General features: G+C 46.3%; 16 protein-coding genes and 2 long non-coding RNA genes across 55 annotated transcripts; 10 read left to right on the forward strand and 8 right to left on the reverse strand.

Annotated features, from left to right (window-relative positions):
* The first annotated feature begins 8,334 nt into the window (after positions 1-8,334).
* Positions 8,335-9,698, forward strand: IER3 (immediate early response 3). Its single transcript, XM_045800536.2, has 2 exons — positions 8,335-8,662; positions 8,758-9,698. Exons 1-2 carry the CDS (start codon positions 8,453-8,455, stop codon positions 9,016-9,018), a joined length of 471 nt encoding a protein of 156 aa, XP_045656492.1. The 5' UTR covers positions 8,335-8,452; the 3' UTR covers positions 9,019-9,698.
* A 341-nt stretch (positions 9,699-10,039) lies between these two features.
* On the forward strand, positions 10,040-22,972 carry FLOT1 (flotillin 1). 3 transcript variants are annotated; one of them, XM_045800538.2, is made up of 13 exons: positions 10,042-10,224; positions 10,538-10,594; positions 10,886-10,961; positions 11,049-11,139; positions 11,375-11,518; positions 11,655-11,774; positions 11,863-11,958; positions 12,181-12,333; positions 17,322-17,503; positions 17,686-17,731; positions 17,846-17,983; positions 18,219-18,383; positions 19,749-22,972. In XM_045800538.2, exons 2-13 carry the CDS (start codon positions 10,552-10,554, stop codon positions 19,776-19,778), a joined length of 1,284 nt encoding a protein of 427 aa, XP_045656494.1. In that variant the 5' UTR covers positions 10,042-10,224; positions 10,538-10,551; the 3' UTR covers positions 19,779-22,972. The 3 variants fall into 3 exon arrangements, with proteins under 3 accessions (XP_045656496.1, XP_045656494.1, XP_045656495.1); XM_045800539.2 differs by lacking the exon at positions 10,042-10,224 and adding an exon at positions 10,353-10,374; XM_045800540.2 differs by lacking the exon at positions 11,655-11,774 and having other exon boundaries at positions 10,040-10,224.
* Positions 21,724-25,415, reverse strand: TUBB (tubulin beta class I). Its single transcript, XM_045800537.2, has 4 exons — positions 25,174-25,415; positions 23,651-23,759; positions 23,265-23,375; positions 21,724-22,971 (listed from the first exon to the last, which is right to left on the reverse strand). The coding sequence occupies exons 1-4, from the start codon at positions 25,228-25,230 to the stop codon at positions 21,914-21,916; spliced, it is 1,335 nt and encodes a 444-aa protein (XP_045656493.1). The 5' UTR covers positions 25,231-25,415; the 3' UTR covers positions 21,724-21,913.
* A 1,944-nt stretch (positions 25,416-27,359) lies between these two features.
* Positions 27,360-41,090, forward strand: MDC1 (mediator of DNA damage checkpoint 1). Of its 12 annotated transcripts, none has more exons than XM_045800547.2 (15): positions 27,360-27,380; positions 29,612-29,750; positions 30,423-30,803; positions 30,889-30,958; positions 31,269-32,815; positions 33,722-33,787; positions 33,953-34,045; positions 34,601-35,368; positions 35,479-35,522; positions 35,977-38,100; positions 38,182-38,301; positions 38,425-38,607; positions 38,826-38,951; positions 39,062-39,172; positions 40,339-41,090. In XM_045800547.2, the coding sequence occupies exons 1-15, from the start codon at positions 27,378-27,380 to the stop codon at positions 40,504-40,506; spliced, it is 5,943 nt and encodes a 1,980-aa protein (XP_045656503.2). In that variant the 5' UTR covers positions 27,360-27,377; the 3' UTR covers positions 40,507-41,090. The 12 variants fall into 12 exon arrangements, with proteins under 12 accessions (XP_045656503.2, XP_045656507.2, XP_045656505.2 ...); XM_045800551.2 differs by lacking the exon at positions 27,360-27,380 and adding an exon at positions 27,481-27,772; XM_045800549.2 differs by lacking the exon at positions 27,360-27,380 and adding an exon at positions 27,482-27,776.
* A 2,640-nt stretch (positions 41,091-43,730) lies between these two features.
* On the forward strand, positions 43,731-46,665 carry NRM (nurim). Of its 2 annotated transcripts, XM_045800553.2 has the most exons (4): positions 43,735-43,907; positions 44,460-44,656; positions 45,249-45,425; positions 45,788-46,665. In XM_045800553.2, exons 1-4 carry the CDS (start codon positions 43,775-43,777, stop codon positions 46,067-46,069), a joined length of 789 nt encoding a protein of 262 aa, XP_045656509.1. In that variant the 5' UTR covers positions 43,735-43,774; the 3' UTR covers positions 46,070-46,665. The 2 variants fall into 2 exon arrangements, with proteins under 2 accessions (XP_045656510.1, XP_045656509.1); XM_045800554.2 differs by lacking the exon at positions 45,249-45,425 and having other exon boundaries at positions 43,731-43,907.
* Positions 46,666-47,507: 842 nt separating this feature from the next.
* On the forward strand, positions 47,508-56,192 carry PPP1R18 (protein phosphatase 1 regulatory subunit 18). The gene is made up of 4 exons (XM_045800555.2): positions 47,508-47,605; positions 48,646-50,287; positions 54,435-54,645; positions 55,302-56,192. Exons 2-4 carry the CDS (start codon positions 48,674-48,676, stop codon positions 55,319-55,321), a joined length of 1,845 nt encoding a protein of 614 aa, XP_045656511.2. The 5' UTR covers positions 47,508-47,605; positions 48,646-48,673; the 3' UTR covers positions 55,322-56,192.
* A 1,882-nt stretch (positions 56,193-58,074) lies between these two features.
* Positions 58,075-73,133, forward strand: DHX16 (DEAH-box helicase 16). The gene is made up of 20 exons (XM_045800556.2): positions 58,075-58,491; positions 59,643-59,887; positions 59,984-60,146; positions 60,451-60,507; positions 63,981-64,235; positions 64,409-64,612; positions 64,690-64,881; positions 65,752-65,862; positions 66,034-66,149; positions 67,712-67,922; positions 68,116-68,214; positions 68,324-68,476; positions 69,904-70,044; positions 70,216-70,378; positions 70,481-70,599; positions 70,713-70,780; positions 71,521-71,683; positions 71,778-71,939; positions 72,232-72,405; positions 72,893-73,133. Exons 1-20 carry the CDS (start codon positions 58,084-58,086, stop codon positions 73,019-73,021), a joined length of 3,333 nt encoding a protein of 1,110 aa, XP_045656512.2. The 5' UTR covers positions 58,075-58,083; the 3' UTR covers positions 73,022-73,133.
* Positions 73,134-73,357: 224 nt separating this feature from the next.
* C32H6orf136 (chromosome 32 C6orf136 homolog) lies at positions 73,358-77,004 on the reverse strand. The gene is made up of 6 exons (XM_045800568.2): positions 76,799-77,004; positions 75,101-75,499; positions 74,729-74,817; positions 74,343-74,543; positions 73,732-73,801; positions 73,358-73,653 (listed from the first exon to the last, which is right to left on the reverse strand). The coding sequence occupies exons 1-6, from the start codon at positions 76,868-76,870 to the stop codon at positions 73,540-73,542; spliced, it is 945 nt and encodes a 314-aa protein (XP_045656524.2). The 5' UTR covers positions 76,871-77,004; the 3' UTR covers positions 73,358-73,539.
* Positions 77,005-77,252: 248 nt separating this feature from the next.
* Positions 77,253-89,858, reverse strand: ATAT1 (alpha tubulin acetyltransferase 1). 9 transcript variants are annotated; one of them, XM_045800561.2, is made up of 13 exons: positions 89,731-89,858; positions 89,216-89,276; positions 89,008-89,099; positions 88,823-88,883; positions 88,587-88,700; positions 88,287-88,388; positions 82,813-82,858; positions 82,636-82,704; positions 81,004-81,075; positions 80,639-80,882; positions 78,092-78,171; positions 77,957-77,999; positions 77,253-77,611 (listed from the first exon to the last, which is right to left on the reverse strand). In XM_045800561.2, exons 1-13 carry the CDS (start codon positions 89,835-89,837, stop codon positions 77,437-77,439), a joined length of 1,266 nt encoding a protein of 421 aa, XP_045656517.1. In that variant the 5' UTR covers positions 89,838-89,858; the 3' UTR covers positions 77,253-77,436. The 9 variants fall into 9 exon arrangements, with proteins under 9 accessions (XP_045656517.1, XP_045656518.1, XP_045656516.1 ...); XM_045800562.2 differs by lacking the exon at positions 82,636-82,704; XM_045800560.2 differs by having other exon boundaries at positions 82,636-82,858.
* Positions 81,028-83,172, forward strand: LOC123794287 (uncharacterized). Its single transcript, XR_015722586.1, has 2 exons — positions 81,028-81,101; positions 82,294-83,172. It is a non-coding gene; the product is annotated as an uncharacterized LOC123794287 (long non-coding RNA).
* Positions 89,859-90,562: 704 nt separating the features above from the next.
* MRPS18B (mitochondrial ribosomal protein S18B) lies at positions 90,563-96,943 on the reverse strand. Its single transcript, XM_045800571.2, has 7 exons — positions 96,788-96,943; positions 95,519-95,627; positions 95,312-95,409; positions 95,115-95,183; positions 92,883-92,949; positions 91,585-91,644; positions 90,563-91,007 (listed from the first exon to the last, which is right to left on the reverse strand). Exons 1-7 carry the CDS (start codon positions 96,863-96,865, stop codon positions 90,712-90,714), a joined length of 777 nt encoding a protein of 258 aa, XP_045656527.1. The 5' UTR covers positions 96,866-96,943; the 3' UTR covers positions 90,563-90,711.
* A 571-nt stretch (positions 96,944-97,514) lies between these two features.
* On the forward strand, positions 97,515-114,419 carry PPP1R10 (protein phosphatase 1 regulatory subunit 10). Its single transcript, XM_045800572.2, has 19 exons — positions 97,515-98,253; positions 104,317-104,434; positions 105,111-105,197; positions 105,356-105,491; positions 106,031-106,082; positions 108,251-108,328; positions 108,458-108,631; positions 108,844-108,949; positions 109,047-109,159; positions 109,738-109,838; positions 110,095-110,242; positions 110,319-110,477; positions 110,574-110,820; positions 111,008-111,071; positions 111,204-111,398; positions 111,558-111,633; positions 111,870-111,983; positions 112,140-112,898; positions 113,172-114,419. Exons 2-19 carry the CDS (start codon positions 104,328-104,330, stop codon positions 113,279-113,281), a joined length of 2,826 nt encoding a protein of 941 aa, XP_045656528.1. The 5' UTR covers positions 97,515-98,253; positions 104,317-104,327; the 3' UTR covers positions 113,282-114,419.
* A 5,286-nt stretch (positions 114,420-119,705) lies between these two features.
* Positions 119,706-133,710, reverse strand: ABCF1 (ATP binding cassette subfamily F member 1). 6 transcript variants are annotated; one of them, XM_045800577.2, is made up of 25 exons: positions 133,556-133,710; positions 129,272-129,318; positions 128,780-128,863; positions 128,518-128,644; positions 128,331-128,368; positions 128,139-128,246; positions 126,974-127,048; positions 126,772-126,888; positions 125,837-125,938; positions 125,330-125,452; positions 124,832-124,932; positions 124,649-124,734; positions 124,225-124,364; positions 123,991-124,139; positions 123,595-123,678; positions 123,275-123,399; positions 122,963-123,075; positions 122,658-122,829; positions 122,429-122,503; positions 122,274-122,344; positions 121,257-121,289; positions 121,005-121,173; positions 120,766-120,830; positions 120,607-120,679; positions 119,706-120,462 (listed from the first exon to the last, which is right to left on the reverse strand). In XM_045800577.2, the coding sequence occupies exons 1-25, from the start codon at positions 133,626-133,628 to the stop codon at positions 120,296-120,298; spliced, it is 2,517 nt and encodes an 838-aa protein (XP_045656533.1). In that variant the 5' UTR covers positions 133,629-133,710; the 3' UTR covers positions 119,706-120,295. The 6 variants fall into 6 exon arrangements, with proteins under 6 accessions (XP_045656533.1, XP_045656532.1, XP_045656531.1 ...); XM_045800576.2 differs by having other exon boundaries at positions 128,518-128,647; XM_045800575.2 differs by having other exon boundaries at positions 128,774-128,863.
* Positions 133,711-137,346: 3,636 nt separating this feature from the next.
* On the reverse strand, positions 137,347-143,324 carry PRR3 (proline rich 3). 2 transcript variants are annotated; one of them, XM_045800579.2, is made up of 5 exons: positions 142,480-143,324; positions 141,703-141,765; positions 139,560-139,742; positions 138,919-139,209; positions 137,347-138,667 (listed from the first exon to the last, which is right to left on the reverse strand). In XM_045800579.2, the coding sequence occupies exons 1-5, from the start codon at positions 142,583-142,585 to the stop codon at positions 138,561-138,563; spliced, it is 750 nt and encodes a 249-aa protein (XP_045656535.1). In that variant the 5' UTR covers positions 142,586-143,324; the 3' UTR covers positions 137,347-138,560. The 2 variants fall into 2 exon arrangements, with proteins under 2 accessions (XP_045656535.1, XP_045656536.1); XM_045800580.2 differs by lacking the exon at positions 139,560-139,742 and having other exon boundaries at positions 142,480-142,661.
* A 12-nt stretch (positions 143,325-143,336) lies between these two features.
* GNL1 (G protein nucleolar 1) lies at positions 143,337-150,961 on the forward strand. The gene is made up of 12 exons (XM_045800578.2): positions 143,337-143,809; positions 144,191-144,356; positions 144,724-144,860; positions 145,018-145,169; positions 145,287-145,358; positions 146,344-146,551; positions 146,716-146,811; positions 147,220-147,414; positions 149,447-149,625; positions 149,703-149,865; positions 150,105-150,245; positions 150,612-150,961. The coding sequence occupies exons 1-12, from the start codon at positions 143,737-143,739 to the stop codon at positions 150,851-150,853; spliced, it is 1,824 nt and encodes a 607-aa protein (XP_045656534.1). The 5' UTR covers positions 143,337-143,736; the 3' UTR covers positions 150,854-150,961.
* Positions 150,962-164,771: 13,810 nt separating this feature from the next.
* Positions 164,772-181,074, reverse strand: TRIM39 (tripartite motif containing 39). Of its 9 annotated transcripts, none has more exons than XR_015722590.1 (13): positions 180,982-181,074; positions 178,334-178,793; positions 177,208-177,303; positions 172,215-172,445; positions 171,019-171,041; positions 170,320-170,435; positions 169,434-169,618; positions 169,068-169,135; positions 166,354-166,511; positions 166,177-166,277; positions 166,000-166,082; positions 165,064-165,189; positions 164,772-164,915 (listed from the first exon to the last, which is right to left on the reverse strand). XR_015722590.1 is itself a non-coding variant. In XM_087858059.1 (9 exons), exons 2-9 carry the CDS (start codon positions 178,784-178,786, stop codon positions 167,216-167,218), a joined length of 1,218 nt encoding a protein of 405 aa, XP_087714185.1. In that variant the 5' UTR covers positions 178,787-178,793; positions 180,279-180,824; the 3' UTR covers positions 166,410-167,215. The 9 variants fall into 9 exon arrangements, 4 of the variants coding, with proteins under 4 accessions (XP_087714184.1, XP_087714185.1, XP_087714183.1 ...); XR_015722592.1 differs by lacking the exon at positions 180,982-181,074 and adding an exon at positions 180,279-180,760 and having other exon boundaries at positions 165,057-165,189; XR_015722591.1 differs by lacking the exon at positions 180,982-181,074 and adding an exon at positions 180,525-180,736.
* On the forward strand, positions 181,065-224,649 carry LOC123794298 (uncharacterized). 2 transcript variants are annotated; one of them, XR_015722594.1, is made up of 6 exons: positions 181,065-181,203; positions 181,500-181,621; positions 182,852-182,953; positions 215,221-215,307; positions 215,591-215,655; positions 222,513-224,649. It is a non-coding gene; the product is annotated as an uncharacterized LOC123794298 (long non-coding RNA). The 2 variants fall into 2 exon arrangements; XR_006780175.2 differs by lacking the exons at positions 215,221-215,307; positions 215,591-215,655; positions 222,513-224,649 and having other exon boundaries at positions 182,852-184,400.
* Positions 198,953-205,372, reverse strand: LOC123794159 (class I histocompatibility antigen, Gogo-B*0102 alpha chain). Its single transcript, XM_087858060.1, is given in 6 exon segments — positions 198,953-202,611; positions 202,749-202,855; positions 203,226-203,519; positions 203,522-203,686; positions 203,689-203,709; positions 204,295-205,372. Coding segments are annotated over 4 exon segments (540 nt in total). The 5' UTR covers positions 204,587-205,372; the 3' UTR covers positions 198,953-202,611; positions 202,749-202,855; positions 203,226-203,457.
* Positions 224,650-278,117: the final 53,468 nt, after the last annotated feature.

Below are 278,117 nucleotides of genomic sequence, written 5' to 3' on the forward strand. Positions count from 1 at the left end.
CCCTTCACTGAGTTATAAGCTTCTTGAAGCGTATTTCACGCATTTTTCTGCCTTCTACTGCTCTTAGTTGGAACACATCTGTCAGTCCATCTACTGATGTTTTGAGTGTGGGGACTTACTTCCACCATTTCACAAGTACCTGACTTTCAGCCACGTACCTTCACTGCCCCTCTGTGTCCTACAGGGACGCTGGGAGGACCAGATGAAATAATGGGCACAAAGCACTCTGGATGGGTTAGTTTCTTGCGGCCTATGACAGAAAGAACACTGTGGCTTTAGTTCCTCCTTCAATCTTCTGTCTTCTTTTTCTTAGAAGTTTGGGTCATGGATGTGATCAGAGATATGTTTCTCAATAACAGATTTCTGAGGTGATTCCTAGACCTCTGAGTGGGCAGTATGCAACATAATCTAATGAGAGAGGACTGATCTAGGCTGTTTGAAAAGTGTTGAAAGCAAGGTAAAGCCATCAACCTGTGATAAATGTTTTCCCTATGCACCATTTTTCCTTCTCTCACCTCATCATCTAACCCAGTATTGTCCAACAGAACTTTCTATGATGATGGAAATGCACTATATCCTCTCTTTCCAATATGACAACCACTAGCCACATGTGGTTATTGTGTACTTGAAATGTGGTGATGCAAATGAAAAACTGAATTTAAATTTTCTTTAATTAAAATTTAAATAGTCACATGCTACCCTATGGAACAGCACAGAGCTGAGCTAAAAATCTGGGTCTCTTCATTCATTCATTCATTCATTCATTCATCATTCAGTCAAAATCTATTGAGTACCTAATATGTGTCAGGTAGAGTACTAAGCCCTGCAGTGGGTTAATGCTTGTCTCTTATCTGAAAGAGCTAAAAAATTGTTTAGGGAAACAAATAATCCTTTGAGATGGTCTCGAGTCCTTATAATGACAGAGAGCACAAGTGGGGAGGAGAGGGAGAAGCAGACTCCCCGCTGAGCAGGGAGCCTGATGTGGGACTCAATCCCAGCACCCTGGGATCATGACCTGAGCAGAAAGCAGACGTTTAACCGACTGAGCCACCCAGGCGCCCCTATGCCTGGCTTTTAATAAAAAGGTAATATCACCAACCACTAGCAAATTCTATGTGAAAGAGTGGGAGTCAGGAACAGGAGGAACAAAACCCACAGGGATGGGCTGAGAATATCTGCTTTACACATTTCTTTTTGATTTTCTTTAAATGCTGACAATTTAATAACTTTTTTTGCCTTGTCAGAAGGCTCCTGGCATCAGAATGGCTTCATCACAATGTCTGGTGGTAGTGACCAGACAGGGTCCTAGCACGTGCAGACAATCAGAAAGATCAATAGACGAGGCGCCTGGGTGGCTCAGTCGGTTAAACGTCCAACTCTCAGGGTTGTGAGATCAAGCCCCGAGTCAGCCTGCATGCTCAGCAGGGAGTCTGCTTGAGATTCCCCCTCTGCCTCTCCCGATAGTGCTCTCTCCCTTTCTCTCAAATAAATAAATACATTAAAAAAAAAAGACCAATAGGCAAATGACTATAACTGTGTTTGACATACAAAGTAGATGGACTAATACTGCATGTGGGAGGCAGGGCAGGGTTTTCTCAGGAGAATGAAGAGGAAAAAGAGAAAACCACATGTGCGAAGGGTCCAGTTGGTAAGAGTTTGGCACAGGTGAGAAAAAGCACAAAATCAGACGTAGCACTGTATCTCAGGGCACCAGGACCGCACTGGGGAGCTGAGAGAAAGCCTGGATGAAGTTGCCCGGATTCAGGTTGAGAAGCCAGTCCAGCCCCACTAGAGAGTTTGGGGGCACAGAAGTCACTAGGCAGGCACTGATTTGGTCAAGTCCATCTTCTAACAAGAAAACTCTGGGGAGGGGCGCCTGGGTAGCTTGGCCGTTAAGCGTCTGCCTTCGGCTCTGGTCGTGATCCCGGGGTCCTGGGATCAAGCCCCGCATCGGGCTCCCTGCTCCCCTGGGAGCCTGCTTCTTCCTCTCCCACTCCCCCTGCTCATGTTCCCTCTCTCGCTGTCTCTCTCTGTCAAATAAATAAATAAAATCTTAAGAAAGAAAGAAAGAAGAAAGAAAGAAAGAAAGAAAGAAAGAAAGAAAGAAAGAAAGAAGAAAGAAAGGAAGGAAGGAAACTCTGGGGAAGACAAAGAAGATGGACTGTGGGGAGGAGAGTTAGGAAGGTTCTTCATGGCCCATCCTTGTCATAATTTCCACTGAAATAAAATGTGCCCTCTGGTAGTGGGCTGCCCTGCATGCCAGAAGTATTACGTAAGTCTCAGTGAGTATAAAGCAGCCCTGAGGGTGGTTCGGCTGCCCAGTACTTTGGGACCCCCTGGTTCCTTCCTGAACCCTAGCTCCCAAGTAAGCCCTTAGTTCAGGCTCCGGGTTAGCACCACTTGGAGACACAGCAGTCACAGGAGCAAACCGAAACAGTCACCGTTCATGGGAGAGACCAACAGGGTATTTTCAGCCTCCCCTTGTGAGCAATCTGCTTCTGTGCTGGGTGGGATTTCCAACCTGGGGAAAAAAACTGACCAATCGTCTGGGAAGGGAGACTGTATAGAAGCGTAGGGTCAGGGCCACCCCGGAGCCAGGATGACGGCAACATGAGGCCCAGACACTCCAGGGAATCCGTGAGGCCATGGAGAGAAAACATGAGGGAAGGCAGGGCTCCTGTCTGCCAGGCCCAGCTTCCTCTTTCATGAGCTCATGGTCAAAGCCAGGCCAGGCAGGAGGGTGCCAGAGATTGAGTGAGCATGTTTTTTCCCTAACTTGGTTCTGAGTCACACAGGCACCTACCCTTCCCAGAAAACCGCTTCAGGGCTCACCCCCTGGCAGCCAGTCAAGCCCCAGCACTAACACGCGAGCCAGCCTGGCAGGGGCTGGAGCCCCGCCAGCCGGGAGCGCTCATCCCACCCCCAGAGGCCTCTCCCAACCTTCAAAGGAAAGGGCCTCTGGCAGCTGTGTTGGAAGTAGGAGGGAGACTTAGTTTAACTTTTGAGAACCCATGGGAGACACTGCGGAATCATGGGGCGGCAGACGGGAGAGACATCAGAGAGCCTTTGATCTAAACGCTTGACTTTCCGGAGCAACTCATCAAGTAAATACAGGGTGTCTGAAAAGGCAGGACAAAGGGGGAAAGACTTCATTTGCTGCACTTTCCCCTCCCCCACCACACATATTGTGCTTTGAATTAAATCACAGTCCTACTCTCCAGGGCTCATATGGAAGCGCCCTACCGAGAGATGCAAGCTGCTTCCCGTTTGAGCAGCTCCGTAACATCCATGGATTAAAGAGCCCCACATTCCCAGCCTTTTCAGGCAGCTGGGATTGATGGAGAAGCACAGTTTTAGGCACTGAATACAGGGCAATGAACAAGATGGATAAAGTCCTGCTCTCGTGAAGTTATTACCTGTAGGAAACTGAGGCCAAAGGGAGGAGCTACAACCCCGGGTCCTGGGAAGCCAGCGTTGGCAGAAAAACAGGCACATTGGGTCCCTTCTCAGCTCCCCATTCTCAGCGCCTCCAGGGAATTCTGGTTGAGTGGAGCTGAGCTGGGAGGGGCCAACCTGCGTCCTGAGGCAGGGGTTACCATGTTCTCTTGTGACCTTGTCCTGGTGCTCCAGGCACTCTTGCCCTGCTTTTGCATCAGGGAAAACCGCCGGGGACTGATCTTTCCTCTCCTAAGGCCCAAACCGGTGTCTCTGACGGTCATTTATTAACCTGTTGCCAAGAACTCGCCACCCCACCCTACTGCCAGGCCTCTGGCGAGAATTGTTCCAACTGGAATGCGTGAGCATGGGGCCGGGGAAGGGTATTTAAAATCAGCCACACTGGCTGAACAAGAGCTAGGAATGCAGAAGTCTCTGCTTCTTTGGAGAAAACAAAAAGCCACAAAACCTGCCTGAGATGGAGAGGGAAGGAAGGAGGGATAAAAACAGAAAGAGAAATTCTATCTCCTGGTGATCTTAGCACTTGGAGTCTATTTTGTTATCCTGGTCTCCTACTCCTGGGTTAGCTCACTGCTGCCCATATCTCCTCCAAAGCAGCCCCTCTTCGCATAATCCTAATAATGGCCATCACAGAGGAAGCACCTACTATGTGCCTAGGAGCGGTAAACGCATCTCCCCAGTCCTCACAGTAACCTTAAAACCAATACGCCCACTTTTCAATTGAGGAGATATTTTCAGAGAAGTAAAGTAGCTGGCCCAGTATCATGTAGTTCATAGGTAGTAGAGCCAGAATTTAAACCCAGTTTCCTCTAACACCACCAGATTCTAATATGCTCTTTTCGCTACACCATGTCTCCTTTCTACCACAAATCCATCTCAAGTCAACAAAATTACCGGGCGTCTACCAAGTGCGAGGTGCTGCTGAGCTCTCAGTTTCTATTTCCCGAGTACCCTGACGTGAGCCCTCTACCTGCTTCCCTTTTTCAAATGCTCTCACTTCCAAATATCTGTCTCCTTCCCATTACCCCTGTCCCCCATTCTAGACTTCCGTCAGCAATGGGACAGTACTCCAGGTGGGCCAGCGGGCATGACTCACTCTTACACCAGGCATTTATACAGAGTGAGGGCCAGTGCTTTGCCATCCATCACCTGCACGGTTATTCCCAATTTTACGGCAGGTCCTCCCTAGCCACAGCTGAGCATCGCACATCTCCTCTTCGGAGAGGAAGCTTTTGGATGGGGGGAGACGGGGGAAGCTCTGAAGGACACAGCTGGACAAACGGACACCTCTGAGGGTGAGGGGTAGCTCCTCAGAGGAGATGGATTTAAGAATAGTTATGAACCCCTACTAGGTGAAAGGCCAAGTCCTGGAGATACCACCAAGATATCATGAGAAAAAAGAGCGGATGTGGTCCTGTGTATTTACGGAGATTATGCTCCAGTAGGGGGGAGACAAACAACAACAAAAAGTAAAAAAATACATAAAATGATTCCCCATGTAGCAAGTGTTATAAGAAAATGAACAAGGGGCTAGGAAAGAGGTTGGTGGGAGGTCAAGATCACAGGTCAAATGAGGGAAAGGAAGGATCCTAGCAATCTTGGGGAAGATGGGGAGGAAATGAAGAGCAGCGAGAGCAGTGAACTGGAAAGGAGCCAAGGGCCTGTTTCCCTAGGATTAGGGCAGTGAGAACTGGTCCAGCTGCCGGTCTCAGCCCCTGGCCCTTCCTGGCCTTAACTCATCCCCCAGCACTCACCCCCGCACCCTTTCATTGGCTTAATGATTCACTCTCAACCTTTCCCCAGTTCCTGTATGGCGGGGATGGGGTGAGGCAGAGCCATGGGTCTCTGAGGGTAGCAGGAACAGGGATGAGATTGGTTGAGAAGGAATGGCGAGCAGTCTGAGTTTTCTGGTTCTTCTCTGCCCCATTCTGGTCTTGCCACAAAGAAAGGTCTCTCTGTGCCAGGAGGACGGTAAAGATAACTAGGCCCAGCTGGAGGCCCAGATTCCAGATGTGGGAGGTAGTGGTGAAACAAGATCCTGACATCCTTCTTCATTTCCCCTCCCCTGCCAAATGCCCTAGAGAAATTTTCCATCATAAACAAGCTGTGCATTCCTGACCTTGGGTGCCACCGCCCCCCCTCCTCCCCGCTCCCACCAAGGCATTTTCTTCCATCATCACTATCTCCCCCACCCCCAACTGACATCTGTGTGAGCATGTATGTGGGCCCATGCACACAGGCAAGCAGTCATGTACTCATGTTAATCATCGTGTAGTGTGCAGGTTGCCTTGGAATAAGGGCGTAGATAGGTGTGTAGGCTCACTGCTTGGGCGTAAAAACAATGATGGCAGGAGTGAAAAGGCAGGTATGGGAAAGGGACGTGTCTCTGTAGAGGTGTGTTTTATGCTGGTCAGGAAGAAGAATGTAACACAGGAGCTTAGACAGCAGTAATGGGTATACAATACAGCGACATAGAGGCCCGGGAAGCAGTTGTATATACAGCAATAATGTATCTATCGGAGCCCAAATGTGGGGATGTCCCTATTTGCATTCCACACGGCCTTGGTTGAGAAATGCCCTTAGGTGTTCCTTATTTGATGTGTGTGTAAGAATTGTCCCAGCTGTTCTTAAGATGCTATAAATGTGTATGTGGGGTTTGAAGGAGTGCATCCGTGTCTCTAAGGATGGGGTGAGCCAGCCAGGGTGTGAATACCATATGTGCATTTCTAGTTCTGCATTTTCAGCTTTCATTTAACAAGACCGTTGAGCAACTACCACAGGTAAGGTGTTGTGCTGGGTCTCATGCAGGGCACAGAGACAGGTGTGACGCAGCCTGTAACGTGTACTCTGCGTGCACCAGGCATAATATGATCTGGAATAAAGACCAGATGCCTTTCAAATCCTGGAGTCAGCCTTGATGCCTTCATGCTCTTACTGTCAGCACCCCACTCTCCACGCTCCCAGGTTCTAATGATTCCCATCTCATGACTAAATCACCATGGTCTTATGCTAGGAATGTCTCTTACTGCCACCCTTCCTCTTGGTTTCCTCTTCCATGGCCCATCTCAGGCCCTTGTTACCTTCCACCTGAACCTTTCCAATAGCCTCCTACCCCTGCCTCAGTGTCTCCCCATCCAGGGCATCCTTGTCATCCTACTTAGCTCCCAGCTTGAACTACCCTCCTTGTATAGACTTCTGTGACCCACAGAACCCAGAATCTAGAGTCAATCTCCTGGAGGTCCAGCTAAGCTCTCCCTACTCTGCCCACCTCCTTTCCAGAACCATTACTTCCCACCACTCCTTTACAGGAAACTTACTGTAAGATTGTTTTTCTTGTGATTCTCCAAACACATCCTGTACTTTTCCAGCTCAAGGCCTTTGCTGATTCCATTCTCTTCCTCACAGTCATCTTCCACATCTGACTCTGTGGCATCCCACCCACTGTTCAAAGTCATCACAAATGCCACTCTTCCACGAATCCTACCCTTTTTGATTAGACAGACGGGAACACTAGCTCTTTTGGGTCTCCCCTTTGCACTTAGTGTTCAGTTTCCTCAAGACCCTCAAGAGAGTTTTCCTGGTCAGTGTCCCCTCCCCATGCTTAGCATGAGGTGCCGGCTGAATCTGGCCTGCCTCACTCAGCAGCCCATACACTGAAACCAACCTCCGTACTTCAACAGACCCATTACCAGGGTGCCTGGAACCAGTAAATGCTCAAAGGATGTTAAACTGTGTGTCCATGAGCAGCTGTCTCTAAGGCAGTTATGAAAATACACTAGTTCTCTTAAGTTACTGCCATTACTGCGTGTGTATGATGTCTCACAGTTTAAAATGTCCTTTACGTAGATTTCGTGATTTTTTTCTATACGACAAGGGACGAATCTGACGGCTGCTAACCTTTTGCCTTTGTTTTGAGGCGCCAGTCTTATGTGAGCATTTCTGCCCACACCGCGTAGGTAGCTTTATTGTGTTGCCCCTGCGAAGTCTCTACACCTTTGCTCTGTGTATGTGCATGGTACAGGGGAGCAGAATAGGCCACCCCAAAATGGGCCACTTTGGCATGTGAATTATTTTGAACTGAAGGCAGTCAACACCCAGCAGACTCTGGAAAAGCTTTTCGCCTCTCTCCCTTAACTGCCGAAAAGAATTGAGATAGGGGCCTGACCCACAAAGGCAGCGATCACCACAGATACCTTTTATCTGAAAGACTTACCTGCTTGGCAGGGCAAACATCTCTTCTTCTCTCCTGGTGCACTGCCCTCCTCCTTTTGAAGACCCAGGCCCCTGTTCCATTCCCTAGCTCAAGATGGCATGTAACCTCAACTGCCTTTGAATCTCACAGCTTCCTGTGATTAAATCTGTTTGTCCTGTTACTTACAGCAATTTAATTATTAGACCAGCCAAAGAAGCTGGGAGGAAAGAAAGGACGATTTTTCGGCCCCTACAATGTGGTGTGTGCTGAGGCAGGCAGCTTCGTGTCTGTGTGTGCTAGTGTGTCCATCTCTCTGTCTCTGGGCTATTTCTGTAATGATTTTCCTCTTGGGATGTGTGTGTGTTTTCTATGTGTATCTACAAGTGCATGAATGTGAGTGTGTAACTGTAATTCCTTCACTTTGCTGGGTCATTGTCCCAGCATGGCCAGATTTCTTCATGTCAGTCCTCCTGCCTCCCCAGAGACGGGCGGGCGCCCAACCACCTCCTAAGCTATCTGTTGGCCGCTGTCCAGCTACCACATGCCCCGACATGTGCCTGCAGCCGGGGATCTCACCCACCCCACTCACGACTCACACACTCACAAAACACACTTCGGCACCTAGGTTGCACAGGCCAAGTCGCCACCCCCTCTCTTTGCTTAACCGTCGGAATTTCCAGCTTGCTCGGGCCACCACTCCCAGCCGCGGGTGGAGTCGAGAAGGACCCGCCCCATTCTGGGGCACATAATTTGCTCAGCACCGCTGCAGGTCCGCATTCGGCCTTCCGCTCGGCTCCGCGCACGATGTGTCACTCTCGCAGCTCCCTCCCCACTATGACCGTCCTGCGGGCCCCGACCCCCGTCTCCTCCACCAGTCCCGGACCCCGTCGGGGCTCTGGTCCTGAGATCTTCACCTTCGACCCTCTCCCGGAGCCCGCGGTGGCCCCCGCCGCGCGCCCCAGCGCCTCCCGCGGGCATCGGAAGCGCAGCCGTAGGGTCCTCTACCCACGAGTGGTGAGTGTCGTGGAAGTGGGCAGCCGGAGGGGCAGGGGGAACGGCCGGACGCCGGGGTCCTCAGCTAACCTGTCGCCTTTGTTGTCTCTCTTCAGGTCCGGCGCCAGCTGCCAGTCGAGGATCCGAACCCTGCCAAAAGGCTCCTTTTTCTCCTGCTCGCCGTCATCTTCTGCCAGATCCTGATGGCTGAAGAGGGTGTGCCGGCACCGCTGGCCCCGGAGGACGCCCCCAGCGGCGCGTCCCCCGCACCCACCCCGGCGCCCCCAGTCCTCGAGCCTCTTAATCTGACCTCTGAACCCTCGGACTACGCTCTGGACCTCAGCACTTTTCTACAGCAACACCCGGCCGCCTTCTAACCCGGACTCCCCCCCGCCCCCAAAAGAATCCGAAAAACCAAAGAAACACCAGGTGTACCTGGTGCGCGAGAGCGTATCCCAAACTGGGACTTGCGAGGCGACTTAAACTCCCAACACTGCAGCGGAGAAGCCAGCCGAGTCTGGGATGAAACGAGCACCGACACTCCGGGGCTAGGCCGCGTGGGGAAGAGCGTCATTAATTTATTTCTCACTGATCCTAATTAATATTTATATGTATTTATGTATGTCCCCCTAGGTGATGGAGGGGTGTATGTAATATTTATTTTAACTTATGCAGGGGTGTGAGATGTGCCTCCCTGCTGAAAACGCAGAACTCTTGGTATTTGTCGAGCTTTGTGGGAACGGTGGAGGCTGGGCGCCTTGGTTCTCCTTCAGAACGAATGGAAAGGTCCTGATGTGGGAGAGCGCCCGGGCTACGAGTCAAGGATGGTGGCGGGTCGTAGGTTCAGGGGCGGGTGTTCCGTCCTGCAGGATTTCAGCTCCTTGGATCTACTGCGTGAGGCTTTGGCGGACACTGGGGATAAGGTCCTTGGTCTTCGACCTTCTCGAAGTTGCCCCCAAGGGGTGGCTAGGGTGGCGAAGATCGGTGGGCTGTCAGCGGGCGGCTGTGGGGTCGCCCGGTATGTTCTGTGAACACAAATAAAGTCGATATACTGTCAGTAGTCATCTGAATGTATGAATCTTTTCTAGCGGCGATTCCCCACCCCTCCCCGCCTTCGCCCCAAGGACCGGCGGGCGCTCCGCCCCAGGTGACCGGATGCGGTCTATCGTTGCCCAGTGTGCGGTTTTCCCAGTTCCCCCGGGGCAAATCAGAGATGAGGCAATCTCCCAGGCCCCGGGTTGCAGGCCCACGGAGGTCACGTCCCGCTTCCCGGGGCGGAGCTCCTGGCCGGGGAAGGGCGGCGGCGGGGGCGGCCGCTCCCCCAGCAGGCGGGGTAAGCCGCGCAGGCCCGGGGGAAGGCAAACGCGAGCGCGGCTTGCCGGGAAAGGGGCGGGCCGAGCGCGCGGGGCGGAGGGTGGCCCGCCGCGGGGGCGGGGTCGCGTCTGCCGCAGCCACAGGGCGCGGCCGGGTGGGGGGCGCGAGCGTCCGCGGGCTTGTTGGAAGGCCGTCCCCACCCCCGGACCGCTGCTCGGCTCCCGGATCCGCTGAGCGCCCTGGCCCGGCCGCCGCCTGCGTGCGGGAAGGTGGGTGGGGAAGGGAGATGTAATCGGACTGCGGAGGAGCGAGGAGGGTGGCGCCAGGTCTGGGGGCCTCTAGGCGCGGGAGAGCTTTATCAGCGGAGAGAGGCACAGTCCTCATCGAAGGCGGGACCGGGCAAGGGGCAGGGAGCGGCCGTAAGCCGGCGTGGGGGAGGGAGCCGCTGGGGATATGTGGGACAGACCCATGGGTGCGGAAGGGACTGGGCCCTGGTGGCTGGAGATGGGGCGAGACTGACGGGAAAGAGAATATTCGCTCCTGTGGATCCGCCCGCAAAGGCTTTCATTCCTTTTCCCCCAGCTTCAACCTGAGCCATGTTTTTCACCTGCGGCCCAAATGAGGCCATGGTGGTCTCCGGTAAGTAATGTTCTCTTCTCAACCAGTGCCCCCCAAACCCTTGCGGTCCGGCCTCTACCCCTTACCCTTCTCCTTACCAGCTCCCCAGGCCCAGGCCTTCTGTCCATCCCCCCCCCCCCCTCAGCCCTCAATGGCTCCAAGCCACCCACTTGTGAGTCCCAGTGCCCAGACTGCCTCCCCTCCAGCTCCCAGATTTCCTTGAGGGGATTATCCCCCCCACACTCGTTTTTCAGTCTTCCATATTCTAGCCCTACCCCTACCACTGCAGTTTACTGCCCCTGCACCTTGCAGGTTTCTGCCGAAGCCCCCCAGTCATGGTGGCTGGAGGACGTGTCTTTGTCCTGCCCTGCATCCAGCAAATCCAGAGGTAGGTGGAAAAAGAACCAGGGAAGGGAAACCCCAGTTTTCTCTCTTTTCTTTTTTTCTCACTGTCCACTCCTTCTTTTTCCCATAGGATCTCTCTCAACACACTGACCCTCAATGTCAAGAGTGAAAAGGTTTACACTCGCCATGGGGTCCCCATCTCAGTCACTGGCATTGCCCAGGTGAGGCTTTCAGAGCCTTTCCCCCAGAGTCCATTTCCTCATCACCTTCTTTGTCCCCAGACGTTAAGAATCTTCTGACAATGGCTTTCCCAACCTCTGGCTGCAGAGCAATGTCTCTGCCAAGTCCCCTTCTCCAGGGACTCCCAAGGCACTTGACTCTTCCATTCTCTTCCTGCTTACTACCTGGCTTCACGAGACCTTCACCACACTTTCCCTATCCCTACTCTGGTTACAGGTGAAAATCCAGGGGCAGAACAAGGAGATGTTGGCAGCTGCCTGCCAGATGTTCCTGGGGAAGACGGAGGCTGAGATTGCCCACATTGCACTGGAGACTCTGGAAGGCCACCAGAGGGCTATCATGGCTCACATGACTGTGGAGGTGGGCTTGAGGGCAGGGAAAGATCTGGAAGAGATGCCAGAGTGAGTGGCACCTAAGGACCCAGCTAGTCTGTGGGAGAGAGTAGCCAGAGGACTGAGAGCTTAAGTTCCTCCTTCCCACCATTCTGTTACCCTAGGAAATCTATAAGGACAGGCAGAAATTCTCAGAGCAGGTTTTCAAAGTGGCCTCCTCAGACCTGGTCAACATGGGCATCAGTGTGGTTAGCTACACCCTGAAGGACATTCATGACGATCAGGTAAACTTAGGCGGCCCGTCCTCTCCAGTTCCCCGTTCCCATCTCTTAAACCCTCTGGAGGATTCTGATTGCTGCTTCTCTCTCACAGGACTATTTGCACTCTTTAGGGAAGGCTAGAACAGCGCAAGTCCAAAAAGATGCTCGGATTGGGGAAGCAGAAGCTAAAAGAGATGCTGGGATCCGGGTGAGATAGATTCCACTTGGGGGATCACTTGGTCGCCATGGGCTTTTTGGGTGTGCAGCGGGAGAGGGGATGGAAGGGGCACAACTGAGTGAGGGCTCATAGAGCCAGGTTGGCAGAGGAAGTAGATGAGGCCGCACAGGGGAGTCTGGTGAGGAGCAGGCTTTCCCCACTGGGGCCTTCCTCTCCCTACTCTAACTTCCTCCCTGATCTCTGTGTGGACAGGAAGCCAAAGCTAAGCAGGAAAAGGTGTCTGCTCAGTACCTGAGTGAGATCGAGATGGCCAAGGCGCAGAGAGACTATGAGCTAAAGAAGGCCGCGTATGACATCGAGGTCAACACCCGCCGAGCACAGGCTGACCTGGCCTACCAACTTCAGGTCAGAGCTCTCACACTGGGCAGTTAGTTCCTCTCAAGTCCCCCATTGTAGGCCACCACACTTTCTCATATTCTAACTCTGATCCCTACGTTTCTGACCCAACTCCCCCATAAAAGAAGATTTGGAAGACCTAAGCATTTCAGTTGAAAAGCAAAGTAAAGGCCAAGAAGGGATATGGTCAGTAGGATGGGATCATATGTTTGGGCAGATTGTGCCCTGGGTAAGGGCATCTGGATGAGTGGGTGAAGCAGAGCTAAGATCCAGCCCATCCCCTACACTCACCGCGCTGTGCATTCCTGCATAGGTGAATGGTGCCGCCTTTTTCTGATATTTCCCTGGGCTCACAGCAGCCCTGGTGATCCAAGAAAGGCAGGAGGAAGGAAAACATGGACTTGGGCTCTGAATCCTGCAAAGTGAGATATGGGCAGCCCTTGTTATTGCAAGGGGGCATGGTCGTCCTCATTGTTTGCAGATTTCTGTATTTGAGAATTCGCCTACTCACTAAAATTTACTCGTGACCCCAGAAACAGTCCCTGTGGCACCTTTGTGATCATGTGCAGACATGCACAGAGCAGTGAAAAATTTGAGTTGCCTGAGGTACAGTTGAGGTTGAACAAGATGTTTTGCCTTCTTGTTTCAGCTCTCATAATGTAAACAGTGTCATTTTCACAGTATATTTACTGCTACATTTTTTGCATTCTTGTACTCTTTGTTGGTGATTTTGCTGTTTAAAACGGCCCCCAAGCATACTGCTAAAGTGCTGAGTGTTTCTAAGTGCAAGGAGGCTGTGATGTGCCTTAGAGAGAATTTACATGTGTTAGATAAGCGTCTTTCAGGCGTGAGTTGTAGCGCTGTCGGCAGTAACTCCCTTGTTACTGAATCAACGATGTCTGTTACGTAAGGTATCTTTAAACAGAAACACATATAAAGCAAGGATATATACTGATCTGTTGTGAACAGGGGCTCACAGGAACCTAACCGTGTATTTCCCCTAACACCAGAATAAGTGCTTGCTAATTCAGTGTTCATGGTTACTTTATAGCAAGGATCTACCATGAATAATAAGAATCAACTGTACTTCAAGACCTTTACCCAAAGGGTAGCAATATTATGAAATTTGTTTTTGCCAAGAGTTGGTATAGGCTTAAAGGATAATGCAGTACAAAACGTCTTTAGTTTATGATGTTAAATTCCTGGTGGTGTGACAGGTAATGGCGTGCAGCGTGGTGCTTCGCTCCTCGGTGTGGTCTGCTTACCAGCAGCACCAGCAGCACTGTGGAGCTCGTTCGATACAGAATCTCCAGGTCCTGTCCTACTGACTGAATCAGAATCTGCATTGTTTTTTTTAAAGTAGGCTCCGCGCCGACATGGGGCTTGAATGCATGACCCTGAGATCAAGAGTTGCTGGTCTCTCAACTGAGCCAGCCAGGTGCCCCTAGAATCTGCGTTTCAACAGAATGCCTAGGGGGTTCATGTACACATTGGAGTTTGAGAAGTATTAACATAGTGGAAACCATTAGCTTCCTGGTCCTTAACCTAAATATAGCTTTCCTTATCTGCAAATCAAACGGTTGGGCTGGTGTTGGCTCTGTTCCAACTTTTATCAGTTCCTTATTCTGTGCCAGGCTTTGTGCTAGGTGCTTGGGAAATAAGGATTCATTCAACAAATATCCATTAAGTGCTTACTATGTGCCAAGCATTGTTTTGGAAGTGAGGACGTAAGTATGAATGAGACAGAAAAGATTCCTGCCCTTGTGGAGCTTATAACACAGGAAAGAGCTAGTAAGCAAGTAAGTAATGTTCATAGGTTCTAATTATCTTGTTTAAGTGCCATGAAGGACATATACAGGGTGATGAAAAAAACAGTGGGGGTGATCCAAGGCTTCAGTGAGGAAGTGCTTTATGAGATGAACCTGAAGATGAGAAGGAGCCACAAAGAGTTGTGGGCCAAGAGCATTCTAGGCCAGTGCTGTTCAAATAGAACTTTCTGTGATGATGGAAATGCTGTAAGTCTGTGCTGCGATACTGAGTGCTTGAAATATGGCTTGTGGAACTGTAGCTAGTGAGATGTGACTGACAAACAGAATTTTAGATTTTATTTAATTTTAATTAACTTTAAATATAAATAGCCATATGTGGTTAGGCAGAGGACCACCACGTGCAAAGGCCCTGAGGTAGGAAAGAGCTTGGTGTGTCCCAAGAACAGAGAGGAGGGTTCTGATCCAGTGCGGTTGGTATGCTGTGAGTGAGATGGCGAGGCAGGCAGGGCCAGGTCACATAGGGTTCAGGTGGCCGTGTTGGAGACTTAGAAGAGAATTCAAAGCCCAGTGGAATGCCGTTGGAGAACTTTAAGCGGGGAGGTGCCATGGTCTAATTTACATTTTTATAAGGATCAGTCTGGCTGCCCTGTGGAGAATTGATTCCCAGAAGAAAGAGAGAAAGCAGGAAGATAAGTTGGAAGCTTTTTCAGAGTGGATGGCTTGAATAAATACAGTTTTTTTTTTAAAAAGATTTTATTTATTTATTTGACAGAGATAGAGACAGCCAGCGAGAGAGGGAACACAAGCAGGGGGAGCGGGAGAGGAAGAAGCAGGCTCATAGCTGAAGAGCCTGATGTGGGGCTCGATCCCAGAACGCCGGGATCACGCCCTGAGCCGAAGGCAGGCGCTTAACCGCTGCGCCACCCAGGCGCCCCTGAATAAATACAGTTAATTGCACTCCCTCTAAAACCTCACTAAAACCACAAACAGTGATTTTAAAAAAGAAGAAGGTGAAAACAGATGAGAGAATAGGATCAGAAGGAACAGAAAGCCGGAAAGCCATCGTAATCAACTAAGCCAGTGGATGTGACCATTGAATGCTAAATGCTGACAGCCTCCCCTGCCCGCCTTACCCCATTTGGCCCCCAGACCCTCCATCTTCCAAAGAAGTCATCAGAAGACTGTGCCTAAACATGACCAGTCCAAAGGGAAAGGCTTCCAGCATCCTGAATCAGAGGCTCCTCAGCAGATGACCTGCCCAGATCACCCTAGAGTGAAGCTCAGTCAGCAAGCCTCACCCACGTGCCCACAGTTTCCCTTCACTGTCTTAGACCTGGGAGCACTGGGAGCAGGCAGCCAAGGATTACCTGATATATGAGGGAATCCTGCGGTGTTGAAGTCTGAGACTAAAACCACAAACAGCAAAGCAATTTGGAGGATACAGACTATGCAGGGAGAAGAAAGCTTAAATTTTTTTTTTTAATATCCTCAGTGAGATAAGAGAAGAATTCACAGCTAGAAAATCAGGGCATAGAATAGAAAACAAAAAAAGAGCTCTTAGAAATCAGTAAGATGGCAGAAATGAGGGGGGGAAATCACAATGAAGAAATTCTAATGAATCTATGGATTTATTAATCTAATTCTAATAAATTCTAATTGTAATACATTTATTAATCCTAATCTACAGATTCATTAATCTAATAAATCAAGAGAACAAAGAAAATGGGAGGAAAATGACCAGTGGAAAAAATTCTTAAATGTTTATCTGTTCTGAAAGGTATGACTTTCTAGATTGAAACAGTCCACCAAATGTACATACAATGAATGAAAAACAAACTACCCTGTGAAATTTCAGAACATGGAGAACAAGGAAAGGATTAAAATATTCCAGAGAGAAAGAACAGATCACAAAGGGTCAGGCATCAAATTGACTTCAGATTTTTCAAGAAGCTGGAAGGCCATGGAGTAATGCCTTCAGAAGTTGGATAGAAAATGAATTCTAACATAGTAACCTGTGCTCAATTTAACTGTCATTCAAATAGGAAGATAGAATAAAAATCTCAGAAAAGCAAGATCTCAAAAAACTTATTGCCCATGTACTTCTTCCAGGGAAGCTCCTGGGGGTTATTTAATCAAAAGGTGGGCTTAAGGAGGGGCAGGAAGGGCTCCAATGCAGAGAGTTTCTGCACAGTGAGGGAGAGAGCAACTAGTCTAATCTGGAAGCAGTTTGAAATTTTAGGGTCAGAGACAGCAAAGGGTGCCATATCCAGAAGCACATTTCCTCTGGAGTGAACACATGGGTACAGTAAAGGCAGGGGCATCATCTCTGCTATTGGTAAGACCCGCAGGGATGGTGGTCCATGGCTGAGCCAGAGCTGTGGGGCAGTAAAGAAGCATGTTCCTCTCTGGTACCTCTCCTCACCAAAATCTCGGCAAGAGCCTTCAGATCTCTGTACTCTACAGGAATCAGAAAATGAAATATGCCTAAATAAGAAGAATTCTATATGTACACGTTCCTGTAAATGTTTAGAATGTCCCTGGAAGAAGACTACAGAAGAAGCTGGTCACAGTGGTTGCCTCTGGGGAAAGGAACCAGGTGGTTTGAGGATATAAGTGGACAGAAACCTTGCTTCTCACTGTCCATTTTTTTCTTTTGAATTTGTATCATATATAAAAGATAAAAATGGAAAAGATACATACACACCCCACCACCACCACCGGAGCCAGTAGGAAGCTGTTGCAGGGAGGGCTGGAGTGATGGTGGCCTACAGGAAGGTTACAGCAGCACAGCTGGAGACAAGCGGATGGCTGAGTGAGGCTGGAGGTGGAAGACAGCCACCATGCATCAGAGGCCTCCAGGAGCTCATACTCTGGAGAGGGACACTGTGGAGAAATGGACTAGTATGGGAGCTCAAGAGAGGGACATGGAGCCTGGCCTGAGGGAGAACAGGGACTGGGTCCAAGCCACATCCAGCTGTTGATGCTGAGGCTGCTTGGAAAATGTCCTGCCCTTGGTGCTGCCCCTGAGGAGGAGCAGGCCATCCCCCGAGCCCTGATTGGGATCCATATGGGAAATGGACTCCACTGGGCTGGCTGAGCCCACCAGGGACCGATTTCATGTGCCTACTCTATTTTTATATCTCGCCCTGGAGCCCTGACCCTGGCTTCTCTCTGTGGTCCCTGGGAACTTGCCCTTCAGCTCTGAGGTTGAGCATTTCTCCTACCCAGGTTGCCAAAACTAAGCAGCAGATCGAGGAGCAGCGGGTACAGGTGCAGGTGGTGGAGCGGGCCCAGCAGGTGGCAGTGCAGGAACAGGAGATCGCCCGCCGAGAGAAGGAGCTGGAGGCCCGAGTTCGGAAGCCCGCAGAAGCCGAGCGCTACAAGCTGGAGCGCCTGGCTGAGGCAGAGAAGTAAATGCCCCTCCCAGGCCCCATCCTAGTCCTTTACCACCTGGGTGCCCCCATGTGAAGAGCTGAGGCCCTCGCTGCCTGAACTCCTACGGAACTCACGTTACAGGGGCCTGTGTCTCCCCAGCGGGGCCTGCCTTTTGCCCTTCCTCAGCCCCTCCCTCCACTTCCCTTTCTGTGCCCAGGTCCCAGCTGATTATGCAGGCTGAGGCCGAAGCTGAGTCTGTGAGGGTGAGTTCAGAGGTGGCTCTTGGCTTGTGGAGTGAGTGGGGGTTGCTGTTGGAGCTGGGGTTTCTCGTCCTTAACTACAGCCATCAGTACCACAGTTTCCTATACCATTCTCAGATGCGTGGGGAGGCCGAGGCCTTTGCCATAGGGGCTCGAGCCCAGGCCGAGGCCGAGCAGATGGCCAAGAAGGCAGAAGCATTCCAGCTGTACCAGGAGGCAGCTCAGCTGGACATGCTGCTGGAGAAGCTGCCCCAGGTCTGGAGGTTGTGTGGGCACCAGGAGAGGAACAGAACCAGAGAATGTAGGGTGGGGGGAAATGAGGGGCCGGAGGACTGGAAATTTGGGGTGGGAATTATAAGCCAGTGACTGAAGTGAGGAAGGATGATCCTTACAAAGTGAAGAAGATAACAATCTTGAAGCCCAGGGTGAGGTGTTTTAGGAGGGGCGTAGTCAGACCACAGGTGCTGAGTGGGCCTCTCTCACCTACCAGGTGGCAGAGGAGATCAGTGGTCCCTTGACCTCAGCCAATAAGATCACATTGGTGTCCAGTGGAGGTGGGACCGTGGGGGCGGCCAAAGTGACCGGGGAAGTACTAGACATCCTGAGCCGCCTGCCAGAGAGTGTGGAGAGACTCACCGGCGTCAGCATCTCCCAGGTGAGGGTCTCTAGGGTGGGAGCTGCGGATTTTCTGTGAATTTCTGGGTTCCGGGGGCACGTGATGCGTAGGCCTAGTACTGGACCGGCACCGAGGAAGCTCGGGAGCATTGACATTTTTGCTTTCTGTACGCTAGACACAGTGCCGAGCTGCTGCTGCTGCTGCTTTTAAAGATCTTACTCATTTATTTCAGAGAGAGAAAGCATGAGTAGGGGGAGGGAGAGACGGTGAAACAGACTCCCCGCTGCGCAGGGAGCCTGATGCCAGGCTCCATCCCAGGTCCCCGGGATCATGACCTGAGCCGATGGCAGACACGTAACCAACTGAGCCACCCAGACGCCCCTCGGTGCTAAACTTCTACACAAATGGTTGGTTTTTTTAAATCAAACTGTCCTTTGGGTATATAGTATTTTATAAAGTAAAGAAACCGTTTTCAGTATGTTAAGGAACTGTGGCCCTGTCAAACAGCTGGTAAAGCTAGACTTCAAACCCAGGCTGACTGTCCTCTAGAGCCTCGTGGTTGCCCCACTAGTACAAGGAACTGGTTGCAGCCTGTTGACCATTAATTCCAAAGGCATCTCACTGCTTTTCTTGGTGCCTGTTGATTCACGGATAGGTGATGCTAGAGGTCAGAGAGCAGGCTCTGGGGCCACGGTGTTATGGTGTGAGTCCTGGCTCCAGTGCGTGCTAGCTGCGACCTTAGACAAGTTAGCTAGTTCTCTGTGCCTCTCTCCTCACCTTAAAATCAGGTGGTTAATAGCATCTACTCTATTGAATTGTTAAGGGGATTAGATGAGTAAGTATTTGCAGTGTTTAGGACAAGTGCCTGGCACATACTATATATGAGTGTGCTTAAAAAAAACTTACGTAGAGGCGCCTGGGTCGCTCAGTCGGTTAAGCGTCCAACTCTTGGTTAGGGCTCAGGTCATGATCTCAGGGTCCTGGGATGGGCCTGCGTTGGGCTCTGCGCTCAGTGCAGAGTCTGCTTGTCCCTCTCCCTCCCCCCTCTGTTCCTCCCCCGACTTGTGCACATTCTAAGTACCTTCTTAAAAAACATCACACATGTAAGTGAAAGCAGTAGACCGTAACAGTGACCTTCAAGCTGGGTTCCTTGGATCCCTCTTAAGGCTGGCATTGAAAGCACGGAAAGATTAGGAGCTAAGAAGGGTCTGTGCTGGCAAGGCCCTAGCCCCCTCCACTCCTCTTCAGTGATTTGTGCTGTACATGGGTCCTAATGACTGCTTGACAAGAGGGTATGATAGACTCCTGGAAATGCATGTGCTCCCTGCAGCCCTCATCCAAATGGGGAGCTGGGAGAAGAGGGTACATGGTTCCCGAGTGTCATCACTGTTGTCTTTTTACCAGGTTAACCACAAGCCTTTGCGAACAGCTTGAGCCATCCTTCACCAATGCCTAGCTTCATGGTTGCCAGAATGGTCCCACTACTGCATGCACAACGGCCTTCCCTGAGCATCTCCTTGCCAAATAGCCTGTGCCTTGCCTTGGAGGGGAAGGGTTGCTCTTCCCAACCCCACATTGCCAAGACTACCAGTCCCCAGGGGTTCCATGCCCGCCTTCTGATTATCCTGCTCATCCCCAGTTTAACTTCCTAATTAGACTGTGCGCACCTATTGTCTAGAATTTTCCTGACCAAAACTGAGGGATGGCCTGGAGGTTCTCAACTTTTGTCAAATCAATTGCTGTTAAAAAGTACTAATACTGATGAACAATTAACTTAATAAAGTAGAACTCATTCAAAATGAATACTGGAATGTAGCTTATTCCCTTCATTCAAGACATTTCAGAATGGGAGAAGTTACCTTGTACAATTTTTTTTTCTGCATAAGTTGGTTATAGGCAGAAAAGCATGCTGAAATGGAATTAGTGGTGAGAATTGAACTAGTCCCCAGAATTACTGAAAATAGGGCCACGGAAAATTAGACTTAAATTTCCAGGGTAGCTCTGAGACTTACTTTCTGTTCTTAGAAGCATGTTGTATTAGGTGCAAGTGTTACTTTAGAATGGGACCATTAAGTGATATTCCCCATTGGTTTATCTTTCCGTTATGTTTACTGAGAAAATCCCAAAGGGTAAGAGAAAACAGCAGGTACCATAACCCAAATGAACCCTAGATGTAGTTTAAATAGATTGCTAGTTAACTGGTTTTTGGTTCAGTACATCTGGGTAGGCCTGAAGATCTGCATTTCTACAAGTTTCAAGAGGATGTTGATGGTCTGGGAACCACTTATGCCCTACTTAACATTCATCTCAATTCCCGTTTCTGTCCATTGATCCTGTATCTGAGCCTAGGCCTACCCCAGTTATTGAGGCTGGTAGTGAAGGTGGTGGGGTGGTTTGGGTACCAGGGTTAAGACATGAGGGTCAGTTAAGTATAAGGATATTCTCGTCAGTTTATAGGGAGCAAAGTGTATGTGTAGCTGAACTTGAGCCTCATGTATCCACTGGTAGTCTTTCCCTAAATGAGCACACATCTCACAACTTTTTTTCAGTTGTCATTTATTTTTGGCTCTTGGGGCGATGTTATCTTTTCAATATGAAAAAAAGCAAGTTCAACACAAAATAGAAATTTGAAGTGTAGGACAGGATGAAGCCAAGGGCAGGGGAGAGAATAGCAAAAGGAAGAAATGAGATGTTGCCAAAGATGGAGGGTCTCCTTGTCCCCTCTCTGGAAGAATGGTTCAGAAGATTTAGGTGGCAATACACACCTTTCCATGTATACACAGCAGAGCTGGGTGTTTGCTAAGAAAAGGTGGGGATAGGGAGGGCCTTTCTGGAGGCTAGTCCCTCTTCCCTTTTGGCCCCTTTCTCCAACCAGGGGAAAAAGAAGGAATCCAACATATGAAGGAGGTTGTGTAGGAAAGGGAAGGATCCTGCTCAAGAGAGTGGGGCAGACCCTGCAAAAGAAACAGCTCAGGACAGAGCCTGGAAGAAGACTACAAATAGAGATAATACTGTCAACACCTCTCCTGAAGCTGAGAGAGGAGCAAGGAAATTCAGATTCAACAGCTCGGATATCCCTCTCCAAAACTGCTCTAGAATAGAAAACCCTACCCCTTCCTCATAGGTACCTCTACTGCTATGAGGTAGCTTGGTTTCCTTTCCCCTGGGCTAGCACACGGGCTTAGGATGGTGGCCATCTACTGGGTTTTCAGCACATGGTTCTAAATGGGATCTGATGAGACCCAGCTTCTTGGAGAATTATCTTAAAAAATACGGGAAATATCAGCTGGACAGATGTGAGAAGTGGACACCAAAAGGAATTACAGGGTTACCCAGCATGGCAGAAATCTAGGTTTCCCAGAGCGGAAGAGAGGAGACATTCAACAAACAACAAGTATTTATTGAGCGCCTATTATGTGCCAGGCACTGTTTTAGGACCCCCCCCCAAAAAAGGAGAAAAAACAAAACAAAATGAGACAGGCAGAAAATGCAATTCTGAGGGAGAGGACAGGGGCAGCTGAGGAAGGCGGCTGAGGGAACGGAGAAGCCTGAGGTGATGGTGCTCTGCCTTAGGCCTCCTCTTCGGCCTCCTCACCGAAATCCTCCTCTTCTTCTGCGGTGGCATCTTGGTACTGCTGGTACTCGGACACCAGGTCGTTCATGTTGCTCTCGGCCTCGGTGAACTCCATCTCGTCCATGCCCTCACCTGTGTACCAGTGGAGGAAGGCCTTGCGCCGGAACATGGCAGTGAACTGCTCTGAGATGCGCTTGAAGAGCTCCTGGATGGCTGTGCTATTTCCTATGAAGGTGACTGCCATCTTGAGGCCACGAGGTGGGATGTCGCAGACTGCCGTCTTGACATTGTTGGGGATCCATTCTACGAAGTAGCTGCTGTTCTTGTTCTGCACGTTGAGCATCTGCTCATCTACCTCCTTCATGGACATGCGCCCACGGAAGACAGCAGCCACAGTGAGGTAACGGCCATGGCGGGGGTCACAGGCAGCCATCATGTTCTTGGCATCAAAGACCTGCTGGGTGAGTTCAGGCACAGTGAGGGCCCGATACTGCTGGCTTCCACGGCTGGTCAGAGGTGCAAAGCCAGGCATGAAGAAGTGGAGACGTGGGAAGGGCACCATGTTGACAGCTAGCTTGCGAAGGTCAGCATTGAGCTGACCAGGGAAGCGGAGGCAGGTGGTGACACCGCTCATGGTGGCTGAGACGAGGTGGTTCAGGTCCCCGTAGGTTGGCGTGGTCAGCTTGAGAGTGCGGAAGCAGATGTCGTAAAGGGCCTCGTTGTCAATGCAGTAGGTCTCATCTGTGTTCTCTACCAACTGATGGACAGAGAGGGTGGCATTGTAGGGCTCGACCACAGTGTCAGACACTTTGGGTGAGGGGACCACACTGAAGGTGTTCATGATGCGGTCGGGATACTCTTCTCGGATCTTGCTGATGAGCAAGGTGCCCATTCCAGAGCCTGTGCCCCCACCCAGTGAGTGGGTCAGCTGGAAGCCCTGCAGGCAGTCACAGCTCTCGGCCTCCTTCCTCACCACATCCAGGACTGAGTCAACCAGCTCAGCCCCCTCTGTATAGTGGCCCTTGGCCCAGTTGTTGCCTGCCCCGGACTGACCTGGAATGGGGTCAGAGGCAAGCTTGATTAGTAAAGCATGAGAGATACAGGACCAAATTTCCACTTTTCAACTTTTGGAATAATGTACACAAATGTGCATTCTCTCTCACTCATCTGTGACACATCCCTACCCTATTATCATCTAGGGCAGTCACTACCAACACCCTGCATTAGAGATTTCAGAACACAGCCCTGGATAAGCACTCCAGTGTAACAATTGTCTCCTAGCCCTTGCTGTCTCCTTTACTCAAATACACTGAACAGTACTAGCTACTAATATGTGCATAACTCACCAAAAACAAAGTTGTCTGGTCTGAATATCTGCCCAAAAGGACCTGAGCGAACAGAGTCCATGGTCCCGGGTTCTAGATCCACCAAGATAGCACGAGGAACATATTTGCCACCTATATGGAAGAAAAGAGAGTAAAAATTGGCAAAGGGGATCAATTGGGGCTGGGAGACAGCCAGGGACCCTAACTTGTGATTCCAAGTGCGGCCACCAGGGGGCAGAAGAGCCAATCTTTTGCCCCAGGGTGGGCAATCAAATCAAGAACGCCTTTAAAAAAGAAAGTATAGATACATCCAAAGGTGGTTAATAGGTCCTCCAGGGCTGGAAAAGAGACCCCCAGAGAAGCAGAAGAGGAGATAGGCCCCCAGCTTCCGGGGCTCCCAACCTCACCTGTAGCTTCATTGTAGTACACGGAGATGCGATCCAGCTGCAGGTCGCTGTCGCCGTGGTAGGTTCCGGTGGGGTCGATGCCGTGTTCATCACTGATCACCTCCCAGAACTGCGGAGGGACAGCAGTGAGACTTCCTTAGCTCTGGTCCCAGCCAATTATGCCCACCCGACCTACGCATTTTAATCCCAGACACGCCCGTGGTGAGCCTGGTTCTAGCGCCTGGCATTCCCTCTGCCTGCCTGCCACGCCCTTCCACCGGACACCCGCAACCCCAAGGAAGCCGCAGCTTTCACTGCTTGGAATGCGAGACGAGGTGTAGCTGGGGAGGCCCGGGGATCCCAGGAAACTGCGGGGTGGGAGTGTGAAGGGAGGGGGATGGAGGCGGCCCGCCAGACGGGGGGAGCACACCTCCCCCCTGCGTACAATGGCCGGGGGTTGAGACCGCTGCAGCAATCGACCACCCCTCTCCACCCCGCCCTCCACGTGACTGCGGCGCCCGCGCCCGCGGTGCCACTGACAAAGGGAGGCGTCGCGCGTGGGCGGGGGCGTGGCGTGCATTCAGCCCGCGAGAGGCGGGGCTCGGCTTCGGCTAGGGCGCCCCCAGCGGGCCGGCAGCGCTGCATTGTCCCGGCGCGCCAGGGGCGCCCGGCCCCGCCCTTCTGCTACAACGTAGCAGCGGCACTTCCTCCCTGCCCTTCCCCCGCTACACTGTAACCGCGCGAAAAGAAAAAAAAAGAAAGAAAGAAAAAGAAAAAAGAAAAACCATCCCCCACCCCCACCTTGTCCTCAGAATTTTCTTCCTTTGCTAGCTTTTCACCCCTTGCTTTAAATAAGGATTCTTTCTCCCACCGTTCAGTCCTGAGGGACCCTTTAAAGAAAAGGACCCTCCTGCCCTCTTTCTCCATATCGGCTCACGCCCTAAAAGGGTCTCTTTACGGGAGATGGAAATAAAATTAATCCAGCGGCTTTTAGTCTTCCATCCCCCAAAGAACTACGGGACCGCCCCTTGGGAATCGCGGGCGCGCGAGATGCCTATCTTTTGGGAAGGGTACCGCGCAGCGCAGCCCAATCTGGCGCACCGCGTCCCCCACCCCACGGTGGGATCCGGGCTCCCTTCAGCCGTCGCCCAGCCTCGCCTCTTCCCCCTCCGGCGAAGCCCAGCCAAGAGGGATGCACATGGGGGAAACCTCGCCTCGCTTTGTCTCGGACCGTTTCCGCATCTCCCTCCCTCCGCGGTCCTCGGACCGTTACAACACTTTCAAGTAAAATCTTACAGAATCAGTCTTCCCACCGCCAAACCCGAAAGGTCCTTAATAGCGTCCCCAAAATGAGCCAACCAAGGCTAATTCCCCCATTTTTCAAAAACAAATTCTAGCTACAAACGTCTGTTATAGAAAACAAAATTTTGAGGGGCAAAGCTTGACTATGGATGGTATGCAAATATATATCACAACCATTCATCATTTATCTGGATTTTTTTTCTTCTCAAAAGAAATATAGTTAAGAGGTTTAAAATCCTTACCTTGGCACCGATCTGGTTGCCACACTGACCGGCCTGGATGTGCACGATTTCCCTCATTGTTAAAATTTATGTTAATTTTTTTGCTCGCCTCAAAGTGTGTACGGGGCAAGAAAATGATATGGAATTTTTTTCTATACTGCTAATCGCAGGCTGGAAGGATGGGACGTGTCCCGGAGGCTGGAGCAGCGAGGTCCGAACGCAGCGGCAGAAGGGTTCTGAGAGGGAGAAAAGAGAGGGGAGGGCGAACGAGGGAAGGCGGGAAGGGCGGGGCGCGCGTGCGCCTAGGCTGGGAGGCGGGAGAACGCGCCCCGCGCCTCGGTCGGGAGACAAAGCCTCATCGAGGCTGGACCTGATTAGTCAATGCCAGTCACGTATAAGACGTCCATTGGTCTCTGCTCGGACGGACGAACGCAGGCCTCACTGGGAGTTGTAGTCCTCCATTGTTGTCCACGCTGCAAAATGAAGGGAGGGATGGGTGGATGCTGGGTTTTTGGTTTTGGGTTTTTTTTTTTAAGGTTTTTTGTTTGTTTATGAAAAATGATCTTGCGCAAGTTTTCTTTCCCTTATGCCTGAGTTTTTTGTACTAAAAGGGAGTAGTTTTCGGGGATACAGGAATTGGGAACCCCAGGGTGCCAGGCGTTGGAAGGTGGAGTGGGCACGCCCTGAATGCTCCCTGCTGCGGTAGCTCTTGGGAAGACAGGGCTGCTGAGCTCAGCGAAAACTGGGGAGAAATGCGGCACCCTGGTCCGCTATCTAACAGCTGGTCCTTTGGTGACCCAAGACCTGAATCCAGTAAACCGCTGCTCCCCCAGATAGGAAGAAAGAGGGGACTGCCCTCCTATTTTCTTGGAAGTTTTCTAGTGATAGTGTTTAATTTAGAAAGAGAAACAAAAGTGCAGCAATGACTTTTCAGAATAGAGATGTAATTGTCCGGGGGTGTGTTCAGAGTAAGTTGAACGGTTTAGAAAAACTGGTATCTGGAGTCTGTGAACTCAGAAGTTTCTGTCCAATGTAAGGGGTTCTGGACCTTAGAGCAGCATTTAAGACACTGCTTTTATCAGAGAACTATGGGATGAAGTGCCTGAATTTCAGTGCCTTCCAGCCTGCCTCTCTAGACATTTTGGTGAAAGTGTTTTTCAGTTTGCTGAATTCACTGAATAGGTGGCTAGCGGTTGCAATCTTTCAAAAGCCTCAGGATTGAAACAAAAGAGGGGGGCTAGCGGTTGCAATCTTTCAAAAGCCTCAGGATTGAAACAAAAGAGGGGGGCCCATGGGAGAAAATACAATGGGCTCAAGTCAGAGTGGTGTGCTTCTTAGGGTTTAATTCATTCGATAGATACTAAGTGCCCACCAATCCAGAAGCTAGGGATATAAAATGAGTAAAAATGGGTTCCCCAGTCTTCAGGATTTTGCAATTTGATGGGAAGTGTGTAAACAATGGAGTGTGGTAAGCAATGTAAGAGGATGTATTATATCAAGGTCATCACTGTTATTCACAATGCATTCAACACATTTCTCCTTACCCGAACTAAAAATAAACATCAAGTTGTGTAAGACCTTCTCTACCTACTTAAAAGATGATGTTTTTTGTTTCAGGGCATGATCACAATGAAAGCAATTATTTTGTGATGGTGGGGGGAGTTCAGAATTTAGAATTAGAGGACTTGTTTCAAGCTGTCTCTCCCTTATATTAGCTGTAGGAACCTCGGCAGGTCCTTTAACTTCGCAGACTTCAATTCCCTCTGTAAAATCTACTTCCATTTGATTGTAGTGGTCGGAAGAAGGATAATGAATGCAAAAGTACTTCCTAAAGTATACACATAGTCGAACTGTTACTATTCTCTTCTCGTCTTAGTATGAGATAATGAAATAAGATGATTTTATCAACCTTCCTCCACCTCTTGAAAGACCTCAGTCAACCTTTAAGAGAGTTAACAACAGTTCTCCCTCTTCGCCTACGGATCTTTAGGAAAATGACCTCCAACTGTCCACTTCTACTAAAAAAGCCAAATCTAAAGGAAATGAAGTTCCACTGCGACGTGGAGTCCTCAAACACCACGCCTACGGGCAGTTCTCCAAACTGCAGCCTCCGGCCACGACTGCAACCCGCTCCTTATTTTCATTTCTCATGAGTCAGCGGACTCCATGTCTGGGAGGACCGAAGAGGGGCTCTCTAGCTGCAGTAGACTCATCCGGCGACGGCTATGGTAAGCCCCTCTATCCGCCGTCGGCACCCAGACTCTGTGGTCGCGGTTTGGAAATCTGCGCGGGAAGTGGGCGGTAGGTGGTGAAGCGGTGGTGGGTTGTGCCTTGGAGTTGCCCAATCGAGGTGCGCCATTCTGTGCGCGCACAGCAGCCTCCGATTACCGCCTCACTCAACCAATTTCAGGCTCCCAGGAAAAGCCGTCCCTTTGAGCTGTTAGGGGGCGGGGGCGAGGCTGGGGGCGAGGCTTTGGCTGGGCCTCCGGGTTGGGAGCTTCGTCAGTCGTCGCTGTGAAAGACAGCAGCAGGAGCCAATCAGCGAATCGGCGCCCTCCGCGCGAGCTCCAGCGCCACGGGGTCGCGGCCGTTACTGGTGGCGCGCGCGCGGGGACTCAAAGTAGGTGAGTTCTGGGGGGCCTCGCCCACGGCTCCTCGGAAGCCATCTTGGTTCTCCCGGAGGGCGGGAGGGGCGTGCCTTGGGTGCGACTGGGCGGAGGATACTTGCAAGTTTGTTTGTCGGGATTATAATACTCATCCTTCCTTGACGCCCCTCCCTGAGTTTAGGTATGAAGACGGGGAGACGTTGGGCCTGGAGGGAACCCCCTGGGGTGGACATCAAAGATGGTGGCCTACTGGATTGGAGCCAAGGGTCCTGGGCTCCCGCTGAGTTCGCCATTCGTAAGGACGGAGTTAGCGCTATCCCCATGGACGCGTCCTACTTTCCCTGTCAGCAGTTAACCTTTGCGGTGGCATCTTTCTAAATGAATTCCACCCGTACTGTTTTGAGTTTTCATCACCTTTGACTTGTCCTTTCTTCAGGAGGGCAGGGTTAATTTTGTGTTTGGTTTGTGAATGTATCCTGAGCTCTTTGAACCGTACCAGGTGCGCTGTAGGTACTGGCGAATGAATATGGTGTGCCCTAGGGGAAGAGACACAGTTCTGCTGGTCCAGTTCTCCAGAGGGTTTGTGAAGGCAGAAATGGAAATCAGTGGTTACAATATAGTGAGAAGGATTAGGGGAGGTACAAGTTCACTGACCAGTGGGGACCGTGTGGGTACACGAAGAACACCAGAAAGCAGGGAAGATTCCAGGAAAGGCCTTATTGAGGAAGTGACATTTGGACTGAATCATAAAGTATGGGTAAGAGTTGGACCAGAAAACTAGTAGTGAAGGGCCAAGAACCTGGCTAAGGCATGCAGGTGTGGGGAACAACAGGAACAGTGTATTCAGAAATTGGGGAGAAGGTTCATGTGGCTGAACCATAGGCTTTGGGGGAGGGGAGCAGGACCTGAGGTTCAGATCATGGAGGATCTTGCTAAGGAGTTGAGATTTTATTTTATCCTGTGGGCATGGAAAGCCACCAAATAGTAAACAGAGGACAGATAGTATCATGGTAATCTTGGGTAAATTCCTTAACTCACCTATGTTGCAGTTGTTTAATTTGATAAATAGAATATAATAATAATAGTTTACAAGGTTCTTGTGAGGATTAAGTGAGTCTGTCAATATAAAGTAACTAGAGCAGTGCTTCACACATAGCAAGCCTCTATGTGTGTCAGCTGTTAGGATTCTTTGCAATTTAGTTTGATCACACTGCGATGTTCTGGTAAAATATAAAAAGCTTGGGCTTTGCCTCCAGAAGCACATTTATTCCTGTCCTTTCCACCTACTTGCTATGTTATCCTGAGCAAGTCATTTAATATTTTTAGCCTTAGTTTCCCAAATGCATGCCTCATATGTCTATTATGCCTAACACATAACACAATGCCCAACACACAGTAGATGCTTGGCAAAGTTTAGCTCCCTTTACAATGATTTTTTCAAACTGTGGGTTCCAACCCAGTAATGGATAGTGAAATCAATTTAGCGGGTTGCAGATCGACATTTAAACAGTAGTGGATGGGGGGGGAAAAGAATGAAAACTATCAGTGTATTGTATACCGTAAGGCTAAGCATTGTTTCTCAAAATGTTTGTCTCTGTACGTGAGCACATACATTTGTATAATTTGTGTACTTGGGACCTTATAATATTTATTCCCTCCCCCATGATATTTATGTTTTATTATAGTCACAAATATTGTTTAAATGTTTCAGAAGGCTAATAACAGAACGATTGTCAGAAGGAGAAATGTCAGCCTCCACAGCTCTCCAGATATACCCCCAGTTATCAGCCTCCTCTTTGAGGCTGTGTGTGTGAAACTGTGATAGAGATGATGATAATGTGCTTCCTTCCCAGGTCATGGAGGACACCCAGGCTGTTAACTGGGAGGTTGAAGAAGAGGAGGAGACAGAGACACCCAATGAATCCTTGGGGTGTAGCTTGGAGCCTGTAGGGCGATTGCATATCTTCAGTAGTGCCCATGGACCAGAAAAAGGTCAGAGGTTATTGGATGCTAAAGTACTGGTATAGGCCTCTTATTTTTGTGGGGAGGTAGTTGGAAGTTGTAAGAAGCTTATACATGTTTCAAGGAGAGCTGAAAATTTTTTCACTGGGAATGCAGAGGAGGGAGCTGATTGAGTTGATTGCTCCAGGCAAGTGCCCTGGACTCAGTGGGCTCAACTTTACTTTGGGAGGAGAAGATGAAGAGGTTCAAATGGAAATCCATCATGGTCTGGAAATGGATGGTGGGGATGGTTGCACAACCGTGGGAATGTACTGAATGCCACTGAACTGCACACTTAAATGTGGTTAAATAGTCCATATTACATACATTTTACCCCAATAGAAAAAACCCAGTGTGGATGGATGGGGTATTGACAGTGAATAACACATTGCTTATATGCTTCAATACCTAGGTGTCCTACAGTTTTTTGATTTTTGGTTTTTTGGTTTTTGGGGGTTTTTTGTGAGTAAAGCGATAGAAGTTTATTAAATGAAGATACAGAAAAAGCTCTCAAGAGTGAGGGGGTCCCAACAGGGTTGTCTGTCTTTTATTTTTCTTATGTGTATGGGGACCTTGAGTTAGTAGTGGGGTTCTTAACAGGAATATTTTCCTGATAGCAGGCCAAGACTTAGGCCTTAACCTATCTGCCTCTCTAATTTTTAGATTTCCCCCTATATCTCGGGAAGAATATGGTGGGCCGAATGCCTGATTGCTCTGTGACCCTGCCCTTTTCATCCATCTCCAAACAACATGCAGTGATTGAAATCACAGCTTGGGACAAGGCACCTGTCCTCCAAGATTGTGGCAGCCTCAATGGTACTCAAGTCCTAAGGCCTCCTAAGGTCCTAAGCCCAGGGGTGAGTCATCGGCTAAGGGACCAGGAGTTGATTCTCTTTGCTGACTTGCCCTGCCAGTACCATCGCCTGAATGTCCCTCTGCCCTTTGTTTCCCGGGGCTTTCTAACTGTAGAAGAGACACCCAGGGTACAGGGAGGAACTCAACCACAGAGGCTCCTGTTGGCTGAGGACTCGGAGGAGGAAGTAGGTATGTTTGTGTATTGGGAGGGTGGGTGAGAAGATGGAGATGGTGAGTGTAAAACAATCAACTTACTCCTTTCTACTCTTCACAGATTCTCCTTCTGAAAGGTGTGTGATGAAAGAACCAAGGACCTCCTCTTTGGCAGCAGTAGTTCCAGAGAGGTGAGTGCCAAAGGGCCAGATACTTGAGTCTTCAAAAGGAGGAGGAACCAGGGACTGTAGGATACCTCTGGAAGAGATGCTTATCATGAAAGTGGGGCTGGGGAATTGCATGTACTCTTTTGCTCAGCTGAACTTTTACTGAGCACCTCTGATTGTGCCAAGTAGAGAACTAATTGCTGGAGAGGGAAAAAAACAAAAACAAAAAACAGCTAGTGTCTTGTGTCTGCACTTAAGGAGCTCATAGTTGAGTGGAGTATTCTTTCTTGGGAAACAAGTGCTATAGACTCTTTCCCTTCTCTTCCCTTCACAGTGATGAAGAGGGGCCTTCTCCTGCCCCAGACGGTCCTGGGCTACCATTTGCCTTCAACCTGGACAGTGACACAGATGAGGAAGAAAGTCAGCATCCAGCAGCAGGAGAGGCCTCCTTGGCTGCCAGAACAGGCTCCACTGCAGAGACAGAACAGCCTAAAGTTCTGGCAACTGAAATCCAGCTTGAAAAGGATCAGTGTTCAGTGAAGGAGAGGAACAATGACACAAAAGTTGAGAAGGATGCAAGGAATGAAGTGGTCCCACTTGGGGCCACTCTGGAGAGAAATCAAACTGCTGGGGAGGACAGTGACACAGATATGGATGAGAGCAGGCCTGCTGGGCTCCATTTGGAAAGGGCCCAGGCTTCTGGCGTCATAGACAGTGATACTGATGTGGAAGAAGAAGGGATCCCTGCAACCCCAGCTGTAGTTCCTATAAAGAAGAGGCAAATCTTTCATGGAGTTAGTACAGAGAGTCCTCAGGCACCTGCTTTGGTACATCTACAGGAGAGCCCAACTGGTAGTGATACGGATGTGGAGCAAAGTGAGCTCCAACTGGCAGTCCCTCCAGAGAGAAACCAAGCCTCCGTCGTGATTGACAGCAATACAGATGACGAGGAAGAAGTCTTAGCAGCGCTCACTTTGGCACGTCTGAAAGAGAGCCGAGCCAATACATGGAACAGAGATACAGATGTGGAAGAGGACAGGGCCCAACCTGTGGCCCTTCTGGAGCAAAGCCAAACCTCTGCTGGGAGAGACAGTGACACAGACGTGGAGGAGGAGGGGATCCCAATGGAAAAGAGAGGAACTGTTCCCAAGTGTCATACAGATAAGGCACATTCAGAAAAGAGGCAGTCTCCTCTCCGAGACAGTGAACTAGGGGTGGACAAAGATAAGAGCTCACTTGGGGTCCACCTGGAGAGAAGCCAGGCCTCTGCCACAGTGGACATCAACACACAAGTGGAGGAGAAGGCCCTGTCAGGGCCAGCTGTTACACTTGTGGGGAAGCATCAGGTGCCTATGGTATGGACAAGCCAAACAGATGCGGAAGTAGAAGGGGGCCAAGCAAAGCTGCCTGTGATGCATCTAGAGGAAGCCCACCCTCCTCCACTTGGGGACTGTGAGACAGATGCGGAAGTAGAAGGGGGCCAAGCAAAGCTGCCTGTGATGCATCTAGAGGAAGCCCACCCTCCTCCACTTGGGGACTGTGAGACAGATGCGGAAGAGGGCACATCCTTAGCAGACTCAGTGGTGGCAGATACAGGAAAGTGCCAGCTTCCGGCAAAAAGGGATGCTGGGACAGAATGGGCTGCAGCTGTTCTTGAGCGGGAGAGAGCTCTTGAGGCAAGGGCCCAGGGTGAGTCCCTTGTGTCACAGGTGGAGCAGGATCTTCTCCCTGTGTCCAGGGAGAACCTTATAGATCTGGTGGTGGACACAGGCACTTCAGGGGAACCCATCCAGCCACAGAGAGAGGGAGCCCAGACCCCCACAGAAAGGGAGAGAGACCCACATGGGAATAAGACCAAGGACTTTGGGGACAACCATGGTGGTAAGTGCTGGCCTTCCTCCCTTGGCCCCTAAAAGAAAGAATTACAGGGTATCTTAGTCTGTTTGGGCTGCTGTAACAGAATGCCATAGGTTGCGTGGTTTATAAACAACAGAAATTTTTTCTCATAGTTGTGAAGGCTGGGAAGTCCCAAGATCAGTATAGTCATGTTCTTTTTTTTATTATTATTTTATTTTATTTATTTATTTATTTGACACAGAGAGAGACAGCCAGCGAGAGAGGGAACACAAGCAGGGGGAGTGGGAGAGGAAGAAGTAGGCTCTCGGGAGGAGCCCGATGTGGGGCTCGATCCCAGAACGCTGGGATCACGCCCTGAGCCGAAGGCAGACGCTTAACAACTGCGCCACCCAGGCGCCCCTAGTCATGTTCTGGTGAAGACCTGCTTCCTTATTCATAGGCAGCTGTCTTCTCACTATGTCCTCACATGGCAGAACGGCACAAAGGGAATTCAGGGGTCTCTTTTATAAGGGTACTAGTCCCATTCATGTGGGTTCTAACCTCATGACCTAATCATCTCCCAAAGAACTCACCTCCTAATAAAATCACATTGGGAATTAGGTTTCAAATATGAATTTGGGTGGGGATACAAACACTTGGTCCATTGCAGAGAGCTTGGGGTTAGGGAGAAAATGGTAGAGAAAGAATAAGGGGTTAAGCGTCAGATATGACCTTTTTTTCTTTTTTTAAGATTTTATGTTTTTGTCAGAAAGAGAGCAGCAGGCAGAGGGAGAAGCAGGCTCCCCGCTGAGCAAGGAACCCAATAGGATACTCGATCCCAGGACCTTGGGATCATGACCTGAGTTGAAGGCAGAAGCTTAACTGACTGAGCCACCCCGGCGTCTCCTGATATGACTTTTTATTATCTATTTTATATTCCTCCCCTCCCAGATTCTGAAGACCTGGACCTACAGGCTACCCAGTGCTTTGTGGAGAGAGAGAATCAGAGCCCAGAAGGTGAGGACATCCATGTCGTATGGATGTTGGTGCAAGTGGGAGCTGGGAGCCCAGACTGATGGTCCTTGAAGGTTGTGAAAAGTAGCATGGGTAGGGCAGGAGGCCGGGAATGGGACCCTGGAGTTCTGTGGAAGAGCTGTGCTTGAGCCAGCTTTTCTCGTGCAGCAGTCCAGAGCATGGAGGATGAAGCCACCCAGGCCTTCCTGGTTACTTTACCCCAAGAGCCTGGCCCTTCCTGTTGCAGTTTCCAGGCCCCAGGTATAAAGAAACTCTATCCTTCATGCCCCTAACTTGGCATAATTGCTTTTTCCCTCTACATGTTTCTTTCATATTCTTTGACTCTTTTGCTGATGTTTCTTTCTCCATCTCCATCATTTTTAAAGAGGCTGCTATGAGAATGTCTATATGCATGTGGGGTCTTAACTTTCTGAGACAAATATTAAATGTTATGACTGTCCTCTTTATTCCCAACTTTCCTTTAATAATCCACTTAGGTTTATTATTCATGAATTTTTTCTTTTAAAGATTTTATTTATTTATTTATTTATTTGAGGGAGAGAGCAAGCATACCCACACGAGTGGGGGGGGGAGGGGCAAAGGGAGAGGGAGAAGCAGACTCTCCACTGATCAGGGAGCCCTACACAGGGCTTGATCCCAGGACCTGAGCCGAAGGCAGATGCTTAACTGACTCAGCTACCCAGGCGCCACTATTATTCATAAATTTATCTTAATCTTTTCTCAACCTATTACGTTTTCAATCTTCATTTCTCTCTCTTTCTCTCTTTCTCTCTCTCTCTGACTCTTTACTTCCAGGTGCCCTGGATGAGCCGTGGGAAGTCTTGGCAACACAGCCATTCTGTCCGAGAGAGTCTGAGGCCTCTGAGCCCCAGCCCATTGCCGCCCACCTTGATGCCCATGGATCTTGCCCCTCTACACCTAGGACAACACCACAAGCCCAACATCCAGAGGGCCCAATTCATGAAGAGCCACTGGGGATTCAAGGCAGAGGGATGCAGACTGTGCAGAAAGACATGGGTACACCAAGAGAAGCAGTAGAGGGGGTGGCCCCTGAGAGAGGACCATTGAACAGGGAAACCAAGAACCTGCCAGCAGGAGAGAGAGAAGATATGATAGAAGAAGAAGCTTTAACCAGAGGGATACGGGTGTTAGCTAGAGATAATCAGGGACAAGAGTCTGACCAAAAGGTGAAAAGTGCAAGTATTAAAAGGAATATGGAGAGTTTAAACATAGAAATTGAGATACCCAACGAAGTACAAGAGGAAGGGATAGGAAAGCAGACTCTTGCAAGAGAAATATTTGAGAGAGAAGCAGAGAAACTAGTACTAGAGAGAGGGGGTGAGCCAAGCGGATTAGGCATCGAGGTACCAGAAGTAAAGCTGGAGAGAGGCCCACAGAGAGGGGAAACAGGGAAGGGAAGCCAGGACCAGGAAGAGCAGGCTTCCAGTTTAACACCGGAGCCTAGAGCAGGGACAGGGGACCATCAGGGACTTGCTTCAGCCCCAGGAGCTTCTGGGAGCCAGTCAGGTGGAGCCCCAATGAGCCCCAGGAGGCAACAGAGAGGTGAGTGAAGGTAGAGGGAAACCCAAGGTGGTACAGAGCCCTTGTGCTAATCAACCCCTAGGTGTCTTGACTGCTTATACCTCAGCTCCGCTTGTTTACTTTCTGTCTAGGCCACGTGACTTGCAAGATGCCACCTGCTGACAAGGCCTCTGTGGTGAGAGCTGCTTTTTCTACCTCTATTCACTGCCCCCTCCCCTGACCTTACTTTAATCTACTCCTCCATCTTCTCCATTTTCTTCAGTTGTCACCACTCCTTAGTTGGGTTCTGTCCCTTTCTCTTTACACCTATCATTTTCCTTATCTGTTTGCCAAGTTCTGTCTCCCTCTACCTGACTCAGAATGTCCATTTTTTCATGTCTTTCTCCTCTTTTTCCAACCATCCGCTTATTACCATCATCCATCTGTGGAGAACACTATGCTGGCATGAGGAGAGGTGTGGGAATGAGGACAGTTGCCTCCCTAGGAAGTTCCCAGTCTCATGGAAGGGAGGTCATAGACAAGTGAAATGCCAGGAACACACTGTAACCATAAATAAGTATTAAGGACAGTATCCAAGTACTGTTTCCTCTCTGCCTCTTCCTCCCTCACTTGCTTCTATTTCTCCTCAGGGTGATCAGGAATCCGCAGATGCTTGTCTGCCTCCTGCAGTGCCTGAAGCCTCAACCCCACACCAGAACCCCCTTCTCTCTCAGAGTCAAAAACATCCTGTGCCCCAGTCCTTCCTTTCTCCTTCTCTATCTTCTTTAGAGCCCATTCCCAGGACCACACAACATGGGAATCAGGAAGTTCCAGAGACTCCCTTGTCATCAGAGATGGAGCCTCTCCACCCAAAATCCAAAGTCAGGCTCCGAGGGTCTTCCAGGAAGACACCCTCCGCAATTTCTTCTTTAGCCCTTGAACCTCATTCTACCAGCCCCACAGACCAGCCCCTCAGTCCCAAGCTCACATCTCGGGTCACTCGGGGCAGGACACATAGGTCCTCTGTCAAGACCCCTGATCCAGTTGTCCCCACAGCCCCTGAGCTCCAGATTTCCACCTCCAAAGACCAGCCTGTCACCTCTGAGTCCACATTGCAGGTCACTCGGAGTAGGACACATAGGTTCTCTGTCAAGACCCCTGAACTGGTTGTTCCTATGGTCCCTGAAGTCCAGCCTTCCACCTCCAAAGAGCAGCCTGTCACTGCTGAGCTCATATCTCCGGGCAGGACCCGTAAATCTGTCAAGATCCCTGAACCAGTTGTCTCCCCAGCCACTCGGGGCAAGGCACATAGGTCCTCTGTCAAGACTCCCAAACCAGTTATCCCTACAGCCACTGAGCTCCAGCCTTCTACTTCCAAAGACCAGTCTGTCACCCCTGAGCCCATATCTCGGGTCACTTGGGGCAGGACTCGTAGGTCCTCTGTCAAGATTCCTGAACCAACTGTCCCCACAGTCCCTGAACTCCAGCCTTCCACCTCCAAGGACCAGTCTATCACCCCTGAGCCCACATCTCAGGTCGCTTGGGGCAGGACACGTAGGTCCTCTGTCAAGACTCCTGAACCAACTGTCTCCACAGCCCCTGAACTCCAGCCTTCCACCTCCAAAGACCAGTCTGTCATCACTGAACCCACATCTGGGGCCACTCACAGCAGGACACATAGGTCTTCTGTCAAGACTCCTGAGCCAATTATCCCAACAGCTCCTGAAGTCCAGCCTTCTATCCCCACAGACCAGCCTGTCATCCCCAAACCCACATCTCAGGTCAGGACACCCAGGTCTGCTAAGACCCCTGATCCAATTGTCCCCACAGCCCTTGACCTCCAGCCTACCACCCCCGGAGGCCAGCCTGTCACCCCCAAACGTACATCTCGGGGCAGGACACCTAGGTCTTCTAGCAAGACCCCCAAATCAGTTGTCCCCACGGTCCCTGAGCTCCAGACTTCCACCCCCACAGACCAGCCTGTCACCCCCAAACTCACATCTCAGGCAACTCGGGGCAGGACACAAAGGTCCTCTATCAAGACCCCTGAGCCAGTTGCCCCCACAGCGCCTGAACAGCCTTCCATCTCCACAGATCAGCCTGTCACTCCTGAGCCCACATCTCGGGCCACTCGGGGCAGGACACATAGGTCCTTTGTCAAGATCCCCCAGCCAACTGAACCCACAGCCCCTGACCTTGAATCTCTCACCCCCACAGATCGGCTGGTCACCCCCAAGGCTCAGGGTAGTCAGGGTAAGACACTAAGGTCTTCTACAGTAAGTGCTCTGCCAGTTCTTACCAACCCTGAATTCCAGTCTCCTGTTCCCACAGACCAGCCTATTCCCCCTGAGCCCATCCCTCAAGCCACTTGCAGCAGGAGGCTGAGGGCCACTAGGAAGCATGGATCCCTCACAGCTCCCATTGTCTGTGAGCCCTCCTCTGCACTCCCTGAACCTAAATCTCGGTCCTCAAGGAACCAAAGACAAGGAGCAGTGAGAGCAGTTGAGTCCCTCAGGACCATTCCCAAGCCTGCCTTTTCCCAGCTTCCTGAGGCCCCCACTCAGGCTACCCAGATCCAAAATGTAGAGGCAGCAGGCGGATCTGAGCTCACCCCAGAGCCCCTGCCTAAGGCCGCTCAGAGTCGCAAGAGGCCTTTGGCTACTGTGGATAAACCCCCACTTCAAAAACGGCTCCAAAGAGGAGAAGTCACCCAGAAGACAGTGTTCCTCAAAGAAGAGGAAGAAGATCCAACGGAGAGGCCAGGGAAGGAGGAGGTGAGGAGAGGGCTAGGGCTATGAAGCTAGGAAAGGGCTTAAAGGCTCAGAAACTCCCAGCAAGGTCTTTCTCAATTCCAGGATGTAGTGGTTCCAGGACCAGGCAAGAGAAAGAGAGACCAAGCAAAGGAGGAGCCCAAGGGAATCCCAAGCCATAACCTTCGACGGACCAAACCTAACCAAGAGTCCACGGCCCCCAAAGTAGGAGAGAAGGGGCATGGGACTTGGTGGGAGACAAACATGGGAAGATGGGAGGAGACCTAGGGGTGTGGGGTTGCTGTGGCATGGGTTGCTGTGACCAGCTCAGGTTAACCACCCCCACAGGTACTCTTCACAGGAGTGGTGGATGCCCGTGGAGAGCGGGCAGTGCTGGCCCTGGGGGGAAGTCTGGCTAGCTCCGTGGCAGAGGCTTCCCACCTGGTAACTGATCGAGTCCGACGCACGGTCAAGTTCCTCTGTGCCCTGGGGCGGGGGATCCCCATCCTCTCCTTGGACTGGCTGCACCAGGTGAGAGTCTAAGAGATGACATACCATCAGAGATACTGATGGCAGAAGACTACTCACATGGTGCTCTTGGGGGGGAAAGAGGTACAGGAAGACAAGGGAGGTGAGTGAGGTGGAAAGCTTAATTCAGAGAACATTTCATTTGCTCTTTCCAAATGCTAGGTATAAAAGCTGGGTGGTGGGCTGGGCTGAGCTTTCGTGCTGACTGCTACTGTCCTTAGTCCCGCAAGGCTGGTTGCTTCTTGCCCCCGGATGAATATGTGGTGACTGATCCTGAGCAGGAGGAGAACTTTGGCTTCAGCCTTCGAGATGCCCTGAGCCGGGCTCAGGAGCGAAGGTTGCTGGAGGTGAGAGGCTGTCTTTGCCCCATGCTTCAGCCTTCCCTCCAGAGGCTCCCCAGCTGTTCATGGCCTCTCAGTGCATACATTTATGGCCTCCCCCATTTGCTTCCTCTTAGGGCTATGAAATCCACGTGACCCCAGGAGTCCAGCCACCACCACCTCAGATGGGAGAGATCATCAGCTGCTGTGGAGGCACCGTACTACCCAGCATGCCCCGGTCCTATAAGGTATGGGTGGTGTGTTTTGGATCTGGTGAGGTGGCAGTAAAGAGGTGGCTGGAATGGGAAAGGGTTGGAGAACCAAACAGGTATGGATGGGAACACAAGGGTAGTGAAAGGGTGAGGGGAAGCTCTGTAATATGTGAAGGGATAGGAATAAAGAAGTCTGCTGATTCCGAGTGGATTTTTTATTTTGTATTTTAAAATTTTTCAAATATACACAAAGGGAGAAAGAACCTCTATTATTAATGAACCTCCATATATCAATCACTCAGGTCTAACAAGGTAGTTTAGACTTCGCTACATTTTCTCCATTTATCACTTTTTTTCTTTTTCTTTGCTGAACTATTTTAAAGGAAACTGCAAAAACATCATATTATTCCCCCAAAATACTTAAAGTATACTTCTCTAAGAAATTATGTGCTTTTTTTTTTTAACATAATCACAGTGCCATTATTGATCCATAACAAAATTAACAATAGTTCCTCGGTCATTTTCTTTTTTCTTTTTTTTTTTTTTTTAAAGATTTTATTTATTTATTCGACAGAGATAGAGACAGCCAGCGAGAGAGGGAACACAAGCAGGGGGAGTGGGAGAGGAAGAAGCAGGCTCATAGCGGAGGAGCCTGATGTGGGGCTCGATCCCATAACGCCGGGATCACGCCCTGAGCCGAAGGCAGACGCTTAACCGCTGTGCCACCCAGGCGCCCCTCCTTGGTCATTTTCTTATACTCCATTAGTCAGATCTCTCCAGTTGGCCAGAAATGTCTCTTTACGGTTCAAGTCAGGATTCAGATGAGATCCATGTATCGCCACAATTGCATATCGCTTAATTCTTTTTTGCTGTAAAAAGGATCTCCCCCAACCCACCCAGCCTTTTTTTATTCCATTGACTTCCTACAGAAACTAGGTCAGTTGTTCTTTAGAATGTTCCAGTCTGGGTTTTTCTGTTTGCTCTTGTGTTGTGTGATTTGTCTTGTTCTTCTTTTACATCCCTTGTAAACTACAGTTAATTTTAAAAGCTTGAATAAGTCAGGTTCAGCTTTTCTGGCAAGAGTACCTCTAGCAGTATGCTTCATATCAGGAGGTCTATTTTAGTGATGCTGAAACCGATTAGTGAGTTTCTACAATTCTTTTCCACCCCTGACTTTGTCTTTGCTCTCTCTCTCTCCCCAGCCTCAAAGAGTTGTGATTACATGCCCCCAGGACTTCCCTCGATGCTCTATTCCATTTCGGGTTGGGCTGCCCATCCTCTCACCTGAGTTCCTGCTGACAGGAGTGCTGAAGCAGGAAGCCAAGCCAGAGGCCTTCATCCTGTCCACTTTGGAAATGTCATCCTCCTGAAAATGTCACCACAGTACTCTTTTCCCTCCCAGACGAGTAAATAAAGTGGTAGAAAAGATTTGGAAGAAAGAACCTAGGGCTTTAGAAAGGATTGGGGTATAGTGACCTGATTTGTCTTGGAACATGGGTGGGGCTGAAAAGGCTTATGGGTAAACAAAAAGATAGGAAGATTTGGAGCCACAGATTTCTTAAACGGACACTTTGAGTTGGGTAATCCCATACTCAGATATCATAAGTGGCTACCCTTAGCAGGACTGAGGTACTTATGCTTTGTGGCACACACAGTGTCCTGCCTGCTGTTTGGAAGCCATTTCTCTTCCTCTTTTACTGGGATTCTTACTCATCCTCTGAAAGATAGTGGAAACAATTTTAGTGTCAAGAACTTGAAGGGATGCTTGGAGTGGGTAATTCGAGGTTGGAGTTATGGAATGCTCTCAAGTATTTTCCTTCTCCATCTTGTTAGAAGCGTTCTTTAGCTTTGACTTTGAGCAAATCTCTACACTTTTCTGGCCTGCTTTCCCAGTATTTATAAAGTTAGAGCTTAGGTTTAAACTCTGATAAATAAATATTCACTCTGTGCCTTATGGTGTAGTGCAGTTTTTTTTAACATATCTGAAATTTAAATTTTACTTATTTTTTAATTTTTATTTTTAAAGTAAAGCTCTATACCCAACGTGGGGGCTTGAACTCACAACCCTGAGATCAAGAGTCTCACACTCCACCAACAGAGCCAGCCAGGTGCCCCTTAAATTTAAATTTTAAAAATTGGTTGATTACAATGATGTGGAGAAATTGGAACCCTTATTATACATTGCCGGTAGAAATATAAAATGGCTCAGCTGCTGTGGTAAGTAGTCTGACAGTTTCTCAAAGAATTAGACATAGAATTACCAAATGACCCAGTAATTCCATTAGTAGGTATACACCCAAAAGAATTAAAACTTGTGTTCAAACAAATACTTGTACACAAATGTTCATATCAGCACTTCACAAGAGCCAAAAGGTGAAAAGAAAAATGGTCATCAGCCGTTGAGGAAATACATGTGGCATATCCATACAATGGAATATTATTCATCCATAAAAGGGGATGAAGTACTGATTCATGCTACAGTGTTTTGAGGATGAACCTCAAAAGCATTATGCTAAGTGAAAGGAGCCAGACACAGAAAGTCACCTTGGATAATTCCACTTACGTGAAATACGTGGAATAGGTAAATGAATAGAGACAGTAGAGTGGTGGTTGCCAGGAGCTGGGAGAAGGGGAAAATAGGGAGTGACTGCTTAATGGGTACAGGGTTTTACTTTGGAGTGATGAAAACGCTGTGGAACTAGGTAGAGATGGCGATTGCACACATAATGTATTAAAATGTCACTGGATTTTTCTTTTTAAAATAGTTAATTTTATGTTATGTGGATTTCACTTTAATAAAAAAAGATGGGTGATTAGTTTGTGATATTTCTGCAAGTAAATTTTACTTAAGTTTATAAAACTTTGGTGTAGTAGAATGAGCACGAGCTTTGCTGACTTTTAACACTGCTGACTTTTAAACATATAAACATGTCTCAATATACCTCATTTGGGTAGGACCCAAATAAATGTTAGTCCCCTTGCACAACTCAGAGCCTGTACTGTGTGAAACTGTCTATGGCCTGAAGGTCCAGGGGATTACAGTACCAGCTGTCTCTATACCCCCATTTAGCACTCATGTGCACTCTTACATTGAAATGCCCCAGTTTAAATTTTTGGAGAATAGAGAGCTTTTCTTACACTTCCAATAAATACTATAGCTTATAGCACAAATAAGAATCTCTATCATTCAAAGTCCTAGCAGGAAATGATGGCACAGTCAAACAAAAGTAATTTGGAGAGAGTTTAATAAAAGGAAATTTACAAAGAAGTTGCGCGAGTGTAGAGAAATCATAATGTTGCAGTACTCTAGTACCCACAGCTCTATCGTGAGCACCTGTAAATCCTAAAGGTTGAGAGGAGAGAGCAGTTTTGCAGAGAGGGCTTCCTCAAAAAAAGCTGTGTTTTTCATTGGTATAGTCCATTCAGGACAACCTCTTGAAGCAGAAAGCGGGGTGGAGGGTGCATCTGGAGGGAAAACATAAGATGTCTGGTAACAGTTTACAACAGCATTGACGAGGGTAGGAGTACTGAGCCTCCCGGAGGAGGAACGTAAAGGCTGTCGGATGCTGCCTGGCAACTGTCTCATTCGTGAGCCCCCAGGACAAGCAGCAACTTAGTTCTCATCTTGGTAAATTTTCTTTGTATTTCTTCTATGAGCCAAGGGATTTCACTTAATGATGTCTCAGTTCCCTGCTATGGTCATAGCTACTGTGACTAGGTCTTTAGCAACATGCTCTTTCATTCTGATGGAGGAAAACCTTACCTTTACTTTGCCTTTCAGATATATTAGTCTGTAGGTATTTTTCAGGTCTGAAGGAAAAATATGTTCAGACAAAAGATCTTAGTATTTCTCACTAGTAAGTGGGGTCAGACTAATAAGCTTGCAGAGTGAAGTCATAGATAGTCAATCATCACAGGCTTGGATAAAATTAGCCTACTACAAAGTTTACAGCAAATAAAATTTCCTATCACAAATATTTTAACATTGTTACTCTCATGATTACAAATCGACAGGTTTTGGCATTATTAGAAATAACCTGTAAGTGTTACAGAGAAGTTTTCTGTCCTTGGCATGTGGAGAGAATGTTACAGAGTAAACATTACTTTATGGTAAAATAGTCACTAACTCTTTAACAAGATGTAATAGGTGATTCAGAGTTTTGGGTTCTCAGCCTGGGTCAACAATCTTCGGTTCTCCCGCCGTTTATTATTGAAGTGTTAACTGGGGCTTTGCAACCTCTGACTCTGGCTAGGTTTTCTGGCCAAAGTTACAGAAAAGGGGGCTCATCATTCTCGGTTTCCACAAGAACCCTGAAAGAGAGGAACTGTCTTCATTTTAGATGAGACAACTAACCGAGCTGCGACTCAGTCCACACGAGTGGCCGCACAGCCGCTGCCCTTTCCACTTGTCACTCGGAATTCTAACTTTCCCTTCTGTGACGCAACGACTGCAGGCTCCGTAAAGGCACCCGGGACCCGCCCTGCCGGCAGAAAAAAGGGCGCGCCGCGGACGCGAGCCCCGGCATTTGAGCGAAGGAGCCCCGCCTTCCCGGGCAGGACCCCGGGAGGGGCGGGGGCGGGGCCTGTGGCCGCGGGAATCCCAAGCCCGCCCTTTTCCCCACCCCTCCGTGTGTCGCCATGGCCCCAGCTCTGCTCCTGATCCCTGCTGCCCTCGCCTCTTTCATCCTGGCCTTTGGCACCGGAGTGGAGTTCGTGCGCTTTACCTCTCTTCGGCCACTGCTTGGAGGGATCCCGGAGCCTGGTGGTCCGGGTGAGCGGGAGGGATCGAGAATGAGCTCCGGGGCTGGAGGTGGAGCCGGACGGGACGGAGGGAAGGCGGGGCTTGGAGACAAATGACAGGGGAAGTCCGGGAGAGGGAACTAGAACCGAGAAAGCCGGAGAAGCTTGAGGGCAGACCAGAGGGCTAAATTAGGAACTCAGGGATTAGCGGTTTGGAGAGGCGAGAGAGTGAGGGCCGAGTGGGGAGAAAAAGGGCGATAAGCAGAGGAAAGGAAAGTGCTTTTAAAGAGAGGACTACGGAGGGGAGAGTATTCAAAAGAGGGAGCATTTGGAGTATGGAACAGGAGGGTCAGTCCGACGGTTGCCTCTCCAGCCGTGCCTTTTGTGGCTACTCTGGCGGAGGCCTGGGGAAAAGAGAAGCAGCAGGGAATGGAAAAGCAAGGTGGGCAGAGCCTGAAGAGGAAGCATTAAGACTCTTGAAAGCTTTAAGGGGACATGGCCTGGGACCCCAAGAGGAGAGTAGGATAGGGGGTGTTTCCCACAACACTCTTGATCTTTTGTCACTTTCTTCAACTCCCCCTAGATGCCCGCCAGGGATGGCTGGCTGCCGTGCAGGACCGGAGCATCCTTGTTCCCCTGGCTTGGGATCTGGGTCTCCTCCTACTATTTGTGGGGCAGCATAGCCTCATGGCAACTGAGACAGTGAAGGCGTGGATGTCTCGATATTTTGGGGTCCTTCAGAGGTCACTGTATGTCGCATGCACTGCCCTGGCCTTGCAGGTATGAGGCCTTGGCCGCTGAGTCCCAAGGGAAGCTATCTGTGAGAAAGATGTCCTAGATTGGAGGGGCAAGGACCTTAGCCTTCTGAAAATGTGGGTTTAGGAAGAGAACTGAGGGTGTTCAGGACTCAAATCTCAGCTTCCATTCCTCCACAGCACGTAGTCTCCTTATCAGGAATGGTGTACCATTCCTCATTCCCCAAGAAGATATGTGCATTCTCACCTTTGCAACTTTGTTCATGTTGTTCTGCTTCAGATCCCCTTGGTAACCTCTTTCAGTGTTACCCTTTCTTCAAAGCCACTTCCCTATGTCTCAAGAGAATGTTTGCCAGTTAGCATTCATTTGTCTTAGTGAGTGCTTGGCATAGGCTACTTATCAGGTCATCCCCATCCGTTCTGCAAGTCCTCAGGGTAGATACAGGTCATCCTTACATCCTTGGAACCCTACCTAGCACCCCCTACATAGGGACCGTTTGTGATGCTCATGGTAGAGGTGGGGAGAGCTGCAGGCCAGCCTGGGGTGGGGGCAGCATCTGGGTCTAGGTCTTTCAAGAGTAGGCTGCTGAGATCCCCAGCCCCTCATCCTTCCCCAGTTGGTGATGCGGTACTGGGAACCTGTACCCAGAGGCCCCGTGTTGTGGGAGGCTCGGGCTGAACCATGGGCCACCTGGGTGCCCCTGCTCTGCTTTGTGCTCCACGTCATATCCTGGCTCCTCATCTTCAGCATCCTTCTCGTCTTTGACTACGCCGAGCTCATGGGCCTCAAACAGGTGAGGCTCCCAGATTCCTACCTGAGACCTATGATTCCTTCTAGAATGCCTTTTTCCTTTCTAAGGATTTCCCTCCTCCTTCTTCCATGCTCTTCCACCTTCCTCTTCTTTCAACTCCCTCACCTACTGCCCTTTCTTTATAAGGCAGTCTCCCCTCAGCTTTCTGTCGACGGCCTGAAAACATGGGCCTCCTGGGACTGGGGAAGGTTCATGAACCAGAGATGAGGATCAGGGGCCCAGGTCTCAGAAGGGTAGTTCTTGGGCCTGAGTTACAGAAGGGGAAGTTACCTGGAAGGGGAGGAAAGAGGTAGCTAAGTTGCAAAAGGGGCTCGATCCCATTTCTAAGCTCTTCTCCCTCCTAGGTGTACTACCATGTGCTGGGGCTGGGTGAGCCTCTGGCCCTGAAGTCTCCCCGGGCTCTGAGACTCTTCTCCCACTTGCGCCACCCAGTGTGTGTGGAGCTGCTGACGGTGCTGTGGGTGGTGCCCACCCTGGGCACTGACCGCCTCCTCCTTGCTCTCCTCCTTACCGTCTATCTGGGCCTGGCTCATGGACTTGACCAGCAAGACCTCCGCTACCTCCGGGCCCAGTTACAGAGAAAACTCCACCTGCTCTCCCGGCCCCAGGAAGGTGAGGCCGAGTGAGGAGCTAACCTGGTTCCAAGCCCTGCACTTCCTCTCCTTTAACATCCAGACCCTGGTTGCTTCAGACCAGAGACCCAAATCTATGGACCGAAGGGACTGTCCCTTCCCCTGTTTGAGCCTCCACTCGTTGGGCCCAGCTCCATGCCCTAAATTCTGAATTTCAACCACTGGACTAACAAGAGCTACTTCTCACCAGCCAGGAAGAGGGGGTGGGGAACTTATCTATCTCCTCACAGTTTAGGGCTTGCCCCCCCCCCAATCTTAAGAACCTCCTTATAAGGAAGAAGGGTGGGCCTGACCACTTCCCTCCCACTGTTACTCCCTTCTGCACCTCAGGGATCCCCTTCTCCTCCTCTGGCTTCCCTTTCTAGGAGTGGGACCAGGGTCTGCAGGTTTGATGGTAACGCCTGCCCTTCCAGGCTCCAAGTTCCAGCCCCCCCTGGCTAGCCTTGCCATCTCCTTAGGCTCTGGCCCTCTGTCCTTTAACCTGGTTGAGAGGGTCCTCCCGCTCTTCATTTTGGGTGACTAAGAGCTCTCTGCTCTGCCGAGGAACGCGCGCAGCAGAAAAATAAAATTCAGCCTGTTTTTTCAACATATGATATGCAGTCTATCAGTGTCTCTCTAGCTAGAGGGCTGACTTTGGGAAGAAAGGCAAGCAGAGCCCGGGCATGCCAAACTCGAGTCTGGGCAGCCACCGCGCCCTCTGGCGACCGCTGGGCGGCGGCCACTCCAGCAGACTCACCCCCATCTCCCCAGAGTGGCCCAGTCCCCCTTCCTCCAAATCCCTCAGTTTCCCTCGCTGCAGACCAGGGGACCCATGGGAGACAGGTGGAGGCTGAAGAGTGGGGCAGCGGCTCTGGCGGGGGAGCCAGTTTCCATAGCCGTTGGCTTCTGAGTACCTCTCCTGCCGCCCCGCTCTCACGGGCCCACCACAGCCTGGTGGCCGCCCTGGACCCCGCGGTAACAAAGGCTGGCCGGGGGAGGCAAAAGCGTGGGGAGGAGCGGCAGGAGATGGGAAGGGCGGGCCCGGCTGTAGCAGCTGCTGCTTCCTCTCCAAGTCCCTCGAGGGACCTGAGTCACGGGCGGCTGCCTTGGGTCGGCGAGCTCGGGGCGAGGGTCTGGACACCTGGGTTCTCCAAGGCTACCGAGAGGGAGCGGGGCGTGGTCCGTGGGGACGGAAATCGAGGGCCAGGGGTTGCGGCGGGAAACGGGGAGTCGCGAGCCTAGTCCCACGCGGGGTCTCTGGAGCGAGGCCCCGCCCCTCGGGCCCCGCCCCGCGCCCCCTTCCCTCTCCCTATTGTCCTCAGACAAAGCGGTCGCCACCCCCCGCTCGGCCCCCAGGTCTCTGTCTCCGTCCCTCCTCCTCGACTCCCCCTTTCCCTCCTCCCCCTCTCCTTCCCTCCTCCTCTCCTTCCCTCCTCCCCCCCGCCCTGTCTCCGGATCTCCCTCGGTCCCACTCTCCTCCTCTTCCTCTCTCCTCCTCCCTCCGGACGCCAGGCTCCTCCGCACCCCCTCCCCTGGGAGCCCCGCTGGCTTGTGAGTTGACTAAGGGGCTTCAGACTTGGGGAGGGGGTGTCTCCTGTCTCCCGTCCCCGGCCCGAACCTTGGGCTGTCTCCTCTTTGTGCCGAGATTGCCTGTCCGGGCAGTCCGAGCTGGGTGGGAATGGCCGGCTATGTCAGGGCTCCCTGAGAGACCCGGGCACAGGGCTGGCAGGCTCGGGACAGCAGAGCCGTGGAGTGGCTCGTCCGCACGCCAAGGTCCCGGCCCGGCCGGTGGGAGAGGCAGGCGGTGGGGACGGGACGGGGTGGGGGTGGACGCCGGGGTTCTGGGAACGTGCTGGCAGCGCAGACACCCGGGTTCCGAAAGTCCCCAAGGGAGGGTATTTCCCCCGAGCTGCCTGGGGGCGGAGTGCCGGGTGGCGGCTGGGGGGCCGGAGAGGCGTGGCCGGAGCCGAGCTGGGAGGGGAGCCGGGACCTCCCGGGCCCGCGCTGAGACGCGCCCGGCGGCTCCCGCGGAGCTCCATTTCCCCTCTGCCCCCCGCTTCCCCTGCTCCCCAGACCTCTCCACTCCCCGCCCCTCCTCACCTCCCCGACACCCCCTCGGGTCCCACCACCTCCTCTCGGGCGGGATTCCCTGACCTCCCTTCACTCTAACCGCCTCTGGGGTAACGGTGGGGAAACCTCGCCTGAACCCTACCCCCCTTACCCCCGGCCACTCTTTTCTCTCTCCTCTCTCATTCCGACTTCTTTTTCCGCCTTTCTCTCCTCTCACATCCTTGGGACTGTCTCTGATACCGTTAACCCTGCACTGCCAAATCTGACTCCTGCCTCTTTGCCCCGAATCTCTATTCTTCCTCTCAGGGCCACGACCCCACCCCCACTTGGCCCACAGCCTTTTTACTTTCTGTTTTCCCCTTTCTTTGCCCTCCATCTTCTCATTCTTTCCCTCCGTCTTTACCCTCAGCTCCTGTGCCCATCTCTGTGTCCTACCTCTCCCCCTCCACTTCCTCTCCCCCCCACCCCCAGTCTCACCCCCTGGGCCTCTGGAGCCTCTCTTTCCCTTTCTCTGGCCCCAGCACTCCCCACCCTCGCCTCAGCGCGACCATGGCCACCATCCCAGACTGGAAGCTTCAGCTGCTAGCCCGGCGACGGCAGGAGGAGGCAGCCCTTCGTGGCCGGGAGAAGGCAGAGCGAGAGCGTCTGTCCCAGATGCCAGCCTGGAAGCGGGGGCTCCTGGAGCGCCGCAGGGCCAAGCTTGGTCTGTCTCCTGGAGAACCTAGCCCTGCACCTGGGACTACAGAGGCTGGACCTCCAGACCCAGATGAGTCGGCCGTCCTCCTAGAGGCCATTGGGCCGGTGCACCAGAACCGATTCATTCGGCAGGAGCGCCAGCAGCAGCAGCAGCAGCGGAATGAAGAGTTACTTGCAGAGAGAAGGCCTGGGCCTTTGGAGGCCCGGGAGCGAAGACCCAGCCCTGGGGAGATGCGGGATCAGAGCCCCAAGGGAAGAGAGTCAAAAGACGAGCGGCTCAGTCCCAGGGAGGCCAGAGAGAGGAGGTTGGGGATAGGGGGAACCCAAGAGTTGAGCCCCAGGCCTTCAGAGGCTTGGGACTGGAGGCAGAGCCCAGGAGAGGCTGGAGACAGGAGCTCCAGACTGTCAGAGGCCCGGAAATGGAGGCTGAGCCCCGGAGAAACTCCAGAGTGGACTCTGAGACTGGTAGAGCCTGGAGAACAAAGCCCCAGGAGAAAAGAGGTGGTGGAAAGTAGACTGAGCCCAGGAGAGTCTGACAACCAGAAGTTGGGGCTGACAGAGTCCCATAAATGGAGGCCTGACTCTGGAGAGTCTCAGGAACAGAGTTTGGTACAACCGGAGGCATCAGAGTGGAGGCTGAGCTCAGAAGAAGAAAGAAAAGACTGTTCAGAGGAATGTGGGAGAAAAGAAGAGAGACCAGTTCCAAGACTGGCCTCAGAAGAGATTACAGAGCGGTCAGAGACCCTGACAAGGGAGGCTCCAGACAGCAGCTCCGGAGAAGTGGAGGCAGCAGAGCAAAGGCCCAGCTCTGTGGAGGATGGTGAGAGGGGCCTGAGGCTGACAGAAGGATGGAAATGGACCCTGAACTCTGGTAAAGTTCGAGAATGGACACCCAGGGACACAGAGACTCAAACTCAGAAACCAGTCCCCCCAGACTCTGCTGAGAAGTATCTGGGGCCTCCTGGTACCGAGGCTGGAGAAGGGGAGGCTGAGAAGGAGAAGGCGGGGGCTCAGGGCAGGCCTCTGAGAACCCTGCAGAACTACAGCTCTGTGCCCTCCCCCTTCCCACCAGAGGACGCTGGGACTGGAGGCTCTAGAAGGCAGGAAGAGGAAGCAGTGGATCTGCGGCCCCCACCAGCGGCCCCTCTGTCTCCCCCACCCCCAGCCCCACCTGCCCCCCAGGCCCCTGGGGATCCCCTCATGAACCGTCTGTTCTATGGGGTGAAGGCAGGGCCAGGGGTGGGGGCCCCTCGCCGCAGTGGACACACCTTCACAGTCAACCCCCGGCGCTCCGTGCCCCCTGTAGCCCCCCCCACTCCCGCCACCCCAGCCGCAGCTGATGCGGCAGTCCCTGGAGCTGGCAAGAAGCGGTACCCGACTGCCGAGGAGATCTTGGTTCTGGGGGGCTACCTCCGACTCAGCCGCAGCTGCCTCGTCAAGGGGTCCCCTGAAAGGCACCACAAACAGGTAGGGAGCAGCCAATCCAGACTTCTCCGAAGCCCGCTCTTCAGTTCTCTCTGGCCTCCTTTCTTCTTTATATCCCGGTGTTCTTGCTCTCCTCTACTCTTCCTTGTTAATTCCTGCCACCACCCTTCCTCCTCCACACACACCCTTCCTCCTTGTAGAGCTCTTTTTCCATTCATTCCCAAGCCCCAGGATCCTGCCCCAAATCAAGTGCTGTCCCTGGGTGTGTCTCACAGGGTGTGCCCAGGCTGCTCGCTTCATTCCCTCAGGCTCTGGGTCCATCTTCCTCACCACCCCCCCCCCCGCCACCCCATTTCTTCCCTTCCTTCCTTTCCTCTGAGTCTGTGACCCAGCCCTTCTGGTGGGAGCCCTGAGCCAGGGCTGCAGCCTAGACTCTCTGAGAGCAGGGTCATCAGGTTGACGGCACTCACAGCCTTCCAGGGAGTGGATGTTGGGGCAGGAAGCCTGAAGAGGCACAGGGGGTGGCTTTGGGGTTCGAGGGAGAGATGACAGGGAGAAGTGAGTGGAGGAAGGTCTCAGTCCCAAGTCAGAGGGGGCAGAGCTGAATGAGGGGACGTCCTAGGGTGGGGGTGGGGGATGGAATAGCGCTGGAGAGCAGAGAGAAGACTTCTGAACCCTGAGTCTGCTCCATGGGAGAGGCGCACACAGAGGCCATTTGAAGTGGGTGACCTCAGGGTTGCACACCCCCAGCTGGGCCACTGCTTTAGACAGTGCTCCCTTCTCTCTTGGGACAAGAAAAGCTTTCTCTTCTTCCAAAATACCCCCGCTCCTTACTCCCCTTCTTCCTTCCTCCCTGGGCTTCCCCTCCCTCCCCAGGACTGGCTCAGCAGTTGGTTTTCCCCATTTTCCCCTCTCTTCCTGCTGCCCTGGCCTCTCCCTCCCTTTGGGGTAGCAAAAGAGAGAAGTGAATTTGGAGGCACTGTGCTGAGAGCAGGGAATACAATGGGCGTTGGGGACAGGGGTGGGGGCTGAGGCCAGCAGAGGGTCAGAGGTTAAAACTGGAAAAAGGACAAAGTGCAGTAAGTGGGAGCAGCCAGGCTTCTTGCTCTGGCTTCAGCCCAACCCCTTCCTTACACACCAACCAGTTTTCAGATTGAAAATCTCTAAGGAGAGAGAGGTCCCTTCACCTAACCCATCTCCCCAGAGACTGGGAAGCCCTTCCTAGTCTCCAGTCCTCATCTCATCTGACATCCTCAGATTTGGTTTTCTTGTGTGTCCTCTGTCAGTGGGAAACCACAGGGACCAAAGACCCAGATTGAGCTTGTGGGTCACTTGATCCCCCAATTCATCTTCATGTGAAACTCAAGCTCCCATCCCTGAGCCATGGTACCTGAGTCTCTCCTAGCACCCTGACTGCTACCAGCCCCTTCCCCTTTGGGCTGGGCAGATGTAAGGAGGTAGGTCAGGGACTGCCAGGATGAGGTGTTCAGACAAGTCACGTCCTATTGAGGTTGGCCTGTGCCTTTGGGGAGGAAGAGCAGAGGGAGGCATGAAGTTTGGGGCCCAAAGCTGGGGACCATATGAGTGCAGGGCAGGACCTGTGATAGTGACCCTACCTAGGTCAGGGAGTAGGGGAGCCGGAAGCAGATCACCCAAACAGGAAGCCTGGGGTGGGGGCCGGAAGGCTGGTAGGGCTGAGTGGGGAACCACTGGGCCCTGGGCCTGCCAGAACTGCTCAGGATGTGGTGAGAGAATAAGGAAGCCCTGGCTGCTCTGGGGGTGGGGGTGGGGAGAAGCGGCACAGAGTTTTCTAGACCCAGACACCTCCCCCTCCACCCTGTCTCAGGCCTCCTTCCCTCTCTCTGCACCCTGCTCAGCAAGGACTAGCATGCCTTGTCACAGCTCTGACCCAACCCATTTGCTTGGGGACCAGAGAACCGCCTCCCCCTTCCCTAAATAACTTCTGTTTGCAAGCTAATGCCATCAAACATATCCTTGCCATGGGAGAGAAATCCCAGCCCTGCCCTATGGCTAATGCCCTTCCCGAGCCCCTTCCAGCTGAGAGATGGGCTCCTCCCCTCTCTGGCCCCCTTGAGACTTTATATAGCAGATGGGAGAGGAGCAAGTGAGTCACACCCCTCTGTCTCCCATCTCCCCCACCCCCAACTCCCATGCAGGCCGTGCATTCCTGAGAAGCCCAGTCAGAAGTTGGGGCGAGGGTGAGGGGTGGGGGCGGGGGGGGGGGCGGTGGTGAGGAGAGAAGCAGGGTTGGGGAAGAAAGACAAACATGACTGAGAGCAAATAAAATGAATCCTTTTTCAGAGCGGCTAATTGACTATGGAGCTTGTTATCCCAAAAGGGGATGTGAAGAGAAAACAAATGGGTCCCCAGAAGTTTGGGTAAATCTGTCAGTAACAGAACCAGAAGTGGTCCCTTTTGAAAAGCTGGGATGTAAGGGGTCTGATTGCTGTCACTCATTTCTACCAGCAGTTCCACAGACTGTGTACCTCCCACATCGTTCCCCAGTGTTGAGTCTCTGTGGGGACCACATCTGCGGTCTGGACCAACCCTTCCGTATTCACTGTAGCAACTTTCATGCTCTTATGGGCAGCAGACACAAGATCACAAATAAGTAAATTCTCTGGCACGTTAGAAGGTGGTAAATGATTATGGGGAAAAAATTAGAACAGGGTAAGTGGAACCTTGAGGGCCAGAAAGCTGGGGGAGTGAATATGAACTTTAAATAGGGGGACTGGGAGACAGAGAGCCATGGGGATATTTGGGGGAAGAATGTTCCAGGTAGAAGGAATAGCCAGTGCGAAGGCCCCAAGATGGGACTGTCCCTGGTAGACTTTGAGGAACCTTGACCAGGGTGGCCAGAGCGGGAGCAGATGCCTGAGAGGTGAGGTGGGGCATGGCGCAGTGGGAATACGCTGTGGGCCTTAGTCGGGCTCTGGCTTTTCCTCCCAGTGAGATGAGGAGCCATGCATGGCTTGGAGCCAAGGAGTCTCAGAGTTCCGGCTTCCCTTGGGGACCCAGGTTGCACATTCCATACAGCCCTTAGCATCCACCTGCCCAGCCACCCTCCTGGCTTCTCTCTTCTCACACTCCAGCCCATGTGGAGATGCAAGGATGCAGGGCCCAAGCCCTGAATTTCCCAAACAGGTGCCTGGAAAGGCCTGAGTAGATCATCTGGACCGTTCCAAGTAGTTCACATGGAATCCTCCTGTTTGTCTCCTTAATCGCTTTGGCTCCCAGAGTTAATCCCACTCTGCCCCGGCCCCCCTGAGCTTCTTAAAAGGGCAAAGGGGAAGGGTAGAAAGGCAGTAAGAAAGCTGGGGCTCGCCTGCTCTTGGGACAGTGTGTTTGTGGATTTTCTGCCCCCTCCAGATCCCCTCTGGCCTTTTGACTCTGTCTCTGCCTGCCTCTCCTGGTACATTCTCCACCCCAACCTGTGTTTGCATGGACTTTCCTCTCTGCCCTGTCACCTCCCCCAGCTGTACCTCGCAGGGACTCAAGGGCCCATCTCCCCTGTGTGTTAGGGGAGGGTCTTGTTTCCTCTGGGCCTTTTGGTTGGTCTCTTCTTCCCTCCCAGGCCCCAGCCCCATTTTGTTGTAGGTCCACTCCAGCTATAGAAGGGTGAGGGAAGTAGGAGGGCGCAGGTGTCCAGGGTCCTGGGTTTCCCAGGAACTTCAAGGGGCTGAGGGTGTGGAAACCAATGTACTTGGCATTGCTTTTGACTGGGACTCCCTCCAGCCAGCTGTTTCCTGCCAGCTCAAACTTCCCTTCTCCTCCAGGAAGCCTTCCTGGTTGCCCTTACGATGCCCAAAGAGTCAGTTCTGATTACAGGAGTCATCTCCAAGTATTTTCTTTTTTTTTTTTTTACCCTTCCACCACCCACAGTGGAAAGAGTAGGGACCGGAGTCCTGTATGACTCCCTTCTGCCACCTGCCAAATCTCAGGCCGAAGTCTGATGTTTTGGAAATACGATATGATAGGAGAGGGACATTCTGGGATTGGAGAGCCTGTATCAAAAGGAAAACTGGACCCGTGGGTCCCAGAGTGGATGCGGAGGGCAAAGTCAGCAGGGTGCCCAAATCCAGCTCCCCTGCCCACCTTGCACGTGCTCCCCTGGGAGCCAGCTTCCTTGGGCTAAACTCGGGGCCTCCCCTTTCTCTCCCACTCTCAGCTCAAGATCTCCTTCAGCGAGACAGCACTGGAGACCACGTACCAATACCCCTCCGAGAGTTCGGTGCTGGAGGAGTTGGGCCCGGAGCCTGAGGCTCCCAGCGCCCCCAGCCCCACGGCGGCCCAACCCGACGACGACGAAGAGGAGGAGGAGTTGCTGCTGCTGCAGCGGGAGCTCCAGGGCGGGCTGCGCACCAAGGCCCTGATTGTGGGTGAGTGGAGGCGCCGCCTGTCCGATGGCACCCCCTGGTGTTCCCAGCGGGCACTGCGGTCCAGGAGGGAAGAGGAGGAATTAATGAATATGTGGCTTAGAAGAGACTTGACAGGACCTCTAGCCCTACCCGCTCCTTTACAAATGGGGAAATCGAGGTCTTGGGAAGTGAAGTGCACAAGGGGTCTCCAGATTTCAAAATCAGGACTCTTTCTGAGAGCTCTAGTGTGGTTAAAAACACAGGGTTTGGGTCAGACAGGCCTGCATTTGAATTCCATCTTGTTTCTTACCTGTGGTGTATGTAACCTCCAGGAAATCACCTGACTTCTGGCCTCCATTTATTAATTATGAAATGGGGTTGATAATAAACACCTCCTGGGGTTTACTGAGAGGGTTCAGTAATTTTTATGAAGCACCTTGGAACTATGGCTGGATATCAAATTACTTAGCCTGATCTGGGGTCATCGTGTGATTAAACGAGTTGTAAGAATGCCTGGCGCAGAAGGCAAGCTAAATGAGCGATGACTGCTGTTACTGTAGCAGCAAGCACTCGGCATGAAGACAGTATCAGACATGTTCAGTGTGGAGATTAACTGGGGCGGGTGGGTGGCAGAGGCCCTCACTCATTGTCTACCATTATTGCCTCCTCTCCCACAGATGAGTCCTGCCGGAGGTGACCGTCTTTCAACATAGGGTCTATACACCCCTTTCCCAGAACTGAAGATCCTGGAGCCCAGAAGATGGAGAACAGAGAGACCCTGAAAATAAGTTTGGCAGGGAAGGGCAACCAGCATCTTCCAACTTGCTTTCCTCATCCTGTTTATGGGGGCAGAGCTAGTCACCCAGTTTCCACCCTCACCAAAGGTCCCTGGTTTGAGTGTGTCAGACATGCTGGGGGCATCCTAGGTGATTCAGAAGTGAGCATCGAGTCCTGAGGAAGATCCCAGCACTCACGGGGCTGGAGGTGGGGCACCTCCATCTCCATGGGCAGGGTGTACTCTCCCTTCAGCCTCCCTTGACTCCCCACCACCGCCTGGGGGCCCTTAGGATTTAACCACTCATCCTGGGCAGCCTGCCCCCACTCCATTCACAGACCCCTTTCCTTCCTATTCCTTAGGCCACTGCCCCTTTGTTTATGCCTCCTGCCTCCTCTCTTCACCACCAGCCTGGTTTACAAACCCCATTAGCTCCCAGCCCCACCTGCCAAAGTCCCAGGTTTACAATCACACCTACTTGTCGAGTCCGTGTGGAACCCTCTCCCCTGTCCCTGGCAGTGGCCTCACTGGGGGCGTGGCTGCCTCCACTTTTGCTCAGTATTACTGTACCTCAGTTTTCCCCAAGAAGGAAGGCTGGGAATCTTAACCCTGTACCCCCATCTAGTTATTTAATTCTGTTCCTCCTAGTGGTTCACAACTGAATTGAATTGCAAGGGTGAGGGGTGACTAACAAGGCACCTCAATTCTTCTCCCCCATTTCTCCTTCCTTATCAATTGCCTGTTTGTTTGTCTATTTTTTAAGTTTTCCATAATAAAATGGAGATCTCTCCAACTCTCCCACTTTTCCTTATTTTGGAAAAAAGTGCTGTGGGGATGGTGTGTGCTTCTCATCCCAAGCCTCTCCCATCTTCCTATTGGCCATGAAGAGGTAGTAGCCAGGGCTCCGGGAGGGAAAAATGATGGAGATGGAACAGAAACTCAGCGTTGACATGAAGAAAGGGCTCTGGGAGAGCCCCGTACCTGTTTCTCAAAGGACTGGCAGGAAAAGGACTGGTTTGAGGGAGGGTAGGAGGAATCCACTAAGCGGAAAGTGCCACAAGAGTAGACTATGTCAGTTGGGTTTAATGAAGCATCCTCACGCCTCACAAAATTATTCCCAGTACACTTGCAAAGTTATTACTAGAATGAATGACTGAACAAATATGTGAATAGATGAAAAGAGCTAAAATATTGGAAGCAGAGGGCACTCTGAATTCAAGGACTCCAGTATTTAGAAGCAGCCAGCTAGTTAGTGTATAACAACGGCTAACCTGGGGGCATTCACTCCAAGACTCAGGACCATAAATAATAAGTCTAAAACTGCTGCAAAATATAATGTAGGCACAGAAGTGCGGTTTCCTGAACAAGAGTCTCTGATAGACAATGGGTTTATATTCCTAAAGGCTTAATTAAGAACTATGGATAATTCATGGCTTTGTTCCCCAACTACAGTTAATTGAGAGATTTTCCATGTCAAAGAATTTCTTCTACAAATATGGCAGATATGTAGTTTACTTATAAGGTCTTTTTTTTTTTTTTTTTTTTTCAGTTTGCTAGGGTAGTAAAGACATGTTTGAGTAGTTACAGTCCTACCACTACAGGAGTTTTCTCAGCTTAGTCAGAGAGACTCCCTTTTACTAAATACAAAATAAATCAGACATATTGATCTTAAACATATACCAGTCTTTAATTTACTAGCAAAGGAACAAGAAGGTGTTAAAACAATGAGCCAGTTTAGAGAGGATATGAGTATGGAGGGAAACAATGCTTACGCTAGTAGCTAATTAGGTAAAGATCCTAATCAGTTATGACCCAAGAAACCAGAGAGGCAGGAAGCTCTGAGATGCCAGGGGTGCCCACAGTCCATCTCAGAAACAGAAAACAATGCATCTAAGAAGTCAGTGCTAAGGAGCTACCTATGGCTGTTGGGATAGCAATATTTCATTTCCCAACAGTAGTGTGTGATAAGTCCAATTACTCATAGAAGTATGAAGCGGGGTCGAACCGTCATCAGGTAAGCAGAGAATAAGTTAACAAGCCCAGCTTATTTTTGAATAAGCATCACCAGTGAATTAATCAAGCTGTTAGCAAAAACGCAGAACACAGTTTACACGTTCCTTAGTTTGGAGGGTTTTAAAAATAACTTTGAGAGCACAAAAAAAGGGGAGGGCACCTTTGTTTTTCCCCCCAGATCCTGTTTCTTCCTGCTTGGAGGTCCTCGATTATGTCTAACGTGTATTCATTCCTGCCGCAGGTGCGCAGGTGCGGGTACTAGCAAAGGTTACTCCTAATCAGCATGGGCTAATCCTTCATCAGCATGGACCGAACCTTACAATTCGAACCTTACAATTTGAGATAGAATCTCCCACCAACACACACAAACCTTGCATTATTTTTGGCTCCATAGGACTTTCATGTTTTATTTATTGTGTATTTTGTCTTCCCGCCTCCCTTCAGTAAGGGATTTTTGTCTGATTAGTTCTTTGCCGTATCCCCAGCAACTAAAATTGTGCTTAGCACACAGCATTTGTTGAATCAATGAGTGAGCGAGGCATCCACAGACTGACCAGCAGAGGGCGACAGAGAGACTTAGTGGAAGCGGAAATAAAATATTTCACCCTGAGCTTCAGGGGCGGTTCCATGAGGTTTGAACTCGTTCGGCCACCGTAGTGCTTAGGCCGGAAATGACCGACGGTTTCCGGTCTCCGCCGTCCGGGAAGACGGTTTTGGGCTGTAGGAAAGCGAGCCCTAAAGTCCTAAGGCAGGTCCTTTGCGGAACTCAAACTCGAGCCAGGCCTCCAGGCCTCCAGGCCTCCGACGGGCCCAGCCACCAGCGTGGCTACTCGAGACGGTTCAGGGCCAGAAACGGGGCAGCGTGGGTCACCATGGCGACGCCGGCTGGACTGGAGCGCTGGGTGCAGGACGAGCTGCATTCGGTGCTGGGGCTGAGCGAGCGGCACGTGGCCCAGTTCCTGATTGGTACCGCGCAGCGCAGCGCCTCGGCCGAGGAGTTTGTGCAGCGCCTGCGAGACACCGATACCCTGGACCTCAGCGGGCCGGCACGGGACTTCGCCCTGAGGCTCTGGAACAAGGTGTCGAGAGGGGCGCGGCGGGGCCAGGCGTGGGAGCGGCGGGAGAGGAGGTGGAGCAGGGGAGGGGCCCCAGGTTGTTTGTCCAGGTGAGGCTGGGCTAACTGTCCTTTCGGGAATTAAGTAAGCTCAGTTCACAAGCACCTGGCTTTTGTCCGTTGTCGCCCGGGTACTGTGCTAGGTGCTAGACGTCCAGCTCTGGGGAGAAGTTCAAAGAGGGTTAAGTGTTACAGAACAGTGTTTCTCGAACTTTAATATGCATGCGACTCATCCAGGACCCTTATTAAAATGCAGATTCCGATTAGGTAGTTTCGGGATGGGATCTTAGTTTTTGCATTTCTAACTAGTTTCCAGGTGAATCCGATGGTCGAGGCTATAGAAGAGATGTGTGAGAAGTGCTGTGGAAGGGCAGAAAAGGTTGGGGTAGTGATCAGGGGAAGCAGGCCCAAGGATTCCCCAAAATCTGTCTGGTAGAGAAGGAGGAAGGTGTAAAGGTGAGGCCAGGACTTTGTATTTCTTGTCTTTGTATCTCTCCCACCTGACAGCACCTTACAGAACAGGTGCTTAGTAAGTATATGGAAGAGTGAAAGTGTTCAGCATGTTCGTTGAATGGCAGATAACCTGTTTAGTTGTCACGTATGGTGCCTGGCGGGAGATGAGTTTAGAACCTAAGTGGTATGAAGATAGGGACTTTATGTAAATCTGTTTAGCATGTATGCCTGGAATCTGGTACAGTGCCAAGCTTATGACAGGCCTCTGCAAACCAATCCTTGTAGCATATCAGTTCTTGCATAGGGATGACTTAGTCGTGGGGGAGAATAGAGGCTGAACAATTGAGAATTGGTTTTGAGAATGTAAAATAAACTCCGTGAGGGCAGGAATTGTTGTCTTTTGTTTATTCCCGTGTCCTTGGTCCCTGGCAAGTACCTGGTGCTTCAGACAGGCTTTAGTAAACGTTTGTTAAGTGAATGACAGCAAGGAGGTTCAGAAATTGAGAGGCCCAATTCAGGGAAATGAACATGGTGTGAAGCCATGGTGAAAAGAGACAACGAAGGCTGGTTTAAGATCAGGTCATTCCTTAAATTCAGAATGGGGCAAAGTAGGTTGGCGGAGATCAGGAGTTGCTCACATCCCATTATCTTCCCTTCTGGTAGGTACCACGGAAGGCATTGGTAGAAAAGCCAGCTCGGGTGGCCGAGCGAGAGGCCCGAGCCCTGCTGGAGAAGAACCGATCCTATAAGTTGCTGGAAGACAGTGAGGAGAGCAGCGAGGAGACTGTAGGCAGAGCTGGGAGCAGTCTCCAGAAGAAGCGTAAAAAACGGAAACACCTCAGGAAGAAATGTCAGGAGGAGGAAGAAGAGGAGGAAGAGATTTCTGAGAAAGGGAAGAGAAAGACAGGGTAAATCAGAAGCAGGGTGAGAAAGGATGGGACAGGGGATGAGGGGGTGATAAGCCTCCTAGGAGGCCTTATGTAATCCTTCGGGCTGGGCTGTAGGGGGAGTAAACAGCAGACTGAGAAGCCAGAGTCGGAGGATGAGTGGGAGCGGTCCGAGCGAGAGCGCCTTCAGGACCTGGAAGAACGCGATGCCTTCGCTGAGCGGGTTCGGCAGCGGGACAAGGATCGAACTCGCAATGTCCTGGAGCGGTCAGACAAGAAGGTGCATAGCAGCAGCGTGTTCTGTAAATCCCCAGAAAGATCCCTGGGTCAAATCTGAGGTTGGCTGTGATGGCAGAGACAGTGATCTCCATGAAGACCAGGATGGCCTCTGGTGACGGTCAGCTCTATCCTGGGTCCTCTGGCTATGGCGACCCTCTGCCAAACCTATAGCCCTAGAGAGCCCTCACTGAGAAGGGCCATTTCTTTATGCATTGGTATATCCGAATGATCCTTGTGATTCTAGAGGGGGAGTGGCTGTGGGAGATTTTGGCCTCACAGCCCTCCACTCTTGGTTTCTTCTCTAGGCTTATGAAGAGGCTCAGAAGCGCCTCAAGATGGCTGAGGAAGACCGGAAAGCCATGGTGAGCCCTAGTGCCCAGGAAGCCAACCATCAGAAGGAGAAAGGAAAAACTTTCTGATGAAGTGGTCTGGGGTAGGGAAAAAGGACACAAAGGAAGTACAGTGGGGATGCTGATGGGCTGTCAGGTCTGTGTTGACAGGAGCCTGCCAAGGACAACCTTAAGTTGTAGAGGGAAGGAAGCTGCCCACAAACCCTCTTACTCCTTAGGATCTGAATCACACAGTGTTCGGGAGGGAGATGTGCGCTTTCCCTGAGACTTAAGGAGATGTAATCAAAAGTCAGCTGGAACGTCCAAGGGGCTGGCTGGAGGACAGGGGCAGGGCAGCTGTCCCACTGCTGAGGTATGTGCTGTCCGGTCACCTTGGGCACACCCAATTCCAAATACCTTGCTGCCATCGAATTCCTCTATCCCAAACATGGTCTTGTGATCTTCCTCTAGTTTCCTGAGTTTCTTTTCTCTGAATGGGGACATAGCCCTTGTAATTCATGAACTGAACTTGTCATGGTGTGAGTTCTGGTAGGGTAGGTGGTTTTCCAAAGGCCTGGTCTTCCCAAGTAAGGTCACACTTTGGTTTCTCAAAAGAATTTTGAGACTCTTGATGCCCTAAAAATGGCTAGTGGAACTGAGGTCTCCCCTGACCAAGCTATCTCATGACCCACCCCACAAAATGACTATGGTCAGAGACTTCTGAGATATCTGTCAGTATGGTTATAATGTTTTTATTTGCCAGAATTTGATTTTTCTTTCCTTTTCAATCATGAAAACTCCCAAGCAAACAGGAAAGTTGAGAGAGGAATATAATAAACACTCATAAAGTATTCAGATTCAGAAATGGCTAATATGTGTAGTATTTGCAAGGGCTGTGTAAGTGTGGGCTTTTTTTTTCTTTCTAAACTTTTAAAAGAGTTTAGACATCATGGCATTTTATCCCATCAGCACGTATTTCCTAAGAATGAAGACATTGTGCTCTAAAACCACAGCGCCATTGTCATCCCCCAGAAGATGAACAGTAATTCTCATGTATCAACGAGAAACCTGTCCACAATAAAATTTCCCCAGTTACCTGAAAATGTCTTTAGTAACTGCTCTTTCCAAACCAGAACCCTGTCAGGTTTCATGCATTGCATCTGGTGGTTCAGACTCTTATGTTTGTTTCCTATTCTCTCTCATCTTGTACCATGCCCCACATTCTGGGTTTATCTGACTCTTATTTTGTGGCGTTGAGTTCTTCTATGCCCTGTGTTCCCTTTAAAGTGGAAGTTGGGTCTAAATCTTGCCTCAACGCAGATTAAAAAGTTGTGACAGGAACACTTCTTGGGTGGCGATGTGCACTTCACATTACACCACATCGGGGGGACACGCCGGCTGTATACCTGTTAGTGCAGGTAGCATTTCTGCCAGCAGCCTTTCATCTCATGGGTTTAGTATAACTATTACTAATCCTTTCCTAAGTCTGCTGTTTCACTGGGGATTGCAAAAGGTGATTTTTGGAGTCTGACATTCCTTCTACATTTATTGGCTAACCTTTTTATATGAAGAAGAGGTTTCAACAGTTAGGAATGAGCAGGGCGCCTGTGTGAGTCAGTTAAGCATCAGACTCTTGATTTCGGCTCAGGTCATGATCTCAGGGTGGTGAGATCCCCCCGGGCGCAGGGAGGAGTCCGCTTCTCTCCTTAACCCTTGTCTTCCCCATCCCCCACCCCCACTGCTTTCGTTTCGTGCTCGGCTCTCTCTCTCTCTAATAAATATATGTCTTTTTTTTTTTTTTTAAGATTTTTTATTTATTTATTTGACAGAGACAGCCAGCCAGCAAGAGAGGGAACACAAACAGGGGGAGTGGGAGAGGAAGAAGCAGGCTTATAGCGGAGGAGCCTGATGTGGGGCTCGATCCCCCAGCGCCGGGATCACGCCCTGAGCCGAAGGCAGATGCTTAACCGCTGTGCCACCCAGGCGCCCCTCTCTAATAAAGATATAAGTCTTAAAAACAAAAACAACCACACAACAGAGAAATGAGCTACAATTCCTTCTTAAAGTCAGGGCAAATGGGGCACCTAGGTGGTTCAGTCAGTTAAGCATCTGACTTGATTTCAGCTCAGCTTATGATCTCAGGGTTGGGAGATCGAGCCCCACGTCGGGGCTCTGAGCTCAGCACAGTGTCTGCTTGATATTCTCTCTCTCCCTCTGCACCTCCCCACTCACGCTCTCTCTCTGTCTCTAAAAAATAAATAATAAATAAATCTTAAAAAAAAAGAAGAAGCCTCACTGGTAACAAAAGCTTTTTTCCCATTTTTTGTGTGTATATGTGTCACATTGGTCTCATGAATTTTTATTTCTCAATATTTTACAGTTGCATATCATTTTTCTTTTTGATACTCCAGTTGCTCTGAGTTAGGTTTTTTTTTTTTTTGTTATTTATTTTTTTTTAGTAATCTCTACACCCAATGAGGGGCTCGTACTCAGGACCCCGAGATCAAAAGTTGCATGCTCTTCTGACAGCCATCCAGGTGCCCCTGAAATTGCCCTGGTTTTTTGCCCGTATTTTAAAAGAACATCCATCTGCTTCCCCCATCAGGTTGAAAGAGTATTTGATTGTGGTGCTCAGATTAGATCATGAGCATAAACTCCTTTTAAGTCTTCACAGAACAAACAAGAAAAGCCAAGCAATTAAATAGAATTGGGGCCCTCGAGGAGAGGGCTTGATGAGGTTTTGCCACCACAGAAGAGGAGAAGGTTTTGATCACAGGGAAGACGGTGTTGCCACAGTGGGAGGGCTCATGGGGAGAGCTGAGAAAGGCCTTAAGGATGTTGCCAGTCTTTTACTGTCATCCATAATGTGCCCTGAAAAGGTCTTGTCAAAGGAAACACGTAGAAGCCAGATGACACATCGTACGAGGCGGGGAGAGGGTAGTCCCAGAGGCTAAGCGTTTCTGATTACATCTTGCCTTACAGAAACACTCTCGGATGCTGTACTTCCAGGGTTTTTGTATATAGTGTGTATTGCCCTTTTTCCCAAACTATGGTCATTTGATTTCAGACCAGGGAGCTTCTCATTGAGGCTGAAGATTACCTCCTGTTGGCGCATCCAGTGGTTTCTAGTAGTCTCACTTGTTTTCAGATTGACCTGTGCTTCGAAAGGCTTTTATTAATCCTTTTGTTTTCCTCCTTTCCACTAAGTCGAATAAAACAGTAAGAATAAAATCTAAAATATTCAAATAATTGCCCTAGTGTATCTGTGCTGACAAAAGATGGTGAGGCTGTCCAGAAGGCCCTTCCGGCTGGACTGTGCTGCTAGAAGATAGTGTGTGGGGTCAGTGTGTGGCTTTCAGACAGGCCCAGCTTGGCCACACCATTACTCAGGTGGGACGCTGCCAAGGGACACTGCTGGCCTTTCAGGGGATTTGTCGCTCTTGCGGGTGGTAAGGAAAGGGGTTGCTGTTCCAGCGAGATAATTTGGCTGCCCTGTCCTAACCCAGGTCCCCGAGCTGCGGAAGAAATCCCGCCGAGAGTACTTGGCTAAGCGGGAACGAGAGAAGCTTGAGGACCTGGAGGCTGAGCTGGCTGATGAGGAGTTCCTTTTTGGGGATGTGGAGCTGAGCCGACATGAACGGCGGGAGCTCAAATATAAGCGGCGAGTTCGGGATCTGGCCCGAGAGTACCGGGCGGCTGGGGAGCAGGAGAAGCTGGAGGCCACCAATCGTTACCACATGCCCGAGGAGACCCGAGGCCAGGTGAGGCGAAGCAGAGTCCACTTTGGCCCTGGTCCCCAAGCTGAGGGGAGGGAAGTCTTCAGGGCCTTGGACAGTGCCTTGGCTGCCCCCTTCTTTGTCTTGCCCTTCCCAGTGGGTGGGGGTAGTGACTGGGAAGGGGGCATCTTCCGTCTTCACGTGTCCTTCTCCCGCAGCCGGCACGAGCTGTAGATCTGGTGGAGGAGGAGTCCGGCGCCCCTGGGGAGGAGCAGCGGCGCTGGGAGGAGGCCCGGCTGGGGGCAGCGTCCCTGAAGTTTGGGGCCCGAGATGCTGCCTCCCAGGAGCCCAAGTACCAGCTGGTGCTGGAGGAAGAGGAGACCATTGAGTTTGTCCGGGCCACTCAGCTCCAGGGCGATGAGGTGAGCAGGAGAACTCTGAGACACTCTAAGGAGGTCGGGAAGCTGGCCCTGAAGCTCGTGCCCCTCTTTCTCCTCAGGAGCCGTCAGGTCCACCGCCTCCAACCCAGGCCCAGCAGAAGGAGTCCATCCAGGCTGTCCGCCGCAGCCTCCCGGTGTTCCCCTTCCGCGAGGAGCTCCTGGCTGCTATTGCTGACCATCAGGTCCTCATCATCGAGGGTGAGACGGGCTCCGGGAAGACCACCCAGATCCCGCAGTATCTCTTTGAGGAGGTACAGTCATCCACACCCTCCAGGTTGCCGGGCCCCGACCCTTGACAAGCACAGTCCTGTCAGACCTCCTTTTACATGTTGTTTTGAGTAGTCGCTTACCTTCTCTGTCTTTAGTCATTTAGTCTTTTCCACTAAATTGGGAGTTTCTTAAGAATAAGGACAAACCCTTTTCATGTTTCTGTTCTCCCTTCTGCCACTGTGTCTGTGTCTAGTTCCAACGTTCCTGTTGGAAAGACCTGTAGATGGATAGATGGTAGGCTGGGGACCTTCCCGCACCAACCAGCTCAGCCATTGCTCCTCTGCGAGAGCCAAAGAACAAGAAGTCAGAGGACTCAGTTTCCTGCTTTTTCACCTTCTTTTGTTCACCTTTGCTTCTGGGTCTGCCCCAGCTGGTCTGTCCTTCTCCAGCTCAAATCTAGCTGAGCCTGACTATGATTACCCAAAAGGCTGGGACTCTCAGGGCTGGGTGGGGATGCCCTTGAGGGCCCTAGGGTCTGCTGTCCTATATGTTTGCCCTGGTGGTGTGGTTTTCAGTTTCTCTCTGTTCCCTCCTTTCCCCCGCCCTGTTGTGCATTTACACCTTCTTTCTCTGAATTATCTTGGGCTCCAGGAGCATATTTATTTATTTATTAAAGATTTTTATTTATTTGAGAGAGAGCAAGCATGCATGAGCGGGGCGGGGGGCACAGAGGGAGAGGGAGAAGCAAGCTCCCCACTGAGTAGGGAGCCCTCTGTGGGACTCGATCCCAGGGCTCCTGGATCATGACCTGAGCTGAAGGCAGACACTTAACTGACTGAGCCACCCAGGTGTGCCCCCCCTCCCCCAGGAGCATATTTAGCAAAGGGAAAACCTCTTCTCTTGTCATTCAGGGTTATACAAAGAAAGGAATGAAGATTGCCTGCACCCAGCCCCGGAGAGTGGCAGCCATGAGTGTGGCTGCCCGGGTGGCCCGGGAGATGGGTGTGAAGCTTGGAAATGAGGTGAGATCTGTGGGGACTGAGGGGGGAGGGGAGCCTCTAGGGTCTGGGATGTAGCCCACACTGCACAGGGCTTCACACCACAGGTCCAGGCGCTGACCCCTCATCCCCTAGCCCTGCACTCCCTTCAGGGAGCACCAGCCCAATCTCGATCGCTAACGACCCCCTTGACAGGTTGGCTACAGCATCCGCTTTGAGGACTGCACGTCAGAGCGAACTGTCCTCCGCTACATGACAGACGGGATGCTCCTCCGGGAGTTCCTCTCTGAACCTGACCTTGCAAGTTACAGGTACACATAGGGTCCCCGTCTCCCACGAAAGAGCCACCGCCTTCTCTTCCATCCAGGCTACTGTCTTCCCCCCCCCCCCCCTTTAGCACCTTCCTGTAGCTCCTTTAATCTCTGGCCTTTCTCTCCTTTCTTCTCCAGTTAGTTTGGTGTTTATCTTCTAACTAGCGCACCAGTTCTTGAATCTTCATGGTGTGGACGGTCCTAGGACTGACCTGCAGGTGCATGGAGATGGGGTAGAAGAGACTGCAGAGAAATCCTTTCCTCCCTCCCCAATTGCTTCCAGAGTTTAGAAAACCCCAGGATGGTAGAGTGGTGCTGTAGAGACTTAAAAAGCCACATGAAGACCCTTTGAAGAAACTTAGAATGTTCAGCTTAGAGAGGAGAAACTCAGGGGAGACATCCTGGTTCCCTCTAAATATGGGAAGGGCTGTTACATGGACAAAGAAGTCAGATTTGTTTCACATGACTCCAGAGAGCGCAACTAGCAACCATGGGAGAGGTCATGGGGAGACAGTTGTCAGGGCAATACTAAGAAGCCAGAGCGGTGGAGATTGGAGGGGCTGTAGGTGTGCTGTGGCCCTCACTCTTAGGCCTTTGGCCCGGGTCTTGGAGTGGCTTGGTCTGTGAATAACGAGTTCTCAGTGCTGGTGTTGGCCAGGCAGGGCTTGGATGAACGTGAGTTTGGAAGAGAAGGGATCTGTGCCTGGCTGGTGCTGGGGTCAGGCCAGCCAAGCAGCATGTGCTTTCTCAAGTCTTAGGAAGCTGTGGAATTCTGGTCTTAGAAGATCACAAATGGAACAATAGGACAAATATGATTTGAGCCTTCACGTCCCTTGCAAAAATTTCAGAGCCCATGGAAGGCTAGCCAATGCAAGAGTGTTTGGGATGTAGGGTTTTCCCATCAAGCCAGCATGCTTTGTGGAACAGCTGAGGACTTCACCAGCATAGTCAGGGGTGAGCTCCTGCAGGCTTGGCTGTCACCTGGAAATCCAAAGACTTGAACAAGGATAAAGAAGACGTGGCACCCAGATAACTAGGGAGGAGACCAAGAATCGTGCAGAGATCTCTTAAGGTTGGGGTAGAAAGGCTTACCTGGTCCCTCTCCCCAGAAGGAGGCGGTAGGGCCAACAGGGATGTCCAACAGCTCCTGGGCCGTTCAAATCATGGTTCATTCCCAGCCAGCCTGGGGAGCCCAGCCCTATTCGAAGAGGCCCTGCTCTCACTTTTTTCCCCCTTAAAACAGATACTCTTACTTCTGTTGACTGTAACCTGTAATTCTGACCCAGAGAGGATGTCTGACTGGTCCTGGCCTTGGCTTCCAGCCTCCAAATCTTGGCTGCTGTTGTCTTCTCAGGCTGGGAGAAGCTGCAGACTGTGGGGTCTTGGTCTTTTTTAACTTTCTGTTGGTCTTCCTTAACTGGGGTGATTGGCTTCTCTTTGGAACCCCCTCCTCCCACATTCACCTTTGGGCTCTTCGCTTCCCTCTGTGCCCTTGTCCAGGGGATCCTGTTGTCCTCTCCTGGCCAACTTCCTGGCTCACTGTTCCCCTGTTCTTTCCCCAGTGTGGTGATGGTAGATGAGGCGCATGAACGGACCCTACACACAGACATTCTTTTTGGGTTAATCAAAGATGTTGCTCGCTTCCGGCCTGAGCTGAAGGTCTTGGTGGCTTCAGCCACACTGGACACTGCCCGCTTTTCCACCTTCTTTGATGACGCCCCTGTCTTCCGAATCCCTGGACGCAGGTTTCCAGTTGACATCTTCTATACCAAGGTGCTCCCCTCAGGGAGGATGGGCTTAAATGTGAGGCAGCAAAGCTTGGGCCTTTGGAGAAGGTTGTCCCAAGGAGGGAAGGGGAAATGAAGAGTCCAAAGGGGAACTAGGATAAACTGGTTATTGAGCTGGGAGAAGAAGAAGTTTCCTAGACAGATGGCCTTCCTGTGACCCCTCTCCTCCTCATCCCTAGGCTCCGGAGGCTGACTACCTGGAAGCTTGTGTAGTGTCTGTGCTGCAGATCCATGTGACCCAGCCCCCTGGGGATATCCTGGTGTTCTTGACAGGACAGGTGTGAGACGCGGGAGGAGGGGTGACGATGTACCCCAGGGGAAGACAGAGCTGGCAGGTAGGCCTCTGTCACTCTGGGACCTGTGCTGCTCTTTCCGTCCCAAATCCAGGAGGAGATTGAGGCCGCCTGTGAGATGCTCCAGGATCGCTGCCGCCGCCTGGGCTCCAAAATCCGGGAGCTCTTGGTGTTACCCATTTATGCCAACCTGCCTTCTGACATGCAGGCTCGTATCTTCCAGCCCACGCCCCCTGGGGCACGAAAGGTCAGTTGGGGAAACCCACGTTCTTTACCCCTGTAGTTCACACAAGTAGTAGCGAACAAGAGAGTATGTGCCTGCCCTGTGCAGGGTGTGTCCTGGGCCCTGCTGCAGCCATGAGACTCCGTAGTAGTCAGTCTCTCCCCTCCAGAGCTGGAGAGAGAGGATGAATTCGGCATGAACCGAGACACAGCCGAATCCATGACCCGGTAAGTCAGCACTGTGGAGGCGCAGAGGAGAAGCGAGGTCCTTGCTGTGCTGAAAGATGGGATTTGATCTGGATCTTTAAGAAAAAAGGTAGGGAATTCCAGAGCAAGGCTTAAGGTATGTTTGAGGTCCGAGTGTAATCTAGAAGGTTGAGGGGACAAGTCACATGGTGAAAACAACTGGACTGAGATTAGGGAGGGCCTTTGATAGCAGGTGGAAGCATTTGGACTTCAGACGATTGGGTGGCAATCAGAGGGTTTTGAGCAAGATTGTAACTTCCATTCAGCAAATATTTAACAAGCTCCTCCCACATGCCAGGTACTGTTCTAGGGAATGAAGATACAATGATGAACAGAACAAAGTCCCTAGCCTCACAGAGCTTATGGTCTAACGTAAGTTAGGAGGCAGTGGGACACACACAATGCTGACTTGTGACCAATGCTGTGGAGAGGTACATGGGGAGATGGGGACTGACTCCAGGGGAGTGGGAGTGAGGAACGGCAGGTAGGTATTTCCTTGGGGTGTAGGGAAGGCCTCTCCTCCAGTAAGGGGAAAGGGAAGCTGAGGCCTGGACCCAGTGAGGGAGGGAACCAGGCTGATATGTGGGAGGTGAGCGTGTCCAGCAGAGGGAACAGCTCATGCGAAGGACCCGAGGGAGGAGTGTGTGCTCAGACCACCCAGGGAGCAGCAGTGTGCAGGAGTGGAGCGAGGGAGCCCGTAATGCCTGGAGGTGAGGTCAGAACGGTAGCCAGGGCTAGAGGACTCAGGGCCTCACGGGGCTTGAATGTGATCCTCAAGTAGGACGGGAAGCCATTGACCGACGGGGTTAGTGATGTGACAGGTTTACATTTTTAAAGGGCTATCTGGATGCCAGAATGATGCCAGATAAGGAGGTTCCAGGAGTAGAGGCAGGGAGACACATGCAGGAAGTCCTGGATGAGGATGAATGTGAAAGTGCTGGTGGATGGAGGCAGGGACCTGGACCTACTCTCCCATCTCTGAAAACAATTCTAACCCTTCTTCTCCCATTTCCTTTCCACATTATGTCCCTGTTCATCCCTAGTCTCCCTCACTCCTGCCTGGCCTTGTCCCCCTCTTCTGACTTTAGACGCTAATCCCCTCAGCTCCTGTCCCTATCTGCACCTGCTTCTCTAATCTCCCGGATTACTTTTTCTAGGGGACTTGGTGGGTGTGGTCCCCAGGTGACTCTGCACCCTCTCACGCAGGTGGTTGTGGCAACAAACATCGCTGAGACATCGCTCACCATCGAAGGCATCATTTATGTGCTGGATCCAGGGTTCTGTAAGCAGAAGAGCTACAACCCTCGCACGGGCATGGAATCCCTCACTGTCACACCCTGCAGCAAGGTCGGGCTCCAGCAGTGTCTCCATGGGGAGGGTTCAACTCAGAAGCCTGTGGGAGCTTCTTAGAGGACAGGGAATAAGCAGCCTACATCCTTTCAGATTTCTTGCATAAATATTGCCCTTTCTCTTTTCCCTCTCCAGTTGTCAGCATGCCTGCCTCTCCTTTCTTTCCAGGCCTCAGCCAATCAGCGGGCCGGTCGGGCGGGTCGGGTGGCTGCCGGGAAGTGCTTCCGCCTGTATACTGCCTGGGCCTATCAGCACGAGCTGGAGGAAACCACTGTGCCGGAGATCCAGAGGACCAGCTTGGGCAATGTTGTGTTGCTGCTCAAGAGCTTAGGTTATTTGGGGTCCCCCAGTCCTCCTGAGAGAGGAGGGAGGTGGGGCTAGAGTCACTGATCCCTGCAGAGAAACTGTTCTACTCCCTCACATCTTTCTTCAGGGATCCATGACCTAATGCACTTCGATTTCCTGGACCCTCCACCATATGAGACCCTACTGCTGGCTTTGGAGCAACTGTATGCCCTGGGAGCCCTCAACCACCTTGGGGAGCTCACCACGGTGAGGTGGGAGGGCTGCATGGGCTGGGGCAGGATGAAGGGGTTGGGGTGACCTCTTGAGTGGCGAAGGGACACCTGAGGGAGGACTGGCCTCAACTCTTTTCCTCTCCTTAGTCTGGTCGAAAGATGGCAGAGCTACCAGTGGACCCCATGCTGTCTAAAATGATCCTGGCCTCTGAGAAGTAAGCACCGCACCCTACCGCCACCCCCACCACTCTGGCCAGGCCCCCAGCACACAAACTGGCTATGCCTCCTTCTGTCTCTTGGGGCCATTTTTGTTACCTTGCTCTTTTTCCTCTTTTTCTCCCTACCGTATTGTTCTTTAACAAATAAGTTATTAGAAAACTCTTATTGCCCCTTTTGAGGCTCACAAGGGGCAGTAAGACACTTATCAAAAGAGTAAGATTGACAAACAAAATTTGGGGGCATGAATGGATGTGGAAGACTTAGCACCTGTGAGGAGTGTTGTGTGTGGGCTGGTTTGGGGACTTCCTCGTTCCTGAGGTTTTGGACTATAACATTTAGATGTAGTTGTGCAGGGACCACCTTTAAATGCCATTCGTCTGCCGTAGTTGAGGTCAGAGGTCATTACGTGAATTCGAAGTGCTGTTTTTCCCTGATGCACGTCCTACGCACCTTCCTCCTGCAGAAGTCCTTCCTACCCTCAGAAGTCCCTGGTTTTCCTGCCCCGCCTTCCACAGATAGCCCTCCTCTGCTATTGTTCCATCTACAGCCCACCTCCTCGACACCTGTACTGCCATCACTGCCACCAAAATCTGTCCACTCTGATTTGTAGCCATTATCCCAATGGCAGTCTCCATGTGAGGACACATCTACACACAGTGATCACTTTGCCCCTTACCGCGTGTCTGTTCCTGTGTGTCTTCCTTTGAACCGTCCTGGTTTGCCCTTCCTTCCCCAGATATAGCTGTTCAGAAGAGATCCTGACGGTGGCTGCCATGCTGTCTGTCAACAACTCCATCTTCTACCGACCCAAGGACAAGGTTGTCCATGCTGACAATGCCCGTGTCAACTTTTTCCTCCCTGGTGGAGACCACCTGGTTCTGCTGAACGTTTATACACAGGTCACTGGGCTTGGGTGATAGAAATGAGGGAGGCACAAGGACTCTGGGTCTGCTGTATACTTAACTCCCACTTTTTTTTTAACCGTCCTTATAGTGGGCTGAGAGTGGTTACTCTTCCCAGTGGTGCTATGAGAACTTCGTACAGTTCAGATCAATGCGCCGAGCCCGGGACGTGCGGGAACAGCTGGAGGGGCTCTTGGAACGCGTGGAAGTTGGTCTCAGCTCTTGCCAGGGGGACTACATCCGGGTACGCAAGGTTAGTGTTTTTTTAGTCTACTGCTGTTCGCCACACCCCCTCATCTACAGAGCGAGCTGCTCTGGGGGCCCGCAGCAGTTCCTCCAGCCTGAGGCTATGCCCTCTTCCCCTGTGGAAGGTGGGCTCTTCTGTGCTTTCCTCCCCAGACCACTGAAGGGCCCTTCTCCGTGGGTTCTACATGCATTCCTTACCTTTCTAGTTCTCCAGAAGCCTGAACTAAAAAGGCAGTGAGTGCTTAGGGTCCATGGATGTGTGGCTTTCCTGTTGACTTTCTTTCCTGTCTGCCCCTCAGGCCATCACAGCTGGTTATTTCTACCACACGGCCCGGTTGACTCGTAGCGGCTATCGCACAGTCAAACAGCAGCAGACAGTGTTCATTCACCCCAACTCCTCACTCTTTGAGGAACAGCCACGCTGGCTGCTCTACCATGAACTTGTCTTGACCACCAAGGAGTTCATGAGACAGGTGAGGGGACCGTCCCCTGCCCAGGACGGTGAAGATGTGTGGGGAGGTGGGATCCTAGCAAGCTAAAAACCCGGGTTCAAGTTGCTGAGACCAACAGAGAAACAGGAGAACACATTGATTTAAGGTAGGATAAAATAGGAAGGCATCGACGAAGATCTAAGAACTGCATATTCATTCTGTGCGTATTTGAATGCCTGTTATCTTGGTGTTTTAGATGCTGGGGTGAGAATGGCAAACAAAGCAGATGTGGTCTCTGTCCTCAGTGTACTTTACAGTCTCTATGATCAGTTTGCTTAGGGACAGTTTACTGGGGATCCTGAATGACATGTAGCGGTGTCTGCCCTCGGGGTATATAGTGTTGGAGCCTGGCACCTTTCCCCTAGCCCTGCAGTCAAAGGTGGAAAAAAGAAATGTTTTTGATCACACATACATTAGAGTCTAGGTTGGAAAAAGGGGAACCCTGTTGATTTTTTCTCTCCTCTTGTAGGTATTGGAGATTGAGAGCAGTTGGCTTCTGGAGGTGGCTCCCCACTATTATAAGGCCAAGGAGCTAGAAGATCCCCATTCTAAGAAAATGCCAAAAAAAATAGGCAAGACTCGAGAAGAGCTAGGGTAAAGGGGAGGGGACACAAACAGAACCCAACACCAGCTCCTTTTCCTTCTGTAACATTATTTAATATCTATTTTTGGAATAAAGCTTGTGGGAACTTTTTTTATTTATTTTTAAATTTTACTTTAATTTTTTAAAATTTATTTTTTATCTTTTTAAAAGATTTTATTTATTGAGAGAAAGGGAGAGAAAGCATTATTTTAAGTAGGCTCCATGCCCAGCATGGGGCTTGAACTCACGACCCCGAGATCAAGAGTCGTATGCTCTACTGACTGAGCCAGCCAGGTGCCTCAAGCTTCTGGTAACTTTTGAGATGCAGAGAAGGTGACATGGAAATTCTCATATATTCACTTAGACTTTATTATTTACAAGTTAAATTACACAGCAGCTTTACACAGCATGAGATGGCAAAAAAGGAGAGTAAAGAGGGGAGGAAGCCGGCTCCTGAGATTTTAGGCCACCTCCACTTCCTCTTGTGCGTACATAGCGAAGTCTTCAGTGCCGCCTCCACCCCGGTTCCTGGATCAGGTCTTGGAACACAGGTGTAAGTTGGGTTCTGGCTCTGACAGTCCCAGAGCCACCAGGGCTCCCACTAGCAGCTTCTTCACAGGTGTTGGGGCTGAGTGTGAAGGCATCAGCTGCAGGGACAGAGGTTAATGACAGTTGGTGGGATGTCCTACACCTTCACCCCAACCCCATCCAGCCTAAGGACTCACTCTGTCTAGGCGATGGCGACAAATGAGGCCATTGGAGTTCAGGTAGAAAGTGGAATAGGCATCATAGGTCCTGGTGAAGGGAAAAAGGCTTACTGAGGGAGCTGACTGGTTCCAAAGTTTAATTCGAGCATTTGTTTAAACCAGTAGTTCCTAAGTTTTGCTACATATTAGATCACCTGGAAAACTCCGAGAACTCCTGATGCCCAGGCTGTACCCTGTCCCACTTAAATCACAATGTCTGGCACCAATATTTCTTAAAGATCCTTAGATGATTCCACCATGCATCAAAGTTTGAGAATCACTGGTTTGGGCTGAGCCTAACGATTTCCTGGGATTCCGTTCTACACCAGAAATTTATCAAATACTCTACCTAAGGTTGTGAGGCTCAACTTATTAGACAGGAATTTTCATTTGTTCAATAAATACTTGAATGACTACCATGTGCCACAGAATGTACACAAAGTCCCCCTGTTATATTAGAGAAAACAAAATCCCTGCCCTCAAGGAGCCTGTGGTCAAGTCAGGGTAGGTCAAGGACTGTCTGGAAGACTGGACCAGAGTCCTAAAGGTAGGGTTAGGAAACTGATTGGATCTTTTCTTACTTTCCTTACCGATAAAGCTCTTCCTTGTCGCGCTTATAGAAACGCAGAAAGAGCATGTGGATGGGCAGCCCCACAAGCCGCCAGCGGGCTTGGAGGGTCCAATTCTCTGGGTGGCGGGTCAGCTGTAGAACCTCTAGCCGAAGCTGTGCAAAATAGTTCCAAGCCAGGAAGCGGCAGAGGGTCAGTGACAGAATGTACCATGTCCGGCCCCTGGGAAGAAGAGATGGGTAAGATCGCTCATGAGCGGATAATCAGAAAGCCAAACTGGCCTCTGTCTGGGGAATGGGAAACAGTTGTGAGAAGTAGCAGGACCTTCTCTGGTAAATGAAAAAGAGCAAGTAGAAAGCATGTGGTGCTTTTCCACCCCAAGGCCCTACCCGTGCCTGGATTCTCACTTGGTACGGGTGTTCAGGATCTCATTGATGAATTCCACATCCGATGAGTAGAGAGTATAGTCGTGGGAGTGAAGGAAGAGCTTGGGAAGCTAGGTGGAAGAAGGAGGCATCAGCCCAGTAGGAAAGAAAAGATGATCCTACTTATCAGTTTTCTCTTTTGATGCTTCTTTACTCCCCTCTGATTAAAAGTCATCCCATGTTTAAGTTCCCTTAAATCCAAACTGAAGAACATCTTTTCCTTGGGAAGTGTTATAAGGTATATACATGCCTGCCTCGCAATTCCAAGGAAATCTAGTTGACTAACCCTCTACTTGCAAGTATTACCTACAGCCCTTCTCACTGCGGATAAAGGCCACTTTCAAGCTGACTTACCTCTTGTCTCAGTCTCTCATACATGACAGCCAGGTGCTCCTCCATACTCGGATCTCCTGATGGAGTGGCAGGGGAAGGGCAAGAGGTTCCAGGGGCTTGGAAAGGTATCAAAGCTCCAGGACAGGGGCAGGGAGGTCCCTCAAATAGGCTTCTAAGCCCATCCAGGCAGCCGCTATGCATCTCAGGTCCTGGTCCCTCCTCCCCCTTTCGTGGAGGTAGAACCACCCATGGTGAGCTGAGGGCCTGGATCTGAGGGAGAGGTAGTGGGGAAGCTCGGGGAAGCAGCCAGACGGGAGGTTGTGGGGGTGGGGGAGACCAGAGAAGAGGAGATGGAGAAGTGGTTGTTGTGGAGGGGGGCCAAAAGGGCGGGAATGGTAGAGCTCGTGGAGAAAGCTGGTCCTAAGGAGGAAGAATAAAAGGGAAAAAGGTAAGACTCTAGCTGCCTGATGCCCCCTCCTCTAAGCTCTGTTCATTAATATGCTTCCAATCCCACCTGCTCCTCCCAACAGGAGGAAAATAGGATGAATTCATCTCCATCTCTACTGAAAACAGGAGGAATCCGTTTCCTGTGGCACAGGTACAAGTACTTCCCCAAAATGTCAGTAAATATATTTACATTTGTTTAAGATCCCAGCACTATTTGGGGGCAGTTACAGCTCTCTTACAGAAAGAATACTAATATTTTGAAAAATGAACAAAGGAACGGGGCGACAGATTTTAGTGTACTGTGGATGAAATGACGTAGCCGGTAACACAATTCCACCATGAAGTGTGTGATAGAAAAAAACATCCAACTGTAAGTAGGAGGCATTTTCTGAGCTCCGATTACATTGTGACACTCATTCCCTATGCCTGTCTCTTATAAACGAGGACAAGGAAGCCACACTGAATTGTTATGAGGACTATATGACATAATAAATGTAAATAAAACCTCGCCATCTATAAAGTAGTATGTAAATGTAAGCTACTATCATTTCGGGCTCCTCTACTGACACAGAAAGCCCAGGAGACCATTAAAGGCTGGGCTTCATTCCTCTGGTTTACCGACGTTCAAAGTGCGATGGGCGGGAGGTCACCCAAAGTCAGGCCCAGCCTGAGTCCCTCTGCTCTCAGGGGACCCCTGGGGGGGGGTCTCACTTCCGCGAAGCCTGGCGGGCCGTGCGGGTACCTCGGTCCCCGAGGCGCGGTCTCCGCCGGGGGCGTGGCCATTTTGTCCGGCCGGGCGCAGGGGCCCGAACCGGGTCCACCCAGGCCGGCCTTCCTGCCCGGACCGCTATCCCGGTGTAAGATGCGCGGGCTGCAGAGGGCGGCCCGCGGGTCTGTCTGGTCGGGACCTGGGAATTCCGGGGCGGCTCCGCGGCCAGGCTGTGAACCTCTCCGCCCCTTGTCCTTCAAATCACCTCCAGGCACAGGTAACCGCGGAAACGCCGGAGAAATGCGGCCGCGCCCCGCCATCCCTGCTTCAACCCCGCCTGCACGCCCCAGACCCGGGAGAACCAACATCCCGTGCACGCCACGTCCAGCCGCGCGGTCCTCGGTTCCCCGCGACCCCTCGCCCCTCCACGCGCCGCCCTGCACAGGTGAGAAGGGGCGGTAGGACGCCACTGCGCCTGCGCGAACGGAGCGCGCGCTCCGCCCCACACGCCGGCTCTGAGGAGGGTCCCTCCCCGCCCCCTCCCGTTTCCCCTCTGTTCTCACCTGGGGGTGAGCCTGGTAAGTACGCAGGCAGGGGCCGAGACGCCGGGCCGCCCCCTGGCTGCGCTGGTACATGATCTAACGGGAGCGGAGACAGCGCCTCCAGCGTCCGGCCTCTGGCCTCCTCACAGGGGTGAGCGCGCCCCGGAGCCGGCTTCTTGAAGGGGAAAGGGGGGGGGGGGTTAAGGGGCTGAAGGGAGGGAAGCGGAGATGTTGCGCGCTTGCGCACTGCAGCGGGTTCCAGGGAGGCGGTGAGGCACTCGTCCGCAGTGAGTGCGCCTGCGCTTGCCGGGAATTGAGGCCGTCTCAGAGCGCTTGCGCAGTAAAGTAGGTCCTGGCGAACAGGGCTGTCTCGCCTGCGGCGCTTGCGCAAAAAGCTAGGGGATAATGGGACCGAACCAGCCAAAACGAAGAGCGAGGGGTGGGTTTGAAATAATGACAATCAACTTCCAGTAGCTCTCGTGAAAAAAATAAATACTTTTATTACTCTGGTTAAAAATAAAATACAAATGACTTGGTGTTGATAAAGCCTGTTGAATGAATGAATGAATGAATGCATGAATACATCCATTATGAGTTTGGGCTTTGGCTACCTCCTGTAGTGAGAATACTGACTTTGAAGGCGTGAGAGGGGCTGGCGGTCACCAAGGCCTGGTGCTGCGACGGTCCTGCAAGTTTCGAATGAACCTGGCGTTGAGTATGTCCCCACCCATTGTCCAGGCCTGGGCTGGTAGGGCCTGGGCCTGTGGAGGAACTGTGTGCATGTGTTCCTCCCCAGACCCAGCCTGTGACAAGACCTGTTCCTCGCTGGCAGACCTGGTAGGTGGGAGGGAGATGGAGAGTGGGTTATAGGGATACTAAAGTGGCAATTAGGATCAGAGACTCCAAGGTCTATCTGGCCCTGATTTGGAGTAGGACATACATGATGGAGGATGAGGCTGAAACCATTAGTGCTATGTCCAAATTTCAAAACCCTCAGACAGTAACAAAGGTAAGCACGAGCTGAACCTATGGGGGAAAGAGGGTTTCGGGATATCAGGATGTTAGGTAGAACAATTTGTGAGAGGAGTTGGTGTTCAGAGGAGAAAGGAGCGGAGAGTGATGTTAGGAAAAGGAGTCAGAGGTGGTGGGAGGCTGGTAGAGGAGGGGCTCAGACCTCACCTATTCTCTGTTTCCTGTTCCCCCTGCTTCGATTCTTGGTTGCCTATGGAAACACCAGGCATGTGCATGGGAAGGCTGGAGAAGGTAGTGAATATGGCCTATCCGATTTGAGGGTAAGGAGGGATGAATACTTACCTGTATTGGGGGATGAGGAATTCAACCCCCCATGGCGGCTGTAGCAGCAGCTTTGGGCTACCAGCCCTGGGGGAGCCCCCCTGTAGAAGAAATGGGAGATGACGGGGAAGAGGCTATAGGAAGAAAGATGAGCGGGTATGGAGGAATCAGAGGAGAGGAATGAAAGGAATAGTACAGGAAAAAGAGAAGGGTAATTACCATTCCTATGGGGTTTTAAACTAAGCTGTACCTCAGAAAAGGGGAAGGAGCTCATTTCATACCCCAAGATTTTCTGGAGCAGTCCTGGTTTGTTGCTGTTAGTTCTGATGTGTTAAAAGTACGGCTAAATGTGATCCAAGTTATGCCAGAAAACCAGACTCAGGCAAAAAAATTTGTTGGACCAGGTGCCCTGCTTTGGTTTAGAAAACATGGTTACTTTAATTATAATATACGTCAGACCAGAGGGTAATAGGGAGTGACAAGGCTGAATTCAGGAGGAAAAGGAATTGTCTTGAGAGAGGTCCAAGGGTGGGGGAGAGGGCAGGAAATCAGAATGGGAAGAGGAATCCAGGGAACAGTCAGGAGGCAATGAGTGGATCCCAGAGATGTTGGTAAATCTTGACATTTCAGCAATGGCTGGCCTAGGCAGAAGTCACTAGGGGGAATTGGAGGTTTCTGGAGGGAATGGGGAAATAGATCTAAAAGCCTATACAGAGGGATCCAGTTACTACATGACAGGAGACAGAATCCACAGAAGATCCAGCAGATCACAAAGGTAAGGAAAATCAGAGGGCCAGCGATCCCAGGAAAAAAAATCAGGTGACACAAAAACGAGGCTGAGACCTGAAGTTTGGGGTTTTTTTGATTTTTTTTCATTGAAAATGTCCATTTATAAAACACAAAAGAATGCACACTTTATTCAGACAACACTGAAAAGGAGAAGGAAAAGGCGTTGGGAGAGAGGGAGATCCTGCTCCCAAGTACTGGGATGGGGGAACACAGTGGGGTACCCGATCTACCCCACATTCAGAGAGTAGAGACGGGGAAGGATGTTCCATACCCTGGGTATGGAGCAGGGAAGGTTCTTGCTATGGAGGAAAGGAAGGAAGGCCAGAGGAAGAGTTCCCCTATCACCTCAAGACAACCTCACAAGACTGGAATATATTGTCATCTAGCTATTGGGGCAGGGTGTATGCGAGAGGGGATCCCAGAAGCTAACAGATACTTGAGACTCAGGGCTTGTCTTCTGAAACATGGCTAAAAGGGATCCCAGGATACTCAACGGGATCTACTGCCAAGAACCAAACTCCCTCACAGAATCTGGATCTGGGGGAAGTGGTGGTATCTTTAGAAGTGTGGGGAGTCTTTAGAGCCTCAAAGCAGACATCAGCTTGGGGGTTCCTGGACACATACACAAAACACAGGGAGATTAAAAGTTTGGCAATGTTGAGTGGATCCCTTTGGGGACCTGGTCTAAGCCCTGTCCTTTATCACTGAACTGCTCTGAAGCAGAGCTCGTTGGTTGGCTCCAGCAGGCTGAGAAGTGTGGTAGGCAGCACAAAACAGTATTAGAGTCACCAGTAACACTGTAGAAGGACTATGGGATTTATTCCATGGACAAGACTCCCTAAAAGGTTTCCCTGGCAGAGGAGGCCCTTGGACCTTCCAAGATGTTCTAGAGTCTAACAGCAAGCAAGAGTGTGCTTCTCCGGGTAATGAGTATGAGCCACCCAACCAAGGGATCTGACAGCGAATCAGGCTATTTATGGGAGTGTTCAGAGCCCACTTAGGAAAGAAGGCTTGCTTTCGACAGTAAGACAAGCTACAAAGCATTAGGCCATCTGGGACCCTGACAACACCTTTGCCCAAGAAAGAAGAGGGAATCCTATGAGCTGTCAGGTTCCACTGGAACCTGGGGACTACAATGGAAGAGTGGATCTGGGGTTCTCAGGAAGAAGGGGCGCTGCCTACCCCAGGTCTCCCAAGGGAGGGAAGGGGGTAACTATCTGTCAGTATCGACTCTCATCAGAGCGGGGAAGGGAGCTGTGGAAGGGTGTTATGGACAGGAGAAAGGGAAGGGAAAATGGGGGAGAGAAAAACAGAGAAGTCAGAGGTGAAGAGAAAGCTAGGGAGAGAAATCAAGGAGACGCCCACTCCACTTGCTAGGATGGGTTCCTGCTACACAGAGCGCTAACGTGAGGCCCGTGGCGCCGCCAACTGTCAGAAACACTGCATCTTCCCAGTGAGCATTAAACCAAGACCTCCCCAATCTGAGACACTCAGTTCCCCCCACCCAATGGATCTGTTCTTCCAACCTTCCTCCCATCTCTCACTTTAAAAACCAGAGTCCCTACACTCCACATAAAGTATTATTCTACCCCCTCATGTAACTTATTTCCAGATTGCTCCCACAAATCTGGTCCAATACATTCTTCTCAAAAGGTTTCAGGACTCTCCAGTCCACCTGTCCTATTGCTTCACATCTCGGGCAGATTTAAACCGCCCTTTGCCATAGCTAACCCCCTCTTTAACAGTTCTGAGGCTCCCTAACCCTCCAACTCCTATTACCTGGTGCGCCGACGTTGGGCTGGGCTGCCCCCAGGGTCGGTAGCAAGCAGAAGGCGGGCAGTAGGGTGTGGGGGGCAGAGGCGCAGGGAACGCAGCAACTCCTGCTCTGGTACAAAGGGGCGGAGGGGACCCCGTTCTGGTGAGTTTCCCAGGCTGCTGGAGCGGGGGGGTGGGTGGACTGGAGGCGTAGCACGGCGAGGGGCCCTGTTTAGGGGCCAAGGAGGCTCCACGGCTACCTTCAGAACTGGCAAGAGGGAAAATACAGAGCGAGACAGAAGAAAAAGGAGAAATCAGAGCCTTTAGAGAGAACTACTCCTTCTCCTGGGTTAAGGCCCCCAAGCCCAGCCACCCTCCCCCAGTCTTACATTCTCGGTCACTAGAGGAATATGGCTTAATGTCTCCCTCTGCTCTCTTGGGTGGCAGCTTTCTTGCTGGAGCTGGCAATGGAGAGGACACAGACAAGGTAAGCATTAGAAGACATACTGTGCACCCCTCCTCCCAGCCACTACCCCCTTGACCCCAAACCTCTGCTCCCTGACACCACAGTTCCTCCTAGGGAAGGAGACAGTTCAGTTTAGCTCCCTCGCAGAAGCAGCCCTGTGGCAATGCCTTCACACCAAGAGGGAATTCAGGGGAAATGCTGGAGCACTTTTGAGGGGAGTCAGAAGGAGTAGGCCAAATGCAGAGTTGGGGGAAAAGTTCCAGGGGGAGACTCGGGCCTGGGAGATGCAGGAGAAAGGTGGCTAAGGGAGGCAAGCTCTTACTGTCAGTGGGTGCTGTCAGGCCCCCCTGGGATTCTGGGGCAGTGGAATGGTCCCAGCCGGGCCAACGAGGACCCCAGTCCCTCTAGATGAGATGGACAAAGTCCTTGGTTAATTAGGAATTGCTCTGGAGAGATCAGGGGAGGTTGGGGTAGGGCAGAACCTCTCCTTCTAGCGTAAGATTTAAGCTTTATTAGGAAAAACAAAGTTTGAGGAGAAAACGAAGACATTTGGAATTAGCGGAGTAAATGGGAGGCTCACATATTATCCAAAGCTCTGCTTCCCATCCCCTCGCTTTTCTATTTGCTCCCTCCCTTGTGCTCTCAAGAGGTTCCCTACTGTGTGTGGCAAATGAGAGACTTCTCAGCAAATCTACTTAAGCTTTATCCATGGTCCCCTCCCCTGTGGACGTGGGTCCTCACCGTCCTTGTTGGCTCTCACTCCCTCTCACAGTCTGCAGTCAGCAGGGGCTGGATGGGAGAAGCCTTGGCAAGCAAAGTGAGTCATGGATATGAATTGCCTCCCAGTGCCTGACACTGGTCAAAGCTAGTAAACGGTAACAGATTGTTCTTTGGGTGGGGGTTACTCCCTTTCCTGGCCACAGAGGAGGTGAGAGCCAGCTAGCCACAAAGCCAGCTCAGCAAGGGAGCACTGCTGTGCAAGCTGTGCTTCTCTACCTGTGGGAGGCAGTGAGGAAGGAGGAGTGGGCTAGGCTGGCAGGGAGTATGTGTGTATGAGGACGTAACGGGGAGCCTGGGCAGCATTTCAGTACCTCCTAGGTTTGGTTTCTCCAGGCCGATTTCATTTTTGGTTGGAAATATTCTAAATTCTGAGCATTATTTTCTAAAACTAATATTTAAACTTTGGACCATTCATGTCACTACTCTATGACAGGAAATGGAGAGGCTCACTGCACTTGTCTGTCCCTTGACTGACAGAAACCCGAGGAGTCTGCAAAGGAATGTGACCCTGGCCTATTTCGATGGACCTGAAGCAGCAAGAGACTCCGTCAATATCAATCATCAAACAGGCTCCCAATGAGCTCACTTAGTTAAAAGTTCTGACAAGCGTAAGATGTACTAAGCTCATGAGGACAAAAGCAGATGGGTAAAACTGCTGGAGACTTGGGCTGCTTTAGACTTCTCCCAAATTGCCCACAATTGCACTGTGCTCCCTGTGGCCTCCAGAGAACTAGCCACCATGGCCTACAGTTCCACCCACTCACTGCAGCTTTACCAGTGGGAGTAGGATCGCCCGCAGCAGCGCGAGAGTGTCGAGATGCCCTCAGGGAGGGAGCAGGGGGCCCTGTGAGGAAGGAAGCGGTGGTGCCCCTCAGTGAGGGGGCCAGTGGGATCAAGAATCCACCTCTTTCCTTCCCCTCACCCCAACTACACACAAGGTGACAAAACTTACGATGCTGATGGGCAAAGAAGCCTTCGAAGATCACAAAATTGTTGACCTGTAAAATGAAACAAGTGAAATACAGCTGTCCATTCAGCCATTCACCACCACTACATGGGGACAGAGCCTTGTCCCAGGAAAACCACAGTGGGAGGGACAACAGCCAGCCTTGCTGTCCTTGTTGACAGACTCTGTCAACAACTCGGACCCTGATAAACTGATCCTAAAGGACCTCAAGTAGCCAAAACAGTCTCAGAGGAGTCACACTTCCTGATTTCAAAACTTACTACAAGGTACGGTAATCAAAATGGTATGGACGAGGCCTAAAGACAGACATACAGACCAATGGCATGAATAGAGTCCAGAAATAAACCCATGTGTCCACGGTCAATTTTCAAGGGATGCGCCAATACAATTCAATGGGGGGAAAAACAGCTTCTTTACCAAATGGCGCTTGGACAACTGAATATTCACATGCAAGATAATAAACATGGACCTCTACCTCACATCGGACAAAAATAATTTCAACTGGGTCAAAGACCCTAAATGTTTTGGGTTTAAAAATTTTTTTAAGTTTATTTATTTATTTAAGTTATCTCTGCATCCAATGTGGGGCTCAAACTCACAACTTGGAGGCTCAAGAGTCACATGCTCTTCGGACTGAGCCAGCCAGGCACCCAAGATCTAAGTGTCAAGAGCTAAACTAGGAAACTCTTGGAAGGAAACATGGCGACGGGGGGCGGGGGGTGTGTGCCTGGTTGGCTCAGTCAGTTGAGCGTCTGACTCTTGGTTTCGGCTCAGATCATGATCTTAGGGTTGTGAGACTAACCCCCGCACCAGGCTCCACACTCAGCTAGGGGTCTGCTTAAGATTCTCTCCCTCTGCGCCCCCCACCCTGCTCATGCACTCTCTCTAAAAAATAAAAAAAATAAAAAATAATAAAGAAGAAATGGGAAAATCTTCATGACCTGGATTAGGAAATTGTTTCTTAACTATGACACCAAAGCACAAGCAATGAAAGAAAAAAAAATAAACTGGACTTTACCAAAAGCAAAAACTTCTGTACTTCCAAAGACACAATCGAGAAAATGAAAACCCACAGAATAGGAAAAAATATTTGCAAATCATACATCTGATAAGGGTGTTATATTTAGAATATATAAAGAACAGTTACAACTCAAGAACAAAGAACACACTTTAAAAATAAGCACAAGGAGGGAGCCTGGGTGGCTTAGTTGATTAAGTATGTGGCTCTTGATCTCAGCTCAGATCTTGATCTCAGGGTCATGAGTTCAAGCCCCATGTTGGGCTCCAGGCTAGGTGTGGAGCCTACTTAAAAAAAAAATGGCAAAGGACTTGAATAAACACTTCTCTGAAGAAGATATGCAAATGGCCAATTAGCACTTGAAAAGATGAACACTGTTACTCAACAAGGAGCTGCAAATAACTACAAAGAGATACCAGTGCATACCCACTAACATAGCTAATTAAAAAAAAAAAAAGGAAGAAGAAGAAGAAGGTGGGGCGCCTGGGTGGCTCATTTGGTTAAGCGGGTGGTGATCCCAGAACCCGGGATCGGCCAGGTGTCAGGTTCCCTGCTGGGTGGGAAGCCTGCTTCTCCCTCTCACTCTGCCTGCCGCTCCCCCTGTTTGTGCTCTCTGTCTTGCTATCTCTGTCAAGTGAATGAATAAAATCTTAATTAAAAAAAAAAAAGGAAAATGACAAATGTTGCTGAAGATGTTGAGAAATTGGAATACTCATACATTGCTGGTAGAGGGTGGAAAATGTTATAGTCATTGTGGAAAAACATTTTGTTAGTTCCTCAAAAAGTTAAAGAATTACCACATGACCCAGCAATTCCACTCTTAGGTATAAACCCAAGAAAACTGAAAAGACAGGTACAAACAAAATCTTGCACACAAATATTCATAGCAGTATTACTCATAATAGCCAAAACGTGGAAACAACCAAATCTGAATCAGCGGATGACCGGACAAACAAAACGTGGTATATGTCCATATGATGGAGTATCACTCACCCATAAAAAGGGATGTGGTGTGGATACGTGCTGCAGCATGGATGAACCCTCTGAAAACACGGCAAGTGAGAGCCAAACACAAAGGCCACATATTGTATGATTCCAATTGTATAAAATGTGCAGAATAAACAGAACAGATAACTGGTTGACAAAGGCTGGGTAAAAGGGTATGAGAAGTGACTGCTTAATGAGTTCTGGGTTTCTCTTCATGTGATGGAAAGGTTCTGGAATTAAATAGCAGGGATAATCAGACAACACCGTGAATATACTAACAACCACTGAAGTGTGTATTTTAGATAGTTAAAACAGTGCATTTTATCTCAAAAACCGAAAGCCTGTACCCTACTTCTTAGTTCTCCCAGGACCCAGGCTAATGGAAACACAGTGCACAAAACACCAGGGAAGAAGAGGCGTCCAAAACTTTCAAAACAGAAGCTTAAACATACAGACACCAGGCCAAATGGCTTAAGTATACAAATACTGAGAAAAACTAAGCTGTAAGTAGGGTTCAAATGGGTGGAATTGTCAAGGGAAGACAGGCTGGAAGACACAGTGCCACTCTGATAACTAGAAACTGACTATCTTAGAATGATTTCATTATATTGTCATATTCAATTTGGCCATCACAAGAATCCTTGCAGTCACTATGTTAAAGAGTAAAGGCTTGGAGACATGGCCTATAAAAATCACTGTTGACGTGATTATTTATACTCTACAGTGTTTTGGTCTTACAGGTTACCTGGCTGTACCTAATACGGTGCTCCTTCCACTGCTCTCCACTGCCTCTTAATGGAACAATGTACGAGCGGAGGACATTCTAAATATAAATAGACCCTGCCTGTTTCCTGCCTTGACCCTGTCTACCCACCCACCCTTCTCCAGGAACAAGCACACCCCCAGCACTCCTGCCACACCAAACTGCCTGCAACACCTCAAAGGATAACTGAACACCTATCTGGTTTTGCTTATGCTGGTTCCCGTGTATGAAATGCACTTTAGCCTGCCCACTTGTCCACTGTCACCATGACATTCATTCACCTTTCAAGATTAAACTTAAGTCAAGCCTTCCTTTAACCAATCCCCACGCTAAGGTAGCACTCACCACCATGTCTTTATGCCTCCTCTGTAAGCACATCAATCAAATCATACTACAGTGGATCACGTGTCCATGCTCTGAATTCAAGGCTAACTTGTCAACCCAATCCCAACCCCTCCTGCCCATGACATTGCCTCAGCAATTCTCCCCACGTTCTCTGACATCATCTCATTTTCTGTCTACCAAGTCATTCTTATGCTGTTGGTTCTTCCAACCGAAAACAATCAATCCTCTTAATACACCTCTCAGGCCTCTTCTGACCTCAATGATCAGCAGCATTTGACTCAGTAAGCCATTTCTTCCTCCTGGAAACACCTTCTTCACTGGACTTCCAGGTTACCCTACCTAAAAATTTTCATCTACTTCACTAGTCACTCCTTGGTCACATGTGCTGTTCTCCTGCTCCATGACACCTCTTAAAAGAGTACTCAAGGGCTCAAGTTCTTGAACCATTTCTCTTTCTCTATACTCACTCCTTGGTGATCTCATCCTGCCTCAATGCTTTCAATACCGTATGTATGCAGAGATCTCTCTATTCCAAACCTCTTCTCTGAACTCCAGAGAAGCACCCAAGTGTCTACTCAATCTCGGATTAACAAAATCAAAGTGGACTCCTACCATATCCCCCCAAAGCTGCTCCATCTACCATCTCAGTTACGTAAACTCCATCTGTCCAATGGCTCAGGCTGAGTGTGGGATTATCCCTCACTCCTCCTTTCTTTTTTTTTTCTTTTTTTTTTTAAGATTTTATTTATTCATTCGACAGAGATAGAGACAGCCAGCGAGAGAGGGAACACAAGCAGGGGGAGTGGGAGAGGAAGAAGCAGGCTCATAGCGGAGGAGCCTGATGTGGGGCTCGATCCCATAACGCCGGGATCACGCCCTGAGCCGAAGGCAGACGCTTAACCGCTGTGCCACCCAGGCGCCCCTCACTCCTCCTTTCTTTCTCCACAAATAATCTACCAGGAAATCTCATTTAACTTCAAATTATTTAAAATTTCACCACCCTTTACCCTCTCTACTGCTACCATCTTGGTTTGAGCCGCCACCATTTTTCATCAGGATTGTTGCTTCCTAACTGGTCTACTTGCTTCTATCCTTGCTCCTCTACTGCTAGTCTTTTTTTTTTTTTTTTAAGATTTTATTTATTTATTTGACAGAGAGACAGCCAGCGACAGAGGGAACACAGCAGGGGAGTGGGAGAGGAAGAAGCAGGCTCCCAGAGGAGGAGCCCGACGTGGGACTCGATCCCGGAACGCGGAGATCACGCCCTGAGCCGAAGGCAGACGCCCAACGACTGCGCCACCCAGGCGCCCCCCTCTACTGCTATTCTTAACAGCCAAAGCGGTCTGGTTAAAAGTAAATCAGATGATATCATCCCTCTGCTCAAACCTCTACTATGACTCTTCTCTTTCCACTTAGAGCATAAGCCAAAGCCTTTACAATAACCTGTAAGGTTGGAAATATTATTCCTCCCCACTGCTGCCTGATCTAATCTACACACTTCCCTTCACTCCTTCTGCTCTAGCCACACCAGCCAATTCATTTGCTCAGGCACAGTCCTATCTCATGGAGTTTGCACTAGCCATTCCTTTTGCCTGGGATGCCCTCTCTGCACTCTCCATTACCTGGTTCATATTCTCACTTCCTTTAAATTATATTGCTCAAATGGCACTTTCTCAGTGAGGTCCTCCCTGACTATCCCATTTAAACTTGCAACCCCATAAACTCCTATCCCCACAGTGGTACTCACACGCCTTCGTAGTGGCTCTCATCTTTCCAGAGCACTTATGATCAACCATACTACAGAATCATATATTATGTCTGTCTAACCAACTAGGATATAAGCTCCACAAGGGCAGAGACTTTTATCTCTTTTGTCGAGTAAAGTATTCCTAGTGTCCAGAACAGTGTCAAGTGCTCAATAAATATTTGGCAAATGAATGGATAGCATTAGTAACATCATACTGTATTTACTTATACACAAACCACATTCTCCATTATTAGGCCAAAGCGCCCAAAAGATAAGAAATATTATTTTTCTGGGCCTTAATAAACATTGAGTAAAGGCTTGTGTAAAAACAAGGAGGTGCAAATGAGCTGGCTATGTTTGGGGCAAAAACATATTACTGGGTATACAGAAGACCGAAAAATTAAAACAGATGACAGTGATAAGCTGCAGAATGAGAGATGTTACCACAAAAAAAGGGGGGGGGGGAAGAGCTTAGCTGTATAAAATGAATTCTATATAATGGGGAATAAGAAGTGCTTGGAAGATGCCACTTCTCTGCCTCCAAATAAAGAGATTCAATGCGAATACTCAGTGAAGATCTACCCTCTGAAACCTCTAACCTGTGGGACTGTGGTCTCCAGGTTGTAATGTTTATTCAGGAACTTAAGCAGCTTCTGTGAGGGTCGGTCAATGGCCAGTTGGTGTGGTTCAACTCGCTCCTTCTGCAGGGAACAGGAGACTCAGGGTAGGAAAAGGTGGGGGGAGAGCATGCCAACAGGAACCCAGCAGCCTGGGAAGGGAATAGGAGGACATGGGAACACGGCAGGCAGGAGGGTGGAAGGCAGGGCCTCTGGGTGGGGTCAGCGCAAAGGGGCCTTTGATCTCTATTTTGGATGGAATGGTGAAAAGATAAGTGACACCTGCAACATATAATGGAAGAGTTCTCGCCCATGGCCGTGGCGTTGAAGTGACTCATGGATGTAAAAGTCCAGAATGCAAAGTGGTTCCACCTCATTGTGAGCCTCCCGATCATCCTAAGGGGTAAAGAAAAACAAGTATCTTTTTGGACCCAGACATCATTGCCGCCTCCCAACATTCAGCATTTTTATTCTCAGAAGCCAAGGCATGCGAACTCTCAGCTTCCAGTAACACTCACCAGTACAAAGAGTTTCTTGTATCCAACTTTAAGGAAGCCAATAATGGCTCCTTTTCCAGCCCTGTAGAATGGGAAAAACAATGAAACGAGCTAGTAGCAGCTATTTGTAAGGGAGAGTCAAAAAAGGAAGAGGGGTTGGAGTAGGAAGGAATCGAGTACGGGATGGAAGGATATTTGGCACTCACGGTCGCGCTGAAGTGTCTTTGAGCACATACATAACATGGCGGTTACTCTGCATCCTTGATGCACTGGTGATGGGAGCAGGAAGATGCTGGGCCTGCCAGGAAAATAAAGACAGACTTTCTGCAAGTCCATTTCAAAGGACCTATGCCTCTCTTATCTACTGGCCCCAGAGAGGCCCTCTCCTTTTCTCCATCTAAAGACCCCCAGTACCTTGGCAGAAGCCTTGCCCAGTTCATCTACAATGATCATAATTTGCTGTTGCAGATCAACACTACAGAAAAAAAAGAAACAAAGCGTCAGATACTCACTGAATTAGAGGGTTCTGGGAACCTTGGCCACAGCCTCAACCCAGGTTCAGCACTTAAGACTCTCCGACTTTACCTTGGAGACCTCCGATCTGTTTTCCACCCCACCTTTCTGGAACCCAAAATTTGCCACACCTCTTTTCAATACAGTACACTCCCTCCTCCCTGAGGTTATTGTGGGGAAGCAGGAAGGGCGGGTCAACCACATCCTTTGGTTAGAACAAATCAGGCCAAGGAATGAAAGGTCACAGATGCCAAGTGCCCATCAACTACACTAGGTCTAGGGTCGAAGGTCACCAGAAGGGCGAGCCAGGGCAACAAAAGGAGAGGTCAGTAGTCAGTGAGCAGGGGGGCGTGGTGCCTGGACCAGGTTTTTGAGAACAAGGAGAGAAGGGCCGTGGGGCGGGTTTGAGATGTCACCGGGCCGGCGTTGTGGTTCCGGGTCGGCGGGCTGGGGGTCGCAGGTGCTGGTCCAGCACCGTGATCCGCTCCGGGAGCAGCGCATCCACATCGAACGAGAACTCCATGGCCCATTGTGCGTGGCCGGACCCGCCCCACGCTACGTCACTTCCGCCCCTCCCTAAAGGGAGGAGGTGCGGGGGGCGGGGCGGGGCGGAAGCACTTCAGTCTTTACTTCCCCGGCTACGCAGGAGGGGGCTCAGGACCTGCCCCTAAGGGCTGCCCCACTCTCCCGCTCATCCCCTCTCATCGCCCCCACCCCTCCTCCTCCCCTAACTCCTTCCAGGCCAGTCCTTTAACGCCACTTCCCCACCCCCGCCCTGCACCCCGCGGGTGCCATAGCAACACATTTTTCTTAACCTAGTGTCCCATTTCCAACCCTTTCAACAGCCCCTCCCGACACCCCCGCCCCAACCAGGGAACTGCTAGGTATGGTGGGAACACACTGCGTTGGGCACAGGAGGCCAGAAAGATGATCATGACGTAATGGCCCAACTGCTGATTTCTGGTGGCTTCTGGTCCCAATAATCACTGGGTGGTCTGGCTCAGGCCTCATCACTCCTCTCCCCACAGCAGCACCCATTCCCCAACGCCCCCCACCCCCCCCAGCACAAAGGGCATTAATTTGAAATTCAGCCCAGAAACAGGAGATACAGCTTTATTGTGGAAAAGCCAAGTTAGCAGAAATCTGAAGCAAGTAACACAATTACTAAACACAAGTTTAGCCTATCTACTATTTACAATACATAGGGTTTGGGGTTTAACATACACATCTGTAGTGCCCTCCCCTAAGCCTCAGAAGCATTTATTCCCTTCAACAGCAATAACTTCTTCTCTCTGGCCCTGGGCCTGCCATTGGCCACATACAGACACAACTCTTTGGAGCGAAATTCCATCTTGTAATTCCTAGGCACTATCTAATCCCTTCCCAGACTACAGCTCCTACAGAGCATTCTGGGGGCTCTCCTGCTCAGTGGAAGAGGCTTCAGCTGGAGTTGTGAGGAGCACCTCAGGCATGGACTCAGGTGGGGGACCACTCTCTTCTCGGAGATGGCCCTGATAGAGCCGTCGAAGGCGGGACAACTCTCTCTCTGGTGGCTGTTTCCAGCCATACCATGGATACCAGGGGTCACCTGAAACCAGGGTGGGGGCTGGCGGAGTGGCACTCACAGCTCCATGAGAGGTACTGAAGTCAAGGTCCCGAGGTTCAACCTGAGGAATGTGGTAACTGAGGAGACCTAGGGGATTAAAAAAAGAAAGTGAAGGAGGGAAGCAAGGAAGGGTAGTTCGGGTTAAAACAATATGTAAAATGACAGAGAGAGGGAGGAAGGAACTGCTCAGAGCCACTGAGTACGTTTATGCAAGTTCTACCCTGCACAAAGGCAGCTGGCCAAGCGGGCAATGTGAGCTGACACAGTTACTGCCGGGGCTCTTGTCCGCCAAGCTGTGCAGCCCCGCACCAGGGCTAGGAAGCTGCATCTGCCTTACCAGGACATGCAGCTTTTCAAATTTCTGCAAAGGTGTCACGGACCCAGGGCCAGAAATTTATACGAAGATATGATCTATCTCTGGCACTGGGACCGATAGTTACAAAAGGGAAGAAAGAGGAAAGAGGATTAAGGGAACAGAGCAACGACAAGGTAAGACACTCAGAAGAGAGAAAAAGGGACAGTGGAATACTGAAAGGAGATTCTTGGGAAGAGCACATTGGGTGCTACCTCCTCAGACAGGCAGAAGTATCTACATCCACCCTCCAGCCCTAAATCACCTTCTTTATGGCTAAGAAAAATGCACTGGGGCCCCGCTCATGCTCACCATGATCTCTGGCTTTCTGGATGGCCTGGGTCAACTTCTTGTGTTGTTTCATACAGACCCCTATAGGGAGAAAAAACTCAGTGCTCATTCTAGAAAGCACAATAATAAGAATATACAACTGCTTCTACGTGATTATAAAGAGCTGGGTTTGCAAAGTTGCTTTACCTAAAACCCTACTTCCCTGACCCCTCGATGGGCCTCAGTTTCCTCATCTACCCAATGGGAAGACTCCTCCCTCTCAGAGAGCTGAGATTAAGACTTTAGGAGGGTCTAGCCACTACAGAAAGGCTATTTAATAGTAAAACCTCCGAGACAGACAGCAGAACGCAATTCAAAGAACAAGTGTGGTTAATTAAAGATTTGGGTTGGACAATCCACTGAGAAAGATTCAATAAAGGAAGATGGGGCCTCTGATCGGGAGAAGGTGATCTGAGATAGTAGCAAAATAGTCCCTTCAGCTTTTTATAGCTTTACAATGAACCCCCCCCCTTTTAAATATTTTATTTGTCAGACAGCACACGGCAGGGGGAGCTGCAGAGAGGGAGAGCAGGCTCCCCACTGAGCAGGGTGACATGGGGCTCGATCCCAGGACCCTGAGATCATGACCTTAGCCGAAGGCAGACACTTAACTGACTGAGCCACCCAGGCATCCAGCTATAAAACTCTTCTTTAAAACTCCCTAACAAACCAAACTCCACTGATCATGCTGCCATCCGAAAATGGTAGATTCAGATTATTCTTTGCAAATTTATCTTGCTTTAGAGCAGGCGCTGGCAAAATTTTTCTGTGTAGGACCACATAAATTTTAGGTTCTACAAGTCCTACAGTCTCTGTCTCAGCTACTCAACTCTGCCACTGTAGCCTGGAAGCAGTTATAGACAATATGAAAATAAGCAGACATGGCAGTATGTCAGATTTGGCCTGTGGCCTTCATTAAGGAATAGATGTAATCTTGAATTGTTAGAATTATAACTCCAAATTTGGAAGATCTAATTGGATTGTCGATGGCAAAAAGAACTTATAGGACAATTTGCTAGAAAACCTTTTGTAAAAGCAAAGAGACCCTACAGAAGGGAAATAACCACCACTTCTAAGAGTTACATTTAGATAACTTACTTACATAGGTACTTGCTTGTACCTTTTGTCCACATGTGAATATTCCCACGAAGGCGAGATTTCCAAAAAAAGTTAATTCACACTGTTTATGCCTTATGTAGGGCCACCTGTTGTATGACTGAATAAATGAGAAGTGCTCCAAGAAAAAGCTATTTTGGTGGTGACAAGGACAAGAGGCTAACCTGTGTATGGAGCATGGAAGATGACACCTGTGTGGGCACAGACAAACTGTTCCAAGAGCTTCACGTTCTGTGGAGGAAAGTGGCAGGGAAACGTAAGAGAAGGCAGGGAGAGGAGCAAGACCTTGAGAAACTGAAGTGCATAATCCCTACACATGTACACAGATGGCCTTAACTCCTCTGTCTCTCTCCAGGTGCTACCTCCTTCATGTCCGTTTCAGCCCCATCAATTTGCTGCATACATTCTTGAAAACTCCAGCAAACATTTCCCCTTTCTTGGCCTTCCAACCATTTCACATACACACTCCACATTCTGTCACTGAGACTCATGCAGAACCCTCTTCTACAGGGGTTAAGTTCTAAAATCAGCCCTTCATTGGGGCGCCTGGGTGGCACAGTGGTTAAGCGTCTGCCTTCTGCTCAGGGTGTGATCCCGGCGTTCTAGGATCAAGCCCCACATCAGGCTCTTCCACTATAAGCCTGCTTCTTTCTCTCCCACTCCCCCTGCTTGTGTTCCCTCTCTCGCTGGCTCTTTCTATCTCTGTTGAATAAATAAATAAAATCTTTAAAAAATAAAAAATAAAATAAAATAAAATCAGCCCTTCATGTAAAAAAACTGGGGACGGTCAGTTGACAATCCCTGAAAACACCTAAAAGAATATAGTAGATGTTATAATGTGCATGTATAAATGTGAACGTATATGACAGTATGCTCTATCTAGCATATATATTACTAAAATCAATTTTATAGGTTTAATTATGTAGAATGACTGCCAGTCAGCAGGTTAATCACAGGAGATAACACCCATGGAAAAAAGGAGATGCACTTGTGGAGTGGAAGAGCAAGCAGAATCATCTGCACTATTCAATTTGTAATCTTTCTCTCTTGGTCATGTAATTCATTCTAAACTGTATACAACTGGTTATGTTCTATCTTTCTTTTTTCCTTAAAGATTTATTTATTTATTTATTTATTTATTTATTTGAGAAAGAGAGTGTGTATGTGTGAGTGAGTGGGGGGCTGAGTCAACCCAGGTGTCCTTGTCCTACTTTTATAACCAATGATACACAGTTGAAACTGAGAAATTATCTATGGGCCCCTTCTACAGTGGCATCAGAAGGGACCTGAGAACAGTCAGACAACCCCATCTGCTGACTGATACAGGAATTCCTTCCAACTCCCCTGACGATCACTCAGCTTCTGCTCTAATACTGTCACTGCAAGCTCAGAAGAGCATTTTTCCCATTATTGTTTTTATATGCTTTTTGAACTCTTTAAAAAGCAAATCCTGTCCTTGCAATAAACGCTTTTTGAAAAATAATTAAATTCTGTATCTTGCTTCATGTATCTGCCCTCCAGACTTAAATCTCGGCATGCCACCAACATGCAATCAACATGACAACAAAATTAAAAAACAAAAACAAAAAAACACCACCTCCAGGGCGCCTAGGTGGCTCAGTCTGTTGAGTGTCTGCCTTCAGTTTGGTCATGATCCCGGGGTCCTGGGATCAAGCCTCGTGTTGGGCTTCCTGCTTGGCAGGGAGTCTGCTTCTCCCTCTCCCTCTGGTCCTCTCCTGCTCATGCTCTCTCCCCCTCACTCTCTCTCTAATAAATAAACAAAAACAAAAACCACAGAAAAAAACTAACCCAATCTACTTGCTAATAATTGCAATGGATATAAATGAACCTTTGGATATTGCTCTCCCATTAGAAACAGACATTTTTCTGACCTCACAATTTCGACTATAAATTTCATAGGTAAGGGATGAAGATTTTTAGCATGAGCCACAGCAGAGGACAAAAATCGGGAAAGAGGAATTTTTTTTTTTTTTTTTTAAAGGCTGAGGCCCAGAAGAGTCAGTCTTTTGGACCACTTGCTTTATTGTTTTTTTTTTTAAAGATCTTTTTTTTTTTTTTTTTTTTTTGGTGAGAGAGACAGACCACAAACAGGGGGAGCAGCAGGCAGAGGGAGAAGCAGGCTCAGCAGGGATGCTGGGCAAGGAGCCCAATGCAGGACTCGATCCCAGGGTCCTGAGATCATGACCCGAGCCAAAGGCAGACAATCAACTGAGCCACCCAGGGGTCCCAAGAGGAATGTTTTTATACTGCTAGAAAATCAATGCAAAATGGACTGTAGGGGTGCTAGGTTATGAAGAAAGAGGCACCCATGGTAATCTCTTTAGCACTACAAAGAAGCTCCAAATCCTTACCCTGGAGAAAAAAAGTGGCCTTACCCTAAAGTCGACATGCAGCTTGCGATCCCGGCAGATGGGGCAGGGATTCCCAGCAACTTTATCTCTACGCTGTAAAGAGAAGAAACTAGTAGGTGAAGGATGTTCAAAGTCCTGTGAGAAAATGTGTTACTGCCACTGTCACTATGGCATCCACCCCCACTCCACATCCCATCCATGTACCACCTTCAGAAACTCACAATACATGTCTTTCGAGTCCGCTGTGTGGGTATTCCACCTTTGTGGTTTCTACGGTAGTCAGCCCAGACCGGGCGAGAGCCATAGCGGTTCTGGTATTCTGAAATGAAAGACCACAGAAGTTATTCCTGGTGGGAATAGTAATAGTGTCTCCTCTGTCCATTTATTTCAGATCCCACATGATCCTCTCCTTTCCCATTTAGAGGTACCTTCTGAGTCCAGATACTTCCAGGGTTCATTCTTATAAGGGGTTATGGGAACTGGGGGCAAAGAATCTTCCTCAGGGGGGCCTTTGGTGCAAAGAGTCTGGAGGGGAACCTATAAAGAAGACAAAAATTGAGAGAATGAGTTCAAGGAAAGGAACTGATAGTTTCACTGACCACATGTTAGGGACAAGAGGAACATGCCCATTGTACTAATGGAATATAGCAGGAATATATACAGAAAGTAGCATTTTTGTTAGGGTAAAACTGACATCATCACCAACCACTCTTCCTGTCTCTGACTGGATGCTGAAGGAGAAGCTAATGTAAGAGGGTAACTAGGATAGGACTAGGAAGCAGTCTTATTTGAGAAGACACACATGATGTGTTCGTGCTTTTGAAGATGTACTGAAGAAAGGGAGAAGAAAGGAAAAGGGAGAATGTCTAGCTTCTTGGAAGGAAGATGCCTTCCCTGTAAGATGGGGAGAGGATGCATGACAGGTGAGTCTCCAACCCAATCCAACCCTGAATCATTGAATTGCCCAGCCTTATAAAAATTGAAGGTCAACATTCCACAGGTCAGAACAAACTTGAGTCCTAACGCGAGCTTTAAAGCTACCAGGGCTGTTATTAACTGTGTGGTGACCCCTGGCACCACTCTTAGGGAGTGGCAGCTGTGCAAGCTTTCCTATTTCTCCCCACCCCACCGAGAACCTACCTTTCCCTACCAAGAATCTCCAGTGTGGTGAGTACATGAGGCTGGAGGGAAACCTCAATATAAAGGACTAAATTAAGAAGGTCTCATATATACAATGGTAAAACAAACAAAACCCCCACTAATTTACTGAGAAAAAGAGAACTAAGAAAGTGGTCCCCAGGTCGTGAGAACGTATCGTGGCTTTATCGGGAAATAGCTCAGCAGGTAGACGTTAGTGTCCCTCAACTCAAGGACACTCCAGGGCATCGCAGATTTAGACATCATATGCATACTTAAAAGCTGGTTGTGTACGAACAAGAGGCCCAATCCTTCACCTAATTCTTTAGCCGAGTTGGTACCTTGGAAAAGGATATCTCTTTTCCCTTGGCAGGGGATTAAAAATCCGCGCAGTATTGACGAGGGTGAGGGGAAAGGTGGTGGAAGCAGTGTTGCCTAGACAGCCAAAGCATTATAAGCTCGTGGGAAAGCCTCCGCTCCCGGATTCCCAGCAATGGAACGATGACCTAGAGAAAGTATAACTAAGTGGCGGTAGTACAAAATGTGCTCCAAGGAGTTACCTGAACTCCGTAGGCACCTCTGAAGGGCGAAAGGCTAGGAATGCGCCTGAGCAACGAACGCAATACGGAGGCCGCCATCTTGACGTAGCCCAACGTAGGAAAAGCCAGAAAGACAACTGCGCATGCTCCAAGAAACTGACGAGGGTAGGGCCAAGGGCGAGCCCGCAGCGCGCGAGGCGGCCACGCACTTGCGTCAGGACGGAAGCGTAAAAGGGGGGGGCTGTGGGGAGAAGCCAATTTCAACTGCGTCACAATCGAATTCGGCCTCAAAATTGCGTTTTTCCCGAACCAGTCACTACGACTTCTAGATCTCATACTTAGAGCTTGCGTTTTAAGCAATTTTGAAGGGGATTTCGACTGACATCTTCTTAATGCGCATGCGCCGGCCCCGTTCTACCAACCAGGGTGAGAAGTGTTCTCGAGGACGGAAGTGGTGAAAGCAGAGGAAAGGGAGGTGCTAGGCTCTCCGGTCACGCGCTTATGGGGGGGCCCAGGAAGGAGGCGGAAGAAGGTACCGGGGGGGAAGGGGCTGAGCGAAGGTGAAGGAAGGATAACCAATCAGCTAGCGAGTTGTCTTTCGGGTTGGCCAATGAATTCACGCCTCGCGCACAATGTCTCGCGACAAGGGCGTTTCACTAGCATGTTTGGGCGCGTTGGGCGGTGTCCGGGTATAAAAGACTCCGCCCGAGCAGGCAGCCGCCATTCTGGGGTTCGTTTAGAGGTAAGTTTGGGCATATTGTCGGTTGGAGGGTAAAGTTTTGTTAAGGTCTGTTGGACTGGGGAGGGGGGTAGGCATGGGTTCTGTTAAGGATTATGGCTTATAGAAGGCGGCTGTGTTCGGGATGGGACGTGGAGATGTTTGGAGACGACAAATACGGTACTTCTGGGTGTTCAGAGCAACCCGTATTGATTACATCTTTCTCCCTTGTGTTCCTTTTATCCCAGGTTTGAATTTTCTCGGAGAAAGACAGGCCGGCCACGAGGAAAAAAGAAACAAGCCGCAGCACCATCTAAACCCTTGAAAGGATCCTGAGAGGGGGGAAAGGGAAAACAGCAGCCACCAGCCCAACCACTTGTGTCTTCTGCCCCTTCCCACCTATCTTGCCCACCCCACCAGCCCACGCTGCATGGGACTTGAAATCTGTGGCCGAAGGACCGTCACCACATAACTTCAAAAATAATCAACCACCCACCCTCCCAAACCCACCCAAATTCACTCATCCAGCGTTTACTTTTTTGAAACCACTCAGAACTTTTTTTCTACGACCCCCCTCCCTAAATGGAGTTGGGTGGGGGGAAAATGAATACTGAGTTGGCCTTCATTTTTTTAAGAGACTTTTTGATCCAATGAGGCCCCCCAAATAATTGAGTTTTGGGTCCTGGTTGGTTGTTTTATTTTTTTTCTCCAAAATTTTAACCCCCTCCCCCCTGAGCCCGAGGTGCTGACGTCGCAAAAAAATTGGATAGTAAGTGTCGAATTTTCCAAAACCAGCCTTGCAACAAGAAATCAACGTTTCCCGTTGTGAAACCAAAAATAATGAGAGGAAGAAATGAGCCAATAGAACAAAATAGAACTGGAGAAGGACCAAGCCGGTCACTTAATCTCCATTAAAAAAGGGCCTTTGGTCTAAACAGTCTTGTTCTCCTCTCTCCCCTACCACCTACCTTCCTGCCCTGCTGCAGGAAAGGAGAGGGTGGAGGGAGGGCCAGCAAGTGAGGATTTTGATGGTTAACCCTTGGTAATCCAGCCAATTTCCAGACTGCCAAAAGCCATAAGTGTTGCTTTTTATAAGGAGGAATGGTTAACTTCCTCTTGTTAGCAGTCTTCAAAAGGGTTAATGAGCTCACATACAAAAGATGGTGGATCTTGTGGCCCAGAAGTCCCACTTCTTTGTGTGTGAGACAAGCAGGGCGCCTTTCAATTTGCCAGATTAATAAGCAATCTGTACATAAAGATTGCAGGGTAAGGAGATGGGCAGAGAAATAATAGCTGGCTATGACTTTTTAAATGATTGTTAAATCCTCTCAATTTTAATGTTAATTTGCTTGGGGTATATTTGTGTGGTTAAAATAGGTGGCAATCTAGGAATAAAGATTGCAAGACACTGAATTCAGTACAAAATATCTTAGTGCCAGTACATACAAGATAATGGGGAGGTAAAGAATGTTTTGTAATTGTTGCAGGTTGCATAGGTTATTTAAGAGCAAAAATGATTAACATTTTAACTTGATAACGTTTTGGTGGGTGGGAATACAGTCTAATAGGGGGTGGAAAGGTTGGGAAATGTGGAATTCAGGAGTATAATTTTAAAAGCCATTTAGTGCAATTGAATGCTAGCTTTCTAAAAGATTTGTGTCGTTAAAAGGAATTTTTTTCTTCCCTGCTTCAATATGGCGACTTTTCCTTGTCCTTTTGTCTTCCAAGCGGCGTTGCAGGTTGTGTCTTGGCCCATTTTTCTCCTGTCCTCCCACCTCAACCCTATTTGTTGAGAGGGGTCCAAGTCCTCCCCCCTTTCCCTTTATAGGGAAGATGGGGGTGGTCGATGGTAGCAGGTTGAACCTCAATTGCAAATTCAATTCTTACCCGCAGAAAATTGTTCTTTTAAATATTTTAATTGGTTTTATTTTCACAACTCTTACTCAAATTAGGTCAAAGACTATTCAGGATGGGTGCTGGTTTGGGCGTATTTTACTGAAAAAGGGTGTTTTTTGATGTAACTAGCTGCCGGCAGCGCCGGAATAGCTTTTTTAAGTTTTCCTCTTCTCCATTACAAAATGGCGTCGTCCCTGCTTCTTTGTTGTTTTTTCTTCCCCTTTTGCCATCCAGAGCTTAGGGCCGCCCTAGAAACTTGGTCAAGGGGGAGGAGCAGCATGGAAAGGTGATGTAATCAGCTTTCTTCCTCTCCACCCTCTTGAAACTCCACCCCTGAGCAGATGCTTTCTGGACTCCGTGTGCACGCTGCTGCTAGACAGGAAAAGACTTTTTCTTTACAATATCTTTTATAATCTTAAAAGGAAAAAGCTTATAGGAATTAGGTCTTGAAGTTGTCCATCTCCTGGGCAGCTCTAGTTTTTATATTTAACAATCAGAGCCTGTTGCTTTTATTTTCACCTTCCTTCACTCATCACAACTGCTTGGAAGTTTTCCCCGCTTCAGTTGCCAGGGGTGGAAAACCAGTCAAACCAACTATACTTTAAGACTGGGAGCCTTCTGGTGGTGTGTGTGTGAGATCTGTGTGTGTGGAGATCTGTGTGGTGGGGGATAGTGGGAAGGGAGGACTTGTGAAAGTGACTTAAACAGACAAATGTGGCCTAATGACGCTGAATTGTGCCATTTCTGCTCAGGAACCAGTCCTTGGGCCTGCATTTGGTCACTTTGTATGATGAGACTGGGGGAGGGTGGCTACTTCAGGACTTCCTTTAAAATCACCCTTATTCCCACCTCTGGGTTTGGGGATAAACTCTTTGTGTTCAGTGCTGTATCACGTTCTCCAGTTGCGTAGCTCCTGTACATTGGTACTAGGATGAGAAGTGAATAGGAAAGGAGGCGGCAGTTGTAAACTCAAGGCAGGGGAATGCGAGCTACGGTGTCTGGTAAGCAAAACCTTTCTGGTATTACATTTCACAACCTTCATTTCTTTTTTCCAAAGAGCCACCTTTTTTGAATTTCTTTTTCCTTCCTTTTAGAAAGAAATTCCTTAAACGCATTAATGGGAGAATAATGTCTTCTTCATTTTTCAACTCGTGCAGTGCTTTCGCAATGGGTGCATGTTCAAGCCATGCCCTATCTGAGGGTGGTGCTGGGTGTCCTGTCCCTTCTCTATCTTCCTCCAACTTTTTCAAAGTCAAATCTTTGTCAGACTTTCCATATACTTTTCATATTTTAAGTCCTGATTTGAAGCATGGAGGTTCTAGGCAGAACGGGAAAGCCATTTTGTACAGCTATCCTCTGGTGACTTGGTGAGACTTCAGGGCTAATTTTCTGCTGGGTACGGATTCTCAAATTAGTTCGTAAACTTCTGCATTGGGTGGGATGGACTCTTCCACATGTCTATTGACCGCAAGTTTTTTATCTTTTAAGCAGTTTGCTATGTGCCTCTGCAGCATACCTTCCTTGGGAGCTGAATATTCCACCCATTGGGGTTCCTGATCTCTAGTGAACAGGGGATCAATAAAGAAGATCTTCCTTAACATGGGAGATGGGGGAACAAGGTCTTCTAGGGAAACCACATCCATCCAGAGAAACTCGGAGAACCTGATCCTTGTAGTTTGTGACCAGTTATATTCTGGAATCCTTTGCTGGGGCTGGGGGGTGATTTTATATCCTCACTGAAAGGCAAATAAGGTTTTGGGGAGATCTCTGTACCAGGTTTTCAAAATGAGTTTGAGGGATAGGGGCTTACAAGTTAGGGGAGGTAAGACCTCGTGCATCACCTGAGAGTCCTAAGTCAGTCCACTGAGTCATATTAGGACATAACCTCAAACACCAGGAAAAGAAGGGAATGTCAGGGGTCAGGTACAAAGCATTTTCATTTCCCGAAGTGCTAAGACTTCTCAGACTCCTTCCTCCTTTATTATAAGAGTGTTGTGATTGTTTTTAAAAGGGCTCTGATTTGTGTAGGGATTTTGTCCTGAACCAATTAAGTTCTTTTTTCTTGGTGGTGGGTATGGAAGAACTTTAGCCAAGCTAGATATTTTTCACCATGTTAATTCAATAACCCTCAAGGAAAACTCATTTCGGAGGCAGGAGTTGGTGTCACTTAAGAGCTTTTAAGTTTCTCTCGGGTAAGAAAGGTAGAAAATTCCTCAGTACTGCTCATCTCTGCCTGCCAAATCCTCCATAAGAAGGAACACACAGCTTAGGGCGAGGTGGAGATAAGGCTGGAGTTGTTCCCCCCCCCCCCCCGCCCCTTCTGTATGTTCTGTCTTCAAGGAAATTAAAAGCAAACATACCATGCCCTAGATTATTTTTGGTTCCAGAAAGCTTCCTCAAGCATTCGTTCCAGGCTCCAGATAGGACTAGGTAATGTTGACACTTGGTTACTGCCCCTCCTTCCCTGGTCGCTCGTCTGCCTTTTCAGCTGGAGGCCTGTGCCAGGAATTAGGCTCTTCCTTTCCGCTTGGGTGCCTTGCGGCTTCTTTCAAAATGTACTGACTTCAAAGTAAGGACATTTGGCTGGAGTCCTTAATTTTAAATGAGTCAAAACTAATTTGCCTGTAGGAAAGCCATGAGAAAACCCATTTACGTTTTGTCACAATGGGTACTTGTGAGATGAAACTTAGTTCTATTAATTGTATTTCTGAAATATAAATAATAGGAAAAATACTAGTGGAAAATGAATATTTAACATTTCTGCTTTGTCTTCTAGCTTCCCCTGACTATTCTTGCTTGTGAATGGGAATGAAAAAGTTGTCCCTGGGTCCCATTCCCAGCAGAAGCCACTGGACAGAATTTAGCTTTGTACTCATTGGTCTCTTTCTGGGGATGGTTATTCTCTCCTCTCCCACCCTTTTATTTGAAGAGGAACATTTAAGCTCAGGTGACAATTTTTGAGCTTCTGAAGGAAATAGGGGTAGCAGTCCTGTTGGCTCAGCTCGTACTTGGATATGCAAAAGGTAGTTCTCCAAGGTGATGTATGTCGACTCTGGGTTTGAATCAGTCGGGTCAGCAGTATTTGGCCTGGTGGGGGCGGTGGTGCTGGTTTGAAGTGACGTTAATTTAACTGAAGTCTTTTTGTCAAATTGTGTATATATTGTGGTTGATGATTATGTATTACTTTGGATTCACTCGCTGCTTTTCCAATCTCCAATAGATGGCAAATCTGTTTTATCCCTTTGTTGTGTCTATGTATGTATCTCTCGGTACAGTGGCTATCACTTCATGGTGTCTTACTACGTGGGAAAAATGCCTTTCTCCCCGTGTCTGTCTCTGTAAGAATGCGCACACTTCGGTGGATTTGGCCCACGGGCTTCTGGTCTTCCTGGCGCTCTGCTTCAGTGTTTTGCTCCGGCCTCAGGTTACAGCTGTGCCTGCACAGCTGCAGCCAGCTCACCCAGATGTGCTCACCTCTCCGCAGTTCAGCCCACAGGTTATGATCTCAAGAACCAGCCTCTTCCCTGCTTCTGCTACTTCTTCCCTAGGTGGTTAGGACCTATCTATGCAGAAATTTATTGGCCTTTTTGTTGGCAGGACTAAAAGGTTGAGATTGTTATGCTTGTTTTTATTTTTTGATTTGTAGAACAAATTTTTGTTATTTTATAAGAAACTTGTTCTCTTTTCTGTACAAAACATAGCTTGTAAAACACTGATTTTCCTACCTTTCTGCTGGGATCAAGTCTGTTACCTGTACTATAAGCAGGAGGCAAGAAATTGTTTCCTCCTTGCCTCCTTTCTACCCAGCATTAACCTCACATTCCCAACGCAAGTATTACTGAGGTGGCTTTCTTTTTCGATTCTCAGAATCCTGTATTCAGAGGCATAAAAATCCCGGTCAGAGCCACATTGATACTAAATTATCTTGGGTTTTGGCCTAGAAATTGCTTCACAGGTTATCCCATAACAGCAGTTTGGCTTTTAATGAGCTCCTTTTCTAACCTGGTCTAAAGTAACTACTTAAAATGTAATGGCATTTTTCCAGCTTCTAGGTTTAGTCCATTCTTTTTGGCCCCATGGTTTCTAATTTCAGTCCTTCGTTTTGGGGATCTTGGATGGTGGTGTGATTTTGGAGAGGAGTAGTAATCAGATTCACACCTTTGCTTTTGAAATCACAAACCAGTCTTCCTCTTAACTTTAAAACAATAAAAATTTGTGCAGTATTTGGTTAATGAGTGGCAGTTCTGTTCAAGGCTTAGGAGTGCTGCTTGATTTCCTTTATATCCATTTGTCTCCATTTCTAGGAGCTACCCACAAATCTCTTGAGAGAAAGATTATGTTTTCAAATTTTTATCACCTCCCACTTTAACTGATTGTCTCCTGGTGCAAGCAGAGCATATCCTGCCGCTTGAGGTGATTATGACTCTTAATAGACTAAGGTAAAAAGGAACTAATCTTAGAAGACATTTAGCCCAAGTGTCCCAAGATTGTCCCAGTTCTTACCAAGCTATAGGTTTTTTTTTTTTCAAGCCAGTTTTATCAGCAGCTAAGGAGAAACAGGACCTAACAATAAGCAAAAATACCTTGTTGAGTGTTTTGTTATGGGAACTTGACTCAGCCCTAATACAATTTATTGAAGTTAAGCTATCTAGAAAGGATGTAACTGGGAGGAAGAGAGAAAGGTGTGCTGCCCAGTCCTCCAGTCTAATTGTCTTTCCATTCAGTCCTGTATTCAGCCTTGCCAGGGCTTTTTTTCCCTCTGGTAGTGGTTTGTGTTGACTTTTTCTTATCTAGAAAATGGTGAGTGTAGTTGAATATAGGTTGAATAACTAGTCACAAAATTTTGTCAACTGTAGAAACAAAATTTATTAAAGGGTACAGTGGGACTGTCCTTGCCACCCATTTATTCTGTGGGTTTATTTTGTCCTTGTCTCAGAAACCTCCATCATGGGTTCGGGTCCCATAGATCCCAAAGAGCTTCTCAAGGGCCTGGATAGCTTCCTTAACCGCGATGGGGAAGTCAGGAGTGTGGATGGGATTTCCAAGATCTTCAGGTGAGTCTGCCTATCTTTGGGTTCATTGTGTGTAGAGGATATTGTATATTGTAATGTGACTAAAGCAGACAGGAATGAGTGTTTCTGGAGGGGAAAGAGAGTGGAATAAGATTGGTATCCAATAATTTTAGAGTAAGTGATAGGAAAAGGTGATCCCTTGGTTCCTCGCCATAATGGGATCTGGGTTTGGATATCCACAGTCTTGAGGAAGTCATGCTTTGGAAGGAAGGGAGGAGGGGAGCCAGGTGACAGAATTCTTGGTTCTGTTTTAGGTCACATTCCATATACCCAAACTGCTATTTTCCTTCAGGGATCCTCCAGTTTGCCAGGGGAAGGCAAAAGACTGAGCCAGTCCTGAACAGGCTACGAATGGACGGCTGTTAGTGCTAGGATTCTTCACCAGGAAGCGGAATCAGTGTGTCCTGTGGGTTAGAGCAGCAGTGATGCTCACCTCCCCAGATCAGACACTTCAGTGTCTCCCCAGTTGTCTTCCATCCTCTCATGGGATTCCATTTCACTCTGGATCCGTCCCATCCCCTGAGGGGCTTGTGTGACCTTCCCACTCTGTGGCGAAGTCCCAAGTCATCAGGGATTTTTAGGCACTGCTACCGATCAGATACTTCTGCTGAAAGAAGAGGCTCTTGCTCCATTTCTAACCTTAATTTCTCTCCTACAGCCTGATGAAGGAAGCGCGAAAGATGGTGAGTCGATGCACTTACTTGAACATTCTGCTGCAGACCCAGTCACCAGAAATATTGGTCAAGTAAGTGGGAATCTGGGTGGCTGGGCTGGGAAGATGTACTTAGAAGGTGGGGGAGGGGAGGCCTGGGGTTCCTAGGTCATTGGTGGGGGAGTAGGAGTGTGGGATGTGGCACTCCGAAACCCGGGAAGGGTGTTACAGCTTCTCCTACCTGCCTGCAGGTTCATTGATGTTGGTGGCTACAAGCTTCTTAACAATTGGCTGACGTATTCAAAGACAACCAACAACATTCCCCTCTTGCAGCAAATTCTGCTGACCCTGCAGCACCTCCCGCTCACTGTGGACCATCTCAAGCAGGTACCTTAAGTCTCTACAACACTAGTGCTTCCTTTTTGCTTTAGACTAATAGATAAAATACACGGACTCTGATGCGGTTGCACTCTTGGGCCTGTGCAAGAGAGGGGTAGAAAAAATAGGAATTTAGTATCAGAAGACTTGGTTTATGTCTGTGAATAGGTGTGTGATTGGGGCAGTTCAGGTATTTGAGCCTCAGTTTTCTTGTCCGTCGTTGGGAATGATTGTACCTACCTACGGTGGTGGTTTTAAGGATTGAGTAAGATTGTGCCCACAAAGGTTTTGTAAATGGTAAAGTAACTACAGTAGTGGTGGTCGCAGCTGGGGACTATTAAATTGTGGGCAGGGCGCGCAGCTGGCTCAGTTGGTGGTGTGTGCGACTCTTGATCTTGGGGTTGTGGGTTTGAGCCCCACGCTTGGGTGTAGAGATGACTTAAAAATAAAATCTCAACAAAAAAATCGTGCGTGGGTTTGTGCAGTTCCTAACTCCGAGAGGACTCATTTTCCTCCTTGTACTTAACCTCTCTCCCCATCTCTCATAGAACAACACAGCCAAACTGGTGAAGCAGCTGAGCAAGTCAAGTGAGGATGAAGGTAGGGGCCAGCCCTCCCCCGACCGCCCCTTCAGTATCTTCACGCCTCACTCCCATCCTCTAACTGTTGTGACACTCCTTCCTACCTCACTTTACTTTCCTCTTTCTTTTAAAAATTGAGCCTTTCTAACCTATCCCCTTTTCCTGTTCTCAATTTCGAATGGGATTTGTCCATTTCTCTACTACCGAATGCAAGTAAGACCCCATACTTTAACGAGAAGCTGATTCTTAGTATCTCTTGGTGTAAAGGGTACACACTTAAAATTCTTTAGAGAAAATAGTGTCATCCTAGAGAGTGTAATCATTTCCTTTTGTTTTTCTAAATAATTGTAGCATATTCTGGGACCTTCAGTGTGGGTTTTCCTAATAATAGACATATAGTTCTACCAATAAACACCTTCCTTTAGGACATGGGCAGAAAGAATCCTGACTGCTGGAGTAGATCATAGCTTTGATAGCAACAGAGTCATTCTTTTTCTTAATACAAAGGGTATTGGAGCCCTTGGCAAGGGCCACAGACTTCTGGCTTAAAGACAGGCTCTGGCTCCAGGAAGTCGCAGCCTTTTCTTCAGTGAAGAAAAGGGTTTATACCCAGGGTACGAGTATAGACCGCTAGCGCAAGACGCTAGTATCCCACAAGTGAGCAGTTTTCTAGCAGAGCTAATCCCCTGATCAGGATACAGGGTTACTCTTTTGTCTAAAGGGAATGGTGTGCTAGGTCCTTTTGGAAAGAGGCTTTGGCATTTGGTGTTTAAGGAGCATGTAGGCCTGGGTAAGCCTATCTGAACTTCCTTTAGCTATAGGAGAAAACACTGGGAACATTTACCAAGATAAAGGGTTTACACAGTGTGTAAGTGAAAAACATTCTCTAACTTTCCATTCTTATAGTTGTATTAATTCTCGGTTTTAGGTCCTTTTAGATACTGAGCACTTCTGTTTTTGTGATATTACAGAGTATCTTGAATAATAATTTGTAATGTAACACATATTACAGAATTTCCTATTAAAACATTGCTCATCTCTTTTGTTTCTTCATTGTCAGGTATAGTGTTCCTTATTTTCCAGTTGGCTCAATTGTGCTGCCACCTTTGAATATAGATTTAACTGTGTTCTGTGCTTCCTTTGAATACTGAAATTTGTATATTCCTTATAGACCTTAAAGTCTCACTAGACCATAGTATCAATTGGTCCAAGAAGATTGAGGCTATCCGTGTGTTGGGGATGCACTGGAGGTTATGTTGCCTTAAGTATAGAAATTGCTAGTTGTGTATTTGAAAAGTTGAGGTTTAATGTTCTCAGTAATCTCATTACTAAATGAGTCTATAAGTGGAAATGTTGGCAAGAGGATCGGTGCCATAGATAAGAGATGTTATATGCCAAGTGTAGATGGCAAGAGCTGTTTTTTTCTGTATATTTAGAAACACATTTTGTCCTTTATCTTTAAATTCTCTGACCATCTTTTTTCTCTAGATAAACAATGCCTTCCCCATCCCTAAAGTGGTCTGCTTTAAGCTCTTCCCCTTTGCTACACTTAATTGATTTTTGTTCAAGCCATTATCACTAGTAGCATTCTAGGAAGAAAAGGTGGCTTAGGAAATCTTTTATAAGATGGATCTAAATCTGTCTCCTTGAAACTTTGTTTGCTTTTATGACAACATGGAGTAATACTGTTCTTAGCTTTTCAGATACTTGAGCCCTGCCTGCCTTTGTCCTGATTTTAGTTTCTATTCTTCGAATACATGGTTAGCAAAAGAGTATTGCCACTGGCTTCATTCTGCTGCTCTCTAGCTTTCTGAATCTGATCTTTATGCTGCTGTGTCTGTGAAGGAGGATTGAAAATTTTCAAGTTACAGCAGCCACATGAGATACATGTAAAACAACTGATGGAGTTTTTATAATGTACTATATAGTTTTTATAATGTATTTTGTAACGTACTATATATTAATGTACCCCCCCCCCCCGGTTGGATTGGAATAGAAGACTATGTGATTCATTGTTCCATATTGAAGAGTTTGGTTTTTGAGCCTATCTCATGTTCTTAAAACTCTCGGTTACTTTTTTTGTTACATAGATTTTCACAGTATATCTTTAAACATCTCTATTTTCTGTTATTGGAAGAATAACTTGTTTAGCAACTTAGGCATTTCCCCTTATACTCTCACCCTCAGAGCTCCGGAAATTGGCTTCAGTCCTTGTCAGTGACTGGATGGCTGTCATCCGCTCCCAGAGCAGCACCCAGCCTGCTGGTAAGCTCCTTAGTCTTTTATCCCTTGTATTTAGTTCTTTCCCAGTGGGGCATGGCCTTCAGTGCCTTTAGCCTCTGACCGTCCTTCTCTTTAAGTAAAATTCTTTTCTGCTTTGTTTTTTCATAACAGAAAAAGATAAGAAAAAACGTAAAGAAGAGGGAAAGAGTCGAACCACCCCTCCTGAGCGACCCTTGACTGAGGTGAAGGCTGAGACCCGGGCTGAGGAGGCCCCAGAGAAGAAGAAGGAGAAGCCCAAGTCTCTCCGAACCACAGCACCCAGTCACGCCAAATTCCGTTCCACTGGTAGGGCTGTTGGCTGGTCTTGGGAGGGTCTGTGGGCAGACGTGCACCTAGGACCTTGTAGTGGAGTAGCGGGTTTCTGATGGGCACACATCCGGAAGAGGGAGCATTAGTGAGTGAAGCTTGGGCTGGATGAAGATTTAGGGTTGGGCCAGAGAGGAAGAGTTAAGAGAGTGGGAGTGAGTTCGACCCCAGCAGCATGTTTCTTCCCACAGGGCTAGAGCTGGAGACCCCGTCTTTGGTGCCTGTGAAGAAGAACGCCAGCGCAGTGGTGGTCTCTGACAAGTACAACCTTAAACCCATCCCCCTGAAGCGTCAGAGGTGCGGACCCCGTCCTGGGTTATGTCTGTGGGCATGAGGGAGCGAGAAGGGGCAAGTCAGAGCGAGTCAGAGACGTTGACGGTTCCTCTTCTGACAGCGCTGCAGTTGCTCCAGGAGATGCTGCGCCCCCTGCAGAGAAGAAGTACAAGCCACTGAACACCACCCCGAATGCCACCAAAGAGATCAAAGTGAAGATCATCCCACCACAGCGTGAGTCTGAAGTGGGCGCTTCCGGAGCAAACCCGCATGGGAATGAACGTCGGGGAGGGGGAGGGGTGGGTTTCTTGGCGTCGTAACCAAGTTTGCTCCTCCGGAGCTCCCCTTTCATGGGATTCCGTAGAAGTAAGTTTAGAGATGAGGTGTGGAGGTGCGCTGTTCAGTGGCTGATGAGGGTTCTCGCGGCTTCGGGATATTCTGTCCTGTCCACGGAGGGTGGCTTCTTCAGTTACCTGGGCTCTCAGTTGATTCTCAAGGCCTTAAGTTGCCTGCCTTTAAAAGAAAGGGCACCCGGCTGGCTCAGTTGGAGGAGCGTGAACTCTTTATCTCCAGGTCGGGAGTTCAAGACCCACACTGGTTGTAGAGATTACTTAAAAACAAAATTAAAAAAAAAAAAAAAAATAACAAGAATTTCTTATGTGAATCCAGCATATGCTTCCTGGTCACCTTGAATTTTGTCCTCAGTTGGGGCAGGGTCTCCTTTGGCCCATTTCCTGCCCAGGCTTTGTCTATGGGAATAGGATTATGAAAGAGGTCTGATGATTTCCATTGTATGCTTTTTCCTTTTGTAGCTATGGAGGGCTTGGGCTTTCTGGATGCCCTCAATTCAGCCCCTGTTCCAGGCATCAAAATTAAGAAGAAGAAGAAGGTGCTGTCACCTACAGCAGCCAAGGTATGAGCCCTGGGCTGTAGGTGTCCGTGACAGGGTGTCAGAAGAAAAGTGAAAGGAAGGGCTCAGCAGCCAGGAGTGGTTGGGGAGGACAAAAGATGTGGGCTGGGGTGGGGGTGGTGGAGTGTCCGCCGTATGAAAGACGGAGTCTGCCTTTACAGGAGCTCATGGGGACCCTGTCCAGGACCCTGGACTCAATTGCCTTACCTTAACCTTGGCTTTCACGTCAGCTCATTAACTTCTTTTTCTTTCACAATAGCCAAGCCCATTTGAAGGGAAAACGAGCACAGAACCAAGCACAGCCAAACCTTCTTCCCCAGAACCAGCACCTCCTTGTGAGGCTATGGACACAGACCGCCCAGGCACCCCAGTTCCCCCTGTTGAAGTCCCAGAGCTCATGGATACAGGTAAGTCTAGAAATTGGTTCAGGTTTGGGGGTTTCTAAAAGGAAGGACTTGTGTCTGAAACCTCTCCTGCTTACAGCCTCTTTGGAGCCAGGAGCACTGGATGCAAAGCCAGTGGAGAGTCCTGGAGATCCTAGCCAACTGACCCGGAAAGGCAGGAAGAGGAAGACTGTGACGTGGCCTGAGGAGGGCAAACTGAGAGAATATTTCTATTTTGAACTGGATGAAACTGAACGAGGTTAGCGGTCAAGATTCTTGTGTAGTAGGTGGGTATAGAGAGTTTAAAAAAGACTTGGTTGTGTTTACTTCTTCTCTTTTTTCTTCTTGCCAATAGTAAATGTGAATAAGATCAAGGACTTTGGCGAGGCAGCTAAGCGAGAGATACTCTCAGACCGCCATGCGTTTGAGACGGCCCGGCGTCTGAGCCATGACAACATGGAGGAGAAGGTGCCCTGGGTGTGCCCGCGGCCCCTGGTTCTGCCCTCACCCCTTGTCACCCCTGGAAGCAACAGCCAGGAGCGATACATCCAGGCTGAGCGGGAGAAAGGAATCCTTCAGGAGCTCTTCCTGAACAAGGAAAGGTGAGCAAAACAGGGTTCACATCTCGGGCATGAACCAGGTTTGTGTTAAGTGCTTGGACTCCTGGGGGGGACGTGCCCTGTGGTATTCAGAAACGGGTGAAGACTAGGAGGGAATGTGAGGGCTTGAATAATTTGACTGTCATTCTTTTTTTTTTTTTTTTTCCATCACCTGTGGCATTCCTGACAGTCCTCACGAACCTGATCCTGAACCCTATGAACCTGTACCCCCGAAGCTCATCCCCCTAGATGAGGTGAGCCCACGCTACGTGCTGATGGAGGTTGTGATTGATATTAATGTGTCTTTTGACATTTCATTTCCATTTCAAATGGAATGTCTCTTTATTCTTTCAAAGTTAGTCCTGATTGTTCTCCTGTTCTTGCAGGAGTGTTCCATGGATGAGACCCCGTATATTGAGACCCTGGAGCCCGGGGGAGCTGGTGGCTCACCTGATGGGGCAGGTGGCTCCAAGTTGCCTCCTGTCCTGGCCAATCTCATGGGAAGCATGGGTGCTGGGAAGAGCCCCCAGGGTCCTGGAGGAGGAGGTATCAATGTCCAGGAGATCCTCACTTCCATCATGGTATGAGCCTGCCTTCCTCTTTTCCCCTTTCCCTGGAATCTGCCTCTCTTTTTGCCCCAGTACGTGTCTTCTCACTTACCCCCTGATCTCTCTCTTCTCTCTCACAGCTCTTACCCTTGCCCTCTGTTGATCTTGCTCTTTACTCATCTTGCCTCACAGGGTAGCCCGAATAGTCATTCCTCAGAGGAACTCCTGAAGCAACCAGACTATTCAGACAAGATCAAGCAGATGCTCGGTAATCCTCAGGGCCGGCCTGGGGGAGGAGGCCTGCTGTGGAGTGGGGGCAAGCGGGGAGTGGTGAGCAGGGGTATTGCTGCTGGGTGGGAGGGGAAGACTGGGCAGAGCGTCGCTCTGCCAGGTTGGTCTGAGAGGGCCGGGGAGGCGCACCTAAGTAGGCAGTCAGGCCGCTCTTCTAGGGTCCTCTGGCTCTACTTTTTTTTTTTTTTTTCTTTTTTTCTTTTTTTTAAATAGTGCCACATGGACTATTAGGCCCTGGTCCAATCGCCAATGGTTTCCCTCCAGGAGGCCCTGGGGGCCCCAAGGCCATGCAGCACTTCCCCCCTGGGCCTGGGGGACCTATGCCAGGTAGGTGGTAAGTGAGAGGTTGGAATGGGTTTACCTGCCTAATTGCAGCCTGGTAATAGTGTAGGATTGACCCAAAGGTGGGAGGTGGTTTAGGCTGGGAGAGGCCGTCCCTGAGCATAACAGGCAGCTGATACTGTCTCTTTTGTTCCCTAACAGGTCCTCATGGAGGCCCTGGTGGGCCAGTGGGTCCTCGTCTCTTGGGTCCCCCACCCCCTCCACGAGGGGGTGATCCCTTCTGGGATGGCCCGGGTGACCCCATGCGGGGTGGCCCAATGCGGGGGGGTCCAGGACCCGGTCCTGGACCGTACCATAGAGGCCGTGGTGGCCGAGGAGGAAATGAACCCCCTCCTCCTCCTCCCTTCCGGGGGGCCAGAGGAGGTCGCTCTGGGGGAGGACCCCCAAATGGACGAGGGGGCCCTGGTGGGGGCATGGTTGGAGGCGGTGGGCATCGTCCACATGAAGGCCCTGGTGGGGGCATGAGCAGCAGCAGTGGACATCGTCCCCACGAAGGCCCTGGCGGTGGCATGGGTGGAGGTGGGGGACATCGTCCCCACGAAGGCCCTGGCGGTGGCATGGGCAGTGGCAGTGGCCATCGTCCTCATGAAGGCCCTGGCAGTGGCATGGGTGGAGGCAGTGGACATCGTCCCCATGAAGGTCCTGGTGGAGGAATGGGTGCTGGAGGTGGACATCGCCCCCATGAAGGCCCTGGTGGGAGCATGGGTGGAAGTGGTGGACATCGCCCACATGAAGGTCCTGGACATGGGGGGCCCCATGGCCACCGGCCTCACGATGTCCCTGGTCACCGAGGCCATGACCATCGAGGGCCACCACCTCATGAGCACCGTGGCCATGATGGCCCTGGCCATGGAGGAGGGGGCCACCGAGGGCACGATGGAGGCCACAGCCATGGAGGAGGTGAGAATGGTTCCTGCTCGCTACATGGTTTCTGGTGTCCCATGCAAGTTTGGGGGGAGCATCGCTACCGTGGGTGTGCTAAGCCAGATATGAAATCACCCTGTTTTCAGTATGCCTGGCAGTTGCTACCCTTTGCCCTTCCCTCAAATCCATAAGATTCCGTGTCTCCCTGAAAGTTAGTTTTCAGGATGCTATGGACGGGGTGGGGATGGGGTGCAAGGGTGGCATCAACCTCTTAGCCGTGTTCTAACGATTCCACCGTCATTCCCACAGACATGTCAAACCGCCCCGTTTGCCGACATTTCATGATGAAGGGCAACTGCCGCTATGAGAACAACTGTGCCTTCTACCACCCGGGTGTCAACGGGCCCCCCCTGCCCTAGGGGCCGCCTCCCTGCCCCACCCACACACACCCTGGGGACTGCAGCTCCTTCCACCCTGTTATGGCTTCTGTGAGGCCCACACTCCCCGTCCCCAGCTGATGAGGAGCCGGCCCCCTCAGTTCCCACCTGCTTGGGTTTCTGGGGGTTTCTGATCACTGGTGCGCATCGATGTACATATTTTCCTCCAGTCTGGGGAGGAGAAAGACTGGATACGTTCTGTACCCTGGACTGCTGAAGAGAAGACCCAGTTGGCTTCATTTTTTGAGGAGATTTGCCCTATAACCCCACACCCCTTTCCAGTATTACCCTTTATGCCTGAGAACCTAAAGCTGGTTATTCTGGAGAACACCTCTACTCTCCTGTTGTGGGTCCTCCACATGCACACACAACTGACGCGGGATCAGCTGCACTTACGAAGTCATCCCAGCCAAGTTCATTCTTCTCATGGGGTGGGGAGATGGTAGAAGGGGTATTATATATCCCACTGCACTGAGCGGGCTCAATCAGGCTGGATTTGAGTTCTCGAATACATCCTCCCCACTTCTGCCCTGACACAGGCTTTCCATTGAGTCCTTTCTCAACTAAGACTGTGCAACCTTCTGTGAACACCCAAGTCTGCATCATGGGTCCGCTAGGTTCGGTGGTGGTCAGTTCATGGCTGCATCCAGTGGAAGTTGTAGCTGGCGTAGGTGAGGCTGCTGGTGTTGGCCCACCCTTGCCTGCAGCTCATTCTGGAAACTTTGTAAGACCCTTCAGTGAGACCAGCTTTTCATCAACTTGCCCGGCCCGCCGGGCCCGACCGTCACACTACATGCACTGCCCTCGGAGCCGGCGCACTCTGCCCCACCTGGAACCTTGTGGGTGTGAGGCCTCTGGCTCCCTGCCCTGTCAGCCACCTCCGAGTCCCCCCAGGTGCCTTCCTGGGTGGGCGCCGCAAGCTGACGCGCCCTTCCCCAGCCCTCTCCTTCCCAGGTCTCGGCACCAGTTGTTTTCTATGAAAACAGTGGATTGGTTGGCTTTTGTGCAGGGTCTTGGGTTAGAGCCACGATGGATTTGAGGGATGAGTTTTTTCTTTTTTCTTTTGGTTTTGTATATTTTGTACATTAATAAACGGTGGAAAGAGAAGCAGCTTATTTAACCCCTAGTGTGTTTGGGCTCTTTGTTTAAAAAAAAAACCAGCCATTGTCTGCTGTCTTACGTACATTAGTACAGACCTCTGGAATCTGTTATTCGGTCCCTTTGGGGAGTTAACATTTGTTCTGCTGTGAGGTCAGTATGGGTATTAACTGAAATACTGGCAAAGGGAAGTTTTGAACATAAGACCGCAGGTAAAGAGTAAGTGCCATGGGCCAGCACTCTGCGCAACCCTTGGGACCTAGGGCAACAGCTTTTCACGGGCCGTGCGGGTGGACGTTCATTCCACCTGTAGTTGAACCTATCATGCCTGCGGGGTTGCCTAGAGAAGGAATTTGTGTGGGAGGGGGGTGGTGGAAGGAGCAGGGAGAGTGGAAGGAGGAAAACTCCCAAGAGCTGTTTCTGGGGAAAGAAAAATGGGTGGCTCCTTTTAAGAGCAGTTTCAGTGGACAAAGTGAGAAGAAAAGCAGTGTAGGCTGCTCTTCCCCCCAAAAGCGGTTCTGCAGAGCGGACGCCGCTAGGCCTGATGATGATGTTGGATTCTTGAGGACAGCTGGTGGGGGTTTCGTTGATAGAGTAAGGTCTTCGGGAGACAGGTTTTGGAAATCAGAACATAGAGGGATAGGATTAACTTCAAACAGGAATTTCTGCTATTCTTGAAACTAGAAGTTAGACGACAGTGCATTTTGGGGAGGAAGGTAGGCGATGACGGCATGGGTTAAGACGAGTGGTCTTCAGTGGCGCCTCGTTGGCTCAGTAAAGCATGTGACTCGATCTCTAGGTTGGAGTTTTGAGCCCCATGCTGGGCATAGAGATTAAAAAAAACCCAAAACTACAAACAGCTTATTTGGGGCACCTGGCAGGCTCGATCTCGGGGTCATGAGTTGGAGCCTCATGTTGGGCACAAATTAAAATCATTTTAAAAGAGTTTTCAACCTCTTAACATTTATCAGGATCATCTGAGGGGCTTCTTAAAAGGCATGGGGAATGGGATCCAGCAAAGTGTCTGATTCAGTAGTTCGGGGATGGATCCCGAGATCGTGCATTTCTAACAAGTTCCCAGGTGTTGCTGATCCTTGCTGATCTGGAAAGCACTGAAAACATATTGCCCTGGAACACAGGTTTCTTGGCTGCTGTTTCCAGGGTTGGCCACAGGAGGGCAATAACCGCCTAAATTTCACAGCCTCATTTTAGCAAGGCCAGTGGGGTAGCTATTTTTATTTTCCCTTTGCCCAGCCTGCCGAGACGATGCTCAGTCTGCCTGTAGCGGCTCTCTGCACTTAGGACCTGGGAAGAGCAACTAACCTAAGGGCCAAGGTAAGAGGTAAAATATGAATGAAGTCGTGGTGCCTGGCTGTCAGTGGAGGATATGACTCCGGACCTTGGGGTTGTGAGCTGGAGCCCCACGATGGGGGTAGAGATGACTTAAAGTTTAACAAAGTTAAAAAAAAAAAAAAAAAGGCAGTACCCAGCTTAAGTGGAAAAAAAATGAACAAACATGCCATGACCTAGCGGGTCATTCTCTGACTTGTTTCTATCTCTGGCATCAGGCCACAAGAACTTTTAAAGAGAACTCAAAAGTGTTTTCTCTTTTAAAAATGAGTTCAGCCATTTTTCTTTCAAATTCTCCATGAAAATCCAAAGTAACCTGTTATTTATTTATTTTTTTTGGACAAGGCTGACCATCTACATTTCAGCCACTGACCCATTTCTATGCCTTCACCAAGTCCCCACAGGAACTTCTCTCCGTTTCAGCTGGTCTGTTCTTTCTGCTCCCATCCTCCCTGCCCCCCAAATAGGCTTTCTGCTGTAGACATTCTCTGTGAGTCCCTCCCCAGGCACACCAGTTCCATCTCCAATGCTGGGTCCTCATTGTTCTAGTCCTCCCATTCCTACTCTTGGGCAGTAAACCTAATGTTGCAAAAACACGAAATCCCGCCATCTTGGCTCAGTACAAACTGCTAGCACCAACTCAACACGTCTTGCTGCTTGACAATTCCCAAATCTTGATTGTCTGGCACCAAAGCTCCTGAGTGAGCACCATTTCCCCTTCACCCGAAAGTATCTGAGTCTACAGTATCTTTCTTTCTTAGAGGAAGAAGCGTAGCTCTTTTCCAAGGCCCAACCCTTCTCTCAGCATCTCCTGTGTCCTCCACCCAGCAACCAGAGCAATTCTGTAAAAATGAAAACAGACCAGTTCTCACCACTGTGTAGATGCCAGTGGCCTCCCATTGCTCCTCAAACTGTATCCCATCCCCATCAAGGCTTACAGGCCCGGAGCGTCCTGGCCCCTGCTAAGTTCAAGCCACATTTCTTGCTTATGTCAAGCTCTTCCCAGCTTCAGAGCCTCTGCACACTATGGTTTCTTCCCTAGGGCTCTTCTTTCCCACTCACCTAGTCCCTTCACCACCTTCGGACCTTGGCTTTAAGGTTACTTTCTTATTCACGTGGTTTAAAGATGACCCCCTACTTTCCTAGTGTTGTTTCCTTTGACATACTCTAAAGGCACCAGAGTTCCTATCTTTGCACTAACAGATTCCCAGCTGAGGCTCATGCTGCTGGCCTGGGACACTGTGAAAACCACTACCCGGAACAGCTAGTTCAAGCGTCTCTGTTGTTGCACTTAGCACTGGCCACACAATGGCAACTTCAGACACTCCCAGGCCTCCTGAGTGCTCTCTCAAGGTCACAGGGCTCTCTCCTGGTTTTCACTTTTTATCTATCTATCTATCTATCTATCTATCTATCTATCTATCTATCTGACAGAGAGATAGACAGCCAGTGAGTGAGGGAACACAAGCAGGGGGAGTGGGAGAGGAAGAAGCAGGCTCCCAGCGGAGGAGCCCGATGCGGGGCTCGATCCCAGAACGCTGGGATCACGCCCTGAGCCGAAGGCAGACGCTTAACCGCTGTGCCACCCAGGCGCCCCTTCACTTTTCCAATTGTAGTACTAACACTATTCCCTAAACCCCCCCTGCGTGTTCCTAAAATACAGTGCTATCCTGGCTCTCGCCCCTCCAGGACTCATGCTTTGGTCATCTTGTCCACATTTTATCCAAGAGGGAAAAGGTCCAGGATACTGGAGTCAGACAAACAAAGACCATCATAAAAACAAAACAAACAACAAACAAGGGCTGTCATATCAGCAACTAGAAACTAGAAGTTAGAAGACAGACACCCTCTGCTGAGGGTGGGTCACTGTGGGCAGGTCACGGTCCTTGGAGTCGTTTCATTAGGAAGGTGTGCAGCAGAATCTCTGCTTTTCAAAAACGTTTCTGTGGGACTTACTATGTACATTAGTGCGTGATTTATAGATAACAAGAGTTCTTTATGAATATGAATATTTAATTCTAACGAAATTCCATTTTCCAGACTTTGGGTTACACGTATATACTATACCATGTAAACTGTGTGTTTTTAAAAGATTTATTTGAGAGAGAAAGCACGCGCACTTGTGTGTGTGCACACACAAGCAGGGGGAGGGGCAGAGGGAGGGAGAGACTCCCACGCAGACTCTGTGCTGACCATGGAGCCCAACACGCGGTTCAATCTCACAACCCTAAGATCACAACCTGAGCCAACATCAAGAGCTGGACACTCAAGCCACCCAGGCGCACATTTTTGGTTCTTTTTGCATTTGATTTCTATGCTGCTGTGGGTTTTTTTGTTTTTTTTGAGGAGGGGGCAACCTTTTGCCCATATTAAAGTGCATTAATAATTCCATTATTAACTATGTATATTGAAGGAAAAAGTGCAATTTGTGTCCATGGACAGAAGCTGTCTTGGAGCATCTCAAGTACTCGTAGTGAAATTAGTGATAAAAAACTTGAAATGCAAAATTTCGGCATTCATTTTATAAATAACATTCCTACGTATTTTATATATCATCTCATCTAGTGAACTGAAAATTTTAAGTGTAGGGTGGAATGTGAAATGCACGTAACAAAAGCAAAATTTAAAGCACTTTACAAAATAATTACGTATCTATTCCTTTACTAACCCTATGAGGTAGGTATTTTTTATCATCTTCATTTGATGAGGGAACAGGTACAAGAAGTGAAGTATCTTGTCCAACATCACGCCATTAGTAAGCGGACTTGAACCCCGGCTCCCACTGTTCTGTGACAGATTTATTGCACAGAATTGTGGAAATTTCTTGACATGAAACATCTTACTCAGGTGCTTGGACCAAGACCCTGATTTTTTCCCCTCAAATTCCCTAAGAGGGATGGTTCCTCTCTGAGATGTTTCCTAACAATGTTATTGCCACACCAAACCTGCACTTCCAGTGCAAAATCCGTATTTCGGGCCCACTATTCTTTATTCACTTGGTCAAAAACAGTTTCCCAAAAATAGATGTCCACACTCAGTCAGTCTTAACCAAACAGCTCCTCATATTCCCTCTGGAACTGGACACATCAGATCATCCTCTTCTAGAATTCTCCCCAACTCCCGCCTCTCTCCTGTCCTTTCCTTCCCATCCCACCCGTCCCATCCCCCACTGAAGCATTTAGTTACCTCACTTGCAACAAGTTACGGGCTCCCACTCCACATGCTTCTACAGTCACACCACCACCTAAACTCACCAACCACTCACCGCATTTCCAAAGCTACCTCTCCAATCTAACGCTAGTAAAAAAATGGCCACACCAGCCATGCTTTCTCATCAACTCCCAAAATAGTTTTTTCTTCTTTCCGGGCCTTCGGTCTGCTCTTTTCCTGGATTCCAAAAATGGCTCCCTGTTCTCTCATTATTCAAATTCTTCTTTTTTAAAAGGCCCACCCTGAAGTGATCCTGTCAAATCATCAAGTTCTGGATAATCCTTCCCTCTGTGAGCATATGGCAACTGACAGAATCTAGAGTACCACACATCTGGCAATTACCCAAATCACCTTTACGCTCAAGTCTCATTTTCTAAGTCTTCTGTGGCTAGACTACTGATGGAGGTAGACCTTGTCTTTTCCTTTTTGTATGCCCCACAGCGGCGTGCACGACGGCCGAGTTAGGAACTTTTGAGAGGGTCGGTAATCTGCCACAGGGCAGAGCCTGGACAGTGAGAGGCCCAAGAGTCACACGTGGGAGGGATGAGCCTCTTCCTTCCTGTCTGAAGGGCTGGAGGAAGGGAGGGAGGCCCCTCAAACAGCACGTACCATCTAAAATGCATTAAGACTGCAAGTTAGAGCCATCGGTATCAGTGGGGAAGAGTGGACACAGAATGCTGCTAGCAAATGGAAAAAAGCAAATAAAAACTGAGAACAGTCCCAACTCCCACGAATCTGCAAACAGTGATAGGGCAGCGACAATTCCTTTCCTTTATTTCCGCCCCCTGATTCAAGTTGAGTGGCAATTCTTTCCTGCTCCCAAGTCCCCAACTAGACAAGTGACTGCAGGCACCAAACCCCGGGTTGGGGACGAGCGCAGGCCTCAGAACTTGCCTCCAGCACCGAGCTGCAACATATCGGTAAGTCAACGTGAAATCCGCCATAAACAAGGAGCACCCCTCAAAGACCAGGAGGCCGGCTGGGCCTGAAGCTTTCAGGTGGACCAGAGGCAGGACTCTTAATGAGAAAAGAGTCTCGAGGCAACTGGCCGCGTGAGCCTCGCTGGCTGGAGCTCACGATGAAGGTCACCTCTGTGTATACGAAGGGACGTCAAGGATAAAGCCAGCTTCATTATCTGAAGAACACTGAAACAGACTGGTCTTTCCGAGAACAGGAACCAATCGAAGCAGTACCCTGGTCACGTCAAGATCATGCTCCGTGTTCCCACGCCTGAGTAGCTGCAGACCAGAGGACGGTGTCCAAGTAGAGAAAGGGAAACGACGGGGGACTTCTAGGCCACGCAAGCTTGTCTTTCAGGAGACTTCCAGGAAGGAAAACTCACTCTCGTGGTCTGTTGACCATGACTTCACCCAGGGCCTCCAACACTTCCCGTTTATAGTCCTCGAAGTCGCCGTCGATCTGGCTAACACTCTGCTCCTCGACCACCCACAGCTGGCAGTTGGTTTCTGTGATGAGTCGGGCATCGTGGCTGACGACAATCACAGCTTTGAAAAAAAAGATGAGAGAGTGGAGGGCAGGGAGGAAGGAGGCAGAGGGGAATCAGAACCTGAAAGAAGGGAGCCCTGGCCAAGGAACACTACAGCCTGGTCCCCAAGGGAAGGAGGAGGGCGCACCCTGAGCCGACTTACCGCCCTTGTATTCATTGATGGCTTCCCCGAGAGCATCAATAGACTCGATGTCCAAGTTATTGGTGGGTTCGTCCTACGGAGGAGACAGTCCGTGACCAAGCGTTACAGTTCCTTTCGTTATTGTCACCTTTAGCCCCTCCCGCGGTCCACCTCACTCACCAAGATGAGGACATCAGGCTCCCGACAAGCCAGCTCAGCAAACACAACTCGGGCTTTTTGCCCGCCTGTAGCAAAGGCAAGAAGAGGCCGTCACACTTCACTGCCTTATGTCTCTGAGGGAGCGGACTGCGCGTGCGGACCCCCAAGTCCTAGCTCCCCTTCTCTTCTGACTCTAGGCACAGTCTGGAAGTACGAAAATGAAGGATGAGGACACCTTCCCTAGCTCCCTACAGTGGTACCAGAGAGTTTGCAGATCTGGATGGTGTGGGCATGACTCTCGAGGCCAAAGCGGCCCAGGCACTTGCGGGCATCCTGGTAGGGCAGGTTGAAGCCCCGCTGCAGGTACTCGGTGGGTGTCTCCTCCATGCGCAGCTGCTCTGCGTACTGCTGGTTGAAGAAGCCAATTTTCTGCCCAAGAGAGGGAGGCGGTCTGTGAAAATCATACTTCCTCCATTAGACTCTTTATTCCCTAATTCCCAAAGCCAACTTACCAGCCGGTGGTTCTTTCTCATTTCTCCACGAGTCTGAAAGGAAAAAGCAAGTGGGAAGATAAGGGAAAGGGGAGAGGTGCTGCCGCCCCACATCCCAACTGCTCTGAAGGGGAGACGGACACCAGACTTGGGCTGGGAATAAGCTCATGCAGGAAAGGCAACCCAGACGCTCTCCCTCATGTGACAACGGCACACCCGGGAAAGGGGAAGAATACAGAGCCAACGGGGAGTGAGAGGAGAATAAAGAGGAGAGACAAAAAGCACAGATTCAGAACCAGGAGGGGACTGACCACAACCAAAGGCGGCCCTTCCCACCCAGCAAGACCCACCAAAGGCATCTTTTTCAGCCTCAGATGGGGGTTAAGAGACAGTTTGTGAGAGGATCTAAAAACACCTTGTGGTGTGTGAAGAAAAGGGCCCTTCTCAACATTTCCCCACAGGGAGTAAAGAGGGCTACAACCCATGTAAAGCACCGTACGACAGTGTGCTGTAAAAGTCCTAAAAGCAATTCTAAGGAGTAGACCCTAAAAAACACTACATTCACGAACACGTACAGTGACTGACTGCAAATAAATCACAGCAGACCCACAAAAAACACAGATAACTGCTGGCATGGAAACATGCTTGACGTACGTTATGTGAAAAAACTAGCTGTAAAACAATTCACCGGAGAGCCCATTTTTGTTAAAAAAAATTTTATGCACATTTGCAGAGGAAAAAGAAAAAGCAATCCATCAAAATTAATACCAGTGATCTCTAGATTTTTCTCTCACGTACGCAATTTCTGAGCATACTACAATGGACTTATATTTCTTGTATAACCACAAAACACATGGGGGAGGGGTACCCCCAGTCCAGCACCTCTTCCCCGGGCTCCTCCCCAGCACCTCTTAGGACACGGAGTCATCTGTGAGTCCCGTATTAAAATCTCCAGCCCGGAAGGGGGCTCCCTGACCCCCGCGTCTGGACGGCCGCCTTCCCGCCCGTGCCGCGCCCCGTGCCGGCCGCAGGACTCACCGGTGTCAGCCCGCCCGTCAGCAGCAGCAGCAGGGTGCTTTTCCCCACGCCGTTAGGGCCCACGATGCAGACTGCGAGGAGAAGACAGGCAGTGAGAGAGGTCCCCAGGAACTGTCCCTGCAGTCCAGCTCCCCAAGCACTCGACACCAACTCACTCCTTGAGTCCATGTCAATGCCAAAATCCAGATTCTTGAAGAGTGGTTTCTGCCCCTCATAACCAAACGTCACACCTGAGAACCAGGAGAAGAAGTGATTCACTTTCTTTTCAGAGTCACCCTGAAGGTCCTGTCCTGGCCTTGGAGAAGAGGAACGGATCCCATCTGGGTGGAGGGCGTGGGGCGCACACGCTCCCTCCCTGTGCTGCTGGGGTCCGCAGCCGCTCACCGTGCAGACCCAGCACAGGAGGGCTGAGCGGCGGGGGGTCAGGGAAAGTGAAGCGCACGGTGTACTCCTTGGGGCGCTTCAGGAGCTCGGGAGCCTCTTGTGATTCCTCGTCCTGGTTTTTCCTCCTGCATTTCTGCTGCTTTCGAGTCAGGGCTTCCTTGGTTTGCTTTTCCTGAAGAAGGGGAAAAGGAGAAATCCGCATCCTTCACAGCGGTCCCCGAAACGAAGGGCGCTGTCCCAGAACCCCCCCTTTCTCTGTACTCAGAGAAGAGCCCCCCAGGCCAGGCAGACCCCCAGGTGCTCACCGCCTGCTTGGTGGACTTGCCACCTGCCTTTAGCTCCTTCAGCTTCTTCTCCTGCTTCTCGTACTGCTTCAGCAGTTCTTTCTGCTTCTGCTGATACATCTTCTTGAAGGTCACTGCAGCAAAATAGGGGGATGGGCATCAACGGTTGTCTTTCTCTCCAGCAGAGGGACAACCAGGACCAGTGAGGTCAGACGTGGGCATCACTGTCTAGCCTCTGAAGATTCAGCTTACCTACATCCCTGTAAGTCCTTCCTCCGAGGCCTTTCCTTGAGGCCTCATCTCTTTCCTCTCCCTACAAATGATCCTACTTACTGTAATTGCCCCGATAGTAATGGAGCCGCTGGGCATCGAGATGGATAATATCGGTGCAGACATCGTCCAGGAAGCCCTGGTCATGGGAGACGATGAGCAATGTCTTCCGCCAGCCCTGGAGGTAGCTGGGTTTTAGAAAAAAGTGTGGACATGTCACAATGGTCAGGTTAGGGCTGTTAAGTCAGAGGAAGCAGAGAGACAACGAAAAAAGGAAGGAAGAGAGGAAGTGCTAGGTTGTAAGGACGGAGTGTGCACAGCTAGAGGAGACCAGGACAGGCCGGGAACCGATGGCGCAGAGACTGTAACCGAAGGTGACGCACTTATTGAGCCAGATGACAGCATTGAGGTCCAGGTGGTTAGTGGGCTCATCCAACATCAGCAGCGTGGGCTCCATGAACAGCGCCCTGGAGGGTGGGGTGGCAGAATGCAGGATCAGGGGTAGGAAGATACTTGCTCAGAAAACCCCACAGAAGCCTCTGGTAGGTGAGACCAGGAACACTCCTTCCCAATCCCTCCTCAGAGAAGCTCTTATGCAGGAGATGTTGATGAAAACACACCACCAGGTAGGGAGGAAAGATCTTGAGTCTGACAACGCAGACGATACGGGAGGAAGCAGGAAGCCTTAAAACTCCCTGGTGGCCTTAAAAGAGGAAGAAGGGAAAGCCCCCCAGCGGATGGAGGATAGAAGGGGGAGGGTGGTGATGTGGATGGCCCACCTAGCCAGAGAGACACGCATGCGCCAGCCCCCCGAGAACTTCTGTGTGGGCCGATTCTGCATTTCAGGGTCGAAGCCCAGACCAGCCAGGATCCGCCGGGCTTTGGCCTCTGCAGCTGCCGCCCCGGTTGCCCGCAATTCCTCATACACCTGGAGGAGGGAGAAGAGGACACACGTCCGAAGGCTCTGGGAACCCCCAAGCCTTAGCCCACACCCCTTGCACCATCTCCTCTACCTTCTCTAGCCTCTCAGCAGCTGTGTCGTCGCCCTGCTCCAGCTGCCCCTGAAGCCGTCGCTCCTCTTCCAGCAGCTTCAATCGCTTGGTGTCGGCTCGAAGAACAGCCTGCACGGCTGGCGTCTCATCCGCTACCACCTCTAGGGGGTAAGGGGAGAACAGGTCGCCCAGAGAGCCAAGACTCCCATTCTTTCTTTCCTTCAGCCCTATTTCTGGTTTGCCCGACCTTGCCCAATGCTTTGTACTTGTTCCAAATAACATTCTCTAGTCTCTCCTCTCCTTGGCATCCATTTCCCTGGCCCCAATCTCCCCCAGAACCTTTCCCACTCCATAACCACAATTTCTTCTATTCTTGGTTGACTCTTCTACCCCGACTGCCCCGCCCTCAGACCCCCCCCCCAGCCCGCCCCACCACTGGCCTCACCCTGCTCACAGAGCAGCACGTCGATGTTCGGAGGGATGCTCAAAGCCCGGTTGGCGATGTGCTTGAGAAGAGTGGTCTTGCCCTTGCTGGAGAGTGAGAACTACTGGGACCAGGCCACCCCTGAAAAATCTCTTATTTTCCTTCCAGCCCCTTCCCCTTTACGGCTCCAGCCCCTCTCCTCACCCATTGGGTCCCACTAGCCCGTAGCGGCGGCCAGCTACAATGTACAGGTCTGCGTTGACAAACAGCTCCTTGCCGTGGGCTGAGATGCTGAACTTCTCCAGCTGCAGTCATCAAGGCAACAGTGGCAGAGGGAAGGACAAGTATATGAGAGCCCCCCTCACACAGCAGCTGCAACTTTCTCCCTGCTAGGAAGCCTCTGACAGCTCCAGCATGACCCTCTTCTCACCACGCTGGTCTCCTTCCTGTCCACTGCTTTGAACAGGAGTCTCCCAATTTCTAAGCCAGTCTAGCCCATCCCACCCTACTTCGTCCCCAAGGGTGGACCCCTCTACTTCTGCTGGTTTTCCTATTTTCTCGCTGAAGCTGGCAACACGCCTCCAAGCTTTCTTCCAGCGGACTAAGCCACTCATACCTTAATTCCTCGGCTGCCATGGCCGCTCAGGGAAAGGTGGCACTTTCCTGAGCAAAATGGTTGGGAGGGGGCCCCTCAGACCTTACCTTAATGTCAGATGCATTTTCTAACATGGCTTGGCGGGAGGACATCTCTGCTTGGGACACGGAGAAATCATTTTCAGCAGCATTGGCTGCTTTTAGTGAAGCCACCTGGCGCTCGTACTCCATCTAAGAAGGAAGGGAAAGCTACATATGAGGCCACGGTCTGCCAGTTACCTATCACAACACAGCCACGTCATCAGGCACCAAAAAAAAAAAAAAAAAAAAAAAAAAAAAAGCTAACAGAATACACTTCTTTCTTTACTCCGTTTTTTTTTTTTTTTTGCAGTAACCCCCAAAACTCTCTTTCTTGCCCTCCCAATTCAGATGTCCCCTATTTGAAAATATTTTTTAAAGACTTTAAGTAATCTCTCTATACCCAATGTGGGGCTTGAAGCTACAACCCCAAGATCAAGAGTTGCATGGTCTAACGACTGAGCCAGCCAGACGCACCACCCCTCTCACTGGAATATTAAAAAAATCAAATGCTCCTAACTTCGACCAAGATCTTACCTGTTTCTTTAGCTTTTTCTTCTCCTTTTTGCTAAGGTGAGCATAAGGGTCATCAGCCTTAGACTCCCCTTCTTCTTCTTCCTCTTCTTCTTCCTCTGAACCCTGTGAGAACCGGGGGTGATGAAAATACAAGAGATTCCTTCTAGAACTCAGATTTCATGTCATTCACAGTCCCACAGTCAGCTCGTTCCTTCTCCACCCAGAGTCCTAAAATATCTTACTGGGTCCTCTCACTCTCATACACACCCCTCCCTGGCATCCTTCAGCCACTTCTGCCACCAGGAATTATATAAAACAAATGGCATGAACATGCATGTATAAAATACAACAATCCTACATACCTGCAAACATAACTACCCACACTGCTGGGAGGGGGAAAATAAGTGAAACTGGTTCTTTTCTTCATGTATCAAATAAGTTTCTGTGGCTTACATGCTAAAATGCAAAGAAAAGGTCCAGAAACCCTAACATACAGCACTGAAAAATCTAAAAGAATCCAGAATCAGAAAGTGCTAGAGGTGCAGGGACCTCAGAAATCACTAGATCACACAGACAGCTGAGCCCCCTGAGGTGGAAAGGTCACAAAGCTGGTGACTGGCAGAGCATCACCCAAGGCTAACACCAGGGTCCTTTCTTCTCTGAATCAGGAACTGAATGGGCCATGGGTCAAATCTTACCTGATGCCTGTTTTTATACGGCCCACAAGCTAAGAATGGTTTTACATTTTCAAAGAGTCGTTTAAAAAAAAAAAAAGAATGTGCATCAGAGATTGTATGTGGTCCATAAAGCCAGAAATATTTACTATGTGGCCCTTTACAGAAGCTCGTCAACTCCTATAGTAGTAACGACACCCCTGATTCTGCTCCCCTCCCCAAACCAAGGGCCGCAAAATGCTAGTCCCTCAGCCCATCCTCTCCCGACACCAGAATACATACTTGCTCTGCCTTCTTGGCCTTCTCCTTCCCTTGTCTGGGTGGCTCCTTTTCTTTTGTTATTTCTTCTTCTTCATCCTGCTCCTCTTCGTTGTCCAGAGCAGCAAATTTATTGTGAGGCTAACAGGGAAGAGAGAAGGTCTGATAAAATGTTCTAATTCCTGAGACCCAGCAGCGGACCCTCCTCCTGCCAATGCTCCCTCACCTTGGCCTTCCCCTTTGACTTCTCTTCCTTTCCCTTTCTGCCCTTCAGCCCAGGCTGCTGTTCCTCAGATACAGCCTGGAAAACACACACACAGAAAATTAACTTACTTCCTTGTTGTTTACTAAGCATTTTTAAGGAGTCTAGAACTGGGAATTATACCGAGTGCTGCGGAAGAGAAAATGAGATCTAGGAAAACCCTAGCTTCCAGCTTGTGATGAAATAGTCAAGAGTTAATGAGATGACGTTAGGAAAGCTAAGGGACTGCGAGTCAGGAAAGCAAGCAACGTGGGCGGGGCAGCACTAGCACCGGAGGGCTTCCAGAGGGCAAATCTTGAGAGCAGACAATGAATGTGAGCTTGGAAAAGGCATTCTAAGGAAAAGGGAAGACACAGCATGAAGAAAAAAGAAAGGCTTCAGGCCGCCTGGCTGGCTCAGTCGGTAGAGCACGCGACTCTTGATTTTGGGATTTTAGGTCTGAGCCCCAAACTGGATGTAAAGATTAGTTTAAAAAAAAAAAAAAAAAAGAACCAAAAAAACCTCCATAAAATGCTTCAAAAGACATAAAAATGAATGCTGAGGTATGAACAGGCCGATCTAAAGCATAAACATGGAAGAATCAATCCCAAGTAACCCTGTAGAGGGATCCAAGCGGAAGAGCAAAGACTTGAGGTCCACTGTTTCAGATTTTGAGTCTGAAGACCACAGAATCATTACAGACTTCTGAGTAACAAAAATAGATATTAAAAAGCTAATTTGATAGTGTAAGACAGACCTAGAAGAACTTTATTTATTTATTTTTAGGCAGGCTTCATGCCCAGTGTGGAGTAACGTGGGGCTTGAACCCACGACCCTGAGACCAAGACCTGAGCTGAGATCAAGAGTTGGATGCTTACCCAACTGAACCACCCAGGTACCCCTAAAAGAACTAGTTTTAAGGCAGGAAAAGGGGAGCCTAGCTGGCTCAATCAGTGGAGCATATGACTCTTGATCTCAGGGTTGTGAGTTCAAGCCCCACTTGGGTGTAGAGATTACTTAAAAATAAAATCTTAAAAAAAAAAATCAAATTTAAATAAATAAAAGCAGGGGGGAAAGCGAGGGAATCACCACACCACGGCCAGAAGGTAATACATGGGGTGGGGGTGACCAGCAGCGCTGCCACTTTCACCTTATTGATCCGATTCTTCTCCAGTTTGGCAGGCTTAGGAGGGTGTTTTTCTTCTTCCTCCTCATCCTCACTCTGATCTTGAATCAAGGCTGCAAAAACATTACCAGCCTAGAGAATGAAAGGGTCAGAGAAGTCAATGGGATGGTCAAGGCTGCCCCCTTGGGGTCTCTGTTTACCATACAGATGGCTTACCTTAGTTTTCTTCCCTCCTCGGGGTATGGGGGCAGGGACTGAAATGACGAGGAGAGAAAAGGAGGTAGGAAACGATTATAATGGCTGGTTCCTTAGTCTAATCCAACTCAAAGATCAAGGAATCAGGAACTTTATAAAATTCATGACTCAGGGATTCTGGGAACCCATTTCCCCTCAGGTCATTTACCCTCATCCTCCTCATCGCTGGCTGGCACGGACAGCTTCTTAAGACGCTCCATGAGCTCTTTCTCTTCTCCATCATCATCCACATCCTTCTTCCGCCGACCTTTTCGGGTGTCTCGTTTCTTTTTTTGCTGCTGAAAGGAAAACAGAGTAAGACAAAGAAGCCCAGGCCCCTGCTGCATCTCTGCCCTGACAGTCCCCCGTTAGCTGAGTGAGCCAATGTGGGCCGGACCAGGGCTGGTGGATGGACCCCCTGACACCTGAACCTGCTGTTGTTGCTGCTCCTTCTCCTTGAGCACCTTCTCTTCTTCCCCTGCCTGTTTATCTTCTACAGCAAGCTCCTCAAAGAACTGTAAAGGAAGTTAAGATACAGGTAAATGTGTCTCGGAGACCAACCAAGCTCTTCTCTGCCGCATACAGGCCCATGACCCTCCAGTCCACCCTCACCTTCCCTTCCTCTCTTGACAAGATCTTTTCTCCTCCCTTGAACAGCCCCCATCTCCTTCACATGGCCATTTTTTTTTAAGATTTTATTTATTTCAGAGAGTGAAAGTGAGAGAGATCAGAGAGGGAGGGGGAGAAGCAGACTTGCCTCCGAGCAGGGAGCCCGATGAGGGGCTCCATCCCAGGACCCTGGGATCATGACCTGAGCTGAAGGCAGACGCTTAACCAACTGAGTCACTCAGGCGCCCCGCATGGCCATATTTTGATTGGAAATACCCACGGTAATTTCTCATCCACAACCCTCATTTACTCACCGTCTTTTTGGTCTTTTTGTCCTTCTTCCCCTTCTTTACCACTTTGTCTAGAAGGTTAAACAGACATTGTGAATGCTTATCTACAAATTCCAAAAGAGCACGACCTTCCCTGCAAAGCTCTCAGTGGCTCCATCCTATTTTACTTTTTCTATCATTCCCTAGGCATTTGCACTGTCCCACAAAAGACAATGATGCCTTGGTGGCAGTGGAAGGGAGAAGTAGAATTCATATGGTAAAAACAGAGATGGGAAGTAAGCAGTCACGCTATTCAGGGATGACTCCTACTTTTTTTGTTTTTTAAAGATTTTATTTATAAGTAACTTCTATACCCAACGTGGGGCTCAAGCCCACAAGCCCGAGATCAAGAGTCCTATGCTCCACTGACTGAGCCCGCGGGTGCCCCATGACTCCTGTATCTGGCAAAATTAGTTGCACTAGTGGTACCATTTATTAACTCAGGATATACTGGAAGAGAAGGTCCCCTCTCCCCACCTCTGCCACCCATGAGGGGAAAAGTAGGACAAAAATATTATAAATTCAGTTCCCGTATGTCATTTGTGAAAAGCGCAGATAGTGTAAACAGAGCTCTCTGGTAAGTAAGTGAGTATGTGGGTCTATGCCCCACCTGCTCTGCTCACATAACATTCTAGCACAAATCACACTGCGTTATATTTAACTGTTTGTACATCAGTCTTTCATCCCAGAGAACCACCTGACAGACTGAACAAATTCCAGCTCCTGCTTTCTATCCAACCCTGTTTCCTTGACGGCAACTCCCTCTAAATCTCTAACTTCCTCTCTCCCTGCCCCCAACAGATTGGGAGGCAACCAGCAGCCTCACAACTTCTTCCTGTCCAGGCCTATCCACCATATTCCCCTCTAAACCATGCCATCCATCTACTGCTATCCAATTCTATCCAGAAGCACTCCCGTAATCATTACGCTTGAAATAAATAAATAAATGGCTTTCTGCTACCTACCACACTAAGTATTTTTCTTTTTTTTTTAAGGTAGGCTCCATGCCCAACGTGAGGCTTGAACTCATGATCCTGGGATCAAGAGTCACATTCTCTGCCAACTGAGACAGCCAGGTGTCCCCTACGTTAAGTATTTTTAAGCTAAAATTCCACATTGTTTATAGTAATCAATTATTCAGGAAAGTTTTACCGAACATCTACTATGCCTAAAACTGGAGTTATCAAAGGACAATCCCTATAATTTAAGGCTTCGCAAACTAAAAGGGTCCTATCCTATCTTTTCTGCTATATCTGTTTCCCTACTCACACCTATGTTCTGGACATTGACCTCTCCTTGCTCCCTGAATAAGTCCCAGGCATACACAGTCTGTCTTTGCTTAATCTGTGTCTTCTATTCAGAACATATTTCAAAATTTGATCCCCACCTCGGGTGAGTAGTGTAACGAAGCTGAAAAGATGTGCAGAATGATGAAAGGTTTTATATGCTATTCCACAGAGCTTAATCCTAGTGACGTTTTTTTGTTGTTGCTTAAGAGATTATTTATTTATTTTAGAGAAAGAGAGTGTATGGGGAGGGGCAGAGGCAGATGGAAAAAAAGGAAAAAGTCTTTTTTTTTTTTTTAATTTAAAAGATTTTATTTATTTATTTGACAGAGAGAGAGAGAACACAAGCAGGGGGAGTGGGAGAGGAAGCAGCAGGCTCCCAGTGGAGCAGGGAGCCCGATGTGGGGCTCGATCCCAGGACTCTGGGATCACGCCCTGAGCCGAAGGCAGACGCTTAACAACTGAGCCACCCAGGCGCCCCGAGGAAAAAGAGTCTTAAGCGGACTCCACACTTAGCACAGAGACTGACTTGGGCTCCGTAGAACGACCCTGAGATCACGACCTGAGCCAAAACCAAGAGTCCGATGCTTAGCCGACTGCACCACCCAGGCGCCCCAATCCTAAAGACATTAAGACAGAGGACCCACTGCAGAACAGAAGAAAGGCATGATCAGCTCACCTTGACAATGCTGAGGAGTGACTTGTCCCAGATATTAATTTCTCCCCAAGGACTAACACAATCACATCATCTCTTCTCCCTTTACATCTCTTCTGAATTTCAAACCTTACTTTGATCCTCCTGAGAAAGTATGATCGCCAAGGAACAGGAAAAAGCTAAGTATGGCTAAAGCGAATCTGTTATCTTCCACCTCTCCTCCTCTAACAGCTCCTCCCCTTCAATACACCACTTAAGCTGCTCCTAACTCCAAAGCCGAATAGAACACTTCCCTTAACCTTAACATCTCTTCACCCAATTATCGTTTGTTACCCTTGTCCTCACTGAGTCTCCAAAGTGTAGTCCACACTAGTTCTGCTTCCTTATTTCCCACTCCTTTGTGAACATACTTCAAACTGATTTGGGTATCATCTCCTAAGGACTACTACCCTTTGCCAAAGTTGCCACCGTCCCCTTAGGTGCTCAACCTGAAAAGTGTATTTTGAGTCCTGATTTTGCATGACTTCTCTGCAACGTTCCATGCTACCACCTCCTCAACCTCTTACTTCCCTCCTGTCATTACGTAATTTCAGGGATCTTGTTGCTCCTGGTTTGCCTCCAGTTTCTCTGACGGCTCACCTTTTTCCAGTCTTATCTCTTATGCCTCCTTTCCTTACTTCATTTAATTGCTGAGGTTCTTTTGGGTTCTTGTCTTCTGTCCTCTTTTGGCTTCAGCTGCATACTCTTCCTAGCGGATTTCTCTGCACCAACATTTCAACAACACGCCTGTGTCCTTACTTCCAGCCTAAGATCTCTCTTCCTGCCACCTGCTCTTAGAAGTTTCCCAGAAATCCCCAACTTGGCATTCAAAAGGTGACCTTACCTCTTCCCACTCCCAACCTTACAGCCCATTCCTGATTTCAAGCAATAGTCTACTACCCAATGAGTTACTTGAGTGTTGTTCTTAATCCGTCTTCCTTCAGTCAGCTCGCAGAAGTGCTCAATGCCATTTCCTCAGTAACTCTTTAGTCAGTCTTCACCGCCTTGGCTCACTCTCTTACTGCTTCTCACCTAGGTCATCGCCAGAGCCCATTACATGGTCGTCCTGCCGCCAATCTTGACCAATTCAAGCCATTCTCCACCGCTCAGTGTTGTCAGGATGAGCTGATCGGATCATTCCTGAAACACTTCAATGAGCCCTCCTTAATGTCTTCAGGATTAAAGTCTTGGGAATAGTATATGAAGTCTTCTATTATTTATCTCCTGCACATCTTTCCAACCCCATCACATTAGTCACCCAATACTGGGAACCAGCCGGGCTCATCTATGTCTTTACCTTCGCACAGATTTCTCCCTCTGCTTGGAATGCTCCTTTCCCTGGCTAACTCATACTGATCTGTCCACATATTCCTGGAAGACTTTGCTGACATTCCTACCCTATCTGTCTGAACAGATGCTTCTCCTCTCTGCTCTAGTCTCATAGCATTCTCAAGCACATTCATCACTTTGTCAACTACTTTCTGATTAATGCTGTCCCCTCCATTAAACTCGGTGGTGCCCCTTCGTGGCAAATCTTATCTTTTATCTCCACAGTCCCAGTTCTCTACACAGTACTAGGTATACAAGAGGCTCCCAATGAATGCTTGTAAAATTAGTCACTGTGTGCCCACTGTAATTATTTGTACCCATTTTCTCTCCCCTTGAAGTGCCTTCAAATTTGGATGTCTTCATATTTTTTTCTCCTTCCCCTAAGCACAGTATATATGGTGATTAAAAGCAGCTGCTCAACAAACATTCGCTGCTTTTAAGTGAACCTTAACTCCCATTCCAACACCCAGCAGCTACACTACACTCCTGCTCCAGATAAGCATGACGCGTATCATGCAAGAACTCAAGACGGAGTCATCCTCTCGCTCCCGAGAGGGTATGGGTGGGTGGGTGCGTGGCGCGGTGTGCGTGCGTGGATGAGCGCGCAGTGGGAGGGGTACCGAGGCATTGCTTACAGATTCCTGTGGCATGTGGAATACAGTATGGTGACGTCCAAAGGAGGAGGACTTTCTCATTTCTCCCCATCTCTCCCGCGGCACCACATGCTTTTCCTTGTCTCCCGTCCAGTCCCACTGAAGCTCGTGCGCGACAGCCCGGCACTTTTTCTTTCGCTCCCACCCAATTCGCTCCGGCCTGGGTAAACGCTTTCCAGCCCCATTACACGCATGCGCAGGGGCCTCCGTCACGGCCCTATCCCTCTCACACCCCGTGACCCGTTCCTAAAACACGCGCACTCTCTTCTCCCCTTTTTCCCTCTCGTTGGTTCCCTATCAGCCTCACCTGTGGGACTCGTACTCTCTCCGTCCCCGATCCACTCGGGTTCCGGCGGCTGCTGCTTGGGTCCCTTCGGCATCGCGGTGGCAGTTACAGCTACTCTGGAGACGCCGGTCGCTATTTCCGCTTCCGGCAGCGTGGGGTCCCGAAGGGGGCGGGCTCTCCAAGGCCCGTCCTTTACTTCGGCGTTGCATGGGCGCGCCCCGTCCTCTTCTCGGGGGCGTGCCTGCGGCGACGGGGCGGGGTCAGCGTCTGCCTGGGCCGCAACGTCAACAAAGCACTTCCGGTTGTCCGGGAATCCTGAGCCATGACTAGGTACTGAACGTGGTAATTTCGGACTAGTACGGAGGAGCAGAGGCATGCTTTTTTTTCTTTGTTTTTCAAGTGGTTAGGAGCAGAAGGACGCAGTCCATCTACTTAGGAAGAGGCCTGGTGTTGAGATACGTTGCAACGCCCTCAAGTGTAGAGTCGTAAACGAACTGTCGCCTAACAAAGTGCGGTAAAGCTTCGGTTCATTTTCGGTGGTGGGGGGAGCTAACAGTTTTTCTGAGGTATAATTGATACACAATAAACTGCACATACAATAAATTGACAGGGAATAAACTGCAAAATGAACACTTGGATCAAAGTTTTGACATATATACAACCATTAAACCACCACCACAATCAAGATTTGGGTTAGCTTCTAACTACCTCACTTTATAGACGTGGGAGCAAGATGCTCCCACAGCTCTTTCAGCTCCCGTTCTCCCCTTAAACCTTTATAATCATACTCTTGTCCCTATACTATTATCTGAGTCCATTCTTGCCAAGGTCAACAGATACGGGGCCAATTCTCTGTCCTCTTACTCTCCCAGCAGCATTTGAGGCACATGATCACTCCCACTTCCTTTGTTTTTTTTTCAGGGACCCTGCTTTCTGCAGGTTTCCCTTCCATTTCAGTGGTTGCTCCCTTTCCCTCCTTTCCTGGCTTCTCTTTAAGTCTAAATGTTTTGAGGCACATGCTTTGCCTGTCTTCTCTATCTGGACTTATCACCTATGTCTCATGTCTTTAAATACCATCCGTAACTGATGAAGATGCCCAAATGTCTCTTCTTGACCCCAACTTCTGCCCTAAGCTCCAGGCTCACAAATCCAGCTGTTTATTGGATATCCTTTCTGAGATCTCTAATAAATATCTCCAATTAGTATGTTCAAAACGGAACTCTTGTTTTTACTCCTTAACCCTGTGTCTCTTCCAGGTTTCCCATCAAGCAATCACACCATCTTTCATTTCGTTACTTGGGCCCAAACTGAAAGGTTATTCTCTTTTTCCATTTCCCCTCATCAGCAAACCATGTCTACTTCATTTATTCAAAAAACATATTTATTAAGCAAAGAGAGGACACTACACTCTGAGGTATCTCCCCAACCCTCTCTGGCCAAGCCTCCTCCATCTCCTTGTAAGTTTCATCCTTGTTCTTACTTGGCCACCAAATGTCAGCCCTCCTCAAGGCTGTCCTGGGCCCTTTTTTTTTTTTTTTAAAGATTGTATTTATTTGACAGAGAGAGAGCCGGAGAGCACAAGCAATGGAAGAGGGAGAGGGAGAAGCAGGCCCCCTGCCAAGCAGGGAACCCAATTTGGGGCTTGATCCCAGAACCCTGCGATCACGACCTGACCAAAGGCAGTCGCTTAACCGACTGAGCCACCCAGGCACCCCGCGCTCTCTTCTTCCCACTTGACATTCCCTTGACAACTGGGAATTGGCCTGATCCTAACAGCTAGGTCATGGTGCTCAAGTTTAATGTAACTTCACAGAACACCAATGTCAGACAAGGTTACTGTGACTGTCATGAAGTAAGTCAAAGTTCATAATCTTCTCTAAGCACAAAGACAATGTCACTGTGCAAATACCATAAATATTAAACAGCCCCCTCTCTGCTAAGATGAATGATGGCTTTTTTTGACCAGCTACACTTTTAGCCATGTTTCATTCCTCCGTCCTTCTAGATGGGATTTATTAAAATATGCAATCATAATTGCCCTCACTTCCTGAGAGCACCCAACCCAGAACAATTTCACTTCCCTGAACCTTCTCCCCAGATCACCTAGCACAAACCCTAGTCCTGTCATTCCTAACCCTTAGTGAGATAACCTCTGCAGAGTTTATAAATCCAGTTGCTTGACTATGGGTGTGTTCCTGGTGGTCTTTGTCTAGAGGGCATTGACACTTTTAGTCTTATTCTCTATTGCATCCCGAAATTTTAGCAGAGGGGCTAATAGAGGATGTTCATCCTGAAAGTCCAGTTTTGCTTAGCACATAGCTGCTTGAATAAAGATCACTTTTCCAAGCTTCAGTGGCAGCTGGGAAGACTAGTTATTATAGTCAGTGGCATGAAGTTGAAGAGCTGTGACCTTTAAGGAAATTTCCTCCAAGACAGCTGTTGTCCTCTGCCCTTCCCGGTCCATATTGAGAATTGGAGCATGGATAAGCTAGCTTCACTTCCCAAACCATGAATAGGAGGATCTGACCTCAGTAATTGTGGAGCTGAAATCTGGGGGGAGGGGTTCTGAATATTTGAGGTGGTGGCCTGATGCCTTGGACTGTCTACCTCTTGAATAGTTGAGAAATAAACTTCTATTTTGCTTTAAGACTAACTTTGGTTTCTGTTACAACTGAACTTAAAAGCCGATAAACCAGGGCATAGTAGGTACTTTTTAGTGAATGTTTCCATGCTCATGGTTTAACTACCACCTATATTGTAAAACACTCAGATATGCAGACATTTATGTCACTAGTTTTAATATGAATACCAAACCTGTATACCCACCTATTTTCTCTCCTCAGATGTCTTAAAAGGCAGCTCAGGCCCAGTAATTCCAAATTTCTAGCATTCTGTGTTCTCCCTGTATCTTTAAATGGTAGTTATGCAAGCCAGAACTACCCTGAAAAACCTAAAATACTTTCATTTTGATCTCTTATTTTCAAATGTCTACTTTTCTCCCGTTCTGTTACCCAAATCTATACCATCATAACTCACCTGGACTACTGAAGTTAGCTTTGAAGGCAATTCCAAGCCTGGTCAGCTCCATACATTGAGTTGATCTTGTTGAAAAACCAATCTAATCCATACCAACCTGCCTAAAACCCTTCAAAGGCTTTGGTATTAAGAAAAATACCCAAGTCTTTACGTATTCTAGGCCCTAAGTGGTCTTGCTCTTCTTCCTTCTGCCTGTCTCCTACTCTTCCCATCTCTTAGCAAACACCTTTGCTTGGACTTTGCTCTTCCACCGCAGGCCTCCTACTTGTCCTTCAGAGCTTGTCTCAGATGTCACCTTCCCAGTCTCCCTTCATTACATACTCCCTTTGCATTAGGTCTCACTTTTGACAGGTGTGACCTTACACATAATCATGATTTTTTGATAAACTGTCTACCCTGTAGATTTAAATTCATTGGTTTTAGTTGTTATTTCTAGTGCCTAGTATACTGTCAGGCCCACACTCTACAAATATTTGTTGAAAGACCATTTCGTCATTACAATTCCATAAACATCAAACATACATGGGTAGAGTATTAAAAAATTACTCCATGGATACTTGGCTTTTCTTTCTCCTCTAAAATCTTACCCTTGAACGTAATGCAGCTTGGTGTGTTTGATGCTTATAGGTTAGCAGGACCTCACTGGTTTCTTCAGACTCGAAGAAACTCAAGGTTTTCCTTTCTCCATCACCACTGTGTATGAACAAATGGAAGAATAAAGTGCTCCAACAAGAACAGCCTTATCTGCACCTCCAGAGATGACTGGAACACAGGGATTGAAGAAAATGCTTGTTTCCACTGCATTTATTACTAATATAAAAAAATGTTAAAAAGAAAAAAAAATTCATTCTCAGTTCTCCAACGGCTCTCATCCTTCCCTCCTGCCCACACAACTCCTGACCCACTTCCTTAGGGCCAGTTCAAAACCGAACCTGTTCACTGCCGTTTTCACAGAAAACAACCAGTGCCAGGGATGTAGGGAAGAAGGTTAGACGAGGGCGACAGTACTGTCCAGGGTCCACCCAAAGGTAGGCCAGGTGGAGATTCACAGAATTCAGACGAAAGGGCTGGTGGCCTCACAATGATGTACTCTAACTAAAGTGGGCTGGAGGGGAAATAGGGTAGCCCGTCAGAATCTTCAGAGGACATCTCATGGGCTTGTGTCAAACTCAGAAAAACCGACACCAGGAGAACGGGGAGACCAGGGAGGCAGTCTTGTGGAAAGTTTCACAATGCTCCCATGTTGGGAGGTGCGGAAAGTCTAGAGGGCACCAAAAGCCTCGCTCATTTTGGCAGAAAAACTTACTCTAGTGTTGGGAAGTCACAAAGATGCCACAGACACTGAGAAAGGCTACGTACGAGGGAATGCACAGTTTCACAAAGCACAGTGATCACAGACCAGAGCGGTGGGGATCATGCTACTGACGCAGAAACTACAAAATCCAAAAGCAGGGAAAGTGGCCTTTCAGGGAATAACTCTGCACCAGTCATCCACACTTGACCCCAGGTCAACCTGGTGAGTTTCATAGAACAACTGGCAACTTTGGGGGTAGGGGCTGTCACATAAAAAGGACTTAAAACAAGCAGCCAGAAGAAGGGAATGGTAGGAAAACTGCTCCAGGGCTCTCAGGAATTGAGGGCAGTACCGGGGGCTGGGTGGACAGATGCACAAGAAACAGCACCAAAGAGGTTTCCTGTTCAGCAGTCAGTCGGCGAAGGGGAAGAGGATCCAGGAGGCAGTTGAAGGGAGCAAAGATGGGGTCCTGAAGGCGAGTCTCTGGAGGCTGGATCAGAAGAAGGCCCACACACTGGGCACCAGTGATGAAACACAGCTCTGGACCCCGAACTGGGGAGGTGGCGAGTGGGGGTGGGTGTCACTGACTGAGGGTGGTGGGTAGAACAGCCTCACAGTAGCCATCACAGGGCCACAGGGAAACATATGGCCGCTAGGTCAGAGGGCTCCTTCCAGTCTGGATGGGAAGGCACAGTCTCACAGAGGAGGTCCATTGACGCCTGGGTGGTAGAAGGCACAGAGGTCCTCATATCGACAGTGGCCCTTTTTGGCAAAGTGTCGGCAGACAGGGCGGTTGGATTTGTCTGTAAACAAGTGAAAATTGAGCAGTTTAAAATATAAGAAAGCAAACAAACGTAACAAAAAACAAGAGACAGAGAAGGCAGTCAGATTTCCTACTCTCTACCATTTCTAGACATTTTAGAATGGTAGTCATTTTCCTGGGAGAAAAACATATTCAGGGCTATTCCTATTTCAAAAAGACAAAGGAGAAGTCACAGGCATTCCGGGAGTGATGGGTATTAAATGTGTACAGGCATAAAAAAATGGACCTCACCTTCCATAACTTGGGGACCATCCTTGGGCGGGCAGGTATTTTTGATAAGAGACCAACTTTTGAGCCTTCGAGGATTTCTCTGCTCTTTGTGAAAGCCTCCCCTGGAAGGACCCCCATGTCCTGGTCCAGGAAAAGGAGGTTCAGTATTGGCCCCCCACCAACCACGACCATATGGGCCACACCTGGGGCCTAGGCCTCCCCGAATTGGGCCTCTGCCCCGGGGAGGAGGTGGGAGACTCAGCAGTGGTGGAATCATTGGTCCCCTTGATCCTGGAGGACCTCTGTGAAGAGCTGGAGAGAAAGAGAAGAAAGACGTGGAAAGGTGATCAGCAGCCAGCTTAATCCTGATAAGGAAGCCCTGTGTTTTTGTTTTTTTACTTTTTATCGAAGTACAATATACATACAGAAAAATACACCAATTTTAAGTGCACAACTCAATTACCACCAACTCAATTACACCTCTGCTTTTACCACCCAGGTGAAGGGATAGAGCCTTCTTAGAACTCGGAAGTCCTCCCCCCCTTGGTGCCCCTCCTCCCCCACTATTCCACCCTCCTCCCCAAAAGTAACCACTATCCTGACTTCTAGCACCATAGGTTAGTTTTTGCCTGTTTTTGAACTTCGCATAAATGGAATCATACAGTCTGCATTCTTTTCTGTCTGGCTCCTTTCGCTCAACATCGTGTTTGTGAGATTCATCCAGGTTGCCTGTAGCAGGAGTTCGTTCATTTTCATTGCAGTGTAGTATCCCATTGCATGCACACACAACAACTTATTTATCCATTCTACTGATGGTGGACATGTGGGTGGATTCCAGTTTGGGGCTATAACGAAAAATGCTGCTATGAACATTTTTATACATGTCTTTGTTACACATATGATGCATTTCTTCTGAGTATAAACGTAGTAGAGGTATTGTTGGGTCCTAGGGTATATGTATGCTAAAGTTTAATGAAGTCAAACTTTCTTTTTTAAAGTGGCTGTACCAATTTTCACTCCCACTGGCGACTGTTCCATAGCCTTGACAACACTTAGTATTGTCGATTGTTTTCATTTTTGCCATTTGGGGAGTGTTGTTTTTTTTTTTAAATTGTGGTGGAACACATAACATAAAATTTGCTGTTTTCTTCTTCTTCTTCTTTTTTTTTAAAAGCAAATTCTATGCCCAACGTGGGGCTCGATCTCACAACTCTGAGATCAAGAGTCACATGCTCTACCAACTGAGCCAGCCAGGCGCCTAAGATTTGCCATCTTAACTATTTTTAAGTGCATGTTTCAGTAATGTTAAGTAAATTCTCATTGTTGTGAAACACATCTTTAGGACTTTTCCATCTTGCAAAACTGACTCTATAGCTACTAAAACAACTCTCCTTTCCCCCCTCCACCCAGCTCCTAGTAACCACCATTCTATTTTGCTTCCATGAGTTTGACTACTTTAAATACCTCATAAGTGGAATTACATATTTCTCTTTTTTTGACTGGCTTGTTTCATTTAGCAAGATGGCCGAATGTTCATCCATGCTGTAGCATGTGACAGGATTCCCTTCCTTTTTGGGGCTGAATATTCCATTGCATGAATATACCATATATTCATGACCATATCATTCATCTGTCAATGGACACTTGGGTTGCTTCCAGCTCTTGGCTATTGCAAATGGTGCTGCTATGAATATGAGTGTGCAAATATCTCTTCAAGATCCTGCTTTCCATTCTTTAGGATATATACCCAGAAGTGGGAATGCTGGATCATGGGATAGTTCTATTTCTAATTTTTTTTGAGGAAACTCCAGTGTTTTCCATAGAATTGCATCATTTTACAATCTCACCAACAGTGCACAAGGGTCTTAACTTGAAGTGTTATGTTTTCATCTTGTGATTATTTAACAACTAATGATATTGAGTTCTTGTTCACATGTTCTTGGCCATTTAGATCTCAGTTTTTGAGAGACAGCTGTTCTGATACTTTGCCCATTTTTCTAACAGATTGTCTAAAAGAGTCCTGTGTATGTTCTAGATACGAGCACTTTATTGGTTTTATTTATTGCAAATATTTTCTACTCTATGACTTCCTATTAATTTCTTAATGGTGTCCTTTGATTAATAAAAGTTTAATGTAGTTCGGTTTATCAATCTTCGTAGTTTCTTGTCTGTTTAAGAACTCCTACATCTTCCAAAACTATGAAAATATTTTTCTTTACCTTTAACACTTAGATCTACAGTTCGCTTTAAGTTGATGTTTACATATGATATGAACAGGAGGTCAGATTTCATACCCCCCCATGAATATCCAATTAATCCAGCATCATTTACTGAAATGACCACTTTTTCAGCTCCATCTTCATCATAAATGAGGTGTCTACATACGTGCAGGCCTGTTACTGGACTTTTTGTACCAGGCTGTAGACTTTTAGGTCTGTTATTGTGCCAATACCACACCATAACTACTATAGCTTTAAAGTAAATCGTGATATTCAGGATAAGTCCTCCTACTTCAAGTTTGTATCTGTAATCTCTCAGCCTGATCCTTTGCATTTCCATATAATAATATAGAATGCTATTTCCATTATAGGGATTGTAAATGGGAATGCACTGAATCCATAGATCAATTTGGGAGTAAGTGACATTTTTACATTGACCTTTCCAACCTGTGAATATACAACATCTCTCCATTCATCTCTGTACAGAATCCCTGATCTTTTGGTTTTCGGTCCTCCTGGGTTTTAGTTAATCCCTTGCTCCCTTCTCGAGGACCTAATCAAAGAATCAGAGCCCCCTCATCCTCACCTGACTTGGGGTCACCAGGCTTTCCATTGGCCATGGGGGGAGGGCCCAGAAGGCTGGGTGGTCCTAAGAGTAGACATGAAAATATAGTCATTAGAATGGACTAACGTACGGATGATCCTATCTTATGTTTTTCTACTACTCATTTCTTAATTCAATCAGTAAAGCCAGATACATTCTCAGCAGTTACAAGTTCTCAGGCAAATCTACCTGCCCTTTCCTCAAAAAAGCATTTCCAGTTTGGAGGGAAAAAAAAATGGAGACTCAGTCAAGGAGGATAACGCTGGAAAGAGACCTTACAGCTTTCTCTTTTCCTTATACAGTTGCTACCCAAAACATCCTAGGTGATTCCAGAAGTAATTCAATCCCTCTCTTTAACTGTTTGGCCAATCAGAACGATCCTCCCCTGCCCCAGAGTAGTTTAGAGAAGGCAGCACTTCTACCTTCCCTGTGTAAGTCTGGTCACAAATTGTTATCCTAGTCGTCGTAATCTGCAACCTCTCTAGGGCCCCCTCTTCCTTGCCGTTCTGCGACTGCGCACCCGAGCTCTTTATCCTCTCCTTCCCTGCCTTCTTCAGAAAGGTTAGAGGCCGGATCGAAGTTGAGGGGTCAAGGAAGAGAACTCGCTCAGGGACCCACACCGGACAGCCTCCTATCCCCGCCCCAGCGCTTGCGCCCTTCCTCCTTCCGTTAGAGCCCCCTCCCCCGCACCTTTTCAGACCCTAACTCCTCGCCTCGACCAGCTGACAGGTATGTGCACACCCCTCCCGGGCTCCTCACCGATGGGACTCCCATCCTCCTCGTCTCCAGTCTCTTCCCGCTCTGACAGCGGGGGCTGATGCGGTGGCGGCGGCTGCTGCTGATTCTGCTTCTTTCGTTTCGGCATCGTGGTTGCGGCAATGGCTGCAGCGGGATTTGGAGGGCAGTGAGGAAGGGGCACGCTGGGATTCTATTTCCGCTTCCGGGGGGGTGGCTGGAGAAGCTGAGGCTCCCGCCATTTCACTTCCGGAGGGCTCCGGGGAGATTTTGTGCGGCTCACTCTCTCATAAAACACCTCCCTCGGTCTCTGCCAGGCACAGAGGCAGTCTCAAGCCTTCTTTTTGTTGAGTTCCTATAAATGCTTTTAAAAATTCCTCTCTTCTCCCTTCGCTGAAAAAAAAAACCCACAACCGGCGCCTCACTCTGTGCCATAGAGTCGATAGGCTCTCGGGCCAGAATGCCTGAGAGCTGTCGCATCTTAAGATCGCCACATCCGGCCCCCGGTTACTATGGTAACGGCTGCAGGCACAACTTCGTGCCCTCTGACCTCTCTCCCAAAATCCTTGTCCCACCTGGGTTTCCTTCCTCATCCGCGCTTGCCCTTATGATCTGTAAACCTGCTCCTTATCGCTCCCACAAGGAATCTGGGTCCCAAGACTCTTAAGACAGCTACCCTCCCCTCAAGACGTCTGGCCCCGCCCCCAGTGTAGATGAGCAATTCGACTTCATTCCCCGGACGCGCAATCCCGTCTTTCCACTAAGGTCAAGCCCCGGGCGGGGGGAGGAGGACGGGTAAAGTAACTTCAGCGCATCCACGCTCCTCTTTCTCCCAGGTGGTAGGACCCGCCTTCCGCTCCACCGCCCCCTTCCAGGTGAGTGGTAGCGTCCCCCCAGCGCGCAAGGTAGTGATGACACACGTCCCCCCTCCTCCGAACGCGAGTTGGTAGCGTCCGTGACGAAGTTAGCTTGATCCTCCCACGCGCGCCTCCTTCCTCGCCGCCGCTGCGCCCTCTCGGTGCCACTGACTCTCACGTGCGGGTAGCCCACCCCGCATCGTCGTCTCGCCTCGCTCCCAGAAGGAAGTGGCTATATTTCCTTCGCCTTCCACCCAGGCCACGGGGGGCAAATCGGCCAGGCCCGCCCGGTGACGTCACCTCATAGCCCCGCCCCCTTAGGGTCCCAGGCCCTTGCGGCGGGGGTTGCCCGGGGGGGGTGGGGGGGAGTCAGTTGAGGCGGCAGGAACTCGGAGGAGGGTGGGCCAGGTGACTGGTCCAGGCCATGCCGAGAAAGAAGCCCTTCAGCGTGAAGCAAAAGAAGAAGCAGTTGCAGGACAAGCGGGAGCGGAAGCGAGGTCAGTGCGGGAGCTGGGGAGGGGGCGGGGCTCGGGCTCCCGCACCTCTGGAAGGAGGGGTGTGCCCGCCGCACCCCTGCGGGGCGTGGGAGTGGGTGGTGGCAGCGCGCGGGCGATCGGGATTCTCTCACCCCAGTCTCCCTGGAAGGGGTGGGAAAGGATGGAGAATTGGGGGAGGGGAATCCCCCCCAGCTCGAACGGGGCGCCATCCCCGCAGGTCTCTGGAGAAGAAATGACTCCCCCCACGCACATCCGGTAGGGTCTTGGTCAGGATGACCAAAAGAAGTGGGGTGGTGTGAGGGGAAGCCACACGGACCGGAGAGGGGGTCCTACGGCCCCTTAGAGCCATCCAGTATTGGCGTCACCGCCTCCTCCCCGCAGGGCTCCAAGATGGGCTGCGATCCAGTTCCAACAGCCGCAGCGGGAGCCGGGAGCGGCGGGAGGAGCAGACTGACACCTCGGACGGGGAATCTGTGACCCATCATATCCGCAGGCTCAACCAGCAGCCTTCCCAGGGGTTGGGTCCTCGAGGCTATGACCCAAATCGGTGAGAACAGGCGTGGCGGGGGGGCGCTGGCCGGGGCATCCCCGCCTACCCGGAAGTGAGAGTGTTGGGGGAAAAAGCCGGCTGCTGCTGCTGGAGGAGGTGGGACTGGGATGCCTTGTCTCCGCAGGCGGCTGGGCTCACCGGAGCTGGCCACAATCCTCCCTTCCGGAGGGGCTGGAGAGAGTTCTTGGCTTTTAGAAGGGCGAGGTTTAGGAGAAGGCCGAATATTGCGGGAGAGGGACTTGAGGGAGGGTCGACTGAGAGGAGACTTGAACAACTGGAGAGAAAGCTCTACGAAGTTGTCTGCCCAGGAGGGGAGTTTGTGGCCACGGGATTGCAAGAGATGCTGCGGTCCCTGTCCCATTAGATACCGGCTGCATTTTGAGCGAGACAGCCGGGAGGAGGTGGAAAGAAGAAAGAGGGCAGCCCGCGAGCAAGTGCTGCAGCCGGTTAGTGCTGAGCTGCTGGAGCTGGACATCCGGGAGGTCTATCAGCCTGGCTCAGGTGAGAGCTCAACACCTGGATGTTTGGGAGAGGCAATGGGCTGGGGGAAGGAACTTGGAAGAGGAAGAGCTGACTGTGAAGGATGAGAGGTTTGGGATCCACTCTTGAACCCTGAAACTATTCTCAGACTTACTTGGACTTTTTCTTAACTTCCCAGTCCTGGACTTTCCCCGGCGTCCTCCTTGGAGCTATGAGATGTCCAAAGAGCAGCTAATGAGCCAGGAGGAACGGAGCTTCCAGGAGTATCTTGGGAAGATTCATGGGGCTTACACCTCTGAGAAACTCAGCTACTTTGAGCATAATCTGGAGGTGAGAATGGAGTGGGGACAGGCGTGGGGCACAGTGACCCTTGGTCAAATTAGTCTGGGGTCAGGCAGGAGAGCAATTCTGGGCTTAGGTACTCTTCCACTGGTCTTGTCTTTTCAGACATGGAGGCAGCTGTGGCGTGTGTTGGAGATGTCTGACATTGTCCTGCTTATCACTGATATCCGACATCCAGTGAGTACTGGGGGTGAGGGGGACAAGGGGGATGGGGGAGGGAGATTCTTGTGGGGTAAAGGGCAGAGGCAAGAGTTGGAAGATGGAGCGATATCTTTCCTTTCTAGTCTTCCTACCTCATAGTGATGTCTGCAGTCAGGAACTCAGTCCTTTATTCATCAGTTCACAGCTTGTCACTGTTGGTTTGGTTAATTGACTTTCTTCTTTACTTCTTTTGATGAAAAACTGCGTATACTGTTTTCATTCCACCACAGCTAGACCAATAGAAAGTTTTAGTGTGGAGCTCTAGGGGATTCTGCGAAAGCAGCTGGGGACTTCCCCCTGCCCCACCGCATCAGTCACGACAGAACTGAGCCTTACATGGAAGACTAGGAGAGTGGTTAAGGCTCTAAAGTTGGCTGCTGGACAACCCTTGTATTAACCTGGCTCTACCACTCCATTGCTGTCCTCTAGTGGGAGAAAGGGAGGTCTGTGGGGGACATTTAGGTTGGAAATCCCTAACGGCACGTATACACACGCTCCTACACATACAGACATACGTGTGTGCTCACATGCACTCACACAGCCACGCATACTCATCACAAACCTGCAGACATGTGCTTATGTGCATATATGTACATGTAGATAGTTGTGTGCACACAAAAACAGGTATTAAGTTTTATCTCAACCCCCACCTTTTATCTCAACCTATGCCTGACCCCAACCTTTACGCCAGTGTGCTAGGTATCACTATTTCCTTGTCTTGTTTTTGGCTCATTTCCATCCCTAATCAGGACCTGTGAGAAGTCCCCCAGAGACAAATGTACAGGTATTGCTTACTGCTACTTTGTTTTTCTAGTTCAGTTTTGCTGATTTATCCTTTTGCCCCAGAATCTGCTACCACCAGAGTCTTGTCTCTGAGTGGTGTCTGGTGAGTGGGGAGCTGGAGGCAGAGAACTCTGGGTTGACCTCTCATTGCTCCCTCCTCTCACCAACCCTGTCCCAGGTTGTGAATTTCCCACCAGCACTTTACGAGTACGTGACTGGAGAACTTGGGTTGGCCTTGGTCTTGGTCCTGAACAAGGTGGATCTAGCCCCACCGGCTCTCGTGGTTGCCTGGAAGCATTATTTTCACCAACACTATCCCCAGCTCCACATAGTCCTTTTTACCTCTTTCCCTCGGGATCCCCGCACCCCACAGGACCCTAGTAGCGGTGAGTGGGCAATGAAGGCAGCATGGGAGAGGTGGGGTGGCAGGGGACAACAGGGAGAACAGAGAGGCTTGTTGACAAAGGAGTACCTGATCTTGGGCTTAAGGGTGGTGGGTGAGATGGGGTGCATAAGCCCATGTGCTAACATTTGTGCCCTCTGATCTCAGTTTTGAAGAAGAGTCGGAGGCGGGGGAGAGGATGGACTCGGGCCCTGGGGCCAGAGCAGTTGCTGAGAGCCTGTGAAGCCATCACTGCAGGGAAAGGTATATACCTCTTAGAGGGGAGCTGTGGAAGGATACGGGGGAGACCCAAGGCCTGGAGTCATTTTGCTTACCTTCCCTGCAGTCAGTCCCTTCTATTATGGATGTAGGTGAGCAGCCGGGGGGAGAGAGAGAAGAGGGAGCAGACTGACTTGGTGGCAACAAAGGTAGCAGGTAGGCAGGAGCTTCAGTGGTCTGTTGCCTTTAGTTTTCCCAGTATTTTTCCGAAACTCAAAAATTCACATGATTTCTAGGTGGTGTCAAGTGAAGGCCACGGAGAATCTGTCATGTAGGTTGGCACTCTCCAACTCCAGAGGGTGCCAGTTAGACCAACTGTGCAGTGCACAGGCTGTGCAGTCATCGAGGGTGGCCCTGGGGAGAGCCTTCATCATCTTCCCCTCCCCTGAACAGTGGACTTGAGCAGCTGGCGGGAGAAGATTGCCCGAGATGTGGCTGCGGCCACCTGGGGAAGTGGCTCTGGGGAGGAGGAGGAAGACGAGGATGGACCTGCAGTCTTGGTGGGGCAGCAGACTGACTCAGCGATGGAACCAACCGGCCCAACCCGGGAGCGCTACAAAGATGGGGTGGTGACCATCGGCTGTGTGGGTAAGGAAGCGGTGGCCCAGGCAGGGCAGCCTCCTGTGAGGCACAGAAGTTCAGAAAAGGAAGGTGTCGGCGAAAGATCCTGGCACCCTTGAGTTAAATTCAGGCTTTTCTTAGCTCGTATTGATCTTGAGCAAGTTAGTATCCACTCTGAGTCTTAGTTGTTTTGATCTTTAGAACGCAGGTGCTGATGCCCAGTTAGAACGGGTGTGAGGAATGAAGAGAGCAGCATGGGGAGAGCCCAAGGACGACTGACAAATAGTGTTAACAGTAATGATCACGGTTGCTAAGATTTATCATTTACACGATGCTTACCACGTACCAGGCATTGTTTCAAATGACACGTATCTTAACTGTTTCCATGGTAGTAATCAATCTGTAGTAGAGAAATCATGAAGTCCTAGCAGGAGCTTAGTTAGAATTAGTATCTTTCTGAGTCTTATCCCTTCAAGTCTGTTGCCAAGGAGCATCTTCCCTGAATTAAAAGCCTTGTTTCTGTGCTTGGTGGGGAAGAAAGGAATGTATGATTAGGCCCAGGGCCCCTTTCCTTTGTCCGTGGGAGAGGTAAGAAGTGACTTGGGCAAAGTTTGTGGAATCTGGGGGTGATAGGGGAATCAAATTAAGGAGAGTAGAGTAGTTAGTTGGGCTCCTTGGAAACGCTCCTGACTTAGTCTCCTTTTTGTCCTGGGAACAACCTGACTGCTGACACATGGCACCCTTTGCTGTCCTTTCCCCCTGCTTCTCCCTGGCGAGGGTGGGAGGTGGGGGTGGGGTATCCACTGTTTCAGGTCTCTGCAGTAACTTCTCTGTGTTCATAGTGATGTAAGCGAGAGCATTTTCTGTGGCACAGGCAGTCCTGAGCTTAGATTTACCTCTAGTTATTGGCAGATATTTACTAAGTGCCAGGTGCTGTTCCAGGGGCAGATTATGCTGCCATGAAAGGGGCAGAAAAGTCCCTGCTCTCACAGAGCTTATTGCCTTGGAAGTAAATTGATTTCATGATTTGAAATCATATTATTTAGGGGCAACAAAAGGGGGTAGAGAGTGACCCAGAGAGGAGGGTTCTCATGGAAGCCCCCTTTGAGAAGAGCCCAGGATGTGGAGAGGCAGTAGCCATTTGGAGATACGGGAAAAGGGCCTTCCAGGCCAAGGGATCAGTAAATGAAAAGATCTTGATGTGGGAGCAAGCTTGGTGATTATGGGACAAGCCAGGGTGTCAGAGCATTGGGAGATGGGAGCCATGGGGATGAGTAAGATGGAGGAGAGGGGCAGGACGAGGGAGTTCACGGTCTGTGAAAGGGGCTGGCTGTAGAGCCGGGTCATGGTATCTCAGCTGGGTAAGAAGGGAAGTGAGGACGTGAGTCCAGTATGGAATAGTGGGTCAAAGATGTATTGGACCTGAGGAACAGAATAAGTGAGCTGGAATGATAGGACATCCGGGCAGAGAAGAGTGATGCTTGCAGTTGGGATTTTGGAGGTGTGAAGTGACCAGATCCAGAGTGTGGTCACGGCAGTGGGTAGTTGAGGAAATGACCTTTGGCAGATAGATGCTGGCACTGAGAGGCCAGAGTGCTAAACAGGCCACCTGTACAGATACCAAGGTCACCTGGAGCGATGGAGATGGTCCTGAAGAGAGTGGCAGTGAGCCTCAAGGGTTTCCGTTCTTCTCCATAGAGCAGTTGTGGTGACTGTGAGCTGCATGTCTCACTTGTCTTCGGCATTTAGTGTGCTGCAGGCACTGAACCACACGGTGGTGTTTAATCATGACCACTTTGAGCTTGAAGGTATCTGCACTTGTAAAATGAGGAAACAAAGGCTCAGGAAATGAAGCAAATAGCCTTGAGGTTACAAAGCTGATAAGTGGAGAGGCTAGGATTCAACCCTGGCAGCCCAGAGTCTGATTTGCAACTTGCAAGTTTATACAGTTTCCTTAATTTCTGTGTTTGACTTCCCTTTTTATCTATAGCTATAGCATTGCACCCTGCCTGTCCAGAGTAGGGAACTGTCCAGTGTTAATTCTTCTTGCCTTCCTTAGGTTTCCCCAATGTGGGCAAGTCCTCGCTGATCAACGGGCTGGTGGGCAGGAAGGTCGTGAGTGTCTCCAGAACCCCCGGCCACACCCGATACTTTCAGACCTACTTTCTCACCCCCTCTGTGAAGCTCTGTGACTGCCCTGGCCTCATATTCCCATCCCTTCTGCCCAGGCAGTTACAGGTATGAGGGCAGAGGGGGCAGGGAGGGAGAGGAGGCAGGAGGTCAGGAACAGACTGAGCACTCTTGTTTCCCCTCAGGTTCTGGCGGGGATCTACCCCATTGCCCAAATCCAGGAGCCATACACTGCTGTGGGCTACCTGGCCTCTCGAATCCCTGTGCAGGTCCTGCTCCACCTGCGCCACCCAGAGGCCAAGGATCCCTCAGCAGAACACCCCTGGTGTGCCTGGGACATCTGTGAAGGTGGGCTCCATGTTCCTGGTTTCTCCTCCCCTTACCCTGAACCCTGCCCTATCTCTTCACCTCTCCTCAGAGGTTCTGTCATCGATGAAGCACCTGGCTACTCATGCCTGGATTTCTGTTGTGGGGCCAGCAAGATCGGTGGCCTGGGATGTTCTGGAAGGACTGTGTTATGGGAATGGGGTGATGGTGACTGGGCCCGGTGAACGGCTTCCCTCCTCACTATTCTTTTCTCTCTCCAGCCTGGGCGGAGAAGCGTGGTTATAAGACAGCTAAGGCAGCCCGGAATGATGTGTACAGAGCAGCCAACAGCCTCCTGCGGCTGGCACTGGACGGCCGCCTCAGCCTGTGTTTTCATCCCCCGGGCTACAGTGAGCAGAAAGGTCAGACAACCAGTGTTCTTGTGCTGTAATGTAGGCAAAAGGGTGTGGGCTTTGTGACCACACGGAACGAGGGTCAGACCTGGATTCTGTACCTGTCGGCCAGCTCTGTGTTACTAAGCGTCTTTGAGACAGTTTCCTGATCTGCAAAACCAGGGTGACAGTTGCCGTCTTGCAAGGTGATGGAGAGGAGAGTGATGTATGCAGAGCTTTGTTCAGTGCCCAGCACACGGGGATTTGCATGAATGAATTGAATGCCAGCAGCTGCAAAACTGATTATTGCTCTTAGTCTTTGCCTCTTCCTCATCTTTCTTTAGCTTTAGTTCCTTGCTTGAAACGTTCTTCTGTTCTCTTGTTTTGGTTCCCCAGGCACCTGGGAGTCCCATCCGGAGACCACAGAGCTGGTGGTTTTGCAGGGCAGGGTGGGGCCAGCAGGTGACGAGGAAGAGGAGGAAGAAGAAGAGCTGAGCAGCTCCTGTGAGGAGGAGGGAGAGGAGGACCGGGATGCGGATGAGGAGGGGGAAGGGGATGAGGACACCCCAACTTCAGCTCCAGGGTCCAGCCTGGCTGCCCGAAACCCTTACGCCCTCCTGGGAGAGGACGAGTGCTGAGTCCCTCCCCTGTGCCACCTGCTCCACCCAGCATCTCTGCTTTTGGACTGACCTGGGGGTGCCTCCCCTCCGCTGCCCCAGTTGTGAATAAAGATTGTCTGCTTTGTAGCCCCTTCCCCGAATGGACTGAGGTGAGAGCGGCTGTTTTAGCCAACAGCTGTGGGAGACCTCTCTCCTTTTCTCCTTTCTTTCTCCTCTTTGGGAAGGAAGAGTTCTCTTAGGAAATAATTCACTGGGTTGTAAGGCCCAGAAATCCACTGTCTCTGCTCACTCTCCCACCGTGCACCTTATGAATCCCATTATCAACATGGGGAGGGGAAGTCACTTCAGGCTTTGAGGCCTGGTCTAAATCCAACCCTCTTCTGGAGTTTGTGCCATTCCTTCTCTCTCAGATCTGAGCAGCAGCCCTGTGCCCCTGCTGCTTGACCTGGGTCTGTTAGGGTTTACTAGCTGCCAGGAGCGCTTTGGAGCAGAAGTGGTAAGAGGTGTGACAAGCTGATGTGTCTGTGTGAGCTTTTTATAGGATTTACTCAAATTCAACAAACACTTGTGGAGGGCCAACTGTGTGTCTGGATCTCTGCTAAGCACTGAGCATATAAAGATGTGCAGGCAGGGCCTGACCTTAATGTGCAGCCTGGCCATGATTAAGACCCCATTCTCAGGCATCCAAGTTTTTGGATTAAGAAGAGTGTATGATGTTCTCCAAATCTTTGGGGCTCATTCACTATAATTCTAGGACTTCCTGTTGATAGAAATTTTTAGTTAAGACAATGTTTGTGAAAATGGTGATTAAATGTGTTCAAGTAGCATCTTAATTACTGGCAAACAACTAGTGTGCACATTTATGATTTAAGCAGACCAGCCGCTTAAGTACAGTGTTAAGCTTTATTGTTTAAAGGTCCACATGCACTAAAAGTCTATGAAATTCATAGGGGAGGCACAGAGCCAGTGTTTTGAATCCCATTTAGCCTGGTTTGGGCGTAGAGCAAAGATGATCAGTGTAAGGTCTGAGCTAGAACTCAGCAGGTAGCCAGAGTGATCTTATGGAGTCCTGTGCATTTCAGCAGCAGTCAGCTATCTTGTGAGTCAGGACATGTGAAGACTTTTTGTACTTCTTTGTTAAGCAAGCAGCTAGACTCCTGGACTTAATCATTGCAGGAAAGGGAGAATGGGATTTGTTTTATTGGCTGCCACAGTGCTAAGCGGTAGCAAAAAGTATTTTCAACAGGTTGACAAACATATACTGTTAGATGCAGGAGCGAGGAGAAGACGGAGAACCAGATTCCTTCTCTTCACTCTAAAGCATCCCCTGTAGGATCTGGGTCACTGGGCAGTTTTCTGTAATGCCAGTAGAAACCCGGTCAATCCTGGAGTGAAGGAAACTAAGTATATCTAGGGGAGGCTGGCATGTTTGGCTTTTGAGTCCTGGTCACATTCCCGCAAGCTCACTGTCTCTTGGTCCCAGTGAGGACATAGGCCCTGGAATTTCCAGTCCAGTGCAAAGATAAAATAGCGTCAGCATGTGAATGTGCTTGAAGTTTACTCAAAATGTGCGGGGCGTTGAGGGGGGGGAGAGAAAAAGTCCCAGTTAGAGAAAAGCCCATCTTATCTCCCATGTTGGGCTCTTTAGCCTCAAGGCTGACTCTTCTGATGAAAGAAAGGAGCTCAGGCTCAGCTTCCTCTGAGGGTTCATGATGTTTAGGGAAGCAGGGGATTTATCTGCTACTAGAGGTAGGGACATTGGAGTGTTCTCAAGAAATGGAGGAAAGGGAGAAAATCAGAATTCTACCTGTCCCCTCCCCTCCTCCTCTGCAGTGCTGCCTCTCTCGACTTTTATCTGTTTGCTGTCTCATGAATTTCACCGGGGCTATTGGGAGAGTCTGGGTGAAGGGATGAAAAGGTGAGACCTGGAGCTGGAGGGGAAGCTGAAGAGGGGTTGGTTTTTTTTTTTTTTTTTTTTTTTAAGATTTTACTAACTTATTTATTTATTTTACGTATTTGTCAGAGAGGGAGAGAGAGAGAGATCACAAGCAGGGGGAGTAGCAGGCAGAGGGAGAGGGAGAAGCAGGCTCCTGCTGAGCAAGGAGCCCGATGTGGGACTCCATCCCAGGGATCATGACCGAGCTAAAGGCAGACGCTTAACCAACTGAGCCACCCAGGCATCCCAAGAGAGGGAATTTTTATGCTGAACACCTAGAAGGAGGTACCATCCCCCAGGGGCTATATTGTAAATGATTCTTCCCAGGCCCCGGTCAGTGACTCACTGTAGCAAAGAAAGACTGGCAAAAGAACTATCTTAGCAACAAACAGATTTCAGAGAAGGACAAATAATACCCCAATACCACCAGTACCTCGGGCTCAGGGTTGAAACCGACTAAAAGGGACAAAGGAAACCAGGGGTCCTGTCTCCCTTCCCTGCTGAAATACCGAAGACCCCTGTCCTCACATCCCTTGGCCTAGGTCACATCTACTATGAGGATACTTGACCATGGGGATCTGGGGCCCTGGCAGTTTCCACTGCTTCTGGCCAGTGTCTGTCTGTCTGTCTCTCAAAGTTTATTTATTTATGCAATCTCTACACCCAATGTGGGGCTAAAATTCATGACCCTGAGATCAAGAGCCACATGCTCTCCCGACTAAGCCAAGCACCTCTTTGGTCAGTCTCTTGATGGAGAGAACTCAGTGTTTCTCATTCATGCTGGCATTCTATTTAGACATTGAGGAACTTCCTTCCAAGCATCTCTTTTTTCAGATGTTTGTTTTAATTTTTATTTTATTTATTTGAGACAGAGCACCAGTCGGGTGGGGGTGGTAGGGGCAGACAGAGGGAGAGGAAGAAGCAGACTTCTCACTCAGCAAGGAGCCTGATGAGGGGCTTGATCCCAGGATCCTGGGATCATGATCTGAGCCGAAGGGAGACGTGTAACTAACCGAGCCTCCCAGGCGCCCCATCAGACTGAGTTCTAACCCTGCTTCTGGGGCAATGTAGCTGCGTGCAGTCTAGGGTTGTTCAATCATCTAGGCCTCTGTTTCTTAATTTCTTATGATCACTGATAAAATCAACAAAAGTTGGTTGAAAACAGTACGTGCCAGGCATGCAGAGGTTTCTGGGACAAAGAAATTGAATAAGGCATAGACTACCCTCAAGGAGTAAAACAGCTAGATACTAATAATACAATAATTCTATAGCGCTATGTAAGTTAATTACATGTATCCATTGAACTTCATAACTAAGGTGGCTAGAACTATAATCACCCCAAGGATTCATTCACCCACTGAACATTTGTTGAGCAATCACTATCTGCCAGTTGCTGCTAAGTGGTAAGTGATACAGAAGTGGTCCTTTGTAGGACTTACAATTTATTGGAGAATGGGAACAAATGGACAATTACAAAAAAAGTATAATAAATGCTGTGAGAAGGGCCATACAGAATCCTGCAGGTTAGTGGAGGCTTCATGGGGGGGGGGGTTCTTGGGATGCTAGTCAGGAAGGAGTGGTGGACAGGGCTGGAAGCCGTATAGCAAGTTATGTAAGACTGTGAAAAAAATCAGTAGTCTATGGCAAATAATTGCTATGAAAATACTCAACAGGGGCAGCTAAACCAGTTTCGGTGAGTCAAAGGAAGCCTGGAGGAACAGAGGTCCAAGCTGAGGCCTGAAGACTGATTAGGAGTTAGCCAGGCATTGAGAGGGCAAGAGAATTCCGGAGGGGACAGCAAAGGTCAAGGAATAAGCACACGACAAATTGGGAAGATTTGTATTTGTATTTGTATGGGAAGATAAGTATTCAGCATGACTTAGGGGCTTATGGTACAAGGGAGAGGGAAGCTTGGGCCAGCTCTTGCGGGGCCTTGTCAGCCATGCTAAAGATGGAGGCTTTATCCAGGGGAATAGTGAAGAACTTCAAGCCTAAGAACAAGCCGAGATTTGTAACTTAGATCACTTTGCAATGTGGAGACTGGTTTGGAAAGGGGAGAGAGATCCCAGGCTTTTGCAGTGATCCCAGGGGAAGAGAATGGAAACTAGAATTAAGGTAGTGGCTGATGGACAGAAGAGAGATAGTTTTATGGGGTGCTTAGGAGGTAAAGTTAAAGTCTGGGGAATCGTTTTGCTGTGTGGGGGAGGAAGAGGGACAAGTCAAGACTGCGTACTGTTTCTGACTTGACAAGTGGGTGGGTGGCACCATTTTCTGCAACAGGGTTTATTCCAGTGGAGCTTGGAGGAAAGGGAGTCATGCTGCAGACAGATTTGGGTGGCATCAACACACACGGGAAGGAGAGTAATGGAGATAGCCCTCAGAAAATGTGTAGCATGAGAAGAGAGCTAAGGAAGAAAGTGAAGAACACGCACCAAAGGGAGGGCAGGGGAAGAGAAACCAGCAGACAGGATGAAACCTGGCAAGTGTGTGAAAGCCCAGGTAGGAAGGAAGGGCGAAGTGTGGGATGCTGGATTTGGCAACAAGGAGCCTTGGCGATATTGGTGGGAGCAGTTCCATTGGACAGTTCCATTGGACAGGAGAGATCAGAAGCCCCAGATGTCAGGCAATGGAGGAATAATTTAGAGGAAGGAAGTGGAGGCAGTGGAGGAAAGGACACAATTTTCAGTAAATCTGTCTCTATTTGCAGGGAAAGAAAAATGGAGGGAGAAGAGTTGAGGAAGGCTTTTTTTTTTTTTTTTTGGTCACGTTTTGAGTGTTTTAATATGCTGTTAAGAAAAAGGATCAAGTGAGGAGGAAGAGTTGGAAATGCAGGAAAGTAGGAATTAGAATGGAACAAGCCCTGGAGAGCAGAAGATGGTGGTAGAGCCCAGGTGCAGAGAGTACCCTCCCGCAGGAGCCGAGTGGCTTCTGTCTTAATAGAAGGAAACAGCGCTGACCTGCACTGGTACGGCTCAACCAGTTGTTAGAACACTTCTGTACCAGTTAGTGTAAGAGTAAGTGCAATAAGCAGTAAACATAATTAATAAAATAAATTCTGATATGAACTCATCAATTCAAGCTAATTAAGAGATTGCAGCTATTGGTTAAAGGGTTTCCAGCTGCGCCTGCGATGCTTAGCAGCGTCCTCTGCCGGTGAGGCAGCGTCACTGCAGGAGGAGAGCTGCTTTGTACATACTTGAAGCACTTTTTTAAATTGCCTGTTTAAATTATCTTTGAAGTATGGAGTTGCTACTGCTTCTAAATAGTTTAGCTTCTATTTTGATTTTTATTGCTAGTACATTGTCATTCTTGTTCCATTAAGTTGCAGTGTTTTAATATTTACAAATTCAATAATTTTTAATAAAATATTAAAACCAACAGGTAAAGAGACAATAAAGTTTGGATATGTTTCTTTTTCTTTTTTTTAAAGATTTTATTTATTTATGTGACAGAGAGACAGCCAGTGAGAGAGGGAACACAGCAGGGGAGTGGGAGAGGAAGAAGCAGGCTCCCAGTGGAGGAGCCTGATGTGGGACTCGATCCCGGAGCGCCGGGATCACTCCCTGAGCCGAAGGCAGCCGCCTAACGGCTGCGGTACCCAGGCACCCCTTGGATATGTTTCTTAATACATCTTTTGAAATAGAGTGAGAATCGCTTGATTGTTGAGAACAAAAAAATAAATATTGGGATGCATCCTGGAATGTCCTCCATTACTGTGTAAAATGAGAATAATATGAAAATTCTTTCCAACTTTTAATTTTTAAAGAAAACTTAAAAAGAATTTTAATTATTCGACAGAGCACAAGCAGGGGGGAGGATTGGAGGGAGAGGGAGAAGCAGTCTCCCTGCTGAGCAGGGTGTCAGACTCTGGCCTCGATCCCAGGACCCCAGTATCATGACCTGAGCTGAAGGCAGATACTTAATCAACTGAGCCACCCACTTTTATTTTGAAAACTGTCTAACATACAGAAAAACTGAGAAAAAAAGGATGATAAACACCCAAATACTAAATACAAGCTCTTCTGCCCACAGGTCCTGTCCCTGCGCTTTAATAAAATCACCTTTTTTTGCACCATACATACATACATACATACATACATACAAACAAGGATTCAACAAATCTTAATATTTTGCCATATTTGCCTTACTTGTCTGTATCTTTTCATCTGTTTGTGTACTTATCTTTCTTTTCCTGAACTATTTGAAAGCAAGTTACATACACCGTGACCGTTCATCCCTAAATCTTCAGCATGTCTTTACACAAGCACAATGGAATTATCACGTCTGATGAATTAGTAATTACTACTATCATCTAACATTAATCCATATTCAAATCCCTAATATCATCTAACATTAATCCATATTCAAACTTTCCCAATTTAAATATCTTTTATAGCATTAATTAAAAAAAAAAAACAGGATCCAGTCAAGTTCCATACTTGTACCGTGATCCCTACACTGTGTATGCTGTACTTAGTCAAATGCCTTTTCTGCATCTAATGAGAAGATTCTATGGCTCTTGTCCTTTCTTTCATTTATGTAGTGTATCACATTGATTGATTTGCAGATGTTGAATCAATCTTACAGCCGAGGAATAAATCCCACTTAGTCCTGGTGAATAAAGCTTTTAATGTACTGTTGGATCCTATTAACCAGTATCTTGGTGAGAATTTTGGCATCCATGTTCATCAGGGATACTGGTCTGTAATTCTCTTTTTTGGTGGGGTCTTCGTCTGGTTTGGGGATAAAGGTAATGCTGGCCTCACAGAAAGAGTTTGGAAGTTTCATTCCATTTCTATTTTTTGGAACAGCTTCAGAAGAATAGGTGTTAATTCTTCTTTAAATGTTCGGTAGAGTTCCCCTGGGAAACCATCTGGCCCTGGGCTCTTTTTTGTTGAAGATTTTTGATTACTGCTTCATTTTCTTGCTGGTTATGGGTCTGTTCAGATTTTCTATTTCTTTGTGTTTCAGTTTTGGTAGTTCCTATGTCTCTAGGAATGCATCCATTTCTTCCAGATTGCCTAATTTGTTGGCACATAGTTGCTTATAATATGTTCTTATAATTGTTTGTATTTCTTTAGTGTTGGTTGTGATCTCACCTCTTTCATTCATGATTTTATTTATTTGGGTCCTTTCTCTTCTTGATAAGTCTGGCTAGGGGTTAATTAATTTTATTAATTCTTTCAAAGAACCAGCTCCTAGTTTCATTGATCTGTTCTACTGTTCTGTTGGTTTCTATTTCACTGATTTCTGCTCTAATCTTTATTCTTTCTCTTCTCCTGCTGGGTTTAGGCTTTATTTGCTGTTCTTTCTCCAGCTCCTTTAGGTGTAAGGTTAGGTTGTATATTTGGGAACTTTCTTGTTTCTTGAGAAAGGCTTGTAATGCTATATGCTTCCCTCTTAGGACCACCTTTGCTGCATCCCAAAGATTTTGAACAGTTGTGTTTTCATATTCATTTGTTTCCATGAATTTATTTTTACAATTCTTCTTTAATTTCTGGTTGACCCATTCTTTCTTTAGTGGAATGCTCTTTAGCCTCCATGTATTTGAGTTCTTTCCAAATTTCCTCTTGTGATTGAGTTCCAGCTTCAAAGCACTGTGGTCTGAAAATATGCAGGAAATGATCTCAGACTTTTGGTACCAGTTGAGACCTGATTTGTGACCCAGAATGTGATCTATTCTGGAGAATGTTCCATGTGTGCTTGAGAGGAAATTCTGTTGCTTTAGGATGGAATGTTCTGAATATATCTGTGAAGTCCATCTGGTCCAGGGTGTCATTCAAAGCCCTTGTTTCCTTACTGATCTTTGGCTTAGATGATCTGTCCATTGCTGTAGGTGGGGTGTTAATGTCCCCTACTATTGTTGTATTATTATCAATGTGTTTCTTTGATTTTGTTATTAATTGGTTAATATAATCGGCTGCTCCCATGTTGGGGGCATAAATATTTACGATTGTTAGATCTTGTTGGATAGATGCTTTAATTATGATATAGTGTCCTTCCTCATCTCCTGTTATGGTCTTTGGTTTAAAATGTAATTTGTCTGATATAGGGATTGCTACCCCAGCTTTCTTTTGATGTCCATTAGCATGATAAATGGTTTTCCACCCCCTCACTTTATTTAAAAAATTTTTTAATTTAAATCCGATTAGCCAACATATAGTACATCATTAGTTTTTGATGTACTGTTCAGTGATTCATTAGTCGCATATAACACCCAGGGCTCATCAGATCACGTGCCCTCCTTAATGCCCATCACCCAGTTTCCCCATTCCTTACCCCCTCCCTTCTGCAACACTCAGTTTGTTTCCTGGAGTCCATAGTCTCTCGTGGTTTGTCCCCCTCTCTGATTTTTTTCCCAGTCAGTTTTCCTTCCCTTCCCCTACAGTCCTCTGCATTATTCTTTATATTCCACAGATGAGTGAAACCATATGATAATTGTCTTTCTCTGCTTGACTTATTTCACTTAGCATAATCCCCTCAAGTTCCATCCATGTCGATGCAAATGGTAGGTATTCATCCTTTCTGATGGCTGAGTAATATTGCATTGTATGTATGAACCATATCTTTATCCATTCATCTGTTGAAGGATATCTTGGACCTACCACAATTGGGCTATTGTGGACATTGCTGCTATGAACATTGGTCCACCCCCTCACTTTAAATCTGGAGGTGTCTTTGGGTCTAAAATGAGTCTCTGGCAGAGACAATTGTTCACTCCACCTGTGACCGACCATTTTAATCTCAGGAACATGACCCAGTTTCAAGTCTTCAAACTTTACAGGCTCCTGTGATATGGACCTGAGCCATTAACTGGTGGGGGATTAGTGGAGTGGGAAGGAAGTCTCTCCAGGCTTCTGCCTTGTACTGGGTCTCTACCTGGACTGCAGTTGTGCAAATGTAAAGCCTTTTGTGGTTTATGGCAAAACCAAAAGTCAGCACCTAGAGTTGCTGTGTTCAGCCAGCTTTCCTGCTCTGACGCCTAGGAACCCTGTAGCACTCAGGCACTCCTGTTCTTCTTGTGACCCTGGGGATCCTGAGACCACGCTGTCCCACCTGGAATCTGCCCCCACTTTACTGGTCCCCCACTGTAGCAGACTTCTAGAAGTTTTGATTTTGTGTCTGGCCACTATAATACTTTGCCGTAGCCTCCTTTAGGCGGGCTCCCTCCCCTCTGTGGTGTCCTCCGACATACTGCCCCTGATTCACGTCTCTGCACCACCTACCTTCCAAAAACTGGTTCCTTTTCTTTTTTCTTTCTTTCTTTCTTTCTTTCTTTCTTTCTTTCTTTCTTTCTTTCTTTCTTTCTTTCTTTCTTTCTTTCTTTCTTTCTTTCTTTCTTTCTTTCTTCTCCTCCTCCTCCTCCTCCTCCTCCTCCTCCTCCTCCTCCACCTCCTCCTTCTCTACCTTCCCCTCCTCCTCCTTCTTCTTTTTTTAAGACTTTTGTCAGAGAGAGAGAGCATGAGCAGAGGGAGTGGCAGGCAGAGGGAGAAGCAGGCTTCCAGCTGAGCAAGGAGCCGGATGCAGAACTCGATCCCAGGACCCTGGGATCATTACCTTGATGTGGTTTTGGAATATAGGTGAGGTTTGGTGGGGTGGGGTCCAGAGCCAACGACCAAGAAAGAATTCTGGAGACGTCCTTGGTGCAAAAAGGTGGTTATATTAAAGCATGGGGACAGGACCTGTGGGGAGAAAGACCTGCTGCACCAGGGTTGTGAGGAAGAGTTCGGGAAGGTAAGGAAAAGGAAGATTTCAGAAGGATTTTCATACGTTAAAGACTCACAAGATACTGGAGGCCTTGCCATTGTCAAGTTAAGGTTGGTTTTCCCTATAGCAAGGCATTAACATTAAGACAGTTGGGAGCTTCCTGGATAAATGTCACACATATCCCATCCAGGAATGGGGAGGTGGGTTGTGGGGTGTCAGCTTGTGCTTTGTTCTCAGCTTGCCTTCTGCTCCCTCATCAACCTGAGCCGAAGGAAGACGCTTAACCAGCTGAGCCACCTAGGCATCCCTGCACCTTGCTTCTGATGAGGGAGCAGAAACCAAGCTGAGGACAAAGTACAAGCTGACACCCTACAACCCCGCCCCCCACCCCAAGGTGGGATATGTGTTGATGTAGGAAAGAATGTTAGGGTTCCAAGCTGATGACCAAGAAAGAATTCTGGAGACGTCTTTCATGCTAAATGGTGGTTTTATTAAAGGATGGGGACAGGACCCATGGGCAGAAAGAGCAGCAATTGGGTCATGAGGAGTGGCCCATTTATATACTTTCAAGTTGGGAGGGGGTTAGAGATAGTGTAAGTCTCTAAGGAATTTTGGAAACACGGTTTCCAGGATCCTGAAGGGGCTAGCTATTGTTGGGAAAAGGTCATTTATTACTGTTTAATAAAACCTTAGACATGAAAACTTTCAGATGTGTATCGGTGGGCCATATACTTGGGGGATGATTGCCAACATGTATCTTGGGGGGTAGAGATAAAGGAAGTTTCCAAAGGAATTTTTATATGTTAAGGTAGACTTACAGGATCCTTGGGAAGGGGGTGGTGGTTGGGCTAGGATTATCTTTTGCCCTTAGGAAAATATTAACATCCAGGCAGCTGAGTCCCTAGAGGAAGGTCCCTCTGCCGATTTCAAGGACTTGTCAGGGGGCTGTAGATAGTAAGGAAATTCAATAATTTTTCTTCTGCCTTTGTATCCCACATCAATTTCTGTCATTTAACATATATCCTGAGGATTGCTCCATATTAGTATATGCGGGTCTTTTTCATTCTTTTTACAGCTGCATAGCATTGTTGTCTGGATGTACCAAGTTTATTCAATCTCCTACTGATGGGCATTGTGTCATTTCCAGTGTTTTGTTATGACAAATAATGGCAAAATGAATACCCTCATGCATGTTCACTGTGGAAATATATACTGAGTAGATTATTAGAAATGAAATTTCTGAGTCTAAGGGTAATTACAGATGTAATTTTGTTAGATGGTGCCCAATTCTACTCCACAGGGATTCTATTAAACATTTTGCCCTCCAGTCAACAATGTTATAGTGGGATCATATCTCTACAGCCTTACTGACAGGCTGCTTTGACAAACTTTGGCACTTTTGTCATTCTGATCAATGGGAAATTGTATCTTTGTGTAGTTTTATCATAAATGCAATTGAGCATCTTTTCATATGTATCAAGGGCATTTGCCTTTCCTTTTCAATGAACTCTCCACTGATGTCTTTTGCTCAGTTTTCTTTTCTGGTGTTTGTGTTCTGGATTTTTAAGAACTGGAGCAGGAAGATAAGCTCTAAGTTATTTGTAACATATTATACATCTTTGTAATTTGTCCTTTGATTTTGTCTATTTTTTTTCCAAAACACATGTATTTTAAATTTTATATAATCATGTTTATTAATATTTTCTTTTATCCTGTATTTTGAATCATTAATTAGAAAGGTCTTCCCAATCCACAGGTTATAGAGGAATTAATCAATGTGTTCTTTTGGTACTTCTATGGTATCATTATTTATACTCAAATTTTTGATCTATTGGGGTTTATTCTAGTGTGTGATGTAAAGAGTGGCTCTAATTTTATCTTTTCCCAGAGGCTATCCAGTTGTTCTAATACTATTAATTAAAAAGCCCATCTTTCCCCCAGAGATTTGAGATGCCACTTTACTGGCATACAATTTTCATATTTACTGGATCCTACTTTCTTTTAAAGATTTTATTTATTTATCTGACAGAGAGAGAGAGAGAGGGCACAAGCAGGTGAAGTGGCAGGCAGAGGGGAGGGAGAAGCAGACTTCTCTCTGAGCAGGGAGCCCGACGTGGGTCTTGATCCCAGGAGCCCAGGATCATGAACTGACCTGAAGGCAGACACCCAACTGACTGTGCCACCCAGGCGCCCCAGGAGACTTAACTCTAGGAAACAAACTGAGGGGTGCTGGAGGGGAAGTCAGTAGGGTATGGGGTAACTGGATGATGGGCATTAAGGAGGGTACTTGATGTAATGAGCACTAGGTGTTATATGCAACTGATGAATCACTAAACTCTACCTCTGAAACTAATGATATATTAAATGTTAATTAATGGAATTTAAGTTAAAAAAAAAAGAAACCAAAAAAGGCATACATTTTGTTTTTGTTTTGGCTTTTTAAAAACATTTTAATTTAAATTCTAGTTAACATCCAGTGCAACATTGGTTTCAGGAGTAGAATTCAGTGATTCATCACTTATATAGAACACCCAGTGCAAAGGGCACACATTTTGAATTACTAGATTGTTTAAAAACATTAAGAAAGGCTATTGCATACTAGGATTTGATTTCCTTCTTGTTATAGGGAGTCCACTTTTGCATGTATCAACACCTATCTTGTCAAAATATAAGTAAACATGAGAAGTACCTGGCCTTCTCAGTCAGGGGAGCATGTGACTCTTGATCTCAGGTTTGTAAGTTCGAGCCCCATGTTGTGTGTAGATTACTTGAAAATGGAGCTTGTCCTCTTGAAATGCTCTCTGTGGAAGCCAGAGAGCATGTAAGAGGTTCAACCATCCTGAGACAGCCATGCTGTGAGGACCTCAAAACTAGCAATGTAGCTAGGCCACACTGAAAAGCAATGAGGTGCCAGGCATGCAAAAGAAGCTTCTTGGTTCTTCCAGATCGGGTGCCAGAACCACTAGCTAAATGCAGCTGAACTCCAGCTGATGTGATATGGAACAGAAGAAACAAGCCAGCCAAGCTCTCAGACAGCTTAGTCCACAGAATCATTGTTGTTTGAAGCCACATTATGCAGTGACTTTTATGGAGCAATAAATAAGTACAACACAGGATTTATAAGAGAAAGGGAAGAAAAAAACTGCATTCTGAGAATAGAGAATTTTGTGTGTTTGAGGTAAACTGATTAGCTGGCACCTAGCAAAGAGGTCAGTCTGAAACTCTATTTTTGAATAAGTTCCCTAGGGATATCAAATAAAACAATTTTTGTTGTTTACTCATTCTCAAGAAAACACTGAGGTTTAACCCGTGGGGCATACTTGTGTAGTGTCTACCAGTGTCCTTTCATTAGCACCTTTGACCTTGTTAGGTCAGATTTGTACAATTTCCCTTATTAGGATTTTATAGAAGAAAACCGAGAGACTGGGAAAGGCTGAGTGAGCCTGGAGGATCTGAAGCCACTCTGACCCCCTAAACTTTTTTCCTTGTTTAAAAACAACACCAGGGGGGGCGCCTGGGTGGCACAGCGGTTAAGCGCCTGCCTTCGGCTTAGGGCGTGATCCCGGCGTTATGGGATCGAGCCCCACATCAGGCTCCTCCGCTATGAGCCTGCTTCTTCCTCTCCCACTCCCCCTGCTTGTGTTCCCTCTCTCGCTGGCTGTCTCTATCTCTGTCAAATAAATAAGTAGAATCTTTAAAACAACAACAACAACAACAACAACAACAACAACAACAACAACACCACCACCAGGGGCACCTGGGTGGCTCAGTCAGTTAAGCATCCGTCTTTAGCTCAGGTCATGAACCCAGAGTCCTGGGATTGAGCCCCAAGTTGGGCTCCCTGCTCAGCAGGGTGTCTGCTTGTCCTTCTCCCTCTGCCCCTCCCCGCCTGCCACCACTTGTGCTCTCTCTCTCTCAAATAAATAAATAAATAAATATCTTAAAAAAAAATAAAAACAACATCAGTGGCATCAGTAGTCTATCTTGCCCTTTAGTCAAGTTAGGGCTACCCAAATAAAAAATACTCTATGAAGGCTCAAGCTCTTACAGACAACCCTGGATCCTGAGTTCCAAATGTAGCACTGTACTGAGGAAGCAGGGGTGAAGAGCACTGGGGTCAGGGCCCTGGCAATGGAAGCTGCTTAGTCGGGTCAAGTGGTCTATGGAAATCAGGATCTCCCTAAATGGTAGGAATATGAGCATGGGTAGACAGGTTAGCCAGTGACAGAAAAATACAAACTGAAACAGAGGAAAAAGAATGAAGAGCTGAAATACTCACAGAAGCACACAAAGTGAAACACAATTATACTTTATTTATTTGAAAGATAGGGTGAATCCATCACTGGTGGCTGGAGCTCTGAGGCTACACTTTCTCCTCAGGAAGGTGGGCTGGAATGGGGTGGGCTGCCTTTGGCAGGGGCTGTGGTGATTTGAGATCTGGGTAGATGAGAATTTGAGTTTTTTAAGATTGTTGCACCTCTCACAGCAATCCAGAATCCACCTGTGTGTCCTCTTCAGCTCTATGCGCCCCCACCACCCCTAACTTCCTGGGGGCATCCCCAATTTTTCTCTACAAACCTCTCACCTGCCTGGCTCCCCAGCTGGGCCTCAGGCCGGTCTCCCCAGAGTAGATGATCAGGATCATTGAGGAAACGCTGGCTGCGCTGGCATGTTAGGCAAGTCTGTACTGTCCAGCGCTGTCCCTTGCAGCCTGGGTGAAGGTGCGGAGTGGGGGGAAGTGCCCAGGTTTAGGAGAAGAAAAGGTCTCCTGCACCCAGTTTTGCCTCCACTGTTTCTCAATAGGAATTCCAACATTTCCCATCTTTGAATACAAATTTGAGGCATCTTACCCCTGCCTACAGTCTGTCGATTTCTCAGTATCCCTTAAGATAAAGTCCAAACTTCTTAAGAAGCCTCTTCAAGATCTGCCCTGTGTCCTTCCCCAGCCTCACGTTTTTGCCCTTGCCTACCTCAAACTCCAGGTTCCTGGACTCTGGTCTCCCTGACAGCACCGCAAGCTCTCTTGTCTCAGAGTCCTCAGGCATGCCTAGAATTTCCATTTCTCACTTCTCTTGCTTATCATGAACCGTACCACCACTGGTATAAGTAACCTAGCATTTTACTTCCTCAAGTAAAGCATTTTTCTACACTATCTTGTTTCTTAGTCTGTCCTATCAGACTATAATTTCAGTGAGAATAATGGATCTTGTACAATACTTGACACATCCTAGAAAAATATTTGTTGAATGAATGAATGAATGCTGATGTGAATCTTGTCCTCCACTATGCAAAACAACATCTATTAGTATGTGTGGGCGGGGCTACCTCTTAGGGCAACATCATTTCCCTACTGCCCAGACTTTCCTTAGTTGGTCCGTGTGGAGTTAGCCGTTCAACCAGGAGCTGGAAGAAGCCGGCTGCTGTAAATCCCACGCCAGAAGCCCACCTAAAGCGAGGAAGGGGGTCTCCTCCCCTGCCCACTGGTGCTCCTCAATCACCCCACATCATCAGAAGCACTCACGTCTCTGGCGCTGGGTGCAGGTGAGGCCCGGGATGAGGAGGGAAGAGCAGCCACGACAGAGGGTCCTCTTCACCGAGGGGTCCCTGCGGGAGGAGGGGGTTGGTGGTCCGAGCGCCCGCGCTCCCTCTCCCACTCTTCCCGCGTCCCGCCCGCCGCCAGTTTCCCTGCGCATCTCACCGCCGCAAGACCAGCCGCTTTGCAATGGTCCTCTCCGTGTGGCAGTAAAACCTCGCCAGCGCCTGGTTCGTGGGGTCTTGCGCAAGGACACAGTGGGCGGCCTGGGGGAGGGAAACCATTACTTCGTGGCCGGCCACACCCGGCCGCCTCCCCGTACGCCCCCGACGCGGGACTCACCTGGTACAGGAAGCTGAGCCTCTGGAAGGCCTCGCGGTCCTTCACCTGCCCAGCCATCGGCGCCGTTCGAGCACCTCACACACGACCGTCCGCAGGTCCCGCCCCTCCGGTAGCCCCGCCTCAGGCGCCCGCGCACGGCCTCCTGGGAAGTGTGGTTCCTGGGCCCGCGAGCCCCTCTCTGAGAGCCTTACTCTGGCGCCACCCTGCGGCCTCACGGACTCCAGTTGCCTATAAACCCATACCCACCCCTGCCACCCAAGTCCAGGGTCCCTTCCTGAGTTTTGGCTTCCTTCTAGTCTTCCTCAAGCCCATGATCAGTTATACTAGGTCGGAAAGTCTAGTGAACAGGAGAGGATCTTAAACTGCAAAACATTTTTAGCACAGAAGACTGGTCTCCTTATGGGGAGATGCTTATGTGCAATTTACACCCAGCTAGAACTTCTGCCCTACTCTCCTGAAGCCCAAGGCTGCTGCCTGAAAGATCTACAGACCGAAGGAACAGAAGTTATACATTCAGAAAAAGCACTGGTACCAGCAGGAGTGAAATTGTAAAGGATCATGAGGGTGGTCAAGGGGAGGAAGCACAGCTTATTCCCATTCTTTTCCACTTACCAAATAAACACTTCCTATTATGCAGTGCTGGACACATACATAGTAGGTGATCCTAGCTAACTTCTAGTCTTAGGTACTGGAGCACAGAAACTTCTGACATCTCCTGCCCCTGAAACTCTCCCCTCCCCCACCTCCCCTGTTCCAATCATATACTTCACATTCCTTACTCTGACCTCTGTCTCCCAGTTTGTTCTGTTTGACATCTTGTGTTTACTTCTGCCTCATAGGTAATGATCACCAGTTCCTGAAGTCAGAAGTAGAGGGATGTGAGCTGGAGGGGCAGAACGTGAATGAACCTTGAGACAGGGAGAGGGCAGCATTAAGTCAGGAGAGAATAAGGCCTCTCTCCCTTCTCAAATCCTGTCAGGCCAGGCAGGAAACCAGGCCTCCAGCTCAGAAGAAATGGCCAAAACCTCCTCTAGGATTAATTTCACAAGGATCCCTAAATTCCAATGAGGAGTATGTTTTAAATGTAGACATCCAGGCCCACCCCAGACCTTGATCAATCACTGAGGGCGAACCCCAGGATCATGCATTCTTAACACCAGTGATTCTTACACATCAACAAAAGGCCATCATCAAATTACCACACAACACAGAGATCACTTCAGTGGATCCTTTGTTCCATATTATGTTTTACCAACCAAAGCATCTTGCCACAAAGAACCACAGTCAAGGCACAAAGGTAAGAGGAGAGTCTGGACAAAGTCCTGTTGAGGTGGTAGGAGGAATTGAAACACTCTCAATAAACTGCAGTCTCTTGTCCCAATCTTCTGTGAACCCCTGATCACCCAAATAGCAGATATTTCAAATCATTTTAGTTTGGTTTGACATGCATCGCTTTAACCTTTTTTGACAACATATGTACCCTACAAGTTGTTTATTTTGGCCTAATGTCAAAATGATTTACATTCTCTGATAGGGGAAATGGCAAAAGGTGAAGGATGGCAACAAATAAGCAAAAGACTGGCTCCTGTGAACACTAGTTCCAGGCCATATGCACACAGGCTAAAGGAAGTTGCCTGCCTGACCCTTCCCTCTACACACCCTCTCTTCTACCCTGTCCTCAGGGTGAAGAAGACTCCATTTCCTTTCTCCCTTTTTGGCTTGGACACCTTAGCCAAGCAACAAGGCTGAGAACTTGGGAGCAGCTACTTGGTAACATCCTTTAAGGCCAGGGCTTTGGATAGAAAAACCTTTCTCTTTCCTCTAATACCTGACTGTCCTTTCCAGGTTCCCTTGGGAAAGCAGTGAATGGGTAGATGTGTCTTGGGGGTCTCTGGTACCTCATCTCTGCAGGAGAAAGGTGACTGGCTGACATCTTGGAGACAACCAACTCTAAGGAGGCAGGCACTAAGCCAGCTTTGCTGAAGGCTGAGGCAGGGACCCAAGTTCTCCTCTCCTTTCTTCTCACCCTCTCCTCCCCCAATTCCTACCTCTGGCCAATCCTACTCATAATGGCAACTTACTCTGGGAATGGAAGACCAAAGAAACCCCTATCCCCTTCATTAGTCACTAGGAATCTGTTCCTTTAGCCCCTTTCCCGACTTTCTTTCTAATCTTGATGCTCAATCTCTGCCCTCAAAAAAACAAAAACAAAAACAAAAAACTCCTTAACTTCTAGACCCATAACAGCAACTATCATTCATCTTTATTTTAGTCTAGAGGTACACAGACCCCTCTGATCTTCCTCAAGAAATAAGACCATTCTGGGTCAAAGAACCCCTAAAAGGATGTACAGGGGTTTCTCTTTCCTCTTCTGGTTTTGAGCAAGTCAGACCCTCCCACAGACTTTCTGTTTCCGGAAAAGCCTCTCCTTCCTTCCCAACCTATCCATGTGCAATAGAAAAACCTGATGGACTTCAGGGGAGACAACCCCTGGGAACTAGCTCCCCACCCTGACAGGAGGGAGACACAGCTGTGCTCTCATCCCAGACCAGTCCTATCTACTCCACCATATAAACCGTTCTAGAAACCAAGGTGCTTCTCCTAGACAGTGCAGGACTGGAACCAGGCAGACACGAAGACGTTCCAGCAGGTCACAGGAAGGAAGGCCCATAGCTCTTGACCCTGACTCACCCCAATTATTCCCACATCCCTACCTGTCACTCCCAATCTGTTGGGGGCCTGATGGTAAGTGGAGCAGCATTCTTCCGACCAGCCCGGATGCCTGGATAGAAGAGGGGCCAAAGTTTCTCAGTAAAAGTATCAGTAAAAGTGTAGATATGAGAGCGGTCTGTGACATTGTAAAAAGACAGTGTGCCGGCCTCATAGTCTAGGAATATGCCCACCCGCTTGGGTTTCACCTTGATGTGCAAAGGGGTAAAAGGCGTGGTGGTGGCTGCATATTTGTCCCCATTCCACAGCCGCACCCGCCAGTAGCCAGTCTCAGGGAGTGGAGTCAGCTCGCCCTTTCGGCTCACGGAGTCCCGGCACACGCCCACTGCCCAGTGGGTCTTATCACCCACCTCCACCTCCCAGTAGTGTCGGCCTGAGGTGAAGCCCTCAGTAGCCAGGACACAAGGGTAGAAGGTGAACCGCCGTGGTGTGTCAGGGAGATCCCGGAGTCTCGTTTCCACAAACTTGACGCTCTTACGATCTTCTGACAGGACTAGGTTAGGGTGAGCAGTCTCTGGGTCCAGGGTCACATCCGCTGGCGGGAGAAGCCAGAGTGGGGAGCTAGATGAGGACGGGAATAGCTAAATGCCCTGCCTCACTCTTCCAGCCTGCCTTTACAGAGCCTGCTTCCTTAAAGGTCCCAAGAACACCATGGTTTGATTCACTTTCTCAATCCATGGTGTCATCTAAGGGAAAGGAGGGAACAATGGCTTCCCTTCTCACCCTGGCCCTAAAGTAAACAGCTAATGATCTCTTGGTTCTGCGAGGGCTGATGGTTTAGGCTCCTGCCTGACCCCTTCTCCATCACCCTGTGATATCATCCTCACTACGTGAAGAAGCACAAGTCATAGTCTAAGGGCCAGAAAGAACAGAAAATGTTAAGAAGGATACACAGAAAGACAGTATTATGGTCCAGGGATAGGGTGATCATGTATCTGGAACAGTCCTGGTTCATGACTATTTTCTCTGAGTAAATATTAATGATACTCCCTTTCACTCTCAAGGGGGGACAAGTTTAGGCATATTATTTAACCTCTCTGGGTGCCTATTTAGAAAAGTGTGGGCCTAAGAGTAGATGACACCTAAGCTCTGTTACTCACAGTGAAATTGAAAGCCAGGTAAAGGGATGGGCACAAAAAGTGACAGATGGGATAAGTGGAGCCCAGATAAAGTGGGATCTAAAGATTTTCTTCTCTGCTGATTCCCTCTACTAGTTTACTTTTGGGAACAACTCACCAATTAGCTGTTTAAGGATTTTCCTTAGGGCAAAGTACTGTCGGGGGAAATTGCTGAAGTTCTTTTCCAGCTCTATAGACACTGAAGTCACCTCCATGGTCTTCACCTTCTCACATCTAGGAGGGATAGGGAGATAGGGGAAGAGAGGGCAGGGTCAGGGGAAGCTCCAGCTGAGTGAGTATGCAGATATTCTCTTTGGGGAGAAACTAAAATTCTCCAACCTCCCACTTTCTTCCTCCTCTCTGAAGACAAGTACTCACTTACTGCTTTCTTTTGCCAATCTATGGAGAGCCACAGGGTCCCCTGGACAGAGCCTTATTTTAAGAATGAGTCTCAGAACTTTCTGGGGGTATGGCTATATTTCATGCAAGTAGGTAATCACTCTCCCCACTCTCCAAACCCCTTCCTTTGTCTGTCTTGTTTGGACACATTTCCACCCACAGGCACAGGGAGAATCTGGTTCTACATTACCTTGGTATCTTCCTCACCAGGTTAGTCCTGATGCTCAAAAGGGAAAAGGTAATGGACTATTACTCCCAATGATTTGCTCTCTGACTGGCTTCATGGGTGCAATGAACCTTCTCCCCCATCTTACCAGACACTGCGTGACTTTCCTATCCTTCTCCCCTAACTCCTAACTGTACTCCTGGTCTCTAAGCCAAGACCTAACTCACTCAAAGAGATGCAAGAATCACTTACTTTTCCAGGGTACTTTTGACATCCTAGAGGGAAGGAGAAAAGAAAGCAATATTGGTCCTGGTAGTCAAGGGTCCTACAGGCAAAAGGTTTCCCCCCTCCCCAAATTCCTAGATCTATACAATAGGAATAGGGCAAACTGAGGGTCACAATGCACGGGGAAGAGCTCCAGGGGGATTTGAGTACATCTCTTGCAACCTGATCCCCGTTTTCAACTTTTGGTTAGCACGAAGCTTGGCAATTTATATCACTTCCAAATGGTTTCTTGTGTCTTTGTCTTGCTCCTTAAGGATACTGGGAGCTCAATGAAAAGGACAGGGATTGTGTCTGCTCTTTACTCTGTCCCCCAAGTACCAACCACACACCTGTCTCTTTGAGGATCAGTACAGACTGGTGGCATAGGAATGAATCACACTTTCCTGTTGTTGTTTGTTATCCCCATCTGCTACTCATTAATAAACATTAATAACTGTGTGCCAATCCTGATTTGTGAATACTTGGGGTCCAGAAGACAAAGAAGAGAAATCTCTGCCCCCCAAGGATTTCCCAGTTTAATGTGGAAGGCAGAACACACATACATGAAGGGACACAAGAATAAGTACCAAGCAATACATAACACGCAGATATATGTACAACGAAGCCTCACTGATTCAAATGCTGGTAATCTGATCTCTAAAATAAGAGACATATTTCCTACAGCCTTGCTAACACCATTCATCCGCTTAAAAGAACAAATTATTTCAAACATTTTAAAGGCAATATTTACATATCAAAAGTAATATATTATTTATACATAGTTTCAAGTGTCCTTCAAACTAGGTTTGTATTTTTTTTTAGCACTAGGTAAATCAAGTTCCAGGACCTAAAAGTAATGGCAACTACATTTACATAATTTTTAATGTATAGTTTTTTTTCACTAATTCAGACTCGATTTCCCTCCTTTCAAAGGGAATTATTTTCTTTGGTACAAATTAAGCACATAATTGTTCACAAGACATAAGAACACAGAAATGATTAGAAGGGGATGGGGGAAATCAGAGAAGCCTTTCTATAGAAAAAAGATCCTCTGAGTATGTCTGGACTCAAGAACTGGATTAGAGAAGCAAAGCAGAAGAGTGAGCATCCCAGGTTGACAGAAGGGCCTGTGCAAAGCTATACTGCACTTGACCTGAGGGGCTATGCAGGGGCAAAGGTCGAACCTTAAGCATCTCGAAGCCCGACTGTAAGCACTTGCCCTCCACCTCAGCAGCCAAGTGGGCCAGGTCCCGGCGCTTGTCTCCAAGGTGAGCAGCATTTTCTCGGAGGCGCTGTAGAATGTCTTGTTCCTCCTCCTCTAGTCGTGAGAGCAACATCTGCTGCTCTTCATCCAGCCGCCTATGAAGCTCTTCAAATTCCTTTAAGATCTGTTGCCGGCGACACTCCACTAGTCTCTGAGAAAAGAGGGAAAGTGTTATATTTAGCAGGGCCAGTGGGGCCTTTCCCTACCCACCATGTGTATGAATTAACACAGACTTCCAGGGTCACTGGAAATAGCTTAACAGGATACTCATGTTTCTCTCCATTGAAATTTCCTTCTGTAAGTAATGGTTCCATTCTCACTGTCACCCTTACTGATTACTCGGGAATGAAGATGACTGGGGAAATTTAAAAAAATCAGTGTTTAAAAACATTTTAATTTTCTTTATTCTAAAATTTTCTTTATTCTAAAAAAGCTGTACTTCTATGGTTTAGTGAAAAAAAAGCAAGATATAAGAACTCAATAATATGATGACATCTACTATTATGGATACAAGATATATCTGCTATTCCCAATTCTAAACTCTAGCTAATGCAATTTATCAAGAAAAGGAAAGCAATAAGTACTGGAAAGTTAGAGATAAGATGGTCATCATTTGTATATTGCCAGACGTCTACCCTCTACAAACCAGAGAACGAACTGGAAAAGTATCTGAATCAGTAAGATTGTAGTAATGGGTTGTTACAAAATATATACAGTTGACTGTTGAACAATACAGGTTTGAACTGTGAGGGTCCATTTACACATGGACTTTTTTTTCCATAAATAGGGTATTTTCTTTTCCTTATGATTTTCTTAATAACATTTCCTTTTCTCTAGCTCACTTTACTGTGAGAATACAGTATATAATACAAATAACATATAAAATAGGTGTTAATCACTGTTTAGGTCATCGCTAATGCCTCTGGTCAACAGTAAAGTCTTAAGAGTTAAATTTTTCAATGACATGGATAGAACTAGAGGGTATTATGCTAAGTGAAATAAGTCAGAGAAAGACAAATATCATATGATTTCATTCATATGTGGAATTTAAGAAACAAAACAGAGGAGCATAGGGAAAGGGAAGGAAAAATAAAATAAGATGAAATCAGAGAGGGAGACAAACCATAAGAGACTCTTAATCACAGGAAGCAAACTGAGAGTTGCTGGAGGGGAGGTGGGTGAGGGAATGGTGTAACTGCATGATGGGCATTAAGGAGGGCACGTGATGTAATGAGCACTAGGTGTTATATGCAACTGATGAATCACTAAACTCTACCTCTGAAACTAATAAAAAAAAAGAGTTAAGTTTTTGGGGAGTCGAAAGTTATATGCAGATTTCCCACTGCACTGCTGACCTTGTTCAAGGGTCACCTGTATATAGATTTCAGGGAAGAACCTGTTAAAGTTTCATGTCACTTCAGAGAACTGACAGTTCCCATTCCAGGAATAGGTTCCAGAAGTTTGTGAATTAGTTGTTGAAACATGTTTTCTCTCAGCTACCACACAGAATTAAACCTCTAACCTTCGTGAAATTTGATGATATAGGACTAAAACACCAGCCATAACACTTCCTGAAGGTTATCACCTAGCATGTCCTCCCTTCTGAACCTCCACTGCAACAAGTGATCTGCCCAGATGGAGGCTCCAAGTGTCACGTGACCGATAGGGAACAGTAAACCCAAGAGGGAAGTAAAAGAGAAGCAGAGACAGGGACTCGGGAAGTAAAACGTAGATAGGGACTGAAAGGCAGGTCTGAGGGGGACAGAGAGTGGCTGCAAAGCCAGTATGGGCCTTAGAAGCCTGGTATTTCTGGATTTCAAGCTAGTTCTCAGCAGAGGCTGGCTAGCTCTGGTTCTGGAGCTGCTGCTGCTTCCCATTCCACTGCTGCCTTCTCAGATGCACACTGGAACGAAATATATTCTTACAACATGTACCCTGTGAAAATTATGAAAGGAAACCTCACTAAAATGGAATCAGGATGCCAGCAGGGGGAGCTCTCACCTACCACATCAATTGTAGACCCAACCAGAAGAGATGTACCTTGCAAGTCTGTACTATCTTACCACCCCAACAGGAGGAAGAAAGGTTTTCTTTTTGCAGGGCAACAAGCCCAGCCAGTGACAAACTGTCACAACCAGCCAATGAAAAGTCACTATACTCTGAACTCCCAGTTTACTACAAGGACTTTTCATTTATAAGAGCCCTTCCCAACTACCCCCTTTCCTCTTTAGAAGAGGGGTCCTCTCCTTAGTTCTCTAGACTTGCCTATGGCTTTGCCTTAGCTTGCTTGTCCTGAACTGCAATTCTCTGCTATTCCTGAATACACTCGTTTATGCTGGTAAGATAACTGAATTTTATTTCTTAACCCCTAAGTAAAATACAACATTTTTCCCTGTGTGTGCACACACATGTGTATGTTAGTGTATGTTGAGAGGTGATGTATGGGAAGAATGTAGGATTCATAACTGTGGTAAATAAGGAGCAAAATGGCTGTCTTTTATATAATTCCATAATCCCTTCTCTTTGTTTTCACTCTATATATGTAGGGCAGTAGTTCTTAATGAGGGTGTTACTTCCCAGTAGGGATATTTTGGAAACACAGGGCTTTTTAATTTTTTTTGCCATAACTGGGGGTACTCTAGTAAGGCTGCCAGCACTCCAATATATGAGATGACTCTGCAACATGTACTGTTCTGCACCGTTTTCTATGTTCTGCTGTATATTTAAAAACATAGGCCTGGACTTGAATGTCATTTTATACATAAACAGAGTAATTTGTACCCGGTTTTAATATAACTGCTTTTCAGAAATGGCTGAATAAAATTAAGACTGTATTTTTAATTAGAACTTTATCAAAAGCTACTTTTCATCTTGAAAAATTATGTCACCAAGATCTAAGCTGCTTGTGGTGCTTGTCAGTATTACTATGCAATTATTTCAGTCTGAATTTGTATTTGTTGCATTGTTGATGATGTCACATATAGGTACAAGGATAAAACTACATTGTGGTGTCTTTTGGGGTAGTCTTGCCCAAATATTTACATATCAGATTTTATTTAAATCACTTTCCTTTATGATGTGTGTGCTTGTGTGTGTATTTGGACATGAGTCTTTAAAATTATGCAGATGATTATTTTATCTATAATTTTCATTTCAGCATGGTTAATTACTAAATTATTTATGTCTAAAAGGGGCACTGGGTCTGATTCTGCAAGTACGGATGAGGGAGAAGTAGGAAGGAGAATTCAAATGGTCACAAAAGGAATGTTCGTGGTAGTTTCAGAGACCACTGAATTTTTAAAAACACCACAGTTCTGTTCAAGCATTTAGAAGGTTTAAAAAAATTTTTATTCCCCTCTTTATCCTTTACCTTTAAGAAGGTGATCAACAGGAACAGGAAAGTTAATGACTGGGAATAAGCTTCGTTTTCACATATTTTAAGTTTCTCAGGAGCCCTCCAAAAGAACAAAGAACTTTTTTTTAAAGTTCACCTTTGCAATCAAAATTAGTTAAAATTTAAAAAAATTCAAATGCTTGCTTTATTCAAATATATAAAGGATTAAGGTAATACTTAGTAAATCTTAATAATACTTGCTTTCTGTCAAAATGTTGTCATTGTTAAAAAATTAGTGTTTCTACTATTTTCAAACTTGTGTTTAATTTCTGGTGATCCCTAAATCTCAACTCCAAAAACTCATTATTTCTTCTGGAAGCTTTTAATGAGGTCAAATTTCTATGTTGTCTTCTTATGAATTTGCAACTGTGCTTTTTGTGCCATGTCATTATCTATTTTCTCCACTTGACTGTAAGCTCAAGCAGGACAGGGACTGTGTTTTTGCTCATCATTGTTCCCCAGTGTCAGAATTTGGCCTATATTAGAAGCTTAATACATACTTATTGATTCATGCAGAGCTAGTATCCCTGATTTTGCCAGATACTGGCTGTGCGATCTTAGACTAGATATTTATTCCAGTTTTGTTTCCTCCTGTGATAACTGAGGGTAATAATACCTACTTTACAAGGTATCTAAGTTCATATTTGCTAAAGATGACCTCCAGGACCCCCTTTTCTTTGTCTGACAGCTCCTCTAGGTCCCACATGTTCATTGGCCTGAACTCTTAGAACTCTAACCTGGGCAGAACCATAAAGCCTAATGCAACCTTGTAAGTTTGGAATGTCATGGCACCCAATCAATTCATACACGGGACTCAATAAATACTTAGTTATTGCTGCCACTATTAAGAATTGTTCACTGTCCAATAAAATAAGACAGATACCAAAATATCATGTTACAAATATGGTAATTCTATGAAAGAGAAGCAAAATTATACGCAAATTAAGAAAGTTAATTTCTGAAGAGTCAAGGAAGGCTGCATAGGAAGTGGCTTTTATCCTGCCTGAACGATAGATAGGATCCTATAGATGTAGGATGGAGAGAGCAACAGTCTAGGAATGAACCAACATCATTTAGCATACCTGAACTTACTTAAGAGAATGTGGGTGGTCCTAAAGTCACTGGGCAGTTCTGGGAGCTCTTTGTCAGCTTCTTCTTTCTTTCTCCCCAGTGAACCTTCCAAATTCTTCTCTCCTCAATCCCTCTAAGAAACTCCTATCCCTGCTCTCTCCCTGCTTTACAAGAAAAAAGGAGACCAATGGGCATGAACTCCCTCAACTTGCCACAAGTAAGATGTTCTGTCTGTCCTTCCTTTACTTCCTACATCCTTCTCTTCAATACTTAATTCATGACAAATAATTTAAGTACAATGTATAATGACAAAGAAGCCTAATAAAATACCATTGTTTTTGAGAGAACAGCATTTTTCTAATGAATCAGACTGGTGGATTAAATAATGTGTGGTTAATGTGTGTTTAACTGCCTGCAGAGCAGCCCAGATGGAATCACCTGCCTTTACCTTGAGCTCTCCAGGCTTTTTCTCCTCAGAGGACTTGCAGCGGGTGATCTCCTGCAGCTTCTGCTCCAGGGGCTCCAGGCACTTCTGCAATTTTTCCTGAGGGTGGGAAGTGGGAGAGGTGGCATTTGGGGTTGGCTGGCACATCCTACAAAGGTTACCCCATTCATTTTAAACCATTTACGTGCTTCCTATCCATCTCATCACCCGCTGATCCCACTCCCTTCCTTGCCTGTCATTTGGGGTGTCAATTTCTGGTCCCTCTTCTTGCCACCAGCCTGTGCCCATCATCTTCCTTGCTCACCAAACTTTCCTCTCACTGAATCTCACAGTTGTCCAGCTGTCACCAACTCCATGTCCTTCCCCAATCCTATCATTTTCTTACTCAAGTGGCTGCCTATTATGTTCAAAGTGACCTTCTGTACTCTGATATCCTTTACACTTGTCCTCCCATCCAAATCAAACCACCTACAAATATAATAAAGTCTTTATTGCTTATATTCTAAACTACTTTAAATCTTGTGTCCAAGATTTTATTAACATAATTAAACAAAATACCTGATCAGTGCTAAGATATTAAAATCTTTAGTTCCTATTACTCGAACGTTTACCCTGTGTCCCAACAGTAATTAAATCAGATGTCATATTACCCATTATCAAGGCAGATACAAATGGCAGACAAGTTCAGCTTAGTCTGGTGGGGATCAGTCTAAACTGATGTTACCAATGAGAAAATAAGGAACATTCTGAGCAGGGGGACAGAAGGAGAAACCAGACCACTTTTCAGTTCTTCCTAAGTTTGATCATCTCCAAGTGGTTTCATTCATTTATAAAAAATGATACATTATAAGACCACACAATATTGATATTCACCCGTTAAGACTCAAATGATATCAGAAAAAGTCAGAAAGCAATTTTGAGGCACTCCTCAAAACTGCTCTTCTTCATGCTTGAGGATAACTGATCAGATGTACTGTATGCCCTCTGTGTATGTAGCTCTGAGGGGACTAGAGTAAGGACCAGATACAGTCTTGCCCTACGGAGCTTGGGATCCTCTACCCAGGGAGTCTCCCATTCTTTGTGCTTCTCCCTCTTGCCCCACATTGGCATCATGTGTCTGGTTCCCCACCTTGTACTCCTGTGTGGCATCATCCAGTGGCACGACGGTGTGGGCCCGGTGGGTATGGGAAATTGCACATATCAAACATACAGCTTCCTGGTCCTCATAGCAAAAGAGGCTGAGGGCCTCGTGGTGCTGGGGGCAGAGGCTTTCATCTCGGATCTTCCGCTTGACAGCCTGGAGCTGCTTGGCAATTTCCACCATACTGCCTAGTTGTCGATTAGGCCGGAGACTGCGGTAGCGGGATGTCTTTCGACAGACAGGACAAGGGAAGTCCCTCTCTAGGTCCTCCCACCAGCGGGTGATGCAAGCTTTGCAGAAGTTGTGCCCACACTCAATGATGACAGGCTCCTTCAGATACTCCAGGCACACAGAGCAACTTGCCTCCACCTGTAAGTTCTCCAGCGCTGCAGCTGTGGAGGCTGCAGAGGCCCCAGCATCTAACAGACTTGTCTCTGCCATTATTTAACTTAGGAATGGAAAGGGGGCAGAGAAAGAAAAATATTAGTTGGAGGTTTATTCTTTTCGTACCCCTGGCCTGACATTTACTCCCATGATAAATCCTAAATCCAGTTAGCCCTATTTTGGTATTTTACATCTTCTTTTCCACTAGATTACATTTTTTTTTTTAAAGTAGGCTCCATGCCCAGTGTGGAGCCCAATACAGGGCCTGAACTCAGGACCCTGAGATCAAGGTCAAGAGTTGGACACCTAATCGACTAAGCCATCCAGGTGCCCCTTAACCTCTTTTTTTCTTTCTGTTTCCAAAACCTGTGACTCCCAGCCATCAATCTATTTTTTTTTCCCCTCCTTAGCACACTGACACCCAACCACCAATCTCTTTTGTCTTTACCTCTGCTTTCTCATTAGAGGACTCCTTAAACTCTAGCTCAGCATACATCTCCTGGTGCAGACTATTCCACATGTATCTTAAAACCAGACCAATGTATCCCTAGTTTGACATATTTTTCTAATAGATGAGAAAGGAGCTTGGGAAACTGAAAAGTGCCATGAAAGTCAAAGTGTTAATTAAGATTTCTTAAATATATTTTAAAGTTTAATATTACAGAAGAATTTTATTGTAATAGCCCCTTGAAGCATAAGCTTCTCTGCCACTATTCCCTCACTCTTTCAAAGGGTAAGAAAAGGAATAAGTTAGGCAAGAGTAACAAGCTCTTCTTTTCAGAAATTATTCTTTCTTTTATCAGACTAATCTAGAGGAAGTGTGCCTTCTTGGAATGAAATGATTCACACAACATCTCATTTCTTTGTGTGCATTTGAACATTTGGAACAGTTGAAAAGTGATAAATACGTGGCAACTACACTAAAGAGTATATCAGTATATACTTCTTGAAAAATATATACTTCTTGAAAAGAGAGCTGACAAGTTTTTTTTCTAAATATTCATCAGTGACTGGAGTCTTTTGAAATAGCTACTGAAAACTAATTTCTTCGAGGTACTGTGCCTCCAACTAATAGGTTCTGGAGTGGTTGGGAATTAGAGAAAGAAAAGTAAACAGTCAATCAAGTCTCCCTCAAAAGAAGGCTCAAAATACTGGAAATGCAACAAAGGGGTTTATACAGCAGAAGGCTAGTCCCCCACTTCTTCCTTGAAAATCACCACTTTTATCCATGAAATAGTTGATTTCTCTATCCACCCCCTCCTTCCCCTCCACACCTAGGGACCCACCAGAAGAAAGGAAATTTAGTAGGTCTAAGTGCTAAGAGAGAAGTGGCCATGTAATGAGTTGGGTTAACAATGATTATTGTATATACTGATGGCACACATGAAAAGTGTTTTAATTTGGAGTAGGAGCTGATAATTTATTTGGACCTGAATTCTTCCCTCAACCAGGAGAGAAGTTCAGTCAGATGATTCTTCTTTACCGAAGGGAAACCAACTTTGACTAGTGAACCTGCCCCTTTCTTCTAGAAATTAGGTGGCCTCCTCACCTGGGGTGAGTTGAACTGTACGCAGAGTTAGGGACCAGGATGTATCTAGACTGGCAAAGAAGTGGTGTGAAAGAGAAATGGGGAAAAGGTTAGGAAAGCAGAGAGAGGACTCGGGAGGTACAGCCATAGTGAGGCCTCGGGTGCCTCTGGGTTGGTCATTGCTTTCCCTCTATTCCTCATGTCTCAGTAGAAGGGCAAACTTCAGGGACGTCCTCATTTTGTTTCTACCACTGTCCGGGGTCCCACCTTGCGACCCTCTCCTGAGCGTCGTCCACAACTCAGTCCCACCCTCATCTCCATCTTCTCTCGCCAGATCTGGCGTAAGGGGATTGGAGAGGGGGAGAGGAAACGTCGTGGTTGACAGGGAGGAAGGAATGCGTGTCCAGGTGAGGAGGAGGTGTGACGTGAAGGTGGGATGCCCGCCGCTATGACGCAGCCGAGGCCCGCGGTGACGGCGTCAGAGTTTCACCCGGGGAGGCGAGCGGCAGCGGGACGGGGGAACGGCGGGGTAGCCAAGCAACGCCGGACGCGCTGACGTCGCCGGGGCGGCAAAACGTCCGCCCGGGCCCGAGGCGGGCGGAGGCAGCTGTGGTTACGTGCGGGGGGCCGGTGACGCAGTCGCGGGGCGCTGGGACGCGGCGTGCGGAGCCGGCCGGCAGGGGCAGGCCCCAGGGCCCGGGCGCGGCGGCGGGACAGCACCTACCTTCCCGGCTTCAGGTCCGGGAGTGCGGGGCGCGGAGCCGCCGGAGCGCTGCCTCCCTCCTTCCTACTCCCCCCACCCCCGCCCCGCAGCGCGACACACAATACTCGCCGGAAGCGGAAGCCGCGCCGAGAGGCTCGTGTCAGTGGAAGCCGGGGTGTCGGCTGGCCGCCGCGGGAAGGCCTAGCGGTGCCTGCGGGAGGAGGAGAAGGAGAGGGGCCAGAGGTGAGAACCAGCTGGAGGAGTCAAGAGCGAGAAGGGACCCGGAGGGGCAGGTGTCTGAAATTTGGTCGTCCAGGTGACTGGAGGAATCCTCTGGAGAAAGAGGGCCGCGCATGCGCCTGGTTGAGCGCTGAAGCCCCATTGCCCGCAGGGCGCCGATGGGCGCCGGGGACGGTGGCTGTCCCGCCAGGCTCCGGGGTGGGCTTTGGCCACGCTCGCTGGTCCCGGGGGGGCTGGAAGCCGCTGAGGGCACGGCAAGGGCGGTTGCGGACTTTCAGCTACACTTATCCTCTCTTCAGGCCAGTCCAGAGAGAAGGTGGCGAGCTGAAGCGGCGGCCAGTTACGTGGCGGACCTGCGGGTCTCAGCTGGCACGTCACTTCCGACTGGTTGAGTTTTAGCCTTTTAACATTCCAGGATTAGGTGAGTTCTCCCTGCCCTGGGCTTCAAATGCTCCTCGCCCTACCCTCTCTAGGCGGGCTTAAAGACACTACCTCCCCCGGTGGAGTGGAAGTCCTGCCATTCTACTGCTCACCTTTTATCCTCAACTCTTCACTCGGCGCCAGACCGCAAGCAAGCGTGCTGTAAACAGCTGTTAAGTGGGTGCTAACGCCCGTTCTTTCCACTTTGGGGGCTGTGACTTGAGATTGTCTCAAAGAGCAGATGATGCTTGTGTGGGGACTCCAGACTTTTACATTATAGCCTCCCTGCTTTCCTCTTCTGCTACTGGAAGCTTTGCAGGCCTGTGACTTCGGGGGAAGAGCCTGCTGAAAGAAGTGTGTTGAAACTAGGGAGGAGGTGCTGAATAGAGGTGATGGAGCTGGGGAGGACCTAGTGCAGGGTAGAGGTGTGATGAGACTGGGGAGGAGTTAGTGCTAGGAATGTCTGATGTTCATTGAAAAGGCAGCTTGTCCCACCTTCTTTCCCCCAACATTTGGCATGCAGAATGAAAGACATGGGCAAATTTTGGTGTACCTATTTCTAGAAGGAAATGACCCAGTGGCCCGTCTTGTTTCTGTGTAAGTTGTGATGTTGTTTACAAGCACAATGCAGTATTTAACCTTTCATCCTGGGAGCCAGAAACTATTTACTTGCAGAAAATACCAAATGTGCGTGGTATAGGGATTTAGGATCAGGCATACTAATATAATTGGTCTCCTTGCGCCTTTTTTTTCTGGTAGCCAATGATTTGAAGAGGATTAAACTTGGGAAAATTACGTTTATTTATTTATTTTTCTCATTGTTATTTGACTATTAGGAATTTTAGCAGTGGTAAAATTTAGTTTATAAAATGCCTCAGTTTTTTTTTTTTTAAAGATTTTATTTATGTGAGAGAGAAATTAGGGGCAGGGCAGAGGGAGAGGGAGAAGCAGACTCCTGGCTGAGCAGGGAGCCCTACGAGGGACTCCATCCCAGGACCCCAGGATCATGACCCGAGCAGAAGGCAGAAGCCTAACCAACTGAGCCACCCAGGTGCCCAAAATACTTCAATTCTAAGATAGGGTAGTTTAAAAGCCACTAACTGGGGGGTGAGCCACTTTAGCTTTGCTTTGGAGGGAGGGTGGTGATGGTGAGGTTTGGTTCTGGTTTTAATTTGTTCTTTTGTAACTTTTAAGGTTTTGCTAGCATTCCATTCTGGCTTTCTGTTTGTAGGTGACCATTCTGAGGAGGAAGTGTATTTCAAAGGTCTGTGAAGAATGTGTTTGCCTGGAGACTGGTTATTAACAAGAATTTATGCTGAATATGGAAGGAAAGGTGAGAGAATGTTTAGATAAAAATATAAAATTACGTAGGGCGTGTACTATGATATAGAACAAGGGTTGACAAAACTTTCCTAAAGAACCAAATAAGCTGTGTTTTCTGCTTTGAGGCTCATACTCTTCCTCTGTATTTGTAGTGTGAAAACAGTGTTAGATGATACCAAATGAATGAGAATTGCTTTATTCCAATAAAACTTTTTGTATGGACACTGAAATTTGAATTTCGTATGTCATAAAATATTTATTTTTCTTTTGATTTAACCTCCACTCATTTAAAAATATAAAAACCATTCTGAGCTTGTAGGCCATATAAACACAGGTAGCAGACCTGTGTTTACCGACCCCTGACATAGAACAATAATGATGTTCCAGGATGTTTGAAGGGAGAGTAATTGGGAACAGGGGTGAACGCAATGCTGTGATATCTTATTTCCATCTATCTATATAATAATACACAAAATAATAATAAAGGAAATCTTAAATCTTAACCCACATTTGTTATTAATGACTTGTGAAACTTGGTAGGCTGAGATTTATGAATGTAGTAGGATATGAGTATATTCTTTAAACAAAGTGTATTCCTTGTTCAAAATTGAAAGGGACTGTAGTTCAGGAGACATGGAATAACCCTGATAATGTTGATTTATTTATATCCAGGCATTTCCACCACAGGAGTATGCAGAAATGCATTACAGTAATGAGATGAAGGAGAATTAAAATTAAAAAATATATACATTGTTATATATTTTTTTAAGTTTGTACTTAAATTCAATTTAGTTAACATACAGTATATTATTAGCTTCAAGGGTAGAATTTAGTGATTTATCAGTTGCATGTAAGATCAATGCTCGTTACATCGAGTGTCCTCCTTAATGCCCATCACCCAGTTATCCCATTCCCCACTTAATTCCCCTCCAGCAACCCTCAGTTTGTTCCCTATAGTTAAGAGTCTCTTATGGTTTGCCTTCCTCTCTGTATCTTATCTTATTTTTCCTTCCCTTCCCCTATGTTCATCTGTTTTGTTTAGAAAATTCCACATAGGGGGGCGCCTGGGTAGCGCAGTCATTAAAGCGTCTGCCTTCGGCTCAGGGCGTGATCCCGGCGTTTCGGGATCGTGTCCCACATCGGGCTCCTCCACTGGGAGCCTGCTTCTTCCTCTCACTCGCCTGCTGTGTTCCCTCTCTCGCTGGCTGTCTCTCTGTCCCATAAATAAATAAAATCTTTAAAAGAAAAAAAAATATTCCACATAGGAATGAAATCATATGGTATTTGTTTTTCTCTGACTGACTTGTTTCCCATAGCATAATACCCTCTAGTTCCTTTCACTTTGTTGCAGGTGGCAAGATTTCATTCTTTTTGATGACAGAGTAATATTCTATTCCATATATATACCACATCTTTTTTTTTCTCCCCTAAGTGAAAAGCCAAATTGGACTTTTTTTTTTTTTCTTTCAGATTTGACTTTGTGAGAGAGTGCATGCGCGCACATGGGGGTGGGGGGGGCAGAGGGAGAAGCAGATTCCTGTGGAGCTGGGAGCCTGATGTGGACTCGATCTCAGGACCCTGGAATCATGACCTGAGCCGAAGGCAGAAGCTTCACCCTTAACCTACTGAGCCACCCAGGCATCCTGGGCTTTTTCTTTTTTTAATTTAAAATCAATTTAATTAACATACGGTGTATTATTAGTTTCAGAGGTAGAATTTAGTGATTCATCAGTTGCATATAATACCCAGTGTTCATTATATCTAGTGCCCTCTTAATGCCCATCACCCAGTTACCCCATGCTCCCACTCACCTCCCCTCCAGCAGCCCTGTTTGTTTACTATAGTTAGGAGTCTTTTATGGTTTGTCTCCCTCTCTGATTTCGTCTTACTTTTTTTTCCCCTTTCCTTCCCCTATGTTTATTTGTTTTATTTCATAAATATGAATATGTTAACTCATTATGTGGATATGAGTAAAATCATATGATACTTGTCTTTGACTTATTTTGCTTAGAATACCCTCTAGTTCCATCCATGTCCTTGCAAATGGCAAGATTTCATTCTTTTTGATGGCTGAATGTTATTCAATTGTGTGTGAGTGTGTGTGTGTGTGTGTGACTTCTTTATCCATTCATCTGGTGATGGACATCTGGGCTATTTCTATATTTTGGCTCTTGTGTATATTGCTGCTATAAACATTGGGGTGCAGGTGCCCCTTTGAATCACTATGTTTGTATCTGTCGGATAAATATCTAGTAGTGCAATTGCTGGGTCCTAGGGTAGCTCTATTTTTAACATCTTGAGGAACCTCCATACTGTTTTCCAGAGTGACTGTACCAGTTTGCATTCCCACCAATACTGTAAGAGGGTTCTCCTTTCTCCACATCCTTGCCAACATTGTTCCACATCTGTTTTTTGGAGTTGTTCATTTTAACCATTCGGACTGGTGTGAGGTGGTATCACATTGTGGTTTTGATTTGTATTTCCCTGATGCCAAGTGATGTGGAGCATTTTTCATGTGTCTGTTAGCCATTTGGATGTCTTTGGAGAAAAGTCTGTTTATGTCTTCTTTGCATTTCTTGATTGGATTATTTGTTTTTTGGGTGTTGAGTTTGAGAAGTTCTTTATAGATTTTGGATACTAGCTATTTGTCTGATAAGACATTTGCAGATACTTCTCCCAATCTGTAGGTTGTCTTTTAGTTTTGTTGACTATTTCCTTTGCTGTGCAGAACCTTTTTATCTTTTTTTTTTTTTTAAGATTTTTATTTATTTATTTGACAGAGATAGAGACAGCCAGTGAGAGAGGGAACACAAGCAGGGGGAGTGGGAGAGGAAGAAGCAGGCTCATAGCGGAGGAGCCTGATGTGGGGCTCGATCCCAGAACTCCGGGATCACGCCCTGAGCCGAAGGCAGACGCTTAACCGCTGTGCCACCCAGGCGCCCCAGAAGCTTTTTATCTTGAAGTCCCAATCGATGATTTTTGTTTTTGTTTCCCTTGCCTTTGTAGACGTGTCTAGCAAGAAGTTGCTGTAGCTGACGTCAAAGAGGTTGCTGCCTGTGTTCTCTAGGATTTTGATGGATTTCTGTTTCACATTTAGGTCTTTTATCCATTTTGAGTTTATTTTTGTGTATGATGTAAGAAAATGGTCCAGTTCCATTCTTCTGCATGAAAATTTCCCAACACTATTTATTGAAGAGACTTTTTCTCGTTGGATATTCTTTATCCTGCTTTGCCGAAGATTAATTGACCGTAGAGTTGAGGGTCTATTTCTGGGTTCTCTGTTGTGTTCCATTGATCTATGTGTCTGTTTTTGTGCCAGTACCATACTATCTTGATGATTACAGCCTTCTAATACAGCTGGAAGCCCAGAATTGTGATGCCACCAGCTTTGGTTTTCTTTTTCAACATTCCCCTGGTGATTCGGTATCTTTTCTTGGTTCCATACAAATTTTAGGGTGGTTTATTCCAGGTCTGTGAAAAATGTTGATGCTATTTTGATAGGGATTGCATTGAATGTATAGATTGCTATAGGTAGCATTTTAACAGGATTTGTTCTTCCAGTCCATGAGAATGGAATGGTTTTCCACTTTGTGTCTTCCTTAGTTTCTTTCATTAGTGTTCTATAGTTTTCAGAGTACAGATCCTTTACCTCTTAGGTTATGTCGATTACCTGGTATCTTACGGGTTTTTGGTGCAATTGTAAATGGGATTGATTCCTTGATTTCTCTTATTTCTGTCTCATTGTTAGTGTATAGAAATGCAATTGATTTCTGTGCATTGATTTTATATCCTGCCATGCTGCTGAATTCCTATGTGAGTTCTAGTGTATTTTGGATGGAGTCTTTGGGTTTTTAGTATAGGGTATCATATCTGCAAAGAGTGAAAGTTTGACTTCTTTGCCTATTTGGATGCCTTTATTTCTTTTTGTTGTCTGATTGCTGAGGATAGGGCTTTTAGTACTATGTTGAACAACAGTGGTGAGAGTGGGCATCCCTGTCATGTTCCTCACCTTAGGGGAAAAGCTCTGTTTTTCCCCATTGAGGATGATATTTGCTGTGGGTTTTTTGGATATGGCTTTTATGATATTGAGGCTTGTTCCCCCTATCCCTACATTGGAGAGAGTTTTAATCAATAGTGGATGCTGTATTTTGTCAAATGCTTTTTCTGCATCTGTTGAGATGATCATATGGTTCTTGTTCTTTCTTTTATTAATGTGGTGTATCACATTGATTGATTTGTGGATGCTGAACCACTGTTGCAGCCCAGGAGTAAATCCTACTTGATTGTAGTGAATAATCCTTTTAATGTGCTATTGGATCCTACTGGCTAGTATCTTGAAGAGAATTTTGCATCCATGTTCATCATGGGTATTGGTCTCTAATTCTCCTTTTTGATAGCGTCTTTGGCTGGCTTTGGGATCAAGGTAATACTGGCCTCATTGAATGAGTTTGGACGTTTTTGTTCCACATCTGTTTTTTGGAACAGCTTCAGAAGAATAGGTATTCTTATTTAAATGTTTGGTAGAATTCCGCTGGGCCTGGACTTTTGTTTGTTGGGAGATTTTTGATTACTGCTTCAGTTTCTTTGATGGTTATGGGTCTGTTCAGGTTTTCCTTTTCTTCGTGTTTCAGTTTTGGTAGTTTATATGTTTCTAGGAATTTATCCGTTTATTCCAGATTGCCTTATTTGTTGGCAAATAATTGCTCATAATATGTTCTTATAATTGTATTTCTTTGGTTGGTTGTGATTTCCTCTCTTTCATGATTTTATTTGGGTCCTTTGTCTTTTCCTTTTGATAAGTCTGGCTAAGGATTTATTGTTCTTACTAATTCTTTCAAAGAATCAGTTCCTAGTTTCATTGATCTGTTATTTTGATTTCTATGTCATTGATTTCTGCTCTAATTTTTATTTCTCTGCTCTTGCTGGGATTAGGCTTTATTTGCTGTTCTTTCTCCAGCTCCTTTAGGTGTAAGGTTATGTTGTGTGTTTGAGACTTCTTGTTTCTTGAGAAAGGCGTGTATTACTATATACTTCCCTCTTAGGACTGCCTTTGCTGCATCCCACAGGTTTTGAACTGTTGTGTTTTCATTTTCTTTTATTTCCATTTGTTTTTTAAATTCTTCTTTAATTTCCTGGTTGACACATTTATTCTTCAGTAGGATGCTCTTTAACCTCCGTGTATTTGTGCTCCTTCCAGATTCCTCTTGCGATTGAGTTCAGGTTTTAAAGCAAGTGGTCTGAAGATATGCATGGTATAATCTCAGTCTTTTGATACTGGTTGATACCTGATGTGTGACCTAGTGTGTGATCTATTCTGGAGAATGTTCCATGTGCACTTGAGAAGAATGTGTATTCTGTTGCTTTAGGATGAAATACTCTGAATATAATCTTTGAAGTCCATTTGGTCCAGTGTGTCATTCAAAGCCCTTATTTCATTTTTGATCTTTTGCTTAGATGATCTGTCCATTGCTGGGAGTGGGGTTTGAAAGTCCCCTGTTATTACTGTATTATTATCAATGTGTTTCTGTAATTTTGTTATTAATTGGTTTATATATTTGGGTGCCCCAAGTTAGGCTTGTAAGTATTTATAATTGTTAGATCTTCTTGTTGGATAGACCCTTTTATTATGATATTGTGTCCTCCTTCATCTCTTATTACGCTCTTTGTTTTAAGGTCTAATTTGTCCAATACAAGGATTGCTACCCCTGCTTTCTTTTGATGTCCATTAGCATGATAAATGGTTCTCCACCCCCTCACTTTCAGTCTAGAGGTGTCTTGGGTCTAAAAATGAGTCTCTTGTAGACAGCATGTTGATGGGTCTTGTTTTTTATCCAATCCGATACCATGTGTCTTTTGATTGGAGCATTTAGTTCATTTACTTTCAGACTAATTATTGAAAGATAATTTAGTGGCATTTTATTACTTGTAAAGTCACTGTTACTGTAGATTATCTCTGTTCTTTTCTGGTCATTGTTACTTTTGGACTCTCTCTTTTTCCACTCAAGAAATCCCCTTTAATATTTCTTGCAGGGCTGTTTTAGTGTTCATGAATTCCTTTAGTTTTTTTTTTTTTTTTTTTTGTCCTGGAAACTATCTCTCCTTCTGTTATGAATGACAGCCTTGCTAGATAAAGTATTCTTGGCTGCATATTTTTCCCATTTAGCACAGTGAGTATATCATGCCAGTCCTTTCTGGCCTACCAGGTCTCTGTGGATGGGTCTTTTGTCCCGAGCTGCTTTCAGGATTTTCTCTGAAATTTGCGAGCTTTGCTATCATATGTGGAGGTGCTGATGTATTTTTATTGATTTTGAGGGGGGTTCTTTGGGCCTCCTAGACTTGATTGGCTGTTTCCTTGCCCAGATTAGGGAATTTCTTAGCCATAATCTGTTCATATAAACCTCTTGTCCCTCTCCTTTTCTTCTGAGAGGACTGTTATTCTAATACTGTTTTGCTTCATGGTATCGCTGATTTCTCGAATCCTTCCTTCATGAGCCAGTAGTTGTTTTTCTTTTTCTTAGCTTTCTTAATCTCCATCATTTTGTCTTCTATAACTGTCTCTCCTGCCTCATTTATCCCGGCCTTTAGGACCGCTGTTTTTTACTGTATCTCAGTAATAGTATTTTTAATTTCAGCCTGATTAGATTTTAGTTCTTCTATTTCTCCAGTAGGGGATTCTCTAATATCCTCTATGCTTTTCTAAACCCAGCTAATATCTTTATAATCGTTGTTTGAAAACTAGTTCTGATGTCTTACTTACAGTCATATTGATTAAATCCCTGGCAGTGAGTCCTGCCTCCTGTTCTTTCTTTTGGAGTGAGTTTCTCTGTCTCATCATTACGTCCAGAAAAGAATAGATGAGAGAGAGAAAAAATACTAAAATAGCAACAACACCACCAGAAAAATACAAACTAAACAAACTAGAAGAAAACAGAAAGAAAACAAAACAAAAAATCAAACAAGAAGTAAAACAGAACAGAACAATAAACTAGATCCTGGGTGTATTTTGGTCTGTTTGTTAAAAGAATCTAGATCCCAAAAGAGGAAAGAAAGAAAAACTTACATATATACTAAAATAAAAAGAAAGGAAAGCAAAAATAAGAAACATATATAACATATAGATAAAAGTTAAAAAAGAATTAAAAAACAAGAATTGATAAATTAAGAAAATAGCTGGAAAAAAACCCCTGAGAAACTATAGAGTAATAAAAAAACCCACGAAGGCTATATACTGTTTTCCCCAAGAACTGAAGTTTTGTGGTTTTCTATGACCTATAAATTTGGTGTTAGCCGGTTGTTCCTGCTGGTTGGTCTTCTGGAGGAGGGGCCTGTGTCCTTGCCCTGGTGAAATTTTGCCCCCTTTGCCAGGGGGCCAGGCTCAGGGTAAGCAGCTCCGGATTGCGCTATATGCCACTGTTTTGTTCCCTGAAGGCTTTCAGCACCACTTGGGGGGATGAAAATGGCAGCACCCCAATATCTAGCCCCAGAGCTGAAAGTTCGTGCTGCCACTCTTCAGTGAGCACTCACAGAAAAGTAGTCAATCACTCTTGTCTCCCTGGTTTCTGTCCTGTGTTCATCCAGCCTGTGACTGAACTTTTTTATCTCGGGCACACGACCGAGTTTCCAGTCTCCTAACTTTATGGACTCCTGCAGTATGGACTCAGCCATTCCTCCCGGGTGAGGGAGGAGGGTCTTGCCAGGCTACTGCCTATTGCAAGGCCCCTGCTTGGAGAGTGGTTGCGCAATCGTGCAGCAGTTCATGGTTTATGGCAATGCGAGCAGAAAGCTGGCATCTAGACTCGCTGTTTCAGCCAGCTTCCCTGCGCTGATGCTCGGAAACTGTGCTGCACTCAGGCACCTCTGGCTTTTTCTGACCTCTGGTATCCTGTGACCACGTTGTCCCACCTGGAATCCACCACACTTCGCCACCTGAGCAGCTTTAAGCCAGGGACGCCTCCAAGTGCAGCAGACTTCTAAAACTTAACGATTTTGCAGTTCGCTGCTTTTACTACTTTCCGGTAGACACCTTAAGCTCCCTCCTCTCCCTGGTTTATCGCCCGATATATCGCCCTGGATTCGCTTCTCTGCACTGCCTACCTTGCAAAAAGTGGTTGTTTTTTCTATTTGTAGAATTGCAGTAATTCTTTTCTCAGATCTCCAGTTGATTTCGTAGGTGTTCAGAATGATTTGATAACTACCTTGCTGAATTCCAGGGACCAGACGAAATTAGGATCCCCTGCTCCTCCGCCATCTCAAATCCTACTGACCCGTTTATTCTTTAGTAGGATGCTCTTTATCATCCATGTATTTGTGGTCCTTCCAAATTTTTTCTTTTTTTTCCAAAGATTTTATTTATTTATTCGACAGAGATAGAGACAGCCAGCGAGAGAGGGAACGCAAGCAGGGGGAGTGGGAGAGGAAGAAGCAGGCTCACAGCGGAGGAGCCTGATGTGGGGCTCGATCCCATAACGCTGGGATCACTCCCTGAGCCGAAGGCAGAAGCTTAACCGCTGTGCCACCCAGGCGCCCCTCCAAATTTTTTCTTATGATTGAGTTCAAGTTTTGAGTTAAAGCATTGTGGTCTGAAAATATGCGTGGTATAATCTTTTTTTTAATTCAAATTCAATTTGCCAATTTATAGTACATCATTAGTTTTTGATATAATGTTCAATGATTCATTAGTTGCAATAATCTTAATCTTTTTGTACTGGTTGAGACCTGATGTGTGACCCAGTGTGTGATCTATTCTGGAGAATGTTCCATGTGCACTTGAGAAGAATGTGTATTCTGTTGCTTTAGGATGAAATACTCTGAATATAATCTTTGAAGTCCGTCTGGTCCAGTGTGTCATTCAAAGCCTTGTTTTCTTGTTGATCTTCTGCTTAGATGATCTGTCCATTGCTGTGAGTGGGGTGTTGAAGTCCCCTACTATTATTGTATTAGTATCAATTTGTTTCTTTAAGTTTGTTATTAATTGGTTTATATATATGCGTGCTCCCATGTTAGGGGCATAAATATTTACAATTGTTAGATCTTTTTGTTAGATAGACCCCTTTATTATGATAGTATCCTTCTTCATCTCTTCTTACAATCTTTGGTTTAAAACCTAGTTTGTCTGATAAAAGTATTGCTACTCCAGCTGCCCCTTCCTCCCACTCCTCATCTTCTGGGACCCCAGTTATATGGATATTATTTCGCTTTATAAAATTGCTGAGTTCTCTGAATCTCCCTTTTGTAATCTCTAATAGTTTCCTTTCTCTTTTTTCAGCTTTCTTATTTTTCATCATTTTATCTTCTGTATCACTGACTTGCTCCTACGCTTCATCCTTTTTTTTATAGCCTCCACTTGAGACTGCATCTCGGTAATAGCATTTTTAAATTTGGCCTGACTAGATTTTAGTTCTTTAGTTTCTACAGTAGGGGATTCTCTAGTGTCTTCTATGCTTTTTTCAGGCCCAGCTAGTATCTTTATAATCATTGTTTTAAATTCTAGTTGAGACATCTTACTTATATCTGTATTGTTTAAATCCCTGACAGTGAGTGCTACCTCCTATTCTTTCTTTTGGGGTGAATTTTTCCATTCTGCCATTTTGTCTAGAAAAAAAAAAGAAGAAAAAAAGAGAAAAAACAAGAACAACAACAATGAAAAAAAAAACCACCCCTAAACCAAACCGAAACAAGAAAAACCAACAAAAACAAAGCAAAACAAAAAACTAGTTCCTGGATATGTTTTGTTCTACTCATTAAAAGAAATGAGATTCCAAAATAAGAAAGTAGGAAAACTTATATATACATAAAAATGAAGTAAAATTCAGTAAAAGGAAATAAAAACTAAAAAAATATATATAATGTATATGTAAAAATAAAAGAACAAAAAAGAATTGAAAAAATAGGAACATAATTGAAAAATAATACTGAAAGCCTAAAGGATAGAAAAACAATGCTACACACTCTTTTCCCCAAGAGCTGAATCTCTGCAGCTTTCTATGATCAGTAAACTTGGTGCGAGCCAGTTGTGCTGCACTGATTCTCAGATGTTCTTGCCCTGTTGCAAAAGTGCTTCCTTTGCCAGGAGGCTGGGCTTAGTCTAAGTGGCTCTGGATTCCACTAGGCGGCGCTGTTTTGCTCCCTGAAGGGTTTCAGCACCCAACCTTTCCTGCGCAGGATGAAAATGGTGGTGCCCCTCTCTCTAGCCCTGGAGCTGAAAGTTCGTGCCCCTCACTCTTTGGTGAGCCCTCACAGAAAGTCAGTCAATCACTCTTGTCTCCCTGGTTTCGGTCAGAACTGTGTGCTCACCCGGCATGTGACGGAGCGTTTTTATCTCAGGCACTCTGTTTCAAGTCACTAAATTTCACGGACTCCTGCTGCCGGGACCCGCACTGTTCCTCCCTGCTGAGGGAGGGGCACCCCCGTGCTTCTGCCTTTTGCTGGGCCCCCGCCCAGAGAGCGGGTGCGCGACCGTCCTGCAGTTCATAGTTTATGGCAACACAGCAGAAAACTGGCACCGAGACTCGCTGTTTTCGGCCGGGTTCCCCACTTATTCCTGGGAACCTGCCACACTCAGGCACCCCTGTTGTTGTGACCCCAGCGATCCTGAGACCACCCGTCACACCTGGGATTCCGTCCCGCTTTGCCAGCTGAGCAGCTTTAAGCCAGGGACTTAACGCCACTGGCGGACTCCTACAAGTTCCAGTTTTGCACCCTGCTGCTTGTAATACTTTGTGGTATCCTCCTAACGCATGCTGCCTCCTCTCTGCCATTTCCTCAGATACGTCACCCCAGATTCAGGCGTCCGCATTTCCTACCTTCCAAAAAGTGGTTGCTTTTTATTTGTAGAATTGTAGCATTTCTTTTTTCAGATCTCCGAATGATTTCTCAGGTGTTCAGAATGATTTGGTAACTAACTAGCTGTATTTGTGGGGCCAGACAAACTTAGGATCCTCACTCCTCTGCCATCTTAACTCCTCCCCTAAATATTTAAAAAGATGAGGTGGAAGTAAGCTAGGCTGCAGTTGAATTGGCAAATGTAAAAGGAGTGTGTTATGTGTGTGTAACCGTCTGGGTGCGTTCACAATCCTGTAGATTTGCATATGGGTATTTGTGTACGGAGGTTTGTATATATGTGTGTAATTGAACATGTAGGAGCATGTATGGTTGCTTGTGTGTATGTGTCTGCGTACATGTGTGCGTATGTGTGTGTGTGAGCATTGCTCTGAGAATTCCTTATCCTTGCCTCCACTCAGGCTGTTTCATGGTTGCCCCACCCCACCCCATGGGTTATAAGCGACAGAACAGCTCTCCATGTGCAGCACGTGAGAGGGGTTCAGGGTGATGAGTGATGGGGAGAACTGGTACTCTTCATAGTAAAAGAAGAAAACAGGAGCTAAATTGGTGGCACTCTCTTCCTTTCCTGGGTTCCGCTTAATCAAAGTGTCAGACTGTTTTAAGGGATGTACATGAATTGAATTATTTAAAACCTTATAATAGCCCTATGAAATAGGGATTGCTATCAACCCCATTTTACAGTCAGGGAAAGTGAGGTCACTCAGGGGTTAAGTGACTTAATTGGTTGAGCCATGATTCCAACAAAACCATCAGGCTGCTGAGCCCAAGTGACCACTGTTGTTTGTTTTGCGACTGCTGTATACTGTTCACCCACCTCATTAAGGGTCACCTCATTCTGTGGTTCTGACAGCTTCTCCTTCTCCAGCACTGAGTCTTGTTGTGAGTATGTATTTCTCTCTGTCCTGATAGGGGAGTTCATGAGGTTTGAAGTGACAGGAGAGTTGGTTCTACATGGACTGATGGAGTGTGTTTTGTGGAGGTGGTGGGGAGGGAGGTCACATCTGGGCTGTAAGGAGTCAGTGCTGTTTGCATCTGGGCTGTGAGGTGGGCTGTACAGAATGCTGAAGGGCAGAAGACCAGCAGTGGGTGGGCAGAGTTCATTCATCACTGTTTTATTCACAGTCTGAAAGTACAGCCCTGAGTGGGCCTGAGAGACACTTGGGTGACCACTCATGTCCTTCCAATCCCTGCTGTCCCTGATTTGCCTTCTTCCAACTGACTTCCTGATTATAGCTGCTCTCCAAGGTGAGAGGTAAGGCAAGCCTCACCCTTGCTCATGACACTTCCTTTCACCCTGCCTCTGTTCCCTCCTGGAGCCTCCCTGATGGAGTGAGAGGAAAGCAAGTAGGATAGTAAGAACTTGACATTCATGTTGTAAAGAGAAAATAAAACAGATGAACAAAGAAAAGGGAAGGAAAAATAAAATAAGATAAAAATACAGAGGGAGCAAACCATAAGAGACTCTTAACTGTAGGAAACAAACTGAGGGTGGCTGGAGGGGAGGCAGATGAGGGGAGGTGATAACTGGGTGATGGGCATTAAGGAGGGCACGTGAAGTAATGAGCACTGGGTGTTATATGCAACTGATGAATCACTAAGTTCTACCCCTGAAACTAATAATACACTGTATGTTAACTAAATTGAATTTAAATTGAAAAAAAATAAAAACAAGATGTCTGCCTTCAAGAAAGGGAAGGACTGTCTTATGGGGAGGACTGAGTAGTTCTTTGTGAACTGGTGGACTGGAGGCTCAGTGTCTTGCTGGATGTAGGCAGGAGGCTGACCTCAGTTTCTGGTCTTTCCAGCACAGCTACTTGCTTCAGCAAAGCTCGCGAATGGAGAAGATAATAGAAAGTCATCTGGCAAAATGGAAGTCATGATTGTATATATTCCAAGGTCACCACTGCCACACATTTTATTGTTTGGAATGTATTCCAGGTCCTGTCCACACTCAGTAGGAGGAGATTCCACAAGGCCATGTGGACCTGGAGTTGGGGACCATTGGGCCTTATTACCGTACTTACTGGGCCTTAGTCTGCACAGGGTTTTGCAGGTGACAGATGGCAGGAATGGAGGGTAGCAGGGTCTCTGCAGTACACGTGCTCATACACAGGCTGCACAATCACCGAACAAGGTAATTATCACTCTGGGTTCCACGTTGGACAAGATGATCTGCAGAGCTGAGCTCTGTTATCAAAGCAGGGTCCTAGATAAGAGAATCACGGTTGACATTTGGAAAGGTCTGTCTCAGCTTTGTGGAACCCGAGAGGTCATCCTCCCTGAATGTTTCCCCCTTCCCTTGTCAGACCATCTAAATCTCTAGGAAAGCACCATCACTTAACTAAACCATTTTTTTGCTTTCCTGTGTCATGTTGCCAGGGAAATCCTGGTCTCCCACTGTCTCTTCCAGTTTGCCTCAGACGGGATCTTGCAAAGTCACTTCTTGTGATTCCACTGTGTTGGTTTCTTTCCTTTCATCCAGGTTATTTTTTTAGTGATTTTCTCTTGTATTGATGAGCCGGTTACATTAGGAAGTCAGTATTCCATAACTTAACCTTTCCACTAATTTTTGGACCAAATGGGCAGAGGTTCTCTTTCCAAATCTCGGCTCCTTCCCATCCAGGGACAGGACAGTAGTAGGGTTCCTGGAGAGTCAGGAGTGGGTACAGAACCTCATCAGCATGAGGCAGGTAGGTCACCAAAGTGTGCACCTGCATCTTCTTTCTGTCCCTAGCATGTGGCACAACACCTGGCCCACAGTAGGCAACCAATTAGCTTCTGTGTGGATGCTCTTTCCCCAAAACTGACTATGATAGTTGCATTCACCAGGTTATTCACCTGACTCTAAATTCCTTCATGTTTTTCTCACCGGGCCTAGGAGAGAGCCTAACATCTACTACTGCTATATGTGTCTGCTAAATGGAAGTGGGGCTTTCTCTGGCAATTCAAAATTTTTGTCAACTGACTGATACATGCACAGTGTTTGAAAAATTTACATAACATGAAGGTATAGAGTGAAAAGTAAATTTCATCCTCTGTCCCATCCATAATTTTTCCAAACTCTCTCCCTGGACATAACAGATGTTAACCCGTTTCAACAGTATTATAGGGAGAGATTTCCATTTTAGCAGGTGGTGTTTGTTTTTTTTTTAAGATTTTATTTGTTTGAGAGAGAGCATGAGCAGGGGCAGGGGAGAGGGAGAAGCACGCTTCCTGGAGCAGAGAGCCGGATGTGGGGCTCAATCCCAGGACCCTGGGATCATGACCTGGGATCATGACCTGAGCCCAACCAACTGAGCCACCCAGTCACCAAGTATTCTGTCTGCATCTTTGTTCTCAATTAATATTATATTGTGAGACTATCTCACTATTTACATATAAATCTGGTTCAAGATTTGATATAATGACAGTTCTGTTGCTGGTGATTTTTAAAACTTTAAAGGAAACAAAAATCAACCTCATTCCATAGTGACAGAATTTCATGGGAGCACATGGTCACTTAGGTTAAAAATAGCCTCATTCACTAGCCTCCCAGGAAGCTACTTTTGTCTGTGTGACTACATTCTGGCCATCGTGGTGATGCAGAATGAGGTAGTAGGTGTTGCCCTTAAAAGAGGGAAGCTTCCTCATTTTCTGCTCTCTCTGCCCTGCTCATGGACCACGGACATAGTCTTAGGTGTCCTGGGTCATGCTAATAAGGGAACTTCCCAGGGTTATCCTCACCAGCATGCCCGGACAGCCCTTTGGTGCAGAGCGACCCTACAGCCCCAGATGGCTCGCCTCACTCATGGGACACACACAAGCTGCTGTCCCGCTTACGCCACTGCCCGTCAGGTTTCTGTGGCACACACTGAACTAATGCATATAGAGAAGAGAGGACTTCCAGGACTGGGTGGCCGTGGTGGTCTGTTCTGGAGATAAGCCGAGAGAGATATTCAGGGGGCACCACTGTGGGTTCCCTGGACACTATTCTGTGTTGGAGGAAGGGAGAGCTGGGCCCCAGGGACAGCACAGGGAGACTAGAGACTGTCCTTCCATCTTAGTAGCCACGGGGCTGCCCTGGGGGTGTGCGTGGGCTCACCAGCTGTTACGTTTGGGAGCCTGTGTTTCTTCTCTTCCCTTCCTGTCCTTTTCCCAGAATTTCCCTGTTCGCTGCAGCCAGGATGAGACTCCTAGCTGGTGACCTTTCCTCCTCCTCCTCTCCTCCTGTCTGATGGCGGTGGTTGTGGCGGTTGAGATGTGGAGAGGAATCCCCTCAGAAGGAAAAGGAATGCAGGGTCATTTGTTACTGGATTCCATCAGAAATCTGTACTTAACCCAGGCTGGCTTGGACGGCCCACCTTGAGACAGTTGACTCCAGGTCCCTCATATCTTGTCTCCTGGTGATTCCAGATACTCATTGCATGACTTCACTCTATTCTATTTGTTACCAGCAAGTCACTATGTCCAGCTTCTATTCCCAAAGTGGGTATTACACAAGGGCAGGAATACAGGGAGATGGGAACACTGGAGCCTTCTCAGAGTCCGCCTACAACAGGGGTGACTTTGGGAACCACCTGAATGCGTGGCCTCTCAACAGACCTGTGGCTAGGAATGCAGAGACCAGACTAAAGAGTTCAAGTCCAAGGGTGTTGGTGGTCACTCCCCAGGAATCCAGATCAAAGTCGGGATGTCACACGTTGTTGCAGGGGGACAGGGCCTGAGGCTCCACCAGTCAGATGACCACATGCCAGACTTTGACTCAGGACGTGGTGACACAGCCGGGACAGGGCTGCATGCATTTGGCACAGGGGGCATGAGTGGCCATCGTGTCATCCAGCTGCCAGGAGAAGCAGGGACAGCAGTCCTGGCCTCAGGTGCAGTGGTGTGAACAGTGGCATCAGTGCCCAGCGCCGGGGGCGGTGGTTCCTATTTGGGCCTTGACCCAGGGTGGGACGGTGGATTCTGTTCCTGGCTCTGCGGCCTCGGCCCTGTTCTGTGGCTTTCCCTGAAATAAAATGAGGCCCAGTGCTCTCTAACTATAGTACATATTTTCCTATTTATGTAATGTATATATTTCATATATTTTAAGTTGTGCTTTAATATTTATATTATCCATACTTTATATTTTTATATTATGTATTTATAATTTATAAGATCTGTGTTTCTCTTTAAATATATGTAGTTTCAATTAAAACAACTGGGAATCTTTTGTTCAAAACAAGGAGCAAGAATCCATAAGAGAATACTTTCAGAGAGCAGGGATTCAGAAATTTTTTCCAGTTTTATTGAGAAATAATTGACATATATTGTAGGTTTAAGTGTACAACCTGTTGATACATTTATATATTGCAAAATGATTACCACCATAGCCTTGGCTAACACCTGGCTCATGATACATAGTTCCTTTTTTTTTTTTTTTTTTTTTGTAGTGGGAACATTTAAGGTCTCCTCTTAACTATGAGAGTTTTTCTTATGTTGAGCTGATAACCATTTCCTAAATCTTTCAGCTGGTTTTACCCCATGGGAGAGAAAATATGTTTCTCCCAGCATGTCTTGCATTTTTCTTCCTACAAAAAAACTATTTAAATGTGTATGTAAGACCCCTTCCCACAATGAGTGCTCTCATCGAGGATTTCAGTGTTTCTTCCCTCTCTGGCAGAGCCCCAGGGTTGTTTTTTGTTACAAAATACTCAGGCCTCTCCCCAGACCTACCATCTTGGAATGTTAGATGTGGGGCAAGAATCACTTAATAAGCCCTACAGGAGAGGCTGACGCACAGCCACGTGGGGATCCTGCTTTCTGTGCCTGCGACTCAGTGTGGGATCTGAGAGCAGCCGCAGCAGCACCAACCTCGTTACCGACCCAGACTCTCACGCTCTGCTGCAGCCTGCCTAGATCTTCACAGTTCAGGAAATTCCTGTGCGCACTGAAGGCTGGGCCTCCCTGGTCTGTATGTTTTTTAGAGGCAGAACCAAACTATGCAGTACACTCTGGGTATGTGCTCTGATCAGCTTGCTTAGCCCTGAGGAGTCCAGGGTTTTGTCCTGTTCCTTTTTCTTCTATGGCCATCACCCCCTTAGGGACCTCATCTCTGGTAAAGGCTTTAAACATTTATATGGCATGACCTCCCACATCTATTTCTCCAACCCAGATATTTCCCCTACCCTGAACTCTATATCCACCTGCCAACCTCACTTGCATTTTTTTTAAAGATTTATTTATTTTATGGGGGAAGGGGCAGGTGGAGAGGGAGAGAGAGAATCCCAAGTGACTCCCTGCTGAGCGGGGAGGGGGGAGGGGGAGGGTCTGATGCAGGGCTTGATGCCATGACCCCAAGATCATGACCTGAGCCAAAATCAAGAGTTGGATGCTTAACCGGCTGAGCCACCCAGGTGCTCCTCACTTGCATTTCTCGTAGATACCTCAGATTAATCATGTCCTGAATTGGATGCTCGTGATGCCGCTTACTCAAATGTGTTACCTCCAGAGACTCCCTCATTTCCACTGAAGGCGCTCCACATCTCTACTTGCAGTCTGAAATATTGGATGCCTTCCTTGATTCCTCATTCTCTCTTCCTAGAATTAATCCATAAGGAAATGCTGTAAAATCCATCTTTAAATATATCCAGAACCCAGTCATTTTTACTATCTTCCCTCCTCACACCTAGGCATACAGCCCACATCCTCCTCCTGGAACACTGCACTGGTTTCCTACAGATTCCCTACTGGTCGCTAACCCTGCACCTCTCGATTCTGCACAGCAGCAAACAGATGCTTCTAAGGAGAGGCGGTACCGGGTGGATCGTCTGTTTAAAACCATCTTGTAACTCAAACCCTTCTAATGTCCTAAGGCCTGGACATCTGGTGTCATTTCAGCTGCTCTCTGCTCCAGCCACAATGGCCTCCTTGCCCTTCTTTGAACACAGGACATGCTCCTGCCCTAGTACGTGTGCACTGGAGTTTCCCTGCCTGGAAAGAACTTCCCCCAGCCATCCTCTTACACAGTTCCTTCACGTCCTTCAGATCTCTCAAGGGCGCCTCGGTGAGGCTCACTCTGCTGCAGCGAAGTAGCCATCTTCCCCTTCCCAGCGCAGGCGCCTCTCCGGGTCACCTTCCGCAGTACTCCCAACCTCTAACATACACACTTCCCTTATTTACTAGCATACAGTCTGCCCCTTACTCTAGAACATAAGCCCCACGAGGTGGGCAAATTTTGCCTGTTTTTCACTGAGGTGTCCTAGATGTTAAAATAACGTTCCTGGATCTGACAGTTATCAGTTCAATGAATGATCCGCACAGAGCACGTCTTCTAGATGAGCGTGAGGCCACAGCTGTTCGTGGCAGCTGCCACTTTCCTCCCCATTGCTGGTCTCCCCGCTGCATTGCCTCTATTCCACAGCATCCCTCCTACGCAGCACAGGAAACAATTACAGTTCTCCATTCAGAAAAGTTGTACATAGCCTATGGATCATATATTCCAGACACGGAATGGATTCAAATTAGTCACCGCTTTATAACTCTATGAATTAGGACTGGAACCAGAACAAGGATCACTAGATCTAAGGGTGGGGGCAGGTAGGTGAGCAGAGACGACAAACTGAAATTTAATAAGGATGAGAAACGATCAGATCCTGTTTCTAACTCCAGAGTCTGCTTTTTAAAAAAGATGGAAAGATGGAAAGAATGATCCAGAACAGCCCTGGAGGAGAAGAGATGGATGGTCTGAAAATTCATCTTGCAATACCATAGAGACTCCTGTGTGCAGGGGCTCACTGGGCCTTGTGGAAACAATGAGAGGCCATAGGACCCCTGTGATGGTCACAGACTGGGGGACACCAGAGGAACATGAGACCAGAACTCGGACACAAGAATAAGAATAGGCCTCATTCTCTATATAAACAAAGAAAAAAACCCACCCAAAAGTTGGGGGCTGAGGGCCTGATCCAAGCTGGAGCCTAGGTTGACCTGGTCAAGGAAGCTCTCTTGATGCCCATGGTCCTAGAGACAGGTGGTGTCTGAGTCCCTGTGATCACAGGTCCTGGTGTAACAAGTTTCCACTGAAGGGACCAGGGAATAGCAAAAATGACTTAGCTGAGGAGTGACCATGTTAAAGCCCACAATACACTGAATACTCACCAGGCACAGGTCTGTCCACTGTTGGCTACTCACAGCCTCTCCTGTCCCACCTACAATAGACAGCACAGCAATCAGGCAGCTTCTGGAAGGTTCTTGGGCTTCCATTTATTTCCTGTCTCAACTTTAGGAGTCCTTTATTACCACATCAGTTCTATATGACAAGAATAGAAAACACAAATTCATATCCAGATTTTCAATAGGGAAGTAAAATATTACGTCTCAGCCAAACATGAAGTAAAGACAGGGATGGAGATGACCCAGTCCCATCTCTGCTGGAACAGGAAAGCAGATCAGGGAAGAGCACAGGTCAGTTTGGGGAGGAGTCATGATGGGTGGGGGTGGGCCAGTTTCCCCACCTCACGTTATGCTAATAGGAACACAGACACAATTCAGACACCGTTAGCAGATAGAGACGTCCCACACTTTTGATGTTAAAAAAGTGGGAGTGTGAACAAGTCTTGTATCACTCAGTCCGCCACAAGGCAACTGGCTCACACTGTGAAAGAAAATAATCATGAACAAATTCAGGTCAATCATGTAAATGTTGACATCTCCACAGCCCACTAAATGCTTATACTGTCCCACTCGAAGAGTCCTCATAACCCAGTCATGTCCCCTCTGCCCCAACCCCTCCCCACTTCAGGCCCTCCAGGGTCTCACCTTTAGGAGCCATGAGAGACACATCAGAGCCCTGGGTACTGTCATTGTCTGGGGTAGAACAAACAGGATGTGCTCAGAGCCCACAGGAGGTGAGACTAAAGGAGGAGCTATGGGGTGGGTGAGCTCCCCATGGGGTCCTGTCTACACTATCCCAGGGTCTCAAGGATCACTCCCTCCATACTTACTTTCAGTCTGCTGTGAGTAGTTCCCTCCTTTTCCACTCGTGGGAAGAAAGCATCATGTCAGAGGCCAGGGAGAAGGCTGGTCATGGTATCCAGAGGAAACCCTAGTCCTGTATCAAAATGAAGTTTCCAGAACTGTTAACTGAAGACTCATGACTGTATCGGAAAACACGAAGAAAGGATATGCGGGGGCACTGGACCAAACTGTCTTCTGGAGGTCTGTCTACATCAGGGAATTGTCCCTGACCTTCAACTGCTGGGGATCAGGTCCCCAACACCAGAACATAAAGGTGAAAAATTTGTCCTTCATTTGCACAAGTCTTTACTAAAGAGTGAGCGTTAGCAATTGGCTCCAGGTGGGCAAGCACAGGTATGTGGGTGGTACTTCTCGTGAACAAGGTGGGACAAACTTCTACCTGGGGCTTGAAACCTCTCCGTGGGACAAGAAAACTCAAATTCCCCTCCCACTTCCTTCCCTACCTGTGTGCTGCTTCCTCCACATCATGCTCCCGCCACCACAGCTCCCGTGACCGCAGGGAGAACCAGGCCAGCAATGATGCCCATGGTGGGGATGGTGGGCTCAGGCAGCAGCTGTGGGAAGGGAAGGTGGGGGACCCAGACCTCAGGCTTGAGTCATGACTTCTCAGATGTTTTGCAGAAAAGCTACTTTCTCTGAGAAGAGGCTCCACACCAAACCCCTCCTTGCCCATCTCTAGGTGAGGGGCTCAGGCAGCCCCTCATGCTGCATGTGGCACGGGTATCTCTGCTCCTCTTGGCTGCCCACTTCTGGGAGGTCCCATCTCCCGCAGGCCTGGTCTCCACATGTTCTGTGGCCTGGGTCAGGTCCTCCCCATCCTGCTGCCAGGTCAGGGTGATCTCTGCAGGGTAGAAGCCCAGAGCCCAGCATCTCAGGGTGACATCATGGTCAGAGAAGCGGTGCAGGTCACATGTGTGTTGTGGGGTTCTGAGGAAGAAGAATCAGAAAATCAACACTTTGGGTTACCTTCGTGAGTCACTAAAGCAGCACTTGTGACCATCCTGAGGATAGAAAGGACGATTGGTTTAGAAGGGAAAAGCACAAAACTCTGACAACAGCCTAGACTCAGGGATCTGGAGTAATGTCGTAGAGGCAGGGAGAGGTCCCAGGACGGGAGCGTGCAGGGCACACACTAAGGGTCCTGACTTCGGTGGAGCGTCCGTGACTCAGAAAACCGGGCGTCAGACCTCCAAGGATGTTCTCAGATGGAGACCAAGGCCTTGAGAGGGAAAGTCATGGTTTACAAGGGGACTGCCAGGGTGGAGGGGACCTCTGATGGGTTATTTCAGGGATGGTCTCCACCTGCCTCCCGGGAGAGACTGGATTTCTCAACTGCCCTTTAGAGAAATCGGCCCTCTGGGTGAGTAACTCTCTTAGGAATACGAACACCCAGGCGGATCTCCCTCTCCCCACCCGTGGGAGGGGCGGTGCTGACACTGAATCCGTTTTCCCTTCCTGGCGGGAAGCCAGGCCCAGTGGAGAGGAGATGGGGGGGGGGCGTGACCCCGGTACCTGCGCGCCGCAGCGTCTCCTTCGCGTTCTCCAGGTGCCTGCGGAGCCACTCCACGCACGCGCCGTCCAGATAGTTCCCCTAGTGTTCAGCCTCACCTGTCACCTCCCACTTGCGCCGGGCGATCTGCGCCGCGGTGTCCGCCGCGGTCCAGGAGAGCAGGTCGTCGTTCGGGACGATGTAATCCGCGCCGTCGTAGGCGTCAGAAGGTGCCCGCGCAGGAAGCGCCCATCAGCCTATCATTCTCTGGAAGGTGTGAGACCCCGGCCCCGGCCCACTACAACCGATCGTCATTAAAGCCTAAACTGAAAACCAAACCCAGTAGAGTCCCTAAGGGTTCTTCCCCGTTCCGGGGGGCGACGGTGTCCCGCAGCCTCGGGGTGTCGCTCGGCCACGGAGACTTGGGGCGACCCCGGCCGTCCGTGGGGATAGGGGTCGTGCTCTGTTCCCTGCCCGCGTTGTTCGCCTGCCTCGCTCTGGTTGTAGTGGCCGCGCACTTCGTTCAGTTTCCCTCCGGAGTCTGTGTGCAGGTCCCGGAGTCCCGCGTCTCCGGGTCCCAATACTCCGGCCCCTCCTGCTCCACCCGCGGCGCCCGCGGCTCCATCCCGGGACTCGCTGCGTCGCTGTCGAACCGCGCGAACTGCGTGTAGTGCACGTAGCCGACTTCCCCGCGGCCGGGCCGGGACACGGCGGTGCCCAAATACCGCAGGGAGTGCAAGCCTGCGGGCGCGGAGGGGCTGAGACCCCGTCCGACCCTCCTCCCGCCGCGGGGCCCGGGGCGCAGGTGGAGGCGGCCGGGAGGGCAGGGGGCGAGGGAGGTTCGGGCGACGGAAAAGGGCCAGTGGGTCGGAGAAGAGTAGGGACCCAGGTGTGAGTGGGGCGGAGGTGAGTGCCAGGCGGCGGAGCAGCGCTTGGGTCCGGCGGCCCCCTCCCTCCTCCCACGCTGAGGCGGTTTCTCACCAGGCCTGGGGTCTGTCAGGGCCAGGGCCCCCGACAGCAGCGGCAGGAGGAGGGTTGGGGGACGAATGGCTGGCAACAACCTGTTCGGGCGAGCAGCCGAGTCGCCCCGAGGCGAGTGAAAACACCCGAACGCTGATTGGTTTCTCTAGAAACCCGACACCCAATGCGAGTGCGAACTGGGTTCGCGTCACGAGGATCCAGGCAGGAGGACCTGACAGGTTGAGAGAGGAGTGAAACCAGGGGAGATGCGGACTCCCTAACACTGGGCTTTCCCGCCCAAGCCACCGCCCTCGCGGCTGGACCCCGAGAGACGGACCCAGGGATTTGTGACTTTGTCCTGATCCCTCTTCTCCTGCACTGAGTGGTCTTGTTACATTATTTCACTGCTCAGTCAGTGATTCTCAAACATTTTGTTTTCAGGATATCTATACAATCTTACAACTTAAAGAAATGGAAGGACATTCCGTGCTCATGGATTGGAAGAACAAATATTGTTAAAAATGTCTATACTACCCAAAGCAATCTATGCTTTCAATGCAATCCCATTCAAAATAACACCAGCGTTTTTTCACAGAGTTGGAAAAACAATACCTAAACTTTTATGGAAGCAGAGAAGACCCTGCATAGCCAAAGTAATGTTGAAAAAGAAAACCAAACCTGGAGGCATCACAATTCCAGAGTATAAGCTGTATTACAAAGCTGTAAACATCAAGACAGGTTTGTACTGGCACAAAAACAGACACAAAAACAGAGTATAGAGATTCCTCAAAATATTCAAAATACAACTACCCTAGGACCCAGCAATTGCACTGCTAGGAATTTATCCAAAGGATAAAGAACTAATGATTTGAAGGGTCACATGCAATGTCCACAATAGGCAAAATATGGAAAGAGCCCAGATGTCCGTGGACAGATGAATGGATAAAAAAGAGGTGGTTCGTATTTGTATATATATTCAGTCATCAAAAATAATGAAATCTTGGGGCGCTTGGGTGGCTCAGTCGTTAAGCGTCTGCCTTTGGCTCAGGGCGTGATCCCAGAGTTCTGGGATCGAGCCCCACGTTGGCCTCCTCCGCTATGAGCCTGCTTCTTCCTCTCCCACTCCCCCTGCTTGTGTTCCCTCTCTCGCTGGCTGTCTCTGTCAAATTAAAAAAAAAAAAAAAAAGAATGAAATCTTGCCATTTGCAAGCATGGGTATTATGCTAAGCAAAATCAGTCAGTGAAAGACAAATACCTTATGATTTCACTCATGTGGAATTTAAGAAACAAAAGAGACTAACATAGGGAAAGGAAGGAAAAGTAGAGTAAGAGAAAAACAGAGAGGGAAGGAATCCATAAGAGACTCTCTTAACTACAGGGAACACTGTGGGTTGCTGGAAGGGAGGTGGGTGCAGGAATGGGATAAATTGGTGATGGGCCTTCAGGAGGGTACTTGTTGTAATGAGTATTGGATACCATATGCAAGTGATGAATCACTAAATTCTACCCCTGAAACTAATAATACACTAACTTAATCTTAAAAAAATAAAATAAATAAATGAGTCTTGTAGGCAGCATATAGATGGGTCTTGCTTTTATCCATTCTCACACCCTATGTTTTTTGATTGGCATTTATAGTCCATTTACATTCCGAGTAATTATCGATAGATATGTATTCATTGCCATTTGTTACTATTTTGTCATTGTTTCTGGAGATTTTCTCTGTTCCTTTCTTGTGTTTGTCACTTTGGTCATTCCCTCCCACTCAAAGAGTCCCCTTTAATATTTCTTGTAGGGCTGGTTGAGTGGTCACAAACTCCTTTATTGTTTGTCTTTGAAACTCTTCATCTCTGCTTCTATTCTGAATGATAGCCTTGCTGGATAGAGTATTCCTGGCTTTAGGTTTTTTTCCCCTTCAGCATGGCTTCCCAAATTTCTGTTGAGAGATCTGCCTTATAGGTCTTTTCTTGTAATTTAGGGCTTTCTTGTGTCTTGCTGCTTCTAAGATATTTTTCTTTATTGGTATATTTGGCAAATTTAATTACAATATGTCTTGGTGTTGGCCTGCTTTTGTTGATTTTGATGGTAGTTTTCTTTCTTTCTTTTTTTTAAAAGATTTTATTTATTTATTCGACAGAGACAGAGACAGCCAGCGAGAGAGGGAACACAAGCAGGGGGAGCGGGAGAGGAAGAAGCAGGCTCCCAGCGGAGGAGCCTGATGTGGGGCTCGATCCCATAACACGGGGATCACGCCCTGAGCCGAAGGCAGACGCTTAACCGCTGGGCCACCCAGGTGCCCCTGATGGTAGTTTTCTGTGCCTCCTGGATTGTGATGTTTGTTTCTTTCCCGGGTTATGTCAGTTTTCAGTTATATTTTACTCAGATCTCAAATCTCAGTTATTGCATTCTTCATTTCTGACTTTAACTCTTTACTCTCTGTAGAAAGGGTGTCACTGTTGTCATCCATGCTTTTCTGAAACTGAGTGAGTATCCTTATGATTGTTGTTTAAAATTCTCCATAAAGCATATTACTTAAATCTTTTTTGATTAGCTCTCTGGCCATGACCTTTTCTTGTTTCTTTTAGAATGAATTCCTCCATCTTGGCGTTTTGTCTAGGTCTCTGTCTTCTTCTCTGTGTTAGAAAAGCCTGTTATGTTTCCTGCTCCTGAGAGTAATGGCTTTGTGAAGAAGAGACCAGATAGTCCCCAGGGCCTGGCACTTCAGGGAGTCTCTGGTGTGTGCAGCATGCACTCACGTACTCTCCTGCTGTGTTACGGCTGCCTTATCCCTCAGGTCAGTCATCTGCAGAGGTTTTCCTTGCCTGCAGTGGGAAGTGTCTGTCCGTGGCCAGAGTGTGGTAAGTTTTAACTCGGTGTGTTCTGGACTGCTTGTTAAATGAGACCTGGTGGTACTTCCACTAGAACTGAAACTTTTTAGAACCCTATGGCTGGTAGATGTGGTGTGTGTGTGTGTGGGGGGGGGGGTTGTGCTGTTCTTCTGGAGAAAGGGCCCACTATACTTGAGAGGAAAGATGGCAGAGGAATAGAGGACCCCTTTCAACTGATCTCCTGAATTTAGCAGGGTATGTACCAAAATATTCTGAACACCCATGAGATCAGCCTGAGATGTAAGAGTAAATATCTGGATCTCTACAAGCAGAAAAGCACTGCTCGTTGCAATGTAGGAAGGACTGGGTCGTGAATCTGCGGGGAGATATCGGAAGATAAACAGAAGGGGGAGGGAGCCTCCATAAGCTGGCTCCTGGAAAGTGATAGAATACCAGAGCGCAAAAGCGGAACCCTTAGAAATCTGTACTGGGAGCGACATCCCTCTCTGAAAGGGGCTCGGAAATGAAAAGGGAGAATTCTAGGTAGGGCATTGTGTTCTCGGGATACAAGAAGCTTCAGAGCCGAAGGGGGCTTCCTGCACTGGCAGAGTACCGCAGCAGTGGGAACAGGAAGCAGGTTATGGTCAGCGAGCCCAGGAAAGTTCTCTCAGCTCGGATCGCCAGAGTGCAAACCCAGCCAGTAGAGACTCGCTCTTCCCCTGGGCAGCCTGGAGACATCAGGAGGCTGCACCCCCGACTGGGCAAAAACTCGCAGAGTGGTAGTGGCTGGGCAAGGGCTCTGGAGCAGCGCCCAGACAGGATCCAGGAGCTGCGGGTCGCACTCAAGCCCCGGGGGCGCGAGGTTTTAGAAGCATAAAGGGCAGGGACGCTCCTGGGTCCCTGGGATGAGCCTCGAGAAAGTCACTGTGGGAGCACACCGAGGGCAGCTGTGGTTTTCGGCAGCGCGTCCGGAAACAGCGGCTGCTCATCCTGGAGGGTAGAGTGAAGAAAGCAGACCGTGATCTCTCGGCTCCGGGACAGATACTTGGCTGCAGCGAGTTTTGCTCTGACCCTCCCAAGAGGCCCAGAAAGCCCGCCAGGGAACAAAAGCACAGCGGTCCGGTTTCCACTGAGCCTGTCCCCCTGACAGGGGCAGGCAACTCCTCACAGGCAGGGTGACCTGAGAAACAGCACAGCAGGCCCCTTCCCCAGAAGACAGGCTCGAAGAGCGAGAGAATGACAACCCTATGGACCCCGTAACGCTGGAAAGTCCCAACGCCGCGGGAAAATAGTATATTGAGCTCCAGGCGTTGCCTCACAGCTTGTGTATTTTTCAGACAAAACTCCCTTTTTCTTTTTTTCTTTCTCGTATGCTTTCTCTGTTTTTTCTTTTTACTTTATTCTCATTTCAATTAGATGTTTATTATATCAACTGATAGTTCATAATAGCTTTTTAACTTGTATTTTTTCACACCAAATTTTTCACTATTCAATTTTACCTACACACACACACACACACACACACACACACACGTTTACTTTCCTTGTAATTTTGGGAAGTAGTGTCCTCTAACACACAGACCAAAATACATCCAGGAACAACTGCAAACACCCTACTTTGTCCATCCTGAGAGATTATAGCCCCCACCCTCACCTCCTCTTTAACATTTTTTATTTTTTATTATTATTATTATTTTTTAATAATGATTTTTTATTATATTATGTTAGTCACCATACAGTACATCCCCGGTTTTCGATGTAAGGCTCGATGATTCATTAGTTGTGTATAACACCCAGTGCACCATGCAATATGTGCCCTCCTTACTACCCATCACCGGTCTATCCCATTCCCCCACCCCCCTCCCCTCTGTAGCCCTCAGTTTGTTTCTCATAGTCCATAGTCTCTCATGTTTCATTCCCCCTTCTGATTACCCCCCCTTTCTTTATCCCTTTCTTCCCCTACTGATCATTCTAGTTCTTATGTTCCATAGATGAGAGAAATCATATGATAGTTGTCTTTCTCTGCTTGACTTATTTCACTAAGCATTATCTCCTCCAGTGCTGTCCATGTTGTAGCAAATGTTGAGAACTCATTCTTTCTGATTGCTGAGTAATATTCCATTGTATATATGGACCACAACTTCTTAATCCAGTCATCTGTTGCAGGGCATCTCGGCTCCTTCCACGATTTAGCTATTGTGGACATTGCTGCTATGAACATTGGGGTGCATATGGCCCTTCTCTTCACTACGTCTGTATCTTTGGGGTAAACACCCAGTAGTGCAATGGCTGGATCATAGGGTAGCTCAATTTTTAACTTTTTAAGGGACCTCCACACTGTTTTCCAGAGTGGCTGTACCAACTTGCATTCCCACCAACAATGTAGGAGGGATCCCCTTTCTCCACATCCTCTCCAACAGTTGTTGTTTCTTGCCTTGTCTATTTTTGCCATTCTAACTGGCGTAAGGTGGTATCTCAGTGTGGTTTTGATTTGAATTTCCTTGATGGCTAATGATTTTGAACATTTTTTCATGTGTCTGTTAGCCATTTGTATGTCTTCATTGGAAAAGTGTCTGTTCATATCTTCTGCCCATTTTTTGATTTGTTTATCTGTTTCTCGTGTATTGAGTTTGAGAAGTTCTTTGTAGATCTTGGATACCAGTCCTTTATCTGTAGTGTCATTTGCAAATATCTTCTCCCATTCCGTGGGCTGCCTCTTGGTTTTTCTGACTGTTTCCTTGGCTGTGCAGAAACTTTTAATCTTGATGAAGTCCCATAAATTCATTTTATCTTTTGTTTCTCTTGCCTTTGGGGATGTATCATGAAAAAGGCTGCTTTGGCCGATGTCGTAGAGGTTGCTGCCTATGTTCTCCTCTAGAATTTTGATGGATTCCTGTCTCACATCGAGGTCTTTCATCCATTTGGAGTTTATTTTTGTGTATGGTGTGAGATAGTGGTCAAGTTTCATTCTTTTGCATGTAGCTGTCCAATTTTCCCAGCACCATTTATTGAAGAGACTGTCTTTTTCCCACTGGATGTTTTTTCCTGCTTTATCAAATATTAGTTGCCCAAAGAGCTGAGGGTCCATTTCTGGGCTCTCTATTCTGTTCCATTGGTCTATGGGTCTGTTTTTGTGCCAGTACCATGCTGTCTTTGTGATCACAGCTTTGTAGTACAGCTCGAAATCCGGCATCGTGATGCCCCCAGCTTTGTTTTTCCTTTTCAACAGTTCCTTGGAGATTCGGGGTCTTTTCTTGTTCCATACAAATTTAAGGACTATTTGTTCCAGTTCTTTGAAAAACGTTCTCGGTATTTTGATCGGGATAGCATTGAAAGTGTAGATTGCTGTGGGTAGCATGGACATTTTAACTATGTTAATTCTTCCGATCCATGAGCATGGAATATCTTTCCATCTTTTTATGTCTTCCTCAATGTCCTTTATGAGTGATTTATAGTTTCTGGAATAAAGGTCCTTTACGTCTCTGGTTAAGTTAATTCCAAGGTAACGTATGGTTTTTGGTGCTATTGTAAATGGGATGGATTCCCTAATTTCTCTTTCTTCGTTCTCGTTATTCGTGTACAGAAATGCAACTGATTTCTGAGCATTGATTTTGTATCCCGCCACGTTACTGAATTGCTCTATAACTTCTAATAGTTTGGGAGTGGCTTCTTTTGGGTTTTCCATATAGAGTATCATGTCATCTGCGAAGAGAGACATTTTGACTTTTTCTTTGCCGATTTGAATACCTTTGATCCCTTTTTGTTGTCTGATTGCTGTTGCAAGGACTTCTAGTACTATGTTGAATAATAGTGGCGAGAGTGGGCATCCTTGTCGTGTTCCTGATCTTAAGGGAAAGGCTTCCAGCTTTTCCCCATTGAGAATAATATTTGCAGTAGGCTTTTCATAGATGGCTTTTATGAGATTGAGAAATGTACCTTCTATTCCTACACTCTGAAGGGTTTTAATCAGGAAAGGATGCTGTATTTTGTCAAATGCTTTTTCTGCATCAATTGAGAGGATCATATGGTTCTTGAGTCTTTTCTTGTTGATATGATGTATCACGCTGATTGATTTGCGAATATTGAACCACGCTTGCATCCCAGGTATGAATCCCACTTGATCGTGGTGGATAATCCTTTTAATGAACTGTTGGATTCTATTAGCAAGTATCTTGTTGAGGATTTTGGCGTCCATATTCATTAGGGAAATCGGTCTGTAATTCTTCTTTTTGAGGGGGTCTTTGCCTGGTTTGGGGATCAAGGTAATATTGGCCTCATAGAATGAGTTTGGTAGCTTTCCTTCTGTTTCTATTTTTTGAAATAGCTTTAGGAGAATAGGTATTATTTCTTCTTTGAATGTTTGGTAGAATTCCCCAGGAAAACTGTCCGGGCCTGGAGTTTTGTTATTTGGAAGGTTGTTTATCACTGACTCAATTTCTTCATAATTAATTGGCCTGTTTAAGAAATCAATTTCTTCCTGTTTCAATCTTGGTAGTTTATAGGTTTCCAGGAAGGATTCCATCTCTTCCAGATTGCTTAATTGGCATATAGCTGTTGATAAAAATTTCTAATAATCCTTCCAATTTCAATGGTGTTCGTCGTGACCTCTCCTTTTTCATTCATAATTTTAATAATCTGGGTCCTTTCTCTTTTCTTTTGGATAAATCTTGCCAGTGGTCTGTCAATTTTATTGATTCTCTCCAAGAACCAGCTTCTAGTCCTGTTGATCTGCTCTACTGTACTTCTGGTTTCTGCTTGATTGATTTCAGCTTTAATTTTGGTCAACTGCTTCCTTGTGCGTGGATTAGGCCTGTCCCTCTGTTGCTGTTCCAGCTTCTTGAGGTGAGAATATAAAAACTGCATTTTAGATTTTTCTATTCTTTTGAGTGAGGCTTGGATGGCTATGTATTTCCCCCTTAGGACTGCCTTTGCAGTATCCCATAGGTTTTGGACTGTTGTATTTTCATTCTCATTGGTCTCCATAAATTGTTTAATTTGATTTTTGATTTCCTGGTTTATCGAGTCATTCCTGAGCAGGATGGTTCTTAGTCTCCAAGTGTTTGAGTTTCTTCCAAATTTTTCCTTGTGGTTGAGTTCCAATTTCAGAGCGTTGTGGTCTGAGAATATGCAGGGGATAATTTCAATCTTTTGGTATCGGCTGAGACCTGTTTTGTGTCCCAGAACATGGTCTATTCTTGAAAATGTTCCATGGGCATTAGAATAGAATGAGTATTCTTTGGTTCTGGGGTGTAGTGTTCTATATATATCTAAGAGGTCCAACTCGTCGAGTATGGCATTCAAAGCCTTTGATTCTTTGCTTAGTTTTTGCCAGGGTGTTCTGTCTATTTCTGATAGTGGAGTGTTGAGGTCCCCTACTATTAATGTATTTTTATCTATATGTCTCTTTATTCTGGTTAAGAGTTGGCTTGTGTATCTTGCTGCTCCCCTGTTGGGGGCATATATATTTATAATTGTCATATCCACTTGTTGAATACTTCCTTTAAGAATAATATAGTGCCCTTCTGCATCTCTAACTATAGTCTGTAGTTTAAAATCCAGTTTATCTGATATGAGAATTGCTACCCCAGCTTTCTTTTGAGGTCCATTTGCGTGAAAGATGGTACTCCATCCCCTTACTCTCAGTCTGAATGCATCTTTGGGTTCGAAATGAGTCTCTTGTAGACAGCAAATGGATGGGTCATTTCTTTTTATCCAATCTGCAACCCTCAATACTCAGCGCTGGAGATGTTCATTTGTAGAGATCCAGATGCATCAGCCTGAGACGCAGGTCTGGTACCTATCCAGCTCGACTCAGGGGACCGGCTGAAAAAGGGGTCCCCTACTCCTCCGCCATCTTAACTCCCTCAAGTATAGGTCTCTTTAACATTTTTTAAATTTTATAAATTTTATTCTTGTGTTTCATTTTGACTTCGTTTTTTTTGGTCGTGGCATCTGACCACTCTGGATTTTGCCAGGGTGCATCTTGGGTCGTGGTTGATATTTTGGACACTGTTCATTCACTCAACCATTCATTGACAGACTAACTAGGAGGAGGAAGTCTCAACAAAGAAAAGAAAAAGAGACAATGTCATCTGCCACAGAACTAATGGATATGGATATAAACAAAATGTCAGAGATAGAATTCAGGATAGCAATCATGAAGAAAACAGCTAGGCTTGAAAAAAGCATTAGTGATAATATAGAATCTCTAAGAGCAGAAACGAGATCTAATCAGGCAGAACTTAAAAATGCTATGAGTGAGATGCCGTCTAAACCGGATACTGTAACAGCCAGGGTGAATGAGGCTGAAGAGAGAATTAGTGATCTAGAATACAAGCTGATGGAAAAGAAGAAAGTGGAGGAAAACACAAATAGGCTGCTAGTAGCACATGAGAAAAGGAGTGTAGAGATTAATGATGCCATGAAACATTCCAATGTCAGAATTACTGGGATCCCCAAGGGGGGTGGAGAGAGAGAGGATTAGAAGGTTTATTTGAGCAAATCATAGCTGAGAACTTCCTTAATCTGGGGAAGGAAACAAGGATTTGAGTCCAAAAGGCAGAGACTTGGGAACATGTTGCTTCAGTATTTCCATCAGTTGAATAATTCACCTTGTGCAGGACTATCTTGGGGACTCTCCCCCCTGCCCCCCACGTAGGTCTACAAGTGTTAAGAATCTGAGCAGTTCAGGGAGGAACCAAGTACATGGGGACCTGAGGACAGGACACCCTGAGGCAGGATACTAAGATATGTCCCAAACTGCAAAAAACAGAAAACACCATACTCTTTTAGAAGAAGGAAGAAAAAAAAAAAAAAGCATATATAGAAAGAATAAACCTCCTTGGTTCTAGAAGATATCTTCTTCGGGAAAACTAGAATGGAAACTAATAGGCGTTCTCTCTCTGGACTGAAGTTTTTCATTGTGAAAAATTTTCCTCTGAGGTAGGGGTGAGGAAGGATTTTCTGGCCACTTCAAGAGACGCACACCCAAAGACAGAACTGGGGCCGGGTGGAGGAAGGCCAGAACACTAGCATCTTTGGTACCAGATGGTCCTGGGTATAGTGACAAAAGCGCTGAAGGGAATGGAAGGAAGATGTCTTTGACAGAGTTGTGGATTCCTGAATTTTACAATTTTCCTGGGGTGCATGTTTCTTTTGCAGACCCTCCTGTCCACGAGCAGATGTCTGTTCCTTAGAGACGGCTTACTGACCGCAAGACGTGGCATTCATCACTGTCCTTTGCTCAAGGTAGGACGGAGTCCTGTAGTTCCAGAAATGTTCATCCCTGGGCTCTACTGGTCTTGGAGCTCCTCCTTGGCCTGATTTCCTTCCAGTGTGTGCAGTCCATGCCCCAGCCCCAGCCCCAGTTTCTTCTCTAAGATTAAGCCAGTAAGTGACAAGCTCTCCCGAGTTTCAGGGTCTCTACTGTGAGTAAAGACAGTTTCATTTTTAGGTGAGTTTGGACTATGTCAGAGGATGACACTTACATGAATTTTTAAGCAGACTTCTTTTTTCTTTTTTTACTCTGTAGCATGAAGTTGCTGAATATACGCCTGACTTTCTTAATTTACCTCTTGGAGGAGCATTCCTTTAATGGTAAATACTAGTTCCTCTTGCTTACAAGGGATTTTATAAATTCTCTGTCCAGAACAGGTTGGCGCTTTCTGCCAGATGGGAGGTCCCCAACTTACATCTTCTGCTCAGTGTTCTTTTGCTTTTGTTCTCTTAGTGTTTAATTTTTAAATCTTCCTCTCTTTTCTGGGTATTTGGGACCTGAAGCTTTAGTTTCTAGAGCTCCTCTTACTTTTAGCTGCTCCTCCCAACCTCCATGCAGATCCCAAATCCCTTTCCTGGGAAAGAGACAGGAATCCATCAAAATCCTAGAGGAGAACACAGGCAGTAACCTCTTTGACACTGGCCACAGTGACTTCTTTCAAGACACATCTCTAAAGGCAAGGGAAACAAATGGAAAAATGAACTTTGGGACTTCATCAGGATAAAAAGCTTCTGCACAACAAAGGAAACAGTCAACAAAACAAAGTGGCACCATGAAATGGGACAAGATATTTGCAAATGACATTACGGATAAAGGACTACTATCCAAGATCTATAAAGACCTTCTCAAACTCGATACCCAAGAAACAAATAATCAAGTCAAAAAATGGGCAGAAGACAAGAACAGACACTTTTCCAATGAAGACATACAAATGGCTAACAGACACATGAAAAAATGTTTAAGCATCATTAGCCATCAGGGAAATTCAAATCAAAACCACATTGAGATACCACCTTATGCCAGTTAGAATGGCAAAAATGGACAAGACAAGAAGCAACAAATGTTGGAGAGGATGTGAAGAAAGGGGATCCCTCTTACACTGTTGGTGGGAATGCAAGTTGGTACAGCCACTTTAGAAAACAGTGTGGAGGTCCCTCAAAAAGTTAAAAATAGAGCTACCCTATGACCCAGCAATTGCACTACTGGGTATTTACCCCAAAGATACAGACATAGTGAAGAGAAAGGCCATATGCACCCCAACGTTCATAGCAGCATTGTCCACAATAGCTAAATCGTGGAAGGAGCCGAGATGGCCTTCAACAGACTGGATTAAGAAGATGTGGTCCATATATACAATGGAATATTACTCAGCCATCAGAAAGAACGATTACCCAACATTTGCAGCAACATGGACGGGATTGGAGAAGATTATGCTAAGTGAAATAAGTCAAGCAGAGAAAGACAATTATCATATGGTTTCACTCATTTATGGAACATAAGAAATAGCAGGAAGATCGGTAGGAGAAGGAAGGGAAGAATGAAGGGGGGGTAAACAGAAGGGGGAATGAACCATGAGAGACTATGCACTCTGGGAAACAAAGTGAGGGCTTCAGAGGGGAGGGGGGTGTGGGATTGGGATAGGCCGGTGATGGATATTAAGGAGGGCACATATTGCATGGAGCACTGGGTGTTATACGCAAACAACAAATCATGGAACACTACATCAAAAACTAAGGATGTACTGTATGGTGACTAACATAACATAATAAAAAATTATTATTGAAAAAAAAGAGATGAAAAAGAGCACTATATCATAATAAAGGGGTCTATCCAAAAAGAAGATCTAACAATTATAAATATTTATGCCCCTCACTTGGGAGCAGCCAAATATATAAATCAATTAATAACAAGCTGAAAGAAACACATTGATAGTAATATAATAATAGTAGAAAACATTAACACCCTATTCACAGCAATGGACAGAAGATCTAAGCAGATGATCAACAAGGAAACAAGGGCTTTGAATGACACACTTGACCAGATGGACTTCACAGATACATTCAGAGCCTTTCATCCTAAAGCTGCAGAATGCACATTCTTTGTGAGTTCACATGGAACATTCTCCAGAAAAGATCACACACTGGGTCACAAATCAGGCCTCAAGTGGTACAAAAAGACTGAGATCATACCATGCATATTTTCAGACCACAGTGCTATGAAACTTGAAGTCAACCAGAAGAAAAAATGTGGAAGTACCACAAATTCATGGAGGTTAAAGAACATCCTACTAAAGAATGAATGGGTCATACAGGAAATTAAAGAAGAATTAAAAAATACGTGGAAGTAAGTGAAAATGAAAACATGACAGAACCAAACCTTTGGGATGCAGTAAAGGTGGTCCTAAGAGGGAAGTATATAGCAATATAGGCCTTCTTCAAGAAGCAAAAAATGTCTCAAATACACAGCCTAATGTTACACCTAAAGGAGCTGAAGAAAGAACTGCAAACAAAGTCTAAATCCAGAAGAAGGGAAATAATAAAGATTAGAGCAGAAATAAATCACACAGAAAACAAAACAAAACAAAATACAGTAGAGCAACTAAGGGGTAGCCCACGGAACAGGAGAAGATATTTGCAAATGACACTACAGATAAAAGACTGGTATCTAGGATCTATAAAGAACTTTTCAAACTCAATGCATGAGAAACAAATAATCATCAAAAAATAGGCAGAAGATATGAACAGACACTTTTCCAATGAAGACATACAAATAGCTAACAGACACATGAAAAAATGTTTAGCATCATTAGCCATCAGGGAAATTCAAATCAAAACTACCTTGAGATACCACCTTATGCCAGTTAGAATGGCAAAAATAGACAAGACAAGAAACAACAAATGTTGGAGAGGATGTGAAGAAAGGGGAACCCTCTTACACTGTTGGTGGGAATGCAAGTTGGTACAGCCACTTTAGAAAACAGTGTGGAGGTCCCTCAAAAAGTTAAAAATAGAGCTACCCTATGACCCAGCAATTGCACTACTGGGTATTTACCCCAAAGATACAGACGTAGTGAAGAGAAAGGCCATATGCACCCCAATGTTCATAGCAGCATTGTCCACAATAGCTAAATCATGGAAGGAGCCGAGATGGCCTTCAACAGACTGCATTAAGAAGATGTGGTCCATATATACAATGGAATATTACTCAGCCATCAGAAAGAACGATTACCCAACATTTGCAGCAACATGGACAGGATTGGAGAAGATTATGCTAAGTGAAATAAGTCAAGCAGAGAAAGACAATTATCATATGGTTTCACTCATTTATGGAACATAAGAAATAGCAGGGAGATCGGTAGGAGAAGGAAGGGAAGAATGAAGGGGGAGTAAACAGAACGGGGAATGAACCATGATAGACTATGGACTCTGGGAAACAAAGTGAGGGCTTCAGAGGGGAGGGGGGTGCGGGATTGGGATAGGCCAGTGATGGGTATTAAGGAGGGCACATATTGCATGGAGCACTGGGTGTTATACGCAAACAATGAATCATGGAACACTACATCAAAAACTAAGGATGTACTGTATGGTGACTAACATAATAAAAAATTTAAAAGAAATACAGTAAAGCAGATCAATGGAACTAGGAGCTTGTTCGTTGAAGGAATTAACAAGATTGATAAACTCCTAGTCAGACTTATCAAAAAGAAAAGGGAAGGGACCCAAATAAATGAAATCATGAATGAAAGAGAAGAGATCACAACAGAACAGCAGAAATACACTTATAAGAGAATGCTATTAGTAATTATATGCCAATAAATTAGGCAATCTGGAAGAAATGGATAAATTCTTAGAAACGTATAAACTACCAAAATAAATCAGGAAGAAATAGAAAATCTGAATAGACTCGTAACAGCAAAGAGATTGAATCAGTAATCAAAAATCACCCAATAAAAAAGAGTCCAAGCCTGGATGGTTTCACAGTCTATTCCCAGGGGAATTCTACCAAACATTTACAAAAGAATTAATATCTATTCTTCTGAAACTCTTCCAAAAATAGAAATGGAAGAAAAACTTCCAAACTCATTCTATGAGGCCAGCATTACCTTGATCCCCAAACCGGAGAATTACAGGCCAAAATCCCTGATGAACATGGATGCAAAAATTCTCACCCAGAGGCTAGCTAAGGACCCAACAATACATTAAAAGGATTATTCACCATGACCAAGTGGGATTTATTCCTGGGCCTCAGGGCTGATAAACCACATTAATAAGAAAGGATAAGAACCATATGATCCCATCAACAGATGCAGAAAAAGCATTTGACAAAGCATAGCATCCTTTCTTGATGAAAACCTTCAAGAAAATAGCGACAGAAGAAACATAACTCAACATCATAAAGGCCATATACAAAAGACTCACAGCTAATACTATTCTCAGTGGGAAAAACAGAGCTTTCCCCACAAGGTCAGGAACACAACGGGGATGTCCACTCTCACCCCTGTTGCTCAACATAGTACTGGAAGTCCTAGCCTCACCAACCAGACAACAAAAAGAAATAAAAGTCATCCAGATTGGCAAGGAAGAAGTCAAACTTTCCGTCTTCACAGATGACATGATATTGTATGCAGAAAACCCAAAAGACTCCACCAAAAGATTTGCTAGAACTGAAAGTAATTCAGCAAAGTTACAAGATATAAACTCAATGCACAGAAGTCTGTTGCATTTCTACACACCAATAATGAAGCAGCAGACAGGGAAATCAAGGAGTCAATCCCATTTGCATTTATAGCAAAACCCATAAGACACCTAGGAATAAACCTAACCAAAGAGGTAAATGATCTGTGTTCGGAAAACTATAGAACACTTATGAAAGAAATTGAGGAAGACCCAAAGAAATGGAAAAACATTCCATGTTCATGGATTGGAAGAATAAATATTGTTAAAATGTCTATACTACCCAAAGCAATCTATGCATTCAATGCAATACCTATCAAAATACCACCAGTGTATTTCACATAGCTGGAACAAACAATGCTAAAATTTGTATGGAACCAGAAACGACCCCAGATAGCCAAAGGAATGCTGAAAAGGAATACCAAAGTTGGAGGTGTCACAATTCTGGACTACAAGGTGTATTACAAAGCTATATTCATCAAGACAGTATGGTACTGGTCCAAAAACAGACACATAGATCAATGGAACAGAATTGAGAACCCAGAAACAGACCCTCAACTCTATGGTCAACAAATCTTTGACAAAGCAGGAAAGAATATTCAATGGAAAAAAGACAGTCCTCACAAATTGTGTTGGGAAAACTGGACAGCCACATGCAAAAGAATGAAACCGGACCACTTTCTTACACCATACGCAAAAGTGACCTCAAAATCGATGAAAGACTTAATTTGAGAAAGGAATCCATCAAAATCTTAGAGGAAAATACAGGTGGCAACCTCTTTGACCTTGGCTGCAGCATCTTCTTGCTAGACACATCTCCAGAGGCAAGGAAAACAAAAGCAGAAATGAACTATTGGGACTTCATCAGGAAAAAAACCTTTTGCACAGCAAAGGAAACAATCAACAAAACTAAAAGGCAACCTATGGGATGGGAAAAGATACTCACAAACGACATATCAGATAAAGGACTAGTATCAAAATCCATAAAGAACTCATCAAACTCAATACCCAAGAAACAAAAAAATCCAATCAAGAAATGGGCAGAAGACAAGAACAAACATTTCTCCCAAGAAGACATACAAATGGTTAATATACATGTGAAAAATGCTCTCAACATCACTAACCATCAGGAAAATATTAATCAAAACCACAATGAGATACCACTTCGCCCTGGTTGGAATGGCTAAAATGAACAAGGCAGGAAACAACAGATATTGGTGAGGATGCAGAGAAAGGGGAACCCTCTCACACTGTTGGTGGGAATGCAAGCTGGTGCAGCCACTCTGGAAAACAGTATGGAGGTTCCTTAAAAAGTTCAAAATAGAAATACCCTAGGAGCCATCAATTGCACTACCAAGTATTTATCCAAAGTGTACAAGAATAGTGATTTGGGGGCGCCTGGGTGGCTCAGTCATTGAGCGTCTGCCTTCGGCTCAGGGCATGATCCCGGAGTCCTGGGATCGACCCCACAACAGGCTCCTCTGCTGGGAGTCTGCTTTTTCCACTCTCGCTCCCCCTGCTTGTGTTCCCTCTCTCACTGGCTGTCTCTCTCTCTGTGTCAAATAAATAAATAAAATCTTAAAAAAAAATAGTGATTTGAAGGGGCCCATGCACCCTGATGTTTATAGCAACATTATCAACAATAGCCAAGTTATGGAAAGAGCCCAAATGTCTATTCACTGATGAATGAATAAAGAAAATGTGGTACACACACACACACACACACACACACACACACACACATCCATATGTTGGGATATGACTCAGCTATAACAAAGAATGAGATCTTGCCATTCGCAAGGACATGGATGGAGCTAGAGAATATTATCCTAAGTGAAATAAGTCAGTCAGAGAAAGACAAGTATCATATGATTTCGCTCATATGTGGAATTTAAGAAACAGAAAAGATAAACATGGTGGAAAGACAGGCAAATCAGGAAACAGACTCGAATACAGAGAATAAACTGAAGATTACTGGAGGGAATATGGGTAGGGGGTTGTTTAAATGGGTGATGGGTTACGGAGGGCACTTGTAGTGATGAACACTGGATGTTGTGTGTAAGTGATGGGTCACTAAATTCTACACCTTAAACTAATATTACACTGTATGTTAACTGAACTAGAATTTAAATAAAATCTTTGAGAAAAAAAGAAGGTATTATTATTACACACTTATTAGAATGGGCAAAATAAAACAGTGAGACCACCAAATGCTGATGAGGATGCAGAGAAACTGGATCATTGATGGTGGGAATGTAAAATTTAAAGCCACCCTGGAAAATATATTGGCAGTTTCTATTAAATTAACATACGCAGTTAACATACAATATAGTTATTGCACTCCTGGCATTTATCATTGAGAAATTAAGGTTTCTATTTACACACACAAAATAACTATACATGAATGTTTATAGCAGCTTTATTTGGAATAGCTCAAAACTGGAATCAATCCAAATGTCCTTAAGAAGAGAAATAGTTAAATAAATTGTGTTATATCCATACAGTGGGATACAACTCAACAATAAACAGCAATGAATTACTGATACACAGAACAACCTGAATGAATCTCCAGAGAATTATGCTGAATGAAAAAGAAGCCTATCACAGAAAGCTACAGACTGTATGATTCCCTTTACATAACATTCTTGAAGTGACAAGATTGTCCAAATATCAACAGATTAATGATTTCTAGGGATGTGGCTATAAAGGGCAACATGAAGGATTCTTGTGCTGATAGAAAAAATATTCCGCGTATTGACTCTATCAATGTCAATATTCTGGTTATGATATTATACTAGACTCTTGCAGGTGTGTTACCATTGGCACAAACTGGGTAAAAAGTAGACAGAATCTCCCTGTATTATTCCTTCTACTACATGTAAATCTGCGTTTTCTTTAAAAAATTTTTTTTAATTTAAATTCAATTTAGTTAACAGATACTGTATTATTAGTTTCAGGGGTAGAATTCAGTGATTCATCAGTTGCTGTAACACCCAGTGCTCATTACATCAAGTGCCTTCCTTAATGCCCATTCCCCATTTACCCCATCACCCCACCCACCTCCCCTCCAGCAACCCTCAGTTTGTTTCCTAGAGTTAAGAGTCTCTTATGGTTTGCCTCCCTCTCTGTTTTTATCTTACTTTATTTTTCATTCCCTTCCCCTATGTTCATCTGTTTTGTTTCTTAAATTCCACATATGAGTGAAATTATATGATATTTGTCTTTCTTTGACTGAAATAAATCTGCATTTATCTTAAAAGAAATGGTTTGAATACAAAAAAGTAATGCAGAATGCACACGACATCCCTGGGCAAAAAAATAATTATATTCCCAATAGTATTAATTTCTATAAATCCCTATACTATAAAATGATACAGCTTAATGATGAAGAGAAATACTGTGCTTGTAAATAAGGAGACTCAATATAGCAGAGATGTGAAATCTCTCTAATAAATCTAAAATTTCAACTGCAAACCTAATCACAATCACAATGTAGTTCTTCATGAAGTTCTAGAAACTGCATCTCAAGTTTGTTGGATACCAACATTGCCTTTCTCTTCTTGCCCTTCAGCTGGCTCATTCGCTTCTGCCAATTGACCCTCATGGAAGGGAGGGGTCAGAAAGAATGGAACGATGGCCAGGGAATACCATTCCCTCTTCAATTTTTGCAAACCCCACTGGCCCACTGATTTTCACTGGTCACTTTTCTCTAACTGCAAAGCCAATGATATTTATAAAAACATATCACTTAAATATTCTGAGTTACTTACTGCGGGTCATATGTTTCTTTTCTGTCCTACTTCATCCCTGATCTTTCTTTCTTGTTATCCCTTTTATCTGATAGTCTCTTAAATGTCAGTGTTCCTCGTGGATGTCCTAGATCTCTCTGTTTCTTTTCTTCTTTGCTCCCCTCCTTTTCTTCCTTTTTGTTCCCTTCCCTTCTCTTCTTTTTCCAGTCTTTGTACCTCCTCTACATGGTCTCGTCCTTTCCTAAGATTTACCCCTTATGTGATCTTGATCTCATCTTCAGACCTCTTTCCCCAACCATTGCCCACGGAACATTTCTATATTTATGTCCCATAGGTACTGTGAGCTTGTTCAAAATAGACTTTGTAATTCTCCTTCCAAACTTAATTCTCATCCTTCATGCCCATCTGGGTGAATGGCTTCCCCATCCAAGTATTCATCCCAGCCGGATACTTTGTATTATCCTTGCTCTTCTTGTTTTTAATCAGTCTGATTGTGCCACTCTTATTTGCTCACAGGCTAAAATCCAAGCTCCTGGAATATCACACAAAAAGTTCAATGGTGTGGGCCCCTGGGTGGCGCAGTCGTTAAGCGTCTGCCTTCGGCTCAGGGCGTGATCCCGGCATTCTGGGATCGAGCCCCACATCAGGCTCCTCTGCTAGGAGCCTGCTTCTTCCTCTCCCACTCCACCTGTTTGTGTTCTCTCTCTCCCTGGCTGTCTCTGTCAAATAAATAAATAAAATCCTAAAAAAAAAAAAGTTCAGTGGTGCACTGGGTGTTATACACAAGTAATGAATCATGGAACTTTACATCAAAAACTAGGGATGTACTGTATGGAGACTAACATAATATAATAAAAATGTTATTAAATAAAAAAAAAGTTCAGTGATTTGAGACTGCTGACTTCTCTCCTGCCTGATCTCTTACCATCCTCACTCCCTACGCACGGGCATCCACACACATAGGAATGTGCTGTATGTTGTACTTTGGTGTGTTTTGCCGATGCTGCCCTTTTTGATGGAATCTCCTGCTCCCATTTGCCTACCTTAAGAATGTACGCCTTTTAAGATTTACCTAAAGTTTTTGTGATATCGTCATAAAACTATTCCTGTTCCCACAAGTAGAATTAACAGCTCTTTCTTTTAAAGGTCTTCTGTGTTCTGGGAAGACTTACTTTTTACAGCACCAAAAGACTTACTATTTGTCTTCCTTATTAAACAATAAGGTCCTTAAGGATTAACTCAGCACAGGATTAGTCGTACTGGAAGCCCTCAATGAATGTTTACGGAATGAATGAGTGAATTAGTAAATGAATGAGAATAAATAACTAAACATAACTAAACTGATAAATGCTCCCACTACAAAGGCAAAAATCATTTTTTGTCTCAGTGGCCATCTGAAAATCCATAGTATCACTATGTGGATTTGGGAGTGGACAGTTTGGGTGATAGAAGAGAAAAGATATGCTTTTCATTGTATTATCCCACCTTCGAGCAGCCAGAGAGCTAATATATTTGAAAAAATTTGAAAGAGTACCAAGTCGTGCAGTACTATGAATGGACTGGAAGTCCAGAAACAAGGAAAATGAGTGTGTGTGTGTATGTATCTGCATGCTGCCTTAGAATTTCATGTAGGAGCAGCAGGAAATTGGATGGGAACCAATCTAGACAAGTAGAATGAGCAACATCTCTTTTTAAAGGAGCAAGCAAGCAAAGCAACTACTAACAATTCTTAACCAGTAGGCGAAAAAGTTCAACGCTCTTCACAAATACAACAGTGATATTTAAATATGATATTTAAATACAGTTTCAATTTTATAAAGATTTTATTTATTTATTTGAGAGAGAAAGAGAGCGCACACAGAGGCAGAGGGAGAAGCAGGCTCCCTGCTTAGCAAGGAGCCCGATGCAGGGCTCAACCCCAGGACCTCGGGATCATGACCTGAGCCGAAGGCAGATGCTTAACTGACTGAGCCACCCAGGTGGCCCTACAATTTCAATTTTTAATTTCAAATATAATTTCACTTGTAGTTTCACATATAGAAGAAGCTAAGTATGAGAGAGGATCATTTATGGGGGTGTTGGAAGAAGAGCAAGGAGGACATAGAACTTCTTAGATCTAACAGGCCGGGAGATCACCTCATTTCAGGAATTGGGAGATGTAGGCACTCTTAGAATATAGGAGTTGAGAGAGGCCTTAAACACCATCCAGCCCATCCTATTACCCAGTATCCTTGACGGATTGTGAGGTTGTTCAGCCTCTGCCATGACGTGACCAATAATGGGGAGCTGATTATCTCACAAGGGAAAAGAAGGTGGGGAAATCATTCCAAGCACAAAGAAGAAAAGTTATGTTTGGAAAAATGCCAGGGTAACAGAATGGGCCTAGTGATGGAGATATTGTGAGAGAAAGATATACTCACATTTGGACATGTTGAGTTTGAAAGGATATCAGTAAATGCAAAGGGAGTTGTCCTGTGGTCCAGCACAGTGCTAATCTAAGTTTAAGTGAGAGATTAGACTCCTGTAGGGAAAGATTCATATGGAAGCAGGAGTTGGAGTTATGGGGGCAAACATTTGGATTTATTATAATTCCAATTTGTCAGTAAGAAAAAGTACCAGAGGTGTGCCTTGTGGGAGAAAGAAATCACAGGTTTTAGGAGTGAAGAAATGATTTCATATGCTTTCATATGCTTGATGAGAAGTACCCAAAATGTACTTGGATATTTGGACTAGTGAACTTGAAACAGTCTCCTGATTTAAAGGTGAAAGGATCTGTTATTTCTTTTCACTAGGTAGAAGGTCGATGTAAAAAATCTGTTTGTAATGGCATAATACTGCTTAGCATGAATTAAATCACAGAAAATTTAAAATACATAATGTAACCAACTTACTTAGAATGCAAATTCATACAGAGTGCTGAGATACCTAGCTGAATTATATTCAATTCCCACATTTCTGTTATTTTCATTTTGAAAGTTACATTAAGAAAAAAAAGTAACTCCCCTGAGTATTCTTATGATATTTTTGGTGAGTGAAACAGTAATCTCAGCGAAGTTCACTCTTGGTATCAGAAAGCAGAATTTCAGGTTGTTTTGGCCTAATTGCCTTTTAATACCAAAGTCAATATTTATTAGCACTTATTTCTATTGAGAAAATAGTCATTTATGCTTGCAGATATTGTGCTATGGTTTGCTGGGGTACCATGTGGTTCTAGCATATTATGGAATGAAATTCCAGACAAAAGTAGAATATTTACTAGGAAAAAGGTCACCATTCAACAGTCTCTCAGATACTATACATCTATATAGACCTAAATTTAAAAATATGAAAGTGATATAATAAGTTATATGGGCTTTTCTACTAACAATTGGCTAATTTTAAAGCCTATTAAAATTTATATGTGTGTTAGTCTTTACTCTTATTGAGAAAAATTGAGATTCTACTTTGTATTATAAAGTTAATCAATGGTCATTTTATTATATTTATAAAATGTTTTACTAAGAGGAAAGCCATTAGCTATATTAACTCTGTAAGGGGCTGTAAAGTCTTTTGGTACTTAAGTCAACACATCAGAGATCAGCAACGTAATAATCAGCAGCCTAGTCATTGGAAGGTTAGGGAATTAGACCAAACCTCAGTGGCAAACATAGATCCCAACATGAAGTGAGCATCATTTTTCTATAACAAACACTCCCAACAAATACCATTTCCTTTGATAAACATCCATGATCTCAAGACGGAAAAATTAGCAAAAACCCCCAAACCTTTTGGTGTTATCTAAAAGTTTTGCCCCACTCTGGGAAACAAACTGAGGGCTTCGGAGGGGAGGGGGGTGGGGGATTGGGATAGGCGGTGATGGGTATTAAGGAGGGCACATATTGCATGGGGCACTGGGTGTTATATGCAAATAATGAATCACGGAACACTACATCAAAAACTAAGGATGTACTGTATGGTGACTAACATAACGTAATAAAAAATTATTACTAAAAAATAGAATAAATAGACTACAATGGAATATTACTCAGCAATCAAAAAGAATGAAATCTTGCCATTTGAAACAATGTGGATGGAACTAGAGGGTATTAGGCTAAACAAAATAAGTCAGTCAGAAAAAGATAAATACCATAAGATTTCACTCATATGTCAATTTAAGAAACAGTACAGATGAACACAGAGGAAGGGAAGGAAAAAGAAAATAAGAGGGAAACAGGAAGGCAAACCATAAGATGACTCTTAACTATAGGGAATAAACGGAGGGTTGCTGGAGGGGAATGGGGTAACTAGGTGATAAGCATTAAGGAGGGCACTTTACGTAAAGAGCACTGGGTGTTGTATGCAACTGATGAATCACTCAATTCCACCTCTGAAACTAACAATACAGTCTATGTTAATTAAATCCAATTAAAATACATTTTAAAAAACATAGAAAATAATAAACACATTTTAAAAATGACAACATATAAAATAAGTATAGATTCAACTTAAAATTTATCATAGAGGATATATATTTTCAAACCTTCTTTCGTCTTTCTAAGCAAAGGCTAATGGTTAATTAAGCACTTAATCTCAAAAGCAACTGCTTCCTCCAAGTCTGAGCTCAAGATATCTGAAGTTTACAATTTTCTTATTCCTCTTAATGGTGTAGAGAAGTTTATTTGGATGTGAACATTACATTTAGACAAAATGCAAGTATCAGGCAACACTTTCTAACAGTAATAATGAATAAATAATGAGAGCAAGAGGAAATTTCGGAGGCGATGGGTATATTATAGCATAGATTACGGTGACGGTCGTGGTTGCATACTTATAACCAAACTCATCGAGTTGTATACATTATATATGTACAGTTTTTTAAAATGCCAATCATATCTTAAAGTGGTTTAAACAAAAAGAGTAGTTAAAAAAGGAGCAGGCTGCTTAAAAGATAATTAGGCTTATTTCACTGGAAGTGACAAATGGCCTTCCTGGAAGGTTGAGGAAAGGATGTTTAATATCCCATTCAATTTTAAGATTCAGAAAGTGCCAGCCCAAGGGTGCCATAGGCACCGACAAAGGACCTCAGCCTTACTTTCAGATGCTGGTGACTCAGGAATCTTACTGTTTCTTTACACACCTTTTATAATTGGGTACCATTGAAATTGTATTTAGGGAAAATTATAACTGTATATCTCAGCCTTAATACATAGAAATGTGCATAAGGCAAACCATAATGTGGGTTAAGACACTAACCTGAGGCTTTGATTCCTTGCCTCTCCTCCCAACTCAGGCCTTACTTACTCCTTCCTGTGTCCACACTTCTGCTTCTGAATTCCCATGTGGGTACAGGCATAAAACTAGAGAACCTGTCAGTGAAAGAGGAAACATCCTCCACTCCACATCCACGAGGCTTCCTTCTGAACGTCAACTTTCTGTTTCCAGAAGAGACTGCCTGAAGCCCATCTCCTCTCCATTTTAGTCTGAAGAAGCAGTTAAAGAGTAGCAGGACGCTGGGAGACCCACACTCGGAGCAGGGGGGGAAAAGGTGCCCTTTGTTTTGCTTTTGTTCCTCTCCAGGTGGTCCACAGCTGCAGAGAGGGTTGGTCAAACAGGTGCTGGACAGCTTATGGGGTAGCTCAGAGCTTCCTTATTGGCTATTACAGAGCAGTGGAGAGAAAAAGGTATTTCCAAGAACTGCAAGCTAAGAGGAACTTAAAGGTAACTGGGAAAGATTAACTAGAGTAAGCTGCTTCATAGACCCTCTGCTGCTTTCCACCACAACTACCCACAAGCTGGTTCTCCAGAGGCAGCAGCTGCTAACGGTGAGCGAGGTGAATTAGGGAGAGTACCATCTTAGGGAAAGTACCTTCGACTCACCCACACGCCCTCTGCTACCTTCTCATGAAAGTGAACTTCTTCTACTGCCTTTTCTAAGGCTGGTCTTCCTAGAGTGACCATAGCTTCATTTTAGTCATAATATTATTATCCCCATTTACAAATGAGAACTATTTGTATGTTCACGTCTAACTCGAGCAAGCTAGGAATTTAAAGTATGGTCTGTGCCCTTTGAGAAATGTACCTCTCAAGAATTTTGTGCCAGATTTCTTCCTTTTGCCCCCCCTTCCCCGGACCTACTCTCCACCCTGCGGGTGCCATGGGTGACTTGCCAGAGTGACCACACAATGGCCCCTTGCCTTCTAGCTTCGAGTTGGTGTTGGCCAATGGAGATCCTGGAGGAGAAGAGAGCAGGGAGGAGAGCGTCTTTCCTGTAAGCCCGGCCGTACTGGTGCTAGCTGAGTCTCAGCCATCATTCTTCCTCTTTAGCTGGCCCTTGCTGTGCAACTCGCCTTCTGGATTCTGGGCTTTCGTACTTAGGCGTAGTAAGAGCTTCCTTGTTACAAGGGCAGGGATAAACTTCACTTCCCTTTGTGGTTTCTTGTCCACTTTTATAAATAGGCCCTCTGTTAAACGCTGTTCAAATATCCTAATTTCAAAATATTCTTTTTTTTTTTAAAGATTTTATTTATTCATTTGACAGAGATAGAGACAGCCAGCGAGAGAGGGAACACAAGCAGGGGGAGCGGGAGAGGAAGAAGCAGGCTCATAGCGGAGGAGCCTGATGTGGGGCTCGATCCCATAATGCCAGGATCACGCCCTGAGCCGAAGGCAGACGCTTAACTGCTGTGCCACCCAGGCGCCCCTAATTTCAAAATATTCTAATCATGTTTTCTGTTGGAACCTTGAAACAAATATCAATCTTACATAAAACAAACTATTTAAGAGAAAAGATTATATTAATGTGTTGGCAAGAACTGTATATTTCAGAGATGCTGAAATTGATGAAGAATCTACTGCAAGGTCTCAACCAACCCCAAGGGCCACTATGGCATGGAAATATTATTTGCAGGACAGGGGCAGCTCCTATGTCCCTAAAGTATCCTAACTAGGATTCTAAGCACAATGTTAAAGAGCCTTTCCTTTGGTTTTGTTATTGCTTGACCTTGACATTTTCTTTTGGAATGAAACCCTCCTACAGAGATGTACGATAGCATTCAAAATTACTGCTACAGTGGGATGCGGTAAACCAGGTATTTGCTTCTCTGAGCAGAAAGTATTTGAAAGCTCCAGGAGTTCTTCTCTACTTGGGATGAGTATGCCAAATGTGGTGGCAGAATAGGGGCACAGGAAGGGCAAGTGCACTCCTGAAAAGCAAAGATGGCATATGGAATCTCTTCCCACCCCCAATTTATTCTCCTTAGTGTGTTTAGGCCTTGATTTTGCTTTAAAAAAAACAAGCTAAAAACAACCTAAAAGCTTAACCATTATGGTCCAGTGAGGTATGCAGGATAACTGTGAAAACTATGCAGAGTTTATGTTTATGATATAAAGTTAAATGAATAAAGCAGAACACTAGGTGGTATATGAGTCATGGTTACAACTCTAATATATATATATTTATACATATATTATTACAACCCTAATATAAATATATATATATATAAATATATATATATTTACAAGCATACATATACATGGGTAAATTCTGAAAAGATGAAATAAAAAAAGAAAACAATATGTTAAAGTGATAGGGTTATGGGTATTATTATTATTATTATTATTATTATTTTTTGTTAACCCTAAAGTAAAGCCAACAATAATAATCGGTGATTTATTGAGGAGTTACTATGTACCACACGCTGTTCTACGCTGTACGTGTATTGTTTAACCAACACACCTACTCTGTGAGTAAGTAACTTTATTTTCCTTATTTTACATTTGAGAAAATTGAAGAACAAAGCGGTAACTGACTTCTGCAGTCAACCTGCTTCTGAGCAGCAGCAGAACAAGGAGTCGTGCTGATACCAGAGCTCATAGTCACTTAAGCTATTGTTTCAAAGACGAGGAAAGTAAGGAGAGTGAGTCCCTCTGTTTAGATCAGGCAGCTACCAGGTGGCAGAGCTAGGATACAAACCCAGCTTACTTATGAATAGTGCTTGGACCTAAAACCAAATCCTAGATCTAATAGGCATAACCAACCCAAAATAACTTTCTTGCCCTGCTGCTGTAGCCCGAGGGACCTTCCAGTTCAGCCACCTTAGCCTTCTGACGACTCTTGCCAGCTCTGCCTGTCTAGGGGCAGCTCTGGCCCACCGCCTCGAACAGACTTTCCGTAGAAGGGTTGGTCATTGCAGCAAGAACAAGTTCAGAGGTCTCACTTGCACGCTCCTGAATCCGAGGCATGATTCTGATATAAGGTTCTGAGACTTGTACTCGTGTGGTTCTGAATCAATCATACTCTCCTCAGAGCACTCTCATTAGTGACAGGACTGGACCAAATTGTCTCTGAAATCCCTTCCTCTCTGCTTCTCATGCACAATGTATTGCCCTATTTGTGACTCCCTTTGGAGGGCCTGAGATTTTTCAGTCCCATTCAGATCCACTAAGTGCGTGCTTCCTTGCCCCTAAATTCCCTTTGCCTAATCTCCCTAATTTCCCATTGCCCTTGGGGGCCCTAGGCCTTTCCTGGGCTTTATGAGTAAATCATACAGTACACATCAAAACTTTACTCCCCTGTGTTTTCTTCCCACTGGGTCCTGTGCTTAGCTGCGACAGAAGATGCTTATATTTTACCATACAAGTTAGAATTTTAGTTTTCCTATTAATACTTTATTTCTTCCAAGAAACACAATGCCTTAACTCTTTTAAACTATCTCTATTGAAAAAGGTTAATATCCCCCAATATTTTCATTCTTACAGATCACAAGTCCACTGACCTACAGGATATTAATCCTGAAAGTGCCAATATTTTATTTGTATGTGGTAGAAAGGAGACCATGAATTAGCTAGCATGTCATTGATTTATTAAGTCAACAAACATCTGTTTACTGAACACTTACTATGTGCCAGGCACCATGGCTAGGTGCAAGAAGACAAAAACGAATAAGGAAAGAAATACATACTCAAGTGCTCTTAGTTTACGGGAAAGACAGACATGCATAAATTATATTTTGTGACATAATGCACCAACACTCATGAATGAGTGATAAACCACTTGGGGAGATTCAGAAAGGCTTCGCAAAGGAAAAGGGGCATTTGAGCTGAAAGCTTCATCTGAATTTCACCCACCAGACCGTATTCAGTGACTCTTTTCCCCACAGTTATGAGCAGGAGTTGACAGGAAGACAGATCAGCTCATGTGGGTGAAACTGTAAAGTTTCCCCCTCACGTTTGAGCGGCAAAGCGGTCCTCTAGAGGGAGCTACGTGATTGTGGGAGAGGAGCAAGGCACCCTTTTTGGTGTATTAGGTTAACTCTTCAATCATGAAACGTTTTTGTTTTAATGACAGTTGTCCCTAAATCATTGTGTATATACTGTCAGTGATCCTATGAATCTGACTCTGTCTTTCCAAGTAACTTTTACTTGATGGAAATGAAACCTGCATTGGCTAATAGTTCTAGCGTAGGTAACAAATCCAGATCTTTCCATGAAATTTAACGTAAGGGGCCTTGTGGGCAGGGTTCCTTCCTCTTTGAATGTGGAATCTCATACAAGCTTGGCCCTATCTCTGCAGGTGTTTTCTGAAGGAAAAAACAAGACTCTGATGCCTGTCTGTGAATTCTTGTTATTTCAGAACACAGTTCTTTTTTTTCTGCTTTTCTTAAAGAAAAAAAAAAAGAAAAAAAGCAAATGTTTATTCTTTCACAGCTTTGGAGACCAGAAGTCTGAGATAAAGGTGTTGGCAGTTGGTTGCATCTGAGGCTCTCTTGCAGTCGGCTGGCAATCTTTGGTGTACCTGATCCTTGCCTCCATCTTCACATGACCTCTTCCTGTGGGCATGCCTGTCTCTAAACCCCCTTTTGTAGAAGGAGAACAGTCATATTGGATTAGAGCCCACCCAAATGACTGTATTTTAACTTGATAACTCTTGTAAAGTCCCTGTCTCCAAATAAGGTCAAGTCCTGAGGTATTGGACATTAAGACATATAAATTTGAGAGGAACAAAATTCGACCCAAAACAATGCCCAAGCAAGAAACCTTACTCTTAGCTATGTGTTCCCTCTCCCTCCCCAATTTTTGGCTATGTTTCATTGCTTCTCTCCATGTCCACCCCCGTAGTCTGCCTCTTCCTTAACAGGTGACCTCTGCCCCCTGACTCACCTTCTCCAGCCAGTCCTCCCTACAAACAGCTGTAGGCCTAAAACCATATAGTACTAGACTTGTTCCATTGGTATGGTTGTTCGAGGACACAGAGTGACTCTCCAGTACTTCCAGAATCAACTTAGAAAGTTTCTGCCTTGTTCCAAAGCTCTCCATATCTCCCTGGTAGATTAGCACACTCTGGTGAGGCTAGCCAGTGTCTCAGTGGACCCCACACTTCAGGTATATATTCCTGCTTCCAAACCTTGCTGCTATTTCCACTGCCTAGAATGCCCTCTTCTACCAACCCCAAACTGTACAAACCATCAGAGCCAGCCTAAATTGCAATTCCTCAGTGACACCTTCCCTGATGTATCCTTTCTTAGAATTTTATCAGGATTTTCTAAAAGCAGTACCTGTTTTTCGTTTGTTCCGTTTTTGTTTTTAACTATTTCTTGTATGTGGAGGCCCTCCAAACCAGCTGTGAGCTGCTTGAGGGCAGGACCATGACTGGCATTTCTCTTATGTCCTCCTCACTGCCCAGCACAGTGCTGAGACATATAAGATATCAGTAAATGTTGGTTGAATGAAGCAATACATAAGTCAATGATCTGGTGAGTGAAAGAGGGACTGACTTAATGACTTCATGAATGAATGATGATGCTAAGGGTAGGGTTCTGAACCTGCTGGGAACTCCACTAAATATTCACTGGTAATGATGAAGGGTGCCTCAGTGTGATGGAGGCTTCCTTCTTAAGGGGAATGCTGCACCTGGCTTTGTCCTTACTTGGAGGGCTGAGCTGACCATAGAAATGTCCTCTACCTAATCAGGAAATGAAGAGAGGGCTGGAGCACCCCTCATCTCCCACTTTACACCCTGTAGCTCAAAGTTCTTTTCAAAGAAGTATTGTAACTTAAACCTCCTCAGACGCAGGAGGAGTGATTTAGATTTTCATGGGGAGGCTTGGGTGCAGTCTTCGGAGGATCCGGGTAGGTTTGTTCACCTGTGCCCCTGACAACCGTGGCCTATCATGAGGCAGGTAAGGGAATATCCTGGTGTTTCTCAATGTGCTGACCAAAGGGCAAGAATTTAGCCCGGGCTATTATTCAGGGTACTGTAAAAACATGGCTCAAGAACAACAGGCTTCCTGATTACCTTTAGCAACAGAGAAATAATAAAGATCTTTGACCCAAGGGTAACCCCCAAGGTCAGAGGTCATTGCTTACTCTCTGCAGCAACCAGACTAGAGACAGATGCTACCTCACAATGTAAATGCAAGCAACATACACAAGCATTTAAAAGTCCCCAGAAAAGGGGCGCCTGGGTGGCTCAGTTGGTTAAGTGTCTGACTTGGTTTCAGCTTAGGTCATGATCTCAGGGTCATGAGATTGAGCCCCACATCAGGCTCTGTGTTCAGCACAGAGTTTGCTTGAGATTCTCTGCCTCTCCCTCTCCATCTGCCCCTCCCCCTGCTCATGCACTCTCTCTCTAAAATTAATAATAAATAAATAAATTAAAAAAATAAAATCTTAAAAAAAAATTCCCAGAAGAAAGAAGGGCCACTCTCAGCTCATGATGGAAGCCCCAGTTTCTGTGATGGGTGGAGAAGCCCTTAAGAGCCTATTACTACTGGGGTATGGGTAGAAGATAGAAATAAAAGGGCTGGCTCTCTCTCTGAAAGTCCTCCTTTGGTTTGTGTTAGGACTACAGTTGGAGAAGGTTGTAGCATCTAGCCATCAGAATAGGCCAGTGAAGGACCAACATGGAGAGAGAACCAGCCATTTCTACTCTAAAGACAGGTCCAGCCAGGACTAGCTACCTAATTTGCAGGCACAGTGCAAAATGAAAATGAGGGATTCCTTGTACAAAAATATCAAAAAATATTTTTTAAAAAATTTCAAGATGGTGATGGTAAAGGACCAAGTGTGGGGTTCTTTTGAGCACAAGATCTTGCGTGATAGCCCACGATGCATGCTTGGGAAGTCAACCCTAGATCCAGTCCATGGAGGAGCACATGCTCAGTATAAAGTACTCACAGTAGCTTGGTTACACCCAAGCTCTCCTGGTCAGAGCCTGTGGACCTGCAGTTGTCCCACCGAGAACACCTTGAACGCCTTTCCTCCCCGCAGTGTACAGTTTTGCTCTTGGATGGTGGTTAGGCTGTTTGCTAATAATAATTTATTAAGGGCACATTTTTATGTGTTATATCCAAACATAAAACTGTTCTTTAAGAAAAACAACAACTTTAACTTGCTAGCTTGACTCTTGTTTGGCAAAGTAAGTTGCAGTGAAGCTCAGTGTGGATCATGTTGGGGCAAGAAACGAGCCCTTCTAGTACCAGTGCAGGGAGTGAGAAGTTGGCTTCAGCTGCTCAGTGAACCTGGGTCTGCAGCAGGGCCTGGAGGAAAGCAGAACTTAGAGAAGAGGGAGCAAGAGTTCTGGAAGGAGGGAAAGATGGAGCCTGAAAACTCAAGATGGACATGAATCTGTTTGTGCTAGGACAGGCATAAGATGGTGGTGGCTACCTAGAATGGGAGGTAACTGAGGAACCAGCAGAGATAGCACTGATTGATAAAATTAATGTCAGTTTTACTCGTATAACCGAGAAATGCTGTCATGTGGGGTGTGTGTGTATGCGTGTGTGCATATGCACACGGGCACACGTTCGCGCAGAATCTGATCATTTCATGATGGATAATGCCTGAAAACTAGTGAGACGGTGGTATCACATTACAGTTGTGTACTTGGGTTTTAGAGACTTAACTTCAATTTCGGTACTGCCACTTTCGAACGGCGTGACTGTGGCAAGATTCTGGGCCTCAGCTTCCTCATCTATAAAATAAGAATAATGATAGCATCCACATCTTAGGGTGTTTGTGTGAGGATTAAAGGAATTAATACATGTATTGTGTTTAGGTTACCAGGACATGGTAAATACTCCACAAATGTCACAAGTTATTATTGGGGTTAAATCATAATCATAGCGGGACATGATTCCTAAGTCAAATTATTGTCTGAGATAGCTGTAGGGCTGTGAGAATTACAAATTTTGTCTGTACTTTTTACCTTATGAATTTTTAAGAAGTGGAGCACCTTGGGGCATTCCCACTGACGAATGACTCCTACACACGGGCCGAGCGCAATTTCCCTAGAACGTTGTGACTAGTCTTCCAGATCAGATGCCACTCAGAGGAACACCTTGCACGTTTCAAAAAAGTAACTTCCTTAATGCACATCTGCTTGGTTTTCCTTCCTCTCTCTCCTCTTTGTTTCCTTTTTCTAGTCTTACTTTAAATCTCTTGAGCATACGAACAAGATTGAGAAAATTCCCCCAGTCCCTTTTTGTCTGCATCATGATTCAGCATACTTCTGATCATTCTTTTATTCTGGATGCATAGATTTTTCTTGACATTTTTAGGGATCTAGTTCTATGTGCTTGTCCTATGTGACTTATTGTGACACCAGAAATAGACTATGATGCTTATATTTTTGCTTCCCCCCCAAGCCACACACTAAGGCATTTGTGATATACTTAGTACCTTCAGGGTAACTTTTTGCGGTTTACCAATCCCAAGCTTGGATTTGGAGGAAGCATAATACTCATAAGAAGGTGAGTTAGATGCCGAGAGAATGTGTTCAAAACCACAAAGCAATTCAGAGATAAAATTGGGATTTGATTTCTAAACTTTCAATGCACTGAATTTCACACAAGAACAAAATAGAAGCCCACTTATTTTGTTATGGTGGAATTAAAATTCATGCATTATCAGACATTTCATTCTCCTTTTGCACTTTCTGGGGTAGGTGCTTAGCTGAGGTTTTCTGTAATGAAGTAGTATGTGGTAAGAAATACTAAGAAGAGATGTGGTGGGTAATGTCAGGTGACTTTGGTTTGTTGTATTTTCTTCTAGAAAGGTGGTAGAGATCTTAATGGGAGAGAGAAACAAGAAGTATTTTAATTCTTTTATTTGAGTATAGTTGACACAATGTTAAATTAGTTTCAGGTGTACAACTTAATGATTCAATTCTATATGTTATGCTATGCTCACCACCAGTATAGCTATAATCTGTCACCATACAATGCTATTATAACATCACTGACTATATACTCTATGCTATGTCTTTTATTCCCATGACTTATTCACTCCATAACTAGAAGGTTTTATCTCCCACAGCCCTTCACCCATTTTACTCTTCCCACTTCCCCCCTCCCCGCTGGTAACCATCAGGTTATTCTCAGTATTTATAGGTCTGATTCTGCTTTTTGTTTGTTTAGTCATGTGTTTTGTTTTTTAGATTCCACGTATGAGTGAAATCATGTGATATTTGTCTCTCTCAGTTTGACTTATTTCACTTAGCCTAATATCCTCTAGGCAACAATGGCAAATGACAAATTATCGCAAATGGCAAAAATCTCATCCTTCTTTATAACTGTGTAATATTCCTGTGTGTGTGTGTGTGTGTGTGTGTGTGTGTGTGTGTGTATACACTACATCCTCCTTATCCATTTGTTTATCAATGGACACTTACGTTGCTTCCATATTTTGGCTATTGTAAATAATGCTGCAGTAAACAAAGAGGGTCATATATCTTTTTGAATTAGTGTTTATCTTGGCTAAATATCTAGTAGTAGAATTAGTGGATCATATGGCATTTCTATTTTTAATTTTCTGAGGAACCTACAAGGCAACCTTTACCAAAATACCTACAGCATTTTCAATTTAAATTCAGTTAGCCAACATATAGTACATCATTAGTTTCAGATGTAGAGTTCAGTAATTCCTCAGTTGCATATGACACCCAATGCTCATCACCAACAGCATTTTTAACAGAACTAGAACATAGTATTAAAATTTGTAAGAAACCACAGAAGACCTCAAATAGCCAAAGCAATCTTGAGAAAGAAGAACAAACCTGGAGGTATTACAATCCTAGATTTCAAGATATATGACAGAGCTGTAGTAATCAAAACAGTATGACCCTGGCACAAAAATAAACACATAACCACTGGAACAGAATAGAGAGCCCAGAAATAAGCCCATGTATATATCGTCAATTAAGCTATGACAAAAAAGGCAGGCATATGCATTGGAAAAAAGACAGTCTTAAAAAAATGGTGGCTGGTAAAGCTGGACAGCTACATGCAAAAGAATGAAATTGGACCATTTTCGAATGTCCTACACAAGAATAAACTCAAAAGTGGATTAAAGACCTAAATGTGAGACCTGAAACAATAAAAATCTTAAAAGAGAACACAGGCAGTACTTTCTTTGACATCAGCCATAGCAACATTTTTCTAGATATGTCTCCTAAGGCAAACGAGACAAAAGCAAAAATAAACTAGTAGGACTCCGTCAAAATAAAAAGTTTTTGCACAGTAAAGGAAATCATCAACAAAACAAAAAAGCAACCTACTGCATAGGAGAAGATATTTAAAAGATATATCCAATAAGGGGTTAATGTCCAAAATATATAAAGAATTTACACAACTGAACCCCCCCTAAAAACCCCCCAAATGATCCAATTAAAAAATAGGCAGAGGAACTAAATAGACATTTTTCTAAATAAGACATTCAGATGGCCAAAAAGCACATGAAAAGATGCTCAACTTCACTCATCATCAAGGAAATGCAAATCAAAACCATAATGAGATATCACCTCACACTTGTCAGAATGGTTGAAATAAAAAACACAAGAAACAATGAGTATTGATGAGGATGTGGAGAAAAAGGAACCCCTGTGCACTGCTGGTGGGAATGCAAGCTGGTACAGCCACTGTGGAAAACAGTATGAAAATTCCTCAAAAACTTAAAAATGGAAATGAAGTATTAAAAGATAATTGTTTCTAGAGATATGAAAAGGTACCAAGAATTGGAAGACAATATGGAATTATTATTAACGTTGTAAAGGAATATAATGGTGGCTTGTGATGTCATTGTGTAATGAAATATAAGGAGAGAAATGTCATAATGCCTTAAATACCTAATATCTGAAATATTTTAGTAAAACTAAAATAAGGAGATGAGAAGAATAAAGATGGAGGACTCACACTACTTAATTTCAAGAATTACTATATAGCTACACTAATTAAAATAGTGTGGTATTGACCCGAAGATAGACAAAAAGATCAATGAATTAGAGTCCAGAAATAGACCTACACAAATATGGCCAATCAACTATCAACAAAAGTACATAAACAGTTTGAGAAAGGAGAGTTTTTTCCACAAAAAAAAAAAAACAGTGTTGGGATAACTGTACATCCATATGCCAGAAGATTAGCCTCAACCCACACCTCATACCTCACAAGATACCAAAGAGAACTCAAAATGGATTGTAGACTTACAGGTGAAATATAAACTATAAAACTTCAAGAAGAAAATATAATAACTGTTAACATTTTGGTAGGTGTTTTTGTAGTATTCCATTCATATACAGTTGTATCAGATGGTGTGTATTGTGTTTGTAGCCAGCTTTTGGCCATTAAACATTGCATAATTAACATTTTTCCATTTCACTAAAAGTCTCCTCTTGCCTCTTCACTGAAGGTCATTGTCTGAGTCTAGGAGTAGAGAACAGATAGAAGGGGATTCATCAAGAACTTGGGCTCCTTGAATGGGATTCTAGAAACACACTTGGTCCCCAGCTCATCTGTTCTGTAGCGGTGGCCTTGGAATGAGGAACACTGACCTTTCTGCAATGACAAACCTCAGAATTGTCCTGGAAAGTTACACACCTCAAGAGGATCCTGAAATGAAAATACCTGAAAAGAGAGCTGTGTTTCATGAGTCACCTGCTACCGCTGTGGGGGATGGAATTTCTCTGACACTGAGAGTATTTGGTCTTTTTACATTTAGCCTCACTGCTCGTGTTTTCCAGAACCGTATATACTCCCTAACGTCTCTGTCTGTGCCTGTCACTATCTTATTTAAGAAAACGCAAACCACATAAATTATAATAAACAAAGATATTTTGAAATCCACCCTTTATTACCACAGAGAAAAATCATGTGCTGGGTAAATGTTGGTTGACACTGGTGAATTCATTATAGGAAATGGTCATATGACTTCTTTCTGAAGGAGGCTGTGGGGGAGGGAGTGCTTCAACCCAGGTCCAGGGGACACTGAGGTATATTTAGCATCTCATAACCATGAACTGTTGGCTTTGAGTCATTCCAATTCTACTGCTCTGTGAGGTCCTCAGACATCACTTGATATATTGAGTAGATTCTATTATCTGTCTCAGTTTTTCCACTTGAATGTGAGATTCACTCCATGAGAACAGAGACTGGATCACATCTGTTTTCCTTTGCATTTCAAAAATCAAGCAGAGTGCCTGGCATCTGATAGGTATGAAATAAAAGCTGTGTCAGATGGATGGACAGATGGATTGGTGGATGATGGATGGAGAGGATGGGATGAGGTGAAATGAGATAGCACTGATTTGTTGGTCCTGTAGTTTAGTTTGGGTGCTTTATTGAAGGGATGAACTCAGGTTTCACTCACACACCCCAAATCAAGCTTCTGTTTACACACTGTTAGAAAGTTGCTTAAAGAGAATTTACAATTTTTTTGAAGAGAAAAGATGATGTGATTAGAGAAGAACACAAGGCAAAATATACTTAGAAGTTGAACTCCAACCCCTCTTAGTCTAAGAGAGAAGGGGGGTCTTTATCTGCCTTCACATAGACAGTTATGCGGCAACTAAAGTTAATCTCTCTGCAAGAGGGAAAGTTTTAAAAAATGTAAAATGTAAAATGTAATAATGTCACACAGAAAATCATGACAAGTATTTGTTGGAAATTGTCAATAGAATGAATTGAAACCACCTACGAAAACAAACAAACAAAGCTTCAGAGATTTAGGGTCCAGTTTCAACTATCTGAAATCCAGTAGCAAAGTTAGGAGTAAAGAACAAAAGATCTCAGGGCGCCTGGGTGGCTTGGTCGTTAAGCGTCTGCCTTTGGCTCAGGGCATGATCCCAGAGTCCTGGGATCGAGCCCCACATCAGGCTCCTCTGCTGGGAGCCTGCTTCTTCCTCTCCCACTCCCCCTGCTTGTGTTCCCTCTCTCGCTGGCTGTCTCTCTCTCTCTGTCAAATAAATAAATAAAAATCTTAAAAAAAAAAAACACAAAAGATCTCTAAACAGAAAACAGATGCAACAAAGTTTGTGCATCCTACATAAGTGACCTTTACCTTCATTCAAATCTATTCACCCTTTATGCCCAACTCTAACAAACGTGACAATCCTGCTTACTAGCTAAAAACTAGTTAACAGAAGGTATTTAAAACAGAAACAGTGCTGCCAGAAATGGAAACTCTGAATTTATGGTGGGGGAGGCAGGTGAAAAACTACACAAAACTGTTGTAAAATATTAGGCTCGAGAACTCAAAAGGCAGAATAGTCCAAGATAATTTACTATTCAAGCAACCCCTTTTACATTTTCATGGCCCCTCAAAGTATAATACACTTCAAACATTACTCAGTTTTCTAATATGTTATTCTCTATATAACAAAAAGCTAGATGTTTGGAATCCTAAGTAATTTCTCTTAGATATAATGGTATAAATAATGGTTTTCTTTTCAGATCAGCCTCTAAGAGTCAGTGACCTCCATAACACAACTGCAATATTTATAAATTGCAGTAAACGTAACAGAAAACAATTCTGGAGCCACTCTTTTCTTTTCAACATATGAAAACCATATGGCAATTATTAATAAAATAGATCCATAGCTTGCAACACTCTCCAAACTGCTGATCTGGTCCAGCCCCCAGGCCCATTTGGTGGAGATTAAACCTCCCTCACGGCCATTGTCTTTGCCTGATCTTCCACACAGACCACTGGAATCCAAAACAGAGAAATGTGGGATGGAAGTGCTTTGTATAAAAAGATGGTGTTAGAGGTAACAGTTGCCTCAGTGAGGCCAGAAAAGGTCCGATTTACCACTAGGACAAGGTTAAGGGTTATTCTCATTAATTTGCTGCATCCAGTTATAGGGTATCTATTCTTTTTTTTTTTTTTTAAGATTTTATTTATTTATTTATTTATTTAGAGAAAGCAAGAATAAGCAGGGGGAGGGGCAGAGGGAGAGAGAATCTCAAGCAGACTCCCCATTGAGTGCAGAGCCCGACACGGGGCTTGATCCCAGGGCCCTGTGATCATGACCTGAGCTGAAATCAAGAGTCTGACCCTTATCCAATGGAGCTACCCAGGAGCCCCTAGGACATCTGTTCTTTACCTACTGACTGGGACACGGCCCACAATATATGCATTTGGAGCCAACAAAATAACGAATGGACAATGATCCCCTTTCCTAAAGAAGGGCAGCCCCTGAGAGGGCTGGTCACCCTAACTTGTGGGGGGGGATTTAGTTTCCCACCACAGACTTCCAGGATGTCCCAGTTGCGGAGCTGGAGGCCAGAGCATCAGGCACAAAGCAGCAGTTGCGAGCCACTGGGAACCTTAGCATTCATGCGGCAGGAATTTCTAGGGAAGCAATGGCTGGTAAGGAAGGGAAACAAGAAAAGAGAGAAAAGGAAATTCATTCCCATGGTAAGAAGTATCCAAGATACTCAGGGTCAAGTAGTGGTGGCAGGGAGAGAAATTAACTGGCAGCTAGAGGTGAATCATTTAGGTCAGGGATCTGTTAAAATAAATGTTCCTACTAGAAAATCTCTCAAGCCAAAGAAAAAAAAGATTAAACTGTGTTTAGTTTCCTCTGAGAGACAAAAACTTATTCAATGCACTTTAGAAAACATACCACCCAAATGAGTTAAAATTTTATTTTTATTATTTTTTCATATTCTTGAGGTAAAATTTTAAAAGAATACATATTACATTATATATGCTAGATAAGTGGGATATTATTCTTTCTTCCAGGTTAAGGGTTATTTTAACAGCTGATTAGAGTGAAAAAGAAGACATGACACTTAGCAAGAGGATAAGTCTTCCAGATTATGTATATGCAGGTTTTTTTCTAGCATCTCTTAATTTTCAGGTTTATTAACAATGAAAATGATCTTCAGCTATGCCCACCACAGGAAAACAGCTGCAATAACCAAGAGTAAGGGACCCTTTAATACATAGAACCAAAACTAATACAGCTGAAAGTAGGTTGCGGTTTTTAAATTTATTTCATTGTTAAATAGCTTATTGGACAAGGAGGAGAAAGTAGGTTAATCATTAGCAAGGGCGGATGAAGTGGTGTTTTGAAATGGTCCATTTAAGTTATCTAGATAGACCATTCTGTTGCTAGTCCCTAGTCGGAATCCCATCTGAAGGCCTAGGAATGAGTCACCCTGATTATTCCTCAACAAATCAAAACATCATAGTAAAGCAGCAATACATACGTACGTACGTACGTACGTACATACATACATACATAATAAAATATAGCAAGGGGTTAAAATTCTTAACATAAAAGTCTCCTAAAAGTCAACATGAAAAGCAAACACAACTCAATTTCAAAAACATGACAAAGGATATAAGTAGACAATTCACAGAAGAATTGCAAATGGTTAATATGGATTTTAAAAGATTCTCAATCCCCTGAGGATCAGAGATATGCCAATGATAATAAGACAGCATTTCCACTTATCAGATGGCAACAAGTAAAGATTGCTAATATCCACTTTTGGGAAAATGCCAGGATTGGTTTTCCAAGCATGATCTGAGGAACTTTTGCATTAGAATCATGGTGGGTTTATTTAAAAGGCGATTCCCCAAACCTGGAAACAACCCAGATGTCCTTTAATGGTTGAACTGACAAACTGTGACATACCCACACCAGGAAATACTACTTAGAAATGAAAAGGAGCAAACTGTTGATACAGACAACTACTTGGATGGTTTTCAAAGGCATTATTCAAAGTGAAAAAAGCCAGTCTCAAAAGGTTATATACAAAATGATTCTAGACTTGAAGAGAAAACAAATCAATAGTTATAGAGAAAATATTGGTGTTCACCAGGGATTTGAGGTGGGGAGAGGGAGTGACTATAATGTGATAGCATGAAGAAACTTGTTACGGTAATGAAACTCTTCTGTATCCTGGCTGTTCCACCATCAGGTGGTTCTACAAATCTAGTACCTGGGTTAAAATTCACAGAACTCTGTACTCCACCTTCTCTGAAGTCAAATTTACAGTGTGAAATGTTAAACAAGCGTATAAGACACATATATGGAGCCCACCTCAGACTTACCAATCAAAATTTCTGGGCAGGTGTTCAGCCAGTGACCTCTCTTAACAACGTCCTAGTGATTCTTGCGGATACTAGGTTTTAAGAAACACTAGCTTGTCGTAATTTTCCATATGAGTGTAAATTTGTACCCCATTCTGGAGGATCATTAGGAATATATAACAAAATGTAGAACGTCTATAAGCTTTTACTCAGCAATCCACTTTTAGTAATATATCATACGGATACACTCAACAAGAGTTTGCCAAAACATGTACAAACGCGGGCACCAGCAGGAATGCAGCAGTGAAAATTAGGAACAACTTAGATTTCCATCAATAGCAAACAGTTAAATAAATTATACTACAGTGATATTGTGCATTTGTAAGCACACAACGGAAAAGGAGAATACACCTAAAATATTAGTATTTATTTACGTTCTAATACATCCAGAAGGAACCCTCCAGGCTGTTAGTGAACATTATGCAGTCTCAGGCAGTGGCTTTACCCACACCCATCCTGCCCTCTGAAAAAAGGAGAATTGAATTGCCTCCGTTTAAACAAATAGGGAAATCTCACATACAAATCTAGATATGGCACTGGTGGTTCAGTGGTAGAACTCTCACCTCCCAAATACAGGTATGCCGTTCCTCCGGAGGAATAAGAAGTCCTGTCATCCACAGCCTGGACCTGCAGCCAGTATAGGCATATACACTCTGGGCTTTCTCTCCACCACACTGAGACCTTAAAGTTTGACTTACCTAATAAGCTGTAGGAAGAGGTAGAGAGTCCTTCAAATTCTGTTTTTTATATATGTGTACCTGTGTGAATAGAAATTGATATGAAAAGTCTAACAGAGGGATATAAATTAAATTTAATGTTTTCATTATTATTGTTTTTCTTGGGCATCTTCTCTGTGCCAGGGGCTTTACACATACTGTGTCTAATTCTCACAATAGCCTTTATGGTGGATTTTATTATCCCTCAATCCAGATGAGGAAACTATAGCACTGGGAGGTTAAGTCACTTGCCCAAGTCTCCCTGCTCCCTCCTTACCCAGGCAAAGGCAAAGGCCCATTTCTTTTGTCCCCTAGGCTCTGCTTGCCTTTCCAAGTAACACTGCTCTGGACTGACAAACCAAAAATTCATCGTATGTAAGTATATTTCCATCATTCCACATTAATTAAATAAAAAAAGCTTATTTCAAATATTTAGGTAGTGTACGAACAGATTGTTTCTGTTGCAGAATCTATTCATACACTATTTAAATATTAGAAATGAGCAGCCTCTGTTCCGTTTTCTGGGCCTCCCTGGTGATGTCCCCCATGAGAGCTCTGTTGCTTGTCTACAGATATCATCCTTCTGATTGGGTTACCACCATTCTGATGGGTTGGTTCCCTTGCTTATCAGTTGTTGAGTATTTTGAATATCACTCCTGGTGACATGACTATTTCCTAATAACTAGTCCCTGATATTTACAACATCTCCTCTCCCTTCATCATTATCACTAAGCTGTCTTGCCTTCAAAGTGTGACTCTTGCTGTTCCTCCTGTCTGATTTGGCCTTGTTTTATATTCCCTTGACCTGTTTAAAACCATCCAGGCTTCTGGGCTCAATTCAAGTCCCATCCTTCTGAAAGCCTTCCCTGCCAGCGCACCCCAATTCCTGGTGGCCTTGCACTCACCTCTGTCATGGACTATCCTACGACTTGCTGTGAGCTTCTTGCCGGGGGTGGGGGGGGTGTGCTCATATCATTCTATCTTCCACACATAGCAAAAGGCCTGTCACCCATTATGTGCCTGATGCATGTTCCTTGACTCAGTTGGAGTTAGGCCAGATGAATAACATTTACAACTGGCTGAGCAGGTGGGAACAATTCTGATTTAGAGGACATCAGTGCCTAGACTCCAAGATGTCTTCTCTCACCAAGTGGTTGGAGGACTGGCCACACTCAAGCCAGATGGGAATGAAGAATGGTCTTGGAAAGTCTCTCATAGCTTCACTACATTCTGGTGCCTTATTGGTCCCTGATTGTGACATAATTTCAACCTTGTCCATGAATTTGTTTCAGACAAACCTCCTGTAGGGAGGCCTGCACCAGAACTCACCTCTGTCAATCAACTTTCTTTCTCCCTGGAACTCATATGCTATTTCCTTTTCTCAAAATGCTGTTCTCGGCCAAGGCCAATTATGTCCCCAGGGGACTTGTAACATTGTCTGAAGACATTTTTGGTTGTCACAACTGGGGAGTGCATGCTCCTGGCATCTAGAGGGTAGAGGCCAGGAATAATGCTACACATCTTACAATGCACAGGACAGCCACCACAGTAAAGAACTTTCTAGCCCCTAATGCCAATAGGTCTGAGGCTGAGAAGTTCTGTGCAGCTCTCTACGTTAGTCGTCAGTCCTCAAATTCTTCTCCAAGTCCTACTCTCTCACTGAAATTTTTCCAGGCCCCCTCTAGTTTGCCAGGATCTTTCCTTTCTTTAAATCCCATCCTGCTTAGCATCTCCCCCACCTCCCCCCAACCCCCTGCTGGCACCATACAAACTAGGACTTGACACTAAATCAGACGTCACCGAATCTTCATTTGTTTTATTCTATATTTTCAATTAGGTTGTAAGATTATTAAAGGCAGTGATATTTACTTTTCTATAGGTTTGAGCCCTAAGCAAATGTGTAATAAATACTTGACTCAGGTAGGTCCTTTATGCATAGAATGAAATATAAATATGCCTAAATTTGCTAGCTCCTCTTAAGGATTTCAGGATATGGAAGCAGAGGAATCTTCTTTAAATGTAAAAGGGAAGTTGTAGAATTTCCACAGAATTTAAACTCTTCTTATTCTGAGGAATATACCTGGAAGTGGAACTGAAGTACCAGCTACAGTCACGCTATTCCCTAAAGTTTAAATAAAATATGGCTCAACCCCTCAACATGGGAAAAGTAGCATTTTTCCCATCCAGGGACTCCTTGGGATATTACGTGTTCAGAAGTCACACCTGCCTCCACACATCTGCTCTGCTAAGACACCTCTTTGCCCTCACCTGCCACAACCAAACTCTCCTTCCTACCCTGGGCAGACTCTGCCTTGACACTTCCTTTTCCCCAGTGTCCCCTAAAACCTCCTACATAGGGCGTTTACGTGTGATTAAGTCTTTAGAGAGGGTTGAAAATACAGACCTACAAATAAAATAGTAGACAGCACCCCCCCTTTTTTTGATAGCTCTATTTTCAAAAGTCTTTCATCAACCCCAGCCCAGGAATTTCTCATAGACCTACCTGCTTTTTGCTCCAGACTTCAATCTTCTGCTTTGTAGCTCTGCACCTTCTCTGTCTTCCTTCTTTTTCCTCAAATCTTTCCTAGCCCCCACTCTCAAATCCCTCTGAACTGCTTTTGCAGAGCAGCCCAACAATTCCCGAAGCTTCACCTTCCCCACCCCAAGCAGTCTAAGATGGTATTACCCTAACAAAGATTGTTATATCTCCCTAAAACCAAACCAAACCCAACCCAACCCAACCCAACCAAACCAAACCAAACCAAACCAAAATCTCTTCTTGTCTTGTGTTCATTTCACTCTACAAAGACAGAACTCTGAGTTCCGGTGAAGAGAAATGTCAGCCATGAAGGGAAATGTTTTCAGCAGAGACAAGGCACAGAGCTTCCCAAAGGAGAAAGTGTGGCACGGGTGTGAAGGAGGTGACCTGAAGAATGAGGAAAGTTGTATTAAGGCTGTCATGGTTTGGTACGTGTCAGCCAACTGGTTTGCTTTCTAACCAAATCTTGGAGGGCTGGGGACACTGTTAAAACCACCCATGTGGCAGGGCCAGCCATGAAGCTGGTATGAGCCACTTTCCTCTCTGGAAATAAGAATGAGGACAGCACTGCACACAGCAGTGTGCTAGCATATATTTTCCCTGGAGGTGCCAATAAACGCCTTATTTGGGCACTAAAGAAAGGCGAAAACACATCATTTGTGTAGCACTCACTTTTGTTGATACATATAAAGTACCTATAAAGTTAATAATTCTTATTTTGTAAGTGATATGAACTCATTATAAAAAATTATAGGTGGTGAAACTCACTCCTAATCTCACTGTGAGAAATAATCTCTGAATATTTTAGTGTATTTCCTGCCCTAATAAGGGTCTTGTGGAAATAAGGGCTTTTCATCTCTAAAGAAATGCTCGGGTCAGTTTTATCACAGAAAAAGGCTCTTATTTTATAGGATTAGAATTGGATATCAAAAATCTCATCTTCACCTCCACCTGGAAATGTCATGACCCATTCTTTAAGTTAATGTGGATATCCCCTAGGAAGCTCAGAGGCTTTCTTAGTCCTCCTCCCCCTTAAAATTACTTTAGTTGTTCAATAAATACTTAATGAGGGACAGCTATTGTTACCAGACACTGTTCTAGACAGTGGGGATACATCACAGAACAACACAGAAATCTTTGCTCGTGGAGCTCTTCCTTGTAGGAGGAGATAGCAAGGAGATGGGCAAGTGTCTTCATTTCTCTAGGTACTAATTTTCTCTCTGATCAAATAAACTGAGGAAGTTGTACCAGAAATTAGACATCTTCAGAGCTTGGGAAAATCATCTGAAATGCCCGTCTTAAATGAGAACATTTCTTTAAGTTTCTTTTAAAAAAATCTTTAAAAATTTTAATGAGCTCTTCATTTTGGATATGTCCAAGTGTTTAAAATATAAAAACAATGTTTAAAATGATTTATCATGGAATAAAAATGCTGCTCTGCGGAAGCACACCTTGGTTATGCAGTGACTACACACCCGCCCAGACAGGTACTCCACCTTGAGGAGCAAGAATCTTCCTAGTCTGAAAGAACATGGCAATAATTTCTACTGATATTTTTTCCCCCAAAGATTTTATTTATTTATTTGACAGAGAGAGAGAGAGAGAGAGAGAGACAGCCAGTGAGAGAGGGAACACAAGCAGGGGAAGTGGGAGAGGAAGAAGCAGGCTCTCAGCGGAGGAGCCTGATGTGGGGCTTGATCCCAGAACGCCGGGATCACACCCTGAGCCCAACGTAGACGATTAACGACTAAGCCACCCAGGCGCCCCTCTACTGATACTTTTCTTGACAGCCAGTGCAGTAGGCAAGATACCCAGACACTTGGTGTCTGCATTGCACAGAAGAAACCACTAAGTGGGAGCAAATTTTCAGAAAAAGGAAGCTGAAGACTAACTTCCCAGTCGTACTTCAGATAGACCCTGAAGTCTGAGTTCTCTTGCTTCAATCCTTGACACATTAAATTATTTAACACACATTTTGCAGCCCCAGACTCTTTTCATGACTCAAGGTAATCCTCACAGTCTGAGATAGATAGTTCCTGTTTTATAGATCTAAAAATAAAATCAAAGAGGTGGGGTCACTTGCTGAAGGGTTACACAAATAGAGCACTCAAACAAGGTTTCTGGTGTTAGGAAATATTGAGAGTACTACATATACTCTCTCTCTGGGCCTAAAATTCCTACGATTAAAGTACAGGCATGCTAGAAGAGTGCAAAATGGCTTTGTGTTTTGTTTGTTATCAGGTAGCAATGAAATGAAGCAAGGTGGCTAATGAAAACATAAAGGCCAGCTGGGAACTAGCCCCTCCACTGACCACATCTTCCTTTTCTCTAGATGAACAGCAAGAGTCCATTGAGAGTTTCACAAGAATTTCTTGGTGTCCCCATGCAGTGGGACCTACTGTTCCTGTGTCTCCTAGTCCCCCATATACACCTGCAGCCCCGGGTTGCCACCTGGCCAGTTTTAGTTGATCTGGCCCATACCCTGAGCATTTTCCAAAGTAGCCAGGATGTGTGAACTCTGTTGGGAGTCCCCTAGAAAGAAGAAAGTTTTTTCTTAGAAGAACTTCTTTAGAAGCTGAGTTCTAAAGAAATCAAAGTGTTCTTCACAAGGCGAGGACTTTTCTCTGCTTAACAGATCATCCCATGGTTGCTGGGGCAGAGTGAGGGGCATACCACAGTGTCTCCATCTGGATAGCTTTGGTATTCTCCTCCTTCTGCTTCCCCCCCCCTAGGCAGAAGCAGCTTCGGTTTCCTAATTTGTAAAGTGGGAATAATAATAACCTACTTCAATGGTGTTTTCATTTGAGTTTAGAGAATTCAGCCTTGACTGTCTTTAGCTCTATTCTTTGCTACTCATGTGTCCTCATTTGAAATCTGAATCAACAGTTCTCAGAATAATTCAGGTTTGGGTGTGTGTGGTAGCGAAGAGGTTTGGGGGAGCTGGTCAATGGTTTAGAACTTTGCGGAAAGGTTGGAGCTGTCACATCAATTGTCAGCAGAGGTGTGTGAGAAGCTCAACCACAGAGCTGTCCTGGGAGGGCAGGGCTGGGTGAGGGTGAGGTTATGCCCATGACTCTGCTTATCAGAGAGGTGAAGACAAGAATTATGAGGACTACTAGGGAGAGGCTCAAGGAGCACAGGAAAAGAAGAGAGGGAGGGAATTTTTCTTTGGCTCCTAAGGGAGCCTGTCTCTGTGGAAGGGGAAATTACAAAATTGACCACTGTGTAAATAGCTACATCGCATACCGATTTTCAAATACTGTTGAGATCAGTAAAAAGAGAAAGGGAAGGAGACCATATATATCACGAAACCAAGCCATAAATAATGAAAGTACCAGTTACTCCCTAGGAGTATCTGTTTCTAACTGACTTTTTGTAAGAGACGGCAGGTAAAAGCAAAAACAGCAAAACCAAAACAGCAGTTACTTTGTGTGAATAATCTGACATTATAAGATATTTCTACAGTGGTATCTGTGAAGGACCAAGTGCCAGCTGAGGTCTCCCTATTCTTGAGATGTAATAGCTTGGTCCCTTTACTCTACATTCTGTGGGAAGTCCAACAGCCCCTCAGATGCCCTTGTCTCTTGGGACACAGGGACTCTCCTGGCCACTGCAGGCCCCCACACCAGCACTCCCTGAGCTCATAATCTCCCTTGAGTCTCAGTTCCCACACTGTCCCCATCCCTCTCTATTACACAGATCTGAATATGGAACTCAAACCTTTCGTGTAAATCCCACACCCCAAAACCATCATCCAAGATATTAGGTGTGTTACAAAACATCGCAGGTTCGGTGTGAGAGGGACTGGCAATAGATATGCTCAGACACTGATCTACATGTTCCCTCTATCTCTTCCCACCAGCCTATTTTGCTATCATGCTATCCTCCTTTGCAGAATTCCTCTCTCCTACCTCTCCACTCTCTCCTTGTCTCACTGACTCGCCTCCCTACTTGGCTCTCCATTAGCCCCTTCCTCAGCCTCCCACTCCCTACTCAACTCAGACTTTCCCTTTACTCTTCAAAAACTCAAAAATGTCCCTGCTAAAATGAATGGCTTTGTCCTTTAGCAACATAGAAAGATTTAGGATCCTTTGAAAACTTTAGTCTTTTCCTTTTTCTCTTCTTTATCAATCTAAGAGCAAGGGAAATGTATAGACATTTTCTCATTGATATCAGTTGTGCACCCTCTCTCTAGAATGCAGAATATAGAAAATAAGCAATAGTTTTGATTAGCCAATTTGTTTTTGTTTCTTCAGTAAGCAAAGATGAATACAATTTAATAATGCAGCAACATACCATTTGTTCCTGAAGCAACACTTGCTATGCCATATTCACCTTAATACAATGTGAAGGCCTTTGCACATTCTGTCTTCTCACCCCCAGCCCTTTCTCTCCTATGCCTGACCTTTCTCTCTCATCCCACCTCATGTATCGTCCTCTTCTTCCCTCTTCTTCATCCATTCGAATCCCATTCTGTCAACTCCCAGTTTACATTTCCCCTCCATGAAGATCGCCTGGCCTCCCATGATGGTCCTATTATTTATTTTCTTTGTACTCTGTTTAACTATTTCACACATCTTTGTCTTCTCTTTTCAATTTTGAATGAGTGGCTTGCTTAAGGCTTCAGGAATTTTAATCCTTGAGGTCACCTACAAATATATACACCAGCAGTGATGTGCCCTTAATTTCCCCAGCTGCAAAATGGAAATGAAAATAGTAGCTTCCTCATAAGTGATGCTGTAGGGATTAAGTGAGATTATGTTTCAAAGAGCTAAGCACAGTGTTGATACATGGAATGGTCTCACTAAATGTCAGATCTTATAATGCTGCGATGATGATTAAGATGGAAGGTGTGGGCTGGGCCAAGAAGATAAAAAAAAAAAAAAACGAACCAAATCGGTAAAATAACTGATTGGCCAGTCAAGCAAGGAGAAACACTGCCCAAGCAGTTCTCTGAATTATAGATCAGAAACAAACTGAGGGTTTCAGAGGGGAGGGGAGTGGGGGATTGGGCTAGGCCGGTGATGGGTATTAAGGAGGGCACGTATCGCATGGTGCACTGGGTGTTATACGCAAACAATGAATCATGGAACACTACCTCAAAAACTAAGGATGTACTGTATGGTCACTAACATAATAAAAAAAAAAAAAAGAAAGAATCCTGGTTGTTAGCTTGCTTATTAAGCTTTTCAGCCTGTGATAGCATGTTTCACAGACCATATGGTTTCTTGGGAGGTTTCTAGCCACCAGGAGGAGCACAGTGTATTCCCTCTACAAAGATCAGTCTTGGCCAACAGTAAGAATAGGAAGTGATGACAATGCTCATTTCCCTGGCCAACTGGAATGGAAGGGGAATTCTCCCAAGATTATTGTAATTTCCCAAATTAGAAACTTGAGCAAGTAGCCAGAATGTTTGAGAGGGGCCTCTGCTTGTCAACCCATGGCAACCTGGTTGGGTTTCAGACAGAGTATCACTATGAGCTTCTGCTGTAGCACGGGCTGGCATGTTGCTCCTGTCCTGACTCAAGGAACCACTCATGACCTTCTGACTCACCAGGACCTCTTCCTGCAGCTTCTTTGTGTGAGTTCCCCTCCCCCAAGGTCTAACCAATGATAAAACTTATAACTGTTATTAAAATGTTCTTATACATGTAGGTGACCATTGCTGTGTTATTACATCATCACATCAGCCCTATGCGATGTGTACATCTGTTATCCTATTTTTACGGAGGAGGAGACCAGGCTGCAACATTTGGGTAAATTGCCCAAGATTATATTTTGCAGGTAGCAAAGTGCAAACCCAAGCCTCACAGATCCAAAGTCCACATTCTTAACTCTTGGACAATGGAAACTGTGTAGACCTCAGCCCACATAACTTAGGGTTAGGATCAGTATTATAGTAAACAGACTAACAAAGGCCTATCTGGTATGATTTGAAAGGTAGTAAGTGGCTGTGTATTTAAAATAATCAAGCAACAGCAACTAAGATATCAACCATATTTCCTGAAATTACTATACTGCTCATTTCTTTAGATCAACGCCTTAAGACTCTATGCAAATGTTTTCTCCTAGGGAAGGAAATCTATTAAATATGTACCATGTATCAGGTAACTGTACCAAGACTTCCAGGTGATTCTTGAGCACATTAAAGTTTGAGAACCTCTGCCCTCTTGATTCTCCCTGCTTCAACCATTGTTACTTGTAGATGACCCAAAACTCTCTCTGTTCTCATTCTTGAACTCAACACTCACTCTTCCTGTAATTTGACAATATATCACCCAGCTTTCCCTCTGTCACTCAGCCTCAAAAGTAAAATTTTCTAAAATCCAGACCAGATCTTCTCTGACGTATCCATTCACCATGGGATGGTGCATCATCTCTCCATTACCTAGGCTAGAAAACGCAGTTACCCTGGATTTTCCCTTCAATTTCAGAGAACCAGTTAAGTCCTAAAGATTCTGCCCTTAGAATGCTTCTTGAAATACCTTCTTGTGCTTTCCAATACTGTGGTTTTATCCTTGTTCAAGAGCACATCCCAACACCTTGTTCTCCACCTTGTCTACTACCAGGGCCCAGCTAATGGCTTGGGCCGACAGGCTTCTCTCTGGTCCCCAGTCTCTTTCCACTCCCACCCCACTCCACACCACTGCAGCTCTCATCACATCATTGCTATGAATGTGCAAAAGCTTTCCACCCCCTCTATTACAAATGCCCTATTGCTGAAAGCCATTCGCAGTTTGGCGCTAACGTACCCCCTATTCCATCTTCTCTCTACCCCCAAAGAAGCCCTGACTCTTCCTGCCCCTACCGCAGCTCATGTAGTTCCCTCCTTTGGAATGTTCTTTTCCTTTTCTCCACATAAATACTCTTTAATTTTATGAAGACCCTTTCAAAGGCACACTTTCACCAGGCCTTTGCAGGTCACTCTCAAACATCTCTGTCCCAGGAAAGAATGGCAGGCTTAGGGACAGGACATCTAAGCCTGAATCCAAACCTTCCCCTTAGCAGCTGAGTGGTCACTGAGAAGCCAACTCTACAAAATGGAATTAAAATGGAGTGGTAGATCTTGGTACAAAATCATGGGAATCCGGTTGACTTGAGGTCCAGAAAGGCATGTGTTTGAATTTCAGCTCTGCCCATTTTTAGCTACATGGCCAGCATCGGTTTCTCTGGGCTGTAATTTGATTTTCTCATCTGCAAAAATGGGAACAATAGTATCTTTTTTGGAGGACTTTTGTGAAGATTAGAATTAACAAATGTAAAGTGCTCTGTACATGACTCTTAAAGATGGTATTTATTACTGTGTACTTACTGGTGCTTTCCATCCTAAAAAGCATCATGCACAGTTACTGTGATTGTCTCCCTCAGCCATTTGCATCTCCCGCAAAGCTTTTGTTATTCTTTTCTATGTTTTCTACCTATTTTAAGGTTGTCTCATCTCTTGACTAAACTTTCCTGGCCCAGGGATTGTTTCCTGCTTATCTTTACACAGAAACAGATCAGGAAATGTGGATTTAGTGAACTCTAAGGAGGAAAAAGGAGCCCCACCCCAGTGTGGAGAGCGGGAGGATGTGTTTTTTAAGGGACTGCAGTAGGTACCCCTGGGGCCACTAGGGGACAGCCTGAGAACTGCCTGCACCTGAGGGGCACAGAGCTGTTGAAGATCAAGGGTTTTCGGGATTTGCCAACTTCCCAATTTGTCTGGCTGGAGATGATAAGGGGCTGTGAACTGCAGCACAGTGCAACGTGCATTGTGGAACAGAACCTGCAGTCTCCCAGGTTTGAGTTCAAATTTATATTTTACCTTTAACTTCCTTTAGCTTCCTGAGCCTCAGTTCACCCATCTAGAAGTCCAAATGAGAATAATATTACAAACTCTGGAGGGTGTTGGAGAAGATGAATTCTATGTGAAGTGCCTGGCATCAATATTTTTATCTTTGAGTGTGCTGTCTAAGAAATTTGAAGGAACATGGCCAAAGGGCAGTATTAGCCCAATTTCTCATCCCAAAGAAACTCCAGCACATTACACCATCTCTTTGGTTATAGGAAATCCCCCTCATGGTCCCTGCCCTCCCATGGGCTATTAACACAGATGCCAACTACTGGAACTGATGCTCTAAATCACGTGTCATAACCACCTGCACTCGAGTCCCCACAAGACGGAGGGGTATAGGTGGGGAGGGGAGGGATGCAGGGGATACTGGCTGCCACCGTGCTTGTTAAAGGCCAAAGTGAGTCGACAAGTCCAACAATAGTCAAGTTACTAATGAGTTACTGCTGAAGGAAGCCCCAGACTCATGCGTCTGACTCTAATACCCAGGGTCTCTCCTTGAGGCCACATTTTCTCAAAGATGAAGAAAACATAGTACCAGTACTTGGAAAGCTTGCAGTCCCTCCCAGCTTTCAGAGAAGAAATGAACTAATTGATATGATCAGAAGGAAGAAACACCATGTGCCCTTAGTGACCAAAAATTAAAACCAAAAAAGCCCCTAAATTCTTATTGATCCACCACCACCTCCTGCCGACTTCTATTAGCTGAAGAAGCCTCCTGCCTTTTTATTCTCCCTTCAAAGCAGAGGAACAGATCTGACAAAAGATCTGACAAAAATCTTTTCCCATGTCAGTTTTGGGCATGGGGAGAAGAGAAATGAGTAGGAGAGGATACTGCTCTCTCTCCGGGTGCCTGAATTAATTACAGAAAGCAGAGCAACTGGAGCCAAGGAGTTGCCATGAAATTTTTAAATCCCATCATACAGAATACATGGGTACGATGCTCTACAGTGTGCGAACCTGATTTTGTAAAAGGAAATGCCCCCTTATAGTCCCAGCATACATGCTGAAGGTGGGTTGCAGCACCCCACTACTCTGAGGGGCTGGAAAGTGGCCAGAAGCATCATGGATTCCTCTGAGAGAGACTAGAGACCCACAATCTGATACTGATCTGTTGACTTGAGATCAGACCTGTTGATCTGAATGTGACACTGGCTTTCAGCATTTAATGTGTTTAAGTTCCTCAATGTGGCACCGGTTACTTTCTGACAGATTTAACCTGGAAGAAAGGACCAGGCTTCAAGAAACGGGGACTTTTTGTTTTTAAATGGGAAGCATGTACTAGAACTGAAGGCAATCTTGAAGATTTAGTTAGTCCAACCCCCACTCCCCCAGCATTTTATAGGTAGAGACTGAAGCCCAGAGAGGTGAAGGAACATGCCTGCAGATCACACAGCCTGCTAATGGCAGTAACCAAATTCTCTTAGCAACAATTCAACACTCTTTCCATCCTAGCACTGATGGGAAATGAGAGGCTCATGCATGGGTCCCAAAACAGCCATGCAAACATGGCTTTATCTCAAGCCACAACATTCCCTGAAGATTCTAAGAAATTCCCTGAAATTCTAAGTCCATTCTTTCCTAGCCAGGAATAGTGAAATTAACCTGTCAACATCCTTGATGAGAAGAAGCGTGAATTGTTCATTTTTTTAACGCCTTCCCAGCCCCCATCTCACCTCTAGTTTCTCTCCTGTCAAGCACCACATCTTGCAGGGAATGGGAAGTGGGTGCTGGGGGGCATGGGCTACTATGCTGGGGTCCAGTATGATGAATTAATATTAACTGAGCAAATGTTAAATAAAGCCATGAGTAAATGAATCATCTATATTTTCTTTTTACAATTTGAATTAATATCCTCCCAAATTCGTAAAAATGAGTGAGTTTTCAAAATTCAAATGTAAGAAAAAAGTATTCCATATTAGTTCATTTCCATAACAATATGTAACTTTTTCATGTATTCAGACCACATTTTATATTCTTAAATATTATTTTATATGCTTATTCATATAGGTCCCCATCTTTGTTATATTTTTGCTTAAGTATTTTTCCTAACTTTTAAAAAATTTCAAACCTACAAAAAAGATAAAAGGAACACTTAATTTACGTTTCATTCTAGATCGATTATTAACATTTTGCCATATTTTCATTCTCTCTTTCTCACAAACCATTTGTAAGTAAGTTGTGCGATCATATCACGTCACCCGTAAAAGTTCTGCATGTACTCCCTAAGAGCCAGGACATGCTCTCACATAACCACAATACCATCAGCACACCCAAGAAATTTAACATGTAAGTCGTTAAATGTAATTTAATTCGCAGCAGAACTCACTGAAGGAAAACTGAATGTTCATAGCTTATTGACTCTCATGTTTCTTCAGTCTGGTTGACTTGAATCACAAAGTCTTGATTTTGCATTAATGCACGTCTGCTGTTCTGCCTTGGCCTCCTTCCCTTCAGAAACAGACTCAGGTAAGTCTGCATCTTTTCTCATCTAGAGGTTAGTTTCCAGGTTCCTCGGGTGAAGTCATGAAATGTTAATATTAGACTAGCTTTGGAGAGGTCTGGGAACTGGAGGGAAGCAAGACAATTCTTGTTGATTTATACATATTTAAATATATATATATATTTGTTGATATATATATATATATCCCATTTCGTGGAAGCTTCTTGTTTTAAAACTCAAAAACAGTGGAGCATCGTGCAGACATATTTTCCACACTAATGTTGTGTTATCTGCTCTGCTTTCTGAGGTGGCACTTCTAATCGAGGGTGCTAGTAATGCTCCCAGTTTCCTGTAAGTGCCACCACGGGCTCCACTTAGCTGGTTGTGTGAAACTACAACTAGGTGGTAAGGAGAGGCACAGTGATACCAAAAGAGAGAGAGAGATAGAGAGAGAGAGAGAGAGAGGTAGAACAAGTACATGAAAAAGCACACCCAAATCACTAAATTTGAAAAGGGCCACAAGATGAAACAGGGGTCAGTCATTCATTAAGAGAGAGAGACTAGCAACTTCAAAAGAAAATTAACAAAGCTGCCAAAGACATAAGGAAGTAATTTGCAACCCCTAGCAAGTATCCTTAGAACACTAATATCTTTGAGCCTCCTAAAAAGATAGTGAATTTAAAATAATATCTTGCTTTTAAGGAGTAAGATACTATCAAAGGATTGAGGAACATTTGAGAATAGACTGCATGGTCAACAGATAGCTTTGCCACTTGTTGCATCAAAGTCCTCAATTTCAGTTCTTTAAATGCATCTAGGGGGAGAATACACTTTCTGATAAGAAAGGAAACTTACTTTTTTTCGAAACTCGTAAAAATTGTCCAAGAATTTGTAATTGCCAGGCCTGAAAGAGCTATATTACCAAAGGAAGTGAAGACTCTGTGATTCCATATTTGTAAGATGACTAACAATAACAAGAGAAAAATGAATGAACTTTACATACATGTTGAAATATGAAACTTCCACTTTGGTTCCTTTCCTAATAATTGTTTTTATTTGTCCCATATTTCCCTCAAAAGAAAATAAATGCAAGTGGGTTATAAAAATAAATAGTTGGCTCTGTTAAGGTAGAAACTATTGTAAAGAGTATTTTGTAACAGTTAGAATGAAAACATCAAAGGATGCATGCAAGCTAAAAGCTTTGTATCGATACCCATTTTGCAGATTCACTTTTTAAGTAGATAAGCAAAATTTTAAGAACTTTTAAACCTAATGAGTCTGTAGAGGTGGAAAGCTAGATAGTTCTATCTATTTCAATAATAAAATGGACTTTAACTGTAGGAGGTGAGTATGAGTTTCTAAGATTTTCTTTGTGTATACGAAGGGTCAATGTTCTTTTTCTTTTATTTGATAGTGGAAAATGACATAATGATACATCCAATTATATAATCTGCTGCCTCTTTTTCTTTCTTGTATTTTTCTGAGATCACACGTTTAACTTTCCATGTCCCCATGTGGCCCAGGGAGTGGAAATTCTGAGAGGTCTTACATGGGGAGTCCCCTTCCCTCCGCCCCCTCACACCTAAAGGCAAAGCAATCAGATGCCGGCAGCTTGACAAACTTGGCTCTAAAAAGAAACATTTTTTAAAAATCCTGTGCATTTTCTTATAAATGCGGGGGTAAAATTTCTTTTTGGTGAAAGACTATACAAAAGTGGTTTAGTAGTAAGAATATTAGAATTATACTCTTTATACTATTCATGCTTATAGCTTAACTCCTAATTAATAGTTGTCAGAATTGAGGCAATTGTGTTTTGCAGCAGTGATAGTAACAAAAGCCTTCCTCACTTTCAGTCAATTTTCCTGTGAATTCTGGGAAGAGGGATTTGGCTTTGACCAGTCCTTCATTCAGTCGTCTGCTGTTTGTGGTCTGCCCATAGCCAAGAATAATATTCAGTTATCAGGACAAACTTATATTCCCACTTCAAACATAGACTTTTTATTATGTTCATTTAGCAGGTGATAATTCTCCTGGTAGTAATTTTATTTTTTTATTTTTTATTTATTTTAAAGAAAATTTTCTAACCCATGTGGTGCTTATTAGGCTTACTTGGTGCTTAGTCATGTAATTTTACATTGTTTTGTTGCTATGTCCTGTCTGTACAACTACTGTTTAAGTTTCCCAGAGAGGGGGACTAAAGTTTCATCAGCACGCAGCATGACCCCCTATATATAGTGGGCATGTATTCCATGTACTCCCTATTTTAGTGATAATCATGGCCACTCTCCACCACCTTTACCTAGTATATTACTTGGAATCTTTAGGCATGCAAAGTAGGAAATCACTCATTAGGAATAAAAAAAAAAAACAAAACTTTCTAGTCATTTTAAAGCCCTCACACTTCTTTCAAAATTCTCTGAACCAGTTGAAAATGAACACATTTTCTAAGAAACAGAAACTCCCCATTTTCCACAAATATCGAAGAACATAGAAAATCTTTTGCAGCTACAGTTAAGGCAACTATGAATATAGGACCCCTGAGACTATTCCAGATCAAGCAGACATACCTATGTCAACCCAGATCCAGACCCTGACTGTCCTCTCCCTAGCCAACCTGAAAGCCAGTGGGTGTGGTCAACTGGACAGAGGGCACATGAAGCAGATGTCATTCTTTATTGGCCAGTGGTGCCCACACTTAATTCTTGCAGTGCCTAGAAGTGGTTTTTCTCTGAATGCTTGCACTGGCATAAGAAAAAGGTAAAGAAAGGTTAATTCTAGAAAGGATGGGAGGAGGCTGGCCCCATAGAAGCAGGTAGTTGGTTGTGGAGTTCAATGTTTTTGTCATGGAATCCACTCATCTCCTATGGGTTGAGGACAAAGCTAAGATTTTACACAACAATTCAGCAAAGCACCTTGCTTAATAGGGTGTGAGCAGCTTTCTCTACTGGTGTATGTCCTAGTCATGGCTGTGCCTCCCAACACACATTCCACCATGAATTTCTTTCCTGTCATTGGCTGCCTGCATAGGGGTATATAATGTTCTGACGTTCAGGTTCTATTTTAGACAAATTGAATCTGAATCTTTAAAGATCGAGCCCAACCCTCTCATTTTTAGTTTGATGTGTAATTCTAATGTCCAGCCTCAGCTAAGAACCACTTGGCTACCCTCTTTCCAATAACTGGTTTTGGAACATGCACCTGACTCTATCCTAGCCACTGAGACATGAAGAGAGGTCCACTGGGAGCTTCTAGGAAAGGAGCTGTCACTCCTAAAGAGGAGACAATAGTTCCTCTGATTTGCCTGGATGTGACACGTGGTAGAACAGCTACATTAGAAGACGCTGGAGTCTCTAGAATCACAGCATGTGCAATCAGAGCTTGACACAGTGTCTGGAGTTTGCCTAACTCTGGGCTTCTTATGGTAGGTATTAACACTTTGCTTTATTATTTAAGCCTATTTGAGGCATGTTTTGGGGTTATTTTGAGAGAAAAACATTGTAACCAATTTCTGAGTATGTTTCCTCTGACCCTAGGGAAAAAGCCTGGGAGCCAGGTACATAGTTCAGGCACCCATTTCCTATATGAATTCCTATCAAACACTTGATTTCATTTTATGTGTCCTCCATCTGCAATGTGGGAGAATGATGGCTCAACCACAATCCAGATTCTAAAAGGTTTGTGAAGGCCCCCTGGTTCAGTCTAGACTGGAAGGGGTTGTGGGGCTTCGGGTGGGGTCTAGGAGTCAGACTCCAAAGGCTATACCTCTTTGGAAAACCAAGGTGCTTTCTTCTGTATGCAACCAGTCAACTGATCACCTAGGGTAGGGAGCCAACCATGGTACAGGCCCCACATTGGGCACTGTGGGTACATCTGCTCACTAAATCTTTATAAAAATGCTGTGAGGTAGATGAGATTACCATCTCATTTTTAGAAGAGGAAAGCAGGCCCCAGAGAGGGCTCACAGGGGTGAAGAAGGGTTAGAACGCCCCTTTTAGTTCAGCATGGCAGGTTGGTATACATTGGGTGCCCTCAGAATGCCTTGCCAGTATGGCTGAAAAGACATAACCTGATTTGGGCATTAGACAAACAAAAGATCTCATTCTTGCTTTACAAGTTCCTCTCTGAGTGACCTCAGCAAAATTACTTAATCTTTGAGCCTGGACTCTCATATGCAAAATGGGGATTAGAAAATGTATCCTACATTCACCATGTGAAAGCAATTAATTGAGGGCCTGGACTGCCATCACTACTCAGCAAATGCTAGCCGTGTTCTTCTCATCTTTCTGCACTCCCACCCTAAATGCCCAAGCTATTTATCCACAACCTACGGGAAGTTGTGACAGAGGGTCACTGAAATATGAATGTGCCAACATGGCAGGCACAAGTGTGGAAAGGGGGGGGTCCCACATGGTGCTGGTAGTGGAAAGAAGGGATGGAGCCAACGGGGAGCAGTTTCCTAGAACAGAAAAATCTAGATACGAGCACATAAAAGCTGTTATTAGATTCTCACCTGGCTGCTCTGTTAAGGTCTAAGACATCATGGTCTGTTTTGGAGGGGAAATGATGCCTCCTGTGGTGCTGTAGCTCGCTAGGGCCAGACATGAGGAAAGCAAGGTTGGCTGATCACGTTAGTGTCTGTGACGAAGGCTTCTTTAAAACTGTTTGCCCTACAGAGGGCCAGCAGTACAAAATAGAGCTATATCCAGAAATCACTCACACCCTCCATCTTGAATCTGAACATTTTGACAGGGCTTTTCACAAAACTAGGTTTGGAGAGAAGAATTTGACTCATATAACCAGCCTGGTTCAGCCTCTCCCTTGTCATGGCTGGAGGGCCTACTGCCTGCTTCACATCCCCAGGAGTGGCGGAGCGACCTCTGCTAGATGGGACTGCCACCAACTACCCTCCCGCTGAGAAGTAGTGTCAGAGGATGAAAAAGAGTTTGTTCTCTAAGGAATGTACGGTGGAAATTTCCCAGGTTCTGATTTCTGTCTCTTAATTATATTTATAAGGTGAAATTTAGTAGGGCTACTGAATGGTGCTTACTTCCAGGAACCAAGTGATAGGGAAGCTTGCTGTCCTAAATCAAAACTGCAGGAGGCCTAGATAGGAAAGCATGTTGTTCTGAAGCCTCCAGCTGTGGACCCTTTGGAAATATCCAAAGGACTTGAGAGTGTGACTTATGAGCCACTACTATGTATTAGACAATATTAAAAATAAAAAAGGGGAGGGGTCCAAGATGGCAGAGGAGAAGGAGACCTTAATTTTGTCTGATCCCAGGAATTTAGCTAGATAGCTATCAAACCATTCTGAACACCTGTGAATTCAACCAGAGATCGAAGAAAAGAATAACTGCAACTCTATGAATAGAAAAGTGACCATTTTCCACAATGTAGGAGGCGTGGAGGAGTGAATCCACGGCGCTATGTGGGAAGATATGCCGCAAGGGGAGGCGACCTCCATCAGCTGGCTGCAGGCAAAAGACAGAGCAGAGGAGCACAAAAGTGGAACTTTGAGAAGTCTGCTCTGGTGAGGGACGTCGCTCTGGTGGCAAAGCGGGAGGTGGAACCCTTAATGGGACAATGTGGTCTCAGAATCCTCAGGGTCACAGGCAGATCAGGGGTGCCTGAGCGCAGCAGAGCTCCCAGGCATTGGAGTGGGGAAGCCAGCTGCAAGAAGTGAGCCCAGGAGTGGGCTCTCAGCTCAGGGTTGCCAAAAACTGTGATCTGAGGCACATTCAGGCCACTGCTCTTAGAGTAGGGGCCCAACAAGTGGCAGAACTGGTAAGAGCCCCCTTCCTCCCCTGGGAGTTGTGGCCTAGGAGAATGCTGCAGGAGCCTGTTGGGTTTGGAGACTCCAAACGGGGTGGCATGCCTGAGATAGAAACGCTTGGTCACAGGCCAGGTGAGCACAGAGTGTGGTCAGAGACCAGGGAGGCAGTAGTAACTGACTGCTTTTCTCTGAGGGCTCACTAAGGAGTGGGGCCCTGAGCTTTTAGCTCTAGGGCCAGAGACTGGGAGGTCGCCATTCTCATTCTCATCCTCTAAAACTGCAAGGAAAGCCTTCAGGGAACAAAAGCCACAAAGAGCAAACCGGGCAGATTACTTAGCCTGGCCCCAGGCAAGGTGGAGCAATTCTACCTGGGCCAAAGACATTTGAGACTCAACTCAACAGGCCCCTCCCCCAGAAGATGCAAGAGTCTGTGGAGTTTGGTACATGCACAGGTGGAAACGGATTGACTTGGAGGATCTGTTGAGGTGGGGTGGACCGCAACATTGGGCTCTGGGCCAGAGATTCCCACAAAGCCATATTTGCTCTAACCCTCTAAAGAGAAGCAGAAAGACGCTAGGGGACAAAGGCCACAAAGCTAACCAGCTCACATTAAGCCCATCCCTCTGACAGAGACGGGGCAACTCTATACAGGAAAAGACGCCATAGAGGCTGAGCAGCAGGCCCCTCCCCCAGAAAACAGACTGGAAGAACAGATGATTAAGATTAAGCTTATTTCCCACAGGACTGTAAAACTCCAGCACCAGGGGAAAATAATATAAGAGCTCCAGGTGTTCCCTCGTGACTCACTTATACTTCAGGCTAAAATTTTACATTTCTTTTTAGTTTCTTTTCTCCTTCTACTTCCTCTCCCCCTCCCCCTCACTCTCCTCCTTCTTCTTTACCCTGCTCCTGTTTCAAATAGATTCTTATTTCCCGAACTATGTTTTCACATTGTATCTCAACATTTATATTTTTTTCTCATATGTATGTTTAATAGATTTATGCCCCATACTAGCCCATTTTTCACTCTATTCAATTTTATCTTGATATATACATAAGTTCTGATTTCTTTGCAATGTTGGGATATAGTGTCTTCTAACACAGAGACCAAAAATCAAGCATGAACAGGCTGATCACCCTGCTTTGTCCACCCTGAGAGATTGTAATCTCCCCCCCCCTTTTTTTTCTTTTTTCTTTCTTTTCTTTCTTCTTTCTTTTTTATTGTTTTGGATCATCTTGGCTCTGGTGGTGTATCTGTGGTAGCTTTTGACCACTTCAGATTTTTTTCTAAGGTGCATTTTGCTAGAGTTGTGGTTAATATTTTGGACTCCATCCATTCCCTCAACCATTCCTCAACAGACTGACAAGGAGGAGGAACTCCCAACAAAGAAAAGAACCAGAGACAATGTCCTCTGCCTCAGATCTAATGGATATGGATATAAGCAAGATGTCAGAGATAGAATTCAGAATAACAATCATAAAGTCAACAGCTGGGTTTGAAAAAAGCATTAGTGACAATATAGAATCTCTAAGGGCAGAAATGAGATCTAATTAGGCTTAACTTAAAAATGCTATGAATAAGATGCCGTCTAAACTGGATACTCTAACAGACAGGGTAAAAGAGGCAGAATGAATTAGTGATCTAGACGATAAGCTGATAGAAAGGAAGGGAGCTGAGGAAGATAGAAATAGGGAGCTAGTAGCCCATGAAAATAGACTTAGAGAGATCAATGATGCCATGAAACATTCCAATGTCAGAATTATTGGGAACCCCGGGGGGTGGGTGGGTGGAGAGAGAGAGAGAGGACTAGAAGGTATATTTGAGCAAATCATAGCTGAGAACTTCCCTAATCTGGTGAAGGAAACAAGCATTCGTGTCCAAGAGGCAGAGAGGACCCCTCCCAAAATCAATAAAAATAGATCAACACCCCAACATATAATAGTGAAGCTTGCAAATCTTAGAGCTAAGAGATCTATCCTGAGCATTGCTAGGGAGAGGAGGTTCCTTACATATGGAGGGAGGAACATCAGAATAACATCAGTCCTATCCACGGAGACCTGGCAAGCCAAAAAGGGCTGGCAAGACATGTTCAGGGTATCAAATGAGAAGAACATGTGGCCAAGACTACTTTATCCAGCAAGGCTGTCATTCAGAAAGGGTGGAGAGATAAAGAGCTTCCAGGACCAGCAGAAACTGAAAGAATATGTGACCACCAAGCCAATCCTGCAAGAAATATTAGGGTGATCCTGTAAGCAAAGAGAGACCCCAAGAGTAGCATAGACCAGAAAGAAACACAGACAAGCTAAAGAAACAGGGACTTTACAGGCAATGCGATGGCACTGAATTCATATCATTCAATAGTTACTCTCAATGTGAATGGGCTGAATGCTTACATAAAGAGACACAGGGTTTCAGACTGGATAAAAAAGGACCATCCATATGCTGTCTAAAAGAGACTCATTTTGAACCTAAAGACACCTCCAGTTTGAAAGTGAGGGGATGGAAAACCATTTACCATGCCAACAGAACTCAAAAGAAAGCTGGGGTAGCAATTTTCATATCAGACAAATTAGATCTTAAATCAAAGCCTGTAGTAAGAGATGTAGGGGGACACTATATCATATTTAAAGGGTCTATCTGACAAGAAAATCTAACAATTGTAAATATCTATGCCCCTGACATGGGAGCAGCCAACTACATAAACCAACTAAAAACCAAAATAAAGAATCATATTGATAATAATACTTTAATAGTAGGAGATTTCAACACTCCTCTCATAGCAATAGCTAGATCATCTAAACAAAAGATCAACAGAGAAACAAGAGCTTTGAAGGACACATTGGACCAGATGGACTTCACAGACATATATAGAACATTCCATCCTAAAACAAAAGAATACTCATTCTTCTTAAGTGCATATGGAACTTTCTCCAGAATAGATCACATATTGGGTCACAAATCAGGTCTCAAATGATACCAAAAGACTGAGATTATTCCCTGCATATTTTCAAACCACAATGCCTTGAAACTGGAACTCAACCACAAGGAAAAATTTGGAAGGAATGCAAACATTTGGAGATTAAAAAGTATCCTGCTAAAGAATGAATGGGTCAACCAGGAAATTAAAGAGGAACTTAAACAATTCATGCAAACCAATGAAAATGAAAACACATCGGTTCAAAACCTATGGCACACTACAAAGTCAGAGCATAGAGGGAAGTACATAGCCATCCAAGCCTCTCTCAAAAAATTAGAAATATCCAAATGCACAAGCTAAACTTACACCTAAAGGATCTGGAGAAAGAACAGCAAATAAAGCCTAAATGAAGCAGGAGAAGAGAAATAAGAAAGATTAGAGCAGAAATCAATGAAACAGAAACTAGAACAGTAGAACAGATCAATGAAATGAGAAGATACTTCTTTGAAAGAATTAATAAGATTGATAAAACTCTGACCAGACTTATCCAAGAAAAAAAAAAAAAAAAGAAAGAAAGAAAAAGAGAAAGGACCCAAACTAATAAAATCACAAATGAAAGCGGATAAATCACTACCAATACCAAGGAAATAAAGACAGTTTTTAGAGCTTATTACCAGCAGCTATATGCCAACAAACTAGGCAATCTGGAAGAAAGAGCATTCCTGAAAACATAAACTACCAAGACAGAAACGGGAAGAAACAGACAATCTGAACAGACCAATACCCAGTAAGGAAATTGAAACAGTAATCAAAAACCTCCCAAAAAACAAGAGTCCAAACCCAAATGGCTTCCCAGGGGAATTCTACCAAACATTTAAAGAAGAAATGATACCTATTCCACTGAAGCTGTTCCAAAAAGTAGAAATGGAAGGAAAACTTCCAAACTTGTCCTGTGAGGCCAGCATTACTGTGATCCCAAAACCAGGCAAAGACCCCATCAGAAAGGAGAATTACAGACCGATATCCCTGATGAACATGAATGCCAAAATATTCACCAAGATCCTAGCCAATAGGATCCAACAGTACATTGAAAGGATTATCCATCACGACCAGGTGGATTCATCCCTGAGATGCAAGGTTGGTTCGACATTTGCAAATCAATCAATGTGATAGAACACATTAATAAGAGAAGAGACAAGAATCATATAGTCCTCTCAATTGATGCAGAAAACGCATTTGACAAAATACAGCATCCTTCCTTGGTTAAAACTCTTCAGAGTGTAGGGATAGACCGTACATTCCTCAATTTCATAAAAACCATCTATGAAAAAGCCCACAGTGAATATCATTCTCAATGGGAAAAAGCTGAGAGCCTTTCCCTTAATATCAGGAACATGATAAGGATGTCCACTTTCACCACTATTGTGCTAGAAGTCCTAGCAACAGCAATCAGACAACAAAAAGAAATAAAAGGTATTCAAATTGGAAAAGAAGTCAAACTCTCTCTCTTCGCAGATGACATGATACTTCATATGGAAAACCCAAAAGACTCCACCCCCAAATTACTAGAACTCATATAGCAATTCAGTAACATGGCAGGATACAAAATCAATGCACAGAATCAGTTTCTTTCCTATACACTAACAATGTAACTGTAGAAAGAGAAATTAAGGAATCGATTCCATTTATAATAGCACCCAAAACCATAAGATATCTTGGAATAAACCTAACCAAAGAGGTAAAGGATCTATACGCTAGAAACTACAGAACACTAATGAAAGACATTGAAGAAAATACAGAAAGATGGAAAAACATTCCATGCTCATGGATCAGAAGAATAAACATTGTTAAAATGTCTATGCTACCCAGAGCAATCTATACTTGCAATGCCATCCTGTGAAGAGAAGGGCCATATGCACCCCAATGTTCATAGCAGCATTGTCCACAATAGCTAAATTGTGGAAGGAGCCGAGATGCCCTTCAATGGATGACTGGATTAAGAAGATGTGGTCCATATATACAATGGAATATTACTCAGCTATCAAAAAGAATGATTTCTCAACATTTGCTGCAACATGGACGGCACTGGAGGAGATAATGCTAAGTGAAATAAGTCAAGCAGAGAAAGACAATTATCATATGGTTTCTCTCATCTATGGAATATAAGAAGTAGGAAGATCAGTAGGAGAAGAAAGGGATAAAGAAAGGGGGGGTAATCAGAAGGGGGAATGAAGCATGAGAGACTATGGACTCTGAGAAACAAACTGAGGGCTTCAGAGGGGAGGAGGGTGGGGGAATGGGATAGGCTGGTGATGGGTAGTAAGGAGGGCATGTATTTCATGGTGCACTGGGTGTTATACGGAACTAATGAATCATAGAACTTTACATCAGAAACCAGGGATGTACTGTATGGTGACTAACATAATATAATAAAAAATATTATTATAAGAAAAAAAAGAAATAAAGCTATAGTTGGGACAGTAAAAAACACAAAACAAAACAAAATACCAATGCCATTTTTCAAGGTGCTGGAACAAACAATCCTAAAATTCGAACCAGAAAAGACCCTGAATCACCAAGGAAATGTTGGAAATGAAAAACAAAGCTGGGGGCATCATGTTGCCTGATTTCAAACTATATTACAAAGCTGTGATCAGCAAGACAGCATGGTATTGGCACAAAAACAGACTATAGCAATGGAACAGAATAGAGACTTCAGAAATGGATCCTCAACTATGTGGTCAACTAATCTTCAACAAAGCAGGAAAAAATATCTAGTGGAAAAAAGACAGTCTTCAATAAATGGTTCTGGGAGAATTAGGCAGCTATATACAGAAGAATGAAACTCGACCATTCTCTTACACCGTACACAAAAATAAACTCAAAATGGATGAAAGGTCTCAATGTGAGACAGGAATCCATCAAAATCCTAGAGGAGAATATAGGCAGTAACGTCTTCGACATTGGCCACAGCAACTTCTTTCATGACATGTCTCCAAAGGCAAGGGAAACAAAAGCAAAAATGAACTTTTGGGACTTCATCAAGATTAAAAGCTTCTGCACAGCAAAGGAAACAGTCAACAAAACAAAGAGGCAACCCACAGAATGGGAGAAGGTATTTGCAAATGACACTACAGATAAAAGGCTGGTATCCAAGATCTATAAAGACCTTCTCAAACTCAATACCCAAGAAACAAAGAAGTCAAAAATGGGCAGAAGATATGAACAGACGCTTTTCCAATGAAGACATACAAATAGCTAACAGACACATGAAAAAATGTTCAGCATCACTAGCCAATCAGGGAAATTCAAATCAAAACCACATTTAGATACCACCTTAAACCAGTTACAATGGCAAAAATTGACAAGGCAAGAAAACACAAATGTTGGAGAGGATGTGGAGAAAGGGGAACCCTCTTACACTGTTCGTGGGAATGCAAGTTGGTATAGCCACTTTGGAAAACAGTGTGGAAGTCCCTCAAAAAGTTAAAAATAGAGCTACCCTATGACCCAGCCATAGCACTACTGGGTATTTACCCTAAAGATACAGATGTAGTGAAGAGAAGGGGCACCTGCACCCCAATGTTCATAGAAGCATTGTCCACAATAGCCAAACTGTGGAAGGAGCCTAGATGCTCTTCAACAGATGAATGGATAAAGAAGACGTGGTCCATATATACAATGGAATATTACTCATCCATCAGAAAGGATGATTACCCAACATTTGCATCAACATGGATGGGACTGGAGGAGATTATGCTAAGTGAAATAAGTCAAGCAGAGAACGACAATTATCATATGGTTTCTCTCATATGTGAAACATAAGGAATAGCCCAGAGGACCACAGGGGAAGGGAGGTAAAACTAAATGGGAAGAAATCAGAGAGGGAGACAAACCATGAGAGACTCTGGACTCCAGGAACTAATCTGAGGGTTACAGAAGGGAAAGGGGTTGGGGGATGGGGTAACAGGGTGATGGGTATTAAGGAGGGCATGAGTGGTTATGAACGCTGGGTGTTATATGCAACCAATGAATTGTTGAACACTATATCAAAAACTAATGATGTACTACATGCTGGCTAATTGAACGTAACAATAAAAAATAAAAATAAAAATAAAAAATGAATATTATTTTATGAATGCCTATTTTGTGCCAGGCATTGTAAGAGGATCCTAACCTATCTTATTGCTAATTTTCACACCAACTCTATGAAGTAGATATTTTAACCACTTTAGAGATTAAGCATAGTAAAAACAGAAGGAGGAGAAAAGATGGCGGAGGAGTAGGGGACCCCTTTTTCAGCTGGTCCCCTGAGTAGAGCTGGATACCTACCAGACCATCCTGAAAACCGGAATCAGCCTGAGACCCAGGAAGATACAGCTGGATCTCTACAAATGAACATCTCCAGTGCTGAGTATTGAGGTACGTACGAAGTGGGGAGCTGTGAATCCGCGCACAGATACCGGAAGATAAACGGAAGGGGAAGGGAGCCGACCCACTCAGGCGCTGGGAAGCAGTAGCTACTTGCACTGGGGAGCGGGCGGACTCACGGACCAGCACCCGTGAGAGAGCCGACTGAGACTGTGAGCCTGGGAACGCGTGTGCGACTAGACTGAAAACCGGAGCTCCAGAGCACACACTCGAACTAGACTGAAACCGAGAGCTCGGGAGTGCGCACGCGCGACAAGACTGAAAACCGGCGCTCCAGAGCATGCGCGAACCACACTGAAATAGGGAGCTCGGAAGCGCGCGTGGGACCTGGGGGTGGCTGGCGGTGTTAGAAGCACAAAGGGCAGAGACGTGCCGGCCCTGGGAGCAAGGGCTGGGAGAGTGGCTGTGGGGCACACAACCCGGGGTGCTGCAGGGTTTTCAGCAGCACCGACAGAAACAGAGTTAAAGTGGCTGAGAGAGCTCAGTGGAGAGCGGACTGTGATCTCTCTGTTCTGAGACAGAGGCTAGGATACGGCCACTGCTGCTCTGACTCTCAGAAGAGTCACAGAAAACTGCCAGGGAAAGCCACCAGAGAACAAAAGCCCGGGAATATCAGCTCACATTGTGCCCATCCCCATCCCCCCTTGCAGGGGATGGGGCGACTCTACCCAAACAGGGTTGCCTGAGTATCAGCGCAGCAGGCCCCTCCCCCAGAAGGCAGTCTAAAAAAATCAAGAAGCCTACATCCCTAAGGTCCCTATAAAACAAGGGCACACTGCCTGTGTCCTGGTCAATAATTTGGGCTCTGGGCATCCCCACAACGTCTCCTCCTCAGAATGACGAGGAGGAGAAATCCCCCCCAGCAAAGAAAAGATGATGAGTCTGTGGCCTCTGCCACAGAACTAATGGATATGGATATAACCAAATTATCAGAAATGGAGTTCAGAGTAACAATGGTCAAGATGATGTGTAGGCTTGAAAATAATATTAATGAAAATATTAACGAGAATATAGAATCTCTAAGGGAAGAAATGAGAGTGAATCTTGCAGAAATTAAAAAATGCTATCAATCAAATGCAGTCTAAACTAGACGCTCTGACGGCCAGGGTAAATGAGGCAGAAGAACGAATTAGTGAATTGGAGGATGGGATGGTAGAAGAGAAATTTAAAACAAAAACTTGGCTCAAAAAAATCCAATCTCAAGAATGTAGATTATGGGAGATTACTGACTCAGTGAAACTTTCCAATGTTAGAATCATCAGCATCCCTGAGGGGGTGGAGAAAGAGAGAGGTCTAGAAGAGATATTTGAACAAATTGTAGCTGAGAACTTCCCTAATCTGGCAAAGGAAAAAAGCATTCATGTCCAAGAGGCAGAGAGGAGACCTTCCAAAGGTCAATGAGAACAGACCTACACCACGTCACGTCATAGTGCAATTTGCAAATATTAGATCCAAGGATACAGTATTGAAAGCAGCTAGGGGGAAGAAAATCCTTACGTACAGAGGGAAAAATATCAGAATATCATCAGACCTGTCTACAGAGACCTGGCAGGCTAGGAAGGGTTGGCAGGGTATTTTCAAAGCTCTATCTGATACAGATGTAGTGAAAAGAAGGGCCATATGCACCCCAATGTTCATAGCAGCATTGTCCACAATAGCTAAATTGTGGAAGGAGCTGAGATGCCCTTCAACAGATGACTGGATTAAGAAGATGTGGTCCATATATACAATGGAATATTACTCAGCCATCAAAAAGAATGATTTCACAACATTTGCAGCAACATGGACGGGACTGGAGGAGATAATGCTAAGTGAAATAAGTCAAGCAGAGAAAGACAATTATCATATGGTTTCACTCATTTATGGAACATAAGAAGTAGGAAGATCGGTAGGAGAAGAAAGGAAAGAAGAAAGGGGGTGTAAACAGAAGGGGGAATGAACCATGAGAGACTATGGACTCTGGGAAACAAACTGAGGGCTTCGGGGGTGGGGGAATGGGATAGGCTGGTGATGGGTATTAAGGAGGGCACGTATTGCATGGTGCACTGGGTGTTATACGCAACTAATGAATCATGGAACTTTACAAAAAAACCAGGGATGTACTGTATGGTGACTAACATAATATAATAAAAAATATTATTATAAAAAAAAAGCTCTATCTGTGAAGAACATACAGCCAAGGATCCTTTATCCAGCAAGGCTGTCATTCAGAATGGATGGAGAGATAAGGACCTTCCAGGATTGGCTGAAACTGAAGGAATTCGTAACTACCAAACCAGCCCTACATGAGATATTAAGGGGGGTTCTATAAAAGTAAAAAGGCCCCAAGAGTGATACAGAACAGAAATTTACAATCTATAGAAACAAAGACTTCACAGGCAACATGACATCATTAAAATCATATCTCTCAATAATCACTCTCAATGTGAATGGCCTAAATGCTCCCATAAACTCCACAGGGTTGCAGATTGGATAAAAAGACATGACCCACCTATTTGCTGTCTACAAGCGACTCATTTTGAACCTAAAGATACATCTAGACTGAAAGTGAGGGGATGGAAAACCATTTTTCATGCCAATGGACCTCAAAAGAAAGCTGGGGTAGCAATTTTCATATCAGACAGATTAGATTTTAAACTAAAGACTGCTGTTAGAGATACAGAAGGACACTATATTATTCTTAAAGGATGTATCCCACAAGTGGATATGACAATTATAAATATCTATGCCCCCAACAGGGGAGCAGCTATATACACAAGCCAACTCTTAACCAGAATAAAGAGACATATAGATAATAATACCTTAATAGTAGGGGACCTCAACACTCCACTCTCAGCAATAGATGGATCACTTAAGCAGAAAATCAACAAAGAAACAAGAGCTTTGCATGACATACTGGACCAGATGGACCTCATAGGTATATATAGAACACTACACCCCAGAACAACAGAATACTCATTCTTTTCGAATGCACATGGAACGTTCTCCAGAATAGACCATATACTGGGTCAAAAACAGGTCTCAACCAATACCAAAAGACTGAGATTATTCCCTGCATATTCTCAGACCACAATGCTTTGAAACTGGAACTCAATCACAAGGAAAAATTTGGAAGAAACTCAAACACTTGGAAACTAAGAACCATCCTGCTCAAGAATAATTGGGTAAACCAGGATATTAAAAATCAGTTTACACAATTTTTGGAGACCAATGAGAATGAAAACACATCAGTCCAAAACCTATGGGACACTGCAAAGGCGGTCCTAAGGGGAAAATACATAGCCATCCAAGCCTCACTCAAGAGAATAGAAAAATCTAAAATGAGGGGCGCCTGGGTGGCACAGCGGTTAAGCGTCTGCCTTCGGCTCAGGGCGTGATCCTGGCGTTATGGGATCGAGCCCTGCATCAGGCTCCTCCGCTGTGAGCCTGCTTCTTCCTCTCCCACTCCCCCTGCTTGTGTTCCCTCTCTCGCTGGCTGTCTCTATCTCTGTTGAATAAATAAATAAAATCTTTAAAAAAAAATCTAAAATGCAGTTTTTGTATTCTCACCTCAAGAAGCTGGAGCTGGAACAGAAGCACAAGCCTAACCCATGCACGAGAAGGCAGTTGATCAAGATTAGAGCAGAGATCAAAGAATTAGAAACCACTCTCGCCACTATTATTCAACATAGTACTAGAAGTCCTTGTAACAGCAATCAGACAACAAAAAGGGATCAAAGGTATCCAAATCGGCAAAGAAGAAGTCAAACTGTCTCTCTTCTCAGATAACATGATACTCTATATGGAAAACCCAAAAGAATCCACTCCCAAACTATTAGAAGTTATAGAGCAATTCAGTAATGTGGCGGGATACAAAATCAATGCTCAGAAATCAGTTGCATTTCTATACACGAATAATGAGACTGAAGAAAGAGAAATTAGGGAATCCATCCCATTTACAATAGCACCAGAAACCATATGTTACCTTGGAATTAACTTAACCAGAGACGTAAAGGACCTATATTCTAGAAACTATAAATCACTCTTGAAAGACATTGAAGAAGACACAAAAAGATGGAAAAATATTCCATGCTCATGGATCGGAAGAATTAACATAGTTAAAATGTCCATGCTACCCAGAGCAATCTACACTTTCAATGCTATCCTGATCAAAATACCAATGACATTTTTCAAAGAACTGGAAAAATTGGCCTTAAATTTGTATGGAACCAGAAAAGGCCCCGAATCGCCAAGGAACTGTTGAAAAGGAAAAACAAAGCTGGGGGCATCACAATGCCGGATTTTGAGCTGTACTACAAAGCTGTGATCACAAAGACAGCATGGTACTGACACAAAAACAGACACATAGAGCAATGGAACAGAATAGAGAACCCAGAAATGGACTCTCGGCTCTTTGAGCAACTAATCTTTGATAAAGCAGGAAGAAACATCCAGTGGAAAAAAGACAGTCTCTTCAGTAAATGGTGTTGGGAACATTGGACAGCTACATGCAAAAGAATGAAACTTGACCACTCTCTCACACCATACACAAGGATAAACTCCAAATGGATGAAAGACCTCAATGTGAGACAGGAATCCATCAAAATCCTAGAGAAGAACATAGGCAGGAACCTCTATGACATCGCCCAAAGCAACCTTTTTCATGACACATCTCCAAAGGCAAGAGAAACAAAAGATAAAATGAACTTGTGGGACTTCATCAAGATAAAAAGCTTCTGCACAGCCAAGGAAACAGTCAAAAAAACTAAGAGGCAGCCCACAGAATGGGAGAAGATATGACACTACAGATAAAAGACTGGTATCCAAGATCTACAAAGAGCTTCTCAAACTCAATACACGTGAAACAAATAAATCATAAAATGCGCAGAAGATATGAACAGACACTTTTCCAATGAAGACATACAAATGGCTAACAGACACATGAAAAAATGTTTAGCATCATTAGCCATCAGGGAAATTCAAATCAAAACCACCTTGAGATTCCACCTTACACCAGTTAGAATGGCAAAAATTGACAAGGCAGGAAACAACAAATGTTGGAGAGGATGTGGAGAAAGGGGATCCCTCTTACACTGTTGGTGGGAATGCAAGTTGGTATAGCTACATTGGAAAACAGTGTGGAGGTCCCTCAAAAAGTTAAAAATAGAGCTACTCTATGACCCAGCAATTGCACTACTGGGTATTTACCCCAAAGATACAGACATAGTGAAGAGAAGGGCCATATGCACCCTGATGTTCATAGCAGCATGGTTCACAATAGTTAAATTGTGGAAGGAGCCGAGATGCCCTTCAACTGATGACTGGATTAGGAAGATGTGGTCCATATATACAATGGAATATTACTCAGCCATCAAAAAGAATGATTACACAACATTTGCAGCAACATGGACAGGATTGGAGGAGATTATGCTAAGTGAAATAAGTCAAGCAGAGAAAGACAATTATCATATGGTTTAACTCACTTATGGAACATAAGAAATAGGAAGATAGGTAGGAGAAGGAAGGGAAGAGTGAAGAGGGTGTAAACAGAAGGGGGAATGAAGCATGAGAGACTATGGACTCTGGGAAGCAAACTGAGGTCTTCAGAGGGGAGGGAGGTGGGGGATTGGGATAGGCCAGTGATTGGTATTAAGGAGGGCACATATTGCGTGGTGCACTGGGTGTTATACGCAAATAATGAATCATGGAACATTGCATCAAAAACTGGGGATGTACTGTATGGTGACTAATATAACAAAATAAAAATTATAAAAAAAGAATAGTAAAAACAGAGAGATGGAGAAGATGGCAAAAGCAAGATTCAAATCTGGAGCTATCTGAACACATGTATACCCTATCCTGCCCATTTAATCTTTGTCTTCTCACTTCCATCTGCTGTATTCCTGCTTCACATCTCTCATTTGGGCAGAAAATATATCCCGCAATACCAGCTTTGTGACCCCACCACAATTATCTGAGCATTTATGCCTCACCACCAGACATCACTCTTGCCTCTCTTGAATGAGTAACCACATCCTAGCCAGGCTAGTGTGACCACCACTCTGCCCCCACTCTTCTGAGTTCCAAGTCACCCTGCAAGTTAAAAGGTGTTATATGCAAAGAATGAATCATCGAACTTTGCATCAGAAACCAGGGATGTACTGTATGGTGACTAACATAATATAATAAAAAAAATTAAAAAAAAATAAGGACCCTTCCCTTCTCTGCTTCACATCATTCCATTGGGCCTCCAGCCCTGAGTCCCATGATTCTATTAACACTGGCCCACTCACTCACCCACCCCAGACGATGCAGTCTTTAGCAGGGAAGTAAATTTGGGAAGGATGAGAAAGAGGTAGGTGTTGGATAGCATGAG

Source organism: Ursus americanus, chromosome 32, assembly GCF_024610735.1.
Source record: "Ursus americanus isolate L20-20 chromosome 32, mUrsAme1.1.p, whole genome shotgun sequence".
NCBI lineage: Eukaryota > Metazoa > Chordata > Mammalia > Carnivora > Ursidae > Ursus > Ursus americanus.

What these genes read in the sequence shown, in the direction of transcription:
- IER3 (XM_045800536.2), top strand. Translation starts at nt 8,453, where the DNA reads ATGTGTCACTCTCGCAGCTCCCTCCCCACTATGACCGTCCTGCGGGCC. An exon ending in GGGTCCTCTACCCACGAGTG is followed by an intron (nt 8,663 to 8,757) that starts GTGAGTGTCGTG and finishes GTCTCTCTTCAG; the next exon opens with GTCCGGCGCCAGCTGCCAGT.
- FLOT1 (XM_045800538.2), top strand. Translation starts at nt 10,552, where the DNA reads ATGTTTTTCACCTGCGGCCCAAATGAGGCCATGGTGGTCTCCG. An exon ending in CAGTCACTGGCATTGCCCAG is followed by an intron (nt 11,140 to 11,374) that starts GTGAGGCTTTCA and finishes CTCTGGTTACAG; the next exon opens with GTGAAAATCCAGGGGCAGAA. An exon ending in ACCTGGCCTACCAACTTCAG is followed by an intron (nt 12,334 to 17,321) that starts GTCAGAGCTCTC and finishes TCTCCTACCCAG; the next exon opens with GTTGCCAAAACTAAGCAGCA.
- TUBB (XM_045800537.2), bottom strand. Translation starts at nt 25,230, where the DNA reads ATGAGGGAAATCGTGCACATCCAGGCCGGTCAGTGTGGCAACCAGATC. An exon ending in GTACTACAATGAAGCTACAG is followed by an intron (nt 23,376 to 23,650) that starts GTGAGGTTGGGA and finishes TCTTCCATATAG; the next exon opens with GTGGCAAATATGTTCCTCGT. An exon ending in ACCAGACAACTTTGTTTTTG is followed by an intron (nt 22,972 to 23,264) that starts GTGAGTTATGCA and finishes ACCCCATTCCAG; the next exon opens with GTCAGTCCGGGGCAGGCAAC.
- MDC1 (XM_045800541.2), top strand. Translation starts at nt 28,228, where the DNA reads ATGTATCCTGAGCTCTTTGAACCGTACCAGGTGCGCTGTAGGTACTGG. An exon ending in TTGCAGTTTCCAGGCCCCAG is followed by an intron (nt 34,046 to 34,600) that starts GTATAAAGAAAC and finishes CTTTACTTCCAG; the next exon opens with GTGCCCTGGATGAGCCGTGG. An exon ending in GCATGCCCCGGTCCTATAAG is followed by an intron (nt 39,173 to 40,338) that starts GTATGGGTGGTG and finishes CTCTCTCCCCAG; the next exon opens with CCTCAAAGAGTTGTGATTAC.
- NRM (XM_045800553.2), top strand. Translation starts at nt 43,775, where the DNA reads ATGGCCCCAGCTCTGCTCCTGATCCCTGCTGCCCTCGCCTCTTTCATC. An exon ending in CCCGGAGCCTGGTGGTCCGG is followed by an intron (nt 43,908 to 44,459) that starts GTGAGCGGGAGG and finishes AACTCCCCCTAG; the next exon opens with ATGCCCGCCAGGGATGGCTG. An exon ending in AGCTCATGGGCCTCAAACAG is followed by an intron (nt 45,426 to 45,787) that starts GTGAGGCTCCCA and finishes TCTCCCTCCTAG; the next exon opens with GTGTACTACCATGTGCTGGG.
- PPP1R18 (XM_045800555.2), top strand. Translation starts at nt 48,674, where the DNA reads ATGGCCACCATCCCAGACTGGAAGCTTCAGCTGCTAGCCCGGCGACGG. An exon ending in CTGAAAGGCACCACAAACAG is followed by an intron (nt 50,288 to 54,434) that starts GTAGGGAGCAGC and finishes TCCCACTCTCAG; the next exon opens with CTCAAGATCTCCTTCAGCGA. An exon ending in CACCAAGGCCCTGATTGTGG is followed by an intron (nt 54,646 to 55,301) that starts GTGAGTGGAGGC and finishes CCTCTCCCACAG; the next exon opens with ATGAGTCCTGCCGGAGGTGA.
- DHX16 (XM_045800556.2), top strand. Translation starts at nt 58,084, where the DNA reads ATGACCGACGGTTTCCGGTCTCCGCCGTCCGGGAAGACGGTTTTGGGC. An exon ending in GTTGCTGCTCAAGAGCTTAG is followed by an intron (nt 70,379 to 70,480) that starts GTTATTTGGGGT and finishes ATCTTTCTTCAG; the next exon opens with GGATCCATGACCTAATGCAC. An exon ending in ATGATCCTGGCCTCTGAGAA is followed by an intron (nt 70,781 to 71,520) that starts GTAAGCACCGCA and finishes TTCCTTCCCCAG; the next exon opens with ATATAGCTGTTCAGAAGAGA.
- C32H6orf136 (XM_045800568.2), bottom strand. Translation starts at nt 76,870, where the DNA reads ATGTACCAGCGCAGCCAGGGGGCGGCCCGGCGTCTCGGCCCCTGCCTG. An exon ending in ATGAGAGACTGAGACAAGAG is followed by an intron (nt 74,818 to 75,100) that starts GTAAGTCAGCTT and finishes TCTTCCACCTAG; the next exon opens with CTTCCCAAGCTCTTCCTTCA. An exon ending in GACAAGGAAGAGCTTTATCG is followed by an intron (nt 73,802 to 74,342) that starts GTAAGGAAAGTA and finishes TCCCTTCACCAG; the next exon opens with GACCTATGATGCCTATTCCA.
- ATAT1 (XM_045800560.2), bottom strand. Translation starts at nt 89,837, where the DNA reads ATGGAGTTCTCGTTCGATGTGGATGCGCTGCTCCCGGAGCGGATCACG. An exon ending in TGGGCAAGGCTTCTGCCAAG is followed by an intron (nt 89,100 to 89,215) that starts GTACTGGGGGTC and finishes TTTTCCTGGCAG; the next exon opens with GCCCAGCATCTTCCTGCTCC. An exon ending in GAACAGGAAACAGAGAATAG is followed by an intron (nt 77,612 to 77,956) that starts GTGAGGTCTGAG and finishes CCCACCTACCAG; the next exon opens with GTCTGCCAGCGAGGAACAGG.
- MRPS18B (XM_045800571.2), bottom strand. Translation starts at nt 96,865, where the DNA reads ATGGCGGCCTCCGTATTGCGTTCGTTGCTCAGGCGCATTCCTAGCCTT. An exon ending in GAGGTGCCTACGGAGTTCAG is followed by an intron (nt 95,628 to 96,787) that starts GTAACTCCTTGG and finishes TCTTCTTTATAG; the next exon opens with GTTCCCCTCCAGACTCTTTG. An exon ending in AGCTGCATGTCGACTTTAGG is followed by an intron (nt 92,950 to 95,114) that starts GTAAGGCCACTT and finishes TTTCCTCCACAG; the next exon opens with AACGTGAAGCTCTTGGAACA.
- PPP1R10 (XM_045800572.2), top strand. Translation starts at nt 104,328, where the DNA reads ATGGGTTCGGGTCCCATAGATCCCAAAGAGCTTCTCAAGGGCCTGGAT. An exon ending in GGGATTTCCAAGATCTTCAG is followed by an intron (nt 104,435 to 105,110) that starts GTGAGTCTGCCT and finishes TCTCTCCTACAG; the next exon opens with CCTGATGAAGGAAGCGCGAA. An exon ending in CAAGTCAAGTGAGGATGAAG is followed by an intron (nt 106,083 to 108,250) that starts GTAGGGGCCAGC and finishes TCTCACCCTCAG; the next exon opens with AGCTCCGGAAATTGGCTTCA.
- ABCF1 (XM_045800574.2), bottom strand. Translation starts at nt 133,628, where the DNA reads ATGCCGAAGGGACCCAAGCAGCAGCCGCCGGAACCCGAGTGGATCGGG. An exon ending in AGAAAAAGCTAAAGAAACAG is followed by an intron (nt 125,453 to 125,836) that starts GTAAGATCTTGG and finishes CTTCCTTCTTAG; the next exon opens with ATGGAGTACGAGCGCCAGGT. An exon ending in GCTGTCATCTGGCTCAATAA is followed by an intron (nt 123,400 to 123,594) that starts GTGCGTCACCTT and finishes TCTAAAACCCAG; the next exon opens with CTACCTCCAGGGCTGGCGGA.
- PRR3 (XM_045800579.2), bottom strand. Translation starts at nt 142,585, where the DNA reads ATGCCGAAACGAAAGAAGCAGAATCAGCAGCAGCCGCCGCCACCGCAT. An exon ending in GCCTGGTGACCCCAAGTCAG is followed by an intron (nt 139,743 to 141,702) that starts GTGAGGATGAGG and finishes TTTTCGTTATAG; the next exon opens with CCCCAAACTGGAATCCACCC. An exon ending in TGGTCCCCAAGTTATGGAAG is followed by an intron (nt 138,668 to 138,918) that starts GTGAGGTCCATT and finishes ACTTGTTTACAG; the next exon opens with ACAAATCCAACCGCCCTGTC.
- GNL1 (XM_045800578.2), top strand. Translation starts at nt 143,737, where the DNA reads ATGCCGAGAAAGAAGCCCTTCAGCGTGAAGCAAAAGAAGAAGCAGTTG. An exon ending in GGTCTATCAGCCTGGCTCAG is followed by an intron (nt 144,861 to 145,017) that starts GTGAGAGCTCAA and finishes TTAACTTCCCAG; the next exon opens with TCCTGGACTTTCCCCGGCGT. An exon ending in TTCTGCCCAGGCAGTTACAG is followed by an intron (nt 149,626 to 149,702) that starts GTATGAGGGCAG and finishes GTTTCCCCTCAG; the next exon opens with GTTCTGGCGGGGATCTACCC.
- TRIM39 (XM_087858058.1), bottom strand. Translation starts at nt 178,786, where the DNA reads ATGGCAGAGACAAGTCTGTTAGATGCTGGGGCCTCTGCAGCCTCCACA. An exon ending in CGGGCTTCGAGATGCTTAAG is followed by an intron (nt 171,042 to 172,214) that starts GTTCGACCTTTG and finishes CCTTCCCTCTAG; the next exon opens with GATGTCAAAAGTACCCTGGA. An exon ending in GTCAAAAGTACCCTGGAAAA is followed by an intron (nt 170,436 to 171,018) that starts GTAAGTGATTCT and finishes TATCCCTCCTAG; the next exon opens with ATGTGAGAAGGTGAAGACCA.